The sequence below is a fragment of the Hemicordylus capensis genome, chromosome 1 (assembly GCF_027244095.1).
Source record: "Hemicordylus capensis ecotype Gifberg chromosome 1, rHemCap1.1.pri, whole genome shotgun sequence".
Taxonomy (NCBI): Eukaryota; Metazoa; Chordata; class Lepidosauria; order Squamata; family Cordylidae; genus Hemicordylus; species Hemicordylus capensis.
Window position 1 is genome coordinate 189,400,014 of NC_069657.1, and position 223,374 is coordinate 189,623,387.

At 43.7% G+C, this 223,374-nt stretch overlaps 3 protein-coding genes across 21 annotated transcripts; all 3 read right to left on the reverse strand.

Moving 5' to 3' along the window:
- Window positions 1-9,365: 9,365 nt before the first annotated feature.
- Window positions 9,366-50,855, reverse strand: GCG (glucagon). 2 transcript variants are annotated; one of them, XM_053283519.1, is made up of 6 exons: window positions 50,769-50,855; window positions 24,825-24,925; window positions 19,755-19,808; window positions 15,184-15,321; window positions 11,191-11,334; window positions 9,366-9,833 (listed from the first exon to the last, which is right to left on the reverse strand). In XM_053283519.1, the coding sequence occupies exons 2-6, from the start codon at window positions 24,920-24,922 to the stop codon at window positions 9,809-9,811; spliced, it is 459 nt and encodes a 152-aa protein (XP_053139494.1). In that variant the 5' UTR covers window positions 24,923-24,925; window positions 50,769-50,855; the 3' UTR covers window positions 9,366-9,808. The 2 variants fall into 2 exon arrangements, with proteins under 2 accessions (XP_053139494.1, XP_053139493.1); XM_053283518.1 differs by lacking the exon at window positions 50,769-50,855 and adding an exon at window positions 42,216-42,234.
- Window positions 50,856-51,231: 376 nt separating this feature from the next.
- On the reverse strand, window positions 51,232-155,247 carry LOC128340394 (prolyl endopeptidase FAP-like). 17 transcript variants are annotated; one of them, XM_053285417.1, is made up of 27 exons: window positions 155,137-155,247; window positions 147,641-147,769; window positions 139,232-139,316; window positions 132,420-132,548; window positions 126,209-126,303; window positions 126,020-126,094; window positions 125,006-125,058; window positions 123,538-123,610; window positions 121,597-121,717; window positions 114,474-114,628; window positions 111,987-112,090; window positions 110,630-110,765; window positions 104,723-104,767; window positions 101,020-101,124; window positions 100,842-100,912; window positions 99,578-99,631; window positions 97,690-97,814; window positions 88,845-88,892; window positions 86,514-86,612; window positions 84,867-84,936; window positions 80,973-81,167; window positions 76,087-76,141; window positions 64,884-64,983; window positions 57,411-57,475; window positions 53,564-53,636; window positions 53,210-53,283; window positions 51,232-51,566 (listed from the first exon to the last, which is right to left on the reverse strand). In XM_053285417.1, the coding sequence occupies exons 2-27, from the start codon at window positions 147,668-147,670 to the stop codon at window positions 51,474-51,476; spliced, it is 2,328 nt and encodes a 775-aa protein (XP_053141392.1). In that variant the 5' UTR covers window positions 147,671-147,769; window positions 155,137-155,247; the 3' UTR covers window positions 51,232-51,473. The 17 variants fall into 17 exon arrangements, 14 of the variants coding, with proteins under 14 accessions (XP_053141392.1, XP_053141389.1, XP_053141388.1 ...); XM_053285414.1 differs by lacking the exon at window positions 155,137-155,247 and adding an exon at window positions 153,117-153,192 and having other exon boundaries at window positions 132,420-132,518; XM_053285413.1 differs by lacking the exon at window positions 155,137-155,247 and adding an exon at window positions 153,117-153,192 and having other exon boundaries at window positions 86,520-86,612.
- A 1,238-nt stretch (window positions 155,248-156,485) lies between these two features.
- On the reverse strand, window positions 156,486-213,210 carry IFIH1 (interferon induced with helicase C domain 1). Of its 2 annotated transcripts, none has more exons than XM_053285283.1 (17): window positions 213,188-213,210; window positions 206,512-207,154; window positions 200,434-200,587; window positions 198,219-198,383; window positions 195,725-195,808; window positions 194,636-194,859; window positions 194,222-194,432; window positions 192,871-193,088; window positions 178,879-178,995; window positions 175,457-175,580; window positions 173,004-173,234; window positions 164,749-165,005; window positions 164,301-164,450; window positions 162,330-162,491; window positions 160,086-160,276; window positions 158,383-158,476; window positions 156,486-158,269 (listed from the first exon to the last, which is right to left on the reverse strand). In XM_053285283.1, exons 2-17 carry the CDS (start codon window positions 206,968-206,970, stop codon window positions 158,084-158,086), a joined length of 3,027 nt encoding a protein of 1,008 aa, XP_053141258.1. In that variant the 5' UTR covers window positions 206,971-207,154; window positions 213,188-213,210; the 3' UTR covers window positions 156,486-158,083. The 2 variants fall into 2 exon arrangements, with proteins under 2 accessions (XP_053141258.1, XP_053141257.1); XM_053285282.1 differs by lacking the exon at window positions 213,188-213,210 and adding an exon at window positions 210,165-210,821.
- Between the last annotated feature and the right edge of the window lie 10,164 nt (window positions 213,211-223,374).

Consider the following 223,374-nt stretch of genomic DNA (forward strand, 5'->3'; position numbering starts at 1 on the left):
TCAGTAGGAGAGCCAATCAGGATGAGGAGATTTTACCGGTTCTGGATGGGGTTGCACTCCCCTTGAAGGAGCAAGTACGCAGCTTGGGGGTACTACTGGTCCCGTCTCTGCCTTTGGAAGCTCAGGTGGAGGCGGTGGCCAGGGGTGCCTTTGCACAGCTTCGGCTAGTGCGCCAGCTGTGTCCTTTTCTCGAGAAGGCAGATCTGGCCACGGTTACCCACGCTTTAGTCACATCGCGGCTGGATTACTGTAACGCGCTCTACGTGGGGCTGCCCTTGAAGAATATCTGGAAACTGCAGCTAGTGCAAAACGCGGCAGCGAGGGTTGTATCCAGAGCTGCCCGTTGGGAACACATCACCCCCATTTTGAAAGAGCTGCACTGGCTGCCGTTTTGTTTCCAGGTCCAATTCAAGGTGCTGGTTTTGACCTTTAAAGGCCTTAACGGTTTGGGTCCAGGGTATTTGAGGGACCGCCTGCTCCCAAGGGTTGCTGCCCGCTTGACGAGGACATCTGAGGGGGCCCTGCTCCGGGTGCCGACAATGAGGGAGGCCCGGCTGTCGTGCACTCGGGACAGGGCCTTCTCTGTTGCTGCTCCTAGACTCTGGAATGCTCTCCCAGTGGCCATTCGTTCCTCGGACTCCATCACGGCTTTTAGAAAGCTTGTAAAGACTTGACATTTTACCCAGGCTTTTACATAATCGTTTTTACTGCTGCTTCTGTGTGTTTTTATCTATTGTATTGTTTTTATGCCTGTTTTTATATGTTTTTATACTTTTTAGTTTGATGTTTTTATTGTCTTTTTATTGTATGTTTTAACTTTTGTAAACCGCCTTGGGGTTGTCTTTTAACGAAAGGCGGTATATAAATGCAAAAATAAATAAATAAATAAATATGTGTACAGTGACTTATATTATATTAAAACTTCTTTAAAATTTTTTAACCTGTAGCCCCTTTGGGGGGCTTCCTAAAGGCCATGTGGGGGTGGTCTGCAAAGGTCCCCCTCCCCCGCTGGCCTCTAGGGCCTCGCAGGGACCATTTGAGCATGTGCAGTGGCCATTTTGTTTAATATTTTTTTAAAAAAAAATGGCCACTGAAAACAAAATGACCACCGTGCATGCTCAAATGGCCTCTGCAAGGCCTGGCATGGCCTAGAGCCTCACAGAGGCCATTTGAGCATGCGTGGTGGCAGCCATTTTTTTTTTAAAAAAAAATTTTAAATGGTGCCCCCCTTCAAGTGGTGCCCGGGGCACATGCCCTGCCTGCCCCACCCTAGATACACCCCTGCTCCTGAATTGTAAGTGTGTGGCACAGCAAAAGGCAACAGTTGTTCAGTGTTAAGGGTATGCACACAGTACATGCTTAGATGTACTTTCTCCATATTCCGTGACTCAACCCTAACATCCCAGGCTAATATTGTTTGGGGGTTTAGCACATCCCCCCCTAGAGTGTATGTAGTGGTAGTACCAATGATGTGCATAGTCCTTACAACCTAACTTGAAGATCTTGATCCACCCAAGGAGTTAGCTGGCACTGTCTCTGCCTTGGTACACACAAGTACTCATGTTTTTAATAATATAACCAAAATGATACAGAAACCATATTTCTTCTTATGTAGTAATTAGATATTTTAATTAGAGATTTCTCCCCTCAAAATCCCATCTTTCATGCTTATACATCTACTGTAAGTGAACTCTAGAAGGAAAAGAATGGAAAATATAGGATATGTTTCACATCCTACTAATGACTATATTCATAGTACAACTCACTATTTTAGTTAAACTGATGTTAAAGTACACATTAGCACTATTTTAAAGAACGTGCTCTTTAAAAGTTCACCTCACCTTAATGGCTTCAGTTCTCCAGTAATAGTATAGAAATTAAATTACTACAGAGAAAAGGTGTGACATATCATAGGAGGGTGGGGGTTGGGAGTCGAGTCGATCAAAACCAAAGGAATATATGGTGACTGGTAGAAAATTAAAATACCAGGGGATACAATGTTTAATTACTGAAGGGGTTGTTTTACTTTTAAATCCAAAAGGTTTGTGGCCGTAGCCTGTAAGCTGCTTGGACTTATTCTGAAAAGATTTATTTATGTATTAGATTTATATACCACCCTTCCAAAATGGCTCAGGGCAATTTACAGCATGATAAGAAAAATTAAAAAACAAACAAAAAAATTAAAACAAGTTAACAGTTAAAATAGCTTAACTTTAAAATAACTTAAAACAGTTAAGATTTAGGGGTAAAAGAAATGTTAACTGAACACTAGGAAGTAATAAGGAATAAGCCCTTCTTTTCATCACTTATTATTTAAATATTTCTTTGAGTTATTTTATTCAGCTATGAGGCGTACACATTTTATTGTGGGAAATTAGTTATATTGGCTTCCTATAGGCTGAACCAGAAACAGCATAGTCTGAGCAATAAACCCCCACCCCCACACCACCCCCATAATACAGATCCTGGCTGCTATTTGGATCTTCACAGGATGTGTATGGGTTTCATTACGAAAGCACTTTATATGCAAGGCAAAGAAAGCAGCAGCTGGAAGTTTAACATTTTAACTCTCTGTTAATCTTAAATGTTTTATTTTAAAGCTCAAGACCCATGTCTTAATTTGTAGGTGCAAATTTCCCATGTACATTCCTGCTTTATAGTTAGCACCAAAATGTATAATTAGATAAACTTAAATTCCCTTATTTAAAACTATTGTTCATATCATAGCACAGCCAGCTGTAAAGCCTTATGTGTAGGGTGACACTCCCTGCTGAGTCATGCCTGTTGAAAATGTTCATGTCAAACCTGCTGAATCAGCATCCATACATGATTTAAAGCAGATACAGGCATTTGGCAGATGGGCAATTGAAGGTGGGAGTTCTATGCATATGGGAGTTTACAAATCAGCAGGGAAGACACATTTTCACACAGATCAGAAAGAGTGTATTCCAAAATGGTCCCAGAAGGCTAGTGCAGAAATACATTAAGGAAGCTACAGAGCCTTAACACTGCTATGCTACTACTACAACAAATATTTACATATCGCTCTTCGAACAAAGTTCTCAAAGTAGTTTACATGGCAAAATAAATAATACATAAAAAGATGGTCCCTTTTCCCCAAAGGGCCAACAATCTAAAAAGAAACATAAGGCAGAATCCAGCAACAGCCTCTGGAGGAATGTTGTGCTGGGGTTGGATAAGGCCAGTTGCTCTCCCCCTATAAGAGAACCACCACTTTAAAAGGTTTCTCTTTGCTCAGTTAGCAGGGGTATGCAACAGTGTAGAGGATTACAGACTTTTGTCTCAGAACAAGCTCACTTGAGGGAAAGAAATGCTGAATCATCCCTGCTCGTGGCTCCTCCTAAAACTATCCTGTATTACCGGCAGGTTCAAAATGCTGCCGCCACCACTCCTCTTATTGACAGAGCTTGAACCTCCCTGGGCTTGGGGTGGAATCCTAGGGAAAACTCTCTTATTTTGTTATTGGATAAGTACAAAAACCTTCTATGTGCAAACCTACACATGGTGAGAAAACTGATAGCTGCTGAACATCTGAGGATGTACTTGCACTAGAGAAACCTCCTTTCACCACACCCCTTTTTCTTGAGTTAAAAACCAACTCGGAGAGGCTTATAAAAAGAAAATATCTTTTAAAACCAGGTTTATTCTATTACTACAGACTGCTTCCATCTGAGGCTTTCTCAGCTTTTAAATACAGTTAAAAATACTTAGTAGATTACGGAAATAAGTTGTCTTAATGCACGCTTAAATGTTTATAGAGTCTTTTGCAAGCCCCTAGGTAGGATGGGTGTAGGCTAGTGTTTCTTATTTTAATTGCATTACAGGTAAACAATAATAAAACAGTATCAGGAATATGCAAAAACTACACATACAAAGAAATAGAAATTCTAACGCAAACTTACTAAATCACTCTCTTTTGTCCTAAACTTCCAAAGCCACTAGCCTTGGCTTCCTTTTTCCTTGAACTCACCAAACTCCGGTTGATAATCAAGACCTTGCAGTGCTATCTTCAAAGAGCTGCAGTCATCCTCCTGTAGCCAACCTTCAGGGCCAGGAAGAAGAGAGGTCTTTGTTATAAGAAGCTAGGTGCGAGGTGCATGACCACTTGTCTTCCTAAGCACCTCCTGCCTAGCTTCTTCTAACAAAGACCTGGCAACAGCTCTCTAGTTCCCACCTACCTGATGTGCTGATTGGCTGAGCCCTGGAGTTCACCAGCCTGGGTTCACTTCCAGATAACTCTTTAGAGAGGGGGATTCTGATCACTACAAACTACAATTGTTTTATCTGCAATTGTTTTATTGAGTGGTGTAGAAACTGCCTAAATGAATAAATAAATTTGTGTGACACAATCTCCCTGACCTCAGCTACCCCAGGCCCTTAATACAAACCTTGTTCAGTTGCTCTGCCTACCATGTACAGCCAATGTGTGATGAGACAAGTGGGAGTGTGCTGGCTAGCCACACACCCTGTATCACTGTCATCTTTGGCCATACCCCCTCAGACACACACAGATGGGCATGGCTATCTGATGCATTCCTGTTTGGTCTCCTCTAACTTTTATAAGGAGGACTGTAAACCAAGAGCCTAAGGGAGCCTAGACTGAAAATGTGCCACCTTTCCAACAGTGTGAGTGTATATTATGGACAACTGTGATTGATTTCTAATTTATATTTTAAAAGCAACCTTTAATATTCTCTTGCTGTTGGCAGGAAGAGTGTCATGAAAGAAAATAAATGTATGCCACCCAGAATCATATAATAGTTTAATGCAAAATATATCATGAGATGTGATACAGAATGATGCTTTACAAAGTAGAGCATTTTGGATTAAGGGATATTGCGGTCTGCTGGTCTGCAGCCCTCTTTGGTTTGCATATTACAACCTGAAGATACTTTTGATGAGAATTTTTCCCAGGATTGCATTAATGCTAATATAGATAGAATGGGGAATGGTTTACAGACTTTGTACAGGATTTTCAGCTCCAGGCAGTCTGGGAGGAAACTGATAATCCCATTTCAAACTGGCTTTTGTGCAGGCTATGGGGTGGATACTGCCTTGGTCAGCCTGATGGATGATTTCCAGTTGGGAATCTGACAGAGGGAGTGTGATTCTGTTGGTCCTTTTGGATCTCTCAGTGGCTTTCAATACTATTGACCATAGTATCCTTCTGGAACATCTGAGGGGATTGCGGGTGGGAGGCACTGCTTTGCAGGAGTTCCACTCCTACCTCATGGGCAGATTCCACATGGTGTCCCTTGGAGACTGTTCTTCAAAATCTGAACTTTCCTATGGTGTCTCTTAGGGCTCCATATTGTCTCCAATGTTGTTTAACATCTATTTGAAACTGCTGGGAGAGATCATCAGGAGATTTGGTGCAGGATGTTGTCAATATGCTGATGACACCCAAATCTATTTCTCCATGTCAACATCATCAGGAGAAGGCATAACCTCCCTAAATGCCTGCCTGGAGTCAGTAATGGGCTGGATGAGGGATAACACTGAGGCTAAATCCTGATAAGTGGGAGGTACTTATTGTGCAATGTCAGAACTCAGGAGACGATTTTGATCTGCCGGTTCTGGATGGGGTCATGCTCACCCAGAAGGAACAGGTACACACTCTGGGGGTGCTTCTGGGTCCGAACCTCTCCCTGGTGTTCCAGTTTGAGGTGGTGACCAGATGTGCTTTTTATCAGTTTCGGCTGATACGCCAGCTGCGTCCATTTCTTGAGATGAACGACCTCAAAACAGTGTTACATATGCTGGTAACCTCTAGGCTGGATTACTGCAATGTGCTCTATGTGGGGCTGCCTTTGTACATAGGTCCAGAATGCGGCAGCCAGGTTGGTCTCTGGGTCAGCTAGGAGAGACCATATTACTCCTGTGTTGAAAGAACTACACTGGCTGCTGATACACTTCTGGGAAATATACCAGGTGCTGGTTATTACTTATAAAGCCCTAAACAGCTTAGGCCCTGGGTATTTAAGAGAACGTCTTCTTCACCATGACCCCCACAGCCTGTTAAGATCATCTGGAGAGGTTCGTCTGTGGTTGCCGCCAACTCATTTCACGGCTACTCGGGAATGGGCCTTCTTGCTGCCCCTGCACTTTGGAATCAAGCAAGCAATAAATCTTGAGAAAGCTAAGCGTTTCCAGATTCCTTGAAAAAAAAGTGAGACTGGCATCTGAATTTTATACATGTTTGGCCAGGATCCCACGAGCTCTGTGCGCACTTCCCATATTCATGGAGAATATCTCCATTTTTACTTCTGGCTGCAGTTACTCACTCTTCATAAGATGCTTCTCCAGGAGATTCCCTGATTGTCAGGAGTGGCTTTTTAGTGAATACAATGGGCTGCTGTTGGAAAGAGGACTAAAAAGATCAGCGTATGTATGTGGCACTTTGAATTCTATCCACACATTTGGATCAACTCCCATCAGTGTTAACAGAACTTGTTTCCAAGGTCTGAAGCCTGAAGTACATAGTCCAATGGTGCCTTCCCACTGGGATTTAGGAATGCCTTCCCTTTTGTGGGCTGTACTCCATTTTTAATTAAACTCTACTTTCAGCCTGTGCCAAAATGTATTCACTCAACACCATTCTAATCAACTTACACCTGAATGCAGCTGAAGTGTTTTGCCGAATACATCTACACCACATACTAAAGAAACAGATTTTAGCCTACTTTCCAGTAGGTTTATGAGGTCACCCAGCATTCCATGTGTGTGTGTCTGTCTGTGTGTCCGTCCCCCAACCCCCATCAACCTCACAATGCCTGGACCAATATGAACCAAATTGGTTACGGTTGTAGAGACACATATGGAAACCTCAATGGCATAGTTTGCGATGATGCCATCCATCCACCCCAGTTATAGATGGCAGACATGTAAACTTTTGAGGTGCACATGGGCTAACAAGTGGACCCCCTAACCAAGTTGAACCAAATTTGCTACAGCTGTAGGGATACATAGGGACACCTCAATGGTGTAGTTTGTGATGATGTAATCTACCCCAGTTCAAGATGGCGGACACGCGAATGTTTGAGGCGCAAGTGGGCTAATTTGTGGACCGTCTAACCAATTTGAACCAAATTTGGTACTGTTGTAATGAGTGACACATAGGTGCACCTCAATGGTGTCATTTGTAATGATGTCATCTACCCCAATCCAAGATGTCAGACACATGAACGTTTGAGGCACAAGAGGGCTAACTTGTGGACCACCTAACCAACTAGAACCGGATTTGGTACAGTTGTAGTGAGTGATTCACAGGGACACCTCAACAGAATGGTTTGTGATGATGTCATCCACTCCAATTCAAGATGGCAGACAAATGAACATTTGAGGTGCAAGTGGACTAACCTGTGAACTGCCTAACCGATGTGGACCAAATTTAGTCCAGTTGCAGGGATATCTAAGGGAAGGTAGGCCGATTAGTTCTTACTAGAATAACTTGTTATATGTGCATTCTAAATCAGATGATCCATTGCCAGAATCATCTGAGACCAACATGCACAACTGTGAATATACAGTACTATCCTGCAGATTATTTCCTAAGGATTTGGCAGGCATATCAAACCTCAGGGCTCCTGCGATGTTGGCCTACAATTCCCATCATCCCTGGCTACTGGCCACTGTAACTGAGGATAATGAAAGTTGTAGGCCAACAGCAGCTGGAGGGCCTTAGTTAGACATCCATGGATTAGGATGCTAAATTCAATCCTTTACTTACTTGCCTTGCTTCTGTGTCCTTAATAGCAGCCCCAAAATAAAGCAGGTGGATTTTTTTTTTATTCATCACTTTATTTCCATGTCAGAAGAAGTTCCATCTGCATGTCAGACTGCTGTTAAGTATTTTAGGCTACAGTTCCTGAAAGGGGATAGATTATAGAGCATAAGAGCAGGAACCACAAAAAGAGTTGGCAACCCTAGTCATGTCATGTCCTGTTGGTACACCTTCTGTCCTCCTTCTAGGTTTGCATCACTCCTTGCTGGTTTTTATCCCCCCTCCTATTGATAAAAATGGCATAATTTTGTATTCCTCTTGACTTCTTTTCCTGTCAATTTTCTCTCTTCATGGCAGTTCTTTAAGTCATATTTGCACAACATTTTTGAAGATGTGCATCTATTTTGAATTTCTCTTGTTTTGGAAAGGGAAGTATGACTCAGACCTGCCTGCTTTTTCTGAACAAGCTGTTCCAGATGTCAAGCTAGGAACAGTTAATTTGTAATGGTAATCTATAATTGCAGCATTGTCCTTTCCTGGTGGGAGAGGGGAAGCATCAGCAAAGCAGTCCCAAAGTAGTAATGGATTGCTGCAAAATGCAGAGATCACAATGCCATGAAAACTAAGCACTTTTAAGTCCTTATCTTGATTTTCAAGTCAGAGTTTAGCACACTCCTATGAAGTGTGCAAAGCAATCAATGATTCTTAAAAGTGCTTAGTCTTATCTGGATTGTGCTCTGGAAGTGTTTGCAACTGCTTGCCCACTTTAGCAAAATCAATGAGGTTGTCCTCTCAAGCAGGCATGGCTGGGCTAGGAGAGCTAAGCCTGCCCATGAGAACTGCTGCCTGTGAGAACTGCTGGGAGCTGCTGTGGCTCCTGGCAGCACCTCAGCGGCAAACCCACTTAGGGATCCCCCCAGTGAGCCGAGGTTAGTGCACCCTTAGCCCTGGCTAACTGCTCATGTTTCAGAGCCAGCTGCTCCCCGCTGTTGGTGCTGACACAGGAGTGGGCTCCTGGCCTTCACCAGGGGGGATCCCTCATCCCCACAATGCACTGCCCACTTGTGCTGTCCATTGTGGGATCTCTGGGCCTGGGAGGATGCAGACTCAAACCAAATTGGGCAAACCGGTTTTGTGCACATCCCTATCAGGCAGTATATAGATATGATAAACAGGCAAATGGAATACGATCACACTCCACACACCACTTCTCGATCATATTATAACATATCTTTGTTTTTACAGTGGGCAATAAAAAGTGTGCTATTTGTGCCATGTGCAAATATTTGAACTGTGGGTTAGAATGTGGAAGAGAGCCCTTTGGAGCTGAATGTGTATAACTGCACTACAAATGAATGTAAGTCAAAACCTATGTAGGTCTTCTGTGTGAAAGCATCTTGTCGTTCTCTCCAGAATGCTCACCAGATGCCAGAAACAAGAAATAAGGGGTGGTCACTCCTTCCTTGTCTCTTTTGTTGGCTTTCAGAGGCATTATGCTGGCTACTCATGACAAGAATGTGGATCCAGCTGAACACATGATGTCCTTGTGGATTTGATAGTTGAGGCATGATGAGAAGTTTTTAGAAATTAGACACCAGAAAAGAAGCTTGAATTTTTTTTATTTAAGACTTGATGTCTGAAAAGCTGAGCCTTTTTATAACAAAGGTTTCAAGGGGGAAGTTTCCATAACTGCTAGCTAGTTGCTGGTTTTCATATTTGGTGGTTACATAATTTCTATGTACACACTGTCTTCATAGAAAAAAACAACATATAATTGCTAAATGTAAACAGCTTTGGGGCTATTTAAGACTGGGGATCAAGAGCTGGAAAGTAAATGGGAAGATCTGAAAGCCTAGACCTATTACTTTTGTTACCAGGGTAAATTCACTATAGAATCCTTTTTCACAGCAGGATAAAACAGTGAAATCCACTAGCATGCCTTGAAGCTAGTTAGCTTTAGGGGACAGTTCCCTGAAATGTTACAGAATGTATGTTTCAAAATTCCCCAATGGCTGGTAGATGACGTAGTGAAGACCTTGATTTATGCTGTGCTTATTCTGCATCTTATTGGTATTCTGCCAACAGATCCCTAGAAAAACAAGGAGGAAAAGTAAAGAACGGGTAGAGTGTTCAGAAGATTGTCAAAACTGATGTGGATTGATACATATTCTTTCATCATAACAGTCAGCTAATGCTAATAATGGAAGTTATTTAATATTGTCCTTTGCAATACAATACCAATAACATATATGTCAAAATAAGTTCTGATTCTTTCGAGTGCAATTCAGCCACAGTTAAGTACTCCAATGTCTCACTGCTATCAGTGAAAGAGCTAAGCATGTGTTCATCTGAGGTTGTGGTTTTTTAAAAATGGATTTGTTATTTCCAAATGAGTTGGGTTAAAAATGAGGATCTGAAAAACGAAGTTTCATCCTGGTTTGTTTTACCCCTCTGTTGATACATAATGAGGAACTAGTTTACTTCATTCCAAACATGGAAGCTTTCACTCTCCTCCTCTTGTGCACAAAAGAGGAGAGGAGAAATGTGCAGTTCTGGTCATGGCTCTCAATACATCTGAACTCATGTACTGTGCCCCGCCCCCCCAAAAAAAATCCCACCAGCTGCCTCTAGATATAGAGAGCAATTTAAGAGATAGAGAGCCAATAATTGTTGCCAGTCTGCTGCCCTTCAGTGCCCTCCATTACTGCTACCTGAGGTGGGTGCCCTTTTCCTAATGGTAGGGTTGGCCTTGTCAAAGAACCAGAGGCCCATATGCACAATACATCCATGAGTAAATCTGAGGGTTTCTTCATATTCTTTGGCAGCAATTCCCACATGGCTTCTCAGGCAAACAATAAAGAGACAAAGTGCTTCTTTAGCATGCCTCCTCTAAATTTGTATGGAAAGTGGTTTGTTGGTATGTAGGATACCAACAAACCGGGCTGGGCCCCAGAGTGTCCTTTGCATCAAGAAGGAGCCTTCCATTCATAGAATAATTTCTTTATACTGCACACTAACATGTTGCATGAGCAAAGGGAAATTCAACCCAGAGAGGCTATTCTGCTTGCACAAGAGCGTGTGCAACCTCTTGCACACGCAGAATCATGAACAAAGCCATAGAGCTTGCCTTTGAGAACACAGTGTGAACTTTTGTGTGGGCATGTGTGGAACAGTGCTCAAATCTATTTTATTTCTTTCTGCTCGTGGATCTTTGAATCCAGCCCACTCGGAGCTACTGTTAGGGAACCATATGGAGAGAGCCTGAATGGGGGCATCTGGAAATTAGCCACATTTTTGAAACAATAAAATGTCCTTCAAAAAGGTCCATCTCTAATGCAGCAAATTTTATGTAAATGAACAATGACAAAGGGGAAATAAGCAGCACTTTCCCTCCACTAGATGGTAGAGCAAGCAAAATGGAATATGGTTCGGCAAAAGTTCAGCACCTCTGGGTCACTTTTGAGTTCATCAGCCACTTCAGGAATTCTTGTGCAGCCATGTCGTCCAGGAGCTTGTTGTAATCACTGGTGAAAGTGCCATCTGCATGTCTCCTGCCAATGGCATCAGCTGTAGCAGCACCTTCTGAGAAACTTAAAGGGGGAAACAGACAAATAATATCCTTGCAGGTCAAAGCAAATACTTCTCTCATCCTTAATTTTGCTACAAAGTTGCTCCAGCAAAAACACATGAAGGTGGGTTTGATATCTTCTTAATAACCATCCTCCAGAAAAATAACACTTGGAACCTCTTTTGGATCTAAGAACCACTTTCTAAATATCCACATCTAATAAAGGAAAAGCCTTGTGCACTATCTAGACAGAGTCAAGCACTTTTAAAGTACTATTGAGTTTAACATGGTATTTAAAAGTGCTTACCTTTGGCTAGATTGTGCTCAGTATGATTAACTCCTATCAGAAATGTTTGCCTGGCCAAGCACTATACAGTATTGCTACTAAGGTTCCAACATTCATGACCAAATTCCATCAAGAATATCTGTTTCCATTTTCAGATGCCGCACTTCAAGAAGGCAAATTGGAGCAGGTTCGGAGATGAGCAATTAAGCTTGTCAGAGTCCAGAAAATGAGCCCTATGAGGAAAGGTTGAAGGGACTGGGTAGGTTTAGCCCAGAGGGGGGAAAGACTGATGAGGGACATGCTAGCACTCTTCAGATACCTGGAGGATTGTCACATAGAAGAGGGCAAAGATGTGTCCATTGCTGTCCCAGATGGCAGGACTAGATGGCCCTATCCACCCCCAGCACAGTACCTCCAGTGACTGTTGCTGGTGTCTATCTTATGTTTCTTTTTAGCTGGTGAGCCCTTTGGGGACAGGGATCCATACTTACTTACTTACTTACTTACATATTGTTTCTCTATGTAAACCGCTTTGGAAACTTTTGTTGAAAAGCGGTATATAAAAATGTTTTGTTCTTGTTGTATTGGACTTTCATTATTGGAATGTTGATTTTGGTTTAATACTAGGAGGAACCTCTTCATGGAAAGAACACCTTGACAATAGGTGGGTGGGTTGTGGGTTCCGCTTCACATGAGTTATTCAACTTCAAGCAGAGGCTAGCTAAACAGCCATATGTTGGGGATGTTCCAGCTCTGAATTTCCTGCATGAAGCAGGGGGTTGGACTGGATAGCCTACAAAGACCTCTCAGGTTCTATGGTTCTATAATTTTTGGTATTAAACAGATAGATCAGTAGAGTTTGTTATCTTTCATGAATCCAAAGTTCTTTCACCACTAGTGAATTCCCATTGCTGGAGTCAGGAAACAATTTATGTAGCTGCAGTCAATAGTTGCCCCATTTAAATCAGTTGGATTAATCCGGATTATTGGATTATGGATTGTGGTCTACATAACCAGTGAAAAACAAATCCTTCCAAAACACCAAAGGCATTTTGTTACTGACCATTTTAAAATGTAGATGTGGCATGTCAGTATTCCTTGATAGTTCTCTTTTCAGAGGACAAAGCTGTTTACTTCATTATAAACAATAATGTCTTCCTATTTGATATGCTCTGAAGTATTTTTCAGATTACCCAGGAGAAGTAATCATTTCTCAGAATCAAGTTAGCCAGCTCCCCTATGTATTACAAAAATTACACTGGAGTAAAAATGTCCTGAGAACAAGTTCTGAATTCCTTGCTTATAATTTTAATCAATGTTATTAACAGAAACAGAAGAGACAACAGAGCAAACGGAGGACTCCAGTGCTACTGCTGGAAGTAAAATACCATACAAAAATGCATTGTAAACATGCTAAACTCAGAGTTAAATGTCCCCGCATTGGAACCATGTGTTTCATTCATCATGTTAGCATTTTGTTTTCACCTCTTAACAACTTCCTAAAAGGGGTAGTATTTGGTGGGGGGAGGAGAGAGAAGAGTAGAAACATTTTGCTGTTAGCAACATCAGATGGCACTGATGGATATGCTGAGAATTCACAAGAGCCTGTTGTGTTATTTCCTTAAATCCTTTTACTTATGTGTAATCAACAACAACATAGGGAAAGAAATTCTGTGCCTGCTAATGGCCCCAGGGAATCCTTTCAGCAGGTACACAAATGGAAATGACAGAGTAGCCACTTGCTATGTTCCTCATCACACTTGTGTCTTAGATTTTTAAGAAGTCTGTTCAGAATGTCAAATCAACGGAGTAAATTTCAAAGAGGGTCTGCTCTTTTGAAGCTAACAGGGACTAACAGCATGTTACACATAAAAGTATGTAATAAAGCCCAGTGCAATTTTTAAAAAGAAAGACAAACAGTTTCCAGGGTGTTTTGCACAGAGAAGTGGCAGGGAAGGGGGTGTTATCCATTCCCCAGAGTCATTTTTCTGCTCCAAATTGCCCCTAGAAAAGGGGGTAGGGAAATAGTTAAGCAAGCTCCCCCCACCACCACACTATTACTTCTTCATATAAAATGGCACCCTCCCAAAGCTGTTTTGTATCAAACAAACAAGCCAGCATCAGAGTCCTGCTACATCCCTGCGTAACACATTACGAACCCCCACCCCACCTCATTGCCCTGTTTGCCCTTTAGGAAGCCATGGGGCACAGAGCACAAAGAAGAATCTATTGCAGTAGCCCTGATGGATGCTGTTGGTTGCATCTGAGCACCAGCATGATAGTTAAATGAAGCATACCTTTGCTGCCACCCTTAGCAGTGCTTCTTTGCACATACAAGAAGTAAATAGGCTATCTTTTGACTGGTGTCATCCCTCTCTAGCCCTCGCCTGATGGGCTACGCACACATTCAGGGTTATAACCGTGAGTATCTACAATACTTTTTATTGGTCCGTTAGCTTTCTTCCTAAATTCCAACACACATCATTGACTCTCAGATCTCTTTTTATTATTATGATGATGGCAATAATAATCAATTTTTATAGAGTGTCAGTGACATACACAGTGCCTTTACAGCTGTCAATCTAGACTTTGAACACGGAACCGAGAAAGGAGGAATAAGAACCCTGCTCCAAAGAGCTCACAGTCTAAAGGTACAACTAAGTGCAAAGGGGACAAGGCATGTTGATCTTTTGACTGCCAGGCCATGCAGGGGTCTGGGGGAATGAAAGACTGCTGCGAGTGGGCTTATTTGGGAGGAAATCAAGTAAGAAAGACACTGTTCCAATCGCACAGTTGTGAAAGATGGATCAAAGTCAGCAGTGGGTAGAATAGGCCAAGGAGCCAAAAGAAGGGGAGGTTGTCAGTCATGAGTGTGGTGAGAACAGGATGTAGGTGGTTACTGATGGAGTACAGGTTACTGATGGAGGTGTTGGCAGCCTAAAGTTATGGGATGCTTTGAGGCAAGGGAGGAGTAAATATTGAATGTACTGCAGATTACGAGTGGGAAGGCAGAAATAAAACTTTAAAAGGGGTGGAAAGATGCTGACAGTGTGATGATGAGTTTAGCAGCAACTTCTTGAAGAGGCTGGGGAAGGGAGAAGGAGAGTCTCAAAGAGGAGGAGTTTGTACAAACTTTGGAAATAAAAACCTTAAGGGAAAGCAGACTGTTGGGAAATACCAGAGGGAAGCAAATACATTTCATGGTGCAAATCAGGAATGAGAGAGTAGAGATGATAAAATTTGTGGTGCTCCAGCTATGGCACTAAGTATGTGGGAGCAGGGTGGAGAAGGGAGACAACTGAATGAAAGATGAGGACAGCTTTGGCCTTCAGTACGACTTGACCTTATAGAAACACTTGACCTACTCAAGTTTGTCACAGCAAGAATGACTCTCAAAGAGCTACATTTTAATTGGCAATTGGATAATCTCACACCCATGGCAACATCTCCAGTTACAAAAGAGAAGTATGAAATACAGTGAGGGAGGCAGAACAAAAGCATTGTGGTTCCACTAGGTTTTGATTGGTAATAAAGCCCCCAAAGCAAAGAAAGACTTAATGATAGTAGCAACAGATGGATTCTTACTCTCTTCTTCCTCGTCCATTCACAAGCCAAGCAATGAACTCCTTGGCAGCTTGACCTTCCAAGTAAGAGCTGATGTCACTGGTATAGGTGCCGTCAGCATGCCTCTCATATTCGGCATGACGCCTGGCGAGCCCATTGCTAAAAGAAGAACAGTTGTCTTAGATGGTGGTCATGTTCTCTAGTTTTGGCTCCCACCTTTTCCCTAGCCTCTATGTCTAACCTGCGCTGTAAAATCACATTCTAGCATGACAAAGAAATGTTCAACAGAAACCACCCTCCAAAAAAAAGCTATGGCTGGGGAAGGATCATCTCAGTCAAAGAGCATCTGCTTTGCATGCAGAAGGCCCCAGCTTCAGTCCTTGGAAGCTCCAAGTAGGGCCGGGAAATACCTCTCTGAAACCCTGGAGAACCACTGCCAGTCAGTACTGAGCTAGATGGACCAATGGTCTGACTCTGTATGAGGCAGCATCCTGTGTCGTCCTGTGTCAAGAAATACAATGTAGAATGGAGCAAGCTACGCAGAGAGGAGTAGGTTTGATTACCAGTGCCTGAGAGGTCTTTGAGCATTACTAATAACAGAGAGTGGCTCTAGCCCTTCCCACACTCCAGTGGCATTGCCAAATGCACTCCGTGATTTCCTTCCCTCTAAATGAATGGTTGCCATTCACTGAGCTTCAACAGAGTGCCACACTAGTGACAGATGCTCCTTCCACTCATGGGAGAAACATTGCACTCATGTAAGGGGTTCTTTTGTGAGCAGAATCCTCTTTCCATTCACAGCTGTTGCACCAAAGGTCTGGATGCCACCTGGGATAGTTCACATTAATGCTCTCATCTTAAACAAAAATGGAAGTGAGCCTATGAGGAACAGAGGAAGCGGCTGTATACCAAGTCACACCTTTGGTCCACCTAGCTCAATATTGTCTGCACTGAATGGCAGTGTCTCTCCAAGGCTTCAGACAGGAATCTCTCCTACCCCTACCTGGTGATGCCAAGGATTGAACCTGGAACCTTTGGGATCCATCTATCTATTGACTGATGATAAGAAAGAAAAATTATCTGAGTATGTAAAAAGGTCTTTTCCTTCAAATTACTTCTGGGGTCTAGCAATGGAGGGTCATGGCAGGGAACAACCTACTTGTCTGGTTGGAGTGGGGATTCTTACTCCCCCTTGCTCCTCTCTAGTGCTGCTTATGCTATTAACTCCTATAGGGGGAAAACAATCAAGTGTTGCACTTGGTGATCTTGCTGCTAGAAAAGCAATACCTGCTCTATATAGCCGCTAGGCTTGTGGTCCTCACTGGCATTAATCCTGCATGAGGCTGCATGCATTCCCCTAGCATCTTGCAGTATACAAGCCCACCCTCTGCACACACTCCCTGTCTACTGGAGGGCAAGCATGCTGCCAGTTTCTCACAATCACACTGCTTTTGCTTAGTGTGTTTTGGATCACTATACATGCAATAAAATGATCCTGGGATTATGCCGTCATGGTAAAGCCATCACAGGATCACTTTGCATGTGTTAATCTGCAAAACAGATCCATTCAGTTGAGCCTAAATCCCCCAGTTTGGTTGTAGATACAAGTCTTAAAATTATATGGCTGGCAGAGCTCTCCCAGGTCATAGGTATGGGAAGGTCCATCGTGGAGAAAGTACTAGTATGGCATGTTTTAAGGTCTCCAAGGGAGAAACCTCAAGAACACCAAGGAATGGCATCTGTAGTCCACCTCTTGTCCCAATCAAGATTTGGGGCACTTGGGATGGGTATCAATGTCCAGTGTCCCTGATCAGTTTGCTCATACCTCAATTGTGTGCCATACCACACCTGTCAGTTTGAAAACCCTGGCTTTGGCCTAGTTCAAGGCATCCCTCAATAGTTGCCTACAGGGATATACATCCACCTCCAGAACAATGGCGTGGGGATGCTTCACTTGATAGAAATGTTGATGTACTTGCTAGTGCCACAAGTTAGAGTAGTGATGGGAACAAGCTGCCTTGAGATGTTTCTTGTAGTGAGATGTGTGGTAAATGCAACATGTCATCTCCTGGGCTGCCACTAGCTTTGCTACAAGTCCCCATCCCTCACCTTCCCCCAGAGAGCCTCCAGCCAAGCCAGTGGTGTCACAAATGCAGTTCATCCACTCCTAATCATGAGAAAGGCAAACAGCATCACTCAGGGAACTGAATTGGCTCAGGGCTGATAGGGTAGACTATCCCCCTGATAATTCCTTTTCCAAAATACCACAAATGCAGAAATTTAGCACGCACGTGTTCCCACTCTTCTACCATTATACTGGCTTTGGACAGACGTTCCTTTTGCTATCTCTTTTCCTCATGTTTCAGATCCCTATAAAGTTCACTGAATGGCAAAGAACTGGGTTTCTGTCTGTTGGGGGCCCATGCTCTGTTGCTGTAGAATGATTCCCCATATGCATCTTTTTGCACTACATTCCTAGATCTAGCTTCAATCTTTCTACCAGTGTTTCTTAGAATCCCTTTTCCCCACTTGGTACACTTCTTCAATTACATGGTGCTTAATTGTTTTTTGGGTTTTCCCCCCTTCAGAGTTTCATGAGAATTAATGTCAACATCGCTGAGCATATGTGGATATCGCTCCGTGTTCTCAGAAGCAATTCCACTTTTCATTAATTCTGTTAAGGGGTTTTGATTAAAACCTACATACAAGTAAATATACACCTATTAACTTGAATAACTCCACATTACAGGTTTTAGGAGTTCATACAAAATAATGTACATCTATACATTTATAGTGTGTATGCATGTGTTATACAAGTACGTGCATCAGAGAGCTGTGATTAGTCGGCTTTATCTAAATCAATCTTCACTTGGTATCATTCCAATGATCATGTATTTGCCTTCACATTAAGTGTGATGCAGCTCATATATGCTTTTGAGAGAATATATTTTGGATTATATTACATATGTGGATAACTCCAATGACACATATATAGGGGTGTGCACAAAACTGCCTGGCCCGGTTCATGTTTGAACCAGACCCGAACTGGACTGGGCCAGTTTGGTTTTGCCCCCCATTGAAACCCCCCCCCATTTGGTTCAGTTAAGGGATTAGTCACCCCCCCATTTTTTTTTATTCTTTAACTCATCCCCTCCGGGGGGCTTCTCTAAGGTGGCAAGGAATATGCAGAGGTTCCCTCTCCCCCACCAGCCTTTATGCAAAAATTGCACAGTTTGGGCAGTCTTTGGCCCTTTCTGGGCTTATTCCTTGGTGCACCAGCCATTTTGGAGGCTGCTATGCATGTGCAGTGGGACCCTACATGGCCTGGGCCACACAGGGTCCCAATGCGCATGCACGGCAGCCTCCAAAATGGCCACCGCCCTGGGGAATAGGCCCAGAAAGGGCCGAAGACCACCCAAACTGGGCAATTTTTGCAAAAAAAGAAGGCCGGCAGGGGAGGGGGAACCTCTGCCGACTCCCCGCCACCTTGGAGAAGCCTCCTGGAGGGGATAAGTTATAAAAGGATTTTTAAAAAATAGGCTTGATGAACCCCCAAACCAGGAGGTTTGGTCCGGGGTCAAGCCAAACTTGGAGTGGTTCAGATCGACCCCAAACTTTTGAACCAAACTGATTCAATGTCAAACTGGTTCAGATTTGAACTTGTTTGCACATCTCTACACATATATCCTATCTACTGTGCTACTGTGCTCATGTCATGGGCACGTTCCAGATTACCCGCTCAACAGCGGGTAAAAAGCTTCGGCACTGGGCAGAGTGCATTGAAAACATAAATAAAAGCTGTTGTGCAAAGCCGCCAACAGGGGGAGCAGTCTTGAGAAAACTCCACAATGGGAAAATACAGCTATTTATTTGTGCCGCACATGTGACGTTAGAGTACTGTAACGTGGTAATAAAATCAAAAGCAAGGCATCGGAAATGTGAACAGCACCTTGCTGTTAGCTCAGGGACATCTGTGTCACAACACAGTAGGTACAGAAGCACACTTTGCAGATCCATAGTGACATTATGGAAAGGGTTAATCTGGAAAGTGCCATGCTGGTGTTAGATACACAGCTTACAATGAGTTTTCTCTTATTGTTTCATTTGCCCAAATTTTGTTGAATTCAAGTGATTTTCAACATTTCATTTAAGCTGCTACCCTAAAGCCACTTAGTTGGTAGCTTCTAATGTAGTTTGCCAATAAAGCTGTTCCAAGATGAGGGATGTGCATGTGAAAACAGATTTCCACGCATGCATCATTTTTCTGGATGCTCCTCCATTGCATGCCCATTGCCACCTAGGTGTTTAGTTCCATCAGCACCGAGAGCACCAATCACCTGTTTGGAGGCCTGTTTTCAGGACCCTCCCACTGGATCAGTATAAGGGACAGTGCTGTCCATCTATTCAGCAGGGGAGACTATTCAGGTGTAGCAGCATGCAAGGACACCTGCAGTGGAGCAAGTGCGTTGAGGAATGTGCAGATTGGTTAAGATTGGGGTTTCAGCCCTTCCCAGTCTGTTTTTTTTTTTTTAAAATAACTTATGATAATTTATTTTTGTTCCCCTGTATGTCAAAATGTTCAGTTCAAGTACCTTGAGAGCTGGTCCAAAAGGTTTTCTTTCTCTCTCTCTTCAACTCCTTGTTGTCTGTGGCAGAGGTCCATAGGAGAAGGTTATTGAAATGGCACTGGCACAGGTGGACTAAAGTTCCACTTATTAGTTCAACACAACAATGACTTTTCATGGCATTTGCATGTATTGGGCAAGAACCAGACATGCATGCCATTACTTCTACATTGAATGCCATAAAGTCTCTAGACTTTTGGGCTGTATCCTAAATGGTAGTTCTACAAATGGAGGAACTTCCGTTTGTGCAAGGGGTAGGCGTTGTTTTTTTGTCAATCCCTGCTTCCTGCTGCAGCCCCACCCCAGCATGATGCATGCCATCCTCTTCCAGAGGATCCCCTGACCCTCATGGGAAGATTTTCAGGGAGTGCAGGGAGATTGATGAAAATGGCTCCTCCCCTCTAGCACTAACAGAAGTTCTTGCATTGGTGGGAGAGCAATTTAAGATACAACCCTTTGTCATTTATTAAAGACACTAGTTATACTTGGAGAACACCTGATTATTCTTGATAAACCCATGAATTTCAATACCTAAGAATGCTTAATCCTGTTTGCTGATATAACATTTGGTCACTAATGTGACTTCCAGATTAGGACAGCTAGGGAAGCAACAGTACATTCCCGATTCCTGATTCCTGATTCCTGATTCTTTTCCTCTGTCTGATGTATAATTTTAAACGTAAACACACACACACACACACGCATGCACGCACACACATAGACATACACACACGTATTCAAACCAAATGTCAGAACTGACACATTCCCCCTAACCCACAACTGGACTTTAATAAGTTAAATTGTTTCCAGATTGAAAACAAATTTGTTTCCAGGTTCAAAGTCAGATCATGTGTCTGTCCGTTCTATTCCTCAGAACTAATTACTCAGTTATTCATTATTTCACAATTCAATTAGAAAGACAAATCGAGCTGCGACAGTAATTTGAAACAAACTGGTCTAATATTAGCGAGCTAAAGACTAACATCTTTAATGCATCAGTTAACATCTTCCCCTGCTTGTAGCCATCTAGTCTCGGGATGAACTAGCTGCTTAAAAACTGCATGTCATGTTTAAAGGCTGCAGTAGGATTTGTAACAAATGAGTTGGTTGACGCACTTCTTTTAGGCGTGGAGTGCTAAAAAAAATGGGGGAGAAAAGTAGTCAGCTATGGACAGAGCGGTTCTTTGAATCAGCTCCAACACTGCTCTTTTTCTAGCATTATTCAGGCAGTGTGTTTTATAATCAAAAACCTTTATTCATTTGCTTAGGTAAATATGTCAAGGATCAAGCTATACTGTTTGTTTCATATTAACTTGTCATGGGCATGATCCTGTCCCTGTCAAACACAAGAGGGAGGACCTGGTGCCTAGGTCCATGCAAGTGGAAGGACCTGGTGGCAGTGTACATGGGTATGCACAGGTCCTGGTCCTGAGCATACCCATGCACACTGGGAGCTACCTTGGGCTTGTGCGCTGAAGGCCACCGAGTCACAGCTGTGCCATGCTGTGCCTTATCTAGTGCCAGAAGGCAATGGCATCCCACACTCAAGCATTTAGCATCCGCACCATCACATGCAGTTTTCTCTTACTTGGATCAAATGTAGGTTTTCCAGAGCCACAGCCCAGCTTTCTGAACTGCTGTACTGTAGTGTGTTCAAAAGGGGCCCTTGCTGATGAACCAGAACCAAAGGAGAACTGGGAATTCCTTGTCTACATGCTAGAACAGGGATTCTCAGTGTTGGGTCCCCAGATGTCATTGGACTTCAAATCCCATAACTCCTAGCCAAAGACCTCTGGGCCTGGGGATTATGGGAGTTGAAGTCCAATAACATCTGGGGGCCCAACGTTGAGAATCCCTGTGCTAGAAGGCTGCAGGGTGATGGCCAGGGAGCTGCCCCCTAGAGGCCTCCTTTGCAACCAGCATAGCCAGGAAGGGCCTCTCCTTTCTGGCAGCAGTCTCCCTGCTCTGCCCTTCAAGAGCAGGATCATGCTCATGGGGGATTTTCTTTTTTTTTTCATTCCTCTTGATTAATCAGTTGGTTAACCCATTAGGGCTTTATTCAGCAGAATGCTGGCACAACTTAAGAACTGTGATTGCTGGAAGTCGACACACAAAGAGCAAAAGAAGCAAAATAGAAAAACACATGGCAGTGAAGCAACAATGCATGACAAACCAAATACTGATGTGTGAGACCGCAAAGTACTAGACGACTTTGACTGTCAGCATCAGAAACAATGGAGAATACAACATTATGAAGGACGACGATGAAAATGAAGGAAATGAAACACAGAGACCATATGTTTATTTTAGAAGTTCCAAGTAGTGTGCTTGTTTCAGTCACAAGACTATATTTTATGGTGTACTTTATGCAGCAGTGTTTTTCCTTATTCCAGGAAACACTGGGGATCCATGGGAGCTTATCTGGAGGTCCTTATCAAGAGAAGATAAGTAATGGCAAGGAAGGAATGATGGCTTACTCACTGCCACCCGTGTTCCCTTGAAATCCACAGCTGCAGGGGAAAGTTGAGTGTGTTGTATATCCCACCCTCAGTTCAAGCAGTTCTACAGTGATGCCCAATCAAGCTGGTGCCTACATGAACAGAAAGGATGCCCTAGACCGGGGCGGGCACTAGGTAACTCTGAAGCTACTGGTGGCTCCAGGACTTTTTTGAGGTAACCTTCCAGGCATTTGGACTTCCTTTTGTGACAGGGATTTGGCCTTTCAGTTTGATAGCATTACATTTTTTATTCCTTCTCTTTTTGTTTTTGGTAAATTTGTGGTTTAATCTACTATCACTTGTTTCCTTTAAATTGATGGGTTTTTTTTAGCTGGCTGATGATGTTGTTTGAAAAATATGTTGCAAGCTGCCTTGAGCATTGTTTTAATGGAAAGATAGAGATAGCAATAGCAATAGCAATAGCACTTACATTTATATACCGCTCTATAGCCGGAGCTCTCTAAGCGGTTTACAATGATTTTAGCATATCCAACAGAAGGTTCTCCTGCAAGTATCCCATTGAAATTAATGGGGGTTACGCTCCTGCACCATTCTCATTCATTTCTGTAGGGACTGACCAGAAGAACTTCTCTGTGCACTGGATCCACAGTCTTTATTCAGCCAACTTTTGTTGTGGAGATATTCCAATGAGTGTTACCACATATTTGTATGTAAAACATATTTATATATGTTAACCTGCTAACTTGGCAAAGAGGCACCTTTTACCGTGGTGATTCTCTTTATTTAACAGGGGGAGAATAACTGGCCCTGTCAGTACTTCCAGTGACTGTTGCTGGTGTGTATCTTATGTTTCTTTTAGATTGTGAGCCCTTTGGGGACAGGGATCCATCTTATTTATTTATTATTTCTCTGTGTAAACTGCCCTGAGCCATTTTTGGAAGGGCGGTATAGAAATTGAATTATTATTATTATTATTATTATTAGTATTAGTAGTAGTAGTAGTAGTAGTATTATACATATTATTACCACATATTTATATGTATTTCTAAAATATGCATGAATTGCAAATTATAAATTGATACATTAATTTATAATTGAATCAAATGTATACGTTGGAAAGGTATTTCTAGATATGGAGTGCTGGAGAAGGAAGCAGTGATCAGAGCCACCTTGTGCAAACCTAGCTGGTCACCAAGGGTGCCAAAACTTGGGGGGGGGCGCATTGGTGTAGGGGCTGCTGCCCCCTGCAGTGAATAACTGCAGTGGCTCCCAGTGGCAGCTATTGTGTGGCAGGTGGCAAGGAAGCAGATGATACCTTTAAAAATCTGTAAAATGGCCTGCCACTGCCACCCTGCCCTCTGTACTGCTGCCCTACTCCGTGCGGAGTCCTCCCCTGACACCCGCCCTGCCCTCGCTGCTCAGCTGGCCATTGTGCATGCATGGCAGCCATTTGAGGTGCAGGTACAGAATATAATTTTACCAGAATGTGAGGGGAGGGTGCCAAAGTCATACTTTGCCTAGGGTGCAAAAAACACCCACCCACACCGAGGGCTGGTTCTGGCAGTGATAAGTGTATCACAAAGAGATGGCATTGAGCCCTTTGGGGAAAGGTGTGCATCTATCAGACTGTGCTGCTGGCCCTGAATGCTGGGATAGTGTAGGCTGTAAGTCAGGATGGAAAGACAAATGGATAGATGGACGGACGGATGGATGGATGGACAAATGGATGGGAAGATGAATGGGTGGATGAACATGTGACCTTCTAGCACTGCCTGCATACTTGTTCATGTTCAGTCCAATCCTGTGCAAATTGACTCAGAAGTAAGCCCCACTGTGTTCAGTGGGGCTTACTCCTTGGAAAAATGTTCATAGGACCACAGCCATAGCTTGATAAAAGTGCCTTAGCTTCGCATCTTTTATCATGCCTTCTCTTTCATTTATGGCATCAGGTACTCCCAATTAGAACTTTTTTCCTGAGTGGCAGTTTACGTGGGGGATTGGGGTGGGGCGACCATTATGCTTACCCGCTTCGTTTAGTGTTCATTAACCACTGTACAAAATCTTGAGCTCGTCTCGTGTCCAAGTACTTGCTGTAATCGCTGGTGAATGTACCTTGTGAGTGACGTTTCACTTCATTCAGCTGTCTAGAGTCATCTAATGGTTCGGCCTGGGAAGCTTTGAATGATCTATAAGTGCGGTTTGTGACAAATTAATTGCACTGAAGATTGCACATTTGAAAGGTGCTGTACCTTGTACCAACCTCGTTAAATATATTTTTATATGTTCTAAAGATAATGTCTGCTAAGAAAAGGATCATTAGTTGCTTAATCAAAGCTTAGTAACAGGAGAAACAGATTCTGTGTTTGGACAACAACAAACACAACCAAAAGTCCAACTGGTTGAACTAACATCCCAATGAACTGCTGCAGGTTACACTGGCTTATGTTGATGTCTAGTGAAAAAAAATGTTAGTAACTTAAGGAGGGTGTCTCCATGCCAGATAGCCTTCTGTTATAAGAAAATGCATTTTCCACATTGGTGTGAGGACCGTATTAAAGATCTGATATTTAGTGTTTACCTGGATTTCTCTTCTGTTTCTTGAAGAGGACTTTGCCAACTGCTTTGTACAATCATTAAAAGCAATCCAGCCACAAAGTACATGCTTTTCATTTTCATCACCTGCGGGATAGAGATGGAGAAAAAATAATCAGCATAATGGACCCATTTCAAACTGGCTGTCAGGTAGGCTATGGGGTGGAGATTGCCTTGGTCGGCCAGATGGATTATCTCCAATTGGGAATCAACAGGGGGTTGAACCCCTTGGATCTCTTGGAAGCTTTCAATACCATCAAGCATGGTATCCTTCTGGGCCTCTTGAGGGGCCTGGGATGGGAACCACAGCTTTACAGTGGTTCCATTCCTACCTTTGGGGTAGATTCCAGATCGTATTGCTTGGAGACTGCAAAGAGAGAATTGAAGTATGGAGTTCCACAAGGCTCCATACTGTCTCCAGGGCTCTTTAACATCTATGAAACCGCTGGGAGAGATCATCAGCAGATTTGGTGCTGGATGTTGTCAATATACTGATGACACCTAGATCTTTTTCTCCATATCACCTTCGTCAGGAGATGGCTTAACCTCTCAAAATGCTTGCTTAGAATCAGTTATGGGCTGGATGAGAGGGAGAACAAATTGAAGTTGAATGGGAGGTACCCATTGTGGAATGCCGGAACTTAGGAAGTGGTTTAGATCTTCCTGTTCTGGATGGGGTAATACTTCCCCTGAAAGATCAAGTACATAGCTTGGGAGTACTGCTGGACCCAAACCTCTCCCTGATACCTCAGGTGGCAGTGGCCAGGAGTGCTTTTTATAAACTTCAGCTGATACACCAGCTACGTCCATTTCTTGAGATAAACAGTGGAGCATATGCTGGTAACATCTAGGCTTGACTACTGCAATGTGTTCTACATTGAGCTGCCTTTGTAAGTAGTTCAGAAACTGCAACTGGTACAGAATGCTGCAGCCAGGTTGGTCACTGGGTTAACCCATAGAGACCACATAATTCCTATTTTTAAAAAACTGCACTGGCTGCTAATTAATTTCCAGGCAAAATACTGGTTATTACCTACAAAGCCCTGAATGGCTTGGGCCTAGAGTATTTAAGAAAGCACCTTCTTCTTCTTCACCTATAAAGATCATTGGAAGAAGTCTGGTTGTGGTTGCCACCACTTGGTGACAACCCAAAACCAAGTCTTCTCTAGTACTGCCCCAAGGCTCTGGAACACACTCCCAAATGAAATCAGAATCTGCCCATCTTCTTTGGTTTTTAAACAGCTTATGAAAACACACTTGTTTCACCACACTTGTTTCATCATACAGTTATGATGTGTAATTTTATGGTGTTCCTTTAACAGTAATTTTAATCTTTTTAGTTGCTGTTTGTTTAAATTGTAAACCGCCTTGATATTTTATATAGGGCTGTATATAAACGTGTTAAACAAATGTATTTTGGCTCCATTGTACATACTAGGGCACTTAACAGCCATTCAAGCCATACAGCCTCCATGTGAAAGCCACCCAGATTGCTCTCTGTGTTAGTTCTCAATGGCCATAGTATTTGAAAGACGCTAGCCACATGAGAAATGCCCATGCCAGTGCTTGCACAGTCATGCGGCTGTTGGCATAGGCATGGAGACTCCTTGTCCATCTATACTGCACTGTGTGATTCAAGTGGGATTCAAACATTGCAACAACCCCCACATGGAACAAAGCAATGCAGAAACAAAATGGCACCTTCCATGTGGTGAAGTAATGTAATCTGCTAGCCTTACTTAGAGCAACTTGCACTGAGAATAGTTATACTTACCTAGATCTGGGGTGTTAGAGGGACTTTGTATGAAACCAACACTCCTGTGCATTAGTAGATACTGGTTAGTGTATTGGATTAGGAGCAGGGAGTCCTGGGTTCAAATCCACACTCAGTTATGAAGCTTACTGAGTGATCTTGGGCCAATTGGTAACCAACATTCTGTGCGCTGCAACCTCAGATTTAGAAAGCCACCTAAATCTGCTGCACATGTAAAAGACAGCCCTGAGGCTGTTGCAAAACTCCTTAAAACAGCGTGTGGGCAGTTGCTTGCACTACTTCCATTAGAAACAACAGAAGTGGCATGAAACAAGGTCCCATGTGCTGTCTTGAGGTGTTTCACGACAGCCCACCCCCACAACCGCCATGTGGCTTCCTACTTCTGAGGTTGCGCTGCACAGAATGTTGGCCACTATTTTTTAGTCAAAATGAGATTTTTGTGAGGATAACATTGTGGGTGTGTGGTGGGTAGAAATGTGTATGCTGTCCCGAGTTCCTTGGAAGACAAGCAGGTTAGAAATGTAACAAATGTTGTAAGTGTTACAGGGTTCAGAAGAAGACTGGATTTCACCACACTGTGATAGGGTTTCTCCTGAGAGCTAACATCAATTGGTACAGTCCAACAAAATACAACCATGACTAAGAGCCAAAGCACACTTGACATTCAATGCTTCTTTAGTCCTAAGGGCCTTCGCTTGGGGCACCACACTTTCTTCCTGGGGCAAATAGCCATGGTGGGGGCTGATCTGGATTGGGGCCATGGTGGGGGTAAAGTGTCACCCCTCTCTTCATGCCACGGTTCTGACTGGGCCTCCCGTGGCTGCAACTGAGGAAAGAAAAACCAGGGCCAAACATGAACAAAACCTCACACCTATCATTTGGCCCTCCATCCCACGGACAGCGATGTGACGGGCCACATTAGAACTAACTTACTATTGATTGTACTAATTTAGAACTTTCAGCTGAACTTTGTTTTGATTAACTTTTGCGAGTTTGTGTCCAATAACCTCCACACATTTTGTAAGAATACGTTCTCCACTCTTGCTGCCAGTATTGCTGGCATTGCCTTCCTTCTCAAATCCCGCTCCAGCATTCAGTTCCATTCTTGGTGGCGTTCAGCAGTGCAATGCTGCCCCCAGGTGCTTTTTCTTGAGAGGACGTGTTTCCTCCAGAACATTTTTAAATCTTAGGCCCTTCATATATTTATTCTTGCTGGCATCTTGTAATCTTATCCGTTTATTGTGCTTTACATATGAGATATTCCCAATTGCATTTGAAACCTTGCTAACTAAGCAAAGAGGCACCTTTTAAAAGTGGTGATTCTCTCTATTGAGCAGGGGGAGAGCTTAGGCGCATCAGGGACTTCCAGCCATATCCGGCCAACGGGGGCAATGGGGTGGTAGGGAGGTATGCTGCCGCCCCGATCAGCTTTCGTAACAAAGGACGCCGAAGGCGGGGGGGAGTGATGGGAGGGGTAAGTGCACATGTGTTCTATAGTAGAACTCATGTAGGGAAGCAAAAAAAAAAAAGTTTTAAAAAAACAACCAATGTCAGGATTCATTCTCAGACAAGAGCATTAAAAGGGGTTTGCTTTGTGGTGACCCAAACCCAGGCCTTCTCTAGGGTTGCCCTGAGGAACACACTGTCAAATGAAATCAGAATCTCCCTATCTCTGGTTGCTTTTAAACGACTTTTGAAAATACACCTGTTTCATCAGGCTTTTAGTTTATGATGTTTTAAAGTTTTATTTATTGCAATGTTAATGTTTTAACTTTCTCTGTCATTTATTTTGTTTTAACTAATGTTTTAACTTTTCTGTTGTCATTTGCTTTGTTGTAAATCTCCCAGAGACGTAGGTTTGGGGCAGTATAAAAATAGGTAGATAGGTAGATAATCAGCTTATATGACTTTTAGGTTTTGGTTGCTTGATTGGAATGTTAAGCGCCTTGAGATTTTGAATAAATAAATAAATAAATAAATAAATAAATAAAATAAAATAAAATTAAAAAAAACAAAAAAACAGGGAGGACCTGACATGACAGAAACAGTTTCATTATTTGTCATTATTGCAAATACATGTAAAGTAAAGCCAGACTGTGCCACAATAATAAATATATGAATATACATATTTCAGACTGAACATGCAGTAAAGTGACCCAAAAAGTTTGGAGAATTTTTTGTATCAACAAATACACCAGGGGGAAATAAACGTACATAAATGCATTCAAAGATTTTTTTAAAAAACCTTTTCAACAAATCTCCTGTGATTCCACTGAATTTAGCACAGACTGTATAAGATGCTAATTAATCTGTGGGTGCAGAAACGTATTTCTAAAGGATTACTACTGCTACTACTACCACCACTACTTCTTATATACTGCTCTTCAACCAAAGTTCTCAAAGTAGTTTTCATGGAAAAATAAATTACATAAATAAGACAGTTCCCTGCCCCTAAAGGGCTCACAATCGAAAAAGAAAACATGAGGCAGACACCAGCAACAGCCACAGGAGGGATGCTGTGCTGGGGTTGGATAAGGCCAGTTGCTCCCCACCCACCCTGCTAAATATTATAGAATCACCGCTTTAAAAGGTGCTGCATTGCTCAGTTAGCAGGGGTCTAACAAGGTGCAGTTTTTAGAAAGTGAGTTGTCTTGATCCAGGGAACTGTGCGAATGGCATGTGAAGAACTGCGCTGTGGTCATGATTTCCTAGAGGAACAGCCTGCTTCATGCAGTTAATCTACATTATCCCATCGCCGAAGGCAACCTTTTCTTTTCTGTTCAACAGTCAGTTGTAACCCTGCTGCAAAGATGGATGTCTCTTTTTGCTTAGCAGTAATAGTTGCAGGAGCAAGACATTAGGGCATACTTTTCTTGTGTTGTACACCAAGCTATGCCAATACGATTGGTCAAGGAAATTCTACTTTAGGGCAACCAGACAACTAAATAAAGCATAATTGTATTTATTATTTTGACAATGTGCTGTTCTCTGAAAGAGTTCAGAATGACTGGCTTATGGCATTCCTATCCTATATCCTATCGCATTGCCATAGACCTGCTGATCTGCCTTCAGAACATTCTCTGGGTACATTGCTGGCAATGGCAACACTGGTCATGGACATTTATTTCTCTGAAATGAAAATATGGACTGGAGCTACACTGTTCATTCATTCATACAACTCATTCATCTCCTTTGTGGAGAGAGAGATAAATGGTGGAAGTACCAAATATTTGTTTACAGAAATGTGATGCCTTTTTTTTTTCTTGCTTTGCTTGTAAGTTTTAAAAAATTATAGAAATATCAACTAATGTTCATGGCCCAGCAGAATACACACCCACCCACACACACACGAACGTAAGTGAAGCCCATCATTTATCAAAATCATTTTGCATAGATTACATTGCTATGAAAGTTCAAGGAATGAAAAAAGCAGGACCCTCTGATATTGCAGAGGTAACATTCACAGAAAGCACAATATTGGAGTGTTTGACCTAACCACCCCCAATGAGATGATGTTCCTTAGCTAAACAACTCACTCTTGCAGTGAGAGTGGATGGAGCAGCCTGTGTGGGGAGAGTGGCTATTTAAACTGTAAACCTCCCCGCGCATCAGCTGAGAAGCGCAGGGAGCTGTAAAGTCTAAATAGCACTTCTCCGTTTACACACAGGGAGGTTTAAAGAAGCAGCACAAGAGGCGAGAGGGGGTGGAGCAGCCTGTGCTTCTTGTGCAGCTTCTTTAAATCTTCCTGCCCCCCAGCAGAAAAGCAGGGAGAGTAGCTCTTTAAACTGTAAACCAATTTAGTTGGGGGGCTAGAAAATCACAAATAACCAAAACTGCCACCCACTATAACAAAATTGGTGCATAGGGAGGTGGCCCGTGATTGGGCAAAACCACTCTTCGAAGGCCAACAGCATATGTCGTCATCATCATCATCATCATTATTATTATTATTGCCAAAGGGAAGTAAAAAACAGTTTTAAATTTGTAGGATTTCAACTTCAAACATTATTCATTTTATTGAATAAAGGTACATTTGAATCATATTAAATCTGAATCTGAGGAAGATCTTCTACTTCTCCTGGGCATGATGTTGTTTTGGAATGATTGATCTGAGATTATCGAGTATTAAAATATATATTGAGAACAATACCAGTTATAATATGATGATTCAAAATTTCTTCTAAGAAATACACAACAAAATAAATTCCCATTGAGCATTTTCTGGTAAAGTTTTCCACATCCAGCTTTTAGTTCTCATCTCCTCTGGAAAGGAGGTGTGCTTCACATATCAGCCAAATTTACCTCAAAGTCCCTGTGAGGTATCGGGGAACACTTCACACACAATTTAGGTTTTTCACTGTGTGTTAGAGTTAGCCCAATTTATAACTAGAGTTAAAAAAAAATCACTTTTTGTGTCGGTTTTGGGGGGCAACTTCAAACGTAGTAAAGCCTCACAGAAAACCCTGGTAAAGCCTGCTGTCTGGGAAAGCTTGGTGTAAAAAGTAGTGCAGTCATCTTATTTAAGTGACAGGATTGTTTATACAAAATTTGGTATCTGTAGGTCATTGGCAAGTATGACTTTATTTTGCACCAACCAATACACACACACACACACACACACACACACACTTCAAGACCAGAATGTGGATTGCATGTTAACCCTACTTTTGTTCATGGTTGTAACATTTATTTAGATTCTTTTTGTTATAATCTCAAAAAGTTTTGGAAGAGTATAAATGGTATATTGCAATTTATGCACTAACCAATTATTTTATGTTTGGGAGGGGGGGTCTAGTAAAAGCATGGATTCTACAAATAATGTCTAAAATAAAACAAGTCATTGGAAACTGCTAGAAAAAAGAGGAAAGAAATGCAAAGCGATCCTAATCCTCATATTGTATGCTATTCTTCAATCAGAAGTGTCATACCTAAAGTAAAAGTAAAGTTGTGCTGTTGAGTCAGTGTCAACTCCTGGTGACCACAGAGCCATGTGATCTTTTTTGGTAGACTACAGGAGGGTTTAACCATTGCCATTTCTCACGCAGTATGAGATGATGCCTTTCAGCATCTTCCTATATCGCTGCTGCCCGATATAGGTGTTTCCCATACCAGCGGGAATTCGAACCAGCAACCTCTTGAATGCTCTCTAGGCAAGTTACTTCCCCGTTGCACCATACTTAACAGCAGCCTAATTCCCTCCTCCTAAATCTGGCTCAGTGTCCCTTCTCCTTCCACATTTTTAAGCACTTTAAAACTTTATTTTTGTTTAAGAGATCCCTCTGTGCTCACCAGCACTGGAGTACATAGTAATATTTTAATTAACAAGAAAAGAAACTGACAAGGTTCTCTAGAGTTCAAATGTATGAGGATATTTGCCTTGTATGCAAGGCAATTTGCTTTCTCTGTCTGGGAAAGGAAGGAGAGGCAGGCAGGTAATGCATAACGACATTGCCATATGATGTAAGTCTGGGGTGCTGTCTGCTGTGGACCAGCATCCAGGTTAATAAATCAGGGAAAGTCTTTCCTCACACTAGAAGCTGGAGTGAGCTCTATGGTGACTGTGAGGAGTGCTAATACCTGCAAACTGAAGAGAGGTGTGAGAGGAAGATTCCCAGATGATAATTAAAGCACTTTGAAATGCACATAATTACCCTGACACATCGAAGCCATCTTAATATAATGCATAGGTACAACATTAAGGTATCCTGTGTATGGTGTACTATGGCATTTATAGTTTTGAGATACAACTTAGCCATCAAATGCGGACATAATTCTGGATATAGAAAAGAGCCCAAAGAAATGAGTGGCTGACATCAGACTAACACTGCACTAGAGCAGCAAAGAGGCGCACATGCAAGAAGGTCACAGAGCTGGATGGATGCTCACAGTTGCTCAGTCCCTTGTTCTTATTCTGCTGGCACAAGCATTGCCCTTGCACAACAAGGGCAGCCAACAATGTTTGCATCATTCCCTGCAATACATGGACCAAGAAGATCCACAGCAAAAGGCTGGCTACAAACCACCATTTGCGCAAGTTTGCCCTGTGGCATGAGTGCAACACTAGTCTGGAACACAAGCTCCCAACTTAGCAGAATCAGCTAGCACAACAGTCTTGTAATAGTGCAACGTGTTTGCACTAGTGCAGCGCTAGTCTGGCTAGCCAGTGTACACAGACATTCGGATTTACCATTGAATCCCGGTGTACATTCTCGCTTTGAATATCAGATTCTATGTCCATAAGATTAAAACATACAAGAAGCTGCCAAGAGTTGCCCATCTGTGATGCTGGTGTATCCAGGATGTATCCAGACTAAGCATCTCAGCCCAATTCTATAGAAACAAATAAAGGACAGAAGCCACCCAGTGTTGAGCACTTGAAAGCGTCCTTGATTTCAAAAGGGGAATTAGAATGCATTCCTTTGCACACTTATTGGAAGTAAGTCCCATTAAACTCAGTGGGACTTACAGGTAAACACTGAACAGATACTTTTCATGGAAGTCAGAGGAATTTAAATTACTTAACTGTGGCTTGTTTGTGCACTAGATTGATTCATATAATCACAATGTTGTTCAGCTTATTAGTATCACACTCAAGAAACATTTTTAAAATAGAGGGAGCAATTTTGTGCCTACAACAATGCAGTACTGATTTTGAAAATAAAATTTGAAAATGAAAAATATACTCAAAGTGTTTAGAAAGCCTCACCACCTTCATGTTTTACTCCATTTCCCTCAGAGTCCATTACTAATCTCTCTCATTCTGTCATTTAAGCTGAAATACCACCATCTCACTCACACAGGCTGCCTTCTGTTTCCTTTAAGGGAAGTGGATTCTAAACAACTTTGCATCATGTTTTCCAATTCCATGTGTATCAAGCAAAATATTTTAAATGGAAATATTATCAAGCAAACCGTTGACTGATAGTTCCCAAAACTATACTCAGTTCACAAAACAAATGCTCAAGGTAGCCAATCTGACTCTTACCTTCAGATACTTGGAAGGGATATGCAGAAGCTTCTCCTTCTTCTGGGACTTTGGAAAGCCTTATGGATCCTGGAGTATCTGCCTAGGAGTCTCTCTTGCACAGCCACATATATACTGTTCAGCTCTGGTAAGCACTTACGAGGCTGCATCATTGCTGACAGTTCCTTTCATTTTTTTTTTAATTCTGTTGTTTGCCATTCTTTGCATTTGGCCATTTTTTACAATTGATTTCACACGTTTATTCTGTTTACTTTATGACATCAGTGTTTAAATAGGCCCTAACGGTGGCAGAAAGGCAATGAGGTATCACTGTCAAAAGAAGTATTCATCACACTGATATGAGAACTGTCCATAGTGGGAATCAAGTATCTAGGAAGCAATTTATTGCTTTTTTGAAATGGAGGTATGTTTAAATATTGTATCACTTATACTTGACAGCACAAATGCTTGGGGCACGATCCAGCCAAACTTAAAGGCATTTTAAATCCCCATTCTTTTTATTAAGAGAAGTTTAAGCATGTGGTTAATTCTGCCATGGAAATCACATTTAACAAGACTTTAAAGTGCTTAATTTGGGCTGGGCTGCGTCCTTCACTAACCTTTTAAATTATTTGTAAGTTGAATTTAAAAGCGCATTTTCTTGACCTTCATGTCTCTGCCCTGAGATTGTGGAATGCGCTCCCTGCTGAGATACGATCCTCCCGATCTCTCGCAATTTTTAAAAAACACCTGAAAACCCATCTTTTTGCCCAAGCTTTCTCAGCTTTTTGAAATTTTAAAGGTTTTAATCTCTGGTTTATTTTAAATTGTTTTAAGTTTTTGTATGTGTTTTTAACTTGTGTTATGCTATTGTTAACTGCCCAGAGATGAAAGTTTGGGGCGGTGTACAAATTTGACAAACAAACAAACTATACAACTGGAAGACCCTGGAGTAGTATGCCCTATTAACATGTAAGGGTATTTGCATGCGCAGCCTAACCCAGGCTAGACTGCGCATGTGAAGCACTGGGATCAATTCCGATTCCAGTGATGCCCCCGTGCCAAGCCTGAATTTTTAACCCAGCATTTAATCAAGATTAAGTGAACCTATGGCGGTCGTCTGGGCGACTGCCTCTGGGTTAAATGGCTCCTGCCCCTGCCATTTCTGGCAGCAAGCTGGGGGAAGGAACAGTCGTGATTGTGCCCTGGGGCATCCTGGGATGCAGGAGGGAAGATATCCTCCCACTCTCAGCATCTCCCTCTGCTACACCACTGCTCGTGTCGGCATGCAGGGCAGCGGAGGGGAGGACAGTGGCTGCTCGTCTATTGGGGAAGACGCTCCCACCCGCCCTCTCCAGTAGGTTTGTGTGCACAACCTCATTGTGTTCAACACTCGAATGAGTGTATATAGTACCGATCTATACACAGTTACAGCTATCACATACTTTATGCTGAAGTGCAGCAGTACACTTCCTATCTGTAGCATGCATCTGATGCATCTGTGTTCACTTTTAAAATGAATGCAGGTACAATCCTTAAAACAAAAAAAATATGTACAGAGATCTGTACACTCATACAGCATAATGTCTGAACAGGCCACAAGCCTTTTGAGATCAGGGATGGTTCTTTTATCCCAATATGCGACAATGTGACCCACTTTTAATGTTTTCCCAGATATTCTCTCTCCCCCTCTTTCGGCACCACAACAAACTTTTAAAAATCCAAATATTGAAGGTTTGTGTTATATCCCATTATATGAAAACTAATGGCTCAGAAGTCTTTCTGGGGCCCTGTTAAATTAATGCTGCACACCTACCTCCCAGTAAGCATGCACAAGATTGCACAGTAAGTGTATTTACCATCCTTTAATTGTATACTGGACCAGACCAGTCCACGCAGCTAAGTTAGGTTCTGTACAGGGTCATCTTGTACCAGCTCCATGTTGTGCGCATTTGTGTGTCAAAATGGTAAATAGTTGTACAAATGATGAAATTTACTCTGGACATTGACCAGAGATAACGATGCTTACACATATACCACCTGCTTCCTTACTAGAGTACGCTTCGCTACTCATCCACCCTGACAGCAAATATGTCAAATGGCAGCACCAGCAGTTTTGGATGTTACCCTGTAGGGGACGAAGGGCAGGAACCCCAAGTGATTTGCACTTCCTGTTCTTCAGAGATCTTTGCAATTTGCAATGCTTAATTTCCACTTTTGTTTATGGTCATTTGTACAAGCTGTTCATGCACTGGGAGTTCACATATCCAACTGCAAAGCGAGATGTGAAGGTGGTATCCCAGATATTACCAAGTTGCATCGAAAAAAGGAAGCAGGAAGGAATCGCTGTGGCTTAGCAGGCTAAAAGTGATAATTAAATGTTGTTGAACCACAAGTAGTGCAGAATATGCCGACATGGGCAGGTTTGGACCATACAACCAATATCAGCGTATTGCTCACTCTGCCCCGCCACCAGAAGTTGAGCTTCAGATGAGCTCCAGGAACTGGTGATTCACCAGTTCCCCTGTTGTCTGAACCCACCCTTAAATTCTGTGTATAGCCTTCCATACATTAGAGAAACCACTTTACACGCAATGATATTTTAAAAAATTATTTGTTTTTATTGTATGCATTAAAGTGGTCAAAGAATTTCAACTGAAGAACCGGAATATGTGTATTTCATCACTGTTATATCGCCTAATTTTAAAAATGTACTATTTATTTAAAAATATGTCTACCCCACTCTCTCCCAAAGATTCAGGGTGGCTTACATGATACAATTTTTAAAAAATTAATAACAATCTCTAACATTCCAAAATACAAAAAGGCAGTAGTGGCATATAAAAGCACAACTATAATAGCAGCATAAAACAGACAAACAGGAGCATTGTAAATTTAATTTCCCGGAGGGAGAGCACTGAGCCAAACCTGGGAAAGGTGCAGGCCGTATAACTATGCAATCTACACCAACTCCCATCCATAGTCCAATACCAGGGCTGCTCAACTTTGGCCTTCCTGCAGATGTTGGCCTACAACTACCATAATCCCTGGCTATGGCCAATGTGCCTGAGGATTATGGGAGTTGTAGTCCAAAAACAGCTGGAGGGCCAAATTGAGCAGCCCTGTCCTATACCATGGGCTAGTCCCTGTGATGCAAGCTGACTGGGAAATGGGATATTTGTGAGGTCCGTGCGCTCCCCATTTCCGGTTGTAAGTTTTCAGCAATGTTGGGTTGGCATCGCATCAACCTAACATTGAAGCGAGATTGGAATTTTGGTTGTAAACTGCCCTGAGCCGTTTTTGGAAGGGCGGTATATAAATCAAATAAATACATAAAATAAAATAAAATGAGATTTGAACTAGAGTTGCTGATTCCTGTTCAGTACACCACTGAAGATTTCTGGGTTCTTCTGACTGGAAATTGGGAGCATATATTCCTCATAAATCGGCCATTTTGCAGTCACCTGGTATCAAGGGATCATGCGAACCAGGCCTATAAACCTTGTACATTGAAGCCCAACATTTCAGCTCCTTTCAGTCAAGAGAAATCCTTTATTGTGAGGATTTATTGTAATTCTTTGTAATAAGGAAAATTTGGAATCAAACAGTAGTATGTAATTCTAATGTATGTGTGTAGTGTGCACCACTACAACATACCTTTGCATTCTGATTATTAGAAATGAACACTGCTGATGTTCAGAGACACTTTGCTCAAGCAAATCTCCTAAGATCTGGACACCAACAGAGGAGGGAAATAAGTTTCAATAAGAATCTTTAAGCATCCTCTATTACTATTTTGCTTCAGATGTTCCCTCACGATAATGAACCTACTTGCAGTGTCAGGGTCTGGGGTTCTAGAGGTACCTTTTAATGTGGTGATGCTCTTTATTTAGCAGGGGGAGAGTAACTGGCGCTATCCACCCCCAGCACAGTTCCTCCAGTGACTGTTGCTGGTGTCTAGCTTATGATTCTTTTTAGATTGTGAGCCCTTTGGGGACAGGGATCCATCTTATTTATTTATTATTTCTCTGTGTAAACCTCCTTAAGCCATTTTTGGAAGGGCGGTACAGAAGTCGAATAAATAAATAATTAATAAGAGGAGCTTGGTTTACCCACTTTATTTCTTGCATCCACAGTCACTTTTTACGTCAGCTAACATTATACAGGTTTTCCATAACTTAAATTTTTGAGCTGAACGAAGGTTCTTTTACAACTGCAAACACACACGCACACCCCTGCCTCCAGAACTGCACAGTCCCTGTTTGGGTGTATATTGAAATAAGAATAAAAACCCCGGCTTTATTACATGTATTAAAACAAATTTATTACAGCTAACCCAAGAGAGCACTAATGAAAAAACATACATTCCGTGTACACACTGCTAGAATTCTTTCCCCACTGATGAAAATATTTCCTTTAATGGGTGCTATTAAAATCTGGATGGACTCAGATTTTCAATCCCAGCTTCCCCAAGCAGAAAAGAACTGTTCCTGCAGGCAGGGCAACCCTTCTGACGCCCTGACTGGTGGATGGCTACCTCAGCAATGCATTGACAAGTCCTGTCCATCTTTCCTCCCCACAGAATCAACCTCCTTGCTTCCTCTCCATTTTTTTAAATTCAGAGACAAGGATTTTCACTGAGCAGCCTCCCCTGCTTATCTTTAAAAAACAACAATAAATAAGGCAGCAGTGCTGTTGGAGATGAACTTCCAGTACATCGACCTTTCACACCAACTATCCTAATAGCCACTAGGGGCATTGGGAGTAGAGGTAGTTAGTGAGGGTCCCCTTACCTGTCCCTGCTTTGCCTCTGTTCTATGACCCCTGCCTGGACTCCTAAGGTGTTTCCTGTAGCGAGTCGGTTCTACTTCCTTTCACCTTGGAGAGCAGATGAGAGCATCTCTCTCTCCCCGCTCCTATTCACTATGTAGCTCATAGTTAGGATAGCCCTTTCCTATCTCAAATGTGCTTAACCTAATAAATCTTATTTACTTCATACTGCATTACAATCTCCATGCTTGTTCTTGACTAACTGCAACAATAAGGCTCGGCACTACTTTGAAACTGGAGTGGGTAGCTTCCTCTTGGTGCTTTGCTAAACAATCACAAATTACAAGTGTACCTGGGGATGGGGCAGAACATCTGCTTTGCATTCAAAAATGCCCCAATCCATTTCCCAGCATCAAGCCAGGTGTTTCCCATCCTATACATTTGGATTTGAAATTTTTAACCCCATTAGGGGATGAAGCCACTCTGGGAAGTGCATCTAGGTTCCAAGTTACTTAAGGATGAGAGCTGGTCTTGTGGTAGCAAGCATGACTTGTCCCCTTAGCTAAGCAGGGTCTTCCCTGGTTGGATTTGAATGGGAGACCACATGTGAGCACTGTAAGATATTCCCCTCAGGGGATGGAGCCACTCTGGGAAGAGCAGAAGGTTTCAAGTTTCCTCTTTGGCTTCTCCAGTATAAGTCCGAGAGAGATTCCTGCCTGCAACCTTGGAGAAGCCACTGCCAGTCTGTGAAGACAATACTGAGCTTGATGGACGTATAGTCTGACTCAGTATATGGCAGCTTCTTATGTTCCTAACCCCATTTTTATCTGTTGAACCTCATCCTGTTGGTTTGGCCCAATATCTGAGCCTGTCTTGGTAAGAGGGGTGGGGATGTTGGGGATACATAAGAGGACACACATGGGTAGCTGGAGCGAGTACACATGGGTAAGTGAGTTCACATGAGTAGATGGAGTGAAGCACATTCATGTGACTGTGCACTTGCATGTGCTGGCTGATTTGAAGGTGCATGTGTGTGTGAAAAAATGGGTGGATGGGATGTCTGCATGAGTGCATGCGAATGGTTGGCTGGATGAGTGAATGGAAGCTGTGCAGGGGTAGATGGATAGATGGGGTGTCTGTGAGAGAGGGGATCTGCACAATCCCGCTCTCCAACCCAGCACAGCATCCCTCAGTGGCTGTTGTTGGTGTCTACCTTATGTTTCTTTTTAGATAGTGAGCCCTTTTGGGACAGGGAATCTATCTATCTATCTATCTATCTTTGTAAACTTTTGTTGAAAATGGTTTATCTTATCTTATCTCTACTCAAAAGTAAGGCTGAGCGAACTCATTGGCACTTACTTCCAGGTAGGTAAGTATACATGGGATTGCAGTCATAGAAAGGAAAAAGAGATGGAGGGGTGATGGATTTAACAGAAAAGAAAGAATGAGAGATTTGAAAGAAGGACGTGGAGGTGTCATCGCGGGGAAGAAGCACATTACATTTCTTCATTTCCTAACACCTTTTGCAAATTTATTAGAGTTCCACAGAAGGACAGCAGATGGCGCACAATGGGCGAGTTGTTTCCCACGGATCTCCAGTATTTTCAAGAATGCATGGTAAACAATTAACTCTTTTAAGGGGCATTTTAGACAATTACACAGACATACACATGCCCCAACCTGGATTTCTTTTCCTTAACTTTTTGCATAAAAATTCTCCTAGTATCTTAAAGACGAATATATTTATTGTGGCATTAGTTTCTGTCGGCTAGAGTCCATTTTGTCAGAAGTATAATGAAGTTAAGCAGGGTGACCAGAAGTAAAGGACAGGGTTCTTCCTGTACTTCTAACCATTGTGTAGAAAAAAAGAATTTCACATTAACCATACAACTGGTATAATGAAACTGAAGTGAGGTTTGACCACACAAATCTTTGACTAGTTGGTGGTGACTGAGGAGAGATCTTTCTTGGCTGGGGCACTTTGTCCGTGGCTCTCACCTGGCACCTATCTGTCTTTTCAGTACCACAGTCTTTCTCCAACAGGACAATGTTCCCAGAGTTGTGTTTGTTTGTTTTTGTTTGTTTGTTTTTAAATCTTGGACAAAACCAGTTATCATTTGGCTGTTGCTATTCTGCTCTTTTATCTATTGCCATGTTATTGTTCTGTTTCAAAATTTTACTACTTATTGTAAAGTAAAATATTTTTATCAGTCGGGAAATGTGTGGACCCTAATTTGCTAGATAGTGTCTTGGAAGGCGAATGCCTCCCGGCCAACAGTCTTGCACACACTTCTGTTGACACACTATTCTCAGCCATGTTGTTTCTTCTGACTGCTGGCTGGAACTCAGATAAAATGGTGTCTGAGTAAAGTCGTCTTCAGACACGCTGTCACTACATTCAGTCAATGCAAGAAGAAGGGGAGCAGGTGTGCACTGGCTAACCAACCATGACCAACACGTCTCTTAACTAGGTTTTCAAACTCTCTCAGGTTTCAGTGCCTTCCTCTGCAGGTGAGTATCAAATGGGGTGGGGGGGAGATATGGGGGCATTGCTAGCCAGAACACTTGGGATACACGTAGGTCATTGTGGTGCCCGGACTGCCCCTGGTGCAGCCCCCCCCCCCCCGCCGGCATGAGTCCCACCAAAACCTATGGGTGGGGGCTTCTGCCATGCTGTACCTCCTCCTTTTAAAAAAAAAATTCAGTTGCTGTGTGGCTGAGAAGTGGCTGCCAGGGGGGTCAGATAAGGAGTCCTTCCACCCCCAGCAATGATGGTGGCCAGAGTGGTGCTGGGCCTGGCCATTCAGCCCAGCACCTCTTGCTATCTGCAAGGAGAGCCTGTGCAGTTGAGAGAGACAGTTGCACACTCGTGACGTCACAGGTTTGTGATGATCTCTCCCAGCTGTGCAGGCGCTGAGCGGGGGAGAAGGACTGCTCAGCTGAGCCCTTGGTAGCCACCCCTCGGCCACACAGCAGCTGACATTAAAAAACAACCACAATGGAGGTTCGGCGCAGCGGGGTGGGCATGGGGTGGCTGCAGGAGGCCCCTCAGCCATTTGGAGGGCCCCTAGACCTTGGAGGCCACAGACTGGGGCCCCAGGTTCCAGGGGTTAGAGTGCCTCTGAGCACACTTCTGTTTACCCCCTGGAGCAGAAAGTAGCCAAATTGTGCAGCTGTTCTCACAAGCAGCCCAGCCCAGGCTTAAGCAGCCAAACCTGGGTTTAGTGCTGCAGTACCATCAGGATTGGTGTGGATCCTGGCAGTGCTGTGGCACTAAGCCCCGTGCTGCAGCCTGGCTCATAGCTGAGGTTATGGGTGCAAATGTGCCCATAACCAAAGCTTTGGGATTGTGCGTCAGCAGCTCATGCTGACAAAGAGAGGTGTGCCTAGAGCCCTGGGGAAACTCTCCAGCGCACTGTGTTTGGTGTGCAGTGCACTTTGGGATTCTTGGAGGCTGGGACAAGTCCCGGCCTCAGAGTGAGACGCCCTGCTCCGTGCTGCATGGGGCAGGCCGGATCATGTGGGAGCGCAGAGCACTAAAGGATTGTCTGGGGGGAAGGCAAGGTTGCTCCCACCAGGCACCGAAGGATCATCTGGGGGGAAGCCTTCTGCCTGCCTGTCCACCCAGAAGGTGGTGTGAATGGTCCCAGTGTCTCAGCAGGCTTCAGTCCTCTTCAGGCACCATTTGTAGGGAAGAAGCAACACCCTTTCCGAACATTGGCTCTTCCCTGCAAATACATGCCTGAAGATGGCTTTAGTCTGATGAGCAGGCCCATAGTAAAGTTTCCCAGGGGACTCCCCTACAACCCAATCCATACCCTCTCTGTCTGCAAGGGCCTCCCTTGATTTGGGGGGGGGGCATTACTCACTCCATCGCTGCCCTCCATGTTGCCGCTGTCCTCCGCTGCCTTCTGCAGCCCCACCAATCATGCTGCCCATAATCTTCACCACTGGGGGGAACAGGCCACCTCCCATGGGGGTAGCAGCAGGTGGATGGTGGCAGCGGGTGGATGGGCTTCTCTTCCCGCCATTCCCAGCTGAAACGCAGCTTCTCTTGGGCCTGTGTGCCTGCAGACTCCGAATATGTATAGTTGCACGTGTTGTGACTGAGTGGGGCCTGGAGTGGGGGGGGGGTAGAAGCCCACCCCCATTGCTGCTGCCGCCGCCATGGACAGGTGGCCTGCTCCCCCCACCGGTGAAGATTATGGGCAGTATGAGCGGCGGGGCTGCAGTGAGACAGCGGCAGGACAGCAGTGGGTGCAGCAGCATGCAACGGGTTAGCGGCGGTCACCAGCAGGGGCCCTTGTGGACCCACTGACCAGTCTGGGCCCAGAAACAGTTGCACCCCCTTGTCACACACAAATGGCCTCTGAGCCTGCACAGCAGCCATTTTTTTAATTGCCGTGCACGTGCAGAGGCTCAAAATGGGCCCAAATCAGGCCTGCCCACTCCAGTGGTGGTGGCCCCAGTCGCCAACCCCAGCCACTCCTGTGGCCACTGCAGCAAGGTAAATTTTGACTCCCCTCCCACCCCAACGCTGTTTAATTAAGCCGCCGCCTGGTCCCCTCTTCCCCTGTACTGGTAAAGGGGAATCCCTACCAGATTCCCCTTTACCAGTATGGCCTTAAGAGCCCCCCCCCCGCCCCCAATTTGAGTCGCATGGGGCCTGGTTTGGGTGTATACAAAACCAAACAGGACCCAGTTCAGTTCAAGTCTGGTTCAATTCAAACCGAACAGGGTTTTCTGGGTTTGTGCCCATCCCTAGTGAATACATTGTGCTGTAGAGATGTGGTTATCTGCATGGTGGTGATGCAGGAGAGGGTTGGCTCCAAGAAGCACTACCCCCCCCCCTCTCTCTCTCTCTCTCTCTCTCTCACACACACACACACACACAAACACACTCACTTCTGCATCCAGGTAATTATGTGCAGATCTTTTCCAGTCTGTCCAATGAATTTACCTCCACACTGTGCATTCTCTAACGTATACGTACATGAACATGTATGTGAGAAGCAGAAGGTTTTTACAAAACCATTGCATCATGGTGGCATGGCAGCACAAGGTAACAACAACAACGATGATGATGATGATAATGATGTTTATTTACATTGCTGTCTTAACATCCCCTCGTTTCTACTATTTCCACTCTTTTTGTCTTTGCAAAGCATGATCTGAGCCAGCGGCAGAGCTGGCAAAGACAGTGGGCGGGAACTGGAAGGGAGAGTGGGTGGGATATTGGGAAAGGGAGGAAAGCCTTGGGGGACTAATTGCCACAATATTTCACAGTGTGTGGATAGGGAATTGCAGGTAATCTGCGGGAGAAAATGTGGTGTGTGTAGAAGGCCCGCACCAACTCCCATAGAATTAATCATGAGAGTCTACTGAATCTCCTACACTTTACCCCTCTGTCTGGAAAGGCTCTGAGTGAGCAATAATGGCATGATATCGGTTCAATAGGCCTAGGGAAGTGTGTGAGGTACTGTGCCTCCAGTTTACGCAAGCAGAGGATTTTGCCCAAGAAGTACAATGAATTTAGTTTGCGCAAACAACATTTCTAATTAACAGTAATAAAACATCACATAACAGGAATAATTCAATTTGACTACAAGCCATTAGAATGATCCGCCAAAATGCACTAAACAGCTGCACTCTGTAATTGCAAATTGTCTGGCACAACGGGGGGGGGGGACTAGGGGAAAAACCAAACCATATAAATGTATTTGTGATTCTCTTGATTTAAAATAATTTTTTTTAAGGCAGTAACATAATAGGCTGGCTGATGAAGCTTTTTCACAGTCAATTTTGACTCTGTTTGGCACAAAATGTGGGCAAGTGGTCCAAATGCAATGCATGTTTACTCAGAAGTAAGTCTCACTGAATTCAGTGGGACTTACTCCCAAGAAAGTTTGTGGCTTCCATCCGGTTTAGTGTAGAAACACAACACAACACAACACACATACACATCTCAAAAGGGGTTGGGCAGCTCTTGGTTGGGATGATGAAGGGCAGATTTCATCATTTTCATTCCATTATGGAAGAAGAAAACCATACAACTCAGAAGCCTAACAAGAGAGGACTGAAGCACAGGATACATCTTCATATTCAAATCAAGATGGAGGAGGCTGGTCCCTCCCATGCCAAACTTTCCTTGGTCTAGACTTGGGTCCAGTCCTTATTCTACTACCATTTCACTCCTCTATATAATGAAATATCTATATCTATATCATCTATATGATTGCAGAGAAATCCTGGGTCCCTGGACTCCACCCTTAGATACAGAAGGGAGAGTTTCAGCAGATGCAAACTTTCATTGTTGTGTGCTGTAGTACTGTGTTGTGAATAGCTGGCATTGGCTGAAATGATGACTCATGCGCAAGTATGAAAAGTCAGGAGTCATGAAACTCACTGGATAACTCTCGGCCAGTCACTTCTCTCAGTCTGCCCTAACCTACTTCACAGGGTTGTTGTGAAGATAAACATAACTATACATGCTGCTCTGGACTCCTTGGAGGATAAGCAGTATATAGATAGATAGATAAAACCTCAACCGGAATAAAACTATTCTGATTGTTCAATGTATTCCTAGTCATGTGAGTGGAGCCTTGTTGTGTCCTCTCTAGTAGTCTTTTATGTTTTGTAATTTTAGAAGTTTGTCTCAGTTAGGATCCTGTAGAGAGTGTGAAGGGTGGAATCAGAAAGAAAAGGGAGCAAAATGAGAAGTAGAACAAATTGTCCTAGTAAGAACTAATCCGTCTACTTTCCTTTCACTGTCTCTACATCTGGACTAAATTTGGTGCAAACTGAGGTCCACAAGTTAGATCTCTTGCGCCTCAAATGTCCGTGTGTCCACCATCTTGGATCAGGGTGGATGTTACCATTACAAACTGCACCACTGAGGTGTCCTTGTATATCACTCTCTACAGCGGTTCCAAATTTGGTTCAGATCGGTTAGACAGTCCTCAAGTTAGTGCATTTGCACCTCAAAGGTTTATATATCCACCATCTTGGATCAGGGTGGGTAACATCATCATGAACTGCACCATTGGGGCATCCCTATGTGTCCATTCAGCTGCAGCAAATCTGGTTCAAATCAGATCCAAAAGTTAGTGCACTTGCGCCTCAAAAGTTTACGTGTCCGCCATCTTGGATTGGGGTAGATCTATCTATCTATCTATCTATCTATCTATCTATCTATCTATCTATCTATCTATCCCATTGAGATCATCAGGAGAGATCCATTTGTATTTGCCACCGGCTAGTCTGGTTGCTACTCAGGGACGGGCCTTCGTTGCTGCCCTGAGGCTTTGGAATGCGCTCCCTGGTGAAATAAGAGCCTCCCCATCTCTGACAATTTTTAAAAAGTCTTTAAAGATGCATCTGTTCACCCAGGCTTTTAACTGATAGTGTTTTGATTATTTTTAATGTTGCTTTAGAATATTGTTTAAAAAATTTTAAATTGTTGTGTTTTAAATTTCTTGTTTTTGTTTTTAGCTAATGTTTTAATGTTGTTTTTATCTTGTTGTAAACCGCCCAGAGACATAAGTTTGGGGCAGCATAAAAATATGTTAAATAAATAAATAAATAGATATCTGACCTCCTGAATTGTTTAACCCCTCTCAGATTCAGGAATCGGGAAGGTGACCAGGAGCGTATCTAGGGTGGGGCAGGCAGGGCACATGCCCCGGGCGACACTTGAAGGGGGTTGCTATTTTTTAAAATAAAAAAATTAAAAATGGCTGCTGAAAACAAAATGGCCACCATGCATGCTCAAATGGCCTTTGTGTGGCCCTAGGCCATGCCAGGCCTCACAGAGGCCATTTGAGCATGCACGGTGGCCATTTTGTTTTCAGCGGCCATTAAAAAAAATATTTTTTAAAAATGGCCACCACACATGCTCAAATGGTCCCTGTGAGGCCCTAGAAGCCAGTGGGGGGAGGGGGAACATTTGCAGACCCTGCCCCATGACCTTCAGTAAGCCCCCCAAAGGGATTACAGGTTAAAAAATTTTTTTTAATTTTAATATAAGTCACTGTACACATATTCAGTTTGGCACTATGTACAGAGAATCAGGGCTTGTGAATACTGAGCTGAAGCTTATGAGCTAGGATTGTATTCATTTGCTCTTACTTTACTTCTTGTGATAAGCAAGTTAAATGTGATGTCTTAATAATATGGCTATTAATGGTGAGTTTGTCTTTGAATCTGTGTGAAATCCTGAGTATTAAGGCCCACTAGGAGTTTCTTGCTCTCTTTCTCTCGTTTTAACTGTCTTTCTGAAAGACTAGAATATATTCCAAGCAGTGACACAGTTTACACTGCATATCCTTTAATTATTTTCAGAGTATCTGGGAAAAGTCAAATTCTCAATTTATTTTTAAAACTTATGTAATAGCTATGCTACAATGCATAGTAGAGAATTAGACAGGCACTTCTGTTTAGTTTTCCAAGTACAACTCCACATAGTATTTGGGTATTTCATGAGCCCCAGCATACTGAAATTTATGGTTTTCTAGCATTTTTTGGTCTGGCTACGTCCACTGCTAAATAGTTTTTGAAATATTAAAAGATTAATGAGCTTGACTTGTATTTTTCAGCTGATATTATGGTAAAGTTATCTGAAAGATGGGTGTCAGATGTATGGACAGGGGGTGCAATATCAGTGCTTGCCCTAGGTGCTATTTTCCCTAGATACGCCTCTGAAGGTGACTGTTTAAATTTTGATCTGTATGTAATAATCTCATATGTATGAAATAATGCTGTCTCCTTTTATTCTTAGTTATGTATTTTTAGTAGTTCTGATGGGTCCACTTTCAGTACCTTAATCTATGTTCAGGAGGACTTTTTAAAATTTATTTGGTTTTATTGTTTATAGTAGAAGTTTGATTGTTTTCTCTTCTACATTTGCTTTAATCTCATGCTGGTCGCTGACCAAAATAAAGAGATTTGATTTTATTTATTTATCAAATTTGTACACTGCCACAAACTTTAGTCTCTGGGGGGTTAACAATAGCATAAAACAAGTTAAAAACATTTACAAAAACCTCATTTACACAATCTGTGCATGTAGAATGTGAATTCGGTTTCATCACAACACTCAGCAAAATAGGCTTGATTGGAATGTGTCAGTGTTTTGTCTATTTTGTCTAGTTTGCTGTGCAAAATACCAGGCAAGATTATCCATTCCTTTGAATCACTCAATATACCATAAGTTGCTGGAGTTCAATGTTGTTTCCAAAATTGGACTGCAGATGAATGTCACCTAAAACCAAATTTGGAGGCTGATATGGAGATTCCTGCCTAGATAAAACATCTAAGGAATTTCAAGGGAAGCAAAAAGATTTGGCAAGACTAAAGTGATTCCTCAGAAGAGTTGAATACCCATAACAGTGGCTGAAATTTACCAGTATATCATTTTAATGAACCAGAAGTCTAGGCCTAGTCATTCTTCAGCTCCTCCCTTGTTTTCAACGTTATGGTGCTAGTGATAGTGTTGTTGTTGGCAGACTTATGGAGACCATATAATCACCCTCTTAATTACCCATATTCCATGGTATATTTGCTTATTTTAATGTTAACATTCTCAGAGCTATAATTTTTCCTGTAACCATTAGAGCAACTGAATTCTAATTACATTACCAACAAAAACCTCATTAACGTCTCTTAATTGGCAGCGTTTCCAAAAAAAAACCTTCACTGAATTTAATATTTTTGTAAGAGTTTCTATCAAAATCTAATTTAATCATCAAAAACAGCTTGGCAGAGGCATTTACATAAAGATGTGTCTGTTTGAAAAAAAATCTCATAGTATGAAAATCAGACTTGCTGAAACAAAGGGCATAGTAACACAACAGCAGGTTAACTTCCACATGTCCAGTTTTAACTACTTAGATCATTCCTTTGTTTAAATACCTTTCTTGTGTCAATTTTCCCCCTTAAGTCTCAATTTTTATTTCATTAGTAGGCTACCATCGACTGAGTTATCTCTTTGAAAGTAATGTTTTGAGGTTATATGTTGTGCCTTTAGAGTACATCAATGGAAGAGTGGCTTGAAGATCTCCGTACAGTTGCTAAGTAAGGGTTTCTGACACACAATCATTTAACAACAGCAAATAAAGTTGCAAGTATTTATTTTTTTAAATGTGTTCATTGTTTTCAGTCTCGTATGTCCTCACCAAAATCTGAGTTGCCTTTGACCAGGACTTTGTGCAGCTTTGCTGCCTAGTTGTAGAGATTTATATTAAAATTCCTTTAGTCAACTGTAGTTTTATACACGCAGGTCATCCCAATGTATGGCTCATGGGGTGCAGTAGGAATTGACGACCCCCCCTCTTTTTTGAATCAGTTTTGAATCTTGCTCCTACCTTCAGCTGATTTTGCGCCAGGAGCTTTCCCAGACAGCAGGCTTTATTGAGGGTTTTCTGCGAGGCATTAGAGAGTTTGAAGTTGCCCCCAAAGTTGCAAAAAAAATTTTTTTTACTCTGGATATTAATCAGGCTACACTCTAATCCGTGATGAAAAACCCAAATTGAATGTGAAGTGCCCCCTGATAGCTTGCAGGACTTTGCAGGGGTCAATTTGGCCGATATGTAAACACACACCTCCTTTTCAGAGGAGATGCGAACTAAAAGCCGATATAAAAAACTTCCAGGTGGTGGTTGCTGGACTGCAGCATTCTAGTAAAAAACAAAGCAGATCCCACAAGCCAGAAATCTGTCCACCTTATAGAAGTTTCATTGTCTTCCAAAGAATCTTGAGAATTGTAGTTTGGTGAATGTGCTGTTAGAGGTCCCTAATCCTCCTCACGGAACAGATCAAAGGGTCCCCTGGGTAGCAGGAATAGCTATTAAACCAGTTCAGTCTGTGATGTAGACAAGGTCTTAGTTTGGAGCATGTTGACAGGATTCCTACAGCTCAGACGTTTAAAAGTGACAGGATTGCCTGATATTGATTTGCTTTGGAGAAATGCAGCAGGTCGGTGCAACTTTTCTGCAACTGTTGGATTTCTGTCTCATGCAGGTGTTCATTTTATCTTTTTTTTCGGTGCTATCAATGGCTGATATTCAGAGCAAGAAAGTGCTGGTGCTGTGAGGAAGCAGCCTAACTGAACTTCCCAACTAACTGTACCGGTGCAGCGGGGTAGTGGCAATTTTTGATGCCCTGCCTGCCTTTACCCAGGAAGCCCTCTGGGCCACCCAAAATTATCTCCCTGAGGGTGAGCCAGAGGGGCTTCCTGGGGTAAGGGAGGGTGTCAAAAATCACCGCTTCCCTGCCACTGCACCACTATTGCAGTTAGTTAGAATGTTCTGTTAGGCTGCTTTCTCGCTGCACCAGTGTTTCCTTGTTTATTTTTCTATGTAAACTGCTTTAGAAACATTTGTCGTCGTCGTAGTAGCCTGAAGTGATACTCCTGCAGGAGCTGAACTGAGCAGTGCTGCCTGGCACTTCATTCTTAGGCCTGGAAATGAAATCTTCCCAATCTCTTATGCTACATTATCCCAATGAATGCTGTTGGTAGTCTGAATACCTAACCAGAAGGCTCCTGTGGCCCATTAGCATATCCCAGGCTACGTTTTTAGAATCACTAATTTATCCAGGGGCGTAGCAAGGTTGGAGTGGGCCCAGAGACAAGATTTTAAAATGCCCCCCCCCCAAGTCCAGGGCCTCCGCACACCCCAGGCCCCCAAGGATTTAAGTCTGATATTCCAAAATAAGTATGCTGCCTGCAAATACATTTCACTGAATACACACACACACGTCACAATATATAGTGATATACATTGAGTACTATACATTTGTATTACTTTTAATGCCTAGAACACACTAGAAAGATGAATTATTAAAATGGGCCCTTTGCTGCAGATTAGCAAAGGAGACTTTCAACCATGCAGGGTGAACCTATGTTTGTTTTCCCAGAATTCTGAACAAATTCAGTCAAGTTTGATTGCAGGAGGTTTTTCACAGGAGGCTTTTAAAGCCCTTTAAGACACATCTCCTCTGGAATGGAGGTGCTGCATTCACATGTTGGCCAGATTTACCCTGAAGTCCCTGCAAGTTATTGGGGAGCAGTTCACACACAAGAAAAATAAAATAAAAGCACCACACATGCTTCACAGTTCTCACTCAGACCTTCTGGGTTGCAAAACAACTTGAACATAAGTGCATTTATAAATGAATGAATGAATAAATAAAATTAATAAAATACTGTTCCAGAAGTTTTTGCAATTTTCTGCCATGAAACAAGCCACTTATAGGACTTTTTAGATAGTTTTTTTTAAGTCAGAAATTTTCCAAGCTGTTTCAAAATAAATATTCAGAGACTTCTCGGTCCCTCCCCCCCCCATATCCAAGCCCTATGGCAAGCAGATCCCTATATATGGGGGGGGGGCGGGAAAGGTAACCACAAAAAGGAGTTCACACTCTACCTGGCAAATGCTGGTCTGGGTTACGCAGGGCAGCAAGGGGTCTTCTGCTGCAGAGAACACTCTGGCTGCCTCCTCCCCCCTGGCTGGCTTGGGCCCTGCTCGAGTTCAGGCTTCACTGCGGCCTACACGGAGGCCTCCGCGGAAGCCCCGCCCACCCGCCGATCAGCTGAGAGGCGGGAGAAAATGAGCTCTTGGCAGCTTGCCTGCTGCTTCGATTGCGGCCAGCAAAACAAGCAGGAGAGACGGCGAAGAGGGCAAGTGGCTGAGAGGCTATGGGGCTGGGCAGGGGGCAATGGGGAGTCACATGAGGTGCCTCTGGGGTGCCCCTCCAGGCAGTGGGGCCCCCAGACAACTGTCTCCCCTTGCCCTATCATTGTTACGCGCCTGAATTTATCGCCTTGCCCTAAATGGATGCATACACATATGAGTGCTAAGGGGTGGGAAACAAGCAAAAGGCGCAGTATCTTAAAATTCCAGTTTTGTTTTATTGTTTTGGGTTTATTCCTGACAAATAAATGTATCCAAACACAGGCTGGTATATGATCTGCTAGAGTACAGTGTCAATAAGAAATGTAAACATCAAGGCTTCCTTAATTTTCACTTAAGTATTCCATCTCCAGAATAAACTTAATCTGTGTGGCTAATGCTGCTTTATAGCAGAGCATACATTGCTCTTGTGCAGGCGCATCATGGACCAAGCTCTCCTTAAGCCAAACACTGCTTGAGGAAATGAGTCATATGAATATAAAGATGCTTATAGGAAAGACCTGGGATCGCATGGTTCTGATCAGCGTACCACTGAAAAGGAAGAGAAACATGAGATAACGTAAGCTTACCATTAATGGCCAGGATTAATTTTTTTAAAAAAGTAACTCATTCTATAGCTCCAAATGGACTTTGGGCTCCCCCTTGCTGCATAGCCAATTGCTTTTGAGAAGAGTTTTCAAAACAGTTTGAAATATGGCAAAAGAGTCTGCTGTTCAAAGGAGAAACAAGTCAAACATTCCATATACAAACACAGAAAGCTACCTTATACTGAGTCAGACCATTGGCCCATTGTCTACTTTAACTAGCAGAGCAGCTTTACAGGGTTTCAGAGAGCAGTTTCCCCCCACCCACAAGACTGGGCAGCCGGGTGGCGGCAGGCGGGAAGGGTGTTCAAACTTACCTTCCCTGCCAGACGAGCACAAAAATTCTGCTGCGAGCACGGAGCATACTCCCTGACAATCCACACTGTGCCATGGAGCATGGTGCTCCAGATCTCAGCGCTCCACATGAGCAGCCTCACTGTATCCATCCATCCATCCATCCATCCATCCATCCAGGAACTCAAGGTGACATACATACATGGGCTACCAAAGGTCACCCATCTGCCTAGCTCCTTCAACAGGATGGCTGTATCTGCTGAACCTCAGATGAGGCCACACTCTTGGATCTGACGCTAGTGATTGAGCCTAGGCGCTCTGCATGCAATACATGGGTTCTACCACTGAGCTATAGCCCCATCCCCAGGCCTCTCTAGGGATGCAACAAGTATCAAGGATGTGCCATTTCACCGTGAAAATTGTTTATGTTAATACTGTCCATATGAGGATGGGGCCAGAGCAGGAGGGCAACTGCTTGAGATGAAGGTCCCAGGTTCAGTCCCTGGCATCTCCAGGTAGAGCAGGGAAAGACTCCTGCCTGGAACCTTGGCGAGCTGCTGGCCGTCAGTAAAGAGAATACTGTGTTAGATGGACCGATAGTCTGACTTGGTCAGCTTCCTGTGTCCCATAAGGCAGTCTCCTATGTCCCAACCAAGCAACAGGTTTGTTAAGCCCTTCCCTCCCAAAATTCACAGCAGTCTTGGAATCTGTGGGCATATATATGAAACCTTGTGCTCTTTGTCTTCTGAGCTGGAGAGACAAGAAATGGGGAGGGAGGGTGCCTCTCACCCTCTCTCTCCGCTTTCTCTGCCTCTCCTGTCCTGATTCAGACTCAGGCGAAGTGCTACTGCCCCTCATGCTTCCAAGAGGAATCTCCCCTCTATCCCTCAGCTACTAGGACTTATAAAGGCTGTATCTCACAGCCTATTTTCAGATTTAGCCTCTCTGGAGCAACCAGCCAACATACATCAGAGATAAAGGAGGCTGGGTTTCAAGACATTGGGGATGTTTTCACTGCATTCACAGCATTTCCTGTCTCTTTTAAAAATCATTTTTAATTCTGGAGGGAAAACAGTGAGCGAGTTCAGAATTGACCCTAGTTCATATTTTCAACACAATTTACATTTCAAGGGTGGTACTCTCTCAGCCAGGTCTTTTGACAGGAAACTGAACTGGGGGCTTTTTGAAAAGCATTCCTGTTGCGTCTGAACTGTGTTCCCCCTCCCCTCCTCAACCATATTATATTGTTGATACTGGGACTCTCTGTTAATGAGTAAATAGTTTGATGATAACTACCATTGCTTGGAAATCCACTTGCGCATTGACTAAAGCTTTGGAGATCTGTGCTGAGTTTTGAAAATGTACGTTATCTGAAATAAAGAAACATTAAAAGAATGAAAGTGGGTGATTAAAAAAAACAGAAAACACTGATAAATATGAAAGAGCACACAATTGTGGTGCATTAGACTCATGTTATCAAGTCATACAGCAGACGTGATCAGCATTGAGTCAGCATTGCTTGATGTGCCGGATGGAAATAGAAATGCGTCTAAAGTACTGACCTTAGTCAGAGGCACAGAAAAATGCTTAATGTTTCCTAAACAAAGTGATGCTGTCTCAGTAGCTCTACTGGCTTTTCATAAACCTCACCATCTGCCGTTCCATGGATGAGAAGATAATCCACATTACGGAAGTTCTCCGCTCTTGCCATTACTGTTGAATTCTGTTGAGGGGGGAAGATTAACAATTCAGCTGCTGCCAAACATAAAACATTTCCCTTCCATTTCAGCTGCCCTGTGTTATTATAACACCAAGCAACCTGCTACAAAGAACTAAGTTCTTACACACTTCCAGGCAATGATGCCTGAATCGTGGTCTCTGGGAATTTTGTGAACAGCTTCCTGCAAATGTATATTAAAGGCAAACTGGAGTAGGCTACAGGGTCTGTGGGGGAAAGCCAACAGATGGGGTGTCCATATTAAAAAAAAGTTCCTTTAGGAAAAAAGATTTGGAATCACCACTGTATTAGTTGTTAAGATAAACAACTGCTTTGATAAGACACAATACCAGCTCACAGAAGCCCTATTCAGACATTCTGGGGTACAAGTGTACAGACGTATGTATGCGCATTCATGTTTTTGTGTGAATTTTAAAAGTGAATACAGGTCCTTCAACTGCATGGAATGGATAGGAAGTGTACTGCTGTACCTGTTTTCAACATAACATATGAATAACTGTATCTGTGCATGGATCTGTACCTGTGTACACTGTACACTCGTGTGAGTCTTGAACATAATGTGTGAATAAGGCTAGAGTGGTCTGAAGGTACATGATGGAATTCTGCTCTGAAGCTAAGCAAGTCCAACCCTATATACTGAGGCGCTTCACACGATTGATGTGAAGCGCCAGTTGGGGTTTGTGCAGGGAGAGTGGGCTTAGCCCACTCTCCCCGCACACGAGCAGTCGCTCGTTGCTGGGTGGCCGGCTTGGTGGCCCAGACGAGCAGTTGCTCCAGTCGGGTGCTCCTGTGCCCGACTGCAGCTCCACCAGGAGCTGCAGGGGTTGGGCGAAGGGGAGTGCCGCCATGCAGTGCCCCGGTCCCCCAAACCCCAGGAAGGCACTGTGTAAGTGTGCGGTGCCTTCTCTCCCTCCTCCCCTCTCCCCCACCCCACCCCAGTGTGTGGCTTGCAGCCGTGGCTGACACATGATCATGAAACCAGGTTAACAGAGCACTTGCTCCATTCACCTTATTTAGGGTGAGGGGTAGTTAGGTGGGCTATCTACCAGAGAACCATGGGGCTCGCCCGCAAGTTCTCACGATTGCTCGAAACCAGGCTAAGGGAGCCCAGTCTGGTTTCGAGCAATCGTGTGAATAGCTTCACTATCTGGATGGAAGATGGCCTTGGAATAATATCAGAGCTGCTTTAAGAAGAGCAGGGCAGTGGTGTAATCAAGTAAATAATCCAAACTTCACATTAACAGGGAGTACAAAAAACTCTACAGGCAAAAGAAATCTCCCTCCCCCCCGCCCCGTTTCTGGTCTTTCACTTTAGATTGTGGCCTCTGCAAATAGGAAAATTCAAAGACATACTACACATGACTGAGTGTCACATGTACTTTGATCCTGTGTGGAGGAGACTGTCACATGGGGAACATTGAAACATATATTGTAGTGCTCCAGCTGTGCTCAAGTGCTACTGTCCAGAGAGAGCAGCACCCAGTGATTCTGCTGTTTGTAGAACTCCATAGGGATTGATATGTTCTTTAAAGGGGTAGCTTCATGTGTAGTGGGGCAAGTAAGGTTGCTGTGAAATGCCGGTTCCCCGAGAGCATGCAGTACCAGCATGACTCACGACTTCTGCACTTGTCATTAGTCCAAATCCAGAAAGACTGGCTTCTCCTGCAGCACTTCCCTCTGGCAACCTTGATAACTGTAATCAAGATTTGAAGTTGGTTACAGATGATGGACTGCCTGAGGGAAGTGCTGCAGGTTCGGATGACATGACTGTCACAGGAGCCGGGGGTGCACACACATGAGGAACTGGTGGTTCGTGACAACCTTACTTGCCAAGTTATGTGGGGAACCACCCAAGGAGGCCTGGGATGGGCTCATCCACATGGCAAGCACAGGGCATCATGGACACTGCACTGGTGATGTAGTCTACACTGGGGATGGAGTCATATTGATGTACAAAATCACATGCCACATTATACTTGTTTTTCCATGCACAGATCCTTCACTTCTCCTTTCTTGTTTCACAACGTCTGGGATAAGAAACACAGGAAGGTTCTGTGCACTCCAGCCCTGAGCTGCTCTTGCATAAGGAAGCATCCCAGAATGCTCTTAGGGAGCCACTGCCAAACCATTACAAAAGGAAACAGCTAAATCATTGCATGTGTGCCCTTGACAAAATGTAGTGCCAGGGAAGTGGCTTATACAGTACTCTTTCCACTGTTACTCCTTGTAGTCACACTGGACTCAAAGTTATATCCCACAGATATAACTTATCCCACCCATCCCCCCACTGCTGGACCACTCTGGTAAATGGAAGAAAGAGCACTTTTTTCTATTTTACATACTCAAAGTGTTTTTCTTTATTATCATCAGTTTATATAGTTTAGGAACATAGGAAGCTGCCATATACTGAGAGGAGAGCTGGTCTTGTGGTAGCAAGCATGACTTGTCCCCTTAGCTAAACAGGGTCTGCCCTGGTTGCATATGAATGGGACACTAGAAGTGCGAGCAATGTTAAGATTTTCCCCTCAGGGGATGGAGCCACTCTGGGAAGAGCAGAAGGTTCCAAGTTCCCTACCTGGCTTCTCCAAGATGGGGCTGAGAGAGACTCCTGCCTGCAATCTTGGGGAAGCTGCTGCCAGTCTGTGAAGACAATACTGAGCTAGAGAGACCAATGGTCTGACTCAGTATATGACACTTTCCTATGTTCCTATGCTGAGTCAGACGATTGGTCCATCCAGCTCAGTATTGTCTATACAGACTGGCAGTGGCTTCTCCAAGGCTGCAGGCACAAATCTCTCTCAGCCCTATGTCAGAGATGCCAGGGAGGGAACTTCAAACTGTCTGCATGCAAGCATGCAGATGCTCTTCCCAGAGCAGCCCCATCCCCTAAGGCAGGGATCCTCAACGTCGGGCCACCAGATGTTCTTTGACTTCAGCTCCCGTAATCCCCAGGCCCAGTGGCCTTTGGCTGGGGATTATGGGAGTTGAAGTCCAAGAACATCTGGGGGCCCAATGTTGCGGAACCCTGCCCTAAGGGATAATATTTTAACAGTGCTCACACATGTAGTCTCCCATTCAAATGCAAACCAGGGTGAGCCCTGCTTAGCAAAGGGGACAATTCATGCTTGCTACCTCAAGAGCAGCTCAGGAGTGATGTCCCATGGGATCACTTCCATTTATGTTTTTAGGCTGGGAGCATCTTTCAGAAATTGAACACTTTCAGCAAAGTCTGCTACCCTGCCCTCCCCAGAAATGCACATTACACATTTATATCCTCTACTCTTTTTTTTTTCTGGTGCTGGTTGCAAATTTTGAACAGTTTGACTTGGGATTTTAGAGCATGGTGAGAATATCTGGGAAAGTTTCCTAAGGGACTTTATGTGAGAAAGCACTCTCAGGATATAACTGCATAAAATATACACCACTGAAGCTCTTACTGCCCTTACAACAGAAGTTGAAGGAGCCCATATCCACAAACTCCAGGAAAACATTTTGAATACCTTCTTTTTTCAGCACGCACAGTCTGAGAGCAAAGCCAAAGAACATCCTCTTCTTTCACCTGTTTCTCCAGAATTACCCTCAAATATCAGATGAAGTCCCAAAGAAAAAGAAGAAGAGGGGCAAGGAGTTGCTGTAGAAACAGCTTCATGCTGCCCTGACCCAATGAGTAAAAGACGTATGTGTTCCAGAGCAATTGGAGAGAGAGAGAGAGAGAGAGAGAGAGAGAGAGAGAGAGATCAATTTTTACAGAATTCTTACTCTATAGTGTTGAAGATTGTCTGATTCTGTTGGGAGACCCATAAATCGCTCCGTGTAGATGGATGCTGTAATATGCAATAAAAGCTGTAGGCACAATACACACACATATACTCATACATATGTTACATATTAGCATCAAATCTCATTGGGTATATGTAATTCTATTCATTCTTTGTGGTACATTCAGAGGAATATTGTATTTATTTTTGTTTTATATGTTTATTTTTGTATTGGTATATTTTTATTTTATACACTTGTATACTGTCTTTCAACAAATATCCCTAGGGTAATTTGCAAAATAAAAGTCATAAAAATACACTAAAACAACATCAGTAAAGCAGCAGGAGAAAATAGCATCAATAAAAATTTCAGATACTAAAAGCTCAACGGATGTTAACATGTCTGGGAAAATAAGGACGTCTTCACCACCAGGCACCAGAAAGACAGGTCACTGAGCCTTCCTGAGAGAGCTGCCTTCTTGAATGGTGCCACAACCAAGAGGACCCTTTTCCCAGTCACCACCCACCTCACCTCAAATGGTGGAGAAGGGCCTCTGAAAATGATTTCAGTGCATGGGCAGGTGGAGGTGGGTACAGACGTTCCAGGTCCCAAGTTGTGTAGGGCTTTAAAGGTAACCACCAACACTTTTCATTGTGCCTGGAAAAAGACTGGCAACTAGCAGCACTGGCAAGACATGATCTCTATAGCCACGGGCAGTTAGTATCTACCTAGTATCTACACCAGCCAAGTAAGGCCTTCTCGGTAATTTTCCAAGGCCTTTTAACATCGGATGAGCTTTTAATATGACAGCCCATGCATATGCAGCCTGGGACTCCTAAAACCAAAACTATGAAAGAGGATTCAAGCAGCTGGCAGGGCGCAATACAAGGCTGGTGGGATGCCAGCTTGGTGGTCACAAGTTGTGCAGGCCTAGGGCACTGTGCAGGCAAAGTGAAACTTCTGAAAATCCTATTGATATTGCTGAGAAAGTATCAAACATCTGCTCATCTCTTCTATTGGCATCAATCTATATATTTATTTCTCCTGGGCATACCCGTCGCTAATCCCATGTGTGGCAGCTCTCGCGAGAGTTCGCAAGCAGCTGCCGGACTTGCGATGGGGACAGGGAGAAAACAGCTGCCGGGATGAGGAGGTGGCAGCAGCAGGCCATCCCAGCCACTGGGATGAGGAGGCGGTAGCAGGCCGACCCGGCCACCGGAAGCAGGCTGCGGCGGGCAGGAGGAGGGGATGGGCCAGCTTGAAAGCCAGCCAGAAACCATGGCCGTGGGGGTGGGGGGGAGCGGGCCGGGCGGGCCGTCAAAGGTGCAGATGCTCTACGCCTGGCCCAGCAAGTATAATTTAATAGTTAAAACTTTGGAAGAATTATTGTGCCCTAAAGTATTCAGAGAGTGTGCACGTTTGCTTGATTTCTGGGAGTGCTTGCTTCACAATATGGAAAAAGAATCCATAGTAATTGGGGCCAGTCATGGGAAGGGGCCAATGGAACTCCACTCATAAATTTTGAGCTGGCAGTTTCTTATACCAGGAACATCTACCAAAATAAGCACTTTTTAGCTTGTAAACGGGTAACAGATGACCATGTAATTCAGACAGTGCATATATTTATGTAATGGGAAGGAAAATCTATTAACTGCTTCTTCCATTGAACACAAATGTAGTCTCATATTCAGAACTCAGTAAGAAGGGAGATTTATGTCCTAGACTGTGTTGGGAGGATTTTTAAAAATTAAAACAGATGAATAGCTCATGATTTATTTATACTTGGAAAATCTTTACATATAAACACAATGGCCAGGTTCACATGTAACAGCACAGCAGCACAGCAGATCTGGTAGACCTGAGCGCAAGTCCTGTTTCCGGTCATGGGGATAATATGCTGAGATTGGCTTATACTGCACATCCCAGCTTGGCATATCCTACCCTACTTGCAGCACGGAACCTGACATCTGTAACCAAGATTTAGTGAGGGACAGATGTTGGGTTCCATGTCACAAATAAGGGAGAATGTGCCCAGACTGGTGGTTTGCATGACACGGCCAAACTTGGCATCTTGCCCACACGACTGGAAGTAGGGCTCGTGTGCGCACTCAGGGCTGCCAACTTGCGGTGCCACCATTAGGTGTGAACCTGGCCAGTGTCAGGCTAAAGCAGATGTATAACATCATCCAACAAGGTGAAATCCACACATGGAAACAGGTTCCTATGTGTGGATCATCCCTGTTGCTCACATAAGAAGCTGCTGAAGAGAGGCACATCCCTTGCATTTCACCCCTGAGGTTTTGTGTATGGTATTTTTCATGATCCAGAGATCTTTGAGTGGAGCAAGTGGGTTGCATGGTCGCTGCTGCAGTCACAAAGCCCTCCTGTGCCTTCATCTGAGCACCTTTGTCCTTGCCCTCTGTCCAGAAACTTACCTTTCTTCTCACTCAACAGGTAATTAGTGCTTTCACTTGAAAGACCATGTGTGTCAGTTTTATGTATCAGAAGTGAATGTAGTGGTTAGAGTGCTGGACTAGGACTGGGGAAACCCGAGTTCAAATCCCTATTCAGCCATGATACTTGCTGGGTGTCTCTGGGCCAGTCACTTCTCTCTCAGGCTAACCTACTTCACAGGGTTGTTGTGAGGAGAAACTTAAGTATGTAGTACACCACCCTGGGCTCCTTGGAGGAAGAGTGGGATATAAATGTAATAATAATAATAATAATACCCCCAGTGAGGCACTACCTTGACGTGGTTGTGGGGCTTGTGTGCTCTGATGAAGGTGAGAGCTATGCCAGAGGTCCACCATACTGGACAGGTCTCACCAGAGGAGTCAGACAAAGAGTGCCTCTCCCATCAACAATATGGTGAGACGTAACTTAAATAAATCTATACCGGATCAGTCGTCGCCCGGGTCAACAAGGACCGTGCCAGGTGCTATAGTCCCTGGACATCTGGTGGCAAGTGGGCTACAGGACTCAGGATCTTCAGTTGAACAACCAGGGCTGGAGACAGCAAAGCTACTGGAAGAAATGTCGCTTAACCAAAAACAAAAAAACAAAAAATGCCAACAAGGAAATAATGATCTGCTATTACAAGTCTAGTCCAACTAGAAGAGGTTATTTAAAAAGAATGTACCAAATTTGGAAAGAGAAGCATCCAGATACAGAAATAACAGAACAAAGGCTAGCAGACCAGAGAAGATTCATAATAAGAAATAAAGTATTCACAGGAGTTGAGCTGGAAGAACTGCAAAGAGCAAATTAGGCTCAAGATATGGAAGAAGAATTACCACCAACTGAAGCAGTTGCTCAGGTGCAGATGGAGGAGGTGTTGGAAATAGAGGATACCACCGTTGCTGAACTGTTTCAAAATCAAAACCAGGCAACCTCCTCTTTGCCTTCACCTCAAAAACCCAAATGCTGTTTAACAGAAAAGCAACAAGAACTAAAGCAAAAAATAACTGAGCACATGAACCAAACAACCACCAGGGTTCGACTTCCAGCTCTAAAAACAGTTGCCAAAAAACAACTTGCTCAGGCATTAAAAGATGTCAATGCTGCACTTGCAGAAATAACAACCAAGAATGTGCAAGAAACAAACCAACTAATGTACAGTGCAGCAACAATAACAACACAAGAGCTCGGATATAAGATCAGTGGACCTGTAAAAAAAGAAAGCAGTACATCACCTAAATGGAAGATTAGATTAGAAAATAAAATCTCCAGGCTCAGATCAGATGCTAGTAAATTGAAAGATATGAAAGACAAGAAGCTGAAGAATGAAAAAACCAAACAGTATCTGATCCAAAAATACCACCGCGATTCAAGGAAAATTAGAGAAGTTCTGGAAATAATAAAGCAGCAAATAACAGCAGTGTCAAAGAAGATTAGCAGATATGAAGCCAGAATTATACAACACAGGCAGAATCTCCAATTCCAGTCGAATCAGAGACGTTTCTACCAAAGCATAGAAGGAGAAACTGCAAGAAACCTAGAAACACCAAATAAAGAAGAAACAGTGCAATTCTGGCGGAAATTATGGGACAATCCAATAGATTATAATAAAAAAGCAGGCTGGATGAAAGAGGTCAAAAATGTAACCAACAAATGCAAGATCTAATAATAACACCAGAATTAATAAGTGAAAGAGCAAAGAAAATTAAAAATTGGACTGCGCCAGGCGACGATGAACTGCATGGCTTCTGGCTTAAACACCTAACAAGCCTTCATAAACAACTATCAAAACAGTTCAATCACATTATGAAAGGCGGTGATATTGAACAATGGCTAACTGGGAAAACTCATCTCATTATGAAAGACCCAGCAAAAGGTGCAGTTCCAAGTAATTATAGACCGATAACCTGCCTGCCTACCATGTTCAAATTATTAACTGGAATAATAGCAGATGAAGTGATGCAACACTTATTAACTAACAAACAGCTTCCAGTTGAACAGAAAGGAAATTGCCCGAACACCAGAGGCACAAAAGACCAGCTGCTGATTGACGAAATGATTTTAGAAAACTGCAAGAGAAGAAAAACAAATCTAAGTGTTGCATGGATTGACTACAAGAAAGCCTTCGATTCATTGCCTCACACATGGATACTAAAATGTTTAGAAACAACTGGTGTCCGCAAAAACATTCAGATATTTATTTAAAAAGCAATGAGCATGTGGAGTACACAGTTAACAATCAATGGCGAGACACTTGGACAGGTTAGCCTTAGAAGAGGCATTTTCCAAGGGGACTCACTATCCCCTCTATTGTTTGTAATCGCCATGACCCCACTTTCACAAATACTAAACAAAACAAGCCTCGGATACCAAACATCTAAAACATCAAGTAAAATCAACCATCTGCTGTACATGGACAATCTGAAGTTGTATGGAAAGTTCCAGTCAGAAATCGAATCACTGCTAAACACTGTCCGTATATTCAGTAGCGATATAGCAATGGAGTTTGGACTAGACAAGAGTGCTGCATTAATAATGAACAGAGGGAAAATAAGAAAAACAGAAGGAATAGAACTGCCCAATGGAAGCAACATCAAGAACCTGGAAGAGAAAGAACCTTACAAATACTTGGGCATTCTCCAGGCTGATAACATCGCACACACTGAAGTGAAAAGAAAAATTGGAAGTGAATACATCAGGAGAGTTAGAAAAATCCTCAAGTCCAAACTCAATGGCGGGAACATCATACAAGCCATAAACACCTGGGCTATACCTGTTATCAGATACACTGCAGGAATAATAGACTGGACCCAGGCAGAGCTAGAGACGCTAGATCGTAAGACCAGGAAAATAATGACCATCAATCATGCTCTGCACCCCCGCAGTGATGTAGATAGGCTCTACCTCCCTCGCAGCTCAGGTGGAAGAGGAATGCTGCAAGTCCATCAAACAGTAGAGGAGGAGAAAAGCGGCCTTGAAGAATATATAAGGGACAGTGAAGAAGATGCACTTCAAATGGTCAAGAACGAGAAACTATTCAACACCAATGAAACAAAACAGGCCTACAAGAAAGAACAAGTCAAGAACCGAGCAGAAAAATGGAAAAATAAGCCCCTGCATGGTCAATATTTACACAATATAAGTGGAAAATCAGACATCACCAAGACCTGGCAATGGCTTAAGAATGGCAACTTGAAGAAAGAAACAGAGGGTTTAATACTGGCTGCACAAGAACAGGCACTAAGAACAAATGCAATAAGAGCCAAAGTCGAAAAATCCACAACAAACAGCAAGTGCCGCCTTTGTAAAGAAGCAGATGAAACAGTGGACCACCTGATCAGCTGTTGTAAGAAGATCGCACAGACTGACTACAAACAAAGGCATGACAAGGTAGCAGGGATGATACACTGGAACATCTGCAAAAAATACAAGCTACCTGTAGCCAAACATTGGTGGGACCATAAAATTGAAAAAGTGGTAGAAAATGAAGATGTAAAAATATTATGGGACTTCTGACTACAAACAGACAAACATCTGCCACACAATACACCAGATATCACTGTAGTTGAGAAGAAAGAAAAACAAGTCAAAACAATCGACATAGCAATACCAGGGGATAGCAGAATAGAAGAAAAAGAAATAGAAAAAAATCACCAAATACAAAGATCTACAAATTGAAATTGAAAGGCTGTGGCAGAAGAAGACCCAAATAATCCCAGTGGTAATTGGCGCCCTGGGTGCAGTTCCAAAAGACCTTGAAGAGCACCTCAAGACCATAGGGGCCACAGAAATCACCATCAGCCAATTACAAAAAGCAGCTTTACTGGGAACAGCCTATATTCTGCGATGATATCTATAACCATTGACAATAAAATTCTGGCATCCCAGGTCCTTGGGAAGGACTCGATGTCTGGATAAAACAAACCAGTCAATAACACCTGTCTGACTGTGTAAACAAGAAATAATAATAATAATATTTCACCAACCACTCCAAAGCAATATTACTCCCACGTCTTTCTCCCCAAGTCTTGCTCAATTGCTCTTGTTTCCTCTACACATGCTACTCACTCCTATCCCTTTTCCACCTCTTTCCTCTTTTTCCTCTATCATTCCATCCTTTTGCTACTCCATAATCAGGGCAGCGTATCTGACACAACACGCCTAGCACTGTCCCAGATAAACAGTTTTGTTGATGCTGAACTTAGTTGGTGCCTACCATCAAATATCTATTTACTGTTGGTCATTTGTACACTTTACTCTGATTACAGCCTTTTGGTTTTACAATTGCCATAAATCATTATCCTTGCCTGGAGCTTTCCCAGACAACAGGCTTTATCGCAGGTTTTCTGCGAGGATTTACTGTGAATTCGAAGTTGCCCCAAAAACCCGATGCAAAAGGTGGATTTTTTTTAACCCCAGATATAAATCAGGCTACACACTAATGCCTGATGAAAAACCTGAATGGTGTGTGAAGTGCTCCCTGATAGTTTGCAGGGGCTTCGGGGTAAATTTGGCCAATATGTGAATGCACACCTTCATTCCAGAGGAGATGCAAGCTAAAAGCTGGGTGTGGAAAACTTCCTGCTGCTTCTCTAACTCCATAACTGTTTGAATACTAATAGCATTTATTTTTGGCACCGTTGACAACTTTTGTTATCCCCAAATTTCAACTAACTAGTTGATCAATTTCAATTCATTACCTTGCTTTCCTTGGAGGGCCTAAAAGCACACTCAGTGAGGTAATGAGGTGATTTTGGTTGACATGGAAAATCTGCTTTGTAGCTATAATGATCAACAATGCAAACCTTTGCAAACCAGTCTTCACGTCAGAATGTTTTTGATTTTAAAAGAAAGTGGGCTTTGAATAAGGTATTTCTAGGTGAGGTCCCTGGCTCTTGTACATTTTGCAAGTGGTGAAGCTTGCAAGCAAAAGGGATGATGATTTAATTATTCCTAAAATAATTAATTGTTAGTGCCCTGCTTTCCAGGGCTGGTGTTGATGTTTTGTTTCCATACCATAATACTCCCAGCTGGAGACAGGAGCCACTGCAATCCCACACCGGAACACTCCAGTGCCAGATCCAAGTGCCATCGAAGCTACGTATCCACCATAGGACTAGAAAGAAACAAGAAGGAAATCAACACCCTACAATGAAGTATCTGCTCTCTAAGAATCCAAGTAATAAAACCATGAGGCCAAAGAGAACATTTGCTTTGGCAGCCAAGAGCGCAGACCAAGTCAAGACTTCTCCTGAATAAGCCTAAATAATTCTCTGCCCAGCACAGGAGCAAATGGGAGTTCCTGACGCTTTTTCTTTCCATAGTAACTTTTCTTACAAGTCTGATTCATAGGTGTAGCTGTTCGTGCACAGACATGGTGTAATATCATTTAGCTTGGGAGATTTTATTTACAGAAAGAGGATGCAAGAGAGACTGATAGCGTTATGCATTCCCTACTTCTGTGAGCAACGAGAAGGTCTAGAGGCAACATGACACGGATTGGTTTTCTTTGGATGAGACTGATGGCATCTTTGCAACTTTTGTTTGTAAATAAAACAAATCACACCAGCACCTTCACTACATGTTCCCTGATTGGCTGGAACTGTGCAGTGAAGAAGAAAAAATCCCTAAGAATGACACCTAAGCCATGAGGTGCAAACAGATGTGAGACAAAATGGCGGGGGAGGCTGGGAACTTTTCACATCCCTCAAAAGTTTGCCTCGACAATGTTTGCGTGAGAAGATTCAGCACCGCAATAATCTACATTGTTGCTTTGGATTGATGCAGGCCCAGCAATTATCCTGCCTGATGTAGGAATAATTTTGCTTCTATTATACTCTACTTGGATATCTATAAAATAAACTAAAATGTTTAGGGTTCCAACTTGGGGAAAAATCTGTCAACAGGGATGTCTGCAAGCCACAAAATTGTTAACTGAAAACATCTAGATCAGTAATTCTCAACGTTGGGTCCCCAGATGTTATTGGACTTCAACTCCCATAATCCCCAGCCAAAGGCCACTGGGCCTGAGGATTATGGGAGCTGAAGTTCAATAACATCTGGGGACCCAACGTTGAGAATCCCTGATCTAGATGATAAATTATTTATTTATACAGCATCATTGGTGTAATACAGGCAAAAATGAAGATTCCTACCCCAGGATGCTTACAATAGAAATTTAGACTAGCAAGAAGAGATAAAGGAAAGGGAGTGGAGAGACTTGGATATGGGGCTGTGGCTACTGCCCTGCGAGTGAGTCTGTGCGGGATCGGGGCCAGAGGGAGTAAGTCAGCAGTTCCTGAGCATCAGCTGCCCAGATTAGCCATCTTTCTGGGCTTATAAAAGAGCTGCTGCCCTGTACCTCAGTTGCCAGAAGCCTTGTAGGGAGGTGGAGGCTTTAACATCTGCTTCCCTGAGACAGTGGCTGCCCAGTGGTGAGAGCCTGTGTGGTTGCTGTCTGTTGTTGTCAGCTTGCCAGCCTGAGTGCCCCAAAATGTGTGGGGCAGTCTGTGTGGGATCAGGGCCAGAAGGAGTCAGCCAGCAGTTCCTGAGTGTCAGCTGCCCACCTTAGCCATCTTTCTTGGCTTATAAAAGGGGAATAGAGGAAGTAAAGTTGGCAGGTCAGCGTGGTGTTATAGGGGAAAGGAAGTCAGAAATCTATTAGCTGTTTCTGCTTCTGGCTGCCCTGCCAGCTCTTTGATCTCGGGGAGCAGTGTCAACCTCCCACAAACTCTCACCTTGCTCCTCTGTTATGCCAGGCCTGTCCAGAATAAGTTGGAAACCATCCATGATCTGATTCTGGATGAAGGGGCAGACCTGGTATGTATTACAGAGACTTGGTTGGAGGAGGCTGGTGGCCCGGTCTGGTCCCAGCTTCTCCTTCCAGGGTACTCTGATGAGGTGCAAGGGCAGGGTCGTGGGTGGAGAGGAGGAGTGGCTGTGGTCTATAAGAATAACCTCTTCCTGACCAGGATCCCTGTGGAAGTGTCTGACCATATTGAATGTGTGTACCTAAGTTTGGGGACAAGGGATAGACTGGGACTTCTGTTGGTGTACTGATTGCCCCCCTGCCCAATGGAGTCCCTAACTGAGCTGACAGACTTGGTCTTGGGATTGGCATTGGAGTCTCCCAGGCTTGTGGTGCTGGGGGACTTCAATGACCACTCTGGGTGCAATTTGTCTGGGGCGGCTCAGGAGTTAATAGCGGCCATGACAACTATGGGCCTATCCCAAAGGGTCTTGGGACTGATGTGCATTGCAGGCCACAAGCTTGATCTAGTCTTTCACTCTGATCAGGGTGGTGTTCTGTGGGTGGGGACTCCTGTGCTTTCCCCATTGTCATGGATGGACCACCATCTGGTTAAGGTTGGACTCACAGTCACACCCCACCTCGCAGGGGTGAGGGGCCCATTAGAATGGTCCACCCGAGAAGGTTATTGTATCCAATAGGGTTCCAAGAAGCCTTGGAGGGATTTAGTGTTGGCTCTGCCAGTGATCCTGTTGATGCCCTGGTGCAGATCTGGAACAGCAAGCTCACCAGGGCAGTAGACATTATCACACCTAAGCGTCCTCACCAATCCGCTTCAAAATTGGCCCCTTGGTATATGGAAGAACTATGGGGGCTGAAGCGGTGAGGTAGACGACTGGAATGCAAGTGGAAGAAGACTTGACTTGAAACTGAGAGATTATAACATAGAGCGCATTTGAAGATCTATGCTCTGGCAATACGGGCAGCAAAAAAGCCATTCTTTTCGGCCCATATTGCTTCTGCAGGTTCACATCCGGTGGAGTTGTTCAGGGTTGTGGGAAAGCTAGAGAGTGCCCCTCCTCCCTTGAACCAGAATTTGGAACCATCTATTACCCACTGTGACTTATTTAATGATTTTTTGTGGATAAAATCTCTTGTATTAGGGCCGATTTAGTCCCCACAATTACTGCAGTGTCTGAATTGGAGGTGTCCAGGGACTCCTCTTATGTGGTTCGATTGGATCAGTTTCAGTTTGTGACTCGTGAGGATGTGGACAAGCTGCTTGGAGCGATGCAGCCTACCACCTGTTCTCTTGACCCTTGCCTGACATGGCTAATCCTATCTGGCAGGGAGGTTGTTGTAGAAGGCCTAGTAGAGATCATAAATGTTTCTCTGAGGGAGGGCAGGGTGCCTCTTTGCCTTAAGGAAGCAATTGGATTCCTCAGCGTTGACCACCTATAGGCCTGTCTCCAATCTTCCATGGCTGGGCAAAGTAATTGAGAGGGTGGCGGTCTTCCAACTCCAGGCAGTCTTGGAGGAAACTAATTATCTAGGCCCATTTCAGACCGGCTTTCGTGTGGGCTATGGGGTGGAGACTACCTTGGTCAGCCTGATGGATGATCTTCTACTGGGAATTGACAGAGGAAGTGTGACTCTGTTGGTCCTTTTGGACCTCTCAGCAGCTTTCAGTGCCATCAAACATAGTATCCTTCTGGAGCATCTGAGGGGGTTGGGGGTGGGAGGCACTGCTTTGCAGTGGTTCCACTCTTACCTCTCGGGCAGATTCCAGATGGTGTCCCTCGGGGACTGTTGTTCTTCAAAAACTGAACTTCGGTATGGTGTCCCTCAGGGCTCCATATTTTCTATCTACATGATAGATAGATTTAACATCAACATGAAACCATTGGGAAAGATCATCAGGAAATTTGGTGCAGGGTGTTATCAGTATGCTGATGACACCCACATCTTTTTCTCTATGTCTACATCATCAGGAGAAGGCATAACCTCCCTAAATGCCTGCCTGGAGGCAGTGATAGGCTGGATGAGAAGTAACAGGCTGAGGCTGAATCCAGATAAGACTGAGGTACTTATTGTGTGGGGTCAGAACTTGGGAGATGAGTTTGATCTGCCTGTTCTGGATGGGGTCAAACTTCCCCAGATGGAACAGGTATGCAGTCTGGGGGTGCTTCTGGACACAAAACTCTCCCTGGTGTCCCAGGTTGAGGCAGTGGCCAGAGATGCCTTTTATCAGCTTCAGCTGATACGTCAGCTGCATTCATTTCTTGAGATAAATGACCTCAGAACAGTAGTACATCTGCTGGTCACCTCCAGACTTGACTACTGCAATGCACTCTATGTCGGGCTGCCTTTGTATGTGGTCCGGAAACTGCAGTTAATCCAGAATGTGGCAGCCAGTTTGGTCTCTGGGTCATCTCGGAGAGACCATATCACTCCTATTTTAAAAAATCTACATTGGCTGCCAATAGGTTTCCAGGCAAAGTACAAGGTTTTGGTTATAACCTATAAAGCCCTAAATAGCTTGGGCCCTGGGTATTTAAGAGAACATTGTCTTTGCTATGAACCGCCCATTGAGATCATCTGGAGAGGTTCGTCTGCAGTTGCCACCGGCTCGTCTGGTGGCTACTCGGGGACGGGCCTTCTCCATTGCTGCCCTGAGGCTTTGGAACACACTTCCTGCTGAAATAAGAGCCTCCCCATCTCTTACAACTTTTAAAAGGGCAGTGAAGAAACATTTGTTCGCCCAGGCATTTAATTAGATATTGTTTTAATTGTGTGTTAATAGTTTTAACGTTTTAAATTTTAATTGTTGAAATGTGTTAATCTTTTTATTGGTGGTTCTTATTGTCTTGTAAACTGCCTAGGGAACTTGTGTTTTGGGTGGTATAAAAATGTGTTATAAATAAATAAGAGAAGATTGTGAGCAAGCATTGTTTCACATATACTTAGTGTAATTTGAGTTGGGGATCAAGATTGTGCAATGAAGCCAAAAAGTGAATTTTGCAGAGGAATCTAAAGGGAGAGAAAGAAGTGGCACCATATAGAAGAGGAAATCCAGTTTCCACTTCCATTTCAAAATGCGGGGGATGTGCAGCAAGATTCAATTGCCTGCTCTTGGATAGATTCAAGATTCATTTGCCCCAAAGCAGTGAATTTTTATAAGCACAACAAATGCTTATTTTCTCATATCTCATCATAATCTAAAATATAGGTGTTCCAGAGGAATAATCAGCTGAAATACATGTGTGTTTCCCCCTCTGCCTATATGACACCCCTAGTTCCACCAGCACAGGTGCCCAAGTAGACAAGCTGAGCCATTAGGCTCCTTCCAACTGTTATGCCTCTAAGGCTACAATCCCATGACTTGCTCCATAGAATACAGTGGGACTTACTTCGGCACAGCTGCACTACCCAACTGCAATCCTATTCATAGTTTCTGGAAAGCAAGCCCCATCGAATTAAGAGGGACTTACTTCTGAGTAAACCTGCATGTGACTGGACCGCACCAGTAAGAGCTACAAGGCATCAGCTACTAATTGTCCATCCTGCTGACAGCATTCATTCTCTTTGGCTCCTCATCAAGTGCCATTTCAAAGGAACCTAGCAAATCAATCATAGAGCTATTGACAGAACTCTGGTGTTTTGTGCCTAAATAAAGACTTGGAGCATTAGCGCGCAGTATCCTTGCTCACTGAACTCAAGACATGTAATGGAACATGCCCTCATCATCCCACACAGTTACATAATGTGTTGATTCCCACCCACCCCCAGACCGAAAGGCTCTGTTGCATGCCAACAGAACTCTAGGGTGGAGCAGTGGCTCTCTTCCATTGCTGCTGCCGCCTGACATAACGCAAATAGCTGGGAAGCAGTAGGGGAGGATGAGTTCATAGTTGGAAGTAGGAACTCGGGGACTGGAACACTGTAGAATATAACATGAGAGTGCAAGAGGGGAACACTCAGATAAAAGGCTGAAGCTTTCTTTACAATCTGGTTGAAGAAGGAAGGAAGCCCAGAGCTATAAAAGGCGTTTGCTGTATTTTCTCTAAAACAACACCACCAATATGCAGTAATATCCAAGCCACCTGATTGCCCCACACCTATTGTAGGTATGACCAAAAGCAATGCAATGGAATATTCACAACACGGGCAGATACACAGTGGAATCTTTAAAATCATTTTAAGATTCTACCCTGTAAGAGAAGGCCGCAGGAGGTGGTGACAAACATTTCCTCCTTCACTAGAAAGCATAAGGGACAATACAGAAGGCAAGACAGAACGTAGGTCTGAAAAACCAAACCACCTGTTAAACACAGCAATAGAAGAACAAGTTCCAATTAAGAATATCTTATTCTCTGAATGTTTTTAAGAAAGACCTGAACATATACCTGTTTAGTCAGGCTTTTAGTTTATAGTTTTAAAGCTTCAGGTTTTAGAGTTTTTATATTATTTTAAATCGTTTTAATTGTGTTAAATGTTTTAATGGTTTTTTAAGATTGTGAACCACCCAGGGACCTTTGCATGGGGCAGTATAAAAATGTGCTAAACAAAGCAAGCAAGCAAGCAAGCAAACAAATGTACATTTCATGAAAAAGCCTAATGCATGTATATCTATATATACAATTCTCTAAGGCGTACCCATGGTTAATCCCATGTGTGGAAGCTCTAGCAAGAGTTCATGAGCAGAAGCACTGGGGTGATTGGGCAGTGGAGATTCTGTATGCAGATAGGGAGGAGGAGCCTGTGAGAGCAGAAGCACCATGTTGATTGAGCAGTGGGGATTCCATATGCAGATAGGGTGTAGGGGCCTGTGATGGTTAAGGACAGTTGGAGAGGAAGATAGATAGATAGATAGATAGTGGGCAGGGGTCTGTGAAGATAAGGGTTGTGAGGGAAGAAAGAGCCCCTTCAGGAGAAGGAGGCTGCTGTTGTGTGAATTAGATGAGGAAACAAGAAGAACAAGTTCTGTTAACTCAGGAAGTGGGGGGAGAGAAGGAAGGAAGGAAGGAAGGTAGGTAGGTAGGTGAGGGATGGGCCCAAGCCTGTCAGTGGCCAGAGGAGAATGAGCGGCCATGGTGGTGGCAGCAGTGAGAAAGGGCCCAGTTAACCACTGCTGCTGCTGCTCCTGTGGGGAGGAGCAGAAGTGGGGCTCAGGTGAGGATGGGGAGGTCTCTGGGGATAGGGGGCTGCAGCTTGGCTAATAGGTGCCAGAAACCCCAAGAGGGGTGAGAGGGATGATGGAAGCAACCAGATGGAGGAGAAGGCACAGGAGTGTGGCTCAGGTGAGGGTGGAAAGATATCTGAGGTGAGAAGGCTGTGGCAGGGGGTGAGGGGAACAATCAAGTACTAGCACGCAGCTGCTCTGTGTAGGTTAAGCTAGTTATTATTATTTTATTATTTCCTAAGTGCTCATAGGTAATGTAGGTGTTCTATAGAACTAAAATTGAAAGACAATTTCTTCTTACAGGATTGCAATCTAAAATGCCAAGAGGAGGGAAAAGAGGAGAGAACAGAACAGAGAAGGAAAATCTGCCACAGAGTTAAAAACAAATAACATCAGGCATGAGAAAAATTATTTTGTTAGCCATTCTGAGATGGAGAACCATGTTTTTCATGTATGATTTGCAAATTCTGCAAATTCAGCACATGTAACACTTTTCTCTCACATTAAGTCCTACATAAAAATATTTTTTCCCCCAATAAGATAACTTGACCCCACCCTGATGCATTCTTATTCATGTAGTTATGTCACCATTGGCTGACAGCCAAAGAAAAATGTTTAACTCAATACAAAAATGTGAGTATGACCTCTAATACCAGTGAATTTGCTCTTTCAACATGCTCACTTTAAAATCCCTCACGTATTGTATGTCTGGGTAAGCCGCTCTTATGTGAATAACGGCCAAGAAGGAACACAGCAAAAACAAACAGTGCCAGACTAAGATATTTTTTCCTGGCAGAAAACACAATCAGTTGAAGAGAGTGAGACTGAAAACCTCCTTGAAAAATAATCAGACTAACCAACATTTGCAAACAGAAAATCATTGGGAAAAATCAATTAATTGTTGGCTAGCGTCCCAGTTTAGTCTGCAAGCTTTCAGCTAGGTATTGCATCATATTCTCTATTCACTGTGTACTACTGTATATCCTACGTATACTTATAAAATTACTTTTGGTCACAAGACCTTGCTGTGCTGAAGACTCAATGGCTGGGTGTAACGGGAGTTAAAGACTCAGACATAATGCATAACTGGAGTTAAATGGGGGCAAAAGTTGGAACTCCAGTACATCCACATTTGTGAAACTCCAATTTGAACCTTCATTTTGCACAAAGGCTCAACTCTGAGACCTCTGGTCTGGCCACCAGAGGACTATGTTCGAAACCGGTCACCACCATAACTGTAGGTTCATACCGATTTTGAAACCATAATCACAGAGATGGCAGCATAGACCCGCACAGGGGCATGGTTGATCTATGCATGATGCAGCTCCCACTAGCCACTTTGCGGCCACAGCACCACATCCCTGCCATCCTCTCCTCTCCTCCCCGTTCTGCCCAACAACAGTGATGCATTCAGAAAAATTTAAAGAGACACAGCCCTTTCGGCTACTACGGGCTTTTTGCTGCTGTCAAGGAGAACTGCCCCCCAGATTCGGGGGGAGAAGAAAGATAGGGATGGTGGACAGTGGAGAGGCAGTCCCACCCGCGGATGCACATGTCTCTCTGCTGCAGCCAAGCTGGCGGCCATCTGTGGGGGAAAATGGGTGTACACCCCACAGCGCTGGACTGCAGCAGTGCACCCCAGCAGGGCCCCCTCAAGTAGATAGCGGCGCTCCACAAAAGTTGCCTAGTGCTTTTGTCCCTAACATAGCAATGCCCCTCACAGGACAACCCGCGCTGGTTTTCCGCCTACACCCAGCAAGGGCGGCCTGGCATAGGAAAGCTGTTACCTGCACAGCTGTACACCAACAGCTATCACCGTTGCCAGGGTTCCAGGCAGATGGGAGGTGGTGGGCCTGGGGTGCCAATACACCCACAGCAAGGGCTGCCTTCTGCAGAAGCAGAACAGACTATGTCGCTGTTAAAAGGCTGGAGCACAGGTTGCCCTTGCTGTGTCTCCCCCCCACCCCAGCAGCACCCCTGACGTATTTCCCTGCTGTAAAACTGGTACCCAGACAAAGTGAAGTTGGCTGAATGCCAGGGGCATTTGTGTAAATTCAGCATGGAGATGGGGAGGACCCATTGTCCTCCACAGTCAAGAGGCTCACGATTGTTAAGAAGGCTGCTTATTAACTTCTGAACTAGTGGGGATGCTTGGATGAGGGGGTTGGTAGGTGAGAGGAACCTTGTCCTGCTCCAAGAGGACAAGGTTCATTTGTTGAGCCAGGAGCCCTCCAAGGCTGCCCTTGGCCATTCTCAAGCCCATGCCTGCTTCCTCCCTACAAGCACTCGATGAATCCGTCATCGATGCCCACCTCATTTGTCCTTCCCATTATCTACTGCCCTGCAGCTGCCCCATTGTTTGATGCAGCTGCACTATCATGGAATTTTTGCAGTACATACTCTTGATGGGGCCTCCAGGGCATGAGTTCAATTTCCCTGCACCTGGCCCTGTGGGGACTGTTTGCCTGGCCAAACCCACACATGTCTAGTCAAGTGTGCACGCGGCATATTGCCCACTGTATACACTTGCCCTGATTGCCAGTCGCGTGACCACAGGAGTTTAAGGTGGACACCTAGTTGCTCCAAACAGTCATGGAGACTCAGCAGCCTTCTGCACCCACAACATCAACAGGTGGCACCACCACTGGCAGCATCACAGGGAGCAACAATCACCTCCAGAAAGGTCCAAGTGAAACGCTGGACCGACCCAGAGACCGGGGTCTTTGTTGAACCCCCTTGATCAGCAAGGGGGTAGAGGCCCCGCTGCAGAACAGCTTCCATGAGGCCACCTATGGTTGGATCTCCAACCAGATGTCCCACCATGGGTACCATCACACTGAACCAGTGCAAAGAGAGGCTGCAACACTTCAAGAAAAAAATCAAAGAGGTTACCACGCACAATAGGATGTCCCAAATTGAGCCCAGGACAACAGCTCACTATGAAATGCTGGTCTCAGTGCTGCTGGAAAGGAGGGACATCACCGCGGGGGCCACAGCAGGGACCAGACAGGAAGCCAAGGGCCAGCCAGATGCCCACCTTTACAGTCACACAGGGGGTAAGCAGATCTGCTGCACCATCTGCCGCCACAGCTAGCAACTGAGCACAACCAGCCGCCACAGCCTCCACCACCTCCGCCCAAGCAAGAACACAGGGCACATCCATGTGCCACTATCCAGCCATCCCCACTCTTTCAGCTCTTGCCAAGGAAATACCTGGCTGCACCTGGTCAAAGGGGCGACAGTACGGCACCCCTTCTGTAGGGGCTCCATTCACCTCTGCCCGACCTGGTGGTCCAGTGGCAACAACCATGGCAACTTGCCTGCCCCACTCATTCGCCACACTCTCCAGGGCACTTGAGGTGCCTGTGTGCTCTGACTTCCCCGTCCCCTCATATCTGCAGCCGCCCAACAGCTTGCAGGGGTGCAAAGGAGAGGGGAAAGCTCCAGGGATGCCAGGGGCCACGGCGAACCCATTATTGTCCAGTTAATGGGCCCCACTGGACATCACCTCCAAGTTGCCAATGATTTGGGAGAGGACAACAATGAGAGCTTGATAGGAGACCTGCAACACTTACACCGACCAACCTCTTCAAAGAGGATAGCCAGCCTTCCTTGCTTGAGCATGGGTAGGACTTGGGTTTGAAAGCTCCTGGGACCAAGGCCTATTAGAAGACCTCTCATGGGAGAAGTTCCACCACACACCACCAGGAGCATTCCCAGACAGTGGAGCTAAGCTTCAATGAGCGATGAAAAACCCAAATCGTGTATGGAGTGAACAATATGAACATGCACACCTGCCCTTCTGTGGTTAATCAAAAGCACTGGTGACAGAATGGAACTCTGAGGGACTCCATACAGTAGCTCCCATTTTGAAGAGTAACTAAGAACAACCACATGAAATCTACCTGAGACATAACAGCGGAACCACTGTAAAACAGTGCCCAAATCCTTCAGATGATCCAGAAGGATACCATGGTTGATGGTCTGAAAGCTGCTGAGAGATCCACAAGAACCAGCACACTCTCCCTCTGTCAATTCCTTGTCAAACATTATCTATAAGGCCAACCAAGGCCATCTCAACCCCATAGACCACCCTAAAACCAGTTTGAAATGGGTCTAGATAATCGGTTTCTTCCAAGACCACTTGGAGCTGATCAGCCACCACCTTCTCAAGGTGGTGGCTGATTCCCATTCCCATTTTACAATTCCCATAATCCCCACCCACAATGGCCGTTGGCAGTTCTACAACAGAACAGGATTAATCAAGAATTTTTCAAAAGTATACATACCCAGCCCCATATGGCTATTCTTGTTTCATCAATAAATCCCATGTCTATAAACTTTCTGTTTGAAATAAAAAAAGTATTGTTAGTTCAAAAATATCAGTGTCAAAAATAGCTTTTGTCTTCAAATGTTGAGGACCAATCCCAAAAGAATGTTTTTTTAGAGCGAGACATAATGTCTTGTCATCAGCAGTTTTATATGGGAAATTTACTAAAGTTCCTATGGCCAGCTGAACCTGTTCTTGTGACTCTAGTCTAGATGCAGGTGAGACTGAATCTGTCCATCATGTATTGCTATATTGCCCTTTTAATGTCAACATAAGTTCATCATTACTACATCTCCCCAATCGAACTGATGAATTTTATGCCACACTCCTTTTATCAGATAGGAAATCTATTACCCACAATGCCACTAAATTTTGTGTATCGGCCATAAAGACTTGCCAATAGCTAACACTTGGCTTTACCTAGAACATTAAACTTTTGTGGAGCAAAAGTGCATTATTTGTGGGTTAGAATTCCTATGTGAATGCAGTTCTATTTTGGTTGTGCATTTGTAGCTTGTGTATGTGTATCTGGTCAAAGACAGTAATAAAGTCATTCATTCATTCAGTGTTGAGGATCCAGGAAAAATGTGACTTCTTGCAAAGCAGAGAAGTATAAAAATCACAAATGATGAAAAATACTTTAATTGCATGGTCAGTAGTCTCACTGTGACTTAAACTGGGTTTTGTGTCTTAAACTGGGTTGACTGGCAAAGTCATATACAATGATTTAGGGACTGTGCAGTGGGACCTGATTTAAAGAGGGAAACCCTCTTTATTTATTATATTTATATCCTGTGCTTCTTTACAGAATATTATATGAAGTTCCCAGAGGTCTCCCATTCAGGCACTGATCAGATCCATACTATCAGCTTCAACAATGCAACAGCAACAGGTGTACACACAGTTTTCTACTATTGGCATTTGCATATTTATATGTATTTATTTTATATACCACCCTTCCAAAGATGGCTCATGTCAAATATACAAAAAAAATGGTGTATGCCTCTAAGAATCTTATAATCTGCTATATTTATACCTTAGCCAATTTATGTCTACAGGATCTTGTGCTATAATTGGTATGCCAGACTTCAAATATGGAATCATTTTCACAAAACATTATGCAGTATCATTAATTTAACATGGCAATTATCAAAAGCAATGTCCAAGGTGATTAGCCTCCTCCAATATCAAAAGTTATACCATTGACATCTTAAGTCAAAGTTCCAATCCTTAATTCCTGGGCTTTTCCAGCTTCAGGCAGTGGCTAGAATTTTTTGGTTTGGATGTGGGAAATCAAAGTTCAAATCCCAGCCAGCTATAAAACTGAGGCAAAGTCACCTCAGGTTCGCGCCCCACCCTGTTTTGTCCAGATCACCTGAACTGTGGTTTCCAGACCCAACCATGGTTCTGATCCCTTCCCCAACCCTCCGAATGAACCCTTGGTTTTTGAATTAAGGTAATCTCACCAAACCAAGGCTCTGGAGGCTCTGTGTGTCCAGTTTGTGCCCCTTGCAGAAACCAGAGTTGTGTAGGAAGCCCCTGCCTCTCTTGAACTCAATTGGCTGCTCTGTCTTTCCTCCATACATCAGAGGAAGCCCACACAGCCAGTTCCTCCCCCTTTGCAGTCTTCCAGACTGCAAAGGACAATCATCTGGGAGTGCCAAGGGAATGGAGGCAAACTGCGGATCCGTTGGACCCACAGATTTATGCGACGTTAGAAAGCAACCAGTAGATGTCTTTGGGAAAGTCAATATCTCCCAGCCAAACCTCCATCACAGAGCTGCATGAAACACTGCTCTGTGCTACACAGAAGGAAGGCAGGATATTAATGTAACCAATGAACATGAAGCATTGTGCATATCTGCAACCCTGACAAAGCATGTGGAAAACAAATACCACCTGAAGGTACTCAGCGAATACCTCAGCGAGGCAATATGTTGGCAACTTCAAGAGAACTAATTTTACTAGGGACCCAACAGGGAAATGATATAGCTTTATACCTATAAGGGAAAGATAGGTACTTAGGGAAGCTGACTTGATGCAACTCTTGAAACGAGAATAAGGAAGAGGTCATAGGAAGGCCAAGCTATAAGTTAGCAACTGGTTAAAGAGTAGCAAAGAGGCTGAAGAAGAGGGTATGACAGAAAGACAAAAAGCCAAGTGGGCCGAAGGCTGTTTTCCATGTCCAGCCAGTGGCACACAACTCTCCCACTATTTATCATCATCATCATCATCATCATCATCATCATTATTACTGTTACAACACATGAAAAATTTGTGTAACTCAAATGGCAAAGAAAACAAACAGGCTCATTTTCACACCAGGAACCTCATCAACAGTACATTCATTCTGCCGAGGAGTCTACACACAAATCATTGAGCCCATGACAAGCAGTGTCATAGTTCAGACTAGGAGGGGAGATGACCATAGCTGCCAAGAGAGACATTAATTCAGCCCATTTCTGTCACTGCATGTTGGGGGTAATTACTTATATAAAACAGAGCTTTTCTAACTCACTCCCATTACAGTAGAAGTTAACAGGGTCTCAGGGGCAACAGCTTGTAAATGATAAGCATGGAGATTCATGCACAGTTAAACTAATCTACTTTATTCAGAAGTACATGATGAAAGGAAAAGACCTATATCTAACTTTTGGCTACATGTTGGTCAGAGAGAGACCTATAGAAGCATGGTGCTCAGAGTGAGCGAGCTAGAAGCATTCTGGGAAGAAGAAGAAAGAAGTCACTCCCAGGAAGTGCCTGAGTAAACACTCTATCAATACAAGGGTCATAGAAGCAGAGATAAGCAGGAAAGAGAAAGACACCCTAACTATCTATCTGTCTCTACTCCCAATATCCCTAGTGGTCATTATGGTTACTGGTGCAAAAGTTCGATGCCATCTGGAGCTGGATCTCCAACACAGCACTGTTATCCATCTGAATTCTCAGCCTTTGCTAGTGCCTCTGGCTTGTGGCTTCAGAACTGCTCCACCAAAAACCATTCTAGTGGCCACATGGAATGCAAACTGAGCCAAACCAACACCCACAGGAAATGGGAAGATGACAGTGTTTTCATCATCCTTTTTGCACCGAGTCCAACCTTTCCCTGTAGATCTTCACAGCACAAACTGCTCAGAGAAGAGCGGGTTAGCCATACACCAGATGGATGGACACCTAGCCATGTTTTTCTGCTATCTCTGAACACTTTAGAGCAATAAAACCTAATTTATAACTTTTATGGTTACTATAAAGCAAGCAATGCTGTAGTGGCACTATACAAAAGAAAAGTAAATAAGTGATAGTGGCAAGAAGGTTGAAATGGTAAAATAACTAATCTAGTTTAATCTTTGCCTTTAAAAAGGGCTGTTAAAAGCAGCAGCATCCTTGATACAAGGAGGAAATGGAAGAGTCAATAAACAGAAGCAGGATGGAAGAGATAAGAGAGAACCTGTATAGATGTCACACTATCCGGTACATTGAGCAAAGGTGTGGGGAATGAGACAAAGGTTCATGGGTTCTATTTTTGGCAGAAGATAGCGTGGGTATGCTGTGGGCTGTGATAGTATTGTATTTATCTGAATCCAAGACTAGGTTTCCCCCCAAGTTCTTTGATGTTAGAAATGGGGTGGTGGTGGTTCATCTTAAATTTAGAGTGCTATTCCTTTTGGGTAAATAAAGGTATAACCTATATTTAACCTCTCTTTTTAAGGGGGCCATCTCAAGTCCAGGGTTGTCTTCTATTTGGGTAAATACAGGTACAGGTGGCCCTCGTTATTCGTGGGGGTTCTATTCTCACTTTCCCTCCTAGCATGTGCATACCTACACCAGCAGAACATTATATGCCCTGGGTCTTTATTCATTATAACCATTATATGCCCTGGGTCTTTATTCATGACCTCCAAAACTATCTCATGGATCCTTCCAGAGTTGCCACCAAGCCCAAGAGTCAAGGAGAACTTGTCCAATAAGTAGTTATGTGAGAGTACAAGAAATATGTCAAGATAACAAAAGCTCTTGTGGATTCTTAAACATTTGGCATGAGCAGCTGTAAGCAAGAGTCTGGTTCATCAAGGAAACAAGAGCCTAATTCATCAGGGCCCCTCTTGCCTACACAAGTGTGTGCCACAATACATTTTTTAGTCTTCAGGATGCCATGAGATTATGTTGTTTTTGCTGCAGAGTCACATAGCCACTCTTCTAGAATATATAACTGCCTAGGGACTTGTGAACTACCCAGGGACTTTTTTATATGGGGCAGTATAGAAATGTACGTACTAAATAAAAAAAACCCAATGTAATCAATTTGTCTCTTTTAGCACCTTGCTTCACCCTCCCTTTTGTTAACAGATCTGATGTTCTGTAAGAAAGAACTTGTCCTGAAGCCACCTGAGTAGACAGCTAGTAGTCTGTTTTGTCAAAATGGGTTGTTTTGTTATACAATAAGATTGTTCAGTGATAACCTATTATTGTTCTGAAAGTAAATGAACACCGTATCGCCTTCCAAGTTAAGCAGCTAAGGTTGCAATTTGATGCACATTTTCTTGCTTGCTTCTGAGTAAACTTGCATAGGATTGCACTGTTCGTATTTGAAACATGGACAATTGCAGAACCATACTTCAAGACTTGCTTTGTGAATGTTCCACAGTTAAATTAATTTGCTCTGGACTGACTATTAGGATGGTTTCCAAACTTTCTGAATTTCTGGAGGAAGGTAGGATTATCGCAACTATTTAACATATAACATTTATCTAGCAGCAACAATGATGGACAACACATGGAAACAACGTGGTCCTTGCCCCTAGAGGGCTTCCCATTTACATTAGAGAATCAAGCTCTCATACTTACCGTACTGCTGAAATCTGATCATCAACTTCATAAACCCCAAGTTTTTTATAGACTGCATGCAACATCTTATCACCTTGGAAGGCCGTTCCCCGACCATCCACAAGAGCCACCACAATTTCTTCCTTGCTTGCAAGATAGGTTATCCAGCTCATTTCAAAAGTGGATTTCACAGCTTGAGAGCAAGGTCCTCCATATCTACAACAGGTATTTATGGAATTTCAGATCAAGACATTGCAGATGACAGATTTAACTTCACTACAAGAAATGATACATGCAAATGCCCCCTCTCCCTGATTATTGGAATCATGGATGAATGTACTTTTTAAAGAATGTCTGGGAATGCTGGGGCCAGTTTTAAAAGGTTTGGGTAAGCTTCAGAATACTAGCATGGATAGTAGGACCTTGCTACGACCCCTCCCCACCATAGGGCAATGCTATTGTGATACTGCTACTTGCTGGAGACTTAAGAGTTTGTGGATGGGTAACATTTCCCCCCATTCTAGACTGAGGGAGGGGGGATGCAGGAATTACGTCATGGGAAGAATGTAGGTCTGCCACTAGGCTCATTGATCTCATGCTCTTGTAGTCATCCCTCCTCCTTTCCTTGGGTCTGTGAGATAGGGATGTGCAAATCGATTTGGGTCCAAATTGATTTGTACACGAATCTAGCTGATTCAGGCAATTTGGAGACAGAACAAATCGCCCCTGTGGTCCATTGGCTAGATTTGGGTCCAAATCGAACCATGCCAGATTCTATTAGAATCACTGAGATTCGGAGTCCTCCTATTATTTTCCTCAGATTCCCAGCTTCATTTTTTAAATAAAAGCTAAGCGCTAGCCCTTGTAGAAGTGGAGTTATGGAGCACAATGCATGGTCACTATTTTTCAAGTGTTGGGTTTTTTGGGTGTATAATAACTTTTCCTCAATGAATCCCTATGAGGATTCATTACACACCTTTGGACAGTGCCAACTGTCATGTGCCAAATACACCCCCCTCAACCTGCAGGACAGTGGGGTACTACTCAGCCTATGTTCTAGGAATTTTTTCAAGTGTTTAGACTCTTTGGTGTAATAATAACCTTTCCTCATAATGAATCCCTATGAGGATTCATTACACACCAAAGAATCTAAACACCTCAAAAATTCCTAAAATATAAACTGAGTACCCAGTGGCTTGTGGGTATTTGGCACAGGGGATGCCACTAATTCCCCACCCCCAACTGCAAAGCAGTGGGGTCAAAATGAACAGAAGAAATGAAGGTGTGTAATGAAGACACCAAAGAATCTAAACACTACAAAAATTCCTAAAAAATAAACTGAGTAGCCCTGTGTGTGTGGGAGTGAGGGGGGAGGGAGTTGACACGTGGCAGTTGACAGTTGGCACTGTCCAATGACAGTCAAAATGAACAGAAGAAATGAAGACTGAATCCTCATAGGGATTCATTATGAGGAAAAGTTATTAGATACCAAATAATCTAAACACTTAAATATTCCTAAAAAATAAACTGAGTACCCCACTGCCTTGCAGGTGTGGGGGGATGTAGCTGGCACATGGCAGTTGACAATTGGCACTGTCCAGTGACAGTCAAAATGAATAGAAGAAATGAATGTGTGGAATGAATCCTCATAGGGATTCATTATGAGGTAAAGTTATTATACACCAAAGAATCCAAACACTTGAAAAATGCTGACTGCACATTTTGCTCCATAACTCCACTTCTACAAGGGCTAGAGCTTACCTTAAAAAAAAAATTAAGGCTGGTACCCATGTTAGGGTTAGGATAGGGCGACTTCAAGCCCCCATTATTTTCTATGGTGGAAATATACAAATTCAGTAAAAACTAAAATAAAAAAACATTAAAAAATCAACCAAGTGTCCCACTGCCTTGAAATGTGGGTGTTGGGTGGCACCCATGGAGACCTACCCACCACCAAATTTGGTGCCCCTAGGACCTTTATAAGTGGTCCAAATCGATCCAAATAAAAAAAAACCCCAAATCCAAATCGAATTTGGGGTGATTTGGGGAGAGAGATCCAGACAGAAAACAAATCAGGGGTGATTCAATTCATGCACAAATAAAATCTAAACAAACAATTTGTGCACATCCCTACTGTGAGATGCTAATGCAGATAGGAACATGGCAATTTGCCTTATACCGAATCAGACCACTGGTCCATCTAGCCCAGTATTGTCTACACAGACTGTCAGTGGCTTCTCCAAGGCTGCAGGCAGGAGTCTCTCTCAGCCTCTGTTGGAGATGCCAGGGAGGGAACTTGGAACGTTCTGCATGCCAGCATGCAGGTCATCTTCCCAGAGTGGCCCCATCCCCTGAGGAGAATATCTTACAGTGCAGACACATGTCTCCCATTCAAAGGCAAACCAGGGTGGACCCTGCTTAGCAAATGGAACAATTCATGCTGGCTACCACAAGACCATGTGCGGCATTAAGAAGATGTGCCAACTAGCACCTCACCATGTGTGTCTGGGGGAAGGCAGGTCATCTGGCTAGTTCCTTCTCTACCCAATTCTGCATCACATATGATGGTGACTAGCTGGCACAAACATGTTGCTTAATCTGAGCCCTGTAATAGGGTCACTTGATGTATGGTTCCTTGCATTTCCACATGGATGATCTTGTCTCTGTAAGATCTGAAGGGCTTTTGCACGTCCATAATGCTGACTCCAGTGAACAGTCTGCTGTCTTTCAGCTATTTTCCTTTCTTTCCTCCCAACATTTCAAATGCTTACAAGAAAAGCATTTAGAAAATTGGGAGAATGGAAGATGATTAGCTGTCCACGAAGCACTGATTGACTTGAAAAAGAGCTCTGGGATACTCAGCATGCATTACTTTTATGGATCTTTTTGTATTACTTTAAAGCAGGTGATCCCAAACCTGAGTCCCCAAATGTTATTGAACTCCCATCATCCTCGGCCACAATGACTGAAGGCTGGGGGTGATGGGAAGTGTAATCCAATCACTTCTGGGGATCTGAGCATCCAGAAGCAAAGCCAGATTCCAACAAAAAATAAATATAAAAATCCAAGCTCTGCATTCAAAAGTGGTCACAAGTGCAACATAGGCACATTCAGAACATGTACAACTAGCCCAATGTCAAGGAGATGCCCACAACTACTGAGGCTATTCCCACAATCACTAGAAAGCGGGCTAAGGAAGCTTAGTCCACTTTCCAGCGATCATGGGAACCACAATGATCACAGGCAAGCCCGGTGCTCCCAAGGCGGCTAGCCCGTCTAATTCCCCCTCCCCTTAAATGAGGTTAACAGAGCAAGTGCTCTGTTCGCCTCATTTGATTGCTCAGTGCGCAGTGACACATAAGTAGACCCCCAACTGGGAGGCAGCAAGCAGCCTCCTGGGCTCAGGGGTCTCCCCAGGATGCCCCGTGCACTCACGCGGGGCATCCTGGAACTCCTGGGGGCCACATGGCCCCCGATCTTCGCAGCCCCCGCTGGCTCCGTGACAGAGCTGTCAGTCATGTGGGCGGCCAATCCAGCCACCCCGAGCTGCCTTTTGATCATCTGCAGGGAGAGCGGGATAGGCCCGCTCTCCCTGCAGACCCGGAAGAAGCTCTTTTCACTGATCGTGAGAGGAGCTTCACTGATAGCCTTATGAACGCTGATGTTTCATTGTCCTAAGGAACATTCTATCCAAGGGGTTAAGCTGTATTCAAACTCCCATTCCACATAACCCTTTCATCTGCCCCTCTTCTGCTTCCTCTGTCTTAAGAGCTTGACTTACACCTAAACCTGTTTTACTGCTGTGCTATATTGCCGCTGGTGTTTTCACAGCAAGTGTGAGGTATCCTTACAAGTGCTTTGTTGGACAGAGTAAGGTTATGCAAAACAAAACAATCTACGGAAAATCCTACTTACACCTGTATGAGAAGAGGATACTTCTTGGATCTATCCAACCTTGGAGGTAGAATCATCTTGTACCATAAGGCTTCCAAAAGAGAGAGAGAGAGAGAGAGATTACAAAACGAAACCATTAAAGTTGAAGATTAGTCCTTCATATGAGAACTGTAATTGGCAAAAGAGCTCCATCCTTGTAAGGAGCCAGTAAACTAGCTCCATGTGAGGTGTTCCTTGCAACCCAGCACATGGGGAGGGGAGGGGAGAAACTTTTCTTCTCTCCCCCCAAAAGCCCCTTTCTCTGCCATGAATATATTCCTGAAAGCTGAGTGCTGGCAAAGAAAAGGGCCTCTGCAGAGAGGGGAGAAAAGCAAAAAAATGGCTTCCCCCTTCCTCTCACTGCATGCTGGGCTGTGAGACAAGTCTTGAGTTCAGCTAGTTTACTGGCTCCTTGTGAGGACGGAACTCATGCTCTGCCCTTGTAAGGCTGTGGTGCATGTCTATTAAATTGTAAGGCTGTGATCCATCTCTATTAAAGTTCATCATGATGGCAGAAGCAAACTTAATTTGTGAAATCTCATTTATCTTCCCATTTAGGTAAGTAATTATTACATCCACTTTCCAGGTGACCAAAGCAAGGTCCAAAAATACTGAAATGTTTCACTAGTGCGAAAATAGGAAATCAGTGCCACTGCACACAAGGAAAGCATATGCTAGATGATATCTAATCAAATCTTACATTCTGATAACCCAGCACCCATCACTTTAACTAGTTGCAGAAAGGATACAAACAAACATGTGGAAACCATGGGGTAGCTAACTTTATTGCAATCCTAAGTACACTTACTAGGGAGTAAGTCCCATTGAACTCAGTTGGATTTTCTTCTGAGTAAACTAACAAGCAAAGGTTGCCGGTTCAAATCCCAGCTGCTACTATATTGGGCAGCAGCAGTATCAGAAGATGCTGAAAGGCATCATCTCATACTGCATGGGAGGAGGCAATGGTCACCCCCTCCGGTATTCTACCAAAGAAAACCACAGGGCTCTGTGGGCACACCAGGAGTCGAAATCGACTTGACGGCACACTTTACTTTACCTTTAAACCTGCTTAGGACTTCTCTGCAAAAATGTTACTGTGTGTGGTTTTAACTGCATGAAGGAAATATCATCCATATCCTTTGAACACATAATAGGCTCTTGCAATGGTCCAAAACTAAAATGTTGTGCGGCGTATGACAATGTTAGGCTAACTAACTAACTAACTAGGCTACCCCTGCTAACTTGGCAAAGAGGTACCTTTTAATGTGGTGATTCTCTTTATTTAGCAGGGGGAGAGTAACTGGCCCTATCCACCCCCAGCACAATACCTTCAGTGACTGTTGCTGGTGTCTATCTGATGTTGCTTTGGGGACAGGGATCCATCCTATTTATTTATTATTTCTCTGTGTAAACTGCCCTGAGCCACTTTTGGAAGGGCAGTATAGAAATCAACTAAACTAAAACTAAAACTAAAACTGCCAGAGGTGACAGACTATCAACTATTCATGAAATTACAGTAATCACATGCTAAACCTTTCAGCAGCTAAACATGTAGTTCCTGAAGTTCATCTATTTTTGCCCACAGCAGAGAATCAAGTGAGATGAAACTGTAAAGGTTAATATACTTACTCATACCATCCACTTCAAGTTTCTTGATTTCTTGTGTAGGCATTCTAATCTTTTGCAGAGCAGATTCCAAATCCCTATTGTCTTCCAAAACTTTAATCTCTACATAAAAGACATTTTGATATTAGCTGTATAGTTAATCTTCTACTGTTCCTGCTCATTAATTAGTTGTCATCTAATTGTTATGTGACTAGAAGCAAATATAGAATGGATGTCAACTTTATTAAGGCAATACTTAAAAGTGGAGCATTTATCCTTAAAACCATAAACATAGCAAAGCTGTATGATATGGGAAGACACAAAGAACAGGTTACTTGGGTTAAACCTCCATAGAGTTATGATAGTATTAGCACCTATTGCTGAGCTGGTATACAGATTGCCTAATGCTTTAAAAAGTTGTCTGAGGTGAAGGTAGCAAAGAGGTACACACAAAGTTGCCTTCCACTGAATCAGACCATTGATTCATCTAGCTCAGCACTGTCTACACCACAACTGCACAACTTCAGTCCTTCTGCAGATGTTGGGCTACAATTCCCACAATCCCTGACTATTGGCAGCTGTGGATGGGGATGATGATTTTGGACCATTTCTGCCAATCTGTGTAGACCAGGGCTTCACAACTTTGGCCCGCCAGCTGCTTTTGGACTACAACTCCCACAATCCCTGACTATTGGCAGCTGTGGATGGGGATGATGTGAGTTGTAGTCCAAAACCAGCTGGCGGGCCAAAGTTGAGAAGCCCTGGTCTACAATGATTGGCAGAAGATCTCCAAGATTTCAGGCAGAGGTCTTTTCAGCCCTTCCAGAGATGCCAGGGATTGAACCTGTGACCTTCTGCATGCAAAGCAGATGCTCTATCACTGAGGTATGGCCCCATCCCATAGAAGTGTATGGAAGAGCTGGAAGACTCAGAGAAAAGATGCAGCTAAATACCAGTTGCAGGGGAGCAACAGCAGGAGAGAAGGCAAGCCCTCATCACCTGCCTGTGCGAAAGAGGATGCTGGACTAGATAGGCCTTGGGCCCAATCCAGCAAGGCTGTTTTTATATTCTTAAGAAGGGGTGGTCTATGAAGGAAAACTCCTGCTGTTGCATTTTTAAAGTAATCTATCAATTAGTTAGTCAGTGAATGGAGCCTAGTTAACACCTAAAAAAGAATCTGTTCAGTAACTATTGACTGTCCTATGCTATGCACATTTAAACGTTATCTAGCACCAGATGTGCAGGCATATAAATAGCCCATTAAAATAGTTACAGCTTGATTGCAGAGTTTTTTCCCCATGTAATGTTGCTCTGAAAAAAATGGGTTCTTAGTAATGGAATAACAAAAGATAAACAGTGTTTCAAACATTTCCAACTATTCATGGACAGGAAATACCAGAAATCTTACAAAAGAGATTTCCTTTTTCTTGTGAAGTAACAACTAGCCTAGTTCTGGAGACAGGGCAATGCTAGACAGCTTATAGCCTAAATGCAAAGAAGTGTACCACGATGACTTTATGACTAATATACAGTCTGAGCCTCAAAATGCCCAACTCAGGACACTTTTGATGGACAAATACTCAAAAATAGAGATGGAATATTAGAGACAACTGGGAAAAATATGTTATGCAGGACTGATTCTTAATTTGCATAATCCACAATCTAACTATATATTAACTGGCTATAGATTTTATTTATGTAGGCAATTTCTGAGCCATCCTCCAGCATAACTTTCCAGTTAAGAGAATAAAACAATACCGTAAAATTAATCAGTGAAACAATATAAAATGCAGTAGCAGCAATGTCACCATTCAATAATACAGCTGAACCATTAAAAATGGTTACAGAAACCAGTTATTCAACATTCTGCAATGCCTGAACAAATAAAAATGTCTTTGCCTGGTGCCAAAAAGACATCAAATGGGATGCCAGACAAGCTTCTCTGAGGAGGGCATTCTCAGTGAAGGGCACTACAGCTACGGAGGGCCTCTCTCTGTTCACCATCTGTCTAACCTCAGACGGTGGTGGGACTCCGAGGGCAGTCTCCAATAGGGGTGTGCACAAAACCGGTTTTCCAGGTTCAGTTCAAATCCGAACTGGGTCACACAAAAGCCCAGAGAGTAGGCAGTGAGGTCGAACAAATGCCCTCCACATATGCGCAGAGGCCTGAAACAGGCCGAAGGCGGCCTGAACTGGCCTGAATAGGGCCCAAAGCGGGCCCAAGCGGGCCCTGGACACTCATTTATGGCAATGGGATTTTCTTCTAGGAATGTCAACCTCAGGCTATCAACAAGGCACATATCTGTGCTTATTAGAGTCACAGTACATAATACAATTCTGCATGGTATATGATACCTTTGTTGTTTTTGCTGTCATAAATGGCAAAGATGGGGATGCCTGGACCTACAATAATGGTTGGAAGAAAAAGAGAATTTTCATTTCAAGTTTAACCATTTACTACTGAAATAACACAAGATAAACTTTTAAAGTATAACAACTGATGACTGAAAGTAACCTGAGTTTTATATATCCATATTCCTTTCTGTTCTCCATAGAACTGCTTTCGCAAGCTTAATGTTTCAAAACATGTTGTGTACAAAATGGTCAGGCGTTACAATGAAAAAGGTTTGTATCCAAAGGACACAACAGGAAAGTTGCAGTTGTCTCTGGTGGATCACCCTTTACACTCCTGTATCTAGATTAGTAATTTGATTCACTGTAAGCAATTTCAGGAAACTTGTAAACTGTATCAAAACACGGTTCCAATCCAGAAATTACACCACACGCAGGTTCATATTCCTCACGAGGGCTTTGTAATGATAATAAAGACTGCAATTCTATTAAAAATACTAGTTTACTTATATAGCTCATATAGCACACAGTACAGCACTATGTATAGCACAGCACATATAGGCACTATAGCATAGACAAACTTTAAGACATCAAAGGTAGCATTGATTACACAGGGTTTCATGAAAAACAGTTTCAAGATGAATAGGTTCAATAATTATTGTACTTACAAACTGTAAAGTAAGAAAAGAGTCAATTGAGGAAGTCCAAAGGTGACCTGACTCTGGATTTAGATATCTCCTTTATTATCCAAAACACTAGCATGACTATACAAAACCATAACTTAGAGAAACACGTTGGCATTCCAATCTATATATTTAATTCTCCTGGGTGTGCCTTAAAATGTGCGTCCCGGCACCCAGCTGATTGGCTGGGCGGCAGAGGTGCCTGATTGGCTGAGGTGCACCCGGAGAATAGGTCACCCTGGTGGTGGCAGCGGGCCCGGCCCAGCCCCGAAGACCAGAGGTAGCGGCGGGCCCGGCCTGGCCGTGGACGCCAGAGGTGGCGACCAGCCCAGCTGTGGAGGACAGAGGCGGCGGTGGGCCCAGCCCGGCCACAGAGGCAAGGCCCAGAAAGGGGGGGGGAGAGAAAGGGGCGGCAGAAGTAGTGCCGTGGTCAGGAAGTGGAGACTGGGAAAGAAGGTGTGTGAGGGGGGGAGAGGTAAGATGTTCTCTGTGTGTCAGCTAGTCCTCTCTTAATAGACAACTAGTGATCATGTACACATTTGTGTACTGCTTCTTCTTTGTTCTATTGTTACTTGAATTCAAATATATAATTAACCACTTTCAAGTAGATATACATTCCTTCCTCATCCTCATCCTTTTGTTTGAGAAGCAATGGCAAACTTAGATAGATCCTAAAACACATCCTGAAAAACAAATAGTTCACGTAAACATCTTTGAAAAACGTACAGGCTGTTCACACATGCAGCCCTGCCGGGACTTGCACAGCCCCCAGGTAGGGCTGCACGTGTGGATCGCTGGGATTGGACTGATCCCAACGCTGCCCCACAAGGTAGCCCGAGTATTTCCCCTGGGCTATTACCGAGGTAGAAGGGCGTGGGCACAGAGCCAGGTTCCTAGAGTGCCTGGCAGGGCACTCAATGCACCTTGTGCGGTGCATTGTGGGATTTCTAGTGGCCAGGCTGTGTTTCCCCAGCATCTAGATGGCAGTGTGGCCTGTCCTGGCGTGCAAGCCATGTGGTCACAGGACAAAACAGGATTGTCTGGGGGTAATGTAGTGCAAGCCTGTCTCCCTTACCCCACCCTCCCTGCCCCACTTACAGGCCATGTGAATGAGCTTAATGAGTTGCAGGAGCAAAGGTTGTAAGTAAAAAAATGTTTAAGGCAGATCATCATCTTTAGACCTAGTTGAATCAAAATTTTAAAAAGGAAAGATGCGGTGATTTTACTTCAGTATCCATGACAGTGTGTTCTTGAGATTTGCTTATTCCCACTGTACCCTCCTGTGCAACATCCCATGCTATTCTCCCATCCTTTAGGAAATGCTTTTCATATGAGTGCAGATGAAAGCAGTGGCAAAGTCCATTTTTTAACTCCAGTCACAGAAGTTCAGATGCAAAATCCTAGCAGAACTCCAGTCACAGAAGTTAAGATCCAAGCCAGCTTGAATGTCTGCATATCTGTTTGTTTGTTGAATTTTTATACCATCCCTCATCTCATGAAGGTGTACAGCAATCTAAAAACATCACAATATATAACACACAATCACCACACAATTAATAAAAGCATAGCAGCAATCAATAAAGCATTCCTAAGACATTTAATAGTCACACTCCACAAAGACCAAAAGACCAGGAAAAAAGGTCCATCTGCACACAACTCTGGGATACCTGGCAAGTCAAAGTGGCATGGATCTCTTCTGGGAGGGAGTTTCACAATCTGGGAGCTATCACTGAGAAGGCTCTGCCCTACTTGCATGACATACATGCCTCCCCAGACGTCAGCATGCAGAGCAGAGCCTTCCCAGAAGATCATGGCACTTCAACTAGGAGTAGGAGTTAAGGTGTAGGAGTAGGAGTTAAGGTACCTACCCCAAACCATTTAGGCCTTTAAAGGTAAGCACCTTGAATTGTACCTGGAAACAGATGAGCTGCTAGTGTGATTGCCTCAGGACTGTCCACTGTGAGCACTGCCTGAGCACTGCAGCCCCGACAGTAATCTGGCCACAGCATTCTTTATTATGTGTTGTTTCTGGCTACTTTTCATGGGCACATTCACATAGAGTATATGGCAATAATCCAGCCATGATATGACAACATGGATGACAGCAGCCAGATCTGCCAACTCAAGGAAGGGCTGCAGCAAGGTTCTCCTGATCACAGTGGCTACCTGATTATCCAGGGCAAAGGTCAGTCCAGGAAAATCCCCAAGCTGCACACAGAACAGGCCCATACAGAACAGGCTGAACCCTTCCCACTTCTCTGATTACCTCTCCTACTGACCACCAGCACCTTTGCCTTCTCTCGATTCACTCTCAGCTTGTTTGCCCACATGTAGCCCATTACTGCCGCCATCCCCCAGTTCAGAATATCCATTGACTCCCGGGGAACAGATGACATATCAATATAGAGCTGGTTGTCACCTGCATACTGATGACACTGCAGCCCATATCTCTGGACAACCTCTCCCAGCGGCTTCATGTAGATGCTAAATATCATAGGGAACAAGACTGAACCCTGTGAGAACCCGAAGGCCAAAGGCCAGGGGATCAAGCAGCAGTCCCCCCAGTAATACCTCCTGATCTGAGCCCCCATATAGGACCTGAACCAGCCCAGGAATGAATCTGCCAGCTTCAATCCAGAAGGGGAGTATATTTAACCAAAAGCATTTCTCTCTCCTGGATTGAGAGAGAAGAAGTCTTTTCTTAAGAAGTCTGGCCTTGTGTTATGTTTTAGCCTAGTTGTTGGCATAATAATTAATGGTCTAAATGAATGGTGCAAGGCAAGAGGTAGTGTGTTGGGCATAAATGGTTACAGAATAAAGTAAATATTTTTATGTATGTGTATTTTTAGCCATGGATCACATCATCATGGATTTTGTAGTCTTAAACCTGTGTTTGCACAGCTGCTTTCTTCTTGTTTACTCTTTACTCTCTATCAGCATTCAGTCTGTTGTCTAAACATGCATCTTTGACTTATAATCTAGACTTCACCTTTGCCCCCTCCCACTCCGGCTGCTGCAAAGACTATAACATTCTGTGATCCCTCCTTTCTTCTCCATTCCAGCTGCAAAAACTTTGGCTTGTGCTTCCCTGGGAAAGCTAGAGAGGACACGACTGTGTGGACACCAGTGACAACATCAGAGATTAAGAGCCTGATCGCCCAAATGAGAACTGAGAAGGCTCTGGGGGAGGACATGATCCCACCTGAGGCCATTAAAAACAATCTGGAATGGTGGGCCCCATTCTGTCTTCCATTTCTACCTTCATTGATACATATGGCCGTATCCCCAAGGACTGGGGGAAAGCAATCATTGTCCCATTTTTTAAAAGGGCAACAAGAACGACCCGGCCAATTACAGGCCGATTACCCTACTCAATATGATCAGCAAGCTCTATGCGATACATCTACAATGGAAATTAAAGGACTGGCTGGAGCAAGAACATCTGCTAGTGGAGGAGCAGGCTGGCTTCAGAGAGGGCCGATCTACGATCAGCCAGTGCCTAGTGCTCCAACACCTCATTGAAAAGTACTCTTCCAGCAACACAACCTCCCTCTATGTAGCCCTCATTGACTTTAAAGTGGCTTTTGACTCTATCTTGTGAGTCAACCTATGGGAGAAGCTAGAGGCCTCCTCAATTGACAGACAACTCCTATACCTAATACATGTGCTTCACACCGATACATCGCTCAAGGTAAGGTGCAACCCTCAGGGACATCTCACAAATGCCATCGAAACACGTAAGGGGATAAAACAAGGCTGCATATTGGCCCCGCTGTTATTCAACTTCTACATGAATACATGGTGGGGCAACTTAATAATGTAGACTTCCACCCCACCTAAACCTGCAGGAGCTCACATATCCACCCTATTATATGAGGATGATGCAGCAATATTCTCAAGGACCCTGGTCGGACTCAAATGAGCACTGAAGGCCTTAGCCCAGTATTGCAAGGAAGATCTTCTGGAACTGAACTATTCTAAAACCCAAATAATGGCCTTTGCCAAAAGACCCAAGATCTGTTCTTGGTCTACAGAAGGGCACAAGATTGAACAGGCTGCCTGTTTCAAGTATCTGGGGATAGTACTGCACTCCACTGGTTCCAGGAAGACACATGGGGACTATGCAGCATTAAATGAACAGAGGAGTTCCTCAGCTATCAAGTTCCTCTGAACAAGAGGTGGCCATTATAAACCTGCAGCGCTTAAACTGTATGAAGCCAAGCCACTGGCACAGCTGCTCTACGGTGCCCAGCTGGACCCCTTCCCCAACATTGCCAAACTGGAACGTGTGCAATCAAAGTTCCTAGGAGTAGCCCTTCAAGTTCCACAATGTGTCTCAAACACCACCTTAAGACTGGAGACAGGCTTGATGAAAGTGGAGGGAAGGGTTTGGATGACTATACTTAACTGCGCCACCAGAGCCCCTGGTGGCACAGTGGTAAAACTGCCACCCTGTAACCAGAAGGTTACAAGTTCGATCCTGACCAGGGGTTCAAGGTTGACTCAGCCTTCCATCCTTCCGAGGTCGGTAAAATGAGTACCCAGAATGTTGGGGGCAATATGCTAAATCATTGTAAAACCGCTTAGAGAGCTCTGGCTATAGAGCGGTATATAAATGTAAGTGCTATTGCTATTGCTACTGGCTAAGGCTTTCTCTCCGTCCCTCAGGCCTCGCCCCCCTAACTCTGAGTGGTGACTTTCAATCCAAATGGAAACAGTCAGCTATAAATAAAATAGTGTCTCTTGGTCTATCTCCACCTCTCTTAATAGCCATGGGATATGAATTAGCCAAGGCACTCATCAAACAGCGTATTACAGATATAGAGCATCAATTGGATATAGGCTAGACCCCAAACTTTCTGGCTAGGGAAGGACATAAGTATGTCACCTCTCCAATGCCATATCTAACACAACTGGAAATCCCAACACATAGGAAGGCCGTCACACTGGCACAATGCCATGTCCTCCCCTCAGCTGTGCTTGAAGGGAGCTATAGGAAAATTCCATTATTAGAATGCCACTGCCCTTGCGGCACAGGGCAAACAGAAATAACAGGGCACGTCCTATTGCAGTGCTCGTATTACAGGGACATTTGTGTCCCTTTCATACTACCATTACGACAACATTATCCTGATTTTATAGACCAATTCTACACCTCCTTGCTGCTTCAATTTGCACATCCCTAATTTTCACCTTGTAAAAGCAGCCTTGTCCTCCCCCAATTTGGATCAAGGCCATAGGGGCAAAAAGTTGCAATCTTTCCCATGCCACACCACCACCACAAAGTGGAAGTGGAGGGGAAATGTAGCCATGGAGGGGAAATGTATACGCATAAAAATTTACCCTCTGGGGCCAACAGCAGCTTTGGAGAGGCATGATTTTAGTTGAGGAATCAGCACAAGGTGAAGGTTGGACCCATCTTCTACTACACCAGTATAATATCCCCTGCCCCGCAATGCAGCTGCATCGACAAGAAGAAAATTATGTTGGGAGTTCCATTCATGGAGTTCCAACGTAATATAGGAACATAGGAAGCTGCCATATTCTGAGTCAGACCATAGATCCATCTAGCTCAGTAGTGTCTACACAGACTGGAAGCGGCTTTTCCAAGGTTGCAGGCAGGAATCTCTTGCAGCCCTATCTTGGAGATGCCAGGGAAGGAACTTGGAACCTTCTGCTCTTCTCAGAGCGGCTCCATTCCCTAAGGGGAATATCTTACAGTGCTGCTCACACATCAAGTCTCCCATTCAAATGCAACCAGGGCAGACCCTGCTTAGCTAAGGGGACAAGTCATGCTTGTTACCACAAAACCAGCTCTCCCCTCCGAGCTGGACTTTATGTACTTCAGTAGTTAAATATGTAATTTAGTCGTTAAATTATTTAACATCCTTTCTTACATCAAGAAGACATCATTTTATTTGCTCACCACCTTTCTCTCTCCCTTTCCTCTTGTCTTTACTGCTTTGTAACCTTAAATAGTAAGTCCCACAGAGTAGGGGGTTGCTTCTAAATTTAACTCTGCTGATGTCATGCACCTTGATAGTGTTAAAATAAAATATAATACATAATAATGCTAATCAGGTCTGTATATGCTTCTACCGTCCAATATAAGGGTCTACTTTTCATGGATTATGTCAGAAATACTGCTTAGGAAACCAAGACATCTTACAGAGAGCTCTTTGCACTCAGATTAAGTGATGCCTAGCTATAACTGTTACATAATCTGAACAGGGAATTAACCAAGCACAAAGGGATTCAGAGAGGTTGTCGTAACGCATTTCTCAGGGTGAGCACATTTCCTGTGTGATGGCTAGGATGATTGAAAGGTGTTATCATTTTGTTATGTTTGCTTCTTTGCTTAGCTGGGGACTCTATTATTTGCGTGCTTGAGCATCCAGTCCAGATCATAAAACATTATTAACTACATAGAAGGCAAGTAACTACATATGTTTTCTCACTAGTATCCCAGTAGAATGTATATGGCTACAACAATGGCAAAATCTCTGCCTTGTGAATAGTTTCCAATATTCCAAAATGAATCAATAAATCTGTACTTATCCTGATCTGTCACTGGATCTGCATACTTCCTTTGGTGTCAACTGAGTTATGTTTGTTCAGTTTGTGGTCATTTTAAATATAATTCTCTATGACATCAAACTTCCTTTTTCTTTTGACCTTATTTCTGAAATCTAGAAGGTACAGAAACCTTCTGAATATTTTCCTTCTTTGCTGACTCCATAAGAATAAAACTTTACATGGTTCAACTCAAATCAAAACTCTCCATGTCAAGATCTACTCATAACATAATGGATGGCTATTCCCTTATTTTATGGTAGTAATTTGTTTCTGTCTTCTCCGATCAAGAGTAGGAGGTAATTATAATACCCTCCAGGTCATACCTTCTTTGCATTTTAAAAACTATAATGTTTTAAAATTACATTACTGTTGCTTTTTAATACATGAGCTGACATCTAGACTAACATGCACACATGGTGCGGGGGTGGCGATTTTTGCCAATCTCCCTCTGCAGTCCCTCCCAAAATTATGTCCATGAAGTTTCTGGAACTCTCAGGGACATATTTTGGGGAGGCACAGTTGGCTGCAAAGGGAAGGGAAGATTGGTGAATACTGCCCCTCCTCCTTTGCATGCATGTAATCTTAGTCTAAATGTCAACTGCAGTCCTAAATTTTCTAGGTGATAATTGAATCAACAGTATATAAACACTTTTGAAGAAGCACCCATTCTGGAATGCACATGTATGGCTCTTGTCATTATTAGTTGTCTACAGCTGATCCAAATAAAATAATCTGTATCTAGGAAAAGGATTCCACATAAAACAACATACCATGAAGCATTAAAAACAAACAAACTACTTTATGGTGAAAATGACCACACTCAACCATCCAATACACATGTGACTATTTGTGGAATTTTGTATACAAGTTAACACACTGTATCTATGTGTACAGCAGCAAGCATGCAATGCTGGTCCCATGGTTTGCTAGATCAGGCCTCATGCTGAATAATTTTCCAAGCCAATAGGAAAATTCATCATTTTTATTTATTCATTTATGTATCATATTTATATACCTCCTGATATGTGTATCTCTAGGCAGTTTACACAATTTAAAACACACAAATGTGTGTTTTACATTTTTAGTCAAATCATAACCCACTCATTTTGTTTCAAAGATGCAAATACTTACTTTAGAATCAAATATCACTATTAGGAATCAATTACTGATGTGCAATCCAGATTTAGGGCCATAATCATTCCAAACTCTGCATTAGATTGTAAATGCAGACACAATTTCAGTGCTAAGTTGTGATATTTTGTTTTTGAACATTTTACTGTCAAGGGATTTCTATATAGTGCTTTTGAGTGTTCAAAGCTCTTTACATGCATTATCTTGTTGCAAACATACAATAGTTCAGTAATGATCCCCAAATTGCAGATAGGATAGGTGGAGGGCTACCAGGTGAATTCATGGCAGCAATAAGATTTAAATCAGAGATTTTCTGATTAATAGCTCACTCTTTTAGCCAGCACACTACACCAGCACTCTTAATAGTTAATTGGTGATTAAAGTGCTTTGAAAAAGAATGCCTATTCAAGTTCTGAAAAATGAAATTGAGATGTAATTTGTCTACACATGAAACATACCATAACAGAGTAAGGCATAATAGTTGGCATCGTTGCTGAATCTAGCACTGTAGAATTGGCATCTTTCTTTTCTTAAATTGCAGGTAATGCACTCTTTTGTCATAGAGCTTGTTCCACGATTAATTCTGTAATACAAAGGAAGATTAAACAAAGTTACCTCAGGCCCAATCTAAAATGTCCTGGTACACATAGAAGCCTCAATGTGCTCTCATTGCACATGGAGAGTTATACCCACCATCTCAGTCTACTAATCTTCTGACTGTCTATTTCCAGGAAACCCTTTCTATATTTTTTGCTGAGGAAAGCCTACATATCTGCCACACAAGCCCCATGTGCTATAGAAGATTCTGGATCATGTCCTAGGGTGCACAGTCCATGCAGAGGAGCCTATTTTATTTATTTATTCATTCATTCATTCATCTTAAACTTCTATACCGCCCAAACTTTCATCTCTGGGCAGTATATTTTGCCTCACAATTGCCCTGTATAAACTCAGAATGCATCTTGGAACACACCAGGGGCGTTGCTACAATTCAACAAGGGAGGACAAATGTCCCTGGGCCCCTGAAGGGAAGAGAGGCACTGACATCTGGATGACAGCTTGCTCTTTGCTCTCCCCCCCCTTGCCTCTCTGAAGAAGAAGTGGAGGGAGGAGCCTATCTTCATTGTTTTGAATGATACGTCCAGTAAGTCCCACTCACCATGCAATTAGGGATGTGAGTGCCCATGTTCTCCCCCCGCCACCCCCAATGCACTATTCAACTTTTCACAATCACATGGACGGGCAGTTCATTTCAACTGCTGCCTCACACTCAATTTAAATACTATGCAAGTGAGGAAGCCGTTCAGATACTGTTCTCCCCACAGGTTTATGAATGGCACACAGGAAAGGGGAAAGGGGTGTACATGCTCACACCCCTAATTGCATTGTGAGTGGGACCAATAAGATGTCTAGTCAAAACTGGCCCACAGTGTATATGGAAAAAGGAATGGCAACTATTCTGGAGCAATTAATCCAACATAACAGAGCATGCAGTTGTTCAGATGTTTCTAACAGCGCTGCAACCTTTAATTTACTGTTTTGATCAATCAACTCAAAGCCTCTTTAGTCAACTAAAAAGCAGCTCAATTAACAGGCAGCACATTTTAATTTTTTAAAAAATTAATGAAAGGACTTTTTAAAACAGTAGATGGCAGGCACCACCTTAGGAGAGGATTTCGCCCTTTACTTTCACAGAAAACAGAATGCCTCTTCTGAGATGGCACCTCCTGCAACATACACATGTACTATCTAAAAACAAAGAGAGCCTTTTTCCTTTGAAACTACTAAACTGAATTGGTACTATTGATACATCTAAATGTATCAATAAATCAATGGATTAATCAACTAAAACTAATTTTCAGCTAAGATGTATTTAATTAGGAGATAGCTGTGGTGTCAATGAGATTCCTGTTATACTGTATATGGTGAGTGTTCCACAATTACAGATGGAATTTATCGATTTGTGCCTTTGAATGATAAGGCAGGGCAGCCCAGCTTTGGCCCTCCAGCTCTTGCTGGACTACAATTCTCACCATCCCTGACTACTGGCAAGTATGGCTGGGGATGATGGAAGCTGTAGCCCCAAAGCAGCTGGAGGGCTGAAGTTGTGCAACCCTGCTACAAGGCACAGCAATGTGCAAAAACAACCCCACTCATTTTCATTTTCCGTTTTTTAATTTGTTTTGTTTGCTTGTTTTCATGTTTTGGTTCATTTTATCTCTCTCTCTCTCTCTTTTGTGTGTGGTTAAAATGAAATCTAATCTTACTTGTAACAGTCTCTCTCAAGAAAAAAAAGGGGGAAAGGGAAAAAGGGGAAAAATTTCATTATGGAAAACAGCAACTTACTTATATACATGTCTTCTTCCTGGATAGCCTTCAAATTCATTGCTTGAATAGAATCTAGAAAACAATTGAGGTTATCAAATAAACCATGCTTTAACAGAACAAGAAGATCAAAAAGTATTGATGGGCATAAAACATTCTATTCTGCCAAGTTGCTGGAGAAAAAATTAATACATATCTGGAATATCTCGAAATAATCTGTGCAGCAGCACAGTGTGTGCCTGTTGCTTCTCTGTTGGAGCCCATTTCTATGCCACCCCATCCTCCAGGCTGGGAAGGGATGGACTTAGTACAGCCATTCCCCTCCTCCACTCTCCAGTCATCTGTTTATCAAGGAGAAGCTTTACAAGATCTCTAGATCAAAGCCAAAATGTTAATTTATCTCTCCAAGAGAAATATAACGTGGATGATTGTGCTTCACTTTAAGCAGAGGAGCATTCCTTACAATGTAATAGTCCAAATTATTCAGGAGTTCCAAAACAAAGTTATAAGTTTACATTACCAAATGTCTGTTTGTTCAAGGAGCAAGGCTGATCATCAGTTATGAAGCTGATCAGCTTCATAACTGGGGTCTGTGCAAGCAGATTGGGGCCAGAAAGTTAGTGTATGCTAAAATAAGTATGAGTATAAAAAGCTGCCTTATATGGAGTCAGACCATTGGTCCCTCTAGCTCAGTATTGTCTACACTGATTGGCAGAGGCTCTCCAAGGTTTCAGACAGGATTCTTTCCCAATCCTACCTGGAGATGCCAAGGACTGAACCTTCTGCATATTAAAGTTAAAGTGTGCCATCGAGTTGGTTTCGACTCCTGGCAACCCCAGGGCCATGTGGTTTTTCTTTGGTAGAATACAGGAGAGGTTTACCATTGCCTCCTCCCACACCGTATGGGATGATACCTTTCAGCATCTTCCTATATTGCTGCTGCCCAGTACAGGTGTTTCCCATAGTCTGGGAAGCATATTATTTGGAGTTAAAAAAAGACAAGGTATAAATAGTATACCTGTATGACAAAATTGTTAGGCACCTCTAGAAATGTGCATCTGTACAAAAAAACCACTCGTCTGTTCTTAAAATGCATTCACAACAACATCAAAGCCTTTCCAGACAATCATTGTTAAGGGGTATCCATTTTGACATTTAGAAAGGCCCTCAGATTACCACCGACACTGAAAATGGAGTTCTACTGGAAAATCATGATTGAACCAAATTTAATTTTCATTGATGACAAGTCACATAACTGACCCACTGTGCTTTATAGAATGCTTACATTGCATCATTTGTTACTCTGTAGATGTATATGGCCTCCCACTTTCCACTAGTGATTTGGACTGCATTCTCCTGTAAAAACAACATATTCAAAAGAAATGAGTCCGATGTTTTATTTACGATCCATGTACAAAACTTGCATAGATATGAGTTTTAAGATGATTCTTTGTTTGACATACCACTGAGTCTTGGATGTAATGAATATGTTTGTAACCATCCTTGTCACTAAAAATTTTGTAGTATGAAATGGCATCTGAAGTGAAATATGGTACTGAAACAAAGAACTGACACACACAAACACATGCAAAAACACAAGTTGTAGATGAAACAGATATTTCTTTTCAGCCATGTAAAAAACACACAGAATATGCACACTAATCTAATCACTCTTTCTTTAAAATGCCACCAGATGGAACATCCATTCTATCAGAATGAAAGCAGAAGTCCAGTAAGAAGGTGAAAAAGTGATTGGATAAAAAGTAGCAAGTGTCACACATTCCAAACCAATTCAGTTTCTGAAGACAGAAGCATCAGAGATGCAAAATTATTTGTTGAAGATTGTTCTGCTCAAAATGTGTTGGTACATGCTACTTCTCAAACTTCATACATACATACATACATACGATTATATTATATTTTTTAATTTATTATATTTGTACTCCGCTCCAAACTTCTGTCTCTGCACAGTTTACAGCAACATAAAAGAAATTAAAGCAGAAATTAAAATCTTAAAACAATTTAAAACCACGTCTAGTTAAAAAGCTTGGCTGAATAAATGTGTCTTTAGAGACTTTCTAAACGTTTTCAGAGATGAGGAGGCTCTTCATTCAGCAAGGAGCATATTCCAGAGTCTCAGAGCTGCAACAGAGAAGGCCCGCCCCTATGCAGCCACCAGACAAGCTGGTGGCAACTGCAGACAAACATCTCCAGATGATCTCAATGGGCGATGGGGCTCATAGTGAAGATGGCTTCTCTGAAATGGGCCTAAGCTGTTTAGGGCTTTATAGGTTATAACCAGTACCTGGAATTTTGCCCAGAAACCTATCGGTAGGTAGCCAGTGTAGATCTTTATTTATCTATTTATTTATCTATTTATTTATTTATAAATAAATAAATAAATATTTAAAATATTTATACTTTGCTCCTCCAGTACACTGCTGCTCAGGGCAGCTCACAACATTTATAAAATAGTTACAATGTAAAACCAGACTCAATTACCTTGCCCAGCCATGGAAGGTTGGAGACAGGCCTATAGTCGCTTAACTCTGAGGGATCCAATGCAGGCTTCTTCAGAAGAGATCTAATGATTGCCTCCTTAAGACAGGAAGGTATCCTGCCCTCCCTCAGAGAAGCATTAATGATATCTACCAGGCTTCTACAACAACCCCCTTGCCAGATAGTATAAGCCACGTCAGACAATGGTCAAAGTGCTGGTTATTATTTACAAAGCCCTTAATGGCTTGGGTCCAGGGTATTTAAGAGAGTGCCTTCTTTGTCGTTAACCTGGTCGCCTACTAAGATCATCTGGAAAGGTCCGGTTATGGTTGCCACCTGTTCGTTTAGTGACAACTTGGGACTGGACCTTCTCTGTGGCTGCCCCAGGTCTTTGGAATATGCTCCCTGTTGAAATAAGAGCATACCCTTCTGTATTTGTTTCCAGGAAGACCCTCAAGATGTACCTGTTTTCTCAGGCTTTTAACTGAAGATTTTTAAATGTAATGTGTTTTTAATTGTGATCTTGTTTTATTAATTTTGTGAAGTTTAACTGCTTTATACTGTTTTAATATTTGTTGTGTACACCACCTAGAAATGATTATATTAGGTGGTATAGAGATATGATAAAATGAAAATAAATAAATAAAAGAACAGGTGGTTCTAAGCAGCTTATTCATATCACTGGGAGTCACAAATTGAAACTGATCCTGCTATTCTGCCTCTCATAATGCCAACAAGGTGTATTACAAAACAAAAGAAAGGATAAAATACAATATAAGGCCACAAAAATCAAACTAGAACATTGATTGAGCGACGTCAAGGGCTGACATCCCAAGCAGCATTCAGAGGACACCGCAAGAGGCCGTGTCCCTGCAGGCAGAGTCTTCCCAAGCAGAAGAGCGCCCAGGTGGAGGGAGGAGGGAGCAATTTTCACTGATCTTCCCTACTTCCAGAAGTGTTCTTTGCCTTCCAGGCAGAGAAATGGAAGGAGATCATGCAGCTTTCAGGGATATAGTTCTGGAAGGCAAAGAGCATTTATAGAGGTAGGGGGAAGCAGCAAAGAACCTCCCACCCTTTCCCCACTATGCACACTCTGCTGCTTGGGAAGACTCTGGCCGAGTTGAGAGCAGCCTCTGCTTGCAAGGACACTGCTCCTGCTACATCCCCATAATGCAGCTCTGGATGACAACCAAGGTTCATTTTTTTCATTTAGAATATTTATATACCACTTTAAGTTCTCAGAACAGTTTTCATGGCAAAAAGAATGAGAAGAGGGTTCCTTGTCCCAGAAAGGAACTTTCTGGGGACCCTTAGCAAGGTGCCTTTTGGTGCGGTCCCCCATAGTTGAAGGCCACTTCTGGGAAGCAGTGGCAGAAGTGCTTGTTTTTTCTCCTGCTTTCTCCTGCTTTTTCTCCTGTTTGGTAGCCCCTGGACAGCAGTTGCCATTCTCCCTTCACAGTGCTCCAGAACTATTAGGAGCATTGTGGGGAGGACATGGCAGCCTCCAGCAAAATGGCAGCAAATTCTCCCACCAGCAAAATCCTCCCATCAGCAAATTCTCCCCAGAGGGCCCCAGGGTAAGTGTCAACAGTGGGCCTTGCCAGAGTGCTGGGGCTCCAGTAACTTTCCAAAGATACTGCATGGTACTGGTCAGCAGTAGTGAAATCATGCAATCAGCTATGAACAACACAGTTGGAAGGTAAAGCACTAGCTAGAATCAGTCCCTCCCCACTCCCAAAGTCTTCTGAAATAAAATGTTTGTTTAAAGCACGGTTTCTTAACCTTGGGCCCCCAGATGTTGATGGACTGCAACTTCCATCACCCCCATCCAAGTCCACTGTGGCTGAGGATGATGAGAGTGGTAGTCCATCAACATCTGGGGGCCCAAGGTTAAGAAACCCTGGTTTAAAGAATTTCCTAAAAGTCTAGAGGGGTTACTTTTTGTGCCTGCTACTCAAATTTCTGTGGTTGCGTGGATAAAGTGATGCCCCCATCCTAACCAGATTCCCCATTTCTAGACGAGGCAAAGAAAGTAGCCTCCAGCCAGTGCTTGAACAAAGCACTGACTGGCAAGCATTGGGAGAGGGGTGGAGGTACCTGTCTCCCCAATACTAGCCACACCTCTCTGCATCTGTCATTGATGGAAGGGGCATGGTTAAGGCACACAGATGCTAGTGTGCACACCCATTTACAATGGGCTAGGGGCCGCCAGCAAGAGCTTATCCCCCAGCCACTGGTGAGCTTTGCACCCCTGCCCCCAGAAAAAGTCCTGCCCATGCCCAGTGCAAAAATTTATGTCATGCTGTCAACCATTCCTGCTTTGGCAGTTCCTAGCCAATGAGAACTGCAGTAAGAACAAGTGTGTGCTGATCAGGAGCAACATACACAAACCCTGGAGTGTACCGTGATCAAATACTTACATGTTCACAACTGTAATGTGTAAATACAGCCTCATTCTTTTACTTTTTAAAAACTTAAATGATGCTAAATTCTAATTTATTTTTAAAAGACCATCTGTGCTTGTTGCTGGTAAACAACCACCGCTTTTGGATGAAATCTTTGTAAGTGCATGAACTGACACACTATGAAAAACAAATATCTTTTGTACATATCAGTTAGCAGCTCTGTAATTGTAACAAAATTGAAGTTCAAAGATAGAAATCGTACTCCACCAGCCCATCCTGTCTGACTCTCTTCTATATGCTGATGATTCTGCAAAATAAAATCAAGACAACAGTATCAGAATGTGCATCAGAAGTTTTTTAAAAAAAGCTCCTTCATATGAAGAAATAAAAGAGTAAAAGTACAAGATAAAAAATAAGAAATGAAAACTAAGGACTAGTTAAGGCACTTTCTTGGGTGGCAAAAATTATCATGCAGTGAAGAAGTGGAGTTGGCCCCCTGTGATCACAAATATAATGTCACGTATGATATGGGCACTCCACGTGGATTTCTCCCAGAAGAACTGGGTGACTCAGACATTTGTACAATTTGGTGCCATCATAGAGTGCCCACATCATGCTTGACATTGAGCCCATTCACACACCGGGTGGACAGAAGGCTGCACTCCACCCCACAAATTATCATTTTAGGAGTCTTTGGTGTGCTGCCATGCACCCTAACAATCAGTGCTGTTCCGCTGCAGCGTGGAGCTCTGGAGGCCTGGACAACACGTCCCAGCCTCCGGGTATCCCACAATGTACTGCCCATCAAGCACAGTGCATTGGGGGATTCCCACAGGAGACGGGAACTCTAGGCACTCATCTCTGTGTCTCCTGGGGCTGAACGTAGCCCCCGAAGAGACACATTATCCCAGAGCATGGGTTAATGGTGTGCTGGCACTGTTAACCCAGACTAAAAGCAAGGCTAAAAAGCTGGGCTAGATGGGCTGCCCACTGGTATCAGGCCCGATCTCGGTGATTCTCATGGGCAGCCTAACCCAGGCTGGGCTTCCCTAGACTAGGTTTGGCTGTGCATGAGAACAGCCTCAGTATCTGCAAAATGCTAGTAGCCAGGGATGATAGGAGTTGCAGGCCAACATCTGCAGGAAGGCTGAAGTTTGAGACTCCTTATTACACAGTCATTTTAGAAAACATAAGCTGACCTCCAGAAGTGTATGTATGAATGATCTGCACTGCACAACCATTCACATTTCCCACCACAGTTCACATTTCCCACCAAACCTGAAACTGCTTTCTAAAGCAAACTTTCACACCCTTTTCACAACCTTTTCAAAGTTTCTTTCCTGAGCCTCTTTGAGCATCCTCGGATGCCTACACCAGAACTGAAGCAAACTCTCTCAAGGTTTAACTCAGAGATTACACCCCCCACCCCAGCTGCGTCCCAGCCTTACAACTGAAATGAAAGATGTGAATATCAACAACATTGATGCTGGTTCAACCATCAATCTTGTCCTTCCCTCATTTTCAGTGGACTGTTGGTTAAAAAGACAAAGAAAAGGCACTCATGTGTTTATCCATCCACCCACCCACCCATTATTAATTCACTTTATTAATTTAAATAAAGGTGGGGGAGTGAAAAACTGTTCCATGTATTGTGTAGAAGTCTTTTTTTTTTAATGACACCACAGTCAATCAGCACTGTGCATAGCTGGCTTCTGCTTCAAACTCACACAACTGTATTTTACAGAGCTCCACCCTGAAGAAGAAAGGGTATATTTTGGATTTATCACAAGGGCACTCCCAGGGCAGCCCCACTATTACTTCCATCTCCAGCTAGTTTTGTAGAATATATTATTCAAAATGTGAACATACAAACAAATTAGTACAATTATACTGATATTCTATAAGTCTTTCATGAGTTTTAGACACTGATTCATGATTCACTTGCAAAGTTCTTAGTGTACTGCCAAAATTTAAAATTCTTTTTGAGTTCAAATTTCTAGCATTCCAATTACTAAATGAAAACATATTAACAAGCTATGGTTGACAATGTTGCATAAACTTTACACACACACACACACACACACACACACACACACACACACACACACACACACAGTCTGCCTTCACCTTAAGAGAGTTTGTGTGTGAGATATATATGTGTGTACACACACACACACACACACACACACACACATATCTCTACACAGACACCTCTAATATGTTTATTTCCTGTTAATTTTTTCTTAATGTTTTGTTGATGAAACATTTCTTCACAGTCTGGAGCCCTGTAAAATGTTCTCAGTAAATTTCTCTCTGAAGAAAATATTTTGCATTTTTGAAATCAACTCAGGTGCATCTCATCAACAGAAAGGCTTATGCCTTTTCTTTCAGGGGTTCGGTACCATATTGTACTGAACATCCAAACAGTATCATTAATTTTGGTGGGTCATGACGAACATAATCTGAATTCTGTTGTTTCCAACTTTTGACAGGATCTGGCAGAACTTGAACTAAAAGCCTCATGGTGTGCTCATTAGCACCCCTAGTGGATGAGTTGCTAGAGGGCAGAGCACAAGACAGAATAAGAAGAGACAATATTGTCCCCTCCATATCCAACACCCTACGTCTACACGCCTGGTAGTGCATTGATTTCTCCTGGCCAGCCTATAACTGTTCTCAACTTAGGGAGCGGTTACGTGGGCTTCTGCCCAAAAGGATGCTGCAGGGCCGAGGCACCCTCTCCGCTGACACACAGAGTAGAGGAGCAGCAGGCTGTCTGTTGGGGGATCTCTCTCATTCTCTCACTGTGTGCATCGCGCTCTTGCACACCGGCAGTATGTATCGGGGAGGCAGCACACTCCACTCGTGTTCGCGGGCCTCTTTCTTACTCTTCACACACATGGCTTTCTGTTGGGGATTCTTTGCCTCGCAGCACAGCGGCTCAGTGCTGGAGATCTCGCTCTGTTTCTCACCCATGCAGGCACACACATACACATGTTCTGTCTGCCAGGGGTCTTTCTCTTTGCCACAGGTAGGCTGTTTTCCAAGAGGACTCCCCACACACGGACTGTGTGATGGGAGGGACTTTTCTGCTGCACACATGGGCATGTTGGCATAGTGTATTTGTGCTAGCACAGCTTGCATACAACGGCTCCTGCATATACCAAAGCCCTCTTCACATGCTCCAGTCCACATGTGCAATCAACCCATGGAGAAAAGTGGTATTATACCTGCTGGCCCTGTCCCTGACATTTGCGCTTTGGATGGAACATGAGAAAAGGCTCTCACGTGTACAACTGTATGCATCAGGGGCGTAACTACCATTAGGCAAGGGGAGGCGGCTGCCTGGGGGCCCCCACGCCTCGAGGCCCCCCCCAGAGGCAAGTCACATGTGAAGTGAGTGTGTGTGTATCAGCGAGGGGCCCATTTTAAAATTTTGTCTTTGGGCCCACTCCAGCCTCGTTACACCCCTGTTCTCAAGTCAGGTCTGGGTTGTTGCCCAGATTTTGGTCTTGTCAGTGTGGCTCCCTAGTAGTATCTTGGAACTGCAACTTGTCTTTCCTCTAGTCTCCCCACCTGCCTGTCAAGATTCTCTGCCCAACTTCAAATCTTGGTTACAGACATCAGGCAGGAGCAAACACAGCTTAATGGAGTTTACCTATCTGTCCACGCTCCTGTAAACTAATCATTGGAGAGCAGATTCTATATTAAGAAAACATTTTGTAAACAGGATATGAGAGAGATTTCTGCAGCAGCTCTCATGCTGAGGAGTGAAACTATACTGGATTTGGGATCTGGATTTAGCAAGATGTGAATTATTTTAATTCTAAGGCCAGTGAAACACTTCTGAGGGACAATCTCAGTATAAAGTATATTGGCATTATATGTTTCCAGTAGAGCAACTTGAAACAACACTGTAGGGTAGTTCACAAAATCATTAAGTTTGGGAGCTGTGCACACTCCTGTTTTGCAATTGTGTGTAAGTAAAAAGCAAAGCAGGAGGCAAGGGAAGTGACTGTGTGCCTGGCTCCTGCTGGGTAGCAGGGCTTTTCTCCTACCTCATTAAGCAGCTGTGTACAGCTTCTGGGTAGGACGGAACCCTTCTACCCAGCATTTTAATGATCATGTGAACTAGCCTTTCATTTTCTGAGTTGGTTTGGCAGTGTCTCTATCAAATGATATAGTGTAAAAAAAAACCAGGTGGACCTCCCTATACATGGACCCAACATCCGCAGTTTTGCATATCCGTGGTCAGGCAATTGACACTTGAGCTCAGCATATGCCGGGGGGGCAGCAAATAAGGGGTTAATTCTACATATCCATGGGTCAGGGGTGGCCAGAAATGACCTTGGAGATAATCTCAGATGGCCCTTTTGTTCGGTCCCTGATTTCCAAGAGGTTCAGGACTCTAGGACCCGCGAAAGGGCCTTTTCGGTTGCTGCTCCACTTCTTTGGAACTCTCTTCCTCTTCAGATTCGTCTAGCTCCTTCCTTACTGATCTTCAAATCTCTATTGAAGACTTTTATTTTTCACCAGGCTTTTGCCCTGTAGTTTACTTCATTTGTTTTTTTAGTTTTTAATTTACAATGTAATTTTTAATGTTGCCTTGTTTGCATGTTTTTGTGCACCGCCTGGAGTCTTTGGAGTGGGCGGTATATTAAATGTTTCAAATAAATAAATAAATAAATAAATTTCCATCTGCCATTTTGTGGAGGAGACCTATTTTATGGCTCATTGGTTTTAGAAAACAAACAAATCACGATATTTCACTGAATTCCTAGGATTGATATGGGGGGGGGGATCCTTGGACTCCCAAAGGCCCGCAGAGCATGGTAGGGCACTTTATTTGGCCTATCTGGGCGCATTTTGTGGGCTCTTTTAAAAGTCTAGGAACCAAACCCTCGTAATCCCATAGACTCAATGCCTCATTATCCACGGTTTTGTTACACACGGTAATATGTGGGAACGGAATCCTCACGGATAATGAGGTACAGCCACAAAACAAAAAAGAATTGAAGTGGGGTAAACTCATTAATTGGGATTAGGGGTATAAAAAGGACTTTTAAAATGGGTCTGGAATAGAATTGTCAAAGGACTCTTCTTCAAGTTCTTTGATATGTTGTCAGTAAAGGGAGTTCTTAGAAGCATGGCACAGGAGAGGGAAGCATGATTGCTTGGTCTTCCTTCTCTGCATCTCCACCACGGCGCTTTCCAGACTAGCTGTTCCACAGCAGCAAAATGCCTCCATTCAGGCAAGTCGGATGCCAAATGTAAACAGCAGGGGGAGCAGTCTCGCAGCAACTAACAACCCAAAAAACCAGAACCTTCCTTATGCCGGATATATGATGTCCTAGCTCTGTATCGCAGCAATTAAATTCAAGACAAGACACTGGCAATGTGAACAGCAGCTTGCTGTCCACAAAGGGACTGCGGTGTCACAACGCAGGAAGTGTGAAAGCACACTTCTGAGATCCGACATCACCATGATGTAGGGCTTAATCTGGAAAGCGCTCACCTGAGGAAGGTTTTCTAAAGAAATGTTGACAATTGGACATATTCCTTCACAAATGTTGGGACAGAAACAGCAGACTCTGAAACTGAAACTCTGAGTAACTCTGAAACTGGGAGATAGGGAGGGGGATATGGCTTTTTACATTTAACCCAAAATTACATCAAGCACTCTACAAACTGTAAACACAGAGGGAATTGTTTTAATAATGTTGTCTTTTGTGTTCTCTTTGAACAGAACTAATCCAATCATCGTGACTGTTCACCAGTAATTATACAAGCTACTTCCATAACTTTTATCTTAAATGTTAGTTTTGTGTCAGTCCGTAGTCAAAAGTCCAGTAGATATTTCAAAAAGCCAAGGAAACATGAAGGAGCCGCAGAAACCGAGTGATCTCTACGGCGGTCGCAAAGGAACTGAGCTGCCTGCGCTTCTCCCGCCTTAAATAGCCACGTGGTCACGTGGGGTGGGGCGCAGGCACTGAAAAGGAGCTGTAAAAACTCGACACCGAGAGGCTTCCGCGCATGCGCAGAACCCATTCTAATGGTTTCAATGGACCCCGTATCAGATCTAATCCAATCACTGTGACTGTTCACCAGTAATTATACAAGCGACTTCCATAACTTTTATCTTAAATGTTAGTTTTGTGGAAAGCAGTACCTCTGGGCAATACCAAGCTCTGGAATGGTCATTGTAGTCACAGATGGCTAAGACAGAGAAGTTCTGGACTCTTTTCAGCCATTGCACACAGATTCGGTTGTCTCTTACCCATGTTATCCAAGTGATATAGTGATCACTGAAAAGAAAAAGGGGCCATTTATTTATTTAATTTATATGCATCCAAAAATGGCTCAGGGCGGTTTTACATCAAAATAAACACAAAGCAATTGAAATCAAAACTAAATCAATTAAACAATTAAAATCATTTAAACATTAAAGTCATTAACATTAAAATCATTTAAAACCAACATTAAACATTTAAAACTTACTACAAAATTCAGTACAAGAAGTAAAAGAAAAGTCAGCATGCTGTTGTAGTAATAGATCCATGACAGGTCAGATGTTTGTATTCTGAAGGGAGTGCAAAGCCAAAAACCTATTTTTAACTTTAGTTCGATATTAGAACTAAAGCACAGGGAAAAAACCATTTTGGTGGGGGAGGGGGAGAAAAAACAGGTCTAATGGCTGAGATCCAGAGCCGCCATCTAGGGATGTAGTGGAACTGCATCCCTGTGCAGAGAGGCTGCTCCTGACTCAGCCAGAGTCACATAAAGCAGCAGAGATCATATGCAAGGGGACAGGAAAGTGATTTTCACTGGTCTTCCCTGCCCTCATAAGTGTGCTTTGACTTCCAATAATATGTCCCCGAGGGCAGCACAGGAATACAGTTTTGGAAGGCAAAGAGCACTTATGGAGGCAGAGGAGAGCAGCAAACCCCACCCCCACTGCAAGTTAATCAACTTAAGCATCATTTTTAACACATTATGTGGCCACAAATCACATCACCCAGGACAGACTAAAGAGGATTTGGGGGGTCCCTAGGAGTGTGGAGGCCCCGAGCTCCAGGGGTCAGAGCGCCTCTGCACACGCACACACCCCACACACTCTGCTGCTCTGCAAGATTCTGGCTGAGTCCAGAGCAGCCTCTCTGTGCAAGGACACCACTCTGCTACATCCCTAGATGACTGCTCTAGATGTCAGTCAATATTGTATTAGTCTACAAAGAAAGAGAGGAGGAGGTCATTCACACAATCAAAAACTGTGTTCTACCCAGGTTTGGGAGCTATGTGTGCTCCCAATTTTCAGTTGTGTGGAGCAAGGTAGGAGGAAAACCTGGGTAGCTTTTCCTCCTACCTTGCTTCCAGACAATCACTTCTACCCACGTTTTCCTCCTACCTGGCTTCCACACAACCGAAAATTGGGAGCACACACAACTCTCAAACCTGGGTAGAACACGGGTTTTGATTGTGTGAATGACCTCAATGACAAACAAAAGATTAATCTGAGAACACACTACCTTGATGCTATCGCTGTTGGAGCAGGTATTTCCTTTGGACTTAAAGCATTCGGGTTGGTAGTGTCCACAACAAACACTCTAACAGTAGGGTTTTTAGCCCCTGCCTTCAAAGAAAATACAATAGCAGGTTATTCAAACTGATCTCATGAGGATTTTGCTAAGATTGGTGTGTGTGTGTTTTAATCTACCTGTTTTTCTCCACTGGAAAATTAATCCCAAACACTTGAAAAACACATGCAACAGCTTTGCATGATCTTGCTCTTAATAGTCTTAAGCATCTAATCTATATTTCTGATAAATAAGAACACAATGGGAACAGTATACATTGCCATATACCACAAATAAAAGTGCCTACTTTAAATTGTGAACAGGACAGATGTACGGACTGAAAAAAATATGATCAAAGGAAACCATGAAAGTTGATAGGGAATCCCCACCACCACAAAACACACACACGTGTTTTTTTGTCCAAAGTCACACCGCAAAATAAGGGAGATATGCTGACTATTAAAACTATTAATAGGCCTCTGTCAAATGGCCTCTGTCACAATAGGGCAAAATAATGTAATATAAAGTAATATAATGTAATATTAAGGCACTTAAATGCTGCCACGCCATGGGCCATTTCTCTATAAAATCAGTGAGGAGTTGTGGTCTCTCTAAAGCTCTGTTGTAACCCTCTAGGCTCTGTTGTAACCCTCTAGGCTTTGAGCCACTATATCTACCTATATATTGGTGACATTTTGGAGGTATCGTTCCTAATTGCTCTATCACAAGGATCCCAGTACTGTTTTTAAGATGACAGGCAAGCTCAAGGGACCAGTACATGATGAATGCTGCCTATGTTTCAGGGACATATTTTTTCATTTACTTATTTAACGGGCAAATGATGAAGTTACAATCCATATTATTCAGAAAAAGAAGAGAAAGAATCAACAAGTTTTTTGTAGAAAGCTAGACCATTTTCATTTATTACTGGAACACCAAGGCATTTGGTATAAACTGGCATTTTGTCCACTTTAGAGTTTAAGTTTTGATTATTTTGTTTGATTATTTTGTTTGTATTATGCACACACCCTCCAGTGTGTACATGTTGGACCTCCAATCTGCTGACTGCCACTTGTTCCAGCACTGGCTGAAGCCAATATATAGCTATTTATTTAATTAGCTGATATCCTATGCACACCTACTAGGAGCAAGCCCAGTGGCAGATTTAAGGAGAGGCAAAGTAGGCACTTGCCTATGGAGCAAAATTTGAGGAGCAGCAAATTTTGCCACTCCTCAAATTTTGCCACCCCTCTCTGGGGGTGGCGGCGGCTGCGGTGAGGGGGAGTTGGAGGGGAAAGTCCCCCCTTTTTCTTCTAAAAAGAAAAAAAATTCTGTGCAGCAGAATGTGGGCAGCGACGGCCGCACAGCGGCGGCTGCAATTGGAGGGGGGGCGCGAGGGGAAAGTTCCCTCTTTTCTCTGCATGTGTGGAGAAAGAACCAAAACAGGCTGCAGATGGGGGCGGACACCCATTTAGGAGAGAGGAGGAGAGCTGGAAGGAGCTCTCTCTCACTCCCCCAGGAAGCAGCGGTACTGCTTTAAGGTAAAAGGGAAAGCTTTCCTCTCGCTGCACCACCACCCTCTCCGCTGCAGCTGTTGCTGCCCCATTCCACCACACAGCAGCGTTTTAAGGTAAAAGGGAGGACTTTCCCCTCATCCCCATTCTTGGCAGCCGCTGCTGTGTGGCCTTCGCTGCCCCCATCCCACCGCTGCATTGGCTTTTAGAAGAAAAAAGGGGGGACTTCCCCCTCGCCACCCCTAACCTTGCTGCAGTGGTGGGGGTGGCAAATCCATCCAAAAGCCTAAGGTCGGCAAAAGGCTTAATCCATCCCTGAGCAAGCCTCAATGAACTCAGTGGAACTTACTATTAACTTAACATCCATATTATCAGGCAGACCAATTATAAGCCTGCTCAACAATCTTTATTTACAATCAAGGATCAGTTTAACGTTAGGCACCTCTCTCATTCATAGTCACATCAATTAACCTAGTGAATAGCAGGCACTTGACACACGATAACTATGAAAAACATTACAGCATATTCGAAAAGGTAGATTTCCCAATTCACTTTAAAATATATGAGGAAATAATCTAGGTGCCAACTGCATCTTCTCCTTCCCTTCCTTTATGTACTTCTCTGTACATGAGAGTTTGCTAATGCCAACTTCCTCTCTCCCCGCTTCAGTAAGACTCCTACACACTAATAAAGAAATACACTAATAGGAGGACTGTGTGTGTCCAGTAACGTGGGTTGAACTGGGTGGATTGAGCCCATATTTTAAACAAATACAATGCTAAAATGATGTTTAGCTTAACACTAAACACTGCTGTTCACTGGTTAAACACAAAAAAACCCCAAGTGTCTCTATGCTAAAATATGATAATATCTTATTCAACAGAACTAAACCTGGCTAAATAATAAAAATAATAAAACAACATACCTTTGGATACGGAACAGTTATTGTTCTAGGATATTGATTCCCACCGTAATATGAATATTCAATAACTGGTATGTCTGTATCATTGAACTGTAAAAATGCGATGTTCTTTGAGTTTGGAGACCACCACAGTGCATATTTTGCAGCAAACATTTCCTCTAAGAGAAATCATGTTAGATGTCATTTATGTTCTCCTACAAAAAGGGATTATATAGTATCTACTATAATCATATAAGGACAACAGTATAATTTATTCCAGGATTTTTATCCCATGTTTCCATTCAGGGAATACTCAAGGTGGCTACCATCCACAATAAAACAGTACTAGCCGACCCAGCACAGAGCATCTGTGTGCTCTCTGGGGCCGGCAGTTACCTCTCCCACCCTTCTGCCCCAGTCTCTGCTTCTGGGCCCAGCCACCTCTCTTTCACACTGCCACTTCTGCCCCCCCCCTTTCTTTCCCCCCTCCTGGGCCTTGCCTCCGCGGCTGGGCAGGGCCCGCCACCTCTGGCCTCCACAGTTGGGCCGCCACAGCAACCAATCCTCTTGGGTGTGCCTCAGCCAATCAGGCGCATCTGCCACCCAGCCAATCAGTTGGGCTCTGGGATGCACATTCAAGGCACACCCAGGAGAATTACTATAATAGATAGAACCAATACAAACAACAGTATTTCATTCTATAATAAGATGGCAGAACACCAAACAAACAGATGGGAGGCATTACAAATCAAATAGACAGCCCCAAAACTTGTCTCAACACAAAAGCTGTAAAAGCCCAACAGAATTCAGAAAGTGGAGGAGCCACACAGGCAAATCTCCCAGGGCAGGGAAGTTCCAAATTCCATGGGTTGATTGGTACTTGTTTGCAGTATGGGAAACAGAGGGTAGGAATAAATGGACAGCTCTCTAAATGGAGGAGAGTAAGAAGTGGGGTCCCCCAGGGTTCTGTATTGAAACCAGTACTTTGTAATTTATTCATAAATGATCTAGAAGTTGGGGTAAGCAGCAAGGTGACCCAATTTGCAGATGATACCAAACTATTTAGGGTGGTGAAATCCAAAAACGATTGTGAGGAGCTCCAAAAAGATATCCCCAAACTGGGTGAGTAGGCAACAAAATGGCAAATGTGGATCAATGAAAGCAAATGTAAAGTGATGCATCTGTGTGTGGGGGGGCGGGGAGGATCCCAAACTTCACATATATGCTGCTGATGGGGTCTGAGCTGTCGGTGATTGACCAGTAGAGGGATCTTGAGGTCATGGTGGACAGCTCATTGAAAGTGTGGACACAATGGGTGGCAGCTGTCAAAAAGGCCAGTTCCTTGTTTGGAATCATTAGGAAGGGGACTGAAAATAGAACTGCTAATATCATAATCCCCATATAAAAATCTATGGTGCGGCCACATTTGGAGTACTATGTACAGTTCTGGTCACCATACCTCAAAAAGGAACTGGAGAAGGTACAGAAGCGGGCAACCAAGATGATCAGGGGTCTAGAGTACCTTATGAGGTAAGGCTACAACACCTAGGATTTTTAGTTTAGAAAAAAGATGATTGGGTTGGCAACATGAAAGAGTTGTATAAAATTATGCATGGTGTGGACAGAGTGGAGAGAGATAATTTTTTCTTCCTCTTGCAATAACACCAGAACCAGGGGTCATTCCATGAAACTGATTGACAAGAAAGTTAGGACCGACAAAAGGGAGTATTTTCCCACACAGCACATAATAAAATTACATAGTAAAATCTCAGTTTGTATATTAGTTAAGCTTTTGTGGTGTTCAGTGTGGTTAATTTGGTGGAGCACTGCTTGAATAGAGGAGTAATCAGGGAAAAGGTAAGCGGGGTATATCCTCTGCTGGTATATCTGTAATGGTCACTTGTCCCTCATTAAGACTGATTCAGTTAAATTTAAATGGTTTTCACTGATTATTGATAAATTAACTTACTCTGGGTTTCCCCAAGAGGTTCTGCTGCAGATGGGCAATGACCGGGCTAAGGGGGAGATCAAACAACGCATCATTGATATAGGATTGCAAGAGGAAGCTGCTTCTATTTCTAAGACCGTCTATCTTGAGGTGCAATTGTTTAATCTCAAGCCAGCAGGCTATCTGTATTCTATTATTCTCCCCAAATTCAGACGTGCATTGACATTGGCCCGAATGGACACCCTTCCATCTTTTTAGAGGGCAAGTTCAAGGGCTTCCCTTTCCCTGCCCGCCTCTGCCCTTGTAGTTCTGGCCAAGTGGAGACCAGTACACATTCAATTTTACACTGGTTCCAAATGCTGCTATCAGGCTCGAAATTGGATGGCCACCTGTAGAAGCAAGACTCTGGAAGATGGTCTTTTCTTATTGGCTCAATTTGATTTTTACCCCTATGGGCATTGCTCCCTTGATACTAGAGGATGGTTTTATGTCCCGTTGGAAAAACGATATTAATGTAATGTTAGCGTCCTTGGGTTTTCCCCTGCCTCTAATTAGAGCCTTGGGCCATAGCAAGTCCAAAACTGCTATAACCCAACGTATCTGGGACATGATGAAGCAGGGGGATGTTGCCCAAATAGGTCCGGACCTATTCTTAGGAGACCAAATCAGCAATTATTTTCCTGCTGAATATTTACTTAGGATCTCTAACGGGGACCATCGTAGGGCTCTTTCAGCGGCCAGACTTAACGCCCTTCATACGGCAGTATTGGAAGGACGTTTTGGGAAGGTGCCCTACAATCAAAGATTATGTCCATGCCAGAATGGTGAAGTGGAGACCACAGAACACCTGATGCTGAGGTGTAGATTTTATATTGAATTAAGGGGAAAGCTTCTTTCCCCACTGTTAATTCATCTCAATTCTAATTGTTCCTCTGGTAGGGACAAGGTTCTTTTTTTGGTTGCTGCCAAGTCAGAGTATGTTTACAGGAGGGTAGCAAAATTCTTATTTATAGCAAGTAAGATTTGATTTAGAATGATGGAGGCACAAGATGCTGGGCTGTGCACTTTAGATTGACTGGCTTATTTGAATGGAATTGACTATATGTGCGGTATCGGGAGCCATTAATGTTTTATCCATTTTATGTTAAATGTATTTAATCTATTTTATGTATTTATTCTTGCTGTTTTGTTTTTTTTTGTTTGTTTGTTTTTTAATATGCTGGCCTTGGGCCGAAATAAACAAATAAACAACAACAACAACAACTTTACACTGTGATTTTTTTTTAAGGAAGCCCACTTCAGACTAATCTCCCCCTTATTGTCTAAGTTTTTAGGACACTCTGATGATTTTTATTTGAAGTTTTTATTACTTACTTAACCCAGATGAAAAAATTATTAATATAGTGGCCAGGTTTTGTTTTATAATCTGCAAAACTCGATCTGATCTTTAGCAATGCATTTCGTAAGTAGTTTATACATTTCTCTCTTCTCTTTTTAAAATTTTATTTACATGATGCATTGTTTGTATTTCTTTGTATTTTGGTCTATGACCGTAATAAAGTTCTGTTCTGTTCTGACACTTGAATTTGTTTAATAGAAAGTTAGGGAAATGCAATTTCACCAGACAATAGGATTGGTTGACTGTGAAGCTGATATAAAACCTATAGAAATTTGTATTAAGATATACTTTCCAGTGGCTTTTGCTGGTGTCTATCTTATGTTTCTTTTTTAGATTGTCAGCCCTTTGGGGACAGGAAGCCATTTTATTTATTTGTTTATATCTATGCAACCCGCTTTGAGGTTTTTTGCTGAAAAGTGGGATATAAATAGCCATCATATTCATATTTGTATAATCAAGCTATAGAATTCTCTGCCACAACATGTGGTGACAGCCAACAGCCCGGATGACTTTAAAAACAGCTTAGATAAATTCATGCAAGACAAGTCTATCAATGGCTACTAGTCTGAGGGCTATAGGCCACCCAATCTCAGAGGAAAGATGCCTCCAAATACCCATTGCAGGGGAGCAACAGCAGGAGAGAGGGCATGCCCTCACCTCTCTTGCCTGTGGACTTCCCAGAGGCATCTGGTGGTGGGCTATTGTGCAAGACAGGATGCTGGACTAGATGGGCCTTGGGCCTGATCCAGCAGGGAAGTTCTTATGAGACGAAAGGCATGCATCTGTCTGGACTATTTAGAAATTTTGCAATACCTTGCTTCACATTCTCATAAACAGCTGCGGGAAGCAGATGGCTCTTCCACCCACCACACCCAGGATAGAGCTGCCAGTCTGAATTTTTTCTCCCCACAAGATATTTTATATATCTGAATTATTTACATTTTCTAAATGGTATAACATTTCTATGTTGATATGGTGTGTGTTTTTCATTTAAAGAACATAAGTCTGACAAAGGAGGCCCTTTCATGAGGTGAGGTGAAGCAGCCGCCTCAGGTAGCAGATTATCAGGGCACCAGCACAAGATGCCCCCCTCCCCCCATCATCAGAGAGCTCTTCAAAAGTAATCTGACCCTTGCAAGCTTTTCAAGGAGCACTTCTGCTCACACTCCATGCAAAAGCTTGCAAGAAGCACGAGGAGGGAAGAGGAAGCTGCTGGAAACCTTCCTTCCTTCCTTATCTCGCCACACCACTTTCAAAATTTGCAAGAGTTAGTTTTGAAAGGAGGATGCTCCCATCAGGACAGTGGGGCGAAAAATTTAGCATAGTATTCCCTCTAACAGGGATTCCCAGATGTTGTTGACTACAGCTCCCAGCATTCTCAGCTGCAATGGCCTTTGGCTGGAGATTCTGGGAGTTGTAGTCAATGACATCTGGGAATCCCTGTTAGAGGGAACAATGATTTGGCACCTTTCCTCAGGAACTACAATACTGTAGGCCAGGGATTCTCAACATTGGGTCCCCAGATGTTTTTGGACTTCAACTCCCATAATCTCCAGCCAAAGGCCACTGAGGCTAGTGATTATGGGAGTTGAAGTCCAATAACATCTGGGGACCCAACATTGAGAATCCCTGCTGTAGGCCACCCCTGAAGCATGAAGATAAGCTTCAAGTTTGACTATATTCCTCCTGTACAGCATTTAGCTTTATTTAAGTGAAAGCACTTGACAAATAATACATTATGATAATGGATAAACACATAGTTCTCTGATCTGGAGAACCCCCAGAGGGATAGATTTGACCAGGGGTAACCAACTGCTGATCTCCAATATAGATATTTTATTTAGTTGAAAGAAAGAAAGAAAGAAAGAAAGAAAGAAAGAAAGAAAGAAAGAAAGAAAGAAAGAAAGAAAGAAATAGGGATGTGCAAAACATTTTGGATACAAAACGTTTTGTACCCAAAACAGCCTGTTTCGGGTGTTTTGTAGACAAAACAAAACACCAATTTTCCAGATCCAATTGTTTTGTATACAAAACAAAACGTCCCTGTTTCGGCTACAAAACGTTTTGTTGTTTCGGACCTCCATTTTGTGGTGATCTCTGAGTCAGTCTCCATTTTGTGTTTGACATCTCTTTGAATTTCCCACCCTTCCAGCCTTCTGATCGGTGACCTAAATCATGGGCTGACCTGCTGACAATTCCCTCCTTGTTCCCCATTGCCTCTTTTGCTTCTTGCCACTCTTTCCTGACCCCACATTGGCCAGGGGAAGGATTGCTAACCCATGGGGTGCTGGGTTCTGTTGTTTCTGTGGTTTTCTGAGTGTAGATTCTCTGGTAGCATATGAGAGTGGATTCTTGTTTTTCACTGAAAATCTCATATACTACCAGAGAATCTACAATGAACACCTCAGAAACACAAAACCCAGTACCCCAAGGGCTTGTGGGTATGGAGGTGGTTGGCACCCTATGTGCACTACACAACCTCTCACTCTGGGAAACCCCAGTGCCACCCAAGTGGAATTATGGGGCTGCTGAAACCTCCATTATTCCCTATGGGAGAAATCTTAAAAGACACGTAAACTTCAACAATTCACAAAAGATCAACCCTTTGCCCTCCTTGTTCAGTGGAATCTTTTAAAAAGCATATTTAAAAAGGAACTGTAATTTTCAGATTATAAATAAAATAGTCAGGCTGCTCAGATGTAACACAAAACCATGTGTGAGCCTGAAGTTCACAAAGCCCGCTCGTCTTCTCCCTTTTTCCTCATCCCTTCACACACACAGTGACTGAATACTTCCAAACATGAAAGTTTTTCACACCTGGCTTTTAGCCTGCATCTCCTCCAGAATGGAGTGGGCACATTCACATATTCGGCAGATTTACCCCAAAGTCCCTGCAAGCTATCGGGGAGCAGTTCACACACGATCCGGGTTTTTCACTGCTCGTTAGAGTGCAACCCGATTTATATCCAGGGTTTAAAAAATCCACTTTTTGCATCGGATTTTTTGGATAGCATTGAAGTCGCAGTAAAGCCTCACAAAAAACTTGTGGTAAGCTGGCTGTGTGGAGAACTCCATGGGGAGCAAACACTTCCAAATGTGGGGAGCAGCAAATAGTTTGTCACTTTATCCAAACCTAGAAAACTATAATTTGCACCAAACTGCAATCAGAAGTATGCAATAGCCAAACATGAGAGGTGTAGGGAGGGTGGAGGGGATGAGGGACTCTTTGGGCCCAAAACTCATGCCTATCCATGCACATAGAAACACGAAGGTTGCCAACCCTCCAGGACTGGCCTGGAGTCCGGACAAATGGGCATCACTCTTCAGGGAACTATTGAAATCAATCTGGGGGATTTCAAAACTTGTTATTGTGACAAGTATTAGGGGGAAATCTCCAGGAATAGCTTCAGCCAGAACCAGCAGCCTGAAGTAATGCTAAACCATAGTTTTGCATTAGAACTGAACTACCTCATCATGTCTGTTATAAAACTGAAGAAACAGAGAAGGGGAAGTGCCTTAAAATCAGGCAGAATTTGATTGGTAGATAGCCTTCTTTTATTAAAAATGTCATTCTGAGGGAAAATGTGCACAGGATATGAAACATCCTTGGTACAGAATGTTAACACATTCCTTATGAGCAAGAAAAATCTCATAAATATAGTGCAAAGTCACAAAAACCAATAAATAGATTTTTAAAAAGTAATCAAAACCAACATTTGGGTGTTTGGCATCATTACATCTTTTTGTTGTCCAACTCTTGGGTTATGTACCAACAACATAGATTTTAAAATGCAGTTTACCTTCATATACCCAGTCAGGAATTCCATTAAATACTCCATTCCAAGTTCCATCAGTAGTTATTTGAAGAGCAGGTTGTCTAGGATCTAGTTTCAAGTAGATATTGTTCTGATACACATACACCTGGAAGAAATATTTTTTAAAAATTTAACCAAATGTCCATGGTACAATTTTAATTTACAATTATGGACTGCATAATTAATTTTATGCAGTCAAAGCTACTGCGCAGAATGGATGGTTCTCATGACCTGCATGAGGCCAGAGGAACAGGAAAGGGGAGATTTGTGAGTCATGCATGCTCCCTATTTCCAGCTGTAAGAACAACTCTCAGCTGCCGGTGTGACAGAAAAGGATCTGAGGGAAGCAAGGGGATTGGTGGAGACTGCAAATAATGGCTGACTAGTGATCTAAGCCTAAATGTGTGGATTCCTGCCTAAAAGCTAACAATGAAGGTGCCTGGTGCACAAATCTTTGGAGGAACTTTCAAATTTTGAGTGCCACCTCTGAAACAGCCTTCTCTCTGGTCACCATCTGGGTCAGCTCAGAAGGTGGAGTCACCAAAGAAAAGTCTCCAAAGATTACCTGTATAGATGGGCAGGTTCATACAGCAGGTTTTTTTTGACACCCCACCTCAAGCCTTTTTAGGGCTTTAAATGGGTTGACTCCATATATACTGCCCTGAGCTCTCTAGAGCAGGGATCCTCAACGTTGGGCCCTCAGATGTTATTGGACTTCAACTCCCATAATCCCCAAACAAAGGCCACTGGGGCTTGGGATTATGGGAGTTGAAGTCCACTAACATCTGGGGGCCCAACGTTGAGGATCCCTGCTCTAGAGGAAGGGAAGAATACAAAAGTGATATATACATATTTGAATTGGGATGGTACTCCAAGGACCCTCCCGCAGAGTCAGCATGCTCATAACTCTAGTTTTGAAATCTTTTATCTATGTTTCATGTTGGTTTTCTCAGCACTTGGGAGAGCAGAAAGGCGGACAGGTTAGGGATCATGCCAGAACAGACATTGGGGCCTTTCACATGATCACGCGAGTGGGTGGGCAGGGGGAAGGCAATGTTAAGCCTACCTTCCCCACAGATGATCCCAGACTAGCCCCAACCACACCATGCCGCCGCACACACAACCGCCGCCATGGGGACTGCCACCGTGTTCCAGAGGCCAGGGGAATCCCACAATGAGCACAGTGCATTAGGGGATTCCCCCGGGGAAAGGGGGCTCTAGGTGCCCATCTCTGTAGTCAGTGTGGGTTGCAAGCGCTCGTTCCATTAACCCCAGCTAAAAGCTAGGCTTGAAAGTTGGGTTTGGCACTGTGGCAGTGTTGGGATCCATGTGGTTCCCGGCAGTTCTCATGGGCAGCCAAGCCCAGGCTGATCATAAGAACAGCCTCATTATGTGGTGTGCTCCCAGAAATATGGAAGGGCTGCCAAGATGCAACTGAGCACTCTGTTGAAGCAATAGCTCCTCCACCCCTGCCCCAGCAAGAGAATGCTGCTTATATTACTTCTGCCCTGGCACTCTTCCTAAGTGTATGTGTGCAATTAATTTTTGACTTCTCTAGCCCAATGGCTTAAGGTCTCTCTTTTTATCTGGGTAGAAGATGGTCAGAATATCTGATTTCCAGGAATGTAATAAAGAGGCCTCATGCCTTGGTTCCTATAACTTAGTTTTTCTATGTTTGGACAAACCCAAGTGTTAAAGCCTGAGCTGCACACAGTATCTGGAGTCCACTAAAGTCCATGCTTTATCTGTCAGATCTTTATGCACCTGTGAAGTTTCATCATTAATGTTTGGTATTCCTAAGCACAGTTGATAACACAGATTAAAGGCCTGTGAAAATGATGCCTACGCAAATACCAAAGGCAAATAAAGTCTTCATCAAACACATCAAAAAGTAACATTATTCTGACACTACATTAACTTACTGACCAATTTGTGTCCAACAGGTGACCAGGATATATACTGAATTTCATGTGGAAGCTTATGTTCGGTGACAAAATCTCTGCAAAGGGGGAGGTAGAGGAAAGATGGAATGATACAGTGCTTTCAGAGCCATAGAGCCTCATAACTATGCATATTCCAGTGAATATCCAAAATCAAGTGCATGTAAGCATTAACATGTGAGTGCTGAAAACAGTATCAGACAAATCTTGTGATGCTTAAAAGAAAAAAAGGATAAAAGGATTTTCCCATTTTGGGGACATACCCAAGTGAATGTTGACCATCGTGTTCAGGTGACTGCTAACATTCATTCACTGGTAAATCCCCAAGTTTCCAGATATTCACAAATGTTGTCTACAGTTGTCAGTATTCACATGTGCATGTCAACAAGTATATAATATCAGTCTCTCTCCCTCTCATTCACACACATACACACTCTTGGCCCCAAACAAAACTCTGGTGGCTAAATCCATTGGGCAGGCTCAGATAACTGTTCAAACATAAGCAGGAAGGGAGTGGTGATTCCTGGCAAGCCCCCCTCCCCCACTCACTAGTACTTCCGCCCATTTCCTTGTTGTCTGAATCCGGAAATATCAAGTGGAGAATGTTTGGACCCTTCTGCCACCTGACATTATCAAGCCAACTTCACACGATGGTTAATAAGGTCAGGGTAACAGAGGAATCCAAACATTACCCACCTGACATTTCCAGGAACAGACACTCGGAAATTAGAAGAAGGACCAACAAGCATGTACTTGTCAGGAGCTGTCTCTTACTTCCTATTTACTTTTGGACAGTCATCTGAACCCACCCATAGGATTCCTAAGCAAAAATAAATAGTAATGTGACTGAAGATAATGGCTGACATCCAGACTTAGGCAGTGCTCATGCTGTTAATGCTGTGCTGCTGAAAATATGCCCCTGAGGGCAGCACAACCCTCAGGGACATATTTTCAGGGGTCACAGCTGATTTCAGATAGAAGAAAACGTTGACAGAAATCAACCCTCCCCTTTAGTGCATGGATAACTTTAGCAGCACAAGCACTGCATTAATCTGGATGTCAACCAATGTTGCCAACTGACATCCAGATGAAGTGCTCGAAGCTGTAATTCCAGACTAATGCTTTGCTAGTGCAAATGTATTTGCATTTGTGCAACAATGTGTGTAAACTGTAGCACAACAGATATGTTATGCATGCAGGGAACTTCTGGGCAACAGCACAATTGTGGAAGAGCACAATTTTGAACATCTTGCACTACTGTCTTGCACTACTGCTACTTTGCTCATTGCACAAGCACTTTGTTAGCCTGTATGTCAGTGAGCATTTGAAAAGCTCTTTCTGTTTTCCTAGAAGGAAAATGTGATCCCTTAAAAAGAGCCCAATTTAAAGAATGAGCACAAACACTGAACAGAATTTGTTGTGTTTTAGTATGGAAAAGAAAGACTCAATCTTACCCATGTATGAGATCATAAATGTGATATGATGCTGAATAAGAGTGCCTCCAGTGCTAAAAGAAAGTTACATTAGAGAGAAATAGTTGATTATTACTATCTCTGAAACACATGCCTTCTTCAGATGTCTCCCTATGAAGGCCTTCAGTCCTCCCAGCACTTTTATAAAAGGCAACACAAACAGCATTCAAATCTTGATACTGGCCAGAAAGCGGAAGAGCCACCCACCATGTGGCTTGCCTGACCAAATAGGCAGTTTCCACATCAGCACCACACAATTCTGGCAGTGGCTGGCATAATATGGAGACTGACACCCACTGAGATCGAGTCAATCCACTAGGTAAGTTGCTTCACATGTTGAGGACAACATGAGGAGCTGCCAGCCATTGGAAGCATTTTCACATGCAGGATGTAACATGAGAATTGTTTCTTAGATCATAAATAAAATAATGAGAAGCACATAAACAAATGTCACCAATAGTCTATGAAAGCTATATATTGATAAATTAGATGCCCACCATGCAGATAACTAACCACTGTGCCTAACTGTGGGCCGGGTTGGGCAAAGGATCTCAGCCAACACTCTCTCTCTGCCCTTGCCATAATGTATATGCGTTTGTGCAGCGGGGGCCGGGGGGGTCAGTATGCTGCTCCCCTGCTTCACCCCCAAAATGGCCCTGAGCAAGATCTGCAGATGCCTGCTTCCCTCATATTGCTGAGGAATTTCTTAGAAAGCAGATGGCACTACACCATTTGGCCCTATGTGAAAGAGTCACTTTGGTAGTGAAGGGCGATGTGCCTGCCCCTGCACATCAGAATCATCATGGTGGGGCAGGGAAATTTGGCTCTGAGCCCAGTTCATCCTCCACGGATTCATGGAGGGTGAAGAGGAAGGTGCGCAAAGAAATAAATAGTCCTTTGGTGCCTCTTCTTTTCCCCTAGATGAACTGAGATGCCATGTCCCCTCCTGCTCACAGAATACACTAATTGCAACTAAACAATAAACAAACATTTTACCTTAGAGTAATTGCTTTCAAACAGCATAAACATCTGATCAGCTGATATTGCATAGTTTGTGGCATTCACTTTTTTCTGAAATATTAAGACATCCATTAGAATCCTACACATAACTATTAATGTGATTGATTGTTTCTATCCATTTAATATAATGGTCATTTGTTATTTTTAAAATACAGTAATACATACAAGTGTGCTGTTAGTCAAGAGAGTGTATGACTGCCCATATTCAACATTATAAAGGAATACATTATCCTCTGCAGACTGATGAAGATATTCATTTCCTTAAGAAGGAGAAAAAGACATAGCTTTAATTATACAGTGCTTAATTATAATGCAATTGCACGGGTACTTCTAAAAACTGCAAGGGTTTGTAAATGGACATACAAATAATGGTGTTTTGATGTGATTTTGAAAGGGAAGGAATGACAACTTGAGGAATACGGTTGGGCAGAGACTATGCAAAAACAAATGTTACTTCTGATAGCTACTATGTTATTTCACAGAAACAAACTTAGGGTGGCTGCAGACATCATACGGCAAGTATGGTTGCCACGAACAGCCAGGTCACGGAAGTGTGCCTGGGAGCCCGACTTCCACGGTCAGCAGGATTATGCTGACCTTTGGTGTGTCATTTGAACCCAACAATGTTGGCATGTGAAGCCATCCTTAGGGTTAGGGTGCCAACTCACTTTATGCCAATTCACTGGGCCTGCACTGGGAAACCAAATGAGCCAGGTTTCCTGATAGATACTTACCAGGCTTCTTTTGATAAATGTCCAGTGATGATGTGGAGAACCAGAGTTGAAGATAGCAAAAGCTCAGTGCATGAATGTGTTTCAAAAGAGAACCCAGAGGGAATGTGGAAGTTGTTGGATATGGAGTTCCAGTGCATCGACCATTTGCACCAACTATCCTAATGATCACTAGGGGCATTCGGAGTAGAGACAGTGAGTGAGGGTCTCCTTAACTGTTCTACCTGTCTCGTCTCTATGATCCCTGATCTGACTCTTCCACACTTCCTTTACTGAGTCACAATCCTTCCTTTCCTCCTAGAGAGAAGATGGAAACATCTCTCTCCCTCCTTACCTATTATGTAGACCTTTTGATTAGGTTTAGTTCTTTCCTATCCAAGTATACTTAACCAATAAATACTTAGTATTTAGTTCTACAAGGAACTCCATGTGTTTTTTCTAAATAGCTGCAACAACTAAACCATCCTCTGCTACCTACTCTGTAACTGGAGTGTACACTCATTCCTTAGTGCTCTGCTGTTTTACCTACTGGGGGTAAAAATTAACAACCCCCAACAGAAGTTGACAATTAACTAAAGTCTATTATGGAGAACAGCATAACCTTGCAAACAAAGCTTCCAAGTCATGCTCAATGAACTACTTCTTCAGGGATATCATTTAAAGAGGGAGCACTATCACCATAAAAATCAACTTGCATTTCATACCACATGAGATTATTCCTCAAGAACAACTTACTGGATTAGCATGCTGGAACAGCTCAGAAGACCAACAGCTATGGTGAGCTGGCCCAGCATGCTCGTCTGAAACACGGTCTGAAGCCTGCTAAGATCACCTGCTCCCTCGTCTCCTCTTATTTCCTCAGCTTGCATACAGACTAGGCTTGAGCCTGAAACATTTCGGAGCCCATTATAGATGCTTCCAAAACGTTTCGGCCACGGGGGCCATTTTGGCTTTCGAAGGCAGCGGGGGTGTTCCCTTAAGGGCGGGGGAGGGTGCACTTAGCCCTCCTGCCGCATTTCCCCCACCGGCGCTCCATTGTAGCAAAGCCCCTCGGGGCGGCAGCACACTTTCCTGCTGCCCCGTTGCCATCCTCAGCCAGAAGTGGCCGGAAGTACTGGGTGCGTGGGCGCCCATCGCTTACGCGTGCCTATCTGCTGTATATGCATGGACGGCAACAGGGTGGCAAAGAGGCACACTGCCGCCCCGAGGGGCTTTGCTACAATGGAGTGCTGGCGGGGAAAATGCGGCGGAAGGTTAGGTGCACCCTCCCCTGCCCTTAAGGGAACACCTCCACCACCTCGGGAATGGTTCCAGGCACATCCCTAATACAGACCACATCCTGGTTTGCTTAAATGACAGTTTAATGACTCACAAGCAGCTGGGAACTGTGTCTCAGAAGCCAGGATGTGAGACTAAGACTAAACTCTAGTTTCACATCCTGATTTGTGAACCAGTGTCAAACCACACTTCCTGAATTCACACAAGCTATGAGCCATGGTTTAAACAAACACAAATGCTGCATGGGTGTTGGATAGGGACAGTTGCTCTCCCTCTGTGTGGATGTCATGGCCTCCACATCAAAGCCAAGGAGGTAAAGAGAGTGGAGAAGAAGGGGCATATGACACTGGCAAGCTTCTGGCTTCATTCCCAATCTAAACTAACCATACTTTGTTGATAATGTGAGTCAGCCCACTGACTGACTGCTGTTAAAAACAACTAAATGGGCTTTATGTAATAATTCGGAATGACAAAAGCAAAAATCCCTTTGTTTAAAGAATGATGATCGACAAAACGGAGTCGCTATGCCCCCCAAAGGATATGGGCCTGGGCCCAGACCATTGAGACACCTACGGCACCAAGGTGGGGTGCAGCCTTTGGCACCACTTGCCACCGCCTTGAGAGCAGCAGCAGAACTAAACAGTGCTCCACTGCCCAGTGTGCAAAAAGCCAGCCAGGAAGTGGCACATGCACACCCACTGCCACTTCCTTGCTCATTTTTCACATGCCAGCAGCATGTTGTTTAGCTCCTCTGCCGCCGAGCTTGTGGGGGCAGAGGAGCAAGGTGAGGCAAAAGAAAGGCGAGGTAGAGGAGGTCCGGGGACCCCCCCAAACACTGGGGGCCTGTGCTCCTGGGCACCCCCTAACAATGCCACTGGTGATCAACGCATCAGAGTTGAGAACATCGCTTAACCTCATAGGAGATACACAAAATAACCATAAAAATCTGTTCAAATTATTTGATGTGGGGATGGGGATTTTATCTTGAATATATCCAAGAGTCATTTTTAAAGAGAAACTTTCCTCTGCCACCCACACACCTGAAATGGTGTCCCTCTTCTTTCCTTGCTCCAACCTCAGCAAGTGGTCTTGCCTCAAGAGAGCAGCACCGTTACTGGTGCTACTGCCCTGGAGTCGGGGGAAATGCCCTCTGTGACCCAGCAGCAAAAAAATCTAGAAAAGATCGAGGCTTCGAGATCAGTCTTCCTTCTAATATGCGAGCGTTGTGCATATTTCAATTATTGCTGTTTATTTATAGAATATTTATATACCATTTTCAATTTTTAAAAGTTCTTCAGGGGTTTACATAGAAAAATAAATAAACTGATTCCCTGTCCCAAAGTGGTTACAATCTAAAAAAGATAAGTTAGATACCAGTAACAGCCACTGGAAAGATGCTGCACGGGTGTTTGATAGGGACAGCTGCTCCCTCCCTGCTATCAGATATTGTGACTATATGCCTATCAGTACATCAGCCCAGTAAAAACCACAGCACATACTCCGTTGCTGACCCTAACGTGCTTACATTTTTACCAGGCAAATGACAGCCATGAGACCCCAACATAGAAAGAGGGGGGCTTAAGCTCTTTGCCCCCACCATACTCCCAATGCAGATCAGGTCCCCTCCCCCACCGCTTGGAATTTCAGCTTGGAAGGAAACTTCAGTGTTGCTTAACAATTGGTGGGAAGGAAGATTCATAGGAATATAGGAACATAGGAAGCTGCCATATACTGAGTCAGACCATTGTTCTATCTAGCTCAGTATTGTTTACACAGACTGGCAGCAGCTCAGTATTGTCTACACAGGCTGGCAAGGTTGCAGGCAGGAATCTCTCTCAGCCCTATCTTGGAGAAGCCAGGGAGGGAACTTGAAACTTTCTGCTCTTCCCAGAGCGACTCCATCCCCTGAGGGGAATATCTTACAGTGCTCACATGTGGTCTCCCATTCAAATCCAACTGGGGAAGACCCTGCTTAGCTAATGGGACAAGTCATGCTTGCTACCACAAGACCAGCTCTCCTCTCCGTTATCCACAGTGCAAGCTCAAATTCTAACTACTGTTCTAACACCATTTCTGAAGCTGAGTGCAACTGGAAGGAAATATAATTATATTTGGAAATGACTCCAAATATAAGGGGTCAAATGGGAATATAGGAGAACAATGTTTGTGTAGCAATCAGCCCTCCCTTACCCTAAAGAGTGAACCAGAAGTGAACTCTATCCTGACTGACAGGCTAGGGAACAGCCACTCAGCACATGGTGGGCGGGTCCTTGAGGGCCTTGCAGCAGGAAGTGAAGGGGTTCTTTGTTCTAAGTTGGAGGCTAGCTGGAGAGCAAGAGAGATGCAAGGAAATCTCTCTGTGTGGGTCTGAAAAAAGCCAAGAAACCTGGAGTCTCTACCATGGTTTTGGTCAGTTCAGGAAGGAAACCAAGGCTTTTGGCTTCTGAAAAGGCTTAGCCAGAACAGTTTGTAGTTAAAGTGCCTTAGATGGTTTTCCTTTTTTGTGTGCTATGCAAATTCTTACAAATGGTTTATTGTGGGGTTTTTTTAATTTGTAATGTAACAAACTAAGAGAAACTGAGCCTATGCCCTTTCTTTCCAACTAGGGCATTGCAAAAGTCTCTGTAGACTCCCAAAGGTGCTTTTTTGTACTTTCTTTTATGTTTTATGCAGCTGGGTAACCACAAGTTTTAAAGTGTGCTGCCCCAATATCATCTGAGGGTGCTTTTTGAAGTATTCTTGCAAGTACTGAGTGTTTCTGTTACCTGTAACTAAAAGCAGAGAAAGCCTCAGATGGAAGCAATCTTTAGTATTTTGAATAAAGTTTTTTTCTCTTTATGTTCTTTGTATTTTAACTGAGATTTTTAACTCTGGAAAAGGGGTGCAAACACGTCTCAAGTTTGACTGCTCAACAACTCACTACCAAGTGTTCTCTTGACATGTAGGCTGCACGTGGAGGGGTGTTTTTGTAATTTTCCAGTGGTGAATGAGAGTTCCCTGGAGTTTTGCCCACACCAGGGAGGGATTAAACTCTGTTTAAAAAGTGGGTGTGGTGGCAGCGAATACCAAAGGAATAGTTTAAGTTTTAAAGGAAAAGCCTTTGTTGAGCAAACATGGAGGGAATGATGCAGCATTTTGATGCAGCATTTGAGACAAAGCCTGGGTTTAAATCCACTACAGTTTGCAGCAGTTTTCAGTACCCAACCTGCAAGAGTTAGGCATACCCTATTCTGAGGTTTCCTTCCTCTGGAGGAAGGAGTCTTCTTCTAGGGGAAGGAGTCTTGAAAAAAGACTTGCTCAGAGGAAAATTCCTTAGGATGCAATCCAGTTATATTTATGGCATGTGTATGGCATCTTTATTGCCCTCCCCACAGTGAACTGAAATGAGAGGAAATAAATTCACATTTTTACAGTAAGGCTGAGTTGCCTGGCTATATAGTAGCGCTAATGACATGATTATCAAAATGAAGGTTGAAGGCATGAAGCCCAGGTTCAGAGCCTCGTGAGAACCTATGAAAATCCCTCCAACTTAGCTTGCTCAAATGTGGGTAGCCAAGCTTCTCTACCTTGTTCTTCACTGAGGTAGGAGGGAAACAGAGTTCCCCTACCTCGATATTTTTTATCATGTGGGTCCATTTTCCTTTTGTAGCAGTTCCTGGCAGCGAGCAGCCATCTTTGTGATGGAGTGCTGTGGCTGCAGGGGCTCACATCTGTGTATGTGCCGCTCTGCAAAGCACACTCTATGATCCTTTGTTTCCAATGCCTTCAGTAGGGCTGGTCCCACCTCCTGCCCCTTCCTAGCCAATAGGGAGACAACTGAAGATGTAATGTTCAGTCTACAACTAGAACAATGAATCCTGGGATAGCTCTTGATTCTTGGACAACCCAGCTCCTAATTTCAAACATGGAGCCCCCAGCTGCCTGTGTTGTCCAGGTGCAGAGTTTGCAGAGCCAAACAGAGGTTCTGCTCGTCAGTGGGCAAGAGGGTAGAACTTCCCTCACCAAACCACTCTCAGATGCTTGTGTGAAAGTGCTCACTCTGTAGCCATCTCATATCATTAAGTTGGCTCTGTATCCACCAAATCCATAGTAAGGATCCTAGAGCTGATAACATCACTTGTAATTCAGAAAGCACAAGCCACCACCCCCACCACCTCGGGCCTGGTCATGATTAAGTAAACCCTGTAGCATTTTTAGCAGTGACTGGTTAATTTCATAATAATGATACAGTATCATCAATTGCCAGTCCTCTCACCCTTTCCCACTCCCTGCGCATCTTAGGTACAGAGAGCTCCGGCTATAGAGCGGTATATAAATGTAAGTGCTATTGCTAGGTACACATAAACACAAACAGCATCTTCACTTACCTGAAATCCAATAGGGAGAATATGATTTGTATTGAAAATCTCCATTTAGATACTCTTCCAATGTTAATGGCTTACGGTTATCTTCTTTGCTTTCCTTGGCTTTTTTAGAAACAGGAGAGAGATGAAAACCTTAACAGCAAAGCACAAATCATGACTAGAATAGCTTTCTTTTATCCTTTTGAATTGACTACTAATGTAAAGTTTTGGGAGGCCATAGATTTGTGGCATGTGTCGCTTAGTTTATAGCTAGTAAAACTGTTGGAGATGGAGTTCCAGTGTGTCGACCTTTTGCACCAACTATCCTAATGACCACTAGGGGCATTTGGAGTAGAGATAGATAGTGAGGGTCTCCTTACCTGTCCCTGCTTTGCCTCTACTCTATGAACCCTGCCTTGACTTCTCAGGTACTTCCTGTAGAGAGTCAGTCCTCTTTCTTTCCTCTTAGAGAGCAGATGGCAACATATCTCTCTCTCCCTACCTATTCATTATGTCGCTGATAGATAGGACTAGGTCTCTCCTATCTCAAATATACTTCACCAACAATCTCCATGTGTGTTCTTTAAATAGCTGCAACAACTAAACTCAGCATTCTACTCTGTAACTGGGGTGGGTAGCTTCTTTTGGCACTTTGCTAAATAATTATAAACCCCAACAAAATCACATCAAATATTTTGCACACTTTTGTATTTAAATGATACACATACATATAGCCACACTTTTGGTTTTGCCATTTCCACATTATTCAAAGACTGGAAAACTAAAAGAAAAAAAATTGTGACTTCATCAGAGTTATTACTAAGAGGTCTAAATGATGATTCATCAGAGTTATTACTGAGAGGTCTAAATCAGATTAGGAAGACGTTAACACAATGATGAGAGACTTGTAAGTTTCAAATCAGCCCAGCCAGACTGGTACGACAAACATTTATCTATAAAGACATTCTTAGTCTGAGAAACTAAGTTCTAAGAAAAAATGGCACTGTTGTTTATAGAAGCTAGGCATTATATTGTTTTTTCAAAGTTCAGTGATGATGCAATAAAGTCGGAAATGAGCACAACTTGAGAAAATCACCTACAAATGGCCATGTGAATCAGCTGTTAATGTCAAAGTGATGGAGTAGTGCTCACACCATGTGGATCAGTCCTTTCTTCAAGTCATGAAGCTGCCAACTTTTACTCACACTTTTACCAGAAAGTTCCCTTTTATGGCCCAGCCCTTGAACAATCAAGTCATGCCAAGCTTAAAAGGCCCCATAGCATTACGGGGCGGGCGGGGGGGGGGGGTTCTTCTAACAAAAATGAAAAAAGGAGAAAAACCCTTTATTTTTACTTGGCAAAGATGCAATGAAAAGCTACTCATCCAGCAAAAACAGTGATCTTGCAATAAGCCAATTTTCATTAGAAATATCTTTAAATTAAAATACATTATGTAAAACTTGAAATTTAGTCTTTTAAAAAAATCATTCAGATGCCCCTCATAATATGAGGCCCTAAGCTGTAGCTTAATTAGCTTGGGCCTAAATCTAGAACTGCTGAGGTTCAAGAGCTGCCATTAGAAACCTTGAGCCTGCCTCCTAAAGGAAAACAACCTGCAGATTGTGACATCCAACTCTGCTTCAAGTTTAACAGCATAGGCTTCTCAGGTACTGTGAGGTGTGATCCCCTCCCCTGCCAGGCCCTCACTCCAATCAGAGGCAACACAAGCATTCTTACAAGCCACTCACAGGCATTGGAATATGAGATTCTTTTTTAAGATCCTTCCTGTTCATGGAAGGGTGGAGAGGCTTGGACACCCCCTGAGGCTACTTGAATACATCACAGCTCAGTTAGGCTGTGGTTCATGTTGGAGGAATGTCTGTGCTCTCTGTGAGCTCTCCCAGGTGCTGGAGACTGGCCTGTGACTGCTGCTACCTGAGATGCTTCTGACCATTTTCACATTGCTTCCATTTCATTCCCTCATGACCGTATCCAGCTTTTCTATGGATATATGGGACAGATACAATAGAGGCAATTGATTCAATTACCCCACCCCTTTAAGAAGGTGATTACCCTTGTCAGCAAAGAGCTGACATGCATACCAACTGGGTGGGGCTTTGCCTCAGGAACTGTATGCATAGCACCCTTTGGAGTGTAAGGTGTCTGATCCAGAAGGTGATCTGCTTGCAGAAACCTGCCTCCACAGTCTCCTGTATTCCACAGACTGCTCTTGCTGGACAGGAGCACTAAGATTTTAAAGCTTCGAAATAGCCATCAAATCCGAAAACTTCCAGATCTGAAAAACATACCAAAGACTTTGTCGATGGAGACGTGGGTTCAAATCCCCATTCACCCTGAAGTTTACTAAGTGATGAACTTCATCACCAGTTAAGCTTTCTCAGTCTAACCTACCTCACGAGGTTGTTGTGAGGATAAAATGGGGTAAACCACATCCATGTCTACCACCATGAGCTCAGAAAAGGTAGAGTGGAATACACATGTGGATAATATTTTATTATTATTATTATTTTTACATTTATATCCCGCTCTTCCTCCAAGGAGCCCAGAGTGGTGTACTACATACTCACAACAACCCTGTGAAGTAGGTTAGGCTGAGAGAGAAGTGACTGGCCCAGAGTCACCCAGCTAGTATCATGGCTGAATGGGGATTTGAACTCGGTTCTCCCCAGTCCTAGTCCAGCACTCTAACCACTACACCACGCATAATAGTAGAAGAACTCTTTGTGCTGTGTCAGCCCAAGGGTCTAACAAGTCAAATGTTCCATTTCCAACAGTGACCAGCCACATACATCTGGGAAGCCCATCCACAGGTCATCCTATAGTATCCTATAGTATAGTCATCCCTGGCTACTTGACTCCTATTAACTGGGGTTTGGAAGTAAATTTTCTCTGAACATGCCCATTAGTTATAGAAAGACCTGTCATCCTCCATGAATTTTCCAAATCCCCCTTTAAAGCCATATAATGCAGTAGCCATCAACACATCTTGAAGCAGCAAATTCAATTAGAATATTCAACACTGAAACTGCACTGTGTGAAGTTGCTTTCTTTTGTTCCTCTTGAATCTGCTACCAATCAGTTCTGCAGAGTTTGACTTGTATGCTTTCCTTTTTCAAGCACTTGGATTGGCAACTCTGAACTCTAGTTCAGGACTTTCATGGGGTCATCTAGTCCAGGGATTCTCAACGCTGGGTCCCCCAATGTTACTGGACTTCAGCTCGCACAATCCCCAGCCCCAGTGACCCTTGGTTGGGGATTATGGGGGTTGAAGTCCAATAACATCTGGGAACCCAATGTTGAGAATCCCTGAGTTACTTGCTCCTCTAACTTCAAGGAGGACTTCTGTTCCTTTTGAGGCCACCCACTCAGACTTCAGGAGAACATTTCACTATGTTTACTTTCACAGGTCCATTTTTTAATGATAATGTTTGATTTTTCTACTAAGTAACTATTAGTTACTGTAGAACACACATGTCAGTTTTACTGTTGACATTGCTCCTCACCAGCACTAATGCAGAAGAAAGCTGTCAAGATAAATAAAATCAAAGGGCAATCTAGACACTGAAATATTACTATCAAGGCAAATACTGAGTTAGCAAAAGGCTTTGAAAATAAAGGTTCATAAAAAAATATCATTTCCCATGAAGAAGAATATGTCAGTTTCTAATTGAGAGCCTCAAAATCCATAAAAAAAGTTTACACAACCATTCATTTAAAAGCCACAGCTTTTTCATCAGCATAAAATGATGCGAGTCTTCCAGCAAATGTAATCCTCTGTTTGTTCTAGGTGTGTATACAATCTAATACCAAATAAGTGATCAAGTTACTTAGCAATGTTTTTGGGGGAAATGATCTTAAATGCCTAGTTATCAACAGCTCTCCCAGAATGCAGATTAAAGTTGCATTCCTCAAGCTATGTTACCACATAGCCTTCCAACTTGCTTTAGTGGGGATTTTAAGTACTACACTATGCATTTGTTACCTATTATCTAGCTCTTGTATCAGCCATGTTTTAAACTTTTTTCTTTTTTTCTGCACAGGCTCCCAGTCCATTTGTGGGCCCAATTCAAAGGGCTGGTTTTAACCTTTAAAGCCCTAAATGGTTTGGAACCAGGTTACTGGAGAGAGCACCTTGCCGCATATGTCCCAACTCAGACCTTAAGAACATCTTTGGAGGCCCTCCTCCAAGTGCCCCTCCCAAACGAGGCGAGGTGGGTGGCTTCTGCAGAAAGGGCATTTTCAGTGATGGCACCCCATTTATGGAACAGCCTCCCCAGAGAGGTTTTTAACCTAGCGTCTAAAAGATCAAATATCACTTTGATCTTTTAGATGCCAGGTAAAGACCTTGCAGTTCACTCAGGCCTTTTAAATTTGATTTTTAAAATTGAATTTCTAAAAAGTTTTAAAATGATTTTGTACTGTATTTTGTGTGTGTGTTGTGATTTATGTGTTTTTACTCAATGTTTTAATACAGTGTTGTGTGCAGCCCAACATGGTATTAAACATCAAGTAAAAACACATAAATCCCATCACACACAATTTGTTATGGGGTGGCTAACAAAAAAAGTTAATTTATTATTATTTCTTGTTTACACAGTCAGACAGGTGTTATTGACTGGTTTGTTTTATCCAGACATCGAGTCCTTCCCAAGGACCTGGGATGCCAGAATTTTATTGTCAATGGTATTTTATTATTATTATTATTATTATTATTCACAAATAACACACCCCTAAACAGCTTAGGCCCAGGGTATTTAAGAAACCGTGTTCTTCATTATAATATTTATGTGTATTATTGACATCATGTAATTGCTTGAATAATTTTTTAAAAATCCTGCAGCATCTTAGTTAGCCAAGGTTAGATTATTATGGCATTAACTTTTGCAAGCAAAAGTCTAATTAACCAGATATATCCAGAGCAACTGCTTGCTTGTGGCATGCACCTGGGATAACAAACAACTCTATTGGCCTGAAATAAGAGTCCATAAAACTGGAAGGATGCAACTATGGTCCTGGTCCCAAAAGCTAATAGTTCTATGCACTGTTGTCTGCAAATAAGTCCAGAGAGCTGCATGAAATCACTCTGTGGGACTTAGTAAGCAAGACAAGGATTGCACTACATTTAAAAATCCAGTGTGCACTGAATTGTATAGAACTTTTTCCTCTGCTGTAAAAAATCTTTGCCATAATAGCAGCACTGGTTCACTTATTATGCAGTGTCCTTCAGGCGTTTCGCACACCATGGATTCTGTTGCATGCTTCAAATGCAAGTTGAGAGCCAGCGTGGTGTAGTGGTTAGAGTGCTGGACTAGGACTGGGGAGAACTGAGTTCAAGTCCCCATTCAGCCATGAAACTAGCTGGGTGACTTTGGGCCAGTCACTTCTCTCTCAGCCTAACCTACTTCACAGGGTTGTTGTGAAAGAGAAACTCAAGTATGTAGTACACTGCTCTGGGCTCCTTGGAGGAAAAGCAGGATATAAATGTAATAATAATAATAATAATAATAATTTTGTATTGAGGGCATGTGCACAAGTGCTGAAATTGCACAAGGGAGTTGATGATCACGTGGCCATTATTTTCAGTGGCCATGCAATCATGCAACTCCCTTGCACAATTTTGGCATTTGCACAAGTGCACTCTTGCACAATTTGCTTTCGGAAAATGCAGCAGTGCCTGTGGTGCACTAAATGCCTGCAGGACACTGCATGGCATGTGAGCCATTACTAATTAAGATTATCCCTGACTATATTTTGAATGATCAGGCAAGTTTTGTATAAAATAGAAGATGTTATAGCAGCTCAGTAGTAGAACATATACTTTTCATGTTCAAGATTCCAGGTTCATTGACACAGGGACATAGGAAGCTGCTTTAAACTGAGTCAGACCACCTATTGTCTACACTGACTGGCAGCAGCTCTCCAAAGTTTCAGGTAGGAAACTTTCCCAGCCCTACTTGGAGATGCCAGAGATTGAACCTGGGACCTTCTGCATTCAAAGCAGATGCTCAACCACTGACTTACGGCCCCATCATAACTTATAGCATACAGCACTCACCTGTAGTCACCCACTCAAATGCAAAGCAAGCTTAGCAAAGGGGACAATTCATGCTCACTGCTGTAGAACTGGCTCTTTGGCCTCCAAGAAGTCCATGGCTCTGAGGCAGCAGGCTTGGGAGAGACCTCCCCTAGAGAACTTGGCTGCTGCCAACCAGACAATTTTGGGCTAGACAAATCAGTGGTTTGACTCAATGGAAGGGAGCGTCATACATGTAGGAAGAAATCAGTTAACATAAGGAAGTTACAGCAGATGCAATTTCTTGGATACATGTAAAGAGGAGCAGACAACATAATCAACAAATCCATCATACTGAGAGCAGCAGAGAACAAAGCATGAAGGTCATCAATTCAGAGGCACGTGCAAACAGGTAGCTGGCTGTTCAAAACACTGCTTGTAGCCTTGTCAAAATATGTTACCTGTCATGCACAGCAAAGATGATGCAGGTGTGCTTTTCACTTGAAAGGATTCCTTGCATCAACAGTTGCTGGCATCTTCATTTTTTCCAGGAGATGGATAATGTCAGCCAAGCATTCCTATACCTTATCAAGCCCATGGTCGTGCCAACAAGATATCAAGCACTTAAAAAAAATTTTTTTTAAGCTAAACTTCTCAGATAGCTGTAGTGTAGTTTTTTTAAAAAAAGAAAAGAAATTGGCTGACTGCCATCTTGTTTAAAGCTAAGCCCCAGTGAAAAGAATGCAATTTGCAAAAATGTTGCCTGACACCAAATTATATGTTTTGTATTTTCCGGTCTTACCTCTTGAAGGAATTAATACAATGCACATAACTAACAAAGCCAGCAAAAGGCACGAGATCACTCCAATAAGGATTTTCATCTGGATCTGCAGGATAGAAACCAGTTATGATTCAAGTCTTCTCAAAAGCACAAATCTTAAGGCTTTTGTTTCAGTTTACTCCCCTCCTCCCTCAGCCAGACTATAGTACTTCGGTAGCAATCTCAGTTAAGTATGCCAGCAGCAGAAGTCTCCTTGAAGTAAATTTAGAATGGATTCCCCCCCCCCTTTTTTCCTAGGCAGAGCATGCTTATGTATCAGATATTTTCTCAAAAGACATCAACAGTTTCAGTAGTTCAAAAGCCCCAAATCATTTTTTTAAACAGACCTTCATTCTTCCTGTTTTGTTCTAAAAGTTCTCCCTCACTCTTCGGGATGTTGGTCACTGGAACTGAAAACAGCCTGCAAAAGCAGTGTCAGCTTTCTCAGATGGCCAAATCTCAGACAGACTTTTTTAATGTACTTTTATAAACCATGCCAAATCTCAAAGGTTTGCCATAAAATTGGAAACAGATTTTTGAGGGCGTTCTCAGCCCTGAAAGAAACTGTGGGTGGCAGCCAAGGGCCCCTAGTTTTTATCATTCCCTGTCTACGTAAGTCATAACCAAAATCTGCTTACATGAACTGTTTGTGGGTTTTATGACTCAACAGCAAATTGGATATATGCTGTTTCATTCTGAGAATGATTTTGCTCTGGCAATCCATGCACTTTGAGACCTTATTTAGAAGTATGTGTATATATTGGGCTGGATCCAAAAGTTTGCTTCCTCCAGTGGAAAGAGTTATTCTGTCAGAGGGTATGTCTTCCATCAAATTTATTTATTTGTTTTTCAAATTTGTAGACCTCCCCAAACTTTTGTCTCCAGGTGGTTTACAACAACATAAAACAGATTAAAATGAAAACCACTTAAAACAATTAAAAACCTCAGTAAGCTTGGGTTGGGAAAAAAATTCTCAAAAGACTTTTTAAAAGTTGTCAGAGAAGGTGAGAATCTTAATTCAGCAGGGAGCACATTCCAGCATCTCCAGAGGAAGAGGTCCTTTCAATCCAATTCATTGTGTGAGTTTGTCCACACACTCACACACACGATATCTCAGTGACTGACATCCCGACTAACACAACACACCTGGGCTTTTTGTTGTACAAGGTGGCGGGGGAGGGGTGATTTTCCAGCCGTCTCCCCTTCCTTCTGTAGCCATCTGTGCCTCCCCAAAGCATTTCCCTGAAAATTCTCCTGCCCTCAAGGACATAATTTCGGAAAGTATAACGCAGAGGAGAGGAGAGATCGCTGAAAATCACCACACACACACACCCCGTCATGAAAACCCTGATGCATCAGTACAGGGTTAGTCTGGATGTTGGCCAGTGACCTAAGCAACCACTGTGTGATTAGCTTTGAATATGTCCAAAAGAAAGTGAAGCTATGCAAATATCACTTTTCCAAATGTGTCTTGTCAGAATACAGTGGAGCCTCTGCTTACCACTACCCCTTGTGACAATTTGCTGCAGTGTTATAGTCTGAATTGCTAGGCCCTAGGCTGCCCCACCTGTGATGCCCACCATTGGCTCTTCTTACAATTAGACGAATATAAGAAGCTTCCTTTCTGAAGCAGACCTTGCCTTAATTTTAAGGTCCAGGTGTCTGGCTTCTCTTAGTCTGACTGTTTGGCTTCTTGATCCTGGGCTCTGACCCTGACCTTCGGCTTTTTACTTAACCCCTCGCTCTCTTGCACAGTTTGACCTTTAGTTCTCTTCCTGACATTTGGCTTGCAACTTGACCTCATACCTAATTCATTTGCTCAGCTTGAGTCTTATTTCCATTTTTGCCCTCTGGCTCTCTGCATGTGCCTGGCTGGAACCCAGGAAGCTGTCATATACTAAGTCAGACCACTGGTCCATCTAGCTCAGTATTGTCTACACAGACTGGCAGCGGCTTCTCCAAGGTTGCAGGCAGGAGTCTCTCTCAGCCCTGTCTTGGAGGTGCCAGGGAGGGAACTTGAAACCTTCTGCATGCAAGCATGCAGATGCTCTACCCAGAGTGATCTCACTCTACCCAGAGTGATACCCTAAGGGGAATATCTTACAATGCTCACATGTAGTCTCCCATTCAAATGCAAATCAGGGGGACCTGCTTAGCAAAGCGGACAATTTATGCTTGCTTCCGCAAGACCAGCACTCCACCCAGGTCAGTCCACCTGGTTTCCAACCCCCAGCATGACTCTGACTCTCACCTTATCTTCTGTCCCTGGTTCTTGGCTGTTTGCTTCACTCTCGCAGTTTCAACATTGAGCCCTGCGCGATCTAGAGGCCACTGCCCATGGTGCAGCCTGACAGTGTCTCTAAAGGATTCCAGTCTTTTAGACTGGATACATTGTATTTTATATTTAAATGCCAACTTTTGACCTTCTTGAGGTCCTCAAGATGGCTCACAATTATAATATTAAAAAAACACCATTTACTTATTTTTAGACAACCATTAAAGCTACATGATAACCACTTAAAACAGCATTAAATGTTGGCCATCTAAAGGCAAAAAACCAGCAGACACACAGACTTTATAAATCTGCTTACATGTAATTTAATTTTGTCCGCAAAGGCAAGCATTGAAAGCATGGATAGTTTCTCCCCACATTCTAAAATGCTAGCTGGCCAGAGAAGCTCTGAACACAGGAGCCAGGGAGCATGATAGAGTTGAGGATGTTGCTAGTTGGGCCAGACACTCTTGTTCTCCCTTTCCCTGTACTCAGTAAACTAGAGAAGGTAACAAGTGAAGAGGCTAAATGAGCAGGAGAACTATGTGCAAGACAGGTGAATTCTTCATACATACTAGTAACTCCATGATCTCTCTTTATCTTATTGATTATATTGTTGCTTAGAATATTGGCATATCACTTTTCAATAAAAGCCTTCTCAAAGCTGTTTGCATAGCAAAATGAGATGAGAAGATGGTTCCCTGTCCCAAAGGGGCACACAACCTAAAAAGAAAGTCAAGGGAGACAACAGCCACAGCCTCTGGGAGGGATACTGTGCTGGGCTGAAGAGGGACACTTGCTCTCCCCCTGCTGAAAATAAGAGAAGTACAACCTACAAGGTACCCCTTTGCCCAGTTAGCAGAGAAAGTGCCCTTGCATACAGTGCTTCCATGAGACGGGGTGAGGCACTTGCCTCAGGCGGAGGTGTAAGGGGTGGCAAGTGCCAGGCCCTGACCACCATGGGTGGCACCCCATTACCCAGTGCTTCAGCCCTTCTTCAGCCCATTGAGACACGCTGTTCATTTTCTCTTCATCGCCCTACTGAGGTGCAGCTCTTCTTCCCCACCCAGACCTAGTCTTTCTTTCTATCTATCTATTGTATTTATATTCCCTCCCCCACCCCCACCAGAAGGTTTACATAAATATTTAAAATACAGCAGAAAGGTAGAAGACTTGATCTAGAAACACCTCTGCCACCACTGCTTAGCTTGGTAGCCTGGCCTGAGACTGCTTGTGTGTCACCACTACTGCCTTGGCAGCATGGCCTGAGAATGCTGAGCACCTCCCCCCCCCCGCAGCTGTGGGGAGGTGTTTGTTGTCCTTCACTTCAGACAGATTGCTTGGACTGCCCTGCAGACATCTATATATATATATATATAAACAGGAAAATACATCAAAGTTTCATCAAATTTAGCATCCTGTTTCCAACAACAGCCTGCCCAAGGAGTGAGAGAAATACCTCCACACATGCAACACCCTCAACAACTTGTGGGAGAATGACTTACTCTCCTGTTATCTCTGTTGCCTCAAGGAGTCAGAGGCATTCCACTCCCTTAGCCCTCTTCACTTGTGGAACATGGGGAGAAGGGGAATGGATGCTCCAGTTTAGAATGCACTATGTGGAAGAAGAAGAAGATCATTACCCCCTCAGATCATAAATGCACAGCAGTGCCATATTTCTGGAGGAGAAAAGAACCGTTGGCTCAAGTACAATAGTCTGAATAAATTGACAAGCTTATTGTCTACTGGGTTCTAATTCAGTCACTAAGCAGTGTCCTGGATTTTGAAACACAATCAGAAGAGCCTTAAAGACCCCCCCTTTAAGCCTGGCTTTTAATGATATCTAGTTTTCATTTTAATGAGTTTTAATCTGGTTTGATTTTTTAAAAAATTATTTCAATTGTTTTATTTTAATGTAAATTGCCCCGAGCCACTTTAGGAAGGGCGGTGTGTGTATCTATCTACCTATACATACACACACAGAGATAAATGAAATAAAACCACAGGGGTGCAAGTCCACATAGTGGCAATGTGGTTGTGGCTACTTCAACCGCACGATTAGTTGTGTTGCCAACTGACTATATGTCAGTCAATCTTTATTGAGACAGTCACAGACCAGCAAATACTCAATACAAGTCAGAAAAATCAAAGTAATTAAGCAGAGAATAGTAGCACAATTAATACCAATGATGCCTCCCTATGCAAAGTAAATTCAAGCAGTCCAGCAAAACTTGGTGACAACTGACTATGTTAAATAATTGTCTAGGCCTGCATTTGTGCCTTTACTTGATGTCCTCTGGGGGGGCAGGGTGTGTGTGTTACATTTAATAAAACAACATAGAACTAGAGGATTGGAGCTAAGGTTTGGACTGATAGATACCTCCACAGACAACACCCTCAACAGCTTGTAGAAGAATGACATACTCCCATGCTATCTCTGTTGCCAGTTTTTCTTTCTGCCTGCACTCTCCTAAATGCCAACACCACTCTATCCCCTTCCCTTGAACCACAGATCCCTCTTAAGAATACAACCTAAGAAGAGCCGTGCAGGATCAAACCAAAGACCTATCTATCTCCACAGAGGTCAGCCAGGGAAATCCACAAGCAGGAGATGAAGGCATGCTAGTCTCTGCCATTGCTCCCATTGCTCAATTGGTATTCAGAGGCACAGTGCTTCCCCACCCCAATATCCTAATTCCCAAATCCAACCTTGTTACCTTTCTCTCTCCTTCCTACTACCCATCTCAGTCTCATCTCCCTGTTTCCTTCCAGAAGTGCTGTCTTGCTCATGCACTCTTGTTTTATAGTTGCTTCCTTTGTAAACATGAAGTAGTCTTGATTTAACTAAGACTTTATTCAGAAACAACTCCATTTTCTCCTTCTCCTTCCCCTCCCTTTTCTTTCTTTCTTCCTTCCACGCCCCCCACCCCCACCCAACACACACTCTCTACAGGTTCCCCACTGGGACAAACTTCTAAAAGAACAAAACATAAAAAAATTACTAAATAAAATACAACTCTCTCTTTCTATTCTCTGCCATCCCAAAACACTTTGGTGAGAAGGCTCCAGCATATATGCAATATACAATAAGAGACAAAGTGATACAAACTCATGAGCTGAGTTTGTCAATATAAAAACTGGAGTCTATACAATTCAGGGGTTCTCAACTACAATTCCTATCACCCCCAGTCACAATAAATTGTAGCTGGGGGTGATGGGAGCTGTGGTTCAGCAACATCTGGAGTATCACAGGTTGAGGACCCCTGCTACACATGATGACATTGTTATTGGGATCAGTTGCAAAGAGTACCAGTTGCAATCCGTATAAACAACTGTGCTTAATTATAATTGCACACTCAATTTGGGACACTTAGCGCACCTGTCAGGCCTCTCCATTCCCATGAATTACCAGACAGTGTGACTCAAGACTCTCTTGATGCTCCACACTGCAAGGGAAGTTTGTGGTGAGCCAGACATCTTTCAAGGAAGTTCATCTGCTATTACTATTTCTTGACTGAGGAAATAAACTTCCCCAAAACCCTAGAGCTCCTCAGCAGTTTAGAAAACCTATTGCTATGTGGTCTGACTTCAAACTTGTATAGTTTATTTAATAATTATTATTAATAACTAATTATTATTATTATTAGAATAATAAATAAATAAAATATAAACACACAAAGAATCTATTTCAAATAAAATAAAGTTCACAATTACACAATTTAACAAAGTTAATAATACTTGCAGAACTGATACAAAAAGTAAGATATATTAAGGATTTTTTTTAATGAGAATGAAACAATTTAGCACTTAATGCTCCCTAAAAATGATGGCTGACAGAATGAAGAAAATTCCTCAAAGAAGTCTCACTGAAATTAAAAACACAAATTCAGCAGTTTCAATGGGAATACTTTGGGTAATTTTCCTCATCATGGAGGGTAGTGTTTATATACAGATAGAGAAAGCGGGGATGCGGGGATGTCATTCACAAAAGTGAAAACTGTGTTCTACCAGGATTGGGAGCTACCCAGGGTTTTCCTCCTACCTTGCTTCCACACAACTGATAATTGGGAGCACACACAGCTCCAAACCCGGGGAGAACACAGTTTTCAACCGTGTGAATTACCTCAGTGAGTTATTAGACCACATCAAGCCTGTTCATATTACAATTTGATATATTCAGCCTGTTCATTTTATACCACAGCCCATTCAAATTTTCTCAGCTCTGATTTGAGAGGACTCTTGGGGCAGCCCTTCCTCCTTTCCAGAGGATGCTTCAGACCTAGTGCCCTGAGAGAAGGAAGAAGTAGAGAGTCAGGCCTGAAGAGCTCATCTCCTGAAGAGACTATGGCAACTCTGTTTTTATCCATTGTAACATTTATTTTGCTGTCATTTTAGTATTCTAAATATAAATATATATTTAGTATATATTGTTTTGCAGCTTTTGCAGAAGACCTAAATATAATGTTCAGAGCTGCTGGCTATCAAACTCACTTAGGATAGATTACTCCTAGGAGCAAGTCCAACTGAGCATAGTGGGACTTACTTCCAAGTGATCAGGCATACAATTCTTTTGTTAATCCTTAACCAAACAAAATCAATGCTATTAATGATCAGAACCTCTTGTTTACAGCCTCACAACTTTCCTTACAGTGCACTGAAATAATGAACATAGTAACTTAGAGAAGTTGAACTTTTCTGGGTATGTCTGCCAAATAACCATTTCATGACATTCTCCACTGATTACCTCAGACTGGAACTGGGTCAGAGCATTCAAATGTCAGTAATTTGTCACGCCTGGCTTTCAACTTACTGAGCATGTTCCAGAGCAAAGAAATTGGAAGAGCCCTTCTTGATGAAGCCTGAGCCACCTCCATTTTTGCTGGAACTGTTTCCTTCTTATGGCTCTTTTCATTAGTGTATTTATTATTTATTTATTTACTTGCTACATTTTTAGACCGCCTTTCTGCCTTGACAAAGGCACCCAAAGCTGTTTACAATATTAAAAGAAGACGGATAAAACGTCTCAGGCTGTTGGTCTTTTCAGGAGCTGAGGACAAAGAGCTCTCTGGCCAGCGCGCCTCCTTTCTTACCTTCCTCTCAGGGCACACTGGTCTGCTACTGGTGTAGCAGCAGGTGAGCAGATATAAGAAGCTGCCTTGGACCAAATCAAACCACCTCGCCATCTACCATCAATGGGTTTTCCGCTGAATCTGGGGACTGAAGCTGATACCTTATACATTTAAAGCACTTTACCTTTGAGCTATTCATTTTTCCTTGAACAATTGTCTTGCACAGCAGACACTGATAGTTTGGGGAGGTCTAAGTCTAGGTAAAAGACTCCAATAAATAGTGTGAGTTGAAAACAGTGGGGCCATTCACCTGACCTACCAGAGGATCATGCTGTGATTGGTGGGAGCCCACACGATCAGAGCTACTCCATGCACTGCAGAGCAGGGCGGAGCACTCTGAGGCCAGGTTTTATTGTCCTGGCCTCTGGATATTCCACAGTGCACCGTGCATCAAGCGTAGAGCACTGGGGTTTTTCCTCAGAGGACAGGTGCTCTAGGCCCCCATCTCTGTGTCAGCATGAGCTGCAAGCAGCCTGCACTTTCACACAATCCCAGCAGCTGGGTTAAGTGCCAGGCTTTGGTGCCACGGCGCCGCTAGGATACACATGGATACTGGTGGTTCTGACGGGCAGCCGAGCCCAGGCTTGGTTGCTCTTGAGAAAAGTCTCAGTGGTTGACATGCAGAGCAAGGAAATATTGAGAGGAGCCCTGAGGGACATAATTTTGGTTGACACATAGGGCTTCCTGGGGAAGGGGAAGTAGTTTGAAATTGATCTTTCCATGGTGCACCAGTACATTTCGTCTAGAAATGCTGTGTATCTGCTTCTCTTGCTGCACTGGTACTTCCTTGCTCTTCATGTCGGCCCCTGCATGTAGAATTGTCTTTTCTGTTGCTGTTGTTGCTGCTGATAGTAGTGATTCAACAGCCACTGCCCCCAATATAGTGATAACAGAAGTTTCACTTGTTGAATTAAAGGAGAAAGAAACCTTAGATGTGGGATTGGATGATGTGGTACATTGACTCACATTTATGGTGAAAGATATGCTCACCTCCACTGCCTTAGCTTTCTGCTTCTTCATCCTCTTTGCAAAGTGGGGAGTGATTGCTCTAAAAAACCCACAATGGCCAGTTCGCTGCTGGGTGGACGCATTATCTGCATGTTTCTCAACCACTGGACTCTAAAGTAAAGAAGAATAGTTCTCTAAACCACAAGCAGCAATGAGAAGTATCAAAAAAAGCTTTACACAGTAGCCCTATTCACACATGCTAGCCACCTTGGGCAATCTAGGTTGCAGCTCATGGAAGCACCAGCCATCATGCTTATGGCACCTCCAGGCAATTGAGAATGTCAGCTTGAATGGGCTGGCTGGAGGGGGTAAGTGACAGCTCTTGGGTGGGACTTCCTCCCCAGGTTTTTTAGTTGTATGCGTAAGCACAAATGGCACACTTAACTTGTGAATAGGGCTACTGTGATGGGGCAAACTGAGGGAACCGAGCTAAGAGAGCAGAGTACATATATAATGTCCCAGTTTAATGTCTGGTATCTCCAGTTCAAAAGGTCTTTAGTAGCAACATCTTCCTGACAGCCTGCAAAGTTATTGTCAGCTTGAGCTTTTGAGCTGGATGGCCTAACTTGACACAAGGCAGTTTCATATGTTCAGTGCAGAAAGCAGTTATAATAGCAATAAAATAACAGAGTTGGCAATGGGGAGAAATAACACCAGAAAGTGATATGCACAAAAATTACACAATACACAAGTGTATTCTTGACAGCTGACTTGGTGTGTTGCCTGGGGTGACACAAAGCTGACTTTGGGGAACACACCTCTAGTTCCTTATTCATTTGTATGTACATTGGAAATTATTGGTCTTGGGGAAGCATGTTTGACAGTGCCTGTCAAGACAAAGAGTTGGGCTGGACACACCTAGGGTAATCTAAACAGTAGTATGTATACTGCAAAATGGCTCTTCATATCTTAAGTGAATTTACCAAATGGAGTTGTTATGCTCTGTACTTTCTGGTGGTTCAGCCAGTGAAGGCCTGGTCCACAGGAAGGGAACTTAAGAGCCTCCTTCATAAGTTATGGTTCCATGGAGGGCCAATGCATGAGAGGGGGAACAGGAGCAGGCTGGCTTACCACACAGACGGTGCCAGAGTGCTCTGCGGTCACACCCTTAGGTGCTCAGCACTTGTCTGCAGAGGTAAGCACTGAATGCAGGGAGAGTTTCTTCCCAAATTCTCAAACCCTAGATGGACAGAGAAACGCTGAACACAGGGGCAAGGGAGCAGGGGTATTGCTAGTTACTTATAAGATCCAGGACCCGAGCCTACAAGAAATGGTTCAGGTCTACTCCATTTTGATAATGAGACCTTTTCATGCCCCGAGTGCAATCCAATACAGGTTGAGTATCCCTAATCCAGACATTCGAAATCTGGAATGCTCCAAAATCCGGAAACCACCACGGCGTGCGCCCGCAACATTATTGCGTTGAAAATTTTCTCACAACTAGTTTTCATTACATTTACAGCTACCTGTAGTTATTGTAAATTCAATGCTTATTTGTTTTTATACTTTAAATAAAACCTTAAAAAAATAAAATAGAGTGTACAGTAACCTTTTGTGTTTAGACTTGGATCCCATGCCCAAGATATCTCATTACAGTATGCAAATATTCCAAAATCCGGAAAAGTCCAAAATCTGGAACACTTCTGGTCCCAAGCAGTTCGGATAAAGGATACTCAACCTGTACTCTCTTCAGTGTTTGAAGGCATTCATCACCAGTACAACCTTATTATATCTAACACATTTTGACTAGGGACTTTGCTAGGGTCCTATTAGGACTGTTCCCTAGCCCACACTACTTGCTTTATTTTCAGATTTCCCTCTCTTTTGCAATAACTTCTTATGGTGACATTAATGTTGGGGGGTAGGGGTGTTGAAGTGTGTGTCAGTGTCTCACCCCTCAATCTTCCCTTCCTTTCCCTTGTGCGTGGTGGCTTTGCCACTGCACAATTTTTTAAATAGAGCTGTTGTTGTTTTTGCAGGGGGGGCAGTATTTGGGGGGGAGGGCTACTTACTTCCTTGTCCTTGACCAGCGGCTGCGTTGCTGCTGGTCACGAGGGCCGCTCGCCACCCCCTCCACTGAGCTTGGCAGCAGGGTCCAAGGACCACCCACCACTCCCTCAATTGAGCCTGGCAGGTGGGTTGCTGCTGGGCACAAGGTCAAAGGCTTCACCCACTGAAAGCGCCAGCCCCCAGCTCAATTACCTTCACCCTCCCATTGTGCACACATGGGAATAGACGGCTCAGAGAGTGGAATAGGGGAGAAGGTGCTTGGCGCCATCCCTCCCCTTTCCCATTACAATAGCAAGGAGTGGGGAGGCTCAATGACAGAAGAGGCAGTCATGGGGAGTGCCTTCCGAGCAGGCCCCTTGCCTCCTGCTTCACCCAGACAAGGTCAGTGGTGGAAGGGTGAGCAGGCAGGCAACAGTTTGGGCGCATCTAGTCCAACAGCATTTGGGGTGCATGCTCCTCGTGCTATCAACTCCAGTGCTAGGAACTGCATAGGGAGTGTGGCTAGTTGGCATGCTCTCATTCCCCCTCTCCTTGTGTTCAGAGAACTCAAGAAGAAAAGTGAAGATGTCTGTGCAAAACAGGTGAACTCCTTCTTGTTAATAGCTCCACCAGATTATTTTACCTTAATGATTATATTATTGTTTGGAATATTTGTATACCGCTTCTCAAAAACAAAAAAAGTTCTCAAAGCCGTTAACACAGCAAAAGGAAATGAGAAGATATTTCCCTGTCCCAAAGGGTCTCACAACCTGTAAGGAAAGACAAGGGAGATGCCAGCAACAGCTAATACCCATTATGTAGCTCTTAGATAGGATTAGGTCTTTCCTATCCTAATGGATTTCACCAATAAACTAGTTAAGTTATTTAGACTCCATGTGTGTTCCTTAAGTAGCTGCAACAACTAGACTCCACACTCTGTATCTGGAGTCGAAGCTTTCCTTAGCACTCTGCTAGAATACTTTGCACTTTCCCTAAAGGAAAAGTTAAACAAGTTGTTCTAGTAAGAACTAATCAGCCTACTTTCCTTTCTCTGTCTCTACAACTGGACTAAATTTGGTTCAAACTGAGGTCCACAAGCTAGATCTGAGTTTTCCCATGTTATTACACTTTCTTTCCGTAAATCCCCTTGCTTGATTGCTCTGAACACAAAGAACTCTGCACTGCGTTTGGCAAGCATGATAGCGGGCTCTAGTGGTCATTTGGCACAACTACACCATCTTTGAAATGAGGAAAGGGGCAATAGTAGTAAAAGAGGACAACTTCCACAATAAATGTGTGGACCGCTGCTGCACACACAACTGCAATTACACTCCGTTGCTAGGATGAATGAATAGAAGGAGAGGAAGGCTGGGAATCTAGATGCTGTTTGCTGACCATGCATGCCTTCCAAGAGGCTTCTGGTGTTGCCTTGATACTAAGCATCGGGTGGGGGAGAGGGAGGCTATTTAATTTAATTATTTTATTTATTAATTGAAATAATCATAGAAATATTTTGATTGGTTACAAAGGTGCCCCCAATTAATCAGGAAACATTTTTTTTCTTTTTAAAATGCCAATAATGACTGGCACCCTGACTGCCAAAGAGCATGTGTAAAGAGGGCTGCAGGGACGTGATTGGGGCTCACGGGCAACTCCCCCAGCCCCTCTACCCCTGCGCTGTTGCGCAAGTGGGTAAAACTTCCCCACTCTGCCCATGCTCTGGAAGCAATCTGGAAGAGAGGCAATACATGTGCGTCATTAGTCAGAATTTTTTTTAAAATTACCTTTAATATAACTATTTACAAAAAATGCAGAGTGGCAGTTAAAAAGATAAATATGGCCTTCTCTTATACAGGAGAAAATGCCTCTTTTCAGATGGGAGCCTGGTGGGATGTGCATGCATCATTGGAAAAAAAAAATACTTCCCCACCTTCAGAATGATTTTGAGCATATATACTGCTTTAACGGCTTAATTATTTAAAACTCATACTGGGCCAGCATGGATGATTGATTGATTAAGTGCTGTCAAGTCAGTGTTGACTCTTAGCAACCACATAGATAGATTCTCTCCAGGATGATCTGTATTCAACTTGGCCTTTAAGGTCTCTCAGTGGTGCAGTCATTTCTGTCGTAATCGAGTCCATTCACCATGCTGCTAGTCGTCCTCTTCTTCTCATTCCTTCAACTTTCCCCAGCATTATGGACTTCTCAAGGGAGCTGGGTCTTCGCGTCATGTATCTGAAGTATGATAGTTTGAGCCTATCAATTGTATCAAGGTCAATTGTGACTCGAGTGAAAATTCTGGATTGATTTGTTCTATGATTCATTTGTTTGTTCTCCTGGCTGTCCATGGTATCCTCAAAGGTCTTCTCCAGCACCAGAGTTCAAAAGCGTCAAAACTTTTTCTATCTTGCTTCTTCAAAGTCCAGCTTTCACATCCATAGATACCATGACACGATTTGGATTATGCCCCTGCAGTTAGGAAGGGGATGTGCTGACAGCACAATTGTCGGGATGTGCATTGAGGACATCCCAATGCCCTCCCATCATATCCCTTTATCATATGGGGACCTCTTCCCTTATCATGTGGGCACTCTTCCCTTTAGCTTTTATAATTTTTAATGGCCCCCTTCTAACACACATACAAATACTTCTTTAAATATTATATCCTTCTCACAGGGCTTGGGGTAGCATTCTTTTTACAGATGACAATCCTAGACTTTGGCAAAGTCCTAACAAATCATATCTGCATTCTTAGAAATGTGGAAAGAAAGAAAGAAAGAAAGAAAGAAAGAAAGAAAGAAAGAAAGAAAGAAAGAAATGGGGAGTGAGTGAGTGAGTGAGTTGGGCTATTCCTAGCCAGTGCTCAGAAAAGAATGCTTAGCATTTATGCAGCACACTGTTAGCTGCTAAAAATGTTTCGCATGTATTATTTTAGTAATCTTTACAATAGCTTTTGTAAGGCAGATGTGCTGGGTGTTACTGATTCAGGCTCCACCCAAGTGTTAGGAACTTAACTGCCTTTTTAACAGTTTTCTGGCTTAAATCTACACACAGGCCTGCAGCAGGGTTTCTCCTTTGAGGCGGAAAGCGTCTGTAGACCCAAAGTTATGTTTGTGGAAGTGCAATGAATTCACTATGCCTGAAAACAGCACAGTGGGCCAGTATTATCATTCTCATATGACAAATGTGTGTGGCTTAGGCTGACAAAATGTACTTTTCCAAAGAGGCCACTGTGAATTTGTGGTTGAAATGAGATCTGAACCAGAGACCATTTTAAGGTTGAATGTATAATCCACTGAACTCAAGTTCAATGGTGGCTAGGACTGATACACTATAAAGCTCAATAGTCACACCATATTTGAAATCAGGGATTAAGTAATCTATAGGTGTTCAGAAATCTCTACCAGATTGGATTCCTGCTTACATGCAAGTGGAAGTCTGCCTAAATGTTTGCTGCTTTTCTTACCTCCTTCACCTGATTAATGATTTTATGAAGCCAAGAAGGCCTTAGAAGAGAAGATTTCCTTTGCTTTACCAGCATTCTGAGCAAAACAAGCAATGAAAACCTTTGCTGTGTTTTGTCTCCCCCTTCTGGAATGGAGGTTTCTCATGCAGTTCCAGAAAATGCTCGTAGCAGGCCGCTTGAAAAAATATTTGCAGTCTTTTGAGATAAACATTACAAGAACATTTTCAGTTTCATGCCTTACTCTGGTGCTATATGTTAGAACACACACACTATGTAGAATTCTCAACACTATATAGGGCTGCCCACATAAAGAATCCAAAAAGAAAGAAAGAAACATACCATAGTTGTATCTTACAGAAATGGGCCCAAATCCAAAAAAAATTAATTGCACAAGACCAATTGAAATTAAAGGCACAAATTAATCCCACATAGCCAAGGGAGTGTGACCAACTTTCTGTGAGTTGGATTTGTACTGATTTTGCAAATATGGGACATTTGAAGTAAGTTCTATTCTAGGAAATCATCTTTTAAGAAGCATGTTGGCCTAATCCTGTAAATGACAGCTAGTCTAGTGTCAGTAAGTAAAATCTTTATTGCTTTTGGCTAAAGGTTATTCTAAAGTTTAGAGCATAGGAGCAAAATAGAATGCAGATTCCAAAGTCAGTTATAGTACAGTACAAAACAAAATAGTCAGAATTTCCAGGGCATAAAAAGATGACTATAGTGCAGTGGTATAGAGCAGGAACTATTTGCTAAGAAGCCTGCTTCCTATGTTAATTCAGCCATGACCTCACTGGATGTCCTTAGATAAGCCACCATCTCCCAGCCCAGCTGTAGATCCTATTAGTATGGGAAGACCTAACAGGGTAGTTGTATGAATTATTGAAATAATGATTGGAATTAATTATTATAAATAATTATTGAAATAATCATTTATGTATTACATTTATAAACCGCCCCATTTAAAGGCTCTAGGCGGTGAATAACAAATTTTAAAAGACATAGAAACACACACCATGAAAGACACTGTGCTAAAAACAATATACAAACAATTAAAAACTATTTAAAACCAATTAAATGCTGACCATATGAGAAAATCATACAAAATGTTAAGTGTCATTATTATTTTGGCTACTGAATATAATTTTCATGTTCATAAAGTGAAACATAAGAACAGTCCTGTTGGGTCAGGCCCAAGGTCTTTCTAGTCCAGCATCTTGTTTCCCACAGAAGTCCACCAGATGCCTCTGAGAATCCCACAGGCAAGAGATGAGAGCATGCCCTCTCTCATGCTGTTGCTCCCCTGCAACTGGTATTTAGAGGCATCTTGCCTCTGAGGCTGGAGGTGGCATATAGCCACCAGACTAGAAGCCACTGATAGACTTTTTCTGTGAATTTGTCTAAGCTTCTTTTAAAGCCATCCAAGCTAGTGGCCATCACATCCCGTGACAGAGAATTCAATTGATTAATTATGTGTTGTGTGAAAAAGTACTTCCTTTTGTTGGTCCTAATTTTCCCGGCAATCAGGTTAATGCGTTGATCCCAGGATCTCTCTGTATATATCAGGCATACACCTATCAAATGCTGGAGGCCACCCAGAAATTTCTAGAAGCCTGAGGAAAAAACTGACTATATTCACTGTGCTCAGGTACAATATAATTGTGTAGGAAAACTAAGATAATGTGCCTTTTCCCCACCCCCATAAATAGATGAGATGTGATTTGTAAGAAATGATGCCAGTTTGCCAGTTTTGGAGAAATGACCCCATTTCTCCAACTTTTAATTCCCCACCCCCTCAGGTGGTCACAGCAAAATTTAATCTCTGGCCATGTTTGGGCTGCCGCTGGGCTCCACCCAGGGCATGGTGGGGGGCTCCACCCAGGGCATGGTGGGTGGTTCCACCCAGGGCATGTTGGGTGGCTCCACCCAGGGCTGTGATGGGCAGGGCCAGCCCATCACAGTGGGGTGGTGGTCTCAAAAGTGGATTTGTGCAGGTGCCAGGTTGACTGCCTACACTGACCTGCTGCCTCTAGCTGGGCCAGGGCCTCTGCCCAAAACGTTTCAGCAGCACATAGGCACGCCAGCAAACACCACCACTCTCCTCAAAAGGCAGAGGTCAGGGAAGTGAACAAACAGAGGGCGGGATGTGTCAAGGAAGTGTAGTAGTATAGTGGCTACTGTTGCCGGCTAAGAAGTTGTGGTGTGGGAATGAGAGTTTGTGCTCCAAAGGCTTGGATGGGTGGGAACAGGAACTCCCAGTCTAATCTTTACAAGTCTTTGGAATGTGGGGCAGAGATGAGGGGCTGCGGGAAGCAACTTCTCTCTGCATGCCAAGAGTGAATCTATCATTTCCATTTCAGTTGGTTGAAAGCAGAAAGCTATCTGTACACAGTATTTCATTGTATACATTTTTAGTCTGCCTTTTTTAGTGCAGCAATTCAAGGTGGCTAACAACAAAAACAGCACTACAATTAAAAAAAACCCAGAAGAAAACACACACAGTAGCAGAAAACTATAACAAATAGCATAAAGAAAGAAAATGGTTAAACACAGAAATGAGCAGAAGCAGCTCATTTGCATGTTTCCCACTAACCAGCAACAGGACACATTGGTTGGTTGAGCAATTTAAACCAAAAAAAAAAAGGATAGAAGTGGTTTTTCCCCTTTCATTTGTCCTGTTCTCCTGACATGTTCAGGATGGGTGGATGCATGCAAAAGGGAGATTTAAATACATTCATGCAAATGGCTGCATGGTGTCAACATATGTACAACTGCACACATGTAGAGCCCTTTTTTGTGATCATGTGAGAGGGCTTGAGGGTGGGTGGCAGAAAGACTGTAGCATCTCGTGTTCCCTGCAGATGATCTGGTTGTTGGGTTTAGGTGGGTCAGGGCACATGGATCGCACACCCAAATAGTCTGCTGATGCCCCAGTCAGCACAGAAATGTGGGGGTCATGACACATGATCCCAAACCCTGGAAATCCCACAATACACCATGCGGGTGCGCAGTGCATTGTGGGGATCTCCCCAGAGACAGCCAGGAGCCTGCTCCTGTGCCAACTGAGAGCAGTTGGCGCTCACACATGAGCAATTAGCCTGAGTTAAGGGCATGGTTGTGCCCTTAACCTCGGCTAACTAGGGGGCTCTGTAGGCGGGTTGAGGCTAACATGTGGACTGCCTAACCAATTTGAACCAAATTTGGTAGAGTTGCAGTGAGTGACACATAGGGACACCTCAATGGCTTTTGTGATGTCTTCCACCCCAATTCAAGATGGCGGATGTGTGAAAGTTTAAGGATGAAGTGGGCTAACTTGTGAGGATGGTAATCAAATAAGATTATAGTGAAAGGAAAGTAGGCAGATTATTTCTTACCAAAACACTGATTTAATGAAAAAGGTGAATGATGAACTTTAACATATAGATGAATATGTACATATTGATACACTAAATTCAGAGCACAGCATTACATTATGTCTTTTTTGAACCAACAACAAAAATTAAAAAGTGCTCTATTAATTCCATAGGATTTAAAAATAGAATTGGATGTTAAAAGTTACAAAGTAGCTAACAAAATAAAGGAAAAAGAAAACAGTCTCAGCTGTTTACTGAGTATCAATTGATACAATGGAAGAAATTCTAACAACTTAAGAAATAATTTGTCCTTGTCCCCTCGCAGATCACCACTGTTCTCAAGCAGAACAACCCCAGACCACCCAGCCATTTGATTGCACTTGGTGGCCCCCTTTAGAAATACAGAACACAGGGCTAATTCACACATACATGTACATCCCATGACATTTCTTCCACTGATGGCTTCTCATTTAGTGATTCACATGTCAATGCATGAACATTGTCTGTTCAAACTGCCTTGGAGGGAATAAGAATGCACTTGTCACACATACAAGTCATGGATTGCCACTGCAGTCAGCTAGACATAAATACAGGAAGCCCTTATTTTCCATGGATTTGTTTCCCACTGTTTCACTTATTCATGGTTGACAAACATATACCAGGGCTCATTTTCTGTGATATATGGTTTCAGCTATTTCCAGTTTTTGCGGGTACAATTTTTAGTTTCACATTCAGCATGTGCCTTATATTGGCATGGATTGAGGGAAGCGCTTTGTGGATTGTTGATGTTGGAAGTTGGAGAGTGTGTCTTGGAGAAGTTTCTTGTGCTTTGGGGTGTCTTTTGAAGCAGCTGCTCAAGGTAAAGTCAAGGTCATCTTTGGGATTGTACCTTGGTATGTGTGTGTGTGCTTTGTACAGTACTGTATTGGACAATACAATTCAGTACAGTACTGTGTCTTATACCGTACTGAGTCGGACCATTGGTCCATCTAGCTCAGCACTGTATTGTATACACAGACTGGCAGCAGCCTAGTCCTGTCTGGAGATGCCAGGGAGGTAGTTGGAACCTTCTGCATGCAAGCATGCAGGTGCTCTTCCCAGAGCAGCCTCTCCCCCCCTGCCCCCAAGTGAAATATCTTACAGTGCTTACATGCAGTCTCCCATTCAAATGCAAACCAGGGCAGGCACAATCCATGCTTACTACTGCAAGACCAGCTCTTTTCCTGGAGGGTGGAGGGGCTGGTAAGGAAAAAGTGACTTTTCAGAGTTGCAACAAGGACTATGTTGGTTTTGGGGGTCATTACTACAGTAGCTGGAGAGTTGGGGAGGTGGAACAGCCAAGATACAGTGCTGTAGCCAAAGGTACAGTGCTTCTGCTTTCCTCTCTTTCTGGATGTTTTTGGGATTTAGAAATTTTCCGAGGAACCTAACCCTCAGATTCCCATAGACTTAAGGGCTTCCCCCCAGCAGTTTTGCCATTCATTCTAGTAGCCATGAACGTAACTCCGACAGAAAACAGGGCCTACTGTATTCATGAGTGAACTACGTACTCGAGTGTATGATCCTAGGATCTGAAGGTCAACTGCATCTTCCTTACAACTTGCTAGAGACTTCTTAATCTTCATCACTGGACTCATAATGATCTGCATAGTTGAAAGTTGGAAACATAATGGGCAGCTCTCCCCATCTTTTGTAGATTTTGTTTTGGGTAGTTTTCTTATCTTTGAACACAACCACGAAATTCTTTATTTTTAAGCAAGGCAATTCTAGACCTCGGTGCACCATCATACTTCCCCAAGCCTGGGGGGGAAAAAGACAAAGACAAAGATTTCAGTAAAACCATGTACTGCTATTAAGAATGAACTGACAATGGAAGATATACTCAAATGAACCAACTCATAACAGACACTTACTTGACCACAATCCTTGCAGAGAATTTCTCCGTTTGTGTTATAATCTACTTCTTTTGCTTGCAATGTTCTGTTTTCTCTTACAATATAAAGGTCCCTAAAAATGTTTGAAAAATAATAATTAGCTTATTTAAGTGAAAAGAAAATGCTTAACTGGTCAACAGACAGGCAGGAATTCATGTCAGGAAAACCCTGAAGCTATTCCCACGATCACTGGAAAGCGGGCTAAGAGAGCTTAGCCCACTTTCCAGGGATCATGGGAACCACCAGGCTCGCAGGCAAGCCTGGTACTCCCAAGGCAGCTAGCCCGCCTAATTCCTCCTCCCCTTAAATGAAGTTAACAGAGCAAGCGCTCCGTTAGCTGCATTTGGTTGCTCGTGTGTTGCCGCACATGACACACGAGTAGACTCCCAACTTGGAGGCTGCAAGTAGCCTCCTGGGCTCAGGGGTCTCTCCAGGATGCCCCGCGCACTTGTGCAGAGCATCCAGGAATTTCATACCAATCATAAGAAGAGCTTCCCTATCTCTGAGACCAGGCTACACACCTTCTGAGGATTTGGGACCTCTCCCTAAATCAAGTTGGGCATGGACCTGCTAAGCAACTCAGCAGATCAAGGACCTTAACATTAGGTGATAAAAATCAGATCTTCAGGTGAGAGCACACTGTCTGTTTTTTGCTGGGTGTCTAAAAGGTGGAGGGCAGGAACCAAGGCTGGGTGCTTTGCTCAGCCCTCCACTGTCACTTCTGTAGTGGCTTGGGATTCCTGGACAGCACAATCTGGCTGCCACAGCTCCACTCTCTCCCCCCGCTCCCAAAGTGGGTAGAGTCTGGGCTTGCTGTGCTGTACAACATGGGACGGGCGGGTGGGGGGAAACTTTACTGGTGGTCATCATAACTGCTGTTTCTTCCAATCCTTCCTAGGACAACTACGGCCAGTTCAAATGATATGGCCTAGTAGCACATGTAAACATGCCAAGAATGCATGTCCTCCACAGACATCCCAATGCCCTCCTGGCATGTCCCATAATCGTGTGAGTAGGTTGTTAATCCAAATGGTCCTTAAACGTGTGCTCCAGATATCTGTATTTGGGTTGTGTGTTTAGGGGCCATTTGGATGAATAGCCCCAAACACAATTACAGGATGTGTTGTGGGGGTATCAGGACATTTGTGGAGGATGTCCTGATGGATATACTCTTAGAGCACCACCTTCCTTGGTCAAGTGTGGTCCTAGGCCATAATATTTGAACCAGCCCCTAGACCAGAGAGGGTGAGGCACCAGGTGGGGAAGGCGTCCACTTCTGGCACAGAGACAACAGTTGAAGCCCTTCTATTTTCTCATTAATTTTCTATGTCTGTGTTTCTCTTTTATTTCCGTCTTGATAAGATGCAGTTCTCAACTCTTTTGAGGTGCTTTGAGAAAGTCCTGCCTCAATCCCTGGCATCTCCACTCAAAAGACTCTCAGGCAGCAAGGCTAGGAAGACCCCCACCTGAGACCCCAGAGAGCTGCCCTCAGTCAGGGTAGACAGCCCTGGGCACTGGGTCAGTCCAGTGGCCTGATCTAGTGCAAGGCAGCTTCAGACATTCAAATACTTCCCATCAAAATGAGTGAAGAAAATGGAATGTGTTCTTTGAGCTACAGAGCTGCGGCCAAGAAACTGGGAGCAGCATGAGCTCCAGCAAACACAGGTGTGATTAACACTTACTGAAAATCCTTTTTGACATTGACGTGATGCATGTCTTCAATAACCTGTATGTCTTCTCCTGAACATTTTGGCTGAGTACAATTTTTGCAGAGGAATGTTATCAAGTGCGGCTTTTCCTTGTATGTTTTTTGCTGCTCTCTCTTTGCCTTCATTTTTACCTCCATTTTATTTTGCAGCTGAAAGCCTCGGATCTAACAGCAAAACACACACACACACACACACACACACACACACACACACACACGGTTACCATGTTGCAAAGCCAGGACAAAGCCAGGAAAGAAACAAACAAACACTGAGGTTGTACATATGACCCGATTCGCCACGGGGTGGGGGGCCTGCACATGATCTCCCTCCCCTGTTCGCCGTGGCACATCAGCACCGCCACAGTGTCAGAGCAGAGAGCCAGAGGAGGAAGTCCTCCAGCATCCCTCAATGTGCCATGCCAGGAGTGCAGTGCATCCAGGGATCCTCCCTCAGCCAGGCACTCTTGCCGCCTGGCTCTGTGTGTGTACAGGCTGCCTGCAGCCCACACACACTCTCTCTCACACACAAAACCCTGACCCTAGAGTTAAAGGCACGCTTGTGCCCTTAAATTCAGGTTAAAGTCTGGGGTAAATTCCCAGGCTTGGGTCCGAGGCAGCACAGGGCTTGTGCTCGATCACGGCGCTTCACACGGGCAGCCACGCCCAGGTTGGGCTGCCCAAGCCTGGGCTTGTCTGCTCATGTGAACAGCCTCATTATGATCTGAGATTAGCCCAAGTCAAATTTCAAACACTTCATGCTACTTTGCAGGGGTAGAAATATTTCCAGCTCAACAAGGAGTCAGCACTATTCAATTATTGTTAATTGGTTTCTCAAACTATGAAGGTGTTATTTGCACCAGTTTTTCTCAGGGCCAAAAAAGTAATGATGGGGCCATCCACATTTATTGTTCACATGTCTTCCCTATGTATACAGCAGGGAATGAAGGTCTTATTCTTACTGAACCCTTTCCCACCTTATCTTCCTGTGGTTCATCACAGGATCACTTCCAGTATCAGAGAAGGGCTGAGAGAAAATTGTCTGGAGTATCTGATTAGTGGGAGATAGTCTCTCTCATTCTCTCTCTCTCACACACACACGCACACACACACTTTATATGCAAATTGGGACAAACACACAAGTAATGTTTATAGTGGGCAGATTCACATGACTGGCAGAGAACCTGCCCAAGTCCAGTTCCTGCAATCTCTGCCTGACATTCTCCCAAGATTCTTTGCCTGACTTCTAGATCTTGGGTACAGAAGTTGGAAGAATGTCTTGTGAAGAAACTCAAGAACCAGACATGGATGGGTTCAGGTGGAACTGAACTTTGGCACTCGGATCACGCTCTCTTGCATCCTGACATACCCTCAACATTTTCCCTACTTCCAGACCAGCTGGCAGTCATGTGAACCCACCCACTGTTTTTGAATGTTCAAAGCCTATACATTCGTTACCTTGCTGTAATCTTTGCAACACTTCTGCGAAATAGGTCAGTACTGTTAACCCCATCTGGTAGATGGGGGGCTATGGCTGAGAAAGAGTGGCTTGCTGAAGGCCAGTCATCTATTGAGTTCATGGCAGAGGTGAGCTCTGAAGCAGGAATTTCCTAATGTATAACTTAGTCTTTTAGCCAACATATATTTATAAACCCCCCAAAGATCTAGCCTGATCCTGACTAAAGCAGTTTGACTTGCAGGATATATCTTTTAAAAGCCACACCTAGTCACATCTCATTCTGTAAGTGTCTCTACTAGAGAACCTGCTTCCAGGTTTTTTTCTTCCTCCATAGGAAAGTATCTTATGCGTTATACATACATAATTTTATCATGGAAAATACTGACATTTTCACATTCAATAGTTTCACATTCAATCATATGGATCCATATGATGCCACAAGTACACACATGCACTTCAATCAGCTAAAGCTAATCGTTTGATGTGGGCGGGAGTGGGGTGAAAGGAGAACTCCAACCTGCTGTTTTAAACGGATGGCTGCAGTGCTCCTCTGCTTGAAAGTATGAAGTAGCAGGCTTATTGAGTGGCAGACTGCAGCTGTCCAAGGATCTGCTTGAGAGCAAGTAAGCTCAGGTACCCAACAGAGAAAGGAAGGGCAGCTCTAGAACTTCAAAGTCCCCACCAACATATTTAACAAACAAAAAATTATTATTCCTTACAACAGAGGAATCGAAGTGGCCCCAACTGCATAGCAGACAATACCTTAGATAAATACTCAGTTTGGGGCATCTCTTGGACACGCCTAATTGCTTTGTGCATCATTTTCTCACGGAACATATTGACATTTTCACGTTCAATTGCTCCAGATCTACTTGATGCCACAAGGACATAGGTGCTATCATCAGCTCGAGCTCGTCCACGAGCCTGAAATACACAAGAGGTAACAAATGCATGCATAAATACTGGGTTCAGACAGAATGCAAAACCATGGCTTGTTGTGCTAACCATAACTAAGAACCAAAACCAGGATTTGAGCTCCTAGATGTACAACAGGAAAGCTGCTTGCCTGTTTTTCTTTCCCAACTGCTCAGAACTTGGTTTCATACATTCACTCCCTTCTCCATAGTGCATTGAAGGGCAGCAGCATCTGGAGGCAGAGCAGCTCCTGTTTTGATGGTGCTGCAGCCTCTGAAGGCAGAGCAATGGCCCTAACTGTGGTTTATCAATGGTCTGTGAATTCAGACACTACACAAAATCAATTAACACAAAGTGTGGCTTGCAAACCAATTGAAAACTATAGTTTCAGATCCTGGTTTTTTGACCCAAAACCAACTTAAGTTGTGGGCAGTTTTGGATTAAAACATAATGAAAAAACATGGTTCAGTTAGATGAACTCGCATTATTTCTGAATACAGCCAGTGTGTACAGGCTTTCCAGTTACATATACGTTGAATTTCATAACACTGAGGCCACTATTCCCAATTGATTCAACACTACATCCATCTAGCACCAGATCCTGGGCACTACTCAGGATGAAGTCCAAGGTTACCACTCTCTAGTCCATGCCTAATTCTAGGGCGCCATTATTTATTGAATCTAAAAAGTTTGATTCTTTGTTGCAACCTGAATGCACATTTCACCAATGGGCCATTCACATGTGAAGGCAAAACCTGGCTAAGGAAGCCCAGCCTGGTTGTGCCTGTGTGCAGAAACAGCCAGTGGCAAACCCCCGTAGGGAGTGCCGACTATTAGCAAGGGTTAAAGGCACAATTGTGCTCTCACCCCTGGCTAGCTAATTGTGTGTAGGAGTCATGAGGTTCCTATATACAAGAAGCCTCCTGGCCTGCATCGGCAGGCTCCCCCCATAATGCACCGCAGATTCACACAATGCATTATGGGAGTTCTGGGGGCCTCCTGGCCCCCAAACCTCTCGGCTGCTGGTAGCAGCTGGTGAACGTCTGGGCGAGCGATCCACTCACCCAGCCAGACTAGGATTGTCTGTAGGGGAGGTGGACGTTTTAAGGCATCCTCCCCTACAGCTTGCTATTTTCACATCTCTATGGAGTCCAGGTTATATCATCTGTCTATAATGTAGCCTATGCTTGGTGGCTCTTGAATATAAGAAATTTGTTTTATTGACAAAATGGTGTAGTTTTCATGTTTCATTTTATTTCATTAGAGCCTTGTATATAGCTGTTGTTGGATGGACATTTTGTGGACAAGTGCTGGGAGAATAACCAAGTACAGCAATGCACAAAACCATCTAGTTAGAGTGATCCTGGAGTGATGACACAGTCATGCACATTTATTCTGTGGTAAAACAAGAGAAAGCCATCAGGCATGTCTTCATTAAACATGCCTTGACTTGAATTAAAATCTAATTCATTCATCCAGCACCATATAGCCTTTAAAATGGCCAACATCCAGACAAATAAAGTGCTCATGCAGTGATACTGCACTGGTGCTATGGGCCAGGGCAATTTTCACCGAGCTTCCCTTTCCTCTGAAGCCAAATCTGACTCCCAAAAATATATCCCTGAGGATCATGCAGCCTTCAGGGACATATTTGTGGGGCATCACAGGGAAGGGTAAATCAACAAAAAACACCTCTCCCTACATGATGAATATATTTATACGAATATGTCATATAGCACCAGAATATATAGCACCAGAGCAGTGGTCTGGATGTTGACCAATATCTGAAAAAGACCTTAAACATTCAGACAGACCTACCTGCACCATAGCTATTTCATTGGTAACAAGTCCATAACGTATAACAAAGTTGCACTTTGGGATATCCAGGCCTTCTTCTGCCACTGTAGTAGCAATGAGTAAGTTTACTTTTCCAGTGCGGAATTGTTCAATAACTTCCTTTTGTTCATTCTGTACAAAAAATATTGATTTATTAATTGAATGAAAATGCATTCACTATATACACACAAATTGAACAATTCCTTTGATTTTTGTAAGTTGCATGTAATATTTGTACTTGGATACACCTGTTGTTATTTCTGGACCAACATACAAAAGAACCCAACTTTCAATAAACAGATCACTGCAAACTTTAAAGGTGCCAGTTAGGCACAAACCTTCAATGAAGTTTAGAAATGAAAATACTAGCTTTTTCACCACAGTTGAATGGTAATGAAAATCTATACTACATTTTCCCTTTGTCCTTTACCTGAGTCATGGGCTTAAATTCACTATTATGTCCAGCCCCAATAAGATAGTGAGCTTTCACTCCAGCTTCTTCAAATTTTGGGATGTCTTTAATCCACTGATAGAGGGCAACTGCACTCTGCCGAGTCTTTGTGAAAATGATCCCTCTTGTTTCGTTCATCTTCGTGAACTCTTGCATCAACTTCTTGCGCAACTCTTTCAGATTCTCATTTTCATATTTCTCCTTTTTGGCTAATTCTTGCAGCTCCTTCTCTTTGTCTTTAAAAATAAAAAGTATAAATGAAAATAATAAAACTACTTAAAAATTAGATACATTATACTGGCACAGTTGTGCCAGTAAAGAATGCAGAGTGTTTTCAACATTCTGCCATTATAAGCCCCAAACATTCTATTGCTTATAAAATCATAAATATCCATCCAATCCCCATGTAGTTTTACACACATTCCCTAGGGGGATCCACATTTGGTGCAAATGAGTTGCAAAATGGCTGAGATAAAGCAGTTTATGTTTTTAACTCCTAAAAGGAGGGTTCAAAGTGTTGGCAACCTTTTTTCACCACAGATAATGTATATTTTTAAATGTTCAATGTCTTTTTAGCACTCCCCAGCAATTCTGATCCATACTGGACTGGTGCCTTTTGCTGGTTTGAAAAACCTCGATCTAATGATTTTTGAGTAATTATTATTCGAAATTCACATAACAGGAAAAATAAATAAGGGAAAGTTAGCTAAGAGCATAACTAAGCTTGCCCACTGAGAATTCTGAAGCCAAAGCTGGGAGAAGCATGCCCTGGCAAATCCTAGCGAGTGACTTCCTGGTTGCGAATAGAAGTGCCTGATAAGGACAGTATAGGAGCATTCTGGTACTTTTATAGTTAAACATTCCTCTCTTCCCTTTCCTTTTATGGGCATTTGTTTTCTCCCTCTGCTCCCTTTCTCTCACCCCCATCAAAGGGAAAAACAAAGCCTCTCAGTACACCTTGGAATAAATTACTAGGAAGTCCATTGATTCTACTGGAGCTTCTGAGTAAACACACATTGGAATCATGACCAGCAGAGATCCCAGGCAAGAATGAGGGTTGTCTTCCCTCTCCCTTCCTTCCAGCCCTTCAGCAAAGCACAGAAGGTAGAACCTTTCTGAGGGGTGAACCTCATTTATGGACCCTATGCTAGGAAGTTCCGAAGAAGGAACCTCAAGGAAATCCTAAAAATCATTCCCACCCAGCACCAATAAACCATCATTCTGTTATAGACTGCTCTTGAACATGGAGATTCTATATTAGAGACAAACTTCCTGTGAATATGGAAGCTTCGCTCTGGCCACACTTAAGAAATGGTGCCTCCATATTCACAGGCAGGTGGGCTCTCATGTAGAACCTCCAAGTTCAAGGGCAGTCTGCACCACTACTATAGTCTGTTGGCACTGGGTGGGAATGGTTTCTGGGATTTCCTTGCTTCTTTGGAGCTTTCTGGAAGCATGTAGCTGAGCACTGTGAGAAAGTGAATGCTGGGCTAGAATACACTTGCCTTTTCCTCCAGCATTTTGATAAGTGAACCTGCAATTCTACATGCACACCTAGAAGGAAGTAAACGCTATTAAAGTCAGTGGGACTTGCTTCTATATAATGAGGGAGAAGTTAAATAATCCCTTACAAATGGTCTTGGGCGAGGGGAGAATAATTGAAAGCTCCGAGTGGAAAACAATGTAAAGAATCCTGTGAAGTAAATCCACCACCACCCTACTGAGCACACAGGTTGTTCTCACAAAATCTGATATTAATGATAGCATCCCATAGGGCATAAGATCTGTTAGTATATTTAAAACAAGAATGCCAATAATCCTTCCTCTTTTACTTTGTAGAAAATACAGCTAGAAAGAGATGGTTGCTGATATAATGAGGAACATCACTCAAAGTAATCCTATGGAAATTAAAAAGACATGTTAGGGATAATGCCTAAGCTATTTTTAATTTAAATATGACTATTTTGAGTAAGCCATTATCCTATCAGCCATTAACCATTAAGTGGAGTCCTAAAGCTTAAAAGGGAGAAGTCTCCTCTGTCTCTGCTCAGAGGCTGTCACTTGTGTACAACTTTTTAAAAATACTACTTTCTAGACAGCAGGGAAAGAGACATACACTAATAGCACTTACATTTATATACCGCTCTATAGCTGGAAGCTCTCTAAGCGGTTTACAATCATTTAGCATATTGCCCCCAACATTCTGGGTACTCATTTTACCGACCTCAGAAGGATGGAAGGCTGAGTCAACCTTGAGCCCCTGGTCAGGATCAAACTTGTAACCTTCTGGTTACAGGGCGGCAGTTTTACCACTGCGCCACCAGGGGCTGGTGTAACACTAATAAGTATTATTAAAACATGCCACAACTTTATCAAAAGAAGAAAAGCCAAGGCCAAAAGAGCTCACATCAGTTTTTCAGGGCTTTACTGTGGCCAGAGAACAGGCCCTGGAAAGGTGGGCGAAGGGCTGCTGCTCAAGGCCTGAGTGACCTGAGCGAAGGAAGGAGAGGAAAAATTAAATACAAGGGCTCCTATAGGCTTCCATTCCTTAAAAGAGTTGGGGTTTCATTAACTGGAGTATTAAAAGGTGCAATTCAGAAGGTTAAGGCCTGCTATTTCTGTCAGCTTAAAGCCTACCACTATTTCAGGAGACAGCACTGATGATACCACAGGAGAACTGTGAGGACAATCTCTAGTTTTGGACATGGAGTCTAAAATGGAGTCCCCATCTCTGACAATTTTTTTAAAAGCACTTGAAAACTCTTCACACAAGCTTTCTCAGCTTTTTAATTTTTTCGGTTCTAATCTGATTTTCATTTTTAGAGTGCCTAAAATGTTTTAAGATTTATGTGTATGTTTTAACTTGTTGTATGTTATTGTTAACTGCCCAGAGATGAAAGTCTGGGATGGTGTACAAATTTGACAAATAAATAAAATAAAATAAAATAAAATAAAATAAAATAAAGTGGTTGTTATTTTTAATGATCATTGCTGTGTGTGTGTGTTTTAAGAAAAAGAAGTACAGGGGGAGTACAGATTTAAAATGAAGACATTACCTGCTTCACTGATGAATAATCATGGGGCATATCACACTGCCACTATTAATGAATCCTCTAATTTTATTTGTGTTTTTTCGGGGGGGGGGAGTGGAGTGTGACTTTATCTTCGTTGAAAGTGTTACATGTTCAATGTTTATTTATTTATCAATCACATTTCTATACTGTCTCATACAAAAGTCCCTGGGTGGTCCACAATCAAAAACCCAATTAAAACATTAACACAATTAAAACAGCAGAGGATTTATTACGCAGCGAATTTATTACGCAGCAGAGAAATGTTGTAGGATCCATGGTTAATTTAGAACCTAAATTGTGGTACGATCTTGGATTTGTAAAAGACTGAAACAATGATATCAAGTATATTTCCTAATAGCAATCTTTTTAAAAAAATGGTTAAGAATATTACTAATCCCCTTTTAAAAGTTACATTGATGATTTGGAAGAAATGGAAATCCAGTTTATGATCTCTTAATTCTCCTGTACCCGTAGCATCTTATCCCAAATTTATAGCCCTGGGAATAAAATAGTGAGATTGACAGATTTATACCATATGGGTAAACTTAAGACATTCAATCAAATCAAATAACTAGTTATTGAACTAAGTTGTTTGTTGTTTCAGTTGTTACAACTGAAATCATTTCTTTCTTCACGCCAGCTGTTACTCCATGGCCAGTAGAGACTTGACACTTAGAAAGTGGCTACAAAGTAAAAGGATTAATCTCTAAACTCTATTTGATTCTGTTAGGACAAGAGTTAAAACTTTAACCAGACTAAAATCAGTTTGGGAGATCCACTTACCAAAGGTTTTTAATAAAAGAGAGTGGGGGGAAATCTGGTCTAGTAAGTCTTTACATTCAGTTTCAGCTCAAATTAACTCATATTACTAATATGTTGTTCTAGTAAGAACAAATCAGCCTACTTTATTTTCACTGTCTACAACTGGACTAAATTTGGTTCAGATTGAGGTCCACAAGCTAGATCTTTGGCACCTCAAACGTTAATGCATCTGCCATCTTGGATCAGGCTGGATGACATCATTACAAACTACATTACTGAGGTGTCCCTGTGTGTCACTCACTACAACTGTACTGAATTTGGTTCAAATAAGTTAGACAGTCCTCAAGTTAGTGCACTTGCACCTCAAAAGTTCACAAGTCCACTATCTTGGATTGGGGTGGATGACATTATCACAAACTACACCATTGGAGCAGCTCTATGTGTCCATACAGCTGTAGCAAATCTGGTCCAAATCAGTTAGACTGTCCACAAATTGTGCCTCAAACGTTTATGCATCCGCCATCTTGAATTGGGATGAATTGTGATCCGCCATCACAATCTACGCCACTGAGGTGTCCCTATGCGTCCCTACAGCTGTAGCAAATGTGGTTCAAATTGGTTAAGCAGTTCACAAGTTAGCTCACTTGAGCCTCAAAAGTTTATGGTTCCACCATCTTGAATCAGAGTGAATGACATCATCACAAACTACACCACTGAGATGTCCCTATGTGCGACTCACTACAACTATACCTAGTTTGGTTAAAACCAGTTACACAGTCCACAAGTTAGCCCACTTGCGCTTCAAACGCCCATGCATCCACCATCTTGGACTGGGGTATATCACACCATCACAAACAATGCCACTGAGGTTTTCCCATGTGCCCTTACAGCTGTAGCAAATTTGGTTCAAATCGGTTAGGCAGTTCACAAGTTCACAGTTCACAAGCCCACTTGCGCCTCAAATGTTTACGCATCTGCCATCATGGATCGGGGTGGATGACATCATCACAAATTACACCATTGAGGCGTCCTTGTGTGTCACTCACTACAACTGTACCAAATTTGGTTCAAATCAGTTAGACAGTCCACAAGTTAGCTGACTTGAGCCTCAAATGTCACACGTCCGCCATCTTGAATCAGGGTGGATGACATCGTCACAAACTATGCCGCTGAGATGTCCCCATGTGTCCCTACAACTGTACCTGATTTGGTTCATATTGGTCCAGGCATTGCAAAGTTGATGGGGGGAGGGGGACACACAAACACACAGAGTGCCGGGTGATCTAGTAAGCCTGGAAAGTAGGCTAAAAATTGATTGATTGATTGATTAAGTGCCGTCAACTTGGTGTCAACTCTTAGCGACCACATAGATAGAGTCTCTCCAGGATTATCTGTCTTCAACTTGGCCCTTAAGGTCTCTCATTGTTACATTAATTGCTGTCATAATCGAGTCCATCCACCTTGCTGCTGGTAGTCCTCTTCTTCTCTTTCCTTCAACTTTTCCCAGCATTATGGACTTCTCAATGGAGATGGGTCTTCGCATCATGTGGCCAAAGTATGATAGTTAGAGCCTGGTTATTTGTGCCTCAAGTGGAAATTCTGGATTGATTTGTTCTATGACTCATTTGTTTGTTTTCCTGGCTATCTATGGTATCCTCAAAAGTCTTCTCCAGCACCAAAGTTCAAAAGCATCAATACTTTTTCTATCTTGCGTCTTCAAAGTCCAGCTTTTGCATCCATAGAGTGTAACAGGGAAAACCATTGTCCAAATGATTCTAATCTTTGTAGGTATAGACATGTCACGGCATCTAAATAGCCTTTTTGGGGCCTTCATTGGAACCCTACCAAGTGCTAGTCTGCAGCGTATTTCTTGACTGCTGGATCCTTTACTGTTGATGGTTGATCCTAAAAGGCAGAAGCTATCCACCACTTCAAGGTTTTCATTGTCAATTCTGAGGCTGGTTACTGTACCCGTTGTCATTAGTTTAGTCTTCTTGACATTTAGTTGTAGTCCCATTTTTCACGGTGCTCCTTGACTTTCACTACTAGAGCTTGCAGATCATCCGCATTCTCAGCTATCATAGTGGTGCCATCAGCGTAGTGCAGGTTATTGATATTTCTTTCTCCAACTTTAAAACCATGCTCATCTTCTTCCAATCCAGCTTCTCTCAGTATATGTTCAGCATACAAGTTGTAGACTGACATCTTCCAATCTGTTGGCCACTGTGTCATTCTCCAAATTTGCTGGCATAGTTTGATTACAGCCTTGACTAATTCTTTTTCTGTTGCCTACCATATTTCTGTAGCTATTCCATCGATTCCTGTAGCCTTCCAACTTGGTAATGACTGGAGTGGTGATCGAACTTCATCTTCCCGTACTAGAGGTTCTTGCAAGTAGGGAATATTTTCTAGAGTATCTTGAATGTTGACGTCCCTGCTGTACAGATTTTCAGTATACTCCACGGCAGCAGTGGGCCAAGCCTAGCCAGATGATGTTCTCTCTGTCCCAGGCCTCTCTAGGTTTCTTCTCGCTCCCTTTAACTCTCTGCCTGCCTTGTCCCTCCAGATCCCTTCAGCCTCACCCTGCAAAAGCGAGAGTGCAGCACAGGCGAGGCATCTACTGGAGGAGAAGGGAAGATGGATCCTGCTCTGGACTCGTCACCACGGATTTGCCGGCACTACTGTTCCTCCTGAGATACCTGCTGCCTTTCTCGCCGCCTTTTTCTCTCTCTCCCCAGATCCCAGCAGTACATGGGAAAGTTAGCTGAGGCTCCCTTCCCAGAACAGCCAGCCACCCTCCACAGAAGGGCAGTGGTTGCATGCTCCTGGATCCTTCAAGGCCCCCCTCCTAGCCTCTCCACTTGGACAGAGGAAACTTGGAGAGACTGGAGGGGTTCATGTGCATGAAACATGCCTGAGGGAGACTACAAGCTCCTTGTTGTCTGAGCGAGCTGCACTGAGCTCTCCTTCCATGCTGCCCCGCACGTGTGGATGATCCAAAACTTGCCATCCTCTAGGTATTGCCTTCAATTTAGATTTCCTCCCATGTTATCATACAAAGATTCAACTGTGGTGGTTGTGGTTTTGGTTTTAAAGGACCAGTGCAATGGTTTTTCGAACTGAATGCATGTTTCAGCTTTCCTGACTCGTCCCTATTCTCTGGGGCTTGTTTTCTCCGCTGCCATGTTCCTTCTTCCCTCCCCAGCTGTGCCTGCTGAAGAATTGCTTCCTGCCTCAGGGGGGATGGCTGGTTACTTTTTTATTTTTTGAAGAAATTTTGAATAAGACAGTTGCCACTGACCTGCAGACACCACATTTTTCATGGACGATCCTGCTACTTAAATTAGCTGAATGCACTACTTTTCACACCACAATACGTCTCAGGAAAAGGTTGAAGCTGCTGGTATGTGTGTGTGTGGGGGGTATTTGTAGAAGAAAACATCCACTGACCTGCAGATACATCCCAGCCACTGCCCCTGGGGAAGGGGGGGTCATCAAAAATTACCCCCTCCCCAGTGTACCAATGCAGTTAGTATTGAATTGCTGTTATTCTACTCCTCTCACTGCACCAGTAATTCCTTAGTCTGAATGTCAACTAACAATTTAATTTTTTTTTGAAAGAAACACAACATTTGGCAATACATTCATGGTACACAAAGAAAGTATGTATCCATCTTATTTGTTATTTCTCTGTGTAAACCGCCCTGAGCCATTTTTGGAAGGGCAGTATAGAAATTGAATTAATAGTGATGATGATGATGATGACGATGATAATAATAATAATAATAATGTTTTAGGACTGGTAATAAAATAGGTAAACTCATACCTGTTTCAGGACTGTACTTTGAGAAAACCAGAAAGCTTTCAATGCTTTCAAGTCAGTAAGTAAACCTTTGTGAAGCTCAAAGCTTTCATATGCAAAGTAAAGAGAAAGAAAGGAAATTCAAGAGGTAGGTCAGTCAGTCTTGGCCAGATGTTCATTTCTGAACCCAATATTGCCTTTTTATTATTAGATTATTCTGTTGTGTCCTCAGTTGTGCCAATGGAAAACCACCAACTGCTTTACTGAATGTGTTTAATTAAGGCTTAGGTTTTGGGGACAAGTTGGCAGGACTTCTCATTAATAACATTTTGATTTCTATTACTGTGTAAGTGAAGGGCAGGTCACAATAACTCATGATGTGATATAGATGAGTTTCAGAGTTATATCTGCAAATATCTGATGTCATCTTTATGTCAGCATTAGCTGTCATTGCCAAATGACTTATTTCTAAGCACTCCCACTGACTCTTGTGACATGACCCAATGGTAAGGAATGGCCAAATTTTGGTCATAGTTTGTGTTTGTATATACATTTGTGGAATATATAAAACAATGCATTACATGTTTCATGCTTACCATAAAATAAATGCATCAGAAAGTTATCTGTTTCATCTTGTTTTATCACTTCTCCCTCATCCTCTTCATCTTCATTCACTGCCATCTTTTTACTCCTCTCTTCCTTATAAAAACTTTTAAGATGGTTATATGCATCTATCATTCGGATGGTGTCATTAATCTGTAGGGCATCATTGTATTTCTTCAAATGCTTTGCACAGACACGCTCCTTGCGATTCTCTTCTTTGGCAGCTAAAAAGGAAAAACATGAACATGTCAAACAAACAGACAAATGTGTGGAAGAGCCATATCCCAAGTGAGAATACATTAAAAATACTTAAACAATAAATAAATGTTTATTGTTATTAATATATTGTCAAGAACCCCCTCTTATGCCTGAAGGATCAGGCCACTTACCTGGCCACGCGGTGGTGAGGAAGAAAGCCACGAAGCACCCAATTGTGGCAGGGGCTGGCTTTCCTCTCCCCTTAGGAGAGGGGAGAGCAAGGAAAAATGGAAGGTGGCCACCTTGGGTTGGCCCAGCATGGCCTGTCAGGCCATCGTGGGGTGGTGATCACGAAAGGGCTGCCCCTGCCCCTTTGTTGCAGCTCGGCACTGGTAGTGGGGGTGAGGCTTGAGAAGGCCGTCCCAGAGGTTGTCAGCAGGGCAGCTGGGCTACCAGCGTAGTCCAGGTGGGAGAGGCTAGGGGAAATGAGGTAGGATTGCCCTGAATGCATGGCCTTATTTAAGGACCAAGGAGCCAAGGATGAGGAGGGCAGTTGGGACAGGAATTGCCTAGCCCTAAAGGCTCCTGGGGAGGAACGCAGCAAACTCTCCCACTGACAGGTGGAGGGGGACCAGGGTGAAAACTAATCCCCTCCCCACCACCTCTGAAGCCAGGCCACATCCATTAAATATATCATTCACTACCCAGTACTGCTCATGAAGGGTGATGAGACGGAATGACAGACATGTATAAACTTTATGATAAAAAGACTTTCAGAGTAAGATATAATTTAATGAATCAATTTTCTAACTCTATTCCCTCTTATAAGGGTATCAGACAGGGTTGTATGCTGGCACCTTTTGCATATATATAAAATTTGATTAACCAACTGCAAGGACTCGCTCTTCATGCCCCCAAGTTAACAGAGAGATGTCTGCCTATTCTATTGTATGCTGATGATGCGGTTATTTTTATCGGAAACTCAAATTGGCTTAAGGTGAACTCTTAAAGCTCTTGCACAATATTGTAAGGAACCACCTGGTTATAAATTATTCTAAAATGAAAATCAAGTTGTTTTTCTTCTAGGCCATTTTAAAATTGGTATATTAATAACCAGCCTATTGAGCAGGTAAGATGTTTAAAATATTTAGGCGTTGTTTTTCAGGCCAATGAGAAAAAAACTTGTACAGGCCAAGTATGCTGCTTCATCAGCTTACAGAACTGCTATGGCTATTTTGAGATTTCATCATGCCCAGGGTGGAAGTTTCCTCTCTGCAGCTATCAAATTATTTTTGGCAAAATCTTTAGCATAACTCAGGTATGGAGCGCAATTGAGCCCTTATGCTAATTTTGACCTACTTGAGAGGTTCCAATCTTGATTTAAGAGCCCTCTTTATAACGCAGAGATGTGTTGCCAATGCTGCACTAAGGTTGGAAGCAGATTCAATCAAAACAGAAGCCAGAATTTGGATGGCCATTATTAATTTCTGGTTTAAGCTTATTTTACTCCTGTAGGATTGACACCCTTGATATTGATGGATAATTTTCAATTGGTTTGGCAGAGGAGTATAGAGGATAAGTTGTTTTCCTATGGTCTTTCTCCTGGTTTTCTACTTTCCTTGGGTCATGAACAGTCAAAGGAAATTATTCAATAGCATATAAAGGACACTGGACAGCAGAATGATTTAACTCTGCTGCCTAGCTTCTATAAGATACTGAGGGAATCCTCTGTAATTGCACCAGCATACTATCTTTCATCTTTGACATACTCCAAATATCGCTGGGCATTTTCTAGGGCTTGTTTCAATGCCCTCTCTTCGGCATTACTAGAAGGTAGATTCCAGTGTATATCTATTTCACAGCAACAATGCCGTTGTGGCACTGGGACTGAAACACTAACTCATGTTCTTTTGTACTGTTGTTTCTATCAAGATTGGATTGGATTTTACCATTATTAGTGAAATTCCCAGGACATTTGGATGGTTTTTATGTTAAATTTCTTTTAAAGGATAGAGATTCCTATGTCACCTATAAAGTAGCTAAATTTTGTTTTTTAGCATATAGAGTATGTTGTATGCTTGTCAAGAAGCACTGGAAAATTGTAAGGGCTCTCTGCCTCAATGTGAGGAGCAATGATAGTCAGTGATGTATATATGATTTGTATAAATGTGTCTGTTGTTTCATCTTGTTTGTCACTGACCTTAATAAAGATTGACTTGACTTAAAAATACTTGAACAAAAACATTACCTTTCTTCTCTTCTTGAACTACCCACTGTTCATAGGTCTGAGATCCAAACTCAGCATTTGGGTTGAACTGGCAGTAGTTCTGAATCTCTGTCATTATGTTTATGAGTTTCTCTCTAAATGGATCCTAAAAATGAAACACCCGAAAATTAATTAAATGGATACTGGTTACTCTGCCAGCACCAACAAGATACAGAATTCCTTTGGTTTTATATCATTTAGAAGCATTTGTTAAAAACTAGGGCATGCTCCCTTTAAAGTGAACAAAATAAATAGTCCTATTACTTCACAACAGATAAGTTAAAAGCCATGAATGTATGGCTATGCAGTCCGTGCAAACTGAGGAAACAAATAAAATGCAGAAATATCACACTTCAGTTTAATCAATATTGCTGTGAGCCATGCCTGCTTTGCAACAACCTGAGACCTCTGGGCCAAATCTGGCTTTTGAGGGATGATGAAGGGGTACCCAAAGTTTGAGCTGGTGCAAAGAAAGTGGCATTTGGGGCAGCATAACTCACTGGCAGATCAAAGGGAGTTGAGGCACCATCAGTACACCACTTCTCACCTCGTTCTCAAAAACCTCCAGGAAAATCTTAAAACCAGGGTTCTAAAAAATTCATTCCCTGGCTGAAGGAAATTTCAGTCAGGGAATAAAAGCCAATGAATATTTTCTGTTGTTCACATAGCCACAGTTCTGCCACTCATGAACAGAAAGCAGGAGATAGAGGCCCCACAGATGGAGGCTGGGAATTGAGGCTTCTGTTTAGTGTGGAGGGCAAGCGATGGGAATGGGTGGGAGCAGGCACCTTGTCTCCCAGGCCCTTCTGTTTTCCTTAGAAAATTTCAAGCAGTTCAAGTCCTCATGTGAGGAGTCACTTTGCCTCTAGCTGTGCATAGAATTCACATAAGGGTGTTTTTTGTTCAATGGCGGATTACTGCAGAGGCAATGGAGGCAATTGCCTACGGCAGCAAATCCTGGAAGAGGGACGGGGAAAACTTTTAAAACACACACACACACAACTTTTAAGACTGTGTCTGCCGCTGCAGGCAGCGGCAACAGCAAGAGATTAAGCCTCTTGCTGCCCCACTGCCACAGCAAGTAGGGTAGGGGTGGCGAGGATGAAGCCCCACCCACTTACTTCTAAATGCTTCCATAGTGGCTGCGAGGAGTGGGAGATGAGAGGCAAGTCCCCCGTTCTACATTAAAATGCTGGCGGATGGGGCGGCTGGCTGCTGCAAGGACTGGGAGAGTTGTGCTGGGGGGAGGAAGTTCCCCCATTTTACCTTAAAGTAGCTTCCGCTGCTGTGTGGAGGAATCAACAGTTAACTGGGACAGTGAGGGAGAGCTCCTTCCAGCTCCCCTCCTCCCTCTCAAGTGAGTGCACGCCCCACCCACGAAGCAGCCTGTCCAAAAATGGGCTGCTTCCAAGCATGCACTCATCTGAGAGGGAGGAGGAGAGCTGGAAGGAACTTTCCCTGGCTGTTCCAGTTTTTATTATTTATTTAACATATTTTTATGCCGCCCAAAACTGGGCGGTTTACAACAAAAACAGAAAAGTTAAAACATTAGTTAAAACAGATAAATGGCAACAAAGAAATTAAAACACTGGTTAAAATAAATGACAACAAAAAGTTAAAACATTACAACAATTTAAAACCTTAAAACAATATTTTAAAACAATGTTAAAACTATTAAAAGGGTATTTAATTAAAAGTCTGGGTGAACAAATGTGTCTTTAAAGATTTTGTTTTAAATTGTCAGAGATGGGGAGAGTCTTATTTCAGCAGGTAGTATGTTCTAAAGCATCGGGGCAGCAACTGAGAAAGCCCTTCCCCAAGTAGTCACCAGATGAGCTGGTGGCAACTGCGGTCAAACTTCTCCTGATGATCTCAATAGGCGGTGGGGTTCATGACGAAGAAGATGTTCTATTAAATACCCAGAGCCCAAGCTGTTTAGGGCTTTATAGGTTATAGAAACTTATAGGCAGCCAGTGTAGCTCTTTCAATACAGGAGTAATATGGTCTCTTTGAGAGGACCTGGAGACCAACCTGGCTGCCTCATTCTGAAGCTGTAGTTTCTGGACAACATAGAAAGGCAGCCCCACATAGAACGCATTACAGTAATCCAGTCTGGAGGTTACCAGCAGATGCACCACTGTTCTGAGGTCGTTCATCTCAAGAAACGGATGCACCTGGCGTATCAGCCGAAGCTGATAAAAGGCACCTCTGGCCACTGCCTCAACCTGGGACACCAGGGAGAGGCTCGGATCCAGAAGTACTCCCAGACTGCGCACCTGTTCCTTCTGGAGAAGTGTGACCCCATCCAGAACAGGCAGATCAAACTCATCTCCCGAGTTCTGACCCCGCACAATAAGTACCTCTGTTTTACCTGGATTCAGTCTCAGCTTGTTATCCCTCATCCAGCCCATCACTGTCTCCAGGCAGGCATTTAGGGAGGTTATGCCTTCTCCTGATGAGGCTGACATGGAGAAATAGATTTGGGTGTCATCAGCATACTGAAAGCACCCTGCACCAAATCTCCTGATGATCTCTCCCAGCGGTTTCATGTAGATGTTAAACAACATCAGAGACAATATGGAGCCCTGAGGGGCACCATACTAAAGTTCAGATTTTGAAGAACAACAGTCTCCAAGAGACACCATCTGGAACCTGCCCGAAAGGTGGGAGTGGACCCACTGCAAAGCAGTGCCCCCCACTCCCAACCCCCTCAGACACTCCAGAAGGATACTATGGTCAATAGTATCAAAAGCCGCTGAGAGGTCCAAAAGGACCAACAGAGTCACACTTCCTCTGTCAATTTCCAATTGGAGATCATCCATCAGAACAACCAAGGCAGTCTTCACTCCATAGCCCGCCCGAAAGCCAGTCTGAAATGAGTCTAGGTAATCAGTTTACTCCAAGACTGTCCGGAGCTGGGAGGCCATGACTCTCTCAATTACCTTGCCCAACCATGGAAGGTTGGAGACAGGCCTGTAGTTACTCAACACTGAGGGATCCAAGGCAGGCTTCTTTAGAAGTGGTCTAATAATTGCCTCCTTAAGACAAGGAGGCATCCTGCCCTCCCTCAGAGAAGCATTTATGATCTCTACCAGGCCTCCTACAACAATCCCCCTGCTAAATAGTTTAAGCCATGTTAGGCAAGGGTCAAGAGAACAGGTGGTAGACCGCACTGCTCTAAGCAGCTTGTCCACATCCTCAGGAATCACAAACTGGAACTGATCCAATAGTTAATGATTGGTTAGCTGTTCATTCCTCCACGGAGAGTGTGAGTGACCTATATTGTTATGGCTCTCTCTCACACATTGCTCTCCACATATGGAAGAGAGATCATCCCCTTAGTTTATAGTCTGAGGAGTTTTTTTTTCCTCCTTCAAGTGAGAAAACCACAACAGAATCTATACCTTTTGTTTGTCGCCTGCAATCCCAGTCTTCTTACGGGGTTCCTTCACTTGATTGAACAGTTGAGAAGCATTTTCTTTAACTGTCATAATTGCATCTGCATCAAGGTTGGCACATATCTGGAAGAAGAAAGCAGTATTACAGAAATTGTGTGTGTAATTTGTGAGTAATGCTGCCTAAACTGTAACATTTCTCCTAGGAAATAAATCTTAACACAGATTCCCCAATTAAGCTTTCATTGCCCCTAAATGATTAATAAGGGTGCTCAGCCGTGAAGAAAAATATGCCTGGGGTTTTTGGCTTGAGAAACTCTAAATGTTGCCCTTTTTACAAAATAGATTTATAGCTGTCTAAAACTTGACTGCTTTGAGTATTCGCTGATTTTTTCCTCTGGTTTCCTCACTGTAAGCTGGCCACTTTTAAATTACTCCCATTTCTGCCTTTGCAAAACAAGCAAACTGATGTATTTTAAAAAGGAACATTGGTACTCACCATGAAGATTTCTTCTTGCTGGTGTAGAAGAGGTCACCCAACATGGTATATCCCTTCAAATATTCCAGGAGGCAGGAAGTAGAATTAATTGAAGATCTTTTAACCCAACCCGTGGGTAGATCCTCTGTTACTTGAACAGCTCTAGATTCAGAAGACCTTAACACAAAATGCCAGTAACAAAGGCCACCCTGGCCCAATACAGCATATGTCCAGACAAAATGTATACATAGAGAAAAAGCAGAGAAATGAAGAAGGAGAACATATGCCCCCTCCCTAGGGCAACAGATCCAGCATAAAAAACAACCCCAGGTGGGGCTTGGGTGACCCCTTCTACACCAGCAAGAAGAAACCTTCATGGTGCGTACTGATGTTCCTTTCTCAGCTGGTGTAGGAGGTCACCCAACGTGGTACACACCACAGCACACAACCATGGGTGGGACCTAAGCCCAGACTGGATCTGTTGACCAGGAAGGACCCAGTGCAGAACCGTCCGACCAAATGCAGCCCTGGATGAAGCATGCTCATCCAGTTTGTAGTGTTTGGAAAACGTGAAAGGAGACTTCCAAGTGGCCACCTTACAGATCTCCTCCAATGAAGCTGGAATTGATAATGCTGCAGAAGTCGCCGCAGACCTCGTGGAGTGAGCAGTGACATGTCCTGGAACTGGAAGATGCTGGGAGTGAGTCATTCATTCATTCGATTTCTATACCATATGCCAAAGAGATACAGTCATATGCCAAAGAGATACAGGCCGAACCCAACCAGCTTTCATGGCCGCTGATGCCTTCATCCCCATCTTGGACGACCGAAATGAAACAAACAATGAGTTGGACTTATGAAAACTCTGTGTCCTGTCCAAGTATATCCTAAGCACCTTCTGCACATCCAATCTGTGCCACTCCTTTTCAGCAGACCTGCGTGGTTCAGGGCAAAAAAGGTAAGTAAATGTCAGCTGACCGATGGAACGATGAATTGACTTTGGGCATGAAGGAAGGATCTAGGATGAGCCTCACCAAATCTTTGGAGAAAATACATAAATTATCTCTCATGGAAAGAGCCTGCAACTCAGACACCCTTCTGGCCAATGTTATTGCCACTAGAAAAACCACCTTCCAGGCCAGAAGCTTGATTGGAACAGACTGTAGGGGCTCAAATGGTGGAAACTGCAATCCCCAAAGAACAACATGCAGATTCCAAGATGGAAATCGATGACACAAAGGCAGTGAGAGCTGAGCGGCCCCCCTCAGGAATTAACGCAGTAGCGGGTGTTTAGCTTGATAAGACTGTTGTTGTGGAAACAACATTTGCACCAGCCAAGCAGCCTGATGTTTAAGAGTGTTAGCCTTCAATCCCAGAGAGAGGCCTTCCTGCAGAAAATCAAGCAGATGGTGCAGCTTGCACCAATCCAGCTGCAAAGAATATCTAGCTGCCCAGCAAAAGAAACTACACCAGGTAGATTGGTAAATCCAGTTCGTCGATGAACCCCCTGCATCCTTGAGTGAGCTTCAAGGGAGACCAGGACTTTTGTGAAGACCTGGGGTGCTGAAGAGAGGCCTAATGGCAACGCCCAGTACTGACAATTTTTCCCCATATAACAGAAGCAAAGCAGTGGACGGCTGTCGGGGTGAATGGGTACAAGGAGTTAGGCATCCTGAAGGTCTACTGATGCCAGATAATCCCCTGCCTGCAGCACTTCTGTGTAGGGATGTGCATAAAACCGGTTCTCCCGGTTCGGTTCGGATCCGAACCGGGTCCGAACCGGACCAGGGTGGTTCGGTTTTGGTTTTGCCGAACCACCCCCCCGGTTCGGTTCGGATCCGAACCGGTTCGGATCTCAAAAAATAGCTGGTTTGAAAGGGGACCTTGTGTTCTACCTGCCACCCAAATTTCAAGTCGATTGGACCTTCCTCTGATTTTTGGTGATTTTTTAAAGTTTTAGTGACTTTGGGGCAGTTCGGGGGCATAGCATGGGATCTGGGCAAAAGTAGTGGGGTGGTGTGGTAGTGCCTAATGGGTGCAGGCTACCACCCCAATTTCAGGGGGATTGGGCAAAGGGCTGATTTTTGGTAAATTTCTGAAAATTTCATGTCTTTGGGGCAGATTGGGGCATATTGGGGCAGAAAGTGGGGGCTGGGGCAGAATAGTGGGGTGTGGTGGTAGTGCCTAATGGGTGGAGGCTACCACCCCAATTTCAGGGGGTTTGGACAAAGGGGTGATTTTTTGAGAATTTTTGAAGTTTTAGTGACTTTGGGGCAGTTTGGGGGCAGAAAGTGGATCTGCCCCAAAATAGTGGGGTGGGGTGGTAGTGCCTAATGGGTGGAGGCTACCACCCCCATTTCAGGGGGATTGGGCAGAGGGCTGATTTTTTGAGAATTTTTGAAGTTTGGGTGTCTTTGGGGCAGATTGGGGGCAGAAAGTGGATCTGCCCCAAAGGAGTGGGGTGGGCTGGTAGATAGTGCCTAATGGGTGGAGGCTACCACCCATCCCCAATTTAAGAGTGATTGGGCAGAGGGGTGAATTATGGTGAATAGAAAAGGTGTGAATTCTCATTCTATCATAGCAAATGAGATATTTTTCAATTAAACAACTCTCATGACCCCACTTTCACTTTTTCACACTTTCCTTTACTATGAATAATATGAGGAAGTAATCAATTTAGCACACTTCACCTTATGAAGACAAACCTCATACAAATAAATTCACCATAATTCACCCCTCTGCCCAATCACTCTTAAATTGGGGATGGGTTGTAGCCTCCACCCATTAGGCACTATCTACCAGCCCACCCCACTCCTTTGGGGCAGATCCACTTTCTGCCCCCAATCTGCCCCAAAGACACCCAAACTTCAAAAATTCTCAAAAAATCAGCCCTCTGCCCAATCCCCCTGAAATTGGGGTGGTAGCCTCCACCCATTAGGCACTACCATCCCACCCCACTATTTTGGGGCAGATCCACTTTCTGCCCCCAAACTGCCCCAAAGTCACTAAAACTTCAAAAATTCTCAAAAAATCACCCCTTTGTCCAAACCCCCTGAAATTGGGGTGGTAGCCTCCACCCATTAGGCACTACCATCACACCCCACTATTCTGCCCCAGGCCCCACTTTCTGCCCCAATATGCCCCAATATGCCCCAAAGATATGAAATTTTCAGAAATTTACCAAAAATCAGCCCTTTGCCCAATCCCCCTGAAATTGGGGTGGTAGCCTGCACCCATTAGGCACTACCACCCCACCCCACTCCTTTTGCCCAGATCCCATGCTATGCCCCCGAACTGCCCCAAAGTCACTAAAACTTTAAAAATTCACCAAAAACCAGCCCTTTGCCCAATCCCCCTGAAATTGGGGTGGTAGACTCTACCCATTGGGCACTACCACCCCACCCCAAAATTTTGCCCCTGGGCCCCTTTTTACCCCCCCCGAATCGATTCAGATTCGGATTCGGATTAAATCCGAATCCGAACCGAATCAAGGGTGATTCGGGTGACCCAGATTCGGGCACAAAACAGAACAGGGGTGATTCGGTTCAGGTCCGAGCCAAATCACCCGAAATCCCAAATTGCACACCCCTACTAAGCACACACACAGAGAAGAAGCAGGAGGCGGAGTGTGGATTCTATGATAGCATATTAGAGTGGATTGATGGTGTCTCATTGAAAATCTCATTTGCTATCATAGAATCCACACTCAATACCTCAGAAACAAGAGAACCCTGTACCCATGGGGGTGCCCCTACCAGAGATCCCTGTACCCCATGGGTTAGAAACCCATGGGGGTGGTTGGCACCCTATGTGCACTACACCACCACTTGCTCTGGGCCACCCCAGCACCCCCATGTGCACTTATAGGGCTGCTGAAAGCTCCATTATAACTTATTATGAGGAAAAACCTTAAAGACGCGTAAACTTCAAAAATCACTTAAAAATCACCTCTTTGCCCAATTCCTTTCAAATAATTCTGATAGCTTCCTTGCCCACCCTAGGAACTACCACCCACCACACTGCACTCTACGACACCCCTTTCCCCCCGACGTGAAGCTATACATTTGCTGCAATCCTAATTATTCTCTATGAGGAATTCAAAAACGCTTAACAATTCACCAATAATCAGAGGAGTGTCCAATTGCCTTGAGATTTTTTGGGTGGTAGGCACCCATGCCTGTCTACCACCCACCCTGCTTTTGTGCTCCTAGGTCCTCCACAACAGGGGATATGGACTGGTTTGGGTCCCATTATACTCAATGAGAAAAATAATTAAAAATATTTCAAATATTCATAAAAAATCATAGGGGTGTCTGATTGCTTCAGGGTTTGCATGGTTGTTGGCACCCATGAGTGCTCCACAATAAGAAATAATGGCCTGGTTCGGGTACCATTATATCCTATGAGAGAAAAATAAAAATGTTTTTCAAAAATTCATAAAAAATCGTACGAGTGTCCGATTGCTTTGGGGTTTGGGTGACAGGTACCCCTGGGTGCCAGCTACCATCTGACCAATTTTCAGCTTTCCGAACCGATCCGAACCGGTCCGAACCGAACCCCCCCAGTTCGGTTCGGATTCGAACCGAACCAGGGGTGGTTCAGTTCGATCCGAACCTCCGAACCGGAACCGGTTCGGACCCGAACCGGTTCGGATCCGAACCGGTTCGCACATCCCTACTTCTGTGATAGACCGAAGGGTCTCCATCCTGAACTTTTTCCTGACTACACATCCTTGTTGACTGTCTTCAGGTTTAAAACGGCACTTGCTGATCCGTCCTCCTTCAGTACTGTGAAAATTATTGAGTAGACTCCCCTGCCCTTTTGGAGATGGGGGACCTTCTCTATAGCTCCTATGTCTATAGAGATAGACATAAGTGTCAGATAGCTAGCAACAGCCCATTGTGTTTTCTTAGGTTTCTTGACCTTGGTGTGAGCAAAAACCTGTTCCTTGGATGACTGGTAAGTTCTATCCTATACCCCTGGTGTACAATGGAAAGAAACCCATCTGTCTGAAATGGATTCTTTCCAGATAGGCCAGAAGTCCAACAGGCAGCCCCCCACCTTGTTGCTTTGACTGTCAGGACTGCTGCTTAGGGCCCCTAGCTGGGTCCCCAAAGACCATCGGTTCTGGGAATTGAACCCCAGTCTGCCCTGGCCTCTGGGCCTGCTTCAATGTGGTCTAAACGATCTCAAAGGTTCCTTCTGCCATAACTGGGGTCTGCAGGCCCTGAATGACTGTGCGGGCTTGCGAGAAAAACCCTTGTCCTCCCGCCAGTGAGGGTAAGGCCTTGCGCTTGTCCTTTGTCTCCACTAAGACATCCTTCAGAGCATCATCGCCAAAGAGTCCCCCGCTACCACCCACATATAGCACAGACGCCAGGTTGGCTTCAGACATGTTGTCCACCTTCCAGTATTTCAGCCAAATATTACGCCTAGCCAGTACACCTGTGCTGACTGCATGGGCTGAGAAGCAGACACTGTCCAGTGTAGCATCTGCTGAGAATGCTGCCGCCCTTTGCAGACGCAGCATCTTCTGTCTCATCCTAGCCGGGTCAGATGGGGGATCATTAAGAAGTTCATCTATCCACAGCAACGAAGCTCTGGAAACCAGGGAAGCTGTAGTATCAGCTCTAATAGCCATTGCCGTGGACTCACGGGCCCTGTGCAGTGCAGCTTCCGCCTTTTTGTCTGCTGGGTCTTTGAGTGTAGAGTCCCCATCCCTGGGGACCACCACTCCACTGAGAAGTGCCCCAAATGAGGCATTTATAAGGGGTACTTTAAGCAAATCTAAAGTCTCAAAATTATATAGCCTATTAGCCAGCGCAGAGGCCCATTTAGACGTGGATATGCAGGTCCACTCCTCCTTAACTGTGTTAGTGAAACCCCCCGGCATCACTAATTTAGTCTGTGGAGCCTTGGGTTTAGGCAGAACCAACGATCCCTTAGATACTGCGGTACACTGATCTGCAGGAACAAGTTTCAGACCCAGCACAGCTACAGATTGATTGATAAGAGGCTGGAAGTCCTCCACCAAGGAGAGCCTCTGGTTATACATATTAGATATAGGGAGTCCTCTCCCGAATCCTCAGAGGATCTGACCTCTCTACTCTTTTGAGGGTTGCGCATGACCCCTGTCCTTTTATGCTTCTTGTGTTAGTGGGTGGGCTGCTTGTGAATCTGAGGCAGAGGAGGCCTTCCCAGTTCCCTTGTGAGATTGAGAGGTTTCCTGTGCCTTTAAGGCAGCAGCCAGAGATTGTTGTACAGTCTCCTGTATCCAGCCCTTCCAGACTGCAGAATCAGGCAGGCCTCCCCAGAATACCCGTGACCAAATCACCCTGTGGAGGAGTACTATGATTTGGGGGCTCATGAGGTACTGCGGACTCCTTGTCCCCACCCCCCAGAGAAAGGTCAAGCCTCACAACTTTTTGCTGTGCTGTACTCCCGGCTTGATGTTGCTTCTACTTACTGTCTTGCCTCTGCTTTGTTCCCCACGGGCAAGACGCTGGGGTTATATCCCCGTTTCCTGTGGCTCCTCATGATGATGGACCCAGCCAGCTTGCTGCCTCAGAAGCAACAGCCTATGCACTGGGGACATAGGTTCCACTGCAGCGTGTTGGGAGGTTGGAGAGAGAAGGGGTGGAGGAGGAGAGGACGCCTCTGCCAGCACCCTCTCGTCAGCCCTGTCTGATGATTTCTTAGCAGCCACTGGGGAGGTTGGCAAGTCCCCCTGATCAAGGAGCCGGCGCCTCTTTTGCTTCTTCTTCTGCCCCAGCGCTGGGGAGGTCCGGTGGCGATGTTTGCACCCGGGATACCCACACTCCTCTCTGGGCCGACTTTTGAGGGCTGAGGTGAGTTGCTGTGGCCCACTGGCGCCAACAAGGCCCCCTCCTTCTGCTGTCATTGCCGTAAAGCGTTTTCGGCTCTCCCGTAGCTTCAGCGGGAAGAGTTGGTGACAGGCATGTCTCTGAATGCCAGGACGCTGAGGCTTTTCTTCTCAGACATCAGCCAAGAGGGATAGAAATGGAGGGCAATGGGAGAGGGGCAGGGCCCCAGAGGAGAGGAAGCAGCAACAGAGTAAAGGTGGAGATGGAATAGGATAAGGTTGATTTTTGTGTTTTGTTTTGTTTTTAAAGACAGGAGGGAAACGGCAGCAAGAGCAGAGTGGAGGATAAAGAGAAAAAAGGAGGAGGAAACTCAGGGAAGCAGACCAGAGCAGAGGATCGGAAAAAACTAAGAAAGCAAAAACAGAATAGAAGCGTGAGCTGCAGTGAGTGCGACTCTCTGGAGCAGAGACAGAAAATAAACTGAGAGGATCCATTCACAGGGGTTGGGTTAAAGGATCTTCAATTAATTCTACTTCCTGCCTCCTGGAGCATGTGGAGGGACATAACCCATGCTGGGTGACCTCCTACACCAGCTGAGATTAAAAAAAAAAAAAAAAAATCCAGTCAAATCTTATTCCACAAAACATGTTCTGCCTATGACAGAAGCTAATGCAAATACATGTTTAACCCGGTGCATGTGACACCATCTTACACTGTGGTTGCATGTGAAGTAAAGCCAAAATCCTCCGAATACAAAGAAATCCTCCGAATTTACAGCTGCAATAACTAACTGCAATAAGGGGTCTATTCTTTCTACAAAATGAGGAGGACATTATCTATATATATAATTCTCCTGGGTGTGCCCAGGAGAAATGCGTCCCGGCAGCCCAGCTGATTGGCTGGGCTGCAGGGGGCGCCTGATTGGCTGGCAGCACACCCAGGAGAATTCGCTTGCTGGGCGGCTGCGGAGGCAAGGCGGCGGGCCCAGGGCCGCGGCGGCGGAGCCCAGTGAGACGGTGGGCCCAGCAAGGTGGCGGCAGCCCGAGCCGTGAGGCGGGGCGAGGCGGCGGGCCCAGCACGATGGCGGCGGGCCAGGCCGTGGTGGCGGGGCCCAGCGAGCGGCGGGCCCAGCAAGGCGGGGCGAGGCGGCGGGGCCGGGCCCGGCCGCGGAGGCGAGGCGGCGGGCCTGATGGCGGCACTCTGGGGCCGGCCAGGCCCGCTGGCGGTGGCGGCTGCACTCTGCCCCGCCGGAGACGGGGGGCGGGAGGAGAGAGAGAGGTAGCCTGGCCTGGCCGGGCCCGGCCGCGGAAGCGAGGCGGTGGGACTGGCTGGGCCGCGGAGGCGAGGCGGTGGCGGCCGCACTCGGCCCCCGCAGGGCGGCAGCGGCCGCACGGGTCAGCTAGTTATTATTATTTCTTGTTTACACAGTCAGACAGGTGTTATTGACTGGTTTGTTTTATCCAGACATCGAGTCCTTCCCAAGGACCTGGGATGCCAGAATTTTATTGTCAATGTTGTTGCTGTTGTTATAGATATCGTCGCAGAATATAGGCTGTTCCCAGTAAAGCTGCTTTTTGTAATTGGCTGATGGTGATTTCTGTGGCCCCTATGGTGTTGAGGTGCTCTTCAAGGTCTTTTGGAACTGCACCCAGGGCGCCAATTACCACTGGGATTATTTTGGTCTTTTTCTGCCACAGCCTTTCAATTTCAATTTGTAGATCTTTGTATTTGGTGATTTTCTCTATTTCTTTTTCTTCTATTCTGCTATCCGCTGGTATTGCTATGTCGATTATTTTGACTTGTTTTTCTTTCTTCTCAACTACAGTTATATCTGGTGTATTGTGTGTCAGATGCTTGTCTGTTTGTAGTCACAAGTCCCATAATATTTTTACATCTTCATTTTCTACCACTTTTTCAATTTTATGGTCCCACCAATGTTTGGCTACAGGTAGCTTGTATTTTTTGCAGATGTTCCAGTGTATCATCCCTGCTACTTTGTCATGCCTTTGTTTGTAGTCAGTCTGTGCGATCTTTTCACAACAGCTGATTAGGTGGTCCACCGTTTCATCTGATTCTTTACAAAGGCAGCACTTGCTGTTTGTTGTGGATTTTTCGACTTTGGCTCTTATTGCATTTGTTCTTAGTGCCTGTTCTTGTGCAGCCAGTATTAAACCCTCTGTTTCTTTCTTCAAGTTGCCATTCTTAAGCCATTGCCAGGTCTTGGTGATGTCAGATTTTCAACTTATATTGTGCAAATATTGACCATGCAGGGGCTTATTTTTCCATTTTTCTGCTCGGTTCTTAACTTGTTCTTTCTTGTAGGCCTGTTTTGTTTCATTGGTGTTGAATAGTTTTGCATTATTGACCATCTTAAGTGCATCTTCTTCACTGTCCTTGATATATTCTTCAATATATTCTTTTCTCCTCCTCTACTGTTTGATGGACTTGCAGCATTTCTCTTCCACCTGAGCTACGAGGGAGGTATAGCCTATCGACATCACTGCGGGGGTGCAGAGCATGATTGATGGTCATGATTTTCCTGGTCTTACGATCTAGCGTCTCTAGCTCTGCCTGGGTCCAGTCTATTATTCCTGCAATGTATGTGATAACAGGTATAGCCCAGGTGTTTATGGCTTATATGGTGTTCCCGCCATTGAGTTTGGACTTGAGGATTTTTCTAACTCTCCTGTTGTATTCACTTCCTATTTTTCTTTTAACTTCAGTGTGTGCGATGTTATCAGCCTGGAGAATGCCCAGGTATTTGTAATGTTCTTTCTCTTCCAGGTTCTTGATCTTGCTTCCATGGGCAGTTCTATTCCTTCTGTTTTTCTTATTTTTCCTCTGTTCATTATTAATGCAGCACACTTGTCTAGTCCAAATTCCATTGCTATATCGCTACTGAATATACGGACAGTGTTTAGCAGTGATTCGATTTCTGACTGGGACTTTCCATACAACTTCAGATTGTCCATGTACAGCAGATGGTTGATTTTACTTGATTTTTAGATGTTTGGTATCTGAGGCCTGTTTTGTTTAGTATTTGTGAAAGTGGGGTCATGGCAATTACAAACAACAGAGGGGATAGTGAGTCCCCTTGGAAAATGCCTCTTCTAATGCTAACCTGTCCAAGTGTCTTGCCATTGATTGTTAACTGTGTATTCCACATGCTCATTGATTTTTTTTATAAATATCTGAATGTTTTTGCTGACACCAGTTGTTTCTAAACATTTTAGTATCCATGTGTGAGGCAATGAATCAAAGGCTTTCTTGTAGTCAATCCATGCAACACTTAGATTGGTTTTTCCTCTCTTGCAGTTTTCTAAAATCATTTTGTCAATCAGCAGCTGGTCTTTTGTGCCTCTGGTGTTTGGGCAATTTCCTTTCTGTTCAACTAGAAGCTGTTTGTTAGTTAATAAGTGTTGCATGACTTCATCTGCTATTATTCCTGTTAATAATTTGAACATGGTTGGCAGGCAGGTTATCGGTCTATAATTACTTGGAACTGCACCTTTTGCTGGGTCTTTCATGATGAGATGAGTTTTCCCAGTTGTTAGCCATTGTTCAATATCACCTCCTTGGAAAATGTGATTGAACTGTTTTGATAGTTGTTTATGAAGGCTTGTTAGGTGTTTAAGCCAGAAGCCATGCAGTTCATCGTCGCCTGGCACAGTCCAATTTTTAATTTTCTTTGCTCTTTCACTTATTAATTCTGGTGTTATTATTAGATCTTGCATTTGTTGGTTACATTTTTTGACCTCTTTCATTCAGCCTGCTTTTTTATTATAATCTATTGGATTGTCCCATAATTTCCCCCAGAATTGCACTGTTTCTTCTTTATTTGGTGTTTCTAGGTTTCTTGCAGTTTCTCCTTCTATGCTTTGGTAGAAACGTCTCTGATTCAACTGGAATTGGAGATTCTGCCTGTGTTGTGTAATTCTGGCTTCATACCTGCTAATCTTCTTTGACACTGCTGTTATTTGCTGCTTTATTATTTCTAGGACTTCTCTAATTTTCCTTGAATCGAGGTGGTATTTTTGGATCAGATACTGTTTGGTGTTTTCATTCTTCAGCTTCTTGTCTTTCATATCTTTCAATTTACCAGCATCTGATCTAAGCCTGGAGATTTTATTTTCTAATCTAATCTTCCATTTAGGTGATGTACTGCTTTCTTTTTTTACAGGTCCACTGATATTATATCCAAGCTCTTGTGTTGTTATTGTTGCTGCACTGTACATTAGTTGGTTTGTTTCTTGCAAATTATTGGTTGTTATTTCTGCAAGTGCAGCATTGACATCTTTTAATGCCTGAGCAAGTTGTTTTTTGGCAACTGTTTTTAGAGCTGGAAGTCGAACCCTGGTGGTTGTTTGGTTCATGTGCTCAGTTATTTTTTGCTTTAGTTCTTGTTGCTTTTCTGTTAAATGGCATTTGGGTTTTTGAGGTGGAGGCAAAGGGGCGGTTGCCTGGTTCTGATTTTGAAACAGCAGTTCAGTAACAGTGGCATCCTCAATTTCCAACACCTCCTCCACCTGCGCCTGAGCAACTTCTTCAATTGGTGGTAATTCTTCTTCCATATCTTGAGCCTGTGTTGCTCTTTGCAGTTCTTCCAGCTCAACTCCTGTGAATACTTTATTTCTTATTATGTATCTTCTCTGGTCTGCTAGCCTTTGTTCTGTTATTTCTGTATCTGGATGCTTCTCTTTCCAAATTTGGTACATTCTTTTTAAATAACCTCTTCTAGTTGGACTAGACTTGTAATAGCAGATCATTATTTCCTTGTTGGCATTTTTGGTATATTTTTTTCGGTTAAGCGACGTTTCTTCCAGTAACCTTGCAGTCTCCAGCCCTGGTTGCTCAACTGAAGATCCTGAGTCCTGCTGCCCACTTGCCACCAGATGTCCAGGGACTATAGCACCTGGCGCGGTCCTTGTTGACCCGGGCGACAACCGATCCAGTATAGATTTATTAAAGTTACGTCTCACCATATTGTTGATAGGAGAGGCACTCTTTGTCTGGCTCCTCTGGTGAGACCTGTCCAGTATGGTTGGACCTCTGACATAGCTCTCACCTTCCTCAGAGCACACAAGCCCCACAACCACGCCAAGGTAGAGCCTCACGGGGGATTATTATTATTATTATTATTAATTCAATTTCTATACTGCCCTTCCAAAAATGGCTCAGGGCAGTTTACACAGAGAAATAATAAATAAATAAGATGGCTCCCTGTCACCAAAGTGCTCACATTCTAAAAAGAAACACAAGATAGACACCAGCAACAGTCACTGGAGGTACTGTGCTGGGGGTGAATAGGGCCAGTTACTCTCCCCCTGCTAAATAAAGAGAATCACCACGGTAAAAGGTGCCTCTTTGCCCAGTTGGCAGGGGACATAAAGGTTGTTCATTCTTTCTTCCTAAAAATCCTGTTTTAATGCTTTTGGTTTAGAAATCAGTTGCTCACTATGACTCAGCTACAGAGTATAGCTATACAACCTCCTGCCCCTGAAATTCCATTTCACATCCCTAGCCAGCAATGTTTTTAGACAACTCAGACCACTGAAGCAAGCAATAAGTTATTTTATGGATAAATGGAGAAATTGCACATTATGTTTGAACAGGGATACCACCAAAAGTGGCATCCTCCCTTTGAAATCTGTAGTTTTGCTTACCCTATTCATGTCATCATTCAGCTGTAAGGTTGTTCTCATGACCAGCCCTACTCGGGTAGGGCAGTGCTATGGTCATTTGAACGGCCTCCTAATGTTATAAAGTCATGGCAGGGCAATACATGAGATAACATCAGAACACAGAATAAATGGTAATACACATTCATTCATTCAATAACATTTCTATCCTGCCTTTCTTCCATGGAATGCAAGATGGCATACCTGGGGTTTCCAGGCAGTTTCTTATTCAGGCACTAATCAGACTCAGCCCTGCTTAATTTCATCAGGGTGGCTGTAATGTGCATTCAAGCCATGCCCTGGGGCTTTATGGGAGAGGAGAATTAGGATTTTGCACTTTCTAATAAAAGAACAAAAATATTAGAAACACCTTCCTGTCTTAATTTGAACTTCATAGCATCCTTTGTATATACCAGGATTGCTCAACTGTGGCCCTCCAACTGTTTTTGGATTAAAGGTAAAGATAAAGTAGGCCATCAAGTCAGTTTCGACTCCTGGCAACTACAGAGCCATGTGGTTGTCTTTGGTAGAATACAGGAAGGGTATACCATTGCCATCTCCTGTGCAGTATGAGATGATGCCTTTCAGCATCTTCCTATATTGCTGCTGCCCGATATAGGTGTTTCCCATAGTCTGGGAAACATACCAGCAGGGATTTGAACCGGCTTGATAATCAAGTCATTTCCCCACAGTGCCAATTCCCATAATCCCCAGCCACAGTGGCCAAAATTCAGGGATTATGGAAGTTGTGGTCCAGGATCTGCAGGAGGGCTGAATTTGAGCAGCCCGGGTATATACCAAATTATTTGCTTTTATCACAAAATATTTTTGCTAAGCCACTACTATTCCCCCAATGCTAAGTGTTTACAGGCTTGAGGAATCTCAGGATCTGATGCCGAAAAATCAGTGATTTATGCTCTTTTCTTCTTGCTCTCTAACTTTTCTTTCACATAATAACAGTAGCTTCCCATAAAATATCCTCTGCATGATCTGAATCCTTCCAGTTTCAAGGGTGACCTACTTTAAGAATATGTTCCTCAGCTTTTGCAGGCTTCTTTGCACCTCCTACACCAGGTGAAGCTGTCAGTCCCAGGATCTGAGGTTGAGGAATCAGTTGTTTGTTAACTTTCTTCCGTTTCTCATTCTCCCACTTGTGTGTTAAGTAACGGCGCATGATATTGTTGTAGACACCTTCCTTTTGAGTGTGATGGCATTCATCAATAATGATCAGGGAAAACACTGAAAGACATTTGGTACAAACTGGTCAGTTCTCTTATGCACACATTACCTACATAAGCCAATTCGCTTAGCTGAAGGAAATACAATTGGCTGGCTGAATATATGTCTCTCAGAATATATATCTATCTCCAAATATAACTTTGAAATTGGCACAGCTGGACAGTGTAACATCCTGTGGTAGAATGCACTTCTATTCCAGACATCTGTACTTTTTAGATGGTCACAATTGACAATATGCTACTTCACAACTTGATTACTGAAATGTGCTTTATGCAGGGCTATCCCTGAAGAGAGTTTTTAGATACTTCAGCTCATCTAAATAGACTCCATTGGAACCAAGGCTTTATATGGGTGGTGGGCCCCTATTTGTGAAATTCTCTCTCAAGGAAGATCTGTCAGATCCACCCCGTTGGTCCACTTAAAGAAACTGTCAACATGTTTTACTTGTTTAAAGTTTGATTTTAATGTGACAATTCTATAGATGTGATTTGTTGTATTGCACTGTTTTGATTGTAAGCTGCTATATGTTATCAAAAGATGAGACATATGTTTCATCTGTCACTGTATGAATTCCAAAAAATAAATTAAAAAGTGCATAAAAACACTCACAGACATAACGATTATTTCCTTCTGGCTCAACTACTGCCATTATAGTTTACATCAAATTGTGTCATCTACACATTCCCTGTGTTCTGGGCCCCTTATGCAGTCTCAGCAATCTCACTGTTTGACTGGCAACTCTGTTGTGAAGGAAGCTGGAAAGAGGACACAATGTCACCTAGTCTTTTGCCAATCATATATCTGTGAGGGCAGAAGCACGATTTCTGGCACTGGAAGACACTCTTGTGTAACATCATAAGACAGAAAGTCCATTTGTGAATGTCCATTTGTGAGAGCAAATGCCAGGCCAATCCTCTCAACTTATTGATATCTCTTAATGCTTCCCCATGTTATGATCTTGGGCACAGGAGTCTTTTACTTCCATGGAAGATATCAATTTTCTAGCAAATGTGTCTTTGTAACAAAAAGCTGGCCCCATTCTGAATTAATAGGCGTGTTCCCCACAATGCTCTTCAGAATACAGCTATACTTCAGTCTTTCCAAGCCAAAGAAATCCCAGACAAAATACATGCCTGACAACTGGACTCCTTCTTCTTCATCTGTCTCTGCACTGAACAATGCATTCTCAAGGATCTGAGCAGTGCAGATAATTACATCGTTATCCCTGACAACTTCAGGGAATGAAATTTTCAGCTGAGATGAACCACTCAGGCCAATTACTTTATACCAATGCTTCAGATAGGGTTTAAATTCTTTCCGGAAATGCTGCTCCACTAATGGCACCTGAAAAACATTTTCAAATACAACATAGATGAGGACAGAATTAAAGCTATAACTTGCTTTGCTATAATCAAATCACAAACAATCCATTGATGGGTGATGGATGGTCTTCCTATTGGGTATACAGGATTTGGCCTCCATGGGACTAGACGAGCCACTTCCATCCTACAGTTTAGTCCTGCGATTCACGGAATTGAATCGCTTACCTTGTTGACAAGGACTATAACTTTCCCTTGCTCTTTTGCTTCTCTCCTTTTATCCAAATGGTCTTTGGCAATGTAAACAGCCACTCGGGTCTTGCCACTGCCTGTAGGGAGGCACAGGATAATATTCTTTCCTTCCAAGGCTGGCTTTGCCACCTCCATTTGGTAGTCTCTGAGATTTAGCTCTGGTTCAGGTGAACCCCTTTCGCTCACATCTTCAACGTTATCTGTGAGTGAGAGAAGCAAAGAAACATACCAAATGATCAAGGGAAAATTTCTTTCAGCATGTGTCAGTTTTCCAAATGGCAGATTTTGCTGTAGCCAGAGCTGCACAGCTTGCAGATTTAGCAGATCAGTGGATCCAGCTATATACCAAACCACTATCAACTTGATAAAATCTCATTTTGTGCTTGCCTAGAATTGCAAAGGGGTGTGTGTATTTGTGTGAGCAGCTGTCAAACAACTGTATGTTCAGGCTACAGCCCAGCAGAGTAGTTGCCTCTTTACTTCCCCCAAGAGCGTAAGAATTGGAGAGGGGTTATCAAGTACCCGTTTCGTCCTCCTTCCCAGCAATTGGCTCTCTCCACTCTGCAAGCAGTCTTCAAATTGCCTCCTCCTCAACCACCCTTCCCTGATTCCCTAATGCAGCACAGCATACTCTGCAGCCATCAGAACTGGGGCCCTGCAAAGTATGCACTTATAAAATGTTATGGATTATTACAGACCATCATGGAGAGTCCGGTATTCTCCTAGCCTCATGATTATGATCCAAAATATTTTCTTTTCTCTTCTCCTTTATATAAAATGTCTTTCTTGATTCACGGCTGATTTTGTATAATGGCAAGTCTCTATATTACAATAAACTGAACTGACACTAGTTGGCCTAAGCAATTAACATGCCTTCATTACAGCTGGTAGTGGCCTAACCATCCATGGGGGAGGCGGGGATGTGTATGTGGAAATACTGCACTGGCATTTGTCTCCTGATCCTGGTGCTCTTTGTGCACAGGGAGCCTCACTGCAGCACATCCAGTGAGCAACTGCTTCTAGATCACATTTCATGCTTCCTAGAGTGCAAGGAAGAAGTCATACCTGAATCATCGCTGAGGTGGGAGACTTGTCCGATGCTTTCACTTGCATCACTGACACTTGCATCCAGCAAACTGACATAAGATTCTGGCAGGCAAAATATATAAGCACATGTCAAAACATTCCATGACGCACCGTTATTTAACGTGCACGCTATACCATTTGACACACCAGAAGAGCCTCAATTTTTCCTTAAAGTTATTTTGAACAAATCAAGTGAAGAAGAAATGTCTATCCCTTATACTGATGCAGAAACTGCCTCTTAGGTGTAGTAGCCAAAGCAGGGTTTTCATATTCTCCAATGTCTTAGGTTTACAAGTTCTGAGATTCTTACTTGACACCTCAGACACAATCCTGAAAACCATCACTAGCGTGAAGCATATGGACCTCCTTCTGTGAGAAAGGGCTACTGATATAATATGCAGGGTCGAAGTCTGCATGAGGTACTATTATTGACTGGGTTGTATTTGCCATCATTTAAAAAAAATCCTTGTCCAAAGCAATCTTACTTCCTTACAAGCAATACATACAGTGCCACCTCCTGGATTAGAATAAACTTGCATGAATACAAACCCTTCCATTTAACAGTTTTACATTACAGGGCAATCATGTTTCCACAACAAACATGTTAAATGTGCATAACAACAGAGTTGTTTCCTTAGCAAACATGCTCACATGTTTGGAAGCTATGGGAAAATAGGGACATGTCAGCAGGTATGCTGTAGAAAAGCTACCATTTGAGACTCCTTTTAGACATGCTCCTTGACTAGGGAAAATGAGCCTCCCTCTCTAAGTTTTTGTATAGCCTGTCACTTGATGGGGGGATGGGGTACTGAGTATCTTGAGGCCCAGATAATTATTCCAAGTGACTGGAATGTGTTTCATTAAGAAATGCTTAATGAAAAGTTGCCTGGATGAGGCGGGAAGAACGTGATGTGGTGTGGTGTAGAAAAGAGTGAAACAAATAGTCTATGTTTGGTGCTTGCTTAAAAGAAAAAATTGCTAAGAGGTTTCTGAAAGGCAGAAGAGCTTCTGAGGTCCTGGGGAGCTGGACTGATTGCTGTGGGATCATCTTTCTGCCACTCAGATGCCCTCAACTTCAGCTATCCCCCCACTTAGGTCTCCGTACTGGAGGGAGGGAACTCTGTTGCTACCTGTGTCCTCTTCTACCCGTCCCCACTCCCTCACCACAGCTTCCTTCAGGTCACTCTTCCCCTGAGGCTCGGGGCCCTCAGCGAGCACTTTCTTCTCTTCAGCCTCCCTGCCTAACCCCTCAATTAAGTGCCGGCAGCTTTGATACTCATGCGCTTGCATGAGAGACACCCTGGCTTCTGGCTAGAGGTCTCACAAGACCTGCTTGTGAGGAAATAGTGAAAGCATTATGCACCACCTTGGGGGACACTTCTCATATTTCCAGTTGGACATTTGCTGTAAACAAATGACTGCCTGACAGTGACCTAGGAGGTGGTATACTTAGGGCACCCAGAGGGTTGCTGAGATGTATGGTGGCTGCCATCAAGAGACCTAGACTGGCACTCTCAAGATCCAGAGCAAGTCCTTGGGCCTCCATGCCATCAAGGCAGAGTAAGAGGCTCTACCTTTGGGGGTGGGCAGAGCCCCTGCTTTGCATGTAAAAGGTCAGGTTCAATCCATGGCAGCTCCAAAGAGGGATGGGAAAGACTACAGCCTGTCAACTAACAGACTACAGCCTGGAGAGCCACTGCCAACCACTGTTGGCAATACCAGCACAAGTGAACCAATGGTCCAATTCAATATAAGGAAGGTTCACATCAACTGATTCAGGAGAACAACCCTAAATCTTCTCCTCTGAAATGACTCTAGTACTTACGTCAGTTCTATGATGGGAACATCATTAACGGGTGAACTCATCAAATGCTAGGGTGCCAACGCACCAGGACACATTGTAACCAACGGCTTCATTGTTAGAGCTCACAGATCAGTTGGTACAGCACATGCAGTACCGTGTTTCCCCGAAAATAAGACAGTGTCTTATATTAATTTCAGCCCCCAAAAATGCACTAGGGCATTTAGCGGTACATCAGAAATTACTGCTAGGTCTTACTTTCGGGGTAGGTCTTACTTTCAGGGAAACAGGGTAGTAGACGGGAACCTAGAAGGTCCCAGGTTCAATCTCCAGTTAACAGGTGATAGGAAAGCTGCTAGTCACAGTAGATCATCCTGGGCTTGATGCACTAATGGTGACTCCTTATTAGGCAGTTTCATATGATGGCATGGTAAGTGCGGCTAGAGATGAAATCTGCCTGCTAATCACAGAAGTGCCCGCACTTAGGGCTTCTAAGGTGGACATATGGGGGGAAGGGCTCACTTTTTAAATTAATAAAATAGACAGTAAGACAGAAGATGAATTTCTCAAGATCATTAAAATCCACCAGAAAGAAGCATACAACTCAGCACTGTAATTTATCTAACTGAATCTGGTCATGTGAAAGGATTTGTAAAAGGTATCATAGATCACCTGAAATTCCAGAAACCTCTCCCAAAGATTCTTCTGAGATAATCTCCTCATTGGTCAAGTTGCACTCTAATTGGGTTTCCTGCTTCGAATCCTTCACAACATCAGAAACAAGTGGCCCTTCATTTTCCGTAATCTCACTAGTGGAAACTGTGCTTTTGCAATAGCCTGTTCACACAAAATTTAAGAAGTGTCATTTGTCATTTGTCATTTAATGACAAAAGTCTTTTCTTCTAAATCAAAGGTCGGTCTCCACATGGAGACAAACAAAATAAAAACGCAGTGATACACATAGGCCTGGTCACACAAGTGTTCATATCTAGGTTCAATGTACATTACCAACACTGGCATGACTGTGTGAACCCACACCAAGGTGGCTTATGGCCTACAATGAATCAGATTCCTGCCTTGGCCTGGGTTCACACAATCACATGAACACTGGTAACCCACATTAATCCTAGATTCAAATGACTATGTGAACCAGGCCTTCGTACAGCAGGTCAGTAAATCACTTATGAGCATCAATTTGAGATTAAATTTGGGGAGCTAACATCCTTTAAGAGGGCCGAACTAGACAGAGGTCATTCACACAGCCAAAAACTGTGTCCTACCCAAGTTTGGGAGCTGTGTGTGCTCCCAGTTTTCGGTAGGTAGGAGGTAGGCAGGAGGAGAAAGAAGTGATTATGTAGAATCAAGGGTAGGTGGAAAAATCTGGGTAGGACAGCATTGTCCTACCCAGCTTTCATATCCAGCATTTGACCAAGGAAGTAGGAAAAGCTATCCTATCCGGCTTTTCCTCCTATCTTGATTCCACACAATCACTTCTCCCTCCTCCTACCAATTGTTTGCACCCACACAACCAAAGATCGGGAGCACAAACAGCTCCCAAACCTGAGTATGACACAGTTTTTGATTGTGTGAATGCCCTCAATACATTGCAGACCTATGTCTGGAGCTCCCATCCTTTTAATTTCTATTTGTGTGGGGGTTTTTTTAAAGCAGCTTAGTGTTAGGAAGACACAGGACACTTAATAGCTTGGACACAGCCAAAGCGGGGCAGAATCCTGTAGCCATAAATAATAAAAGAGAAATGAGGACAGTTGCTCTTGGGAACAACAAAACTCCTGTTCTGGCATGGATTCTAGTTCTAGATAGAACAGGAATGGAAGCCAGGGTTCCAGAATGCAAGGAGAAACTTTCCACATGCTCCGTGCTTGCCTCTGCAGACACGTGCTAAACAAGAGGAGACCAGGGAGCATGGCCACAAAATGCAACAGAGTGGGAAGCATGCTAGCCAGCACGTTCTTGTTCTCCCTCTACCCAAGTTCAGGCTGAATGCCTGACCAGGGCTAAAGTGAAAAAGAATTGTAAGCCAAAATATCATTTTATCTTATTGCCACCTTCAAGGCTAAGGCCACTTAAAAAGGTTACATACAGTTAAATAATGAAGTAATCAGGCTGCAGCTTCTGGTGATTCTTAAAACCCTAGGAGGTCTAATGCAAAGACCTCCAGGAAAATGGTTACCAGGAAAAACATGGCAGGAGACACCAGGCTGCAGTGCACGGGGCTGTTGCTTATGATACTGTCCTTGCTCATCATAACTGAAACATACAGGAGCAATTCACATGACCAGGTGGGCAGGGGAGTAGAAAGGCAATGGGGGGAGGGGGGAGAGGCTGGTCCAACTCACCTCCCCCCGCCCTCACTGATGATCACTGAAATGTTGCTGGGAGTGCAGACCGCACTCCCAGATGATCCGCACTGGGTGACGCTGTACGGAGCTCCGGAGGCTGGAACAACACCTCTGGAAATTCCACAATGCACTGTGTGACATGCACGGTGCTTGGGGAGATGAGTGCTCTGGGCTCCTGTCTCTGTTTCTGCAGGGACTGAATGCAGCCCTAGAGAACACATGATCCCAGAGTCCAGGTTAAGGGCTCACTCGAGCTTTTAATCCTGGCTAAAAGCTGGGCTAAAAAGCTGGGCTAGGTGGCACTGCACCAGCAGGATCAGGCCCGATCCCGGCGGTTCTCACGCACAGCCTAACCTAGACTGGGCTTCCCTAGCCTGGGTTAGGGTACATATGAGAACAGCCTCACACAATCCCCACTGCAGTTCTGTTCTCCCAGTGCAATCATAAAGGGGTAGCAGAATCAAATTCTGCTCAACCATGTTAAACCATTATCAGTTTTAAAAATTGTCAAATCACATCATTACCATTTTCTTGTCCAGTTAGGAGAGCAGCAGACTTTTTATGGCCAGCTTCACAGAGAGCTTCTAGAAACGGAGAGAACCATTCTTTCTTCTGTACTATTCTGCTCAGCAGTTCCCTCACTGCTGCAATATTCCCATTAGCTAGTTCAGCCTTGATCTGGTCGGAAGAAAAAGAGTTGGAAAGTCTTAAACTTTCACCTTCATCAATGAGGAAGAAAAATACTGCTTCTTTTCCTACTTTTAGTGGTGGCTGGTGATTCCTGGGATTGAGGGGGCAAGGCGCTAGGCAGGGCAGGTAAAGGGTGAAGCCAATGCATATTTGCATTGCTTTGTGTTTGTGCATTTGTATAACATGTGTGTGGTACATGTTTTTGTGTATTATGCATTTTTGTACTTTTTTGGGTCTGTGTGTGTGTGTGTGTGTGTGTGTGTTTCTGTGTGAATGTATGTGCATTTTCAAAATCATTCCATACACTCCCCACAACCACCACTACCCGCCAAGAGAGCTATTAAAAACCCACCTGGCTTTCCTCACCTGTCTATTCAATGTTTTCTCCTCTCCCCACTTCCCTGAGAGCTCACCTTGCATCACTAAAGGAATAGACATTGGACTTGCAATAGAATTCACCACTTGGCTGCCCCTGCTGATGTCAGAGGACCGGCAAACATGTGTCAGCAGTCTGGCTTCATTGTCAGATTGGTCATGCTCTGTATAATTTGGCAGCACGTGCTAGCTTTAATGGGCCAGGATAACCTTAATAACGTTTAATCACTGCTCAAAACTCCATCAAACCACTAAAAAACACTCTTCTTAGATAGGCCTGACAGAGTACATCAGTCATTTTCACCAAACTGAAAAATATATCTGCCTAGAGTTGGACAAAAGGGGGTCAATTTGTCAATTGTTAGCACTTTTCAACTTGCTGTTCCTGCAGCAATTTTTATCAGATCTTCTTGAAATTAAGCACAGTTTTAGACTTCATCAGGTAGATCAGACATACGAAGTTTCAAGTTATTAGCTGAACAGTGGTTTATAAGCAATATAATTTTTAAGCTTATAAAGGCGGAACCTTTTTTTTTTTTGCTGCTCACCTTAACTAAATGGACACTCCTGTGCCCCTTTAAGAGAGGACTGTGGCCAGGCATTTCCATCTATGATGGCTGCAGCTACACCCGAGGTTACACCACCGTAACTGCAAGAGCTGTCCAACAGCTAAGGACAAAACTATACTGTAGATGGTGGAAGCTGTCGGTGGGGAAGATTTGGATTAGGCCTTGCTGGGCGTGGGAGTGAACCCTTTCAATTGGTAACCCATACCAATACCACAATACAAACCACCACCAGCCCACCCAACAGCTGCTATTAAGTGTGGGGAGAAAACATGGATACAGTATAAGCATAAGCACCTGGGCCTTTCACACAGCATGAAGTGGCAAATTCAACTTTATCACCAAATGGACACTTATCCAATCCAATCTTTATTACGATCATAGACCAGAGTACAAAAACACAAAAAAGAACAGATACAGAAAAACAGAAAACAAATATATCAAAATCAAACATTTAAAAACCTGAACGGATTTTACAAATTATATAACAGTACGCGGCCACTCTATTAATAACATTCTCATCAGGACTGGCTAATAAAAATGTCAGATAAAAATCATCAGGATGCCCTATAAAATCAGGCAGCAAAGGGGAAATTAATTCTAAACGGGCATCCCTATAAAAATCACAATATAAAATAGAATGCGCGCTGGTCTCCACTTGGCCTGTAGCGCAGGGACATAGGCGGGCAGGAAAAGGAGTGCCTTTAAATCTACCCTCCAAAACAGCAGAGGGGAGGACGTCCAAACGGAGGGGAGGTCAAAGCGCGCCTAAATTTGGGAACAATAACAAGATGCAGATAACTCGCGGGGTTAGAGCTAATTGTTTGCTCACCCAAATGGACGTTCTTGGGCAAAAGAGCAACTTCCTCCTGAAGATCTATATAATACGTTGCTTGATTTCCTTCCTGGCCCAGTCATAACCCATTTTAAGGATTTCCTCTGTAGAGAACCCATAATGTGCTAGTTTGCCACTGATCAGGGCGGACCACTTAAACCTGAACGAATCAGTTTTTATAAGAAAGGCCAGGCCCACACAACAGAACAAATTTTAACCAAAATAGGATGATGGTTCTCCAGTAACAGGGTACCATTCTAATCAAGCCCACCTCTCTTCTTAACACAACAGTAGGAACACAGCGATGGACCGATAATATCAATCTTAGAAATTAAGATTGCAAAGCTTCTAAAGATGAGAAATTTCTGGCCGGTCCTAACTGGGCACTATACAACAACTGAGGATGAACTTTGGTGACAAATAATTCAATTGCTGCAGGGATATAAGAAGCTCCCCTAGAGTAATAAAAAGAGGTAATAAGATTAGTAGTATGCCGAGCCGTCATCAGAGTGGACTTAAGGTGGGGGCTACATGAACCTGAAGAGTGAAATACCACTCCTAGATATTTAAAAGAGTTTACTTGGGCTATCCTATGACCATTAATAGACCAGTTATGCTGTCTGGGCTGTTTTGCAAAAACCATGATTTTGGTTTTTTGATAACTGATCTCAATAACCTCTTGAGTACAAAATTTTGATAAAATACCGAGAGCATGTTTCAAGCCAATTGGTGTTTGAGATAAAATTGCCATATCATCAGCATATAACAAAACCGAAATATGCCTATTCGCAATTTTAGGGGGATGGATAGAAGGGATGGAGACATGAGCAACTACAGAATTGATGTAGAGACTGAATAACATGGGGGCTAATATGCAGCCCTGTCGTACACCCCTGCAAGTGGGAATCTCAGATGACAAAGCCCACAAAGCGCTGCAGCAAACTTTCAGCTGGGCACCATCATACAGGGCAATTATCAATAATAACAACCTTCTATCTATCGCGAGATCCCACAATTTTTGCCAGAGCCCTCTCAAGATATTAAGTCAAAAGCAGACTTGAGGTCAATAAAAGCAACAAACAGACCAGAAGATGGCTTGGTGGAATACTTTTCAGATAAAAATTGTAGGATAAGGGCATGTTCCAAAGTGGCCAAATGGACACTTAAGAGGAAGCCACAGTTGATCCTGGTGCTGTCGTTGGGTTGTCAGCTGGCTAGAAAACAACCTTTCCACTGCCAGGTGCAACAGTTGTTTTGCCTGTGCTTGTCTGGTTTACCAGCAATTTTTATTTTTTAAAGAATAGTTGGTTTTGTTTTAGTCAATGAATGTACACATGCACACTGCAGCAAGGAAGACACTGAAACTGGAAGTGTGTGTGTGTGTGTTTCTGCACAGAAGGGCTGGGAAAAGCAACTGCATGAAACCTTGGAGCGTTGCTGCCAGTCAGCGTAGACAATAATGAGCTAGATGGACCAAGGGTCTGACTCGGGATAAGACAGCTTCCAATGTTCCTATGTGCAGCTGCATCGTGTCATAAACTAATGTAGTCCTCCACAGGACCATCATAATATTCCACTGGCTCTGGGAGCAGTTACAGCAGTGGCCTGACTTGATGTTCAGTGGTGGCAATGGAGCATCGGAAAGAAGGCCAACAGGCAGTGAAGAGAAGCCAGGCTGGGCTGGCTGACTGGCTTCACCCACTCAAGCTAGCCATCTATGGCAGTACCACCATTGCCAGCCCTGTTGACCTTACCAGCCAGCTTGGTCCCAGTCTTGCCCAAGCCTTTCTCACATGTAGCCTGTGCATTCACGGCAAGATGATACAGACTGGAGGAAAGCAGCAGGCATCAGCAGCCAAGCCTTGGGGGTATGTGGGAGTGGGGGCTAGCCATAGGTGTAAGAGAGAGAGAGACAATTGTTCTTGACCACACGTGAGCCAATAGCCCCATTCAGGCATTACAAGCATAAAGATATCTGTGCACTTGTAAATGCTTTTGTGAATGACTATATCTACATTCAGTTTAAAAGTGAATTTGGGTACAAGTCCCCTCAAATGCATGGTACAGAAAGGAAGTGTGCTGCTGTACTTGCTTGATGTAATGTGTGAATAACTGTACCTGTACAGTTATGTCTCTGTGTACACTATACACTTGTACAAGTGTTCAACATAATGTCTTAATAGGGCTCATGTTTCTGTCATTTAAATGGAAGGGAGTATGTGTGTGTAATTAGCATTTTCTAGAGGCTCAAAAGTTTGACTAAATGGTTAATTCTGAAATTCCTTGAAATAAGGCAGATTGCAACTTAGTCTATGGCTAAATTGGCTCACTTCTGTGAGTATTCTGCTTTGTATAGATTTTGACTTCTCTGTCATGGATTTATTTTAGACTAGAAACTTTCAGCCCTGGTGTTTCCAATCTATAAAATGAGTTAATTGTTTTCTAGAATGTCTTCGGAATGCTTAGTTCCATTATAATCTGCTTTGTATTTCCATGTTATACATGTGACTTAATATGTAATCTGCAGCTGGGATTACCTATTAGAGTTGTTTGTTTAGTTCTTGCTTTTGCTTCTACTTGCTATCCCCCAATGTATCCGCCACTATGGGGGCAATGGAAGGTTTGGAGAAGGGTCTGTTGCTTCAGGGGCCAGGATACAAGGTAGGGACCACTGCTGCTATTGATTGTCGAGTGGGTCCGGTGAATCGCATTGCTGGGGCAGAATTGCCAGTGGGGCTATTTGTGGGGGTCTCACAAAACCTTCAACTGGAGGGAGAGACATCACTTGGGAAAGCACATGAGTATCAGTAATGCCAGTGACGATCTGAGGAGACAGAGTAGGGGGCCAAGGAGGTGACTGGGCATGGAGGCTGTTGGCCATTTTTCCACCATGAGAGAAAATGTCAAGGAAGGCCACTCCAAGGAGGGGAGAGGAGAATGTAGGTGGCAATAAACATCTCCTCCCTTCCCCTTTTCCAGTCTGATGCCAGGTGGATGGAGGAGGTTCAGCCCCAGATGAACAGTATAGGTCCACACTTGTAATACAGTTGGAGTTTGCATCATGTATGGACAGCATATGGGGCTGTAAGCACATGGGATAGCTCTACACCAGGTCTGTACAACTTTGGCCCTCCAATCAGCGGTGGAGCAGGACCGCCAGCTGCCTGTGTGCGGCCGCAGTGGATGCCTCACTGACCCCACCCCGAGTCTGACGTAAGACGCGGGGCTAGCCATGCCCTGCACATCTACGTCAGATGTGGGGGGCGGGGTCTGGCTCCTGAATGGAGCCTTGCTGCGCGACCCCTTCGGGAGTTAAACTAAGGCTGCTGCTGCTTTCGCCTGTGCTGCGAATGCAGTGGCAGCCTTTTAACTCCTGAAAGGGCCGCGCAGCCCCTTCAGGATCTACTTAGGCTGGCGCTGTATTGGCAGCGCAGCCACGAACACAGCACCAATCTTAGTTTAACTCCCGAAGGGGCTTTGTGGCTCCCGCTCAGGAGCTAAACTAGCACCCCCATGTCTGACGTCTGAATGCGGGGGGCGTGTCGGGGCCGCAAAGCACGGCCCGGGTTCTTTGAACCCATTCGCCCAATGATAGCTCCGCCCCTGCCTCCAATTATTTTTAGACTACAGCTCCTAGCATCCCCAGTGGCCAACAGTCAGGGATAACGGAAGTTGTATTCCAATATCTGCAAGAGGGCCAAAGTTGTGCAGCTCTGCTCTGCACCTTTAGAGTTCTTGTGGCTCTTTAACCACTACTAGCCGCTGCCTCCATATTCACAGGCGCCACTGTTTGTACTGCTCGACTCTGCCCCAGACCTCTTCAGACTCCTCCTCTATCCTTTCTGAGTCTGGCCCTTGAGCCTGCCAGGGCTCCCTCCAGTCCAGACCCCACCCAAGCAGCCAAGTTCACTTCAAAAACTGGACCTGGGTGTGCAGGCCCTTCAAATGCGTGGTGCAGCTAGGAAGTGTACTTCTGTAACTGCATTCAACAGTGAATGTACCTGTGTGCAGCGCACTGTGCACTCGTTCTACGCGTGGTGGACACAGCGCCGCGTGAATGGCCCAATATCATGTCCAAATCCTGCTGGGGTGGGGAGCGGGGGGGGAATTGAGTTTCGTCTGACAAGGCTACCTACCCGCTGAACGTCCTCGCCATTGAGAAGCTCCTTTTGCAGGCAACACTCGGCCACCTGGTCAGCCCTCAGCGTCTCGACGAGGGCGGGGGAGAAGAGCTGCACTAAGAAGCTGCCCGTGTCGCCGACCGCCTCCAGGGAAGGCGAGGGCAGCGCGTCCAGGCTGGGGTCTACATAGCAGGCCACTCCAAAGCCCCCGTGCACCAGCGCGTCGTGGAACTCCTGGCACAAGCCCGGCGGGCGGCGGGGGGCGTCCTCCAGGGCGCGCAGAAGCAGCTCCGCGGCATCCACATCCCCCGTGGCCTTTTGCGCAGCTTTTATGCGATCTCTTACTTCGTTACACAGGCAAGGCATCATGTCCAGCACTGGCAGCACCCGGATGTGGTTCTTGATCCTCCCTCTGAAGCAAGAAATCAGGTAGAGGATGGACTCGTCGTGGGACGGCGAAGCGGCCGCTGCCATGGTGCTTCGGGCACCGCGGTTCTTGCCTTCGCCTTCTTGCGGCCAGGGGCTCCACACACGCTCGGCTGGGGAAGTTTTGCGCGGCTCTGTCGCGAGTGGGGTAGGGCTTGCTCTCTCTTTCTCCTCTCACTCCAGGGATCTCAGCGCCTGCGATTCCTTCTTCAGCAGGAGAGTGTTGCTCTCGCTTTGAGAAAAACAAACAAACCAACAAAATATCCTAAATCTCTCTCACAGACGTGTCTGTTTAGGTTTACTTCTGAAGGATCTGTCGTTTCCGAATCCGGTTTTGGCACTAATCAGGCGCCTCCGCCAGCTGCTTTTTATAGGAGTTTAGTTTCAGTTTCTATTCCTGCGGAGAATTCGGTTTCCAAATGTAAATCAGGAAGGATCTGCTTTCCTTTTTTTCACAAGAGTCCTCACCTCTGAGGCTTTTTGTTTATCCCCTGCACACCTTGTACAAACTGATGCAATTCTTTGTAGAAACGCAGTTACGTCATTTTATAACTATTACAAGTTTTTACACCACCCTTTCTCCAAAGAGCTCAGAGTGGTGTACATGCCCTCCCACTTACCCACTCACAACAACCCTGCGAGATAGGGTAGTGGCTGGCCCAAAGTCACCCAATTTGCTTCTTCACTCAGTGGAAGTTTGAACCTGGTCAAACCATACCACACTGTCCTTATCTCATTATGGAATCATAGAATGTTAGAGTTAGAAGGGACCCCTGAGATCTTCTAGTCCACTCCCTGCTCAGTGCAGGAAACCCATGATTACAACACTTTCTGTCTTCCTTGATCCCCGGTCTCCCTGATTTCTTTTTCCAACTCAAGATCAGCCTCAGCATTTTGATCAGGAGGGCAATAGCATGCCCCAAGTAATAAAATACTTGTTAGGCTTAGTATAACCACCCATAATTATTCTGTGAAGGAGTCTGGGTCTCCAAAATTGGTTGGATTCTATGCCCTCTTTGATAGACAGAGCTATATCACTCCTAATATGGCCTTTTTATTTATTTATTTATTTATTTATTTAAATTTATATACTGCCCTTCCAAAATGGCTCAGGGCGGTTTACAACAAGGTAAAAACAATTAAAACAAGTTAACAGTTAAAATCAAGCTATAAAAACAGAATAAAACCAATTAAACAATTCAAACAGCTAAAAAAAAACCCTGGAGAACCAGGGCAGCAATTTTAAACAGTTTTTCAATCATTTAAAAGCCCTGGAAGGCCAGGCCAAACAGATAGGTTTTGTATCCAGAATAAATGTACCCCCCCCCCCGACACACACACACACCCGGCTGTTTTTCTCTGTTCTACCAGGGCACTGTCCAGATTGTGCGCTACCACAGAATCACACTGTATCCCTTAAGTGTGCTTCCGCACTGCCTTCCTTGAACTGTAAGCAAGATGCCGTTCACATTTCCGATGCCACCTTTTGAATTTTGTTGATGTGTTGTAGTCCTATAATATCGCATATTGCATCACAGAAAAATAGTTATATTTCCCAGTTGTAGCTTACAACGGATTTCAACTGCGGCTTGCATTCAGCACACAAAACGTTGCCGTTTACAAGGCTCACTATCTGGAAAACACCCAGGTTTCCGTTATGCCCATGATATCTGGAGGGGTGTGTGTGTGTGCACATTCCATCTCCTCCCCTCCCCTCCCCTTCTCTTTGTGTGGGAGTGTTTGGGCTAGTTCTGGGCTCTGCCAGGGTGTTTGGGCTAGCTCTGGGCTCCTCTCCCTCCCTTTGGTTGCTTGCCCTTCCCAATCGTTTTAACACCGATCACCTGAGACAATTTGCCTATTGTCAGTTTGTGTGAGAAACATCTGATTGGGCTTTCCCCCCAGCTTTTTGGCCCTTAAAAGAAGGAAGGATGGGCTGGAGGTGCAGCCTCTGGTGCAGATAGGTGGCTACCAAAGGGGGCTAGCCTTTGGTGTAGCCGGGGTGGGGCGGCTGAGGCCAATTTACCATCTTGGATTTCTTTCCTCATAGCGCCAGGTTTCTTTTTACTGTCTGGCTATTCACAGCTATGTGTTGGGGCTCTGATGAAGGCGTGGGAATGGGGGGGCACTTCTGGGGGTCCTGGCGCAGCTATTGCAGTAGTGGTGGAGAATAGAAAATTTAGAGAGGCAAGAGTGTGGGCAGAAGGGAGGGAGGGAGAGTGGGGCAGGAGAGAGAAGGGAACAGCCAGCCCCAAAGAGTGAGCCGCAATAGCGGTCTACTAGCGCCCGTTAATTTAACGGGCTTAAATTCACTAGTTCTTATATATAATGATAATTTCCAGTTTCATAGTCTGGCTTGTTTGTAAACCCCAGTTAGCAGAAATCTGGGTTCGCTGAGTTCAGACATCACAGAAAATCCCAGATTATTTTAGATGAGGACTGGAAGTTTAAGGCTTCTTCCACTTAATTAGATAATTAATTAGATACAGTTTTAATTGTGTTTTAATAGTTTTAACTTTTTAATTTTTATTGTTGAAATGTTTTAATCTTTTATTGGCTGTTTTTGTTTTGTAAACTGCCCAGAGAACTTGTGTTGTGGGCAGTATAGAAATGTATTAAATAAATAAATAGTGCATAAAGTGAAGGGGGAGCGCATGTTCTCTAGATGTGTTCTGAACATTGCACAGAACCAGCATTAAACCTGTTGCCACAAGACTCCTGAACTGAGTCACTATGATGGGTTACATTTCTATAACACCTCTTATATCCTGTGCCTTTCATTTTCTTTTACCTTTTTGAATAGAGAAATATCCCTAGGAAGTGTTTGTTGCTAAGCAGTTATACCTAGACTTGGACACTGTCATTGTTATAGCACCCTGTCAATAAATAAGAGCTGCAACTTGGCAAAGACTACCAAACCACAGATGCCCATCTTGAAGGGAGTTGTCTTTACTTTCCCAAACCAAGGCCTCTGCGTTTGATTATGCAAGAGCCCACAGGTTTTACCTGAAATAGATTTCCCTCAAATGTATGTTGACACAGCTATTCTGATCTGATCACATTACATAAGAACATAGGAAGCTGCCTTATACCAAGTCAGACTATTGGTCCATCTAGCTCAGTATTGTCCACCCAGACTGACAGCGGCTTCTCCAAGGTTACAGGCGGGATTTTCTCTCACCCATATCTTGTAGATACCATGGAGGGAACAGGGAGGGAATCAAGCATCAATTCTCAGCTTCTACCTGGTTGCACCAGAAGGAATGGTGAAACACTAAGGTCCCCTCCATTGGCATAGTGGGTTCCAACTGCCACTTGGCTCATCCCTTCCCATGTTCCCAGAAGTGCCTCCTGAAATAACTCTGGATTTGTAGCCATACCAAGGAAGCTAAAGAGGACACAGAAATCCAAACAACAAACTCACTAAAATGTTTCAGTGGTTCAGCTGCCAGCAAGATTTATATGTTCTCTCAATGTTTGATCTAAGATCGTAAATAAACAACTAACTAACTATGTTCTCTCATCATCTTTAGGGCGCCAATTGGTACTCAGTCAGGAACAAATGTAGATGCAATTCAGATAACAGACTTTAGCCTAGTGGTGTAGGTGCGGCCCAGATCCATGTTTAATGTGATATTTATTTATTTATTTAAAAGTATTTTGTTTTGTAAGCTGCTGTGGACCAGTTTGGGTGATGCTGTGTCTGCCAGCCTGACCACACATGCTAAGGGTGTGTGCATGCTGTGAGGTATGCCCCTTCCTGGCATGCTGGGCTCTTCCATTAATCCCTGGAGGAAGGGTTTATTTAATAATAATACTAATAATAATTCGATTTCTATACCGCCCTTCCAAAAATGGCTCAGGGCGGTTTACACAGAGAAATAATAAATAAATAAGATGGATCCCTGTCCCCAAAGGGCTCACAATCTAAAAGAAACATAAGATAGACACCAGCAACAGTCACTGGAGGGATGCTGTGCTGGGGGTGGATAGGGCCAGTTACTCTCCCCCTGCTAAATAAAGAGAATCACCACGTTAAAAGGTGCCTCTTTGCCAAGTTAGCAGGGGGTTGAACTGCTAACTGTATTTGAACTGCTCTTCTACATGCACTACAAATACTAGTTTAAACCAGCATTTGTAATGCATGTTGAAGGGCAGTTTGAGCAAATCATCCCACATGTGGATTAGCGAATGGTGCCTTGGTGCTGCAGCACAACAATGGGGGAACGGACTTGCACGCACAGCAAGTATATGTCTTTACTCTGTGTGGGTGGCCAGCAGACGAGGTATCATTCAAACCTGTCCCTTGAGAGGTTTTAAAGTCAAAAGGTAGGGGTGCAAATCCATTAATTAAAACATATTCCTGAACCTACCATTCTAGGAGAGCTTGATGGGAAAGCACCTCCCACTCATGCTCTATTTGTTTTTAATTGAGATAGATAGATAGATAGATAGATAGATAGATAGATAGATAGATAGATAGATAGATAGATGAGTTGTCCATGTATCATTCTAAAGTCGTTTCTAAAATCAAACAGAACAGGTTTCCTGATGTGCACATCAGTGGGAAGGAAGGAAGGAGAATGTGGGGCTGTTCTTCTGGATAGCCACACCCCCTGACATGCCAGCTAGCCACACGCCATTGAACTCATTCTGAGTAGACATGCATACTATTGCACTGTGTGTTTTCTTTGGATGAGGGACACCAGAGGCATTTGGGGCATTTGCAGTAATGCTTTGTGTTTTGTATAGAAGCAGAGCCTGCTGGAAGCAAGCACACACCTAAAACAGACAGTATATCTGCTAACCTTTGGACCAGATTCCAGAGAGCAATGTGATGGTTACACCCCACTTTTTAGTTAACTAAGAGAGCTCTCAGCTGAGCTCTGTCTCGCTCTTTCCTTTTTGCTTATTTCTTTCTGTCTATAAGTTGCACATTCCAAAATGGCAATTTCTCTCTAACAGAGAAAGCACTAGTCTGAGACTCCACTCCTGCAGGTGAATTACGCATGCAGTAAATCATCCCCTACTTGGAGCACTGCTAGGTACTTAAAAGATCTGGGTCCTGAGGCCATAACCCACCCATCTGTGGGCGCCCCCTCTCACCACCACCCCCGTTGCTAATTTAACCTTTTCATGCTCTCTATCCAATGCTTTCCCCCCCAGGTTTTAAAGCTATCATTCACCAATGCATCCTTCAGTGTCAGGCAGCATGGAAGTCTGGGGCATGGAAGAATTGATCTGGGATACATGCCTAGGTGTCACCTTAAGTGGCGCAGCAGGGAAATGCTTGACTAACAAGCAGAAGGTTGCCGGTTCGAATCCCCACTGGTAACACCTATATCGGGGAGCAGGGATATAGGAAGATGCTGAAAGGCATCATCTCATACTGCATGGAAGGAGGAAGGGCCGTCCCTAGGGGGTGCGGGGCTGGGGGCGAATCAGCATGTGCAGGGCCTCCTTAACATTTAATATGATTACAGAATCATACTGACTGATGACATACTATGTAAATAGTGTGAGTAGTGTGTGTGTGAGTGAGTGAGGTTTTTGGACATGTTCAACCAGCTTGGACATATAGTGCATTTGAAAGGAAAAATGTTGAGAGCACAACACATACCCCTTGCCTCACATTTCTCACTCAGACCTTCTGGATGGCAAACTTGACCTCCCCCCACTTTCTCTCATTCCCTATACACTACAGTGTACGTACAGTGTACCTATATACTGCAGAAGGAAAAGCCACCAATTTGATTTCAAACAGGACAGCAGAAAAAGACAATTATGTAAGTTATTTATATATGAGCGATTGTTACAAGCACAAAGCAAATAAAATTATAACTAGAAACATGTTGAGAAAGAACCATTTTCTCATATATTTTGCTATTTAAGCCATTTTGAGAATGCTGTTGCTACAATAGATAAATATTTTAATAAGGAAAACAAATAAACCACACACACGGACCAGATTAGAGCTATAAGCAACACTCAACAACCAGCACACGGTAAACCAAGTCAGGAACAAGAACAAATCCATTTTGTTAGAGCATTTTTTCCCCTTCCCTATTATTCTTTTTGCAGTTTTTAATACTTGTGTACTGACTAATTTCCTCACAAGAAGGTATATTGTTGGGATGGGGAGGCTTTTTTCCAGAAATTGAGATTTTCAAGTGGGGGTAGTGGGATTTCTGCTTCTCTCACAGGGGAAACAAATCACAAACAAAGCAAACAGTGAGAGAAAGGTTGGTTTTTAAAAAAAATGTTTTACTTTCCTGGAGGGAGACAAGCCCACAGCCAGCTTCTTTCCATGTCCCAGCAAGCAGGAAGCCAGGAGGAGGACAGAGGAGCTGCAGCAGTTCCTCTGTCCTCCTCCTGGCTTCCTGCTTGCTCTAAAATTACAGTACTGTACTTTCAAATGCTGGCCCAAGCAGGGAAAGAGCACAAGAGTCCAGAAGAATGAATCAGGTGGCAGCAGCTGCTCCTGCTGGACAGGAGGACTAGCAGCAGGAAGGGAAGTTGATCCTTTTTCCTTTTTTTTTAAAAACTCTGCTACTGGGAACTGCCGATTTGGAGATCAATCCACAGCAGGGGATGCAACTGAACCCTTGCACACTCACCCCTGCTTCTGCCCCTGCTGCTTGTTCTGTATTTGCTGGGCTGCTGGGGCTCTTGAGTGGGAATCAGGGACTGGGGAGAGCTTCTTCAAAGGAGAGCTTCAGGAAGGCCTGCAAGCAGGGAGGCCTCTGGAAGCCCCACCCACCGCCGAACAGCTGAGAGTCAGGGCAATGAGGGAGCTGTAGCAGCCCGCAGAGAGCCTTTCATTAGCAGGCAAGATTGCACAGGGCTGACCCTGAGGGCTCCTGCGGTACTACAGGTCTGCCGGGCAGGGGGAGAAAGATAGATTTCTTCAGGGCAGGCTGCTCCAGTGCAGGGCCTGTCCCGGCTCAGGGTGATCGCCCCAGTTGCCCCGCCCTAAGGACAGCCCTGGGAGGAGGCAATGGTCAACCCCTCCTGTATTCTACCAAAGACAACCACAGGGCTCTGTGGGCGCCAGGAGTCGAAATCGACTTGACGGCACACTTTACCTTTACTTTACATGCCTAGGTGGCCCAGTACTGTCCTTGCCCCTGCCCGTAACCATTAGCTCCCATTGGGGGAATGACAACAAACCATCTCTGACTTTTAGGAAGCAACAAGCTTTAGAAAAGATGGTCTGGCAGCAGCCCTAATAATACATTGGCCCTGTGGCTGCCTTTTTCACATTGTTTTGGCAGTTTACAGCCTGATCCAAAATCCATTTAGCTGACAGAAAATCCAACTTTCAATAGAACTTCATAGTAAATGTGCTTAGAACTGCAGCTAAGGTTTCCAAAACAAATGTCACGATTCAGACTTATAAGATGATGATGATGATGATTGATGATACAACTGTGTTAGCTGCCCCATAACAAATTGTTCTAGCAGTTAAAAAAGGGGGGGGGAGCAATTGGCCTCCAAATACCTTTTAAACTGCAGCATAAGGTCTTTTGATTACCAGATTTCATCATTTTCCGTTTCATCTTCCCTTTTTGCAGTTTGGTTTCATTTCATAATGCCTAGAGACTTTAAGGTCATCATTCACAGAAATGAAATCCCTGGTGGCTAGGGAGGGTTGAGGGGAAGGCAGGAGTATACCTCCCTTCCTCCACATGATTGTCTTGCTCCCATCGCTGTGCATACCATCTCCGTTGTGGTGAGCAGCGTAGCATTCTGGAGGCCGGGGAAATGCTGCCTGGCCTCCAAAAAACCCACAATGCACCACACGAGGAATCAGGCACTCTGGGCACCATGAGTTAGGCACTCTAGGCATCTGGCTCTGTGTCAGCTCGGGGTGCATGCAGCCCAAGTATTCACACGACCGTTTACCTGGGTAGAAGGGTGTGCTCGTGCCCTTCTACCCAGGAAAACAGTCAGGTTTAAAAAAAAACAGGGCTACCTGGGAGGGCAGTGCCAGGATCAAGGACAATCCCAGCGCTTCACACGAGCAGCCCTACCCAAGTCGGGCTGCCCAAGCCTGGGTAGGGCTGCTTGTGTGAACAGCCTTAAAGTTTCCTCCTCATTTACAAAGGGGGGTTTGGGAGCGGTAACTCAGGTATAAAGTAGAGGCTGATAACCTATACTTTATGCTGCCTCAAGGACATTTCTGAAAGAATGTTTCTAAATCATTGCATCACATTTCCAAGCACATGACCTGTGTATGCTTTAGATCAAAGATTCACCATCTAGAATACACACAAAATATCCCTAATAAGAAAGGAAAAAAGAAATGGTTAGTGCTGAGCACATGGATTGTTTGGCTTTATTGCATGAGCCATCTGGAGTGGTTACTTCCAGAGGCGCTCTTACCCCTGGACCTTGGGGCTCTGGTCTGTGGACACAGCAGAGGAGGCCTCCAAATGCCCTGGGGAGGGGGCTACCCAAACGGCCCACCACCACCCCACGCCCGCCCCACCGATCTTTGACATTTTCACTACCATGTGCATGGCTGCCAGGGGTGTGTGGGGTGAGCTGAGCAGGCCGTGGTGGGGGCACAGCGGCTGGTGGGCATGTCCATTTGGGCCTCGAGCACCGGCGAGAGCCTCCAGTGTGCCTGCGCAGTGCAAGAGCAGAGCATGTGTGCTGGAGGCTCTCGCCAGTGCTGAAAGCCCGGATGGACAGGCCCACCAGCTGTTTTGCCCGCCACCGCTACCATGGCCTGCTTGGCTCACCTCCAAACCCCCCCCCCCCATGGAGGCCGTGCACATGGCAGTGAAAATGTCAAAGATCGGCATGGCGGGGCAGCAACAGGGTGGCAGCAGGCTTCCGGGGAGGCCCCCCAAATGCAGATTTCTTTCCCCCCTTTTAGAATTTTTTTTGGGGGGATCACAGTGGGGGGCCCCCTCTGAAGCCCTTCCGGACCAGGCTCCAAAGTTACTTAGGTGCACCACTGGTTACTTCACACATTATATTCAATGCAAGTGCAGTGTATGCACTTGTGGATCTGTACACACATACAATTATTCACACATTATGGTCAACAGATTTACACTTTTTGTAGTACAGTTTTTGTCTGTACCGTACATTGGAGGGAGCTATATCCAGGTTAACATTTAAAACGTATACATGTACAGTCATTCCCACAAAAGACATTTGTATGCACATACAATGTACTGTCTGAATAGGGTCTATTCTTACAGTAGTGATGTCATAGTAGGGCTGATTTCAGCTTTGTAGGCTCCACCTTTTCTGGACTAGAATCCATTTTTAAAATTTCCAAAGCAAGAGTGTATCCTTGTGATCTCACAACAACGATGGCATATCTCATTGGTGTTGAGTGTTCCTCTCGCTTAAGGACATTTGAAGTGCTTTGCAGGTTCACCTGCCTGCCCGCCTGCCCACAATGCTGCCTGATTGACTAAAGGACTGATTTGCTGCACTGCTGCAGCTTCCTGGGCAGAAGTCAAGTGGGCAGGGCCTGTCTCCTGGCTGGTCTCTGGCTTGCTTTCCTCCCCACCCCACCCCCCCACCCCCGCTTAGTGTGCTGTGTCCCTGCCCCTTCCTTGCTTCCCTCTGCTCTGTTACTGCTGCAGCTGCTCAGATGGGAGCCTCCATCCTGGTTTCTTGAATGGCCAGACTTCAAAATAAGCGGTGCTCACAACTATTGGCTTGGATGCAGTCGGGCCTGGTTAGTCTCGGATGGAAGCTCCTCACAGCACCGTTAAAAGCTGCCTCTTGGAGAGACAGAGAGGTTGGTTGACCCTGAGGATTGCAACAAGAGAGGAAGAGTAGGTGTTGTTGGGCAGGCTCCAAGCTTCTTAACCTTTTTCCTTTTCCCACATTATCCCTGGTGGCGCAGTGGTAAAAAACTGCCGCCCTGTAACCAGAAGGTTACAAGTTCGATCCTGACCAGGGGCTCAAGGTTGACTCAGCCTTCCATCCTTCCGAGGTCGGTAAAATGAGTACCCAGAATGTTGGGGGCAATATGCTAAATCATTGTAAAACCGCTTAGAGAGCTTCCAGCTATAGAGCGGTATATAAATGTAAGTGCTATTGCTATCCCCAAACCAGTGCAAGCTAGTCATTCACTGGTAATCTACGTGGGCTAGTCATTTGACCTGGTGAATGAGCAGCCTGCACAGCTCAAGTTAAAGCCAGGACTCCACACTAGTTGGCTGGAGGGGGCATCAGAGAAGCTTTCTCTAGGGTGCCAAAAACTCTAGGGCCATCCTTGGGGCTCACAGTGCTTGCTTCATACTAGGGGAGTACTATGAGCCCCTAGGACTCTATTTTGAAGTCTGGAAATATGTGGCCCATTGATGTCTCAAGTAACATCATAATTTAATTACTGTGACCAATCCACATCTGAATCTTTCCTTTTTCAGGTCTCTAGCCATGGTTCAACTCTCTTATTCCATTTGCAGTGCTAAAATCTAAAACCACTAAGACAGGGATTCTCAATGTGTGGGTTCCCAGATGTAATTGGACTTCAACTCCCATAATTCCCAACCAAAGGCTACTGGGGCTGGGGATTATGGGAGCTGAAGTCCGATAACATCTGGGGACCCACACGTTGAGAAACCCTGCACTAAGATCTTCTTTGACTGAAGGCTGTTTTAATTATATGTAACAGGTGCTCTAAAACCTGGCAACTGCAAGGAACCTTCAACTCCAGTCTTTTCCATGGAGGACTCTTGTTTCTGATTGGTGGTACTACATACCAATGAGGCTGTGACAAACATTTCTGTAACAACCCAATGAGCCCATTCTTATGATTGGAGAATGGACAGGGCGAGGGGAAGAAGCCACAAAAAGCTTACCTCCCCCACAGATGATCCTATCAATGTTGCTGGGTGGCCGGATTGGCTGCCCAGATGATTGCTGGCTTCTCCTGGGAGCAGCAAAGTTTTGGGGCCAGGAGTTTCCATAATGTGCGCATTGCATTATGGAGAGCCTCCCAATAATGTGCTTCGTGCGGCACTGACACACAAGCATTTAGCCCACTTTTTCGGTTCCCTCGCATCCAAAACCCAGACTAAGTGGCAGGCTGCCTAAGCAGGCTTGCTGCCATGCCGCCAGGAGTCGTGCGGCTCCTGGCAGTACATACATGCACCGAAAACCAAGCTGAGCTTCCTTAGCCCAGTTTTCAGTCCGTGTGTGAATGGTTTCAATATTTCACCAATTGCTCCATCAACATAACAGCCGCCTCAGAGCATGCTTTTGTATTATTACAAGTCCAGCCTGATAAATTCCTTCATACTTGCATCTTGTGGCTTCTTAACCTTTCTTTATAAAATGACACAAAATTTGTGCAACAAAAATCAATAGCTAGGACATCTCTTTGTATTGCCCGGTTCCCAAGATCTGGTGAAAGGTTTGTTGGATTCCATGTGAGGTAGCAGGGGCTCTCTTTCTCTCTGAAACATTAGGCGGCTAGTAGTTTTAGCTTTGAGGTTTAGTTATGGGTGTTAACTCTGTTCTGGATTAGGATTAACCCCTGCTTATTGAGCAAAGAGGCAAAATGATGATTCAAAATGTTGACTGAGGGAAGATCAACCAGCCCTGTTCAGCTCCAGTACAGCATCTCTCCAGTGGCTGTTGCTGGTGTCTACCTTATGTTTCTTTTTATACTGAGCCCTTTTGGGATAGGTAGCCATATTATTTATTATATATTTCTCTTTGTAAACCACTTTTAGCACTCTGTTGAAAAGCAATATAAAAGTACCTGTAGTAGTTGTTGCTTTGGGAGATATTTTGGGGGAGAGTTGGGGCAGAGTTGGGGCAGGGCACAACTACATGAACAACATCTACATGAAACCACTAGGAGAGGTCATCCGGGGACTTGGACTGAGTTGTCAGCAATATGCGGATGACACTCAGCTCTATCTCTCCTTGTCATCTGACCCTAGGGAGGCGGTGGATGTCCTGAATCGGGGGCTGGAGGCCGTGATGGGGTGGATGTGGGCTAACAAACTGAAATTGAATCCGGATAAGACGGAGGTACTGTTGGTCAGTAGGAGAGCCAATCAGGATGAGGAGATTTTACCGGTTCTGGATGGGGTTGCACTCCCCTTGAAGGAGCAAGTACGCAGCTCGGGGGTATTACTGGACCCGGCTCTGCTTTTGGAAGCTCAGGTGTAGGTACCTTTGCCAGAGGTACCTTTGCACAGGTTTGGCTAGTGTGCCAGCTGCGTCCCTTTCTCAAGAAGGCAGATCTGGCCACAGTTACCCATGCCTTAGTCACGTCAAGGCTGGATTACTGTAACGCGCTCTACGTGGGGCTGCCCTTGAAGAACATCCGGAAACTGCAGCTAGTGCAAAATGTGGCAGCTAGGGTTTTATCCGGAGCTGCCCAGTGGGAGCACATCACACCCATTTTGAAAGAGCTGCACTGGCTACCAATTTGTTTCCAGGTCCAATTCAAGGTGCTGGTTTTGACCTTTAAAGCCCTAAACGGTTTGGGCCTGGGATACCTGAGGGACCACCAGCTCCCAAGGGTTGCTGCCCGCTTGACAAGGTCATCTGAGGGGGGTCTGCTCTGGGTGCCGACAATGAGGGAGGCTTGGTTGTCGTGCACGCGGGACAGGACCTTCTCTGTTGCTGCCCCCAGACTCTGGAATGCTCTCTTGGTGGCTATTCGCTCCTTGGTTTCCATCACAGCTTTTAGAAAAAATGTAAAATCTTGGCTTTTTGCCCAGGCATTTATTTGATTCCCTGCTGCTGCTCTTTATAATCTTTATTGCTTTTATGCTTTTTGTTTTAAAATTTTTAATCAGATTTGTTTAATATCCCCCCCCCCACTTAATGTTTTAATTGTGTCTTTTTTTACCATCTTGTGTTAAAATTTTTTGGTGTAAACCGCCTTGAGATTGCTTTAATGAAAGGCGGTATATAAATTTAACAATTAAAAAAAATAAAAACTATACAGTGAATAGAGGGCAGGGGACATAGGTGGGTGCTGGCGAAGCTGAAGGAGGTGAAGGAGGCCCAGTTATGTTCTGGTCCATCCTCTGTCTGAGCTGTCTCATATGTTGGTTAATGGGAAGAACTGCCATCAAGGATTTGATCCTGGATGAGTATGCCAACCTGCATTTCTGTGCTTTTAGAGGTTAATGTTTTACTGTATATTGTGTGTGTGTGTTTTTTAATGAATTTTCCTGTAAGCTGCCATGAATTCATATATGAAGAATGGCAGCATATACATTAAAAAACAAACATACAAATAAATAAAACCTGTTATGTATAACGGAGACTTGATTGGATGGAGCTGGGGGTGTGAATCTTTCATATCAGGTTTCTTTATCCAGCAGCATGGTAGATTCAGGTGGTGAGGAGGTAGAGACACCATATTCTATTCCCCTAGTCAGCTCGCTGTCCAATACAACAGTCTACCAGTCAGTGATGTTCCCTGCAGGGATTCCCCCAAATGCAGGGAATTCTAGCTCCGAAAATCAGGAGAAAGGGAACCCTACCTAAAAAGTGGTGAAAAGCAGGGGGAAATTCAGGCGATTCAGGGAACTGTAGATAAGGTTTCTTTTCCTGTTGCATTCACTACTTTCACTTTCCATTCCAAACCCGTGAGGTGTGAGCAAGCATTGTGTGATTGTATTCCCATGTATGTATTCGGTTTGTCTTGCATTTGGGCGAGTAGACTATGTGGTATGTAGAACAAAGAAAACCAATAGCCAGGAGTTGTACTGGAATAAGTGCACATAATAAGCAACTACCTTACATGTGAGTATTTATCAGCATAACAATTTTTTTCTTTAATCTCTGGTGAATTTTCTTTTGTAGTGCAAAGAATGGAGGATACAAATTCTGGAAATGAAGGTTCTTCTACCCCCCCAAAGCAAGACTAATTCGAGGTGAACTGATGAAAGAAGAAAAAAGAAAGCCATGTGTTAGGAAGTTTAGAAAGGAGTGGTTGGAACTGCCTCAGTTTAAAGGGTGTGGGGGGGAAGTAATGCAGCGCTGTGCAGAGCATGTAATATTATAATAAAATGTGGGGAAAGTGACATCGAAAAACATGCTAAAACTGCAAAGCATAAGAGTACAGCTTCATTATTCAGCCTTTTGCAAGTAAAAATAATTGTCTTTATTATTTATTTACTTATTTAACATATTTGTATTCCGCCCAAACCTCAAATCTCTGGGTGGTTTGCAGTATGTGTGTGTGTACACACACACACACACACACACACACACACACACACACACACACACACTTAGAAATAACTGATCAATTACCTATCTATTGCATATATAATTTTTAATTCCTCCAGGGAGTTATTCATACATGCCTTCATCCTGCGGGGTATCTGAAGAGCGAATCTGCTTCACAGAAGATTCACAAGATGTTTAATTCAGGGGATTAAATGGACAGTTCACATAAGGTTGGCTCCTCTCTGCAATCCCTGGCAGATCTTTTTCCTGTGTGTTCCCACTGCCTTGCTCCGGGTTTTTCTTCCAACCAATCACAAATCACATCACAGAGAGGCGGCGGCAGCGAAAGAGTTTTTTTGTTGTTAGTTTGAGACCAGCATGACAAGTTGCCAAAAGCTGGCTCAAACAGCAGAACTCTTAACCCTTGTCTTTGTGAGTGACTGCCTTCATCACCTCGTCCCCCCCACCCCCCCATGATTGAAGAGGCAGGGAAGTTTAAAGCAGAAATCAGAGCTTTCTCTCTGTCATGAAGAAAATTGCAAGCTAATGAAATCAGCTCAGACAAAAAGGCTCAGGTTACATCCATTCTGCATATCTAAAGCTTATGTAAACTCCCCTTCATTGAGTTTTGAGAAGCGGAATTACTGGCATGGCCACTCCACACATCAAGGGAGAAGCAGCAGGGCATAACAAAAGCCTCAGATTTTTTTTTCAAAAGCCGCTGAAACTAGAGGATTTTTTTAAAAGATGGAAATACTTTGTGCTAAACCAGAATGTGCAGCCTTGATTCAGGGAAAAACAGAGTCCTGTCTGTATTGGTCCTTGAGAGCCTGCAGCTACCTCGCGGTAAATGCAGCTAATATGTGGACCGGCACACTCCATTCTGGAGGAGATTCTAAGTAAAAGCCCTGTGTGTAAAGCCTCCAGGGAATTTTAAGGGCAAAAAAGGAATTTCTGTAGGGAATTTCAAAGGCAAATAGGGAATTTCTGGGCCTCTGGTAGGGAATTTCAGCTCCCAGTACGGAACAACACTGCTACCAGTTTCAAGTGTCTGATCTGCAAGTGCAACAGACTAGCTAAGTTCTTGCACTTATAGTCGAAAAATTTTAATCACCCTACAAGCTTCCTTCTCCCACCCTTCTCCTTTTTCTCTCCTTCCCTCTCCTCCATTTTCTCTCCATCATTTACCCCTGCCCTATGTTTTTCTTTCTTCATTTCTATTATAATTGTAAATTATAAAGAATAAACATGAATAAACTATTACTTTTAAATATTTATTTTGTTTTGAAGCAAGGATACTTGTGTTTGTGAAGTCCTGTCCTAGCCTTAAAAAGAAAGAGCCCGCAAAACAGAGAGGCACAATCCTAGACAAACTTAGAAAAAAGTTTAGAAAAAAGAGGACTACGGAGAGACATGATAGAGGTCTATAAAATCATGCATGGTGTGGAGAAAGTGGATAGAGGGAAATTCTTCTCCCTCTCACATAACATTAGAACCAAGGGTCATCCCATGAAATTGATTGCCTGGAAATCTAGGACCAACAAACGGAAGTACTAATTCACATAATGCATGATCAGCTTATGGAATTCTTTGCCACAAGATGTGGTGACAGCCAACAACGTGGATGGCAGGCTTTAAGAAGAGTTTGGATAACTTCATGAAGGAGAGGTCTATCTACGGCTACTAGTTGGAGGGCTATAGGCCACCTCCAGCCTCAAAGGCAGGATGCCTCTGAGTACCAGTTGCAGGGGAGTAACAGCAGGAGAGAAGGCATGCCCCCAACTCCTGCCTGTGGCTTCCAGTGGCATCTGGTGGCCCACTGTGCAAAACTAGATGCTAGACTAGATGGGCCTGATCCAGCAGCGCTGTTCTTATGTCAGAGTAAGCCACCATTTAACTCAGCAGGACTTCTGAGTAAACAGGCAAAGGATAGGGCTGTATTTTAAAAAAAAAAAAAAAAAAACCCCACAGAGGAGAGTGCAAACTTCCTCCCTTCAGCACCTTTTGAAACTACTTAAAACACTAATCAGACATTATAGTGAGGGAGGAGGCTATACCCCAGTACAGCCTCCTTGAGAGCATGCCAACAAATGCCACCCCACTTACAACAAACTCTTAGCGCCCCCTCATGTCCAGTCCCACACCATGGCAAAGAGCCCACAAGGTCTGGCAGTTAATGCAGTGATGGTCAGGACAGCACTATGGACACAGTCCATGCAACATACTGGCCCAACAACCACCAGAAGAGACTGCACTCTTAAATACCTCTGAGCTCCA

Excerpts from the sequence above, each read along its gene's own strand:
- GCG (XM_053283518.1), bottom strand. Across the intron at positions 19,809-24,824 it reads GAAACAGAAGAGAAATCCAG|ACAACAAGGAGTTGAAGAGA; the intron begins GTAAACACTAAA and ends CCTCTGCCACAG. Across the intron at positions 15,322-19,754 it reads CTTTTGGACCAGCTCTCAAG|CAATGGGCTCGCCAGGCGTC; the intron begins GTACTTGAACTG and ends TTCTTCTTTTAG.
- LOC128340394 (XM_053285412.1), bottom strand. The coding sequence starts at position 153,191 with ATGCTGGTAAAGCAAAGGAAATCTTCTCTTCTAAGGCCTTCTTGGCTT. Across the intron at positions 81,168-84,866 it reads TATCCTCTTCTCATACAGGT|ATATGGAGGACCTTGCTCTC; the intron begins GTAAGTAGGATT and ends TACCTGTTGTAG. Across the intron at positions 53,284-53,563 it reads CATCCATGGAACGGCAGATG|ATAACGTACATTTTCAAAAC; the intron begins GTGAGGTTTATG and ends TCTTTATTTCAG.
- IFIH1 (XM_053285283.1), bottom strand. The coding sequence starts at position 206,970 with ATGGCAGCGGCCGCTTCGCCGTCCCACGACGAGTCCATCCTCTACCTG. Across the intron at positions 195,809-198,218 it reads AGAGGTTTCTGGAATTTCAG|AATCTTATGTCAGTTTGCTG; the intron begins GTGATCTATGAT and ends TTTGCCTGCCAG. Across the intron at positions 194,433-194,635 it reads TTATAGTCCTTGTCAACAAG|GTGCCATTAGTGGAGCAGCA; the intron begins GTAAGCGATTCA and ends AATGTTTTTCAG.